This window comes from Ptiloglossa arizonensis, chromosome 6 (genome assembly GCF_051014685.1).
Source record: "Ptiloglossa arizonensis isolate GNS036 chromosome 6, iyPtiAriz1_principal, whole genome shotgun sequence".
Taxonomy (NCBI): domain Eukaryota; kingdom Metazoa; phylum Arthropoda; class Insecta; order Hymenoptera; family Colletidae; genus Ptiloglossa; species Ptiloglossa arizonensis.
In genome coordinates this window covers 5,896,795-6,099,612 of record NC_135053.1, presented here as the reverse complement: position 1 = coordinate 6,099,612, position 202,818 = coordinate 5,896,795, and the positions used below count along the sequence as shown (strand labels likewise).

The 202,818-nt window shown below is 33.7% G+C and overlaps 6 protein-coding genes and 1 long non-coding RNA gene across 22 annotated transcripts; 3 read left to right on the top strand and 4 right to left on the bottom strand.

The window, feature by feature from the left end:
* Positions 1–1,403: 1,403 nt before the first annotated feature.
* Galphaq (G protein alpha q subunit) lies at positions 1,404–82,339 on the top strand. 10 transcript variants are annotated; one of them, XM_076313486.1, is made up of 9 exons: positions 1,404–3,543; positions 71,857–72,041; positions 72,126–72,280; positions 73,857–73,985; positions 75,516–75,645; positions 75,730–75,883; positions 76,377–76,484; positions 77,375–77,482; positions 79,988–82,339. In XM_076313486.1, exons 1-9 carry the CDS (start codon positions 3,426–3,428, stop codon positions 80,068–80,070), a joined length of 1,170 nt encoding a protein of 389 aa, XP_076169601.1. In that variant the 5' UTR covers positions 1,404–3,425; the 3' UTR covers positions 80,071–82,339. The 10 variants fall into 10 exon arrangements, with proteins under 10 accessions (XP_076169601.1, XP_076169605.1, XP_076169609.1 ...); XM_076313494.1 differs by lacking the exons at positions 76,377–76,484; positions 79,988–82,339 and adding exons at positions 74,603–74,731; positions 77,846–78,133 and having other exon boundaries at positions 1,405–3,543; XM_076313493.1 differs by lacking the exon at positions 76,377–76,484 and adding an exon at positions 74,603–74,731 and having other exon boundaries at positions 1,408–3,543.
* LOC143148149 (uncharacterized) lies at positions 48,793–52,208 on the bottom strand. Of its 2 annotated transcripts, XR_012992422.1 has the most exons (4): positions 51,514–52,208; positions 49,907–50,090; positions 49,318–49,525; positions 48,793–49,239 (listed from the first exon to the last, which is right to left on the bottom strand). It is a non-coding gene; the product is annotated as an uncharacterized LOC143148149 (long non-coding RNA). The 2 variants fall into 2 exon arrangements; XR_012992421.1 differs by having other exon boundaries at positions 48,793–49,525.
* A 1,254-nt stretch (positions 82,340–83,593) lies between the features above and the next one.
* LOC143147966 (uridine phosphorylase 1-like) lies at positions 83,594–125,574 on the top strand. Its single transcript, XM_076313745.1, has 6 exons — positions 83,594–83,940; positions 110,011–110,134; positions 115,548–115,709; positions 119,085–119,270; positions 121,517–121,849; positions 123,057–125,574. Exons 1-6 carry the CDS (start codon positions 83,906–83,908, stop codon positions 123,237–123,239), a joined length of 1,023 nt encoding a protein of 340 aa, XP_076169860.1. The 5' UTR covers positions 83,594–83,905; the 3' UTR covers positions 123,240–125,574.
* On the bottom strand, positions 87,091–88,474 carry LOC143147862 (uncharacterized). Its single transcript, XM_076313544.1, has 4 exons — positions 88,421–88,474; positions 88,095–88,304; positions 87,765–87,992; positions 87,091–87,278 (listed from the first exon to the last, which is right to left on the bottom strand). The coding sequence occupies exons 1-4, from the start codon at positions 88,472–88,474 to the stop codon at positions 87,192–87,194; spliced, it is 579 nt and encodes a 192-aa protein (XP_076169659.1). The 3' UTR covers positions 87,091–87,191.
* A 15,434-nt stretch (positions 125,575–141,008) lies between the features above and the next one.
* On the bottom strand, positions 141,009–147,434 carry LOC143148009 (uncharacterized). Of its 5 annotated transcripts, XM_076313844.1 has the most exons (6): positions 146,884–147,434; positions 146,566–146,670; positions 143,487–144,832; positions 143,142–143,332; positions 142,830–142,906; positions 141,009–142,556 (listed from the first exon to the last, which is right to left on the bottom strand). In XM_076313844.1, the coding sequence occupies exons 2-6, from the start codon at positions 146,579–146,581 to the stop codon at positions 142,375–142,377; spliced, it is 1,812 nt and encodes a 603-aa protein (XP_076169959.1). In that variant the 5' UTR covers positions 146,582–146,670; positions 146,884–147,434; the 3' UTR covers positions 141,009–142,374. The 5 variants fall into 5 exon arrangements, 3 of the variants coding, with proteins under 3 accessions (XP_076169959.1, XP_076169958.1, XP_076169957.1); XM_076313843.1 differs by lacking the exon at positions 146,566–146,670; XM_076313842.1 differs by lacking the exons at positions 146,566–146,670; positions 146,884–147,434 and having other exon boundaries at positions 143,487–144,962.
* Positions 147,435–156,233: 8,799 nt separating this feature from the next.
* Positions 156,234–200,026, bottom strand: LOC143148241 (uncharacterized). 2 transcript variants are annotated; one of them, XM_076314375.1, is made up of 6 exons: positions 199,385–200,026; positions 197,286–197,802; positions 167,503–167,661; positions 163,468–163,656; positions 161,788–161,924; positions 156,234–156,569 (listed from the first exon to the last, which is right to left on the bottom strand). In XM_076314375.1, the coding sequence occupies exons 3-6, from the start codon at positions 167,629–167,631 to the stop codon at positions 156,413–156,415; spliced, it is 612 nt and encodes a 203-aa protein (XP_076170490.1). In that variant the 5' UTR covers positions 167,632–167,661; positions 197,286–197,802; positions 199,385–200,026; the 3' UTR covers positions 156,234–156,412. The 2 variants fall into 2 exon arrangements, with proteins under 2 accessions (XP_076170490.1, XP_076170489.1); XM_076314374.1 differs by having other exon boundaries at positions 199,581–200,026.
* Positions 167,648–171,307, top strand: LOC143148365 (uncharacterized). The gene is made up of 3 exons (XM_076314658.1): positions 167,648–167,678; positions 167,749–167,874; positions 171,076–171,307. The coding sequence occupies exons 1-3, from the start codon at positions 167,648–167,650 to the stop codon at positions 171,243–171,245; spliced, it is 327 nt and encodes a 108-aa protein (XP_076170773.1). The 3' UTR covers positions 171,246–171,307.
* Positions 200,027–202,818: the final 2,792 nt, after the last annotated feature.

Genomic DNA, 202,818 nt, shown 5'->3' with positions numbered 1-202,818 from the left:
AGGTTTAACCATGCCACTGACATTTACATTGTAAGAATATGTTCTGAATATTATTTACCTTCTATTACACGTAACACTGTCCATTTTCTTATTTTTCATAGTAACTGTATTATCTTGATTTTCTAACATTGATATTACTTGTATAATCTATTTAATTAGTGTAATGCATTTCATATAACAGTATTTAATTTAAATATTGATGTTTTTTTTAGTTTTCTATTCACTATTATATCGATAAAACCAAACAGGCATAAAATTATTCTGAGAATCAAACAGAAAATTTAAATATGAAAATTTTAATAGAAATAGAAATTTTATACAGTGGTTACAAAATTTCATATTCATATTTATTGGGAGATAGTAATTGCAAGTAAATAGAATTTTCTAAACAAATGCATCCCTTCCCAAATATTTATGTTCAATTTACCATCATCAAAATCAATATATGTTGTATAATAAATTGAATCCATTGTTAGCAACAAAAGAAAAAAACATAGTAAGTTATATTTGATTTACCTAAATTGAATCCAATTTGTGCAATGTATCAAAATAAATCGGAAGAGTAATAAATGGAAACAATTTTTTTTAAGTATGTGTACAATAAAATTAATTTGTATACTTTTGGAACAACTGTTCAAAATCTTATGTTAATTACTATATTTAAAGATTAATCCAATAAATTTGAAGCATAACAACAATTAAACAATTAACCAATAATAAGATTTTCTACTTGGATTCGAATACATTGTTTGAAAATAAATCTGACTACGTTATTATTAAAATTTGATCACAGTATATTGACATTCGAAAAATGCTTGAGATATAAATTTGGAAGGCTGATATAATACTATAAACTGTTGTTTGGATGTAAAGTGTATGCATTTTAGTTGCTCTACAATTTAAACAAAGTATAAGCTAATGTAAACTAAATTAAACACAATAAAGATAATTAGGTAAAAGATTTAATACGTCTTCACGTTTGGAAAGAGGAAATATTTTTATTTATGTTTTAATTTCATAAAATTTGCAACATTAATTATCATATTATATTAATAATTATCAACAGTTTGTTACTTTTAATGCAGAGTCATGTATATTTTGTATAGAAAAATATACGATTTTATGGAAAATGCATGTAAGCTATAATACTGTAAAATGTTTACGTATGTATATGTACGTTTAGTAGCAATGCAACTACAGTATTAAATCACGTTTAAGTGGCCATTATTTTTGCAAGAATTAACTAATAGGCTAAGATATATTGGATTGTCGATGCAAATTTTTAAATTCCGGAAACGAAACTATGCTCCATGAAAATGGCGCGACCAATCAGGTATACACATAAATCCATAGCCGATTCTATAATTTCAGCAGTATATTTTCAATAGTTAAAAACTGATACGTGTCGTTTGATGCATACGATACAGTCATATCGGTTATACCAAACCGTTTTAAAGAAAATACTCTCTGATGTCCGAGAGAAGTCGCTGGAATATCGCGGCAACCTTTATTACGAACATGATCATGGTATGGTGGAACCGGTGTGAAAGAACGAAAGAGTGAGAGAGTACAGAGGTAAGCTACAGACTAGAAAGAAATACAGTTAGTTAGGGTACCCGGTGGGTGATTCGCTAATAGAGAAGGGCAGAAAGAAAGTACGACAAAGAGAAACGAAGATAGAGATATTGGAGGAAAGTGCGCGCGTGATCTCGCAGAGCAATAGCAGCAGCAGCCGTGTCGCTGCGAGCTGTCAGAATCGGTCGGTTGTACAGAGACGAGAGTATAACCTATATCCAAAACGCCACGGCGCTGTTACGTTCTCCGTGCCTCCTCCCCGGCGGGTGGCGGCCGCATCTCCTCCTTCTCGCCGATTTTAATCTCGTTAGCGGACACGTGCGCGCCCCCGCGCCTACAGACCGCTATACGACGACGTACCGTGTCGGGGCTTCGCCAATCTGGTTTGGTCTAACAGGATTCTCGAGCAACCGAGGGTTGATAAAAGGCTGCGTACTGAGCGGGCGCGGCGCGAATCGCAAGAGGAGTTACTCCGTTCGAGGTGGTGTGAGCGGTCGTGCAGCAGCGGCAATAACAGCAGACGACCTCATCATCGTCTTCTATTCTGTCGTCCCCGGTTCGTTGTTTCCGTCTACGTTGTCCTCGTAATCTTGTCCTGTCGTTTGGCATACATACGTCGCCGTCGCGGATAGGTTGCGTGTATGCGCACACGGTGCATATTCAGTGTGAATCTATCTCGTCGCGTGTGCGATATAGAAAGAGTACGCTAGGAAGAGAGAGCGAGCGAGCGAGCGAGCGAGCGAGAGAGAGAGAGAGAGAAAGAGAGAGAGAATCGAAGAAAAAAGAGAGAGACAGAGAACGATAAAGAAACAGAGAGGGGGTGAGGGAGAAAGGGAGCGGACGAGAGAGAAGGAAAGAGATAGAGCGCCGGTGGGTTACCACACCCAACCGCGCCGGGAACCGAGTGAACGAGTGAACGAGTGAACGAGCCGTACGAGAGCTCTCTCGCGAGTAGTACGCGGGTACAGCGAGGGACCTAGGGACCGACGATCGAGATTCGACAGAGTATAGTCGGGACTCTTTAGATCTCGATCCAACGGACCTCGCTCTCGCGAAATTTGTCTCATCGGAATCACCGAAATCGCGCCGCGAGCAAAGACTAAACGTGTGTGCGCGTGTCTCTTCTTGCTTCCTCAACCTCTCGCGAGTGCGTTTTACGTTTCGTTGCGAAACGTGCATGCTTGAATATACATCGAGAAAGGAAGAGAAGGAAGATAAAGATAAAGAATAGAGAAAAAAGTAAGGAAGAGTAAAACAGCAGAAGAGAACGAGAGGGCAGACAAGCTGCCGGCCGAGGTTCGTGCGTGTGCGTACATGTGTTGATGTGTCGCTGGCGTCGTCGAGCCCTGCCAGGAGTGCTCCGTCGCCGCGTGTGCCGACGTTGTTGAGAATACGAGGATTCCGTAGTCGCATCCGTCGAGTCTACGCTTACGTCTACGTCTACGTCTACGTCGTCGTCCTCGTCGTCGTGTCGTTGACGTCGTGGACAAGTGGTTGTGAAGCGTGCTAGTGGCAGTAGTGTTGGTGCGGACGATCGGAAAGGGGTTCATTGGTTTTACCAGGACGTGAGGGAAGGAAGAAGAAAAGGAAACCACGAGGACGGCGACGAGACATCGTCGCTTGCTCGCGGTGGCAAGGTAATATCGGCCCGACGACGATACCGTGCCGTCGAGCCCGCTGCCGTTCACAACAAATCTCGTCGCTCGACAATCCCTCGCTACCACTTCAAATCGCTTGTTCCCTTCCTCCCTCCCTCTCCCTTCTCCTTTCCTTTTCCTCCTTCTCCTCTTCCTTCTCATTTTTTTCCTTTTTTCCTCCTCCATCCGTCGAGGATCCTGCTGTCCTGAGCCATGGCGTGCTGCCTGTCGGAAGAGGCGAAGGAGCAGAAACGTATCAATCAGGAGATTGAGCGGCAACTACGAAAGGACAAACGTGATGCCAGGCGGGAACTTAAGCTGCTTCTTTTGGGTAAGTTTAACCGTAACCACTGACTTGTACGAAACGTTTCTTAGAATTCTCTTCTATCGTTCGCCCCTGCTGTCGTTCTCTTTTCGATAACTACGACGCCATTCCGTTCTATCTGTTCCATTCTCGTGTATCCCATGTTGATCGAATTATCGGGTGTGCCGTCATTTTCCTTCCGCCGGCGATACGTTCGCGTTTCAGGGCACTGGTCCATTTCATTCACGCGGCTCGTAGATGTCGTGCTTCTCGGGGAGATCGCCGTTTGTATGCTACCTGAGAACGATCGGAGTGCACGAGTGTAGTTGACCCAGTCTATATAACCGGCGTGCGCTTGACAGCTCTCGACCATAGTCGTTACACGATACTGTCGGAGCTTCCTGCAGGCCCCTGTATACGTCGCTGCGTTTACCGAACCTCGGAAACGCGTTGTATTATCGTCTTTTTCAAACACGAATTAACGCATCGCTACGTCGCCGTTAGGAGAATCGCGTGCGACTTTCGACGTTTCGTCGCGAGCCTTTTAGGTTATCTCGCTTTGTTTAACGTTGCTGCCATTGCACGCGTACTTGCTCACGATTACGCATAGATTTCTTGGCCTTAACGACGCGTAAAGATGCGAACAGTTTTAGAAAATTGCCAAGATATTAAAAGCCGCTTTATTATTATCGCTGCCGTTGCTTTATGGACTGCCGATTGAACAAATCGATTTTCCTATACGAGAAATTATCGCGGTATGATTTTTTATAACGTTCACGTCTCGTGCATCATCGTGGAAATTCTGCAAAGTTTGTCAGATTAGAAGGAACAGTATTGTAAGGAAATTTTTTTTAAAGATAAAAGCTAACTCAGTACCGCGTGTCATCCGTAATCCATGCTATCAGCGAAGGAATGGTTTACGATCGGGAGGAGAGTCGATTCTAAAATTAGTATAGTTATCGAGGAGTTTAGGTTGATCTTATGTGTGCTTGTGTATCTTACTCATCTGCATGTTTCTTTGGATTTTTAATGCTAGAAGAATTTCAATCTTAAATAGTGTAATGGGATAATTGTGATTTTATTATTGTTAAGTATACCGAGAGTAAATATAATATTTTATATTTTAAAATAATAAAGTCACAATGAGCTTTCGTACTATCCATTTCCGGAAATGAAAAATAGATTTCTGGAATGTTATTAAAATTAGAAACGGATAGAAATATGTATCGCATCCATAAAATATCGTATCTTTTCTACTGTTAAGTGATAATTAAATTGCATAGTCTGTTTTCATGATATATAAAATTACACAAAAATGCCTTGAAAAGTATCTTTTTATATATAAGAATCGTCTGTATATATACTTTTGTGCACTCTTCTGTAAATTTTATATTAAAAATAATTCGGAGATCACGTTTCTGGACAATTTGGGAGAATGAACGAACGCGTGCGCGCGCGTGTGTAATATGTATAGCATGTGAAGCCTTTAAAATATTGGACTGCTTAATGAGCGTTAAAGTCATTTAAGTAAGCGAACCTTAGATTTCCTCAGAGTCGTTTCTCAATGAAAGGAAACGTAATATTCATTTTTTAATTTTTTTTTTTTCGCTTTATTATTGCTTAAGTGTGTTATTTATTCATTGTGGATCAGAATAGAAATTTTATAAAGTTTAGCCATAATAATGATGAAATACATCAGCATTTGTGCTAAAAATATGATTTCCGCTATTCATGGCACATGGAACGGTTGGTACAATTACGACATTCCATGTTAAGAAATACAAAGTGTTCCATAATTCATGACACCGTTGAAAGGAGGATGATACGGTATAGTCCACAAATAAGTTGAAAGTTTAGATTAAAATAATTTTGCGCGAGCCTCGTTTTCGAGATAATCGATTTTAAATGCAGGATGCACGCAAAAAGTGTCCATCATCATGTTTGCATGTGATACATATATCGAATTGTTAATATATAATCAAAGAGCTAATTTCTAAACAAAATGTAATAAAAATGCTGATCGTGATAAATGTTACAAAGTTGTCGAAATGAAAACCTTTTTTTAGATTCTTTATTAATGCACACCAGTAACTTTACTTTGCATGTGATTAAGTCTATCGTACAAATGATATCCGACACTTGGGAAAGTTACATTCTTAATTTTATTCTGTAATCATTGGTCGTTTCGGTCGGGTCGATGTTCAAATTTGGAAAAATAATTAAAACCTCGTTAACGGTTCTTCGATTTGTCTTAACGAAATTAAATATTAAGTTATACATTATTGAACAGCACTGATCTGAAACGTTTCGAAGCTTGTATATAAACAGAACAGAGAGGTGTGTAATTAAGACTTAAAAAATTGTTGGTCGAGTGTACGCGTAGCCTTCGTATTTTGAAAATTCATCGTCTCGAAAAATGATCCTTTGGATGATACATACTACCTATATATTAAAACGGTATGAATGCTCGAAAGAAATATTGGAATCGGTATTTTAAACAACTTGGGAGCTTAAATTGAATCGAAAGGTCGAGAAAGTACCGTGTATCTAAACGTAATAATGGTCTCGTCGAGTGTTCAACTTGTACGAAATGTTGAAACTTTTTAAATATTAAATATCACATGGACCGTTAAAGTTATTCGATCGATTAACTACTCGGAAAAAATTCGTAGCTCGAGTAGTTTGCACATTCGAACGAAAAAGATTGAGACCGAAAAATGGTACTTTCGGTTATTCTCTCTTATATTTTCTACAAGTATTCAGAGCAGTAAGAAAGTACTACATATTTCGTTAAATCATCGTCTTCGGTTGAGCGGAATGGATCTTTAAATAATCCGCAAACACGGAAGATCCGGTACGGTGGTAAGTTTCAGGTTGCAAATTATTTTTCGAAAGAAAGTGGCTCGATTATCGAATATCTAAATACGTGTACGTACTCTTCAAATAACGTATCGTTGACTTTCGTTTTGAACGGTTCCAATTCGTGGATTGATCGATTTTTTACATTTAGTAGAAAGTAAAGAGCAGTGGTCGTTAAAGAGGTTGCGACCGTGAACGGGTACATTTACCTTAATTGTTTCAAAAATTGTTCAGCGATTGAAAATAGCTCGGAGGAATTGGATCGTTAAATAATCATCGGGGAAACATCAATTGTTGACCGCGTGTAATTAGCTCGTGCGTTGAAACTTTCCACTGTTGGAGTGTCTAATACGAGGCGTAATAGAATCGGTAACGCGAGCCACGTTGCCCGGTTTCAAATCCCTTTGTCACGATACATACTTCGCGATGCGAGACACTCGGCTTGCTTACGATCTGAGAAGTCGCTGCCCGTTGCACGCATTGTCCGCTCGAGACTTTCACGCTTTTGTGATCTTATGATTCATGCGAGGCTGGTGTGCGTATTTACCTACCTATTCCGCAAAATGAAATCCGAGTTAAGCGTGCTCTCGAAGCGGTTTTTTATCAAGTGTCAGCGTGCACAAGCGGCTCGAGGATCTTGCTCTTTCGATACGAACCTCGAACCGAACCTTGTTTTTTTTTTCTCTTTGTTTCTGTCTCTCTTTCTTTCTCTCTACCCTCTCTCTTCCTCCTTTGAAAAATTGCACTCGTGCTTGGTGTACAGTTTCACCAAAATCGAAGCTTTCACTCGATCGGGTACATATTAGGTGTAACGTCCTTTGTTATGGGACGAATCCGTGGAAATTTCGTAGAAGCGGATCGGCAATTGCCTAATCGTCGATACAGCAGACTCTTGTTTGCCTCTTTCCCTGTGAACGCGTGTCAGCACGGTTTTATCTAATTCCACGTTTCCCTGAGATAATGACCTAACAAGAAGAACGCGAGACATTCGTTGCACCGATCTAAACGAGGCTTTGCATAACTTGTACATTTACTAACCCTGATTTATTATGTATAGCATTGTAAAAGCAGATACTCGATAGTTTTCTAATTATTTATAGTTAATCATTGTGTATAATTACAGTATAGTTGTAGTATTTCTCAAATTGAGCGGTAGCGTAAATGTAAGGTGTCGATCTGCTTCGCCGGGAGACCCGAGTTCGATTCCAAGCATTTTTTAAACATATTTTTTCTTTTCATTTATTCAAATTAATTGGATCTTGATTGAAATAATTTTATTATTTATATAAAATATGGTACTTATCGTCGTATATAAAAAAAAATTCAAAACTTATTACTATTTACGAAATTAAACGAAAAATTAAAAATGAATAAAAACGATACATTTAATAAAATAATACGTAGAATTAATTATCCAGTCATGCCCGAAAATAAAACAAAAATATAAAAATTATTTCTTACGCGATATCGAATAAATGTATAACTGAAAACATAATTTGTTTATAACGATGATACTTTTGTATATACAACCACAAGTATCATATTTTATGTAAAGAATAAAATTATTTTAATCAAGATCTTATTAATTTTAATAACGAACGAAAGGGAAAAATATATTAACAACTGCTGAGAATCGAACTCGGGTCTACCGATGGAGAAAATTGACACCTTAACCTTACGCCACCGTTCAAATTGAAAGATACAATTAATCTCTAATTATACACAATGATAAAACTTTAACTATAAATAATTGGAAAAGTATCGAATATGTGCCCTTGTAATGCTACACATAATAAATCAGGATAAGTAAATGCATTTATGTACAAATTTGGAAAGTCTCATCTTGAGACTTTCGGTGGAACGAAGATCTTGCATTTTCCTTATAAGAAATGCAAATCCTTTTTATAGTTATTAGAATGTTACGAATAAACTATGAATATACTTATTCGAATAATATTATTAAAATAACTACACACACACACACACACACTATATTGCATTATTCAGATACTGCGATTATCCTATCCAGGTACATAACACGTTCACAGCCAGTCCCTGACTCACGAGTAGGTCACGAGTAGTCAGGTTTGCGAGTTAAACAAATGTCGCCCTACACGATTAAACTGGGAGCTTTTTTAACACTGTAAAACGTAGGAATATCGCAGAGATAATAAAATACTCGAATTACGTTCAACGAATATTCGAAACATCAAAGTGTTCCGGTACAGATAAATTTAACACACAGACTCAGCCCAGCCTTAAATTTCGGTCGGTTTCATCGATATCGGATTGTCGAGCGAGTCACGTTTAGAATACCAGAAATTGAACATTTTTTGAAAAGAAAATTATTGTTGTGTCTCGCACGATTACGAAATTATAAAGAAAATGAAAGTCGTTGTAAGCTCTCCGATCGTATAAAATCGATTTCTCTTCGATTTTTCAAATACAACCTGGTAATGATGCGAAATAGAGCAAAACTTTTCATATGAAAAATATTCAGCTCTTAGTGCTCTGTCAGATTGATCTGTCGCGAAGAAGTCCCAAGAAAAGTGTTAAAAAGAATTTAAAAAGAAAACATTAAAACCTTCGAGACTTAATTTCATCTTCTTAAAAATATTTCCCGTGGACAAAGAATTTCTCTATACATGCAGCATTGCGCTCTACACGCGCGCAAACTTTTATCAAAATCAGTTTTACAGATGAACACAAGAAGGATTTCCTTATAATATTGTGTACGAATACTTTTTGGAGCCACTTTACGTGGCTCTGGAAGATACTGCAGGATCATCCGTATCCTTCTGTTTTCGCAAGATCACTGTTTCGTTTCCAACCTGGGCCCACGGTACCCCAAGCAAATAGAATACGCACTTCCTCCGTACGAAATACGGATCAAAGCGCTTTCCACAGTCTCTTCTAACTTTTCGACATCGCGAAACGGCGACTCGGTGTTGTAATCGGACGTTAATTAAATTGAATTCTCAGTCGCGTAACGAGTAATGGAGCTCCAATGAAATTCGAGGGATTCATCGATTATCTGGTTACCGTTAGTCGTGGTTATCGCGACGTTCGCAATAGCCTTTTCCTGTGTCGATGAACTTCAAAATTGCTGAAACGGAAACACCAGACCATCGATTCGGTTTCGATGATTGATCGCCTCGCCACACCACCGCCTTCGCTTTGACTCGGGATCACGTTTACCTACTATCAACGCGTCCGCTCGCACTTTTGCACAGAGAACTGTCCGATCGTACCCGATTACTTCACGGATTATTCCTGTGTAGACTATCGTTTTTTCGGTTGCTTTCTTTTTTTTATTTCTTTCTTTTCTCTTTCTGTTTTTCTTTATTTCTTTCTTTTTTCTTTCTAATGGCTAGTAGCCTATTCTGTAGCGAAATTTCCCAGATATGTTTCTTCATCTTACAGGTACATATAGTCTTTTTTTCATTCGGAAATATAAAAAATTGTTGGAGTTATGGTTTCTCGTTTAATGGCTTATTGCTGTGTAGACTATCGTTTTTTCGGTTGTTTTCTTTTTTTATTCTTTCTTTCTTTTTCTTTTCTCTTTCTGTTTTTCTTTCTTTCTTTCTTTTTTCTTTCCAATGGCTAGTAGTCTATTTTGTAGCGAAATTTCCCAGATATGTTTCTTCATCTTACAGGTACATATAGTATTTTTTTTATTCGGAAATATAAAAAATTGTTGGAGTTATGGCTTCTTGTTTAATGGCTATTCCAAAAGACACTTCCTATTGGCTTCTACGATTTCAACCTGACCATGGATTAGAAACAGAGGCTGAGAAGGTATCTTCATTAGGAAGGATACAATTACAGCAGAAACTATGGGGAAGTCAAAATCTCGACGAATAAAAGAACGGCGAAACTATAAATTCTGAATTTATATTTTTCAGTTTTATTTTGTGTTTTGCATCTTAACAGAAAATAATGGAACTCGTTATTTTTAAAAATCTCTAATTACGACGATAAAGGCGTATCTAGTGAAGATTCTTTCCAAATATGAATTGAATCGGTCGACTGGATCTTGAGATATCATGAAAGTCAATTTAAAAAATAACGTTTTGAAAAAAAAACGCGTTTAAAGTTTCTTTTAACAATTTTCAATTCAGTAAATTATATAGCGTTTTATACATTTCAATGCACTGTAAGTTACTTGTAATTACAATGTTTCTAAACACAAAGATTATTTATCGAATGTTCGAACAATCGAAAATATTGTGAAACGATAGCAATGACGACCTAATATTGTTGTCAACCTATACTTACGTATACAATGTCCCGTTCAAGTTAACGTAACAAAATATCACGTTGAGAACTAACAAAAAAAAAAAAAAAAAAAAAAAAAGCGAAACTCATGTCCTTCATGATTTTGAAAGGAAATTCAAATGGCAATATTGGTTTCCTAATGCGTGAGCATTATCAAGGTTATTTGAGATCAACTTATTCTTCTTTTCTTTTTCGTTATTAATCTATACTTTTTTTATTTCGGAATCATATTCTGTACAGAAATATGCATAACTTCTGTCTAAAAGATTCTTTTGTAAAACCGACACTTTGGAAAATATCTTAGATAAACACCTACAAAATTTTTTTCCATCTAATATTTGTATTTGGCGGAAGTCTATTCACTTGTATGTATCAAAACGGAAGTAGTCCAGCAGATATTGAATCGTTAGTCGTATTTGCGCAGTTATTACTTTATTGTTATTAATGTAAGAATTCTGTAGATGCAGCTCTAAATATCGTAAGAATAATTTAACAAATATTCGGTCAAATATAATTATCTACTTATATTCTAAGTTGTGTATAATAATATTTAATTTCTACACTCTTTGGGGTCGATGAATTTTAATACGTCAATTTTTGTTTTTTTTTTTTTACAATATTCGTATCTTTTCCCGGTCAATTATAATTCTTCGTACACATTTCTGGTTGTTTAAATAGTGCGTACTGAATATTGTTCCATTTTTTTTTATCGAGTGGTTAAGATTCGTTCTCTTCTGGACATAGTAATCGCTCAGATATTTGAAATGCTAAAAAATTAATGAATCGGTTGTGCAAAATAACGATAGGTAAACGTAAACATTTCATTATATACATTGAATTCATTAAATCCAGAAACTTATAGTGCGAATCTATGTGGATTTCATCAACAAAAGTAAACAGACAAGGATGATCGATAATTTAAAGTGTGTGCATACATTTTACATTATTCGTTTTTGTCCCACCTTTTCCATTCTACTTTTATCACTTTTTGATATTTGATGTTAATTTCATCGTATCGTACGAGTATACTAGCTTGTTCAATAAGTTTTATCGTTTGATAAAACAGTTATTGAACAGTATAGTACTAGATTGCTCAATAAGTTTCGTCGTTCGATAAAACTCGAACATGATGTCAACTCGTCTCAATGATGTTTTAGAAAATACAGATACTGAATTAATGAATCCTAATTTTTATTATAATTTTTCCACTCGTAACTTGGAAAAATTCTTTTAGGGTTATTAAGGTACTGAAACGTATTAGATCCGAAGAAATTCTCGCTTAAAAAATACAGTAAATATGAAACAAAAAATAGCTATTGCAACATTTTAAGAGAAAATACCACTAGTTGTGGTAGAAACGATAAATGTCGATGGTGTACTTCAGAATTGTTTGTAACAGTGCTATCCAACATAACTTCTGTGTCTTTCGCCACTCTGTCTCTATTGGTATGATATAGAAACGCTGGCTGATATCACGTTATGCGAGCGCACCTTTTACAAACATAACAGGGTCAGTTATTCTATATCAAATCGGGCACCTTTTAAAGTAACAGTTTATACGTGGCTGAAACTTGGATATGTCGTAGTATTTAACAATATTTAATCTTACGTCGAAGGATTAAAAATTAGGATTTAATCTTACGTTGAAGGATTTAAAAAATTTTGGAAATTGTTGATTCTTGTACCGTTTGAAAAATAATCCTATATTGGGTATAGGTCGGTTGAAAATGATTTTAGTACGAAAAAAAGAAAATGTTACAACCATTTCTTTTCTAATCGTTTTAAACAAATTCTTTCACAGGAGAGGAAAATTAAAAATATAATAAAACTGAGAGTATAATTCTATACGTTCCCTTTAAAAATATTCCCTCGATTCTCCAAAAACCAGTTCCAGTAATTTTGTTCGAAAGAAATCCATCTACGGTGACTTTAACGGAAATAAACGTGGAACGCTCATGGTTTTCCGTAAACAAAGCATATTATTCACCGTATCGAAACGCTGGTTGATTTTTTGTTCAACTGTTTGTACTTCTAGTCACAGGGTTTTGAGTAAGTGTAGAAATTAGTTTCAAGCATTAACACGGACTCTGTTCTTCCTGCGACGTGGACGTGAGTAGAGTAGGAAACGTGGAATAATTTACTCGGTCACATTCTCTCATAACAGTATTCATTGTGTACCGATTAAATTCTTAACTTTTGATGAAGCAGTATTACCATAATAGTGTCGTCATAAGAGGATTTCTCGAGTGCACATTACATGCCCGATACCGATCTACGAACCAAAAACTTGCCAAGTCACGTTGCACAGTGTTTCTCAACGATAATTTTCATAATTTTTAATATATTAATCGTGGGAATGGTATCATTGATTATTGATGTAACGACGATGCGAACTTTCCACGGGATGCTTGTAACACGTGCAGTGTAATTTGGAAAATAATTTCATCGTGTTCGTCGTTGAAAGTAAACAATGTTCTATAATTTGTATTGTGGTTCGAAGGTAGATACCAATTAAAGATAAAGGTAAGAATCAGTTGGGAAATTGGAGTGAAATTTGTTGGCGCAAGTTTACGTTTTCGAAATAATCTATTTAAAAAATGCGTGGGATACGTTCATATTTCACTAGAACTAGTCCAGTGGATCTCGTGTCAGATATGTTTGATGTACAATACGACCTGTTCATTATGAAAGTGGTTTAAGTCCACGGATACGAATGATTTTGTGTTCTTAGAATAATAATGTTATATTTCTAGAACCATCGGTGCAACAATATGTAAGAACACGGTGAACTTATTGCCCTACATACCGTTCGTAAGTATACCACGATTATATCGAAAAGCTTAACCGCAGTTGCAACGGTGACAATGAAAAATAAAAACATTCTCATCCGACTTAACGAAAGTATCACAGAATTAACAATATATCGAAACGAAACGAAAATCCAATAATAAGTGAAATATGTGCCGAACGAGGCTACACTTTTCAAGTTTAATAATTACGAAAGTTCGTTAACATAGAACGAAGCGATTGGCGCTTATTTAATACTTTCGGGTCAAGTAAAATGTCAAATATTTTGTATCTCGAGAGAAAAATTAACCATTTTACTACAATTTTCAATAAACGGCGCGTATGGGGATGTAATTTGTAGCGAAAAAGATTGATTTCGAAACGTAAATACTGTAATCGTTCAATAATTAAAGAACGGTACCGTTTAAATATTCGTAAATAAACACCAGATACAACATAACTTACACTTTTTTCTATATCAATTTGAAACTCTGCGGAATGTATATACGCACGCGGTCGAGAGATATGCGAATTTGCACGTTCGTCAATTAAATGCGCACGTATGTCGCATATTTTAAAAATATTACTTTTAAAAACTCTGTTTCGCGCAACAAATTTGTATTTCGCATCTTCGATTTATTTTTTCGAGAGAAATCCTCTCGTTCGAGTTGTCTCGTATCCTAGACACGAACACGGAAGTTACTTATTTGCTCAAAGGAAGCGAATCACTTTCTTATAAATGGCGATCTATAAAAACATCTGCTTTACGAGGTATGCATCGAAGGAAACTATGTCCAAATTCAATAATGTAACGTATATCTTTATGATAATAATTTCAAACGGCACCAGCGGATAATTAATGTTATTTTACATGTTCACCGATCGATTAGACGTGCAGGGTTGACTACCGATGAAATTACAGCAACGAAGAAATTTGCAATAATATCCAAAGTAGAGTTTCTCGAACTGTGTCCTGCGAGGAAATTGCAAACTCTCAGAAGTGAAACAAATGTTTTTCGTAGTATTTTATTCTTGTTGAAAACGCCCCTAAAAAGGTTTTCTCTCGTTAGTAGTAAAAAAAAAAAGGGACGGGAGAATGAGCTTGGAAACTTGGAAGTTCGAGACAGTTGAAATTTTCTTTATTAACATTATTTTGTACTATAACGTACTCATCGTTTTTCATTTTATTTCTGTTAAAATTAATTTAAAAAAATAGTAAATTCTTACGTTTGCATTAAGACAGTTTTACCCGAAAGGCGAACGATGATTAAAGAAATAATTTAATTCGACTTCCATTGAAAAATAGTAAAAGGAATCACTTTTCCAACGTACTGTTTTAACGATTTATCATTATTTTACACGTTTTTATCCATTTCTTTTATTTATTTAATTAAAAAGGATTTGTATCGATCGTTATAGCAAAATGACCAGTTAGGTGTGTTTGTTTTGTGAAAATAAATTCAGTTTATTTTTTCGAAAAATAACAGTATCGATACTTTCGATACTTCTTTTTAATCATTCATTCTTTGCACGTTGAAACCTTTCATTTAGTATACAAATATCATCAGATTTAAAATAACCTTTAAACTACTGTGTATCCATTATTACTCTGAAAATGTTTGTATCTGAAACTGTACGAACCCAAAGGCGGTCGAGTCCAAATATATCTAAGATAAAACCAGACGAGCAAACTGCTACCATTGACTTAAGAAAGTTTTTTTTGAAGCCTCCACTCTTATACTAAAGGACCAATTCTTACAAATATTTTTCAACGACGTCCAAAAGATATTGCAAATACAAATTTCTAAATTAGCGAAACAATGCATGGAACGTACCCTCGTTTGCATCGGTAGTAGATAGAGGAAATAATATTAAACAGGCTCAGGATAGACAAAACCAGACTCACAAATACATAATTAATATCCAAAATCATTTCTCCGAGTTACGATAAATTACAATTGAACATATTTTTAACTGCATCAAATATTCTCAGTTCAGAAATAAAGATCGATTGGAGTCAATTGTATAAGAAAATTTTAATGACGATTACAAAATTCTATATTATTTTTGAAACATGGAATGCTTCTTATTAATATTTCATTCACAATCCTCTCTTTCACCATATCTAAAGTATTAAGTCTTATCTCTAGTCATTTTCTCTTATACCAAGATAATGGCACAGTTTTTCCTATTTTTTAACATTTTGCATTGAATTGTTCATAGTCATTCAAAAGTTGTGCATTTTTGTTGATTTCCATCAAATGTAAGTCAGTCAGTCTCTCTCTCTCTCTCTCTCCCTCCTCTCCTCTCATTATCACACTCCCTACAGATGTGGAGAAAAATTGGCAACAGGTATCGATGACAGTCATATAGATCTACGAGTGTGCAACAGTTGACACAAATCTGCACGGGAAGCTTCGATTTTCTCGGTTTTGGAAAACACCGTTTAACCTTTTCAGAGATGAATTATTTTGTTTTAAAATAAACTAATATTGACCAATGCCGTCTGAAAATCTTGTAACGATTTTGTCATGTAATATTATTGGAAAATTTAATTACGAATATTTATTTACAATTTTAACCGTTATTCCTATGTTATGATATTTAAAATAACTTACAAACTAAACGTAAAAGTATCGGTATTCTTCAAGAGATTGAAATTACTTCATTTTGCTTTCTTTAAACGAACGTTCTTCTTTTCGTTATGTTTACAAGTGTGTATCGAGCACGAACAAAGATCAATAATTGCTAAACAATTGTGCAATATAATTATACAGTTACGTTCGTTTATATGGACGATAAAGGGTATTACGTCCTATGATTTCTTCTTCTTTCAGAGTTATAATGATCCTCTTTCTTTAAAAAGTATATCACTCGTTAGTGGATATTATCTTGCGGTTGGTTTCATTCCTCTCTAACGAAATGCAGAAGATGTAATTTGTCTAAAGCAATAAAACGTTTTGTGGATAATAATTCATTTTCGCGTGAGCCAATAACAGTGAGCATTAAACTACATACATTTGGTCTCACTTTTGTAAATTCTGTATTTTATTCGACAGAGAATATACTGTTGACATTTTCTTTTTTTTAGTCGTTAAATTTCGTTTGCTTATTGAAATTGCGAGCCGTTGATACGTTCCGAGTTTCGTTTAAGTTGTTACTGTTTTATCTTCCGAGAAGCTTTATTTATTATATCTACTCAAAGTCGCGTATATTCCTAACGATTTTAATAACAACTCGCCTTAGCTTTATCAGAAATTATTTAATAGTTCTCTTCGTCCTTAAGGGGTTCAATTCATATATTTTCTTTGTCTTTCATATTTATTTCGTGCATTCAATAATGTTACGAACAACTATGAGTCGGGTTACGCGTGTTACGCGATCGTTTTTGAAATTGTTGCAAAATTGAAAAATCTATATTTACCTAAAGCATTATAGCAATTATTGCCTTTGTCGTCTGGAAAAATGGTACGCGATGAATGGTTTCGATCGATGGTATCTCTCTTTGTGGCGTGCACATAACAAAAGATATCGATCAGCACGTACGATGGCACAAGTGTTAAATAATAGCAAACGACCGCTTATACGTTGGTACATGCGATACACGACTCTCGTCACGTAAACAATAAATTTTGAATCTCTCTTATCTTTTTCAGTCGAACTACCTTCGTTATTGTATATTGACACATATTCGAACATTTGCCCGTTGTCCCGTTCATTTCGTATTTACATGGTGTTTTGTATTTACATGTTACAGCGATGTAACCGCGAAACGGATGACTCTGTGCGGAGAATAAATCGAAAACGTGGAAAAAATATTTTTCGTTCGGTAACTGGCCTCTGTGAAAATCAGTTGTTACGAGATAATAGTATCTCTGGTTATAAATCCACGCATTATGTAAAAAACGTGACGAATAATATCTGTAACGAATAGAGAATTTTAGTTATTCGCGTTTCTTATTTATTTTTATACGTAGAATTGTCTTTGGAATTGTATATGTTATATACAATATATACGTATACGTTCGTATGTCCAGAAATGTTGTATATTATTTAATATGTTAACTTTTGAATTAACTCTTGAAGAAATCTAATATTGAGCTTAGAAAGACATCAAATTTATTATAACGAACGTATACAGAGTCATTTTAAGTACTAGGACGATTTTTTGCTTCGTTTTAATACGGACAAGAAGTCGAGAAAATCGATACAGCTAACGTTTTGTAAAAATGTTAATGGGATTGTAAAGCGTAAATTGTTTCTCCATTTGGAGCAACAGTACCGATGCAATATACAAATAGATTTTCTTTTTAAATGAAACCGTACCTACTTTTCTTTTAGACAAATTTATTTTCATTATTCTGTGTACAAATTTACGAAGATGCATTTATTGAAAAACATATATGTCGTGGGATATTTCATATTTTATTTTAGAAAATTATTTCGTCGAATGGTTTACCGTTATTTTTCTCCGATATGTTGTTATCGAGATGAAGAGGTTTACTTAATTACTGCCCATTGTATATTATAATATATACTATATTTGTAATAACAGAGTGTGTATCGAGTGTATTACAAATGTAATGTAAATTGCTGTGTGTTCTTCAGCGATAAATATAAATATTGGGAATAGCTTTTCGACAATTACATTGTAACACTTTCTTTCGTGTTTCTTACGTTTTTCGTAATATGGTTAGTTTGTTTTTTTTTTTTTTTTTTTTTTTTTATTAAAACAAATGACACAAAGGAGTGTGAACACATTCCAGTTTTTAAACAACCCTACAGGAAATATTTTCTGTAATGTAAAGTAATTTTCTCTAGAGTAATGTGAAATGTCTCGTGAAATATTAATTTTCTGATAAACATACTTTTATAGTTTTATGTACAGAATAAGGAAGAAAATCGATTTATATACATGGAAAAAGAAAGTAGTTCTCTTTAAAGGAAAGGTCAAGTGCATATTGCATATGCACTGTTGTTCTTGAGGAAAAAATTACATCACAGGTAGTTAGTCTTTATTAATTCATTAAACTTTTTTCTCTGCAAATTGTCTCTATTTTCGCCTAGAAGTAATTTTTTCTTTCCTTTTCTCGGAGACTCGAACGAAACTTTTACAATAAAAATGATTTTCGGCAATTTTTTTATAACGTAACCATCTCGATGAAACTTTTCGTCACTTTCTATATATATATATATATATATATATATATTCTTTAACATTCAAAGATGCAGATCCTTTTTTCTTTACAATTTGTCAGCTTTTTGCAAAGTGATAAATGTTCTTCTTCGTTGATCTTCCTGTCGATGGATTGCAGTTTAGCATTTCTTTTATATCGATTTAGAATCAAAAATCAAACAGTGTTTGTTTCGTAATAGAACTATGGATCGAATGGTGCCACTAAATTCTATTTAAAAAATATCAAATCAATGATAATACGCGATTTTGAAATTACTCTGAAAATTCTCACAAATTCATCGAGGTGTTTACGTTATAAAAAATTGTCCAGAAGTTATTTTTATTTTAAAACTTTCGCCCGAGTTTCCCCCGTTTTAATCTGTCAAAAATTATAAACTACAATTTTTCTTCCCGATATAACAGGAACAATTGCAAGGCACACAGCGAGTTTGCATTCCTGTTCCCTACCCTGCATAATAAAATTTCGTTTCTACTATATTTGCTCCCGTTTATCTGCACATTTCAAGAATATCGAATCATCACTTAAAAAAGAATACAAGTTTTACTAGCACATTACAGTTGCAGAGTTAAATCCGTTCTCAAGTATTTTTGGAGCAGGAAAAGCGTGTGTACGATGTACAATTGAATCGGTAAGATTGTTAAGAAAATCGGCCATATTTTCAATTAGTCCACCGAGCGGTATAAATAGTCATTGATATTCTTAAAAACGTATTTAATTTTATCGATCGAGCGAACAAATAAACGAAGAAACAAAAGCGAGAGATATTCTGTACATCGATGCGAAACACGACGCTATTTTCGTGAACGCAATTTTTGCCGATCAACCGCGAATTCTTCTACTTCTTCTTTCGACGATCTTAATCTTTTTCTTCCTTCGACGAAATTAATTTTAGCACGGCTGTATATCTGCCACGGTAACGAGGGCACCGGAAACGTGTCGAACTAGAAATCTTTTCAGTGATGATCACGTTTCATCTCCGTGCATTTCTTTCGCTCAAAACTGGAATCGATTAACTCACGAATGGACTTTTATTTACCGTTTAAATATTTTTTTCATCCAAGCCAAAAAAACTCCATTTCGCGATTTCTCGTTCGCGAACAATTTTCATCGGACTACGTTCATCTTTCAAATAAATGCCTTCGGAATCAAATTTGAAAATCGTGAGAAAAAATTTATACAAAGTTTACATTATAACAATGTACTCGATGAAATATTCAACGTCGTTTCGTTTTCTCAGAGTCTCACTTTGGTGGGAGTTATATTGTTAATTCGATTTGTAATATTACGCAAAATACATATACTTTCGAGCGATATGTATTAAAATTGCAGGAGATTTACCATTATTTCGAAGCTCGTTCTATACTGTTTTGAGAAACACCTCTTCGCGAATACCAGTAACATTGTACAGCCACTTATGGTTGATCGGCGTTCATTCAGTTTTGACTTAAACAATGTATCTGCTGTTACGTTAAATTCTAAGAATAATTTTTATGCTTTGCACGAGTGCGTTATGAATGAAACATTATCGCTTTTCCTTACAAGCCTCAAGATGTAACCTTTATGAGTTATTAATAACTTTCTAACGTCGCGATAAACTGATTTTCATCAGTGCACGTGACATATAAAAGAATCATTAGTAATAGCGTCATTATCCAGATCAAGTTTTGTTTTCTTGCACAATACTTCAGAATTATCGGAAGCAAGATTAAAGGAAATTAAGAAAATGATGAAACATCGATAACAAAGATGGAAATATTATGTCTTATTTTCAACAATAAAATAAAGGAAGTCTAGATGAGAAACTGTAACGTTCTAGTTTTAAAGAATTTCGAAAAATGTTGTCGCGATTTTGATATATCGTAACACACCGCATAATAAAATAAAACTGTTTTCTTTTTTTTTTCCAGTAAATGTTTGATCCCCGGTATTTTCTCTCAATCAGCATGGAAATTGTAACATGTAATATCTAAAACCATGATCATTATCGTTAAAACTATTTTAATAAAATTTGTATTTACAAAAACAATGTAGCGTGGAAAACTGTTAATCGGGATATAATTATTGTAATACCGTTGGTGAATTTTTTATTTTTCCCTACTTTTTACCGTGTTCACGCTTTTATGTAATTGATGTATTAAAACAAGACAACTTTTTTTTAATTTTAATACGAAAGTATTACCTACAGAAGGTAATTCGTTTCATCGCTACACTTCTGTACCCCGGTTGGTGTTATTAGAAGTTATGAAAAAATCTCTATTTTGGTGTTACTTATCACGAACGAATGTTTCTCTTAAGTTTTTATGAATTTAATTTTTTTACAAATGTTTTTGTCGAACGTTATTAGTTACAATAGCATCGGTAATATGATAAATGCATTAAGAAATTGTACCCTTGTATGGTAATTTGAAGCCTACAGCGAAGAAATCGATTTTAACAAAGTAGATTATTCAATTTCTGTCGTCAATTGTACAACTTGTTTCCAATACCTTAGATTACGTGGAAAACAAACTATACCTGAAATTATATGTAGATTCATCGACACCAACAACAAAGAATATATCAAATTAGTAATAATATAAGAGTAATCGTGGTTTTGAATTCTACAATTTTATTCAATTTTTGTATTCATCGTACAAATAATTCCAGTTGAAACAATTTCAAACGCATTTGTTTTCTCGTCGTAAATTACAATTACTCGCGGGCAATATTTCATAATAAAATGCATGCATATTAATATACATATACAATTTCTATTAATATACATATATTCTATTTTATTAATATACAATTCGTTGAAACAAGAGACAACTATTTTTTACGTATTCACGGATAAACGATTAGGGCTGATCGTCTGAAATTTACAAAAGCATGACAAATTCGTTTAATTTTGTTCCGTATCCTTGTGCTGGACATTGATTTCTTTTATAGTATTAATTTTGTTACACAAATATACGTTTTCGATAGTGTGTTAGATTATTTTTCAGAATTATGAGTTGTTTGGAAAGTCATTTCGTTTTTTTTTTTTTTTTTTTTTTTGTGAAAATTGAAACACGATTTTTTAAGAGTGTATAAACATTTTATTAAATTATACATTCTCCATTTTGGAAAACGAAGACCATTTCCAACGATGTTTGGAAACGAATTTCGAACATATTTCTTTTACGAGGAGGATCTTTTTCAGAACTTTGCATCTTCGAATGTTTCATAGTATTATTTGGAATCGTTTAAATATTTTTCAATTAGTGAATGTATCGTTTCTATCGGTTAAAAGCTTCAATGGTCAAGACGGTAAACGAGGCAAATCAGTCAAGATATCTCGTACGATCTTGTAACCTGTGGATCTTTGTTCTTTAAATAGAGTTAAATGGTCAAGTCGGGAAGTCGTTGTCAATTAAATGCCATATTACAACATCAATGCAGGCGGACACAATGCTATTAACGATTAACTAACCTCACCGCGATTTACAATTACCTAACATCGCGTTAAATAATTCGAAGTAACCGACTTAAGTTTTTCATATCCTTTGACCTCTCGCTTCGAGTATCATACATGTAGATTTGACCGTCCATGTTTTATCAATTATACTCATCGTTTATATACCATACATTATCGAACGATGCTTCTTGTAATTGATAAATACAAACAAACTCAAAAACGTTACTTTTAAAGCTCAATTCTAAAAATTAACCGCTTTTTGATCTATCCGTAGTTCTACGATCGATGGTGCCCTTTCTTTTGTTCATTCTGTAGGCAAAATGTGGAAGAAAGAACAAAATAGTAAATTGAAAACCGTTTATTAATGAATCTCTGAAAAGATATTAATTTGTGTTTAAATATGTACGTCTTTATAATTTTGACAAGATTCACAGTGTTCGAAATGCACGATCTTACGAGGAATTTGTAAACCGATAATGCGACCTTGCAATGCATTTAAAAAGGTTTCCAAATCCGATTGCGTACCATTATTAATCGAATCATAGCTGATAAAAAGGTCAAGATGTTTATGTTTTCCATTAGGAGAGAAATTTATTTCAATTTTTACGCGAAATGAAACAGTATATGTAGCAGTGACTCGTAAGTTGTTGCAATTTCTGCCTCGTTAGCTGTCGTAGTTATTCCCATCACTTCTCGAAATTGTTCCCATGGATCCTCTTCCTTATAACCTCGACGTACTCGCAAGGGGGTCGCGTAAAGTGTGACGGATCTGAGAAGTAGATATCCTGGAAGAAATTGCGAATATATATATACAATTGTCAATGTATGTATATATAATATTAGTAAACCATAAAGAGACTTCCAGCTAATTGTGTATTCAAAACGACAAAGAAAAAGTGATTGTTTCACATTTCCGTTAATTTTTGTTTACCGTTGCATGTATATTATTTTCTGTAAAAAGAAAGAAACCGTGGAGAATTTGTTTAAAATACTTCCTCGTCTGTCCAACAGTTTTCAAGAGAATATCAGAGGGCAGATACTTACTTCTCGGGTGTTCCTTGTAAGCAAAAGTTACTAGACACTCCACGTTCTCTTTAACTCGAGAATGGTCCTTCCAGCTCTCAGATATAGTTCGAGAATCAAATAAAAATATTTTACCCATGTTCGATCGTCCGTTTCAACGTTTATCAGCCAATAAGGTATTGGACGATAAAAATTGCGCTTCGAAAAATGGTTCCGCGAAATTTGAAGTTAAAAGTAATAACCACGGCTGATTAGATTTTTATTTTCTCGAAGTTTGAATTTGTTTGATAACACGTTCAAGTTCAGACAGTAAAATGGTGCTTCGATTGAAAATTTTGGAAGATCGTGCTCTGCTCGCTAGTCCCGCGAAACTCAATGTTGAAAGCGATAAACAATGTCGATTAGATTTTATTTTCTCAAAGGTTTCCGCGCTCGTGCTTTCAAGCTGTACGTTTAACTCTGAAGTTGCCAGTCTGTATTATCTCTTCATAGTCAATTCGTGCACGGCCCTGGACTTCCTGATTGGGCAGCTTCGACATTGTTCGAGGCAGAAGATGCGAACACGTTTAAATAACGATTACTCGGAGAATACAAAATTTCTTTCTTGCTTACCGTTTCGGTAATAGTTCGGTGAATACTACATTGTTTATGTTTCGATTCATATTTGAAGTTCTTTTCAGACGATTCGTCGAAATACGAAAGTAACGAAGTACAATCTTTGAAAATTTTGAATCGAAGCACAATCTTACTTTCAGACACGAACAAACGGTGGATTTACTATTCTATGTACTTATTAATATCTGCAAAGTATTCATAAGTTTTTGGAATAAATTTTATAGAAGTTGTAACATTTTATAGAATATGTAACATTTGTTACAATACGTAAATTTTACGGAGACCGTAAGAGGAGTCTGTTACATCTCCTATCCAGTTGAATATACAGTTGCTCCAAACAATATTCGTACACTATATTATAAGGAAATACTTCTCACCTATAAAATTGATTTCAATGAAAATTTGTGTGCTTGCCTTTGTCCCCAAGAAATTTCTTAGAAGATGAAGTCAAGTCTCGAAGGTTTCGATGTTTATTTTATTTTTTTAACGCAACTTTTTTCGGAACATTTTTCATACGAAAAGTTTTGCTCTATTTCGTACTGTTGCAAGGTTGTATTTGAAAAACAGAAGAGAAAAATCGATTTCGCACAATTAGAGAGCTCGCAACTAGTTTCATTTTCTTTGTTACGAAACACTTTGTCGACAAAAGAATTATGTCGTATGCGGCCCAGTATGTTTTATATGCATACAAACTTTTATTAAAACGAGGCTTGTAGGTTAAGAAAATTTCCTTATAATATAGTGTACGAATACTTTTTTGATCCACTGTATATATAATTTGGCACATCTTCGTTACGGTTGATGAACACTTAAAAAACATTAACACCGTTTTATCGTTTCTCTCGAAGAACGAATTATGTTGTTTGAGACGAACAAACATTCGAACTGATATCGTCCCTTGACATTTATCAATCTTGTAACGATGTTGTCGTATTGTATTATTGGAAAATTTAATTAAGAATATTTATTCGCAATTATAGCGGTTACATATGTACATGTTACAACAGTTAATATACTAGTAATGTAAATATTAAATTTAAACGTATGCGCTAATAGTATCTCTGAAGAGATAGAACTCCTATGGGATTCTTGGTTGGCTTTGGACCCATAATTACCAATGTTGCTCTATTTATTTTGATAAGTACCAAATGCGAATAACAAATGAGAATAATAACTTCTCTTGTAGATGGGAATTTTCTACATTGAATACTACATTGTTTATGTTTTCACTTATATTTTAAATTCTCTTCGGATAATTCGTTAAAATACGAAAGTGGTAAACGTTTAAATTTGCGACATGATTTTCCATAAAACAGAATCAGAATCTATTGGACTTGTGAAATTTTTATTAGAAGATACGAGAAACAGTAGTCAAGTTGTTTAACAGGAAATTCGTAAAGGTTCTAACAATAAATAATCGACTGATCGATCGATTCGTTCATTCATTCGTTCGTTCATTTATCGATTCGTTAAAAATTTCTTACCAGTTAAATAATATTGCAACCATCGAAATAAATAAAAGTCTGACGGTGTAATGTCTGGAGAATAAGATGGAATCAAATTTGCCAACCAAATTCGTGGAATTTTTTTTTTCACATTTTCTGCAAGATGCAGTCTAGCATCGGTTTCGTCGATATAATTAAATTTTCTACATTATCCTGAAATTTTTTCTTTTCATTTTTCAAGCTGAACAAAATACAGGTCGATCGAACATTAATCGTCGAATTTCGTGGAAGCAGCTGTAAGAACATAATTCCTCGATAACATCGCTATACGTGAAGAAGAAGTTGGAGGTGTCGACCAGATTTTGCAACTCGTTCTGCTGGATTTTCTTTTTCGATCCAAGTTCCTCTCCTTCGGGAGATTTTCGTACACGATCTGTTTTTCATCTCGGTTGTTGTGCGCTTCGGAAAGGGTCCCGTTTCGTTACGTGCACGCAACGATATGCAAGTGCATATTGCCACGCGATCAAGGATATTACGCTCCGTGAGCCGATATGCGGTACCCATACGTCCAGCCTTGGCATCATTCCCATTTTCTTCGAATGTCTATGTACACATGATTTTGACATGTTTAGCATTTACGACATTACACGTACCGACAAATTCCTCGTTTCGTTCGCCAGATTACGAATTCTGTCTTCGTACGTATCGACTGGACGGAAAATTTCCCTACCGAGATCAATTAAATCATTTTCTTCGCGCACGAGCCGACGAAACACCTTCCCCGTAAACGACACAAATGTTATTTGCCGCACGTTAATGACACTCGTTTCACTCATCATTTTACCAGACATTCGATACACAATTCTTGTAATTTTGCGATTTGTGGCTTTCGAATTCCTTCTACAGACTGAACCGCAGCATACAAGTTTACTCGTCCAAGTTCTTCTGTCTTCGTGTTTATAAAACGTGATGCAAAAGTAGTAGACTTAATATATACAATATATATTTACGAATACATGTGTATTACATATCGCGAAATCATCACGATTTGAAAGTAATTACCGTAAAGAGATTTCGATGTGGTACTCGGAGCTGTCCTTCCAATGAAATGTTATGTTACGTATGCGTAATTAGTCTCAGATTTGGCATTTACCTTTTGGTCTTTTGGTAATGGATTTTTCGGTAAAGTTGACTCGGCATCTCTCGCATTAGATGCAATTATATTTTTACCGAATCTGGCTTTAGAGTATTTAAGTTAACATTTCAATAGCTAGCTTCTCTTGGCGTAATACGTAACGAAAGTTCGATCGATCCGATGATTCAATATTCGGAAAAAATAATCCGAGGTATCTTATAACGAACAGTTTTCCTCATTAGCTCCAAACAGTCCAGATCAATCACTATTACAGTTCAGTCGTCGATCATCATTTTTCGGTATCACTTTAGATCATACATTGTCTACTTATTTATCTAATTATTTATCTTTTAATAGTTACTTTGTTACTCCATTGTACATTAATTTTAGAAACAAAGAAAAAATAAACGTGCAACAGTTACCAAAAGGAATTTGTAGATTAAGCGGAACAAATGGAATGGTCTTTCGTCGATACGAATTGAAGAAAAATAAATGGCTGGTGATGGCGTCAGTGAAGCGATTATTCGCGAAAAAAATGAAACCAATGTTCGAGGAACTTAACGGGAAGACCCCTAACGCAAGTACCGATTCTGTGAAAGAGTTTCCCGATGGTAAAGGATGAAAATGGTCCTTTTTGGTATAAAATGCCATTTAAGACACACCACGAAAAGAGAATCCACTATATCCGGTTATAAACCGATGAAATATCGTCTTACGCTTCTCTTTTGTGCGAATACTTCGGTCGACTGCAAAATCGAGTCAATTCTTATACACTATTCGAAGAACCTCGAGATATTTAAAAACGTTAGGAAAAATCGTCTTGGAATTTCACGAGATTCCAATCGCAAGACTCAGATAACGAGGAATTTGTTCTCCAAATGGATAATTGTAGCATTTGGTCTTATTCTTTCTTTAAAATTATCTTAAGGAAAAGAATCTTTCATCGAAGACCCTTTTAGTTATAGCTAATGCTCCAGTTCAGGCTTCTAATTTAACGAGTAAATTATTCGATAAATTTCGTTTCATACGCATTTCTCTTTTTATCATTTGATGTGATATCTGCAATTCTTGGATCTATAAGTAACCGCAAATTTAAAAAAAAAAAAAACCATAGGATAAGACACTACTCGGAAAACGTTTCGATACTACTACCATTCCAAAATGATTCTATAACATTTACTGATTTTTTAATCGAGTGTCGTTTTTTAATTGTCACTGCTCGAATGGAGATGTTTTTTAGGTGCTTGCAATCAGTTTGGAAGTTATTGTGGCTTTAAGAGATTTTGAAGATTTTGAATAGTTTGAGGTGAGATGACAACTGGAAAGCTAGAAGAATTGCACAATGAAGAAACAAATGTATTACAGAAGCATTCTGCGACGAGGTTGAGGGTGAGAACCAAGAGAAATGTTACTATACACCAAAAAAAGACCTTGAAGAATGATCTCCCTGCTGGTACAAGTATAGTATAATTACAATCATAATCTTGAATCTTGAAATATTTAAAAGCGTTAGGAAAAATCGTCTTGGAATTTCACGAGGTTCCAATCGAATAACGAGGAATATCTTCTCCGAATGGATAATTGTAGCATTTGGTTCTATTCTTTCTTTAAAATTATCTTAAGGAAAAGAATCTTCCATCGAAGACTCTTTTAGTTATAGCTAATGCTCCAGTTCAGACTTCTAATTTAACGAGTAAATTATTAGATAAATTTCGTTTCATACGCACTTCTCTTTTTATCGTTTGATAAAAGATTGCCTGCAATTCTTGGATCTACAAGTAACAGCAAATTTGAAAAAGAACCATACGATAAGGCACTACTACAACTCGAATGATCCTATAACATTTACGAATTTTTGGACGAATCGTTTCAATGCGGTAGATGTCTTTTTTCAATTGTCACTGCTTTCGGAATGCACGTGTCTGTTAGGTGCTTAAAATCGACCTGAAAATTTTGAAATGTAACAGCAAATTTAAAAAAGAACCATACGATAAGGCACTACTACAATTCGAACGATCCTATAACATTGACGAATTTTTGGACGAATCGTTTCAATACGGTAGATGTCTTTTTTCAATTGTCACTGCTTCCGGAATGCACGTGTCTCTTAGATGCTTGAAATCGACCTGGAAATTTTGACGATTCTTGTAAAAATTTAATAATCAATCAGAACGACGGACGAATTGTTAAATGGCCACAGATACGAGGTGACAGTTGAAAAAATTATAAAAACTGCACAGTGAAGAAATAGATATACCGAAGTATCACGAGGCTTTCTGCGAGAATAAAAGTGAAAACGATAAGAAAGGCCTGCCAAAAAGGACTTTGAAGAATTATTTTCCTGCTGTGACAGACTATTCGATGTCACGAAAGAATATCGTTTAAATATCAAATAATCATTTTGATGATACTTTAGCGGTCCATTTCTGAAAAATTGAAAAATCCAAGTTGAAACAGAATTGAATTGAAAAAGAATGGAAAGATACCAGACGATTTTAGAGTTATTTTTTAAATGATTTTCAATAGATGAACTTGCCAAGGCGGATTTCTAATTAAACAGTTTGTAATATTCCATGTGTCGTCTAATGCTGCCTGTTCTTGATGTATGACTTGTTTAATGTTGCCTGTTTTTATGCAGTATATGACAAAATCAATTTTACCGAGACAACATCAGTGGTACGCATCATTCTCTTTAGAAGCAATAACAGCGGTAGCATATTTGGTGATAGTTTTAAATAATAAAAGGAGAAGAAGAAACAATTAAGATGGCGGAGAAGAGAACTCTATTTTGTGCATGATTGTTGCCTAAATGTTGTTTGAATAGAATTGTACTTTGTCTTATGTGTCATTGCCACGTGCTACATGCTGCTTAGATGGAAACACATTTTAAGAGGAGGAGAATGGATGATTCCTCTCTCTCGGTATAATTTTTCTATAAATTTACACGTGTGCGGTATATACAAGTTATAAGTCGACACTCTTACATGTTATACATTGCGTACGTAATATGCAATGTATAAGAGTTAAATGTAACGAATTAAGTCTATAGTATTCTTATATTTTATTGTCTATTTCGTTCCAGGGACATAACGTATCTACTCTTCGTATCGATCCATTCTATCACGAATAAGGTTTTAGAACGAATTTGCTAGTTATAAGATACTCTACTGTAATGCAAAATTAAAGATCAAAATTCTGAAAGCGTTCATACCACCGATAAAAAGACACTTCGTGACCATTATCTTTAAACTATTGTTTATTTCAATGGAAACGCTTAGTATTTAATTTTTTATTATTCTTTTTCAATTGTAAATTATCAGATCGATCTAATTTTTGCTGAAATATTATTCATTTTAAAATATCGCTGTACACGTATATTATTGACAGGTCCGCAATGGTCAGTTATTTATTTCTTCTTTAAGCGAATGTTAAAGACTTGTTATTTATAATTGGTTTCTCCAAAAGCGGAATACAGATTCGGAGCTCCGTTCAGGAGGAACTTCGATGTTTTTAACTTATACACAAGTTGAACATTTAAGTTTGCTCTCGCGTTTACTTCCTCGACAAAGTTGGTGAAGTCAAAGATGAAGTAATATGTATCGTATTTCAGTCTGTTCCGTGGTTTCTCAATTTGTATTTCCGGCCGGCTAATGGGTACGAGTTGTACCAGTTTGTGCAAAAATTTTACTTGTAAAAGGAACCTATGACTGGTCTCTCAGTGATTATTTTGAAATTTGGCGGGTTCGCGCCAGAGTCGATTGATAGCGTTTACTCCATTTTTGATAACAAAATCTTCAAGTTTAAACAGTATGTAAAGGAGACGTTGAATGTCCTTAAACTTTTATTTCGAATAATTAAATTTCACACATTTCTATTCGGCGAGTATCGTTTAAACATCTGATTAAAAACATAAAAACAATGAATACAGTTATTCAAAAATACATTACAACTGCATACGTGTACATTATATTCATTTTTCTAACTGAACAAATTAATACAGTGTACACATATACAATCATAAATATATATTATAAAGGAAAACTGCGTTTTTGATAATTATATGTATTATTTGTACATGTATTTATAAACGGAGACTTAGGTAAAGGGATAATAATACTCCTAAAATGAAATCCTATAAAATATAATTAATAAAAATAGTAGTTGAAACCAAAATCGGTAATTACACGGAATTTGAACACTAAATTTATCGTGTTGAACAGTTATATAGTTCGAATCTTAAATGTTCATAGAAGAAAGTGAACATTAAAACGAAATATTTGATAAAATTGCAGTTATTCGATCTCATTTGACAATTTCATCAAATTTCGTCCAAATTTATGAACGAGTAGTACCAACCGTAGGTTTAATTAATTCATTTTCGATTAATAGGTAAATTTTTATATCGATGTCCGTAAGTTAGAACAGAGTACGAAAGAAGAGAAATTTTTACCAATACAGTTGAGCTACATTGTTTCATTATGACGGAGATTGAAATATTTATGACTATCTTAATTAAGTCACGCGAATTATATACGCTAAATATTAGAATAACGACTGATTCCGCAACGCCATAAAATACAGTTTCACTATTGACTTTCGTTTGTAACGTATCGAGTTTTAAAATTAGAAATTGCATTACGGTTTGCTATAAATCTACTTCCCTTAATTCGATTTAAATTTGTTCGACGGTTCGATCATCTCCAATGTTTATTTACGAGTCACGCTAGCGCCGAATAACATTAACGATGCCATTAATTTGTGTAATGGTTTTATTATTATCCCCTAATTTGTGTTCGATAAAAATTATGCAACAATTTTTCACCGTAGTTTCTTTATCAACGTTTCGGTCAGCATACTGGCTCTTTTCAGATGTGCACGATAAAATATAAATAATGTACAAAGTGAAATTCAACCGTATATCGTTCATAAGATCGATAATATAAATTCGTATTGGTTCATATTTACAAACGTATTGCAATGTACGCAACGTGTATTGTATATTTTCACCTGAAATAAATTATTTTACGGAGTCAATATTTTATCGAGGGTTGGGTAGTGAGTTTTATACCGTTCGATAAAATTGTTTAAAGTGTACATCCGTGTTCGTTCTTCGAATTAAACGATGATGTTAAAAAATTGTGTACGTTACGTTTTTAGACGTAACATAAATTTAAATCGGACTGACCGATAAATACGTTCCAAAAATAATAATCAAGTAAAACGACATAGACTAATTGTATTGAAAAATCGATCTCCCTTTGCATTCCATTTTTAATAAATAACTTTTTTGTAAAAATATGCACGACTGTTAAAATCTATTGCAGGTTCCTCAAAAGAGAGTTCTTGACAACATATGTCAAGGTCAGAGTCCTTAGAGCTACTTCTCCTAAAGTAAATATTTACCAAAATTGGTACAGTGGTAAAGTAGTAAAGTTAAACTCTGTTTGCTTGTAGTATAAACACATTTTTCAAATAAATTATATATACCCTCGTAAATGTAAATATGTAGCTACAGTCTATAAGACTGATTATCTACTAATTTCTACTTTTTACAATAAAATAATGTGAGGTTATTATTAACAAATTATAATTATTAATATGAAGTACTACTCCATATAATACTATAGATGTGTCATAAGTAATGTTTTCTCTTTAACTTAAAATTTTCAAAAATTGAACTTTTCGTGCAGATGTACACACATCTGAAAATCTATTTCAAGCAGAGAACTGAAACGTGGATGGTAGAATATAATCAAATTTTCGGTACTTTTGTAACCTAAAACTTCAATAGGCCCCAATGAGTAATAAAAGTAGACTTATTTGTAAAAAAAAATATATTTGTAAAAGTTACAGAAGAAACAGATAACGTGGAAGGTGCATAGATATAGCAAAAAACGTAGGTGTTGATTTAAAATGATCGTAACTTCAAAACGAATGCGTGAAAGGCAAAAATTCAAATGCTATTTTGAAAATAATAAATCGGTATTTGTTAAATTGGTGTTGTATAGAAAAAGTCCTGTCAAAAATATTTATTATTAACCTTAGAAAGCGAGAAGTTATGTTATATCGAGGAAACGTGATTGTAATTATACTATACTTGTACCAGCAGGGAGATCATTCTTCAAGGTCTTTTTTTGGTGTATAGTAACATTTCTCTTGGTTCTCACCCTCAACCTCGTCGCAGAATGCTTCTGTAATACATTTGTTTCTTCATTGTGCAATTCTTCTAGCTTTCCAGTTGTCAACTCACCTCAAACTATTCAAAATCTTCAAAATCTCTTAAAGCCACAATAACTTCCAAACTGATTGCAAGCACCTAAAAAACATCTCCATTCGAGCAGTGACAATTAAAAAAAGACACTCGATTAAAAGATCAGTAAATGTTATAGAATCATTTTGGAATGGTAGTAGTATCGAAACGTTTTCCGAGTAGTGTCTTATCCTATGGTTTTTTTTTTTTTTAAATTTGCGGTTACTTATAGATCCAAGAATTGCAGATATCACATCAAATGATAAAAAGAGAAATGCGTATGAAACGAAATTTATCGAATAATTTACTCGTTAAATTAGAAGCCTGAACTGGAGCATTAGCTATAACTAAAAGGGTCTTCGATGAAAGATTCTTTTCCTTAAGATAATTTTAAAGAAAGAATAAGACCAAATGCTACAATTATCCATTTGGAGAACAAATTCCTCGTTATCTGAGTCTTGCGATTGGAATCTCGTGAAATTCCAAGACGATTTTTCCTAACGTTTTTAAATATCTCGAGGTTCTTCGAATATTATATAAGAATTGGCTTGATTTTGCAGTCGACCAAAGTATTCGCACAATAGAGAACCGTAAGACGATACTTTATCGGCTTATAACCGGACATAGTGGATTCTCTTTTCGTGGTGTGTGTTTTAGGTTGCATTTTCTACCAAAATGACCATTTTCATCGCAATTGGACACTTGCAGCGGCAGAAAACATCTCCATCTTCGATTATTTTTTTAAATATTTCTAACGATGTACCTCAGCAGCTTCGAGATCTGAATTAGCCATCTTACCAGGCCTTACAACTCTGTACAATTCAGAGTTTTGTTCAAATCTGACAAACCATCCTTTACCATCGGAAAACTCTTTCAGAGAATCAGTACTCGTGCTAGGGGTCTTCTCACCAGGTTCCTCGTACATTGGTTTTGCTTTTTTCGCAAATAATCGGTTCAGTAAGTCTATAGCCAGCCATTTATTTTTTTAAAATTCATATTGACGAAAGACGATACCATTTGTTCCGCGATGTTCACGACTCGAACTACTTGATCTACAGATTCCTTTTTGCGAGTACATAACTGCATTTTGTTTCTTCTCGAATTTGTTAAAATTGTACCGATCGTCGATTTCTTCTACGCTTTTTCCACTTTCTCAGTTTGAAATTATTTCTTTCGTATCTTGTATCCAAGCCGATTCATTTTCTTACTGTGTTCAGTTTTAAGAAAATACAATAGTACCACAAAATAACCATTAAAGAGTAAATAATTAGGTAAATAAGTAGACGACGTGTGAAATTAAAATGATATCGAAAAATGATGAGCTCTCGATTGGACTCCGATACATAGTGTTATTCTGCAAAACTGAAATTCGTAAAAAATGCAAAAAATCGATTTTTCTAGAGTGCTGAGCCAGAATACGAAAAATACATTCGTAACGCATCCGGTAATAACGTATCGAAGCAAATGTCGGTTTAACAACGGGAATTTTAGGTAACGTGCAGAACAAATTGTTCGAATCGTCGCGTTGACGATTTTTTTGTTAAAATTGTATACCAAATGGATTGCGAATCGTGGACCAGTCGTGTCAGTGAACGCTCGTAAGGTCTACGACTGGACAAAAATCTACCTGGCCGCGTCCACATTTTTCTTAGTCATGGTAGCATAGTATTTTTAGCTCGGGACTGATATGTTTCTCTCCCTTCGCTACATGGTATTTATACCATTCGAATTAATCGCGTAACACGAGGACTTAACTGTATCGTAATGGAGAGCTCGACGGTGTGGCCCTGAATGGAACTGAGATTTACCAATTAGAATTTTTCAAAGGATTTCATTTTTCACCGATGGGGTTAGACCAACGATATCGGTGTAACATCATTGCTACCATGGAAACGCATTTTATGGCCGACGATGATCGATTTCTCCCGTACAGATGAGAACATCGATCAAATTCATTCTTTGTACAATGCATACAGTGGCTCCAAAGAGTACTCGTACGGTATATCGTAAGGAAATTCATCTTACCTGCAAGACCGATTTTAATGAAACTTTGTGCGCATCTAGAGCACAATGGTGCATACATAGAGAAATTTCTCCGTCTGCAGGAAATTTCTTTAAGAAGCTGAAATCGAGTCTTGAACTTTTAACCCTTTGCACTCGAGGCTTCTTTGCTACCAGAAACCGACGTCTCGAGAACATTTTTTAAGTCGTAAAATTAATCTGGAACGGGACATTTTTCTATACATCGCATACATGCGTTTACACTCTACAAGAACGTAATATTTCAATTCCAATTTTAATTCCATACCACGAAGTTTTCACGAATCGAAAATAGTACAGTGAATTAGGTGGCGACCGAGGATCTCCTCTCGAGTCCAAAGGGTTAACGTTTCTTTGTTTGTTTTTTTTAATGAAACCTTTTTGGGGACACTTTTTTGCAACGGAACGATAGAGCACTGAAAGCTGAACGTTTTCCATACGGAAAGTTTCGCTCTGTTTCGCATTATTACAAAGTTGTGTACGAAAAATCGAGGAGAAACCGATTTCGGTTTTCTTTCGTTCGGTTGTTCGTTCGTTCGCGATACAATGACGATCTGTAAGGAAATCATCGGGCGTTCGCGTATACCTCGAAAGGAATTCACCGCGTATCGATGAAGCAGATTTTCGTGAAGCTGTGTCGCGAGTTTCGTTGGATCACGTTTGGGAAGAAGATAATCCAGTGACGAGCGTTAATCCAGCGCGTTGGCTGGAACTTTTTTCGCGATTATTTCGAAACAGCTGAAACGATTTCGACGTTGCTTTGTACAGGTGTTCCAAATACTGATGGAGCGTGATTGTAAGCTGTTGTACACAATTGGGTCATTCAATACCGAATCAGTCATTGAGTGTATAATTCTTTCGACCGTCTCCCAATGAAATATTTGCCGTTTCCTATTCCCTTACTTTTTGCCATGCATTGAAATGGAAATTTTACACGACTCGGTTTCACTCGGAAAGAAGTTTCGCACGATTCTACGTAAATATTGTAACTGTTTCCGCGTCATCCCAATTTGCAACTATTCGATTAAACTTGCGTGTAATAATTAATGCCGCGTTCAGTGCCGGCAAATGGCACGTGGGTGTCCAAACGAAAGTTATCGTTACCTTTTCAAGTATTTACAGATCTTCGCGTTAACGTAACGTACTTTCTCGACGATTTCACTTGCCAGTAGTTGTTACTAATCGCGTTTAATACAGAATTTCATCGGATCACGTTATATCGATATTATGCCAGCTACTTTCTTGATATTTCTCGATCCAGAAGATTTCGATGTAAGATTAACCTTTAGACTGACGAAAAACAAAACTTCGAAACGTAGAAACAAAAAATATCATTCTCTTATTCGATTTGTTAATTACAAACTTGGAACACTATTCACTCGATTTATGACGTAGATTTTCCCTAACGACGGTTTCAGTTTTCGGTAACTTCTCGATGTGAACAATTTCAGCTCGAAGCAATTTCTCTTCGCAATTGCAACACTTGCCACGAACAGTGTACTCGTACTGCCCGTATTTAATCGTTGAATTCTTCACGTTGTACTATACAGTCGAAAAATATTTATTGCACGCAAAACCAACACCGCAGCGGTGCACACTGCAACTGCACTGCAGTGATGTTTTTTTACTCCCGAAAAATTCAGCAAAATTCATCGCCACGATCACGGTTAACTGCTAATCCATAAACAATTCCCGATTGTATACATTTTACGTGTGTCGATCCTAAAAATGAATCCTTTGCGCTCCAAAGACAATTCTTAGTCGCCATTGCGTTTCACGTGGCAACACCAGTGGCGAGTGAGAGGCGACAGTCTTTGTTTATGCTAAATTTCGTAATCTCCAATTGGTAAGAGCGCAATATCGGTTCGTGAATAGGTCCCCTAGCCTCTTTATGTTCTTTGTTGGGAAGTGTGAAACGATATACCTTAAAATGGAGATAAGATATTTAACACCACAGCTACCGACAGATTTTCGAATATTAAGGTATTATTCGGATAAGTTTGCGTTCGTTCAAGGTGAAATGTAATTCGATTACAATGAAAATTTTTCACCCAAAATAAATAGTAGATTTAAAATAATAGACGAAAAATATTGATTCGTTTAATTCGAGTATCTCGTATGTGTATCAAGAAAAGAAGAAAGAAATCAATGGACGAGGAAAAAGAGGAATTTATAAAATTGATCACACGCGTGGAATAAAAAAGAATTCATAACGTTTTTAGAAAACACGCTATGGAATAATACAAAGTAAATTTCATTATGAAAGCAGTTGGAACCAGTCATTTCGACTGGTTGGTAAATCTAATGTTTTGGATTCGACGTTAGTTTGGATTCGACGATCGTAGCAAAAGCATTACAGTCTCGTAAATTTAGAAGCCCTGAAAAAATGGATTTCGGAAGTGAGATTGGTTCGCAAGAAGATGAATTCGATTTTAAACTGTTGGAAAACGAGAACGTTTGTATTTGCGAATAGAACCGCGAGATCTAATTTCGACGTCGATCGTTAATTACGATGAAATTCGGTTAAGGGAAAGCTCCGTGTGATTTTAACAAAAACAAAGAAGGATTTCAAGCTCCGTTTTCGCCGTAAAAAATCAAGCGAAAGACACGAGACAACCTATTACATCTTGGCGAATGATTCGCGAATTATCGCAAAAAAAAAAAAAAAAAAAAAAAGAAAATACAGAAATTAATATTACAAAATCATGTCTAAAGATATAATAAGTCATTACAAAATCATGGTCTAAAGATTTGTAAGTTATCGGGTTGTTCGGAAAATCGTTTCGTTTTTCTTCGTGAAAATGAAACACGATTTTTTCAAAGTGTACAAACATTTTATTCAATTATATATTCTCCATTTTGGAAAACGAAATCACTTTCCGAACAACCCAAGAATTTATACATAAATTATCATATCGTGCCAAATCGATATGGAGTTGCTACTTCCCCCGATTGATAGTCGTGGAACGCAAAGGGTTGACAAACCTCACGATCGTCGCAAGTTCCACGTGGACACGAGACCGATCCTCGTGGAATTGAATTTTTCTCGAAGAAGATTTCGTTACAACGGCTCCCCGCGGAAATCGGTAAAAATCGAAGAGAAACGATCAATGAGCGAAGAAACACACCGAGAGCAACTCCGAGGAATCGGGCGCGCAAGGAGAGAACAAGAAGAAAGAAATGCAGCTGGTTGGGCGATATGGGAGAAACGGGGTAACTATGGAATGAACGTGAAGGGTTGGTAGGGGTGGTAGGGAAGCAGCCGAGGGTGGGGGGCAAATATATCGGGGCGGTGCTGCGGCTGGGACAGCGAAAGCACTCCTGCTTTCCACGTTGGCATCTATCGACCCACCACCCCCGGTGCTGGCGGTGGCGGTGGCGGTGGCAGTGGCGGTGGCGGTGGCTATGGCTATGGTAGAGCTTCCACCGCCCTGGAAACCTTCCGCACGGAACACCGTAAGTCAGAGCTCTTGATACCCGGCTACCCGACTATTTCGAATTTTCGACTAGGTATACTTAGAGACAAACGAACGATGTTTAGGTTCATTGATTCGTACACTCGTGGTTGGACCATTCGAATAACTCTTTACGTAAGATCTTTTTTTTTTTTTCCTTTTATTTTTAACTCTGGGTTCACCGGAGTCAATTTGACGAATTTCTCTTTCGACTCTGCAATTTGAATATTTTATACGATCTGTACCTATTTCTTCGAATTATCTCGTCAAATATCCTATCTGTCAAATTGACGGGTAAAGTATTGGGTTGTTCGGAAAGTGATTACGTTTTTATGGTGAAAATGAAACGATTTGTTTAAATTGTATCAATATTTTACTAAATTGTATATTCTCCATTTTGGAAAACGAAATCACTTTCCGAACAACCGGAATTACATTCGTAATTAATCGTAAGAAACGAGCTTCTTTCGTGAGATCGTATCTCCGGTAACAAATGTAAAAGTAGTCCGTAAGTGGATAAGAAATGAAAATCGTAATTCAAGGAAAATATCTTTCGATGGCGTCGAATCCAATATCAACACGCCGCGGTTCGTTGGGACGAAGAATATATTATAAATGGTTTTCGATCGTGTTTGGGTGAAGACGAGACCTAATCTTTGACACCTTTGGCTCAATTTGTAGTCACGAAATTAACCGAACCGTATTTACGTCGAGGAAGAAATACTACTAAGGATAACTTTTTCACCGGTATACCGTTTACAAAAAAATTACTTACACAAGATACAACTTTGTTTGGGATCGTCCGAGCCAACAAGAAAGAGTCTCCGAAACCAACGAAAGGACGCAACGATAAAATTACGACTCTGTTTTCCTCGCTGTATTATAAATTGGACAACTGCGTACTCACTATTTATCAAAGTAAATCAAAAGTAAAGGTATGGTTACTAATCGTAAAACGTACATTTGCGAAAGTTGAAGACAATTGCGAACGTGCCTCGGAAACAATTCTATATTGCAGTGCGATTAAGTTCAAATACAGTGTAAAGGCATCTTTACGATGGTTTCTTCGGATATTTTATAATATTTTACATTTGGCAGTCGTAAATTCTTGGAAATTGTACGAAGAATGTACCGAATGGTTCAAAAATATCTAGAAAAGATTTCGTGCTCGAATTGACCGAAGAACTTATCAACGAATACGAGAAAAACGAATCAAGAATTTTTCTTCCATTGGTTCGCGATTTGCAAAAATGGAAATTATGTCAAATTGATTATTGTAATGAAAATAAAAGTAGCGATACGTTTATTGAGTAACGGATTTAATTCATTTATGTTAAATCTGTTAATACTGTAATTGCTTTTAAATTTAATTAATTTTTTTCAAAAAAATATATGTTCGTAAACCTAGTGTTAAGGGGCCAGTAATTTCAAGTAAAAGAATCAGATTCAATTCTTAGAAGAGTTACCCTGAAAAGATTGTAGTAGAATTTTGAAAAAAGGCAATAAAACTTTGAACCGAACATTACTCATTTTCAATATTAGTAGTTTCAATCTAGCTCCAGAAATGGACAAAATTTGATTCGAATAATAAACGAAGAATACAATTACTCATTTTCAATATTAGTAGTTTCAATCTAGCTCCAGAAATAGACAAAATTTGATTCGAATGATAAACGAAGAATAAAAACTCGATACAACGATTTATATGCAATGTTTGCGCAATCGACAATTATTCGGATAAGTTTGCGTTCGTTCCAGGTGAAATGTAATTTGATTAAAATGAAAATTCTGCACCGAAAATAAATGGTAGATTTAAAATAATAGACGAAAAATGTTAACTCGTAAATATTAATCCATATAATGAACGAATGAAACAAAATGCGTCAGGTTGAGATACAATAGTGAATGACATTAAAGTATACATAAACTCAGAATATTAACACCCTCGAGCTCAACGGATTTATTTACCAATTTTTTACTGCCTCTTTTATCACATATTTCGTCTATACGTTAATTTATACTGAGAGTTCTTACTAGAATTTTCACTAAAATATACACTATTAAGTCTTTAAAGGGGAAAATGGAAACGGAACAGTTCAATTCGTTCAACAATATTCTCCAGAAGAGTGCTCTCAAGGTTTTCATCCGTTCCTTCGAGCATTGCAAATTGCAAGGAATCATTATTTATTTAAAATTAAAAAAGAGAAGTGTATCAGTTTTCCTTCTTTAAATTTCTTTGCGGGCATGTCTCTTCGCACCGTGGACGGTCTTAACGTGAGAGATCTCCTATCTCTAAGAGTGTAGAGATAAGAGTATACGATGCAAGTAAGGATATTGGAAATTTCCTAAATAGAAAGATTAGTTTTCATTGTTTAATAATGTTCGATATTGCGTTGTAATCGTGACAAATTAAAATAAAGTTTGATATCGTCCTATCTAAATTTTTGTATTAAACGTATTTATAATTTCTATTAAATATCGTTACATTTTATCAATGCAGCGAGACAATTTGATGCAAGTAAGGATATTGGAAATTTCCTAAATAGAAAGATTAGTTTTCATTGTTTAATAATGTTCGATATTGCGTTGTAATCGTGACAAATTAAAATAAAGTTTGATATCGTTCTATCCGAATTTTTGTATTAAACGTATTTATAATTTCTATTAAATATCGTTACATTTTATCAACGCAGCGAGACAATTCTGTGTCCATAATTTTCTGTATTTTCTAAATTTCTAAACTATCCTCCGATATCTGGAAATCCTGTTACCATGCTAAGAATCTGATTGCTAGGAATCTAAAAAGTGGGAAGAATGGGTGGAGTTTAATTTGTGGGTAGTGTTTCATCTTCTCGTTTCCCAATAGTACGTACATCTACGATTACGTATAATTTGCCACCTCGGAGGAAACATACTGAGAAAAATAACTGAACATCCGCTTTCCAAAGATCGGCGTTCTCTGATTCATTAAAGGGTGTACGAAGAACCATTTGCACCGAGCTTTCGTCGCTCAATTAATTATCTTTGTAAAATAGCTATCGAGTTAGTCAGTATCGTCCAGATTTTGTAATATATTTAAATAAAGTTTCGTAGGTAGTAAAACGGAAAACAGTGCTTCCTTCGCTACATCCGATCTGATTTGTAACACCGTTTCTATTTTCAATATTTTATTTGAAATTTAAAAAAAGAAAGAGTCGTCGAATTCGTTCGGGCAATCTTTGCGAGCAATCGGGAGGATTACAAGTAGGAAATAATTTTAAGTTATTATTGAAATTTGCTTTCTTTCAAAACCATAACGCTGATCCATCGTATTAAAAATAAATAAATTGTGTGCAACCGTTTCGATAGCACAACAGACGATTTTCACCGAACATTTTTCTCTACTGAAATATGAAAACTTACCATTGCCAAAAGTCACGTAAAATTAGCTTCGAGTCAACAAAATTTTTTTTAGCACTCTTCGACAATCTCTAACGAACGAAATGACTACCATTACTGCTCTCTAAAATCGACGCATACTGTCGGTCAACACGAAAAACGGAATAAGCGAAAAAGTTTGATAAGTTACGCCATTCGTTGGTACCTGTTTGTTTACGAGTAAAAGGATCGCGCGACTTTATACCTGCTCACCGTTCCATTCAAAGGTACGTAGGTACCTTCGTCGACTCTTTGAATATTAACGTACGGTTTTAGATAAGCATCGGTAAAAGATAAACTCAGAATGCAATTGTATTCCTCTGCAATACCGTATTTAACGTCGTCGTTATTGTTGTTCAGTCACATGTTGAAAAAGTGTATCGTTGCACGGAATAAGATTATATTTTTCTTTCCAACGATGTTGCAAGAGCGCTAAAAATTCAATCTTTTCGCACAACTGTAAGGTATATTTTCAGTGATGCAATAACGTACTCAATTTCGAAAATAAGTAATATCTTCTGGGACTCCTTAACATTTGCAATAACAGCATTTACGTAACATTTTTGTTCAAGGTTTTCATTAGTCGTAGCCATAGTTTCGAGAAGTAACTGGAAACCTATAAATTAGTTACAATTTAAAACTAATTTTACAAAAGGACAGAGCTTTCCTTTGAATCTAGCGATTTCGGAAATATGGTATCGGTCAACGAACACTTACAAGAGAAGTTAAAGATCTTGAGAAATAAAAAAAAATTTTTTTTCAAATTCTCTGTAAACAGAGTAGGACATCTAGAACACAAATTCAGTTTTCGTTAATACGTACTGTAATACAGTTTAAGGGGATAAAATCGTTCGCTGGAAAACAAAATGTAACGTTTCTTTTTCATGGAACAGTTACAGAGTGCTGACAAATACCGAAAATGTTTACACAAAAGTTGCATCTTTTTTTCTTGCATCTACAAAACTGCACACAAATAACGAAAGCAACATTCAGACTATTCAAGTTACTCTCGTACAAAGTACGAACAATCGACCGTAAAGGTTGCCGGTGGAGATATCCCGAAAAGTATCGCTTTGTTTTATCACTATTTCTACACAATTTTGTCGATAAAAAGAAAAGTTTCCGTTTGGTAAACACAGCCACCAAGCGAGTAAAAGCGTACTTTTGAAACACTAACCTTCGTTCGAACTCTGTAATGTGTTTTTATACGTAAAAGAAAAAAACTGATACAAAATAAAGGAGAATAAGAAAAAAAGGTAGAAAAAAGTTATTCGCCTGTCTCGAAATCGAATTCGGGTCTAACACGTGGAAACTAATTCTAAACCATGTGCAGCGAGCCTAATTCATTACATGGTAATCACTCCGTGTAGAAGTGTACTTAAGAAATGGTGAATCTTCAATTGTAAAAAAAACAATTATACGTATACACGTAATCATATATATTCACCAACAATGACATCGAGTCATTCTGCGAAATTTGAACTGAATCGGTGAATCCAAGACTACCGAATGTGAATCGTCTTCTTTTGCTACCACAGTACCGGTGCGGTCTCGAACACCTGAGATACAAAGCTACGATGCTGGCAACACGTCGAGATCACTATTCCCAAAGAACACGGCTTACACCCGGAAGCTTCGGACAGTATCAACCGTAATTGTTGTAATGTCCGAGACACGAGTACTGGCCTCGGACCCAACGAATTAACCCTCTGACTACGAGCTACGCGCGACCAACGCGCATAGTAAACGTCAATTAAAATCTGACCCACGATACATAATAAAATTTCTTTTCCACGCATTCGGAACGAAAGTCTACACGATTACGTACTCTGTAACTGTTCTGTCTCTATCTTGAAACTATTGGGTTGTTCGGAAAGTGATTTCGTTTTCCAAAACGAAGAATATATAAATTAATAAAATGTTTATACGATCTAAAAAAAATCGTGTTCGATTTTTACCAAAAGAAACGAAATGACTTCTCCGTACAACCTAATATTTTTTATACACAATTACTATTTACGAAGAGCACTTATCCAAACTTTACCTCACGGATATAAAATATTTTGAAGGAAACTCTGCAGAGGCATACATTTATTGAAATTTGCGTTCAACTTATTTACGAAAATATGAGAACTGGTAACTAACTATAAAACCGGAAGGAAATGTACTTATTTGCGAATGACCATTAATTTTACTAAAAATTTACAATACAAGCGTATATGTACATACGTAGGTGAAAATTGCCAGGTTGCGATTGCTTTCGCACATTTTCGATCGCACGCGAAAGATGAAATACTTTGAAGAAATGGTAAAAAGAACGATAAGTTCGCCATTAGATATATCTACGTACAAGTAATGTGATTCGATCTTTCGAAAAAAATTATAAATTGATAACGTGTAATCGGTTCAACCGTATCGTCATTGGAACACTCAGTGATTGGTAAAACGATCAATGTTTCTTAAAGTGAATTACGAAAGTACATGGAAAATTGATACAAGTGAACCACGTACCACATTCAAGAAGGTGACGCGACCGTGAAATGTTGAAGAAAGTTCTTCTTTTTTAAAAACAAGAAAACACGTGCCGAATTGTTGCTATTTTGTACGATGTAGCAAACGTGAGAAAGAATGACGAATATTGAATAACGAGTGCAACACCACGAAGAGAAACTAGAATTTTTGAGCTTGAAACCGATTAATAATTCTGTGTTTATAAAATACGATTGTCCATACGTATACATATGCATTCTTATTGAAAGATATAAAAATATAAAGTAGATATGTGAGAAAAGATCGTGTAACTGGAAGTGCGACACAAACGAAACGTTGAACAACAATAAATGGTTTGCGTTACGTTTGTCACCGTGTTACGTAGATCGTAAAGGATTTATGTTTAGTTTTATTCGTGTTATCGTTGTCAGGAATGAACGTGCAGGAAATTGGTCACTGTACAACGAACTGACAAAACCACAGGAAAAAAGGGAAATCGTCCATTCGCATTATCTGTGCCCTTACGCAGATACATTATCGCTACATAATTGTAGCTAAGTTGGACAAACATGTAGGTGTTTAACTAATTAACTAATATTGGTATAATACTGATATAAGATTAACATAAATATTAACTAATAAGTGAGCACGCGACAAGTCCACTGCTCGACGAGAAACGCGAACGAAATAAAACACAACAATACGAGATGCAACTTGGCGAGTTTGCATCTCAGATGCGTTTCGCGTCTCACTTTGTCACATTTTGTTTCATTAGTATTCCTCGTCGAGCGGTGGACTTGTCGCGTGCTCGCTTATTAGTTAATATCTATGTTAATGTTATATCAGTATTATACTAATATTAGTTAATATCTATGATGATCTATGATTTGTTAAATGTAAAAGAATTGAAATTAGTCGACTTTTTTCCATGTGTCAACGAATTCCACGAAGGAATTCGCACAAGAGTAATACCTAATCTGTCTCTCTTTAATTTGAACGTAAAGAAAAAATAATTAATGCTGTATATACAATATAACTTGAGATACGTACCGTTAGATTTCCACGGCTGTTAACAAAAAACTGACACGAAAATCTATCGAAATCCTTTTAGATTCACGCGTTACGATTATATTTATGTAAAGACGCTTTTAATTGATTCAATAATCATGAATATTCTGCTGAAAGATTCAACAAGACGAGAAAACTTCCGAAAAGATGGAATCATCGAGTTGGAGAAAGATTGTGAAACAAAATGACAACTACGGTAAAACGACGATTGCTCGAACACCGATTATCCGAATTTCGTTTATCCCAATAATCGATTATCCAACGCACGATAAGTCAAGTATTTAAACTACACTCTTACGGACGATATTCAAGAATGGTTAGACACATGTATGCGCATATATAAAGATAAAAGCAATCCAAGGCATGAAGTTACGAGTGACGATTATTAAAATAATATTTTATCCATTCTTAAGAAAGGTGATGATAAAAATGCTGACGCAAACGAAAATATGACAGGATACACCAGCTTGTACACCACATTAACAGATCGTTTCACCGAAAATTCATTGGACATCGTATTGCAATGTTTATTTTAAAGTGTGCGCGTTGTATCAAAGTTTGACCGTACATACGTAAAAACGATTAATCGTTTCTTTTATCAAGTATATACTCTTTTATCTGATAATATACATCATTGAGAATTGTTTTATTTTCAGTTTCGTTTTACGAGATATTCGCAAATCTGGTTATTTCGGGCCGATTATCCGAACAGATTTATCAGTCGATTGGTTCGGATAATCGACGTTCCGCTGTATACAATTCAATAAAACGCCGCGTTGCCTTTGAATTTTCCTCAAAAATCGAAACTTTCCGGACTTGTCAAATACCTGCGATCACCCCGCGCCTGTTACGACCGATTCGCCTTTCCCTTAGGACTTTTCAGCTTTTGGGACAACGGCCAACTTCTCGCGCGCGAATAATAACAGGATGTGGTCCGCGCTAAAGTCCAGCAGGTGAGAGAATCGACTTGGCTGTGGTGAGGAGAGGGTTGGAAGAGATTCCAGGGACGAGAGTCCCCACTCTTGTTGATCTCGTCGCTACTTTCATTGAATGTTGTCGACCTCTGAGCAACCAAACTTGTAGAGGCCCATACACGTAGAGGATTACTGAACGTTTACCCGTGAGTTCGCTCGACTCGTCTTTCTCTCTAGACTTTTTCGCAGAGGAAGACACTCGAACTGTCATCGGAAAGTTTTGCGCCGAAAAAGCTGCGAACCTTTGGAAGAATTGGGTTTTCAAGTCGCGTGAAAGATGGAGGAAGGTTGTGAAACAAAATGGCAACTATGTAGTTCAATAAATGTATACCGAAATTTAAAGGTGTTTCCTTAAAAATCGCCACGACCCAACTTTCAGGACAAGCCAATGTGATTCGTTCAATTTAGAACAATTGAAATTAAACATAAAGCATATTTATGTAAAGATGCTTTCATTTGATTCAATAATCGTGAATATTCTGCTAAAAGATTTAACAAGAGAAAACTTCCGAAAAGATGGAATCTTTTCAGGAGAAATGAAACATAAAAGTGTTCAACATCAAATTTACCGGATAAACGTACGGACCGTTTTAAAAGTTAAATAATTCTCAGCTTGGCGACCGGGTGGCTCCTCAAGTTGATTCTTGCACTCGGACCTTGGACATTACCAAATAATTAAAACCGTCTAACGCAATCTTAACTCCAGATTAGAATTTTAAAACGATGACAACATCTTGAACAAATGGTATAGCTATCGATACGTCTGATGCGTTGTTTAATCGTTTGAGTAAATGTTTGGGTAACGATTGTCGAAACAACACGAACGGTTTCGCCATTTACGTACACGTAACTGTAGACAACTTGTGTTTTTGTTCAAATTTTCTCCGAATCTCGGATCACAGTACCGAATTTCGCACAAATTGGACTCGTTCGGGATATTCGAAAATGAAATTTCTGAGAATACATTTGGATAGAAGTAATAATCTTTATCAGCCCTTGATGAATTTTATCATTTACCCCTACTGTTCTCCTTGCATCTTGTACACAACCTAAAATGATAATGAAACATTGATGAGAATTGTAGTATGTTTTTCAATGCTTTTGCATTCTTTAGGAATAAAAGTACGATCCTAATTTAAATAGAAAGGTTCGCCGCACGAGGACTACTTGAGCGAATACGACTCTCCTTTAATGCGAAATACTGTTTGGAGTTTTATAATTTAATTTTCCATTGTTTTGTCAGTTGTACTACCTGAGTTCTTTAAATTTGTGCACATTATGAAATAAATATACGAGGCATCTTGTCAACCGTCGATAATATTTTAAAGATCGTTTCCAGTCATTTCAACACCAGTCGTAAGCAATCGTGTGTACGATTGAAAAAAAATGAATAATTTCCACGGAAATAAGCAAAGTAGGTTACATTCGGTTACAAAAGGACGTAGATATATCGAAAGAGAAATTGTTTCCTGAAATAACGTTATTTAATTTCCTTTTTTCACGAATACAGTTGTACATACTATACATAGTATTTTTAATTCATAACATCCCTATGCTCTCGCATTATCCAAATAATAACGATTACAACGGAGAAGTCCAGTGTATCGCAAAATTTAATTGATTTGACCACGTGTTAGACACGGTACAACTAAGATGAACCAGTTCTAAGTAATGGGTCATAAATGACCTAGAGTCAATTGCCAGAAGCTTAACACACACATACGTATGTTCGATGATCCTCGAAAACTTTTTAACATCGTTTTCTATTTCGCGATGGTGGTTCGTACGAGGCGTGTTTCGATGTAATTACAAATTTCATAATGCGATTCGATTGTGGATCGGCCCGAGAGAATTCAGCTCTGATCGAGCCGAGACATTTGTATACGTACGAATTACTAAATTGAGTATCAGTGCTCTCTCGGGTACCGTGTATTCCAATCAATGAAAGATACTGCCGTAGATATTCAGCACCCGGGATACGTTTCCACGATACGGGTAATTTGGATGTCCATCTAATTAAAATTCTGATCATGCCCATGCGGGTGTTATAGATTATCGTACACACAGGTGTAAAATTCTCGCGCATATTCGGTTCCAGTCTCCGCGTAAGACACCAAGCACTGTCAAATATTAATGTTCCGTCTCCGAGAACACCGTGACGAGCGATGCTCATTTCTCGATGAGTTATTCAGTGAATGAAAGAGTAAATACAATGTGTTAATTGCAAGGTTTAGGCCCACGAAAGCTACACTAGTGCAGAAAAGGACGACAAGTTGTATATTCGCAACTATGGCTATTAAAAAAAAAAACTCGTCTACCTATTTAGATTTTATTTCAAAGCTACACAGTGCAGAAAAGGATGACAAGTTGTATATTCGCAACTATGGCTATTAAAAAAAAAAACTCGTCTACCTATTTAGATTTTATTTCAAAGCTACACAGTGCAGAAAAGGATGACAAGTTGTATATTCGCAACTATGGCTATTAAAAAAAAAAACTCGTCTACCTATTTAGATTTTATTTCAAAGCTACACAGTGCAGAAAAGGATGACAAGTTGTATATTCGCAACTATGGCTATTAAAAAAAAAAACTCGTCTACCTATTTAGATTTTATTTCAAAGCTACACTAGTGCAGAAAAGGACGACAAGTTGTATATTCGCAACTATGGCTATTAAAAAAAATAACTCGTCTACCTATTTAGATTTTATTTCAAAGTTACACTAGTGCAGAAAGGAACAACGAGTTGTATATTCGCAACTATGGCTATTAAAAGAAAAAACTCGTCTACCTATTTAGATTTTATTTCAAAGCTACACTAGTGCAGAAAAGGACAACGAGTTGTATATTCGCAACTATGGCTATTAAAAAAAAAACTCGTCTACTTATTTAGATTTTATTTCAAAGCTACACTAGTGCAGAAAAGGACAAAGAGTTGTATATTCGCAACTATCGCTATTAAAAACAAAACTCGTCTGCCTATTTAGATTTGATTTCAATTCAATATTTTTCTTACTACGTTCTCTGTTCTACGTATTATCCACGTTATCGTATCTTTATACAAATTTTCATCATTCTTTCTCAAACGTCTATCTCTTTGAGGCAACATCCGGTCGTCTTCGAGAAAATTGGAAACAATAGGCCTGATCTAAGCTTTCACTCGCAACACTTTGTAGACCTAAAAGTAATAAATTTTCTACCGCCTCCACTAATTCCACGGTTGCACAACCTACAATATCTTGACCACTTTATTCCTGTTACGAACATGCTTAGTTCAGCGTTCCGGCTATGTAACATTATTGTAAAAATCAATCATTATCGGATTACTGTACCGAAATCGCGAGTCCTCTCGGGTACCGCATCATGTTAAAATAATCCTTGCTTTCACGGCGGAAGTTTTGTCTCGAATTCAAGCCGCGAAATCATCTCCATCGTTTATGTTTGTTCAGTGCTTTCTTTCCTGTTCGTTGCATCGAATTTCACTCTCCGATGGAACTTACAATTTTTATATTTTTTATTGTATCTTTACGGCAATATTACCTATGGATTGGTAAGGTTCTTTGATTGAAAATACATCCAAATACATCCGACTTGATTCGGATTATTTTTGATTATGTTTGTAACGAAAGACTCGAATTCTGCACGATTTCGCGTAAGATTATATTTGAACTCGTTTTCATCGGGAGAATCTCACCGATCGATTAAAAATATTAGGTTGTTCGGAAAGTCGTTTCATTTTTTTTTCTTTTTTTTTTTTTTTTTGGTGAAAATGAAACACGATTTTTTTAAGGTGTACAAACATTTTATTAAATTACATATTCTCCATTTTGGAAAACGAAATTACTTTCCGAACAACCCGATGTAATGAGAAATAAAAAATATATTATATTGTATCAATGGTTGCCCCACTGATATACGTACATCATCGCTTTGAAGTTTCGACCACTCGCTCGTTGAACTTTCTCTATCTTTCTCACTCTCGATGTATCCCATTCACTTTCTTCACTTTCTTTGTTGGACGATTCAGGTGTAGCTGAATCTCCGCTCCAAATAGAATTTTTTACCGACCTCGAATTCAAGGTACCGTTTGGATCCAATTTTTCGCCTTAAATGCAAACGAGGATTACTATAAAGTCATAATTCTATCGTAAATCGTTAACATAAATTTCAGACACGATTAGAACAGTTTCCCAATTACAATATAGTTGTGCAATCACGACGATCTGTGAAATGATCTTTATTTAATTAAATTAAAATGGATACGAGTCGGTAGAGGAGGATCAAAAGTGATTCAATGATTCGATATCCTTGACTACGTAAGTTATAAACGTAAAGGAATCAGCATCCTTGCCTGGAGAGATTAGAAGACACGATAACGTTTTATATGTTGATTGGAGTTCGGTAAGGGATTTCAGAAAATCAGGAGGATAAACGGTTTTACGAGTCTACCACTCATCAGTGGCGAGCGATGACACTGATACGATTAGTTATCGGTGACACTCGAGTAATTCGATACCAAAATACTTAATAGGAACCACTGAAAGTTATCGAAGTCTCGGATACTTGGTATCAATTTTCGATACCAATACTTTTGTAACAAATGCTCGATCGACATCAATAGCACACGGTAACGGATAGACATCGACGCTATTGTAAATCTATAAAGATTAAGAATTAAAATTTGTTACGAAATGCAATATTCTCTGATAACCAAGGCGCGTGAACACCTACACGAAGGACGAAACTATTGGATTGTTCGGAAAAGGGAATCACTTTTCGAACAACCCAATATTAACGATATTTTTGTCAAATATTGAACACACATCGAATGATTTTGTATACTTATACGTTTAAAACATTGTTCGATACTAGATTATAATTAACGGAGTATTGCTGTCTATGTTTATCCATCTTATGAGAGGATACAGTATTTTTTTCATGCGAAATTGTTAAAAATTGTCGAAGTTACAGCATCTTGTTTAATGGCTTTTTTAATAAAGAGCGTTCCACGATTCCAGCCAATCCGCTAATCAAAAACAAAGAGTGAGAAAGTATTTTCGTTAAGAAGGATATAGTTGTAAGAAGAACTAGAGAAAAATTCAAATTTCGATAAATAAAAAAGTGGCGAAACTTTAAATTCCGAATTTATATATTTCAGCTTTATTTTGTGTTTAGCATGTTAAAAAAAAAAAAAAAAAATAGTAAAACTTAGTATTTTTAAGCATCTCTAATTCCCACGATAAAGGTACATCTACTGAAGGTTTTCTCCAAATATGAAGCGAATCGATCAACTAAATCTTGAAGTATCATGGAAGCCAGTTTGAAAATTAACGTTTTGAGAAAAACACGTTTAAAGTTTCTCTTATCAGTTTCACACGTAGCAGGAATGTATATTCAAACCTCTATATCATCAGCATTAGCACGAATCGAAGCAAATAGATTTGCACACATATTTTCAAAGACACATTTTTCTGAAAATGAAATTAAAAAAAAAAAAAGATTTTTTTTTCAATTGTAAATCGCAATACCTTCTTAAGGGCTTGGAATGATTTTTGATCGCTACCGCATAAGCCTAGATCTCATCCTGCACCATAATATTGGAAAATACAAATACTCAATTCGCTGAACAGTGTTATTTTACTTGGAGCGATCAAGCTTCTAGACGGTAGTCTATACGACCATTAATTAGGTATCACTGGTTATTCTCCGATTGTCCAGAATTACTCGGATATCCGAACAAAATCAATAGCAGCAACGTAGCGCATACGTTGATCCGGGAGTTCTGGAGGCCGAATGCTGATTTTCGTTGGTTTTCCTCTTAACCGGTCTCTCCTCCGACTTGATTACAACGACAACGCCGGGGACGACAGCGATGTTGGAAAGCACGAAGGAAGAACGTTTCTGCCCCGCCCACAATTCGTTCGTTCATTCATTAACTTGTTTGCCCCTCTGGCTAGCTTGCTCACACTTACTACGTCTCCTCTCCTCCTCCTTCTCGTTCTTCCCCCTCCAGCCTTCCCGTTCCTCTCTCCTTCTCTCCCTTCTTATTCTCGTTTGCTCTTTCGCCTACATATTGGCCCCGTTCTCGTCCACTCGCTCGCTCGCTCGCTCGCTCACTCGCTCGCACGCCTGCTCGAGACACAGCGTCGCTCTCGTAGTTCCGATTCCACACGAAGTTACACCACTACCGTCGACCCGGCATCTCGGCCGCCGCGCGCTGCTTCATTGCCACTCTCGCCGAGTGAGACTGGGTTTTAGGACGATGAGACGAGAACGTAGTACGGTTATCCTACTACACTTTGCATGACCCTTTTGCACTCTTTCTTCGCTTGTCCGACCCTCTTCTTGTCTTCTCGTTTGTTCATTACCTTCTGTCTCGTGCTTCCGTCTTCTCGCTTCGTTCATTCAGTTCTCGACCCTCCTCGGTTTCTTTTACCATACTCGTTCACGGAAGACGGAGATGGAGGAAATTGTACTCGGATAAAAACGCAATCAAAATAAGTGTAGATGGTGATTTATTCCCAATGGTTATTCAATATTTTTAACCGGCGAATAACATACCAAATGTTGTTTAATAAATATTTTGTTCGTCTCTGGTACGAAAAAAAGCGCAACACGCTCGTGGAATATCTCATGCTGATTATCCGTCAAGGTTGGGTCATCGTTCGAATCGAAAAATAAATATTTATCCGGAGTTGCGATTGTACAACATTTTTCGCTAGCGGGTGAAGTAAAATTCAATAACACTTCTCGCTGGTTAATTTTTGGATAAAAAAGAAAGTAAAATAGTATTCGGTTGTAACGATCGTTAATATCGAGATCACGGCTATAACGAGCGAAAGATCATACTTATTTTAATTTACGTAAGTATATTCGTATAGAATTGTTCATTTTTATGAGTATGTGCGAATTCGAGGGACAAATTTTGGGAAATTTGAGAAATATCGTAGTGAAATCTTTAAAACAGGCATCGATCTTTTGTTAAATTATTAAGAATTAACAAACATAGGAGACATATTTAACGCATCGCTAATGTATGTAGTGATATATAACGAGAAAATTTTATCAGTCCTCTGATACTTCTTGTATCCGAATTCGTATTTTATTTAAATCCCTTGCGAACAGATATTGAGAATTCATTTAATTAAAATAAAATGTATGCGCATTGGATGAAATAATTTTTAAACAGACGATCATTTTCTACCATCCGCACCAAAACCGCCTTGTCTTCTATAAAACATACGTCCGGAAGAAGTTAACGCGATATAAAATTTATTTCCATAGGCATCTAACGAATAATGTTTAGAACAGAAGGCACTTTGCCTTCTACGTGTTGGTTTCTTGAGCTTGAAGCAGTATCTAAAAATTGATTTTGGATTAGATATGTAACCTGTTTGTAACAGTCTTAACCAAGTCCTACCAAATTGCATACCAGTATTAAAATTAGTCCTGTTTTTATCCGTATCCATAATTCGAGAATCTTGTCCCTCAATGTATGTAAGATTATCCGAAATATTTGAATAAGAGGCGAGTGTCAAATTAAGGGAGCAGGATAATTTGACGAATCTAAAAATGACCAATATTATGTAAATCAACGTCACAAAAAGTACATACTTGATCGACATAAGCTTTTGTGGTTTATTTTAACACATTACGAAGTACACGAAACAACATTAAAGAAATGAAAAAAAAAAAGCTCTCATTTAACTTATCAACGGCATCCTTTTACGTAACTTCTTTTTCTCAAATTACCTATCGGTAGGCACGATTCCAACTAAACAAGATTGGCTGCAACATTTTTCACGATATATGCATCCTTCGTTTGCCACTAATCAACCATTCCTGCTTCGTACATATGACCTGCTTTAATTTCAGCCATTTTCAAGGCCAATCGAAGGGATCGACGACCTTCCACGAAACTCTCAAACGTTCGTTTCTTGACTATTCGTATCGCCCCTGCCCTCTTCGTGAATCGTCTCGCATATTGTCGTAACTGTTGACACTATTGTTACGTTCCTATCACTCGTAATTAACAGTACAATTTGAGAATACTGGCAACAATATAAGCAGCAATTTTTACGGTTGCAATACCGTCAAATAAATTTTTTAGAGCCGAACACCGTGCCAATTGTTCACACTCTCGTTTTGACTTTAGGTGAATGCACCCACACAGCGTTCTCATAAGCGATCACTGCTCAGTTCCTCATAATTAATAGTACACTAGGAAAATCTGTGTTGAAAATACTGGCAGCAATTTTTACAGTTGCAATGCCGTCAAATAAATTTTTTAGAGTCGAACACCGTGCCAATTGTTCAGACTCTCGTTTTGACTTTAGGTGAATGCACCCACATAGCGTTCTCATAAGCGATCATTGCTCAGTTCCTCGTAAATAGAGATAGTTTCTTTAGAACACCACTTTATGGAATTTTATTCGTAACGAAATACTTTTCACAGAACGCAAATCTCTCTATCGAAACGATGTTCGTTGTTATGTTGACGAAACTGGATGGCTACAAAAATTTCGAGCTTCCACTAACCAACAAATTTCATATCAACATTGCAAATAAACAAATGAATTAACAAATTGAAGAGAATAGTTAACACAGACAAATATACGAATACAACAACTTGGAACAAACAATGTAGTATATAAAATTTAAAATAAGAACCAATAGGTTGCGATACGCAGGTTCAGTGGATGAAAAAAGTATTCGTACACTATATTATAAAAAAATTCCCCTAACCTACGAGTCTGATACAAATACAAGTACTTGTGTTTTATTTCTAAGCCTTCAAACTACTATGTAAAACAAAAAGCAAAAAAGAAAGAATCGATTCTCTTTAAATTTCAAACTGTACCAAAGCTCCTTAACATTGTAAATCAAAAACCTCGAATTACATATTTTCTAATACATGTTTAACTGGTTTTAAATTTCTTTTCCGGTGTTTACGAATTTCATGAAATGGTCGATTTCTGAACCGTGGACCGGGTTTCGTGATTTCGATAATTATTCGAATGAAACTATTTTACTAAGGAAATAGATATTACTTATGTAAATCGTTCACCCAAGAGTAATGATTCTCGAAGCAAAAAAATTGTCAACTTATATTATCTCTTGATATTAAATTAATCGTTGATTTAAATTATATGATCTTCGAATAATCGTCCTCGTTCTTATATTTGATTCTTGCTAATATTCTGAATTCTGAACAAATAGGAGACCGTACAAACGATTAATCATGTCTAAGGCAGAATCTGCTAGGATCGAACATTGATTTATGCAACAAAAGAAAAAAATGATTAAATTATTTTCTCCTGTTTTACGATACCTAAGGCTCGAAGTGTTCCCCATAAAGTCATACTAATGATATGTTTAGGTATAATGTATCAGTAGATTTCACGCGTCACTTATGAACATGCATGTAACATCTATTCATAAAAATGTTATTATGAAATGAAGATAAAAATTTACTTCAACACTTAGAAGTTGGAAGTCTCTTTTTACGAACTCTTTAAAATTGTATGCTTTCGGAGACATATTTAAAAAAAGGAAATACTACAATTTACAGAAATATGTTTTCATTTATAATAATTAAATTGTTCGATGCATCTTGCTAGTCTAAAATGAGATTCGTGGTAGGTTGCGGCTTTAAATAAAGAGACACAATTCTCTCTCCACAGTAAAATCGTTTTTATTGTATCATAAAATGGAAGCGTGTTGCTGAGTTGTTTAAAATCCATCTTCGCCGTTATGTCACCAGCCAAAGGTTAAGAAATGCAAAGCGTTTGTCGATTTAAAATCTAATCCAACAAATAAATAATCACACTTGGTAGACGTTCATTGTTCTATTCTATAATAGTAATTGTGTTTTAAACAGATGTTTGCAACTTCTATATTTTCCTATTTCAATCAAAATTTATGTCCATAAGTACACTCCATTCTTTATCATATAAAACATCGAACGAGATAATACTCCGTTAAATCTTTCAACGATTGCATAATTTTTTTTAGGTTTGCGTGACATTTAGTAATTTTCCTAAGACCTTTGAGCCACACTGTACACGTGAATATTAACAGCTTTAGAGCCTTCTAGTTTTTTAACAATTCGACGACAGCACATTTTTCGTAAAAGCTTCCAGACTGCCCGTACGGACAAAACTTTTTAATTCAACGTTTCATAAATATTGAAATATTACTAGTATGGAAATTACAACCGTTGGTGGAATCCGGAGAAAAAACTCGTAGACTGATAATGTATTAAAAATTTAGTATATTTCAACGGTATTTTCTAACTATATATGTATTATTATATATTTTGAACCGATTTTCTTTCAAATATTCAATAACGTACTCTTACCGTCGAGAGATGTTTAATTTTATTAAAACGTCTGACCGATCTCACTCCGTTAAGATTTGTCATCGGTATTTAATTGCGCAACGATATTAATTTACATAGAATCGGATAGAGATTTATTTTGCTTAGTTACCTCAAACTCTTCTGTCGCACAATATCTGCGAGAGATAAATCTTAGATTTATGAATTTGTATGAATTGAAAATTAAATTATTTTAAATTCATTGAACTAAAAACTCATGTGTTTAAAGAAATAACATCGTATAATTTGAAACGTACAAATATACAAAATACCATTCCAGAATTGCCTACTCAAACCAATCAAAGTACACTACTTTTCCTGCTCTACTATATAATGAAAGTTTTATACCAGATTCAAGTAACAGAATTTCATTCGTTACTGGTAATTAGCAGTTTTATTTTTCAATGCGTATTCATGGTAGTATCAAAATACATACACTTTCGAATAAGATCGTGTTTGAATTCATTTACCGTATCCTGTAACGAACTAATTTATTTTAAAACTTTATTCGTTGTAGCATCTTTTCGTTTTAGCGCGTCCGCGTGTGTTTAGATACTATATACGTTTTCAATTCGAAGTAAACAAAACAGATAAGAATATACAAATATACGTATTATATTACAAACTTAATTCATTATACTTAAATTTTATACATTGCATATTACGTATGTAAAATTTATATGTTGCACGTGTGTAAATTTATGAAAAGAATTACAAAGAAGAAGGGAAAGAGAATACGTTAACTTTACCCCTTTTAGAGAATTGTTCTACAGCAGATTCAAGTGCTGAAGATCGTTTGAAAAATAAATCCAAGAATGGACTTATTGTCCGTTTCAACCTGGATTTTAGAACTTTTCAGAAATAGGCCATCAAGGTATCATCGAAACGATGGGGGATATTCTTTCATAATGTTGAATAGTCTGTACCAGCAGGCAAATAATTCTTTAAGATCTTTTTGGAAAATACCGTGACGTTTCTCCTGGTTCTTCTAGTTTTTCAGTTGTCAACTCATCTCTGTGGTTATTCGACAATTATTTCACGTTGCCTTCATTAATTTCCGAGCCCACAGAATTGCCCAAACACAATCCTGCTATAACAGGCTGTTTGAGAAATTGCTTAAAACCTTCAAAATTCCTTAAACCTACAATTCTCGCGCACATTAACTTCCACGCTGGTTTTAACCACTTAACAGACACGTTCTTTCGAGCGAAAAAAGTGAATTGGATAGGCAATTGAAAAAAGAAAAAAACATCCGTATTGAAATAATTCGTCCAAGAATTTGTAAATGTTATAGGATCATTGGAAGAAGTAGTAGTGTCGAAACGTTTCCCGAGTAGTATCTTATCGTATGGATTTTTTTTTTTAATTTGCGATTACTTGTTGATACAAGGATGACAAAAAAAGGAATGCATGTGAAACTAAATTTATCGAATAATTTACTCGTTAAATTAGAAGCCTGAGCTGGAACATTAGTTATAACTAAAAGAGTCTTCGACGAAAGATTCTTTTCTTTAAGGTAATGTTAAAGAAAGAATAAAACCAAATGCTACAATTATCCATTTGGAGAACAAATTCCTCGTTATCTGAGTCTTGCGATTGGAATCTCGTGAAATTCCAAGACGATTTTTCCTAACGTTTTTAAATATCTCGAGGTTCTTCGAATATTATATAAGAATTGGCTTGATTTTGCAGTCGACCAAAGTATTCGCACAATAGAGAACCGTAAGACGATACTTTATCGGCTTATAACCGGACATAGTGGATTCTCTTTTCGTGGTGTGTGTTTTAGGTTGCATTTTCTACCAAAATGACCATTTTCATCGCAATTGGACACTTGCAGCGGCAGAAAACATCTCCATCTTTGATTATTTTTTTAATATTTCTAACGATGTATCTCAGCAGCTTCGTGATCTGAATTAGCCACCTTACCAGGCCTCACAACTCTGTACAATTCAGAGTTTTGTTCAAATCTGGCAAACCATCTTTTACCATCGGAAAACTCTTTCAGAGAATCAGTACTCGTGCTAGGGGTCTTCTCACCAAGTTCCTCGTACATTGGTTTTGCTTTTTTCGCAAATAATCGATTCAGTAACTCTATAGCCAGCCCTTTTGTTTTTCTTTAATCCATATTGAAACGAGTTCATTTGTTCCGTGATGTTACAAAAGAATTATTTAATCTATAGGTTCTATTTAATCTGTTTGTTTTTTTAAAATTGTACTTATTGTAAATTTAACTATACCGCTGTTTAAATCTCCTACGTTTCGATATAACGAGGAATACCTTTTGTTATTGAATACCCCACTGTAACGAAAAATATAAAAACTTCTGTTTTTCTATCTAATTCACTTTCAAGTGAAGTGAACGTTGCGATTTTATAAAAGTGCAGATTATCTACTGTAAAGCATATGAAAACGACGAGAGCGTGTAAAAATAGAAAAAAATATAAACGTAGATGTCATAACGAATAAATGATACAAGTTCTACATCTGTGCAAAAATTTCGTACCGGCGTGTACAAAATCATGCTACATTTTGTAACAAAATGTGATATGGACACTTACATCGAATATACTATGCTTAGACAATTTTCAATCGAAATTTGAAACGAATTATCTGCAAATATTTCGCTGTTAATATCATCATTGTACAAAGTTCAGTTTATTTATAACTTTGCTTGAAATTTTACAAGTGAAATCGTTTAAATAAAATTATACGCAACTGTTTCAAGATACTATATTCTAATGGGAAATGAATTATCGCAACTATTCCGAAGACAAAACTAAAGACAATAAAGAAGTAGAGCGATAAGACCAGGAAGCCTAATAAAAAGTACCAACAAATGAGATTACATTGGGTTGTTCGGAAAGTGATTTCGTTTTCCAAAATGGAGAATATATAATTTAATAAAATGTTTATACACTCTACAAAAATCGTGTTTCATTTTCACAAAAAAAAAAGAAAAGAAAAGCGAAATGACTTTCCGAACGACCCGATAAAATTTCCAGAAAATAAGAATGAAATAAAAGTACGAATTTCTAGGGAATAGAAATTGCACTCGAGTAAACTGACGTTCTCAGTTTCTAGTGTGTGCAGCCTAACCCTCACCCTGCCTTCTGCCCCTTCCCCGAAGAACATTTATATTTCGAGAATCTGGTTTGGGAATTTATTAGAAGCCTAGAAGGTCGAGCGAACTTCCTTTCGCATATCTCGTCAGCATGAGTCACTCGATGCATTCTCGCTGTCTTTCTTCCTCTCGTCCTTCCATGATGTGTCCTTTATTTTTAAACCATGCTCGAGTAGCCCCGTCTTTCGTAGCAATTTACGATGTCGCGATTTTTCGACATTCATCGAACGTAAACGCAACGCGTACGCATCAGGTGCCCAACTTCTTTTCCCCCTCCACTGTACACGCAATAAATATTGCTTCGAACGTGTATTTTCACTGCAAGACGATTCTTCTTTGCGAGAATAATACATAAATCGCGCGGAGAAATCATTTCTCCACGATCTCGATGTATGGACATTCTTTAACTCTTTCGTTACTGCTGATACACCTTAACGATATTTTCACATTTTAGTATCTAGACGACATATTGGTAGTAACACACGCCTATATCTATTCTTTACCGCTGACTTGAAGTCCCGTGGCAGGAATGCGAGAAAAGTGGAGGGGGTACACCTATTCTCACGCGCACATTCATTTCTAGTTCGCTATTCGTCGCGGCAGTTAGACACGTGTGAACTGACTGACGAAGAAGGTAGCGAGATAGAGAGAGATTGGCAGACCCTCATTGGCATAGTTGCAACATATTACTATTATTATGGTTATATCTAACACAGGACAACAATTATTGCTAGTTTTATACAATATGCTAGGAAAGCATCGGTTATATAATTACCGGTAAAAGTAAGGAAAATTCTTTTCAGGAACAAAAATAATTTAAGAGAAACTTAATTTAGAAATAAGTAGAATTGAATTTTCATTCGTTTCAAAAGAAGTTATACACAGTGTGTGGCACATAACTGTCGCCACGATTTTTCAGCCACTTTCAATCAGTCTGATGAAGAAATGTTTCGGACAAAAGTTAATCAGTTTCTGGTCAGCTACAAATTTAGATGTAGAAAAATGTTTCTTGGTAAATATTATAATAGCTTTCATGCTATTATAAGCATGATGTATCCATTATGCGATACGTGCGAATGATTCGTGAATTAATGAAAATAGAAGTACAATTTTGCATACTTTTTAACGTCTAATCATAGGCAAATACAATATAATACAAAACATGATAAAAGTTACGATTACAATGTCTTTATTGGTATCAATAATACAAAACCAACATTGAATAGCCTTTTCGTCAAAGAATGAGTCTGTACAACGTTTGCACCTTTCCATTAATCCAGGATTTCTATCGACTAATTTCGTTAATGTTGTTTGAGGCATATCTTTCCAAACACTCTGTTACATTTTCCAAAGTTCTTGTGCAGATCTTGGACACTGTTGTCCAATCTTTCTGTCCAGGTGATCCCAAAGCAACTCGATAGGGTTCAGATCCGTTGATCGAACTGGCCATTTTATATTTTTTGATATCCTTTCCTCTTCTTTTTCTTGAACAAATCTTTCGCAAAGTTTGAACGTGTATTTTCGATTATTATACTGCCGCAGCACAAATCCTTACCCAATTAGATGTAGTCCAGACGATATTACGAGACGTCCTAATATTTATTTAGAACGTTCCTTCTTCAACGTACCGTTCTATAAGAACAAAGTCACCTGTTCCTTTAACCGAGAAACATCCCCAGACTTGAATCGAGTCACCACCGTGCTTTATCATGAGTTCTAAACACGATGGCAACATTGTTTCTGTAGCAGTACGGCAAACGTAAACACGTTGTCTTGAACCAGATATTTCAAACTTCGATTCGTCGGCCCAGAGAACTTTGCTCCAGTCTTCTAATGTCCATGATTCATGAGTAGATGTCCACTGACATCGTCTCTTTTTATTAATTGGTCTACGTAATGGTTCTTTCGCTACGATTCGCCTAAATGAACCTGCATCTCTCAAACGCGTTCTCATCGTAGTCAATGACACTGCATCATCTGCTATTTAATTCTGCACAAATTTCTGGCCCAACTTTCTTACGATTGTTCTTCTTTAATAACACGATGTGCTTATCTTCTGTGGTAATCCTTGGTCTGCCAGGTCGTTTCTTGGATTCATGGGATCCTGTAATTTGGAACCTACATATTTATAATACATACACATTATCTACAATGGCATCGTGTATCCTTGTTTACAATATTTTCAATTGAGCAGCTACGGTTCGCTCTGATTTTCCTTCGAAATGCAAAGTGCATATAGCACTTCGTATCGCAATATTCAATTCTTTAGATTTTCCCATTTCTTCGCGTTTTTTGTGCAGGAACAGTTGATACTACTCTGAGAAGTATCTCTGCTGTACTGAATTTTGTCACTGATTCTCGGTATTTATACTAACTTTTTGAATAAAATGTGGCCTATGTTGCTCAGATAATACTCAATTACTTACTTGACTAGGAATTACAGAGATTTAAGTACTCGATAAAGCTTACTTACTCGTATAGCTGAAATGTATTTCTTCCATAAAATAATCATAATTAAGGTTTGTGGGAATCCCGGATGGTACAAACAGGTACCAGAACCAGGGAAAATTTTATTATTATAACTTTCAGCTGTGTTAAAGTGTATTAATCGAAAAAAAAGAAGGTGGTCGGATACTTTCCGCCGACAGTGTATGTACGAGGTAAAGTATTAATTTACAAGAGAACATTTCAGGATTGCTCATAATTTGTAATTCTTTGTAAAAGCATTTCTCCAAACTATTTTAATCGCGGAACACTTTTCGTATTCATCTTTTATGATTGTATCATTTCTTACATTAAAAAACATAAAATTGATGTTAAATACATTTTACTTTTCAACACGAAATTATAAGGTTCGGTTCGGAAATTTTAAATTTAGTATTCCAAGCTGTATACCGAAACGAATACAAACTGTGATTATCGAAAGGCAAAAATAAATAATTTTGCATTTCAACGGGATCAGTGTTTTTGTGTTTTCGATTCACAAAGTCGTTTAATGTTAAGTAATATATAATACGCGAACATTGTATTCTCATATTGGATGCAGCGTCAAAGTCCACTCCTATATTTAGCTTTTGTTGCGGTGTAATAGGAAGAGCCTGTCTCGCATTGTATATACATAAGTTGCAGCAAATCGAAGTAATATTCAAAAGATGCACGTTTAATTATATTGGACTACCGTTCTATCGAGCTGTAACAATTCTCGTTCTCGAGTTATAATTCGTAACTGATAATTCGAAACTGATCTATTAAATCGATTACTAGGTAGAATAATTAGATTCGAGTAAAGTTTCAGTTAGGTTTCAGTCGGTATATCGATCAATCGAATCTAATTGAGTTTTTATGTATACCCGTTATACGCGTGCCGGCCGCCTCGATGTCCTTTATAGAAACTGTAGACAATCGGTGATTCAACGCTTACGCATATGTTGTCACGAACACGTAACTATGGGCAACATTCATTGCAGTGGTAACAATAGTTTACTTCCGAAAATTCTGGAAACTAAGGCCGAGCAGCGGGGTTAGATGTACAGAAAAAAAAGTTATTAAAATGTCGATTTCTGCAACGTATTCAATAATCATCGAAATCGGCGAGACCCACCCCCCTCCCCTTTTATTGAAATTTCTCTCAAGCTTTCTAATATTCGAGAAACACAAGTTTACGAATGGAAGGTAAACAATGAATTTTGTAGCGAACAATTGGGAAACGATAAGAAATAATTTGCTATTGACAAGGGTAGATTATTACAAAAAGCTTTATGTAAAATGATACGTTTTCTTACAATCGTGATTCCACATTTCGTTTCACTTTACCATACATCTCTATCCAAATGACAAACACGAATTTCATAGAATTTCATTTCTAAAGAATTTAACAATAATAGTTCAAACGAAGTCGTTTTTCGACTTATTTTCATTGAAAGAACTTCGCCGATTCATTGATAATACTCACGTAAAGTTACGTCGAAAGATATACAAATTTTTTATTGCGATTGGCACTCCGACACGGGTGCTTCATCGTTTTGCAGTTTCAACACCAAACGCACATAATGCTTATCAGCTTAATAATTACTTTACTGAGATTAGTTTGCAATAATTTGTGCGCTCTCACTGTAAGCTAAGGATTTTAGTTATCAAGATTGGATCTTCGTAACTCTTATCAAAAACTTTTCATATTCGAGGAATGGAGGAAAAAGTGTGTCAAAATTAATCTCATCGCATGCCAAATATTCGTCACTATCTGGCATTACACGTTTTGATGACTAATGGTCTATTCATTAGGATGATATCTTACTGAGTAATGTTAGCCCACGCTTAATTTCTGCGTATTTTGTAATTATAACGAGTCATTCGCGGAAAAGTATCAAGTGTTTTTATTGACGAATGATACGAGGAAATGTACTTGTTTTTATTACCGTGTATCGACGAAATAGTTACACTTAAGGGAGTATTGCAGTCTTTAATTTAAAAAGTATCAATGTTTTTTTTATTTCATTTTCTTAAAGTGTACGACTTTAAAAATATGTGTGTAAAACCGTTTGCTTCGATTGAATAAACATATCTGGAAAATCTTGTTACAAAATGACCTACCTACCATTAAAAAAAAATCGTACAAAACCAAAGAAACGACTGCCCAAACAACAATATCCCCTTAAGCTTTCTAATATTCGAGAAACACAAGTTTACGAATTGAAGGTAGACAATGAATTTTGTAGTAAACAATTAGGAAATAATAGGAAATAATTTGCTATTGAAAAGAGTAGATTATTACAAAAAGTTTTATGTAAAATGATACGTTTTCTTACAATCGTGATTCCACATTTTATTTCACTTTACCATACATGTCTACCCAAACGACAAACACGAATTTCATATACAAACGTATGTTTCGCATATCTACAGAATACGTATGCATCTGTAATCGTACAGAGAATTATAGATGTACAAACTGTGAAACGGAATACTTTAGAAACAGTTAACTATCGAACTTACGTTTAGTAAGAGTTTCCTTGTTTCTTTTTGCGAATTAATCAGTTAAGTTCGTACCCATAATTCTGGAACACTTTGTATACATGATACATCCCGTGATCACATGTCGACAATTTGAGCACGGTATTGGGCCAAGCTAAACCTTCTGTATGGTAGAAACTCTTTTTCGCTCAAAATTTAACCGCACAATGTACAATTGTTTAAATTTTCTTATCCTAAGACGAAATGCAACGACAGCTCTATCGACTTGTCGTACAACCATTTTAATTACACATATGACGAAATGTCGTACAACTTAAACTTCTTTTGGCAACGCCGTACGCGTTACAATTATCGTTTAAACAATTGCAGTCGTATCACGCAAATTGTAACATGGATGACCGTAACGTGAATGGTCCCTGTTAAGGGTTCTAATTGTTTTCGATTAGAAGAACAAAGAGAAACGTATGATCGTGCTGCGAAAAGTCACATGTCTACACCAAGCCTAAGTTTATATTTTATCGGTATTCGACTTTATTGCCAGAAATCGGCACTACGAAGAATGTCATTTTACGAATACGGTGATTCAGAATTGAAAAAAGAACAATTAAGAAAAAATATTATTTATGTTTATCAATAACGTATTGCTCGTTACGTAACGCACAACACACATACTACATAAGTGTGCGTACACGTACATCGCATAAAGTACCACACATATTCGCGTTACAAGACTGCGCGCGTACATAAAAGATAGTTTTATCGTTTACATAACGAATAAATATTTATTTCCTCATCGACATTATTCAAAGAAATTTTATTCGTTACAGACGAACACTATGAATAATGAATAATAATTGTCCGGTTAAATTATTCGAAGTTGCGCGAATAATTTCCAAATCCACCTGATCTATTTAGTGTCTATTTAGTGAGATTTTTAAACACTCCTTTGTTAATCAACCGGTCACAGTCCATCGATACGTATTCGTTACGTTAACTTCTGACTTCTTCGTCTCAATTTAATAGTAGTACCGGTATCACATCGATGTATGTATATACATTTCTACCGGCATAAATGTTATCTGATAACATTATACCGATATCTGCAGTACATATTCGCTTTTTCTAGGAACTAGAAATAGTAAAATACTACAGAATTAACGATTCGGTCGCTCGCATGAATCGTTTAAATTAGAAGAAATGAAAGATATTAGAAATTAGCAAAATAACGGTACTTTAAATACGTATGGTTTTTTTTTGTCCCTAAAAATAACCAACTTTAACGCTCGAAAGAAAAAATAATGTAATTAAAACAAATATTGCATTATTGGTAGTTTGTACGAGTATGTACGAGTATGTATACAAAATTTGAAATCGATATCTGTCCTTTACTTTTTGTACAATCGTATAAATCATCTCAAGAAACTTCCATATACGAGATTGTCCTGCACACTGTTTCTAAAAACACGTTTAAAGTTTCGGAACGTTATTCTTTATACGTAACCTTCGCTTACCACTAATCAGCCATTCCTGTTTCAAACATATGATCCTCTGCTTTAAATTCAGTCTCTTGCAAGACCAATCGCAGGGATCTACGAACGATACGACCTTCTTTAGAACTCTCAAATGTTCGTTTCTTGACTATTCGTATCGCCCCTGCCCTCTTCGTGAATCGTCTCGCATATTGTCGTAACTGTTGACACTATTGTTACGTTCCTATCACTCGTAATTAACAGTACAATTTGAGAACACTGACAACAATATAAGCAGCAATTTTTACGGTTGCAATACCGTCAAATAAATTTTTTAGAGTCGAACACCATGCCAATTGTTCAGACTCTCGTTTTGACTTTAGGTGAATGCACCCACATAGCGTTCTCATAAGCGATCACTGCTCAGTTCCTCATAATTAATAGTATACTAGGAAAATCTGTGTTGAAAATACTGGCAGCAATTTTTACAGTTGCAATGCCGTGAAATAAATTTTTTAGAACCGAACACCATGCCAATTGTTCAGACTCTCGTTTTGACTTTAGGTGAATGCACCCACACAGCGTTCTCATAAGCGATCACTGCTCAATTCCTCATAAATGGAGGTAGTTTCTTAAAACACTACTTTATGGATTCTATTCTATACTTTATGGATTCACTACTTATTGATCGCGTTCAACTTCATGGGGATTTCGCAAATGCTTTCTTTTCCATGGAAAAGAAGCTTTCTTTTCCGCTTACACGAGCAGTTGATACTCGCGAGCCTTTTCTATTTGTACCTTTCGTCTCATCCGTAACGAATACTTTTCACAGACGCAAATTTCTTTATCGAAACGATGTTCGTTGTTACGCTTGCAAAACCGAACTAGCTACAAGAATTTCGAGTTTCTACTAACTGAAACGTTAAAATCAAATTTACAAGAAGGGGGCACCACACAATGATCGACCCTTGCACCGTTAGAACCGATAGAATTGGCCCTACACCTTTGAACAATGAATGACTCCCGGCCAAGGACCGATGCGTTATTACGGTATACACGTAGGGATTGGTACACGGCTGAGCTCACGTCGTTTATACCCCAAAAGCGGTTTTCTTAAAGACTGGTATCTTTTGTATTTTATTTCCAAGTTGCCAAGCTACTATTTAAAATAAAATACAAAAAGAAATCGATTTTCCCGTCCCGTTTAATACGTTGAGTGCAAAATGAATTTTTCATACCTTTCCATTTACTTCACACGCCACAGTAGTGTTTCTCTTGACGTTCTAAGGTTACTAAATCTTTCAAAAAACCTCCTTTCGAGTTTCTTATTTCCAAAAGTAACCGCCATTCCTGATTTACAACGCGTTTAAAATGTTCGCATAGTTTGTAACGAAAAAATGTATGGAGAAAAGATTTGCAACAAAAAATCAAACGTTATTCGAATAAGATTCAAACCTGCGCACGAAAGAAACACCCGTTTGGCAAGCACACGATTGCATCAGGTGCAATTGCTGCACGATGCACAGTTGCATCAGTATTTATACTAACGAAGATGTCAGCCCTCCAAACATTAAATATCTGTTAAACTATTAATCTCTGATTCTTAAAACTATATGTTATTAGTTTTAATATAATTGTTTGAACGATAATTGTAAAATGTGTAAAGTTATTGTACAATTTGTCGTATGATGCGATTGGGTTAAGCCCTTCGTTATGGCAGGGAGGGGAAAAATATTTATCTAGATAAAAATTTCGAACAACACATAAACGATAAATAACTTTTTAACCGTTACTCGTTAAATAAAAATTTGTACTTAAATTATAGAATAAAATATTTCACATCGATCGAATAAAATGTCACGTTCTTTCTTTCAAAACATCGCGAATAAATTACTACCTGTACATTAGTTTTATTCGCCATAGTTTGTTTCGATACAATTTCAATATTCGGGAAAATTCGTTTCGTTGTGAACGAATAATGCATTATTCGACGAAAGGTTGAAATTTGCGTTAATAAGCGCTCCGACGGTTCGAGTGGTTTTAGCCAGTGCAACGCATTGCCGGTGAGATCGGCGCCTAAATAAACCTCTTAACGTGATCTACATCGGCAGCGCTGTCGTTCACACCGCTGTACGTACAATACAAACCGGGCTTTCTTGCGTGTAGCGGTAACGCGCCGTTGAAGGAACGCGTGTTGGTAAGAGCGATTCGTCTTTTCTCGGTGGGCCACACAAAAGGCTTCGTCGCTGCTGCCAGCCGTATAAAAGAGAGCACAAGAGCGGAGCAGAAGCTCGTGTGCATTCGAAAGGAAGACGAGAGATCCATACGCGGCAGTAAGATAGCACGCAGCAATGTTGGCCGTTCGCCCGTTTTCATTCATGATTTCGCAAGGGCGATGCTGACGCCGTACGTTCTCTCTCTTTCTCTCTTTCTGTATGTGCCACCTGCACATCCTCCTTTGTCGCCGTTGCCGTTGCCGTTGCCGTTGCCGTCGCTACCGTCACTGCTACCGTTAAGCCACGCCACTCTTTACCCCGTATCGTTGCCGGTGTTACCGCCCCACCACGTTCAGGGACGTATAGCGGCGCGCAAGTGTTGCTGTCTTCTTTCCCGGGAGAACGAACAAGAGCTGTAAAACCAGAAACGTACAATTAGTGCACGTAACACCGCTCACGGAGACGTTCGGACGCGGATGTGTAATTCTTTCGCGTTATCCGATCAAAGAAAACTTTTATCGTCATTATTCCGTCATTTTCTTTTCCTCGCTGTACGCGAATTAGATGACGTAACGACGAGTCTGAACCAAGTCACGTAACTACCTCAATTAACGTCAGAGATGGGCAAAATTCTTATTTGGATACAAAATTTTGAATACCGAGTCAAGTTGAAGAATGCTCGTTGCGTTATTCGTTCGATAAAAATTGACATTTCATTTTAAGGATAACGTCGTACGTTTCACGTTGAACGAATAAAATCTACACGTACGATCTACATGTAAGACATTAAAGAAAAGAATAGAGAGTGACATTATGGTATACCTGTATTGCATTATAAATCGCTTCTTGCGTATTCGTACAGAACGAGGGTAAAGAGTTACAAAAATTAATCGTTACATCACCGATCTATCAGTAGCAGTATCAAAATGTAAAGGGGTATATTCTCGCGAAGATATACGGAAAAATACAAAAATTTTCATTTTCATTAGTGGATGACTCATCTCACGCGCATACCTTATCGCTCTCGTTTATAAACCGTTGGACGCTGGTAATTCCACAGTCGCTCGGTGATGCTCTATCTTGTTCACTCTTGGTGAATTCCGTTCACTCTACTCGTCGAGTGACACGTGCGGGGCTCGGCTTCGAGCCGAGATAAACAAAGGATCGATTTGTGGAATAGGAACGTTACCTTCCTCGGTTATATGAAATATCGCGAACCTCGTTCCGTTGCATGTAATCACGAACTACTACACGTGCTATTAGTTACACAATCTTAATTTTGGCAGTTCAAGATTCTAGAATTCTCACGGAGTATTTGTAACGTTTCTGTTCTTTCGCTAAAAATTGTTCTTCGACAACTGCATACTTTTAATTCGATCACCAACGCGATGGAAACTGTTTATAATCATAAAGTAGACTTCTTAAATTTATACAAGAAACTTTTCAATATGTACAAAATTTCTTGTTAGGGGGGTTGTTTTTTGAGAATTACACTACAAGAAACCGTTTTTTACAATGAAATTTTGAATAGAATCACCGTTCATAACGACACACCATTTCAAATTTAAAAAGTATTGAAAATTTATCGATTGTTTTTAAAAAGTACAAAAAAGTTTATGTTAAACTTCAAACACATGAAATAAAGCAAAAAGTCTTAGTAGATATGAATCTGGAAATCCTTGGTTTTCAAATGATAATAATTATTGTATTTTTCAAGAATTGATGAATTGTAGCATCGAATTCAATGGTATTTTTATAAAATAAAAGAAAATGTGATATTTTTTATCGACTACAATATTGTCTGCATAAACCTATGTACAAAAGTGTACATTGAAATGGTTGATGGGCATATCAAGCATACGGTGTACTTGAAAGTAAAATTTGATTAGGGAAAATGTCTTATAACTTAAAAGCAACTGATTTTTGAACCCGCATTGATCAAATCCTTTTATTCGTTTTAATGAATATTATATATCTCCAAGATTTGGCACATAGTTTTTCACACACCCTATATTACAATTTAGTTATAATTATCCAAGAGCGGCGTTTCCATTATAAGTCGAATATTATCATGAAATTTTATTGAAATTAATATACAGGCTAATTTTGTTCGAGATGATAAATATTACATTTATGGTAATTTATTAATTTTTGTATTTCTACGCTGTAAATATTTTATAATCGATATATAGAAATTCTTCTCTATACCAACACGCTCAGTTATTATTATAATAAGAATTCACTCGTTAAAAATAATCTAATTATTTTTTGAATAAATTTACTTTTTAATTTCTAAAGAGCACGTTTAACATAGATTGAAAACGGTATACTTTTTACGCGTATAGACCTTTCACTGTTCTATCGAACCAAACTTCAAATAAAGCTCGTGCTACACTATAAAATATCTAAATATAGGTATCAATATGTCAAAAAAGAACCGTAATCGATGTATCAGGGATTAGAGAAGATACAGGAGACAAAAGCTCGTAGTACATTCCTGATGTGGTGTGATGTCGCTTCCCATTTCGGATTGCCGGCTCCGTTTTTCATCGTAGATGTTCGTATCCTTCCGTCGGCGACCCGGAAAAGCACGAGGCGCCCGTCGGCAGCTCTACGGAAATTGTCGAACGTCGGACTGAGGTCGGTAGAGGTCGGCCAACTCGAACACGTTCCGTCGTCGATTCGTTTCCCCGATATCTATACCCAACTGCTTTGAAACAATTTAGGCTGTTTTAATCCACGTGTTTCTCCGAGAAACTCGTTCACCGTTTCTCGTTGTAAAACGACACGAATCATGCAAATGCAAATATTAATATGCGTCTTAACGAACGACTTATACAACAGTTAAGAACTCGTAAAGTTTGTAGGTTGAACATATTGTATGAGCAAGCGATAGTGCAACACGTTGCTTGTCATTGGAATGGTTCGAGTATAGAAAAAGATCGGTTCGATGTCTCGTTTTTTAGTTGTTTTGATTTGGAAGATCAAGATCTAAATGTAAATACGCGATCGAGTTTATACGTTACTTGTTGAATATTATTTGCATTTTGACGCAAGGTTCCAAGCGCTGTTGCTTTACTTTTCTTGATCATAGGAATAACAGTTATGATGTTCTATTTAATATTAATAGCAGCGTTGGCTGGGTATTCTGAAAAAATGTACGTTTATTAACTTGTAGCCGTTATGCGTTAAGTATTATTACGAATTTGGAAATTCTAATACGAGGAATGCGATCACATTCAGCGGTATGTATGCGTCAGCGCTTCTAAAACTGTTTTAAATAATATATTTACTGAATATAGAGATTCGTTTGTAATTCCTTCATGTGTTACAGTAAGAAATGTACGCAAAATTTATCTACCTTATTTTATTTATTAAATTAATACAATTTTTCACTGAACAAATGTTTTAAGCGAAATGCTGATATACAGTCGTGGATACTAATTAAACATTTAAAAGTATTCGAAATATATAATAGCGTCTGAAATACGTAAACACTTGTATCCGAAAACATTCTAATTCCCGTTGCAAGTTCTGGCACTCTTGACACAATTATACTTCCATGTACGTAAGTCACAAGGCGGTTAGTAATAACTGAAATTCATACATTCGTTAATCAATGAGTTAAGACAAATCGCTAGAACAAGTGACACAGAAACACTCGTTTACCTCGCTATAGTATCGACATTAATGACTGGAAAACCTTGTTACAGGTACTGGTGAATCCGGCAAATCCACCTTTATTAAACAGATGAGAATCATCCACGGGTCTGGTTACTCAGACGATGACAAGAGGGGGTTCATTAAACTCGTATACCAAAACATTTTCATGGCCATGCAGTCCATGATTCGAGCGATGGACCTTCTCAAGATCGAGTACGGCCAATCGTCTAATATAGTAAGTATTTTTATCGGTGACCATGACTCCCTTTTTGCCGCGTTAATTATGGTACTCGAATGCAACGTTCGCACTTTATCGTAGGAAAAAGCAGAACTCGTGCGTGTCGTGGATTTCGAAACAGTTACAACGTTTGAAAGTCCATATGTAGAAGCAATCAAGGATTTATGGGCAGATTCTGGCATCCAGGAGTGTTACGATCGCAGGCGAGAATATCAACTCACAGACTCCGCTAAATAGTAAGTAGTCTCTTTCATAACTGGCATACTTCATATATTATATATACATATATGATACATATTTCCATTGAGGAGAGCATATCATTTCTTTATTTCTATATCTTTTTTTTCTAATTGTTATTTTGAAACGAATAAATATTACTTAATAGTGTTGTTGTGATTAGAATGCATCGTCGACTTCCAATGCGTTCGCTGTTAAACCAATTCTTAGAACATGTGTACACGGGTGCAGATTTGGTACAATCGATGTAAGAGGAGCGCGCGTACACACACATGGACGCACATACACAAAACGAATTTCCAGGATACTCACGGTTATCGTCAAAACGTCGTTCACGCAACATTAGTAGAAAAATATATTACAGAGGGTTCCACTTAAATTACAAGCTGTCTAATTATCTTTTCTAATTGCAACGATAGAAAAGTGTATTGGTTTCGAAGAGCGAATGCGCTACAAGAAGTATGTTGTTTTAATATCATCTCTTTCCAATGTTTTCAGGATCACCCATGTTTGTTTCTTTTACATGGAAGTGCATATTTTGTCTTCTATATGTTGTAGCTGCCAGAAATATGCATTCGGGCGCGTGTAAAAATATGATCTCAAAATGACCTTGGATTTCAAAATTTAACGCAAGCTGATCGCTACACGGATTTTTCTAAAATGTTCTCGAACGCCACATTTATTTTGCGCCCAACTCTTCGTAAAATAAATTTTAAAATGTCGAATGTTTTTTTTTTTTTAATAAAAATACTTGACCAAGTCGACAGACTTCTCCAAAATTTACATTACATCTACCGAATCGGTCCATTGGTTCTCGGTTCGTATACAGATAGTAATAAATGAAACGTGAGTATTCAAAATGGATACGCGCGGTATCCTGGACCTCGGGGAACGTGTTAAAATTAAATATAAAACTTGCGTTCATCGAGATCCCAGGTTTCAGGAGCAACGAAAGACAATGTACATATAAGTGGGCATGTTTAATTTCGTACGACAGAAACAAAAAATTTTTTTCGACGTTAACTTACTTTTCCCATTATTGTGATAATAAATGCTCGAAACGGTGTCTCTCGGCGATCTATACATTGTCTATAAGTATAACCTATTTTCATATTTGATTTTACACTTTTGAGTTCGAGATCATTTTAAGGTCATATTATTATTATTATTCATTTCTGAATGCATATCCGTGTTATGTAGAAAAAAGTTTGGTCCGTACCTTGGAAACTCTGACAATAATTACTTTCGGTATGTTTGCCTATTTGAGACCATCCAAATAATTTACGAAACACTTTTCGTATCGTTACAACCAGAGAAACTAATTAGGGGATCTGTTTCGGGGGCATTTGTTTGGGACTTTCTGTTTAGAAAAAGAAAAAAGGAAAGAAAGATACTCGTGTAACCATTTATAATTTATTCAACGTTCAAGAAGGCTAAAAGTCGTTGCTAATGTTTACCATATATTTGTCTACTATTTCTCACGTCCTGTTTGATGTTCGTTCTTTATACGAGATTATATTTCGGGAGTGCTCTGCTTCTTCTCGCGTATCAGGCATTGAGAACATGATGTTTCAGTTACCTAATGGAGATAGATCGAGTTGCGGCACCAAACTACCTCCCCACAGAACAGGACATTCTTCGTGTGAGAGTGCCCACTACTGGTATAATAGAATATCCTTTTGACTTGGAAGAGATTCGATTTAGGTACGTCTCATCGTGCAAAGAAAGAGGGAAGCTGCCTGTGCCTGTGTACTACTTACATCGGACTCTTTCTGCATCGTGCCTGCATCCGTTGTAACTCACCAATTTCACTTTTGTACATGAAAATTATCACTTATTATGTTTCTTTTTCTTCCTCACTGATGTCTTACGAGTTTAATTTATTCCTCCAGTTTTATGACATACAATATTCGAAGTATTACCAAGTACAGAATTTCATATTTTGCAGCAGTGGAAAAATATTTGTTTTCTTACAGGTTTAAGTCCATCGATTATAAGTAACTACTTCCCTTTTTAATTCCTTCCTTTTCTTTTTCTTTTTTTTTCAGAGAATACATTTTAGGCTTTTGTATCTTGGTTAATTATGTAATTTGCGAGGACCAGATACATACACATAAAAAAAATGTTAGTAGTCTCCGATATTATCGGCTCGTATGTCATAAAACTTAAAGAGTAAATCAATGAACTTCGCATTATCGAAAATTCTTTCAGGCAGTGACGACGAGCATGTGAGCTGTTTTGCGCGATATTCCTCTCCTCATAATCACCTTTAATACATGCATGGCATGCACTATCAGACTGTGGCTTCGTTTGTTTTGCAGTTATCTTAGTGACCTAGAGCGTATCGAAAAGTCCGACTTCCTTCCTACTGAACAAGACATTCTTCGGGCTCGAGCTCCTACTACTGGCATTATAGAATATCCGTTTGATCTGGACTCCATCATATTTAGGTACTAGCACACATTACTTGAATTTGACTGTACTTTTAGAAGTAAATTCTATACTAACTTGGAGTAATGGAACAGTACCAAGATATCCCTGTGAGTTTTCAATACGAGTAAAATTTCATTTATTTTATACGTGTAATTATCTTGTTTCTTTTTTACTTTTATTTTTTTTTTTTTTTTTTTTTTTTTTTATTTATATATCGTTACAATGTTGTTTATTTGTATTAATAATGTTTCCAATCATGTTTGTTTAAGTATCATGTAATCTGTTACAATAGTATTCCATTGTACATAATTATTATCCATACACACCTTAGTAACCATAAGGCTGTAGTTACAATAGTAGTAGAAAGTAGTTACAACAACAGTAGGTAGTAGTTATAATTTAAGCCTTAGAATACTCCTATGAAATGAGTATAAATAATTGGTTATTTAAAAATAGGATTACGCTGTTTGCTACATTATACTGACTCTTATTTTCCTTTTTCTCTGTTTATTCGAACTTTTTGTATTCTTTTTTTGCTTTAAACAGCTTATTGTTTGCATGCTTTTCATGCAATTTATATTCACAGAATAAGGTTATCTACGTATCACTATTTTTAATTAATAGTCAATTGACTAATTAAATACTGTTATGCAAAATAATAGTAAATATTTGTAAATTGCATTGTATAATGAGCAAAAAAATTTGTTTCTTAAATACAGATTCATTTTATTAATATGTAGCAAAAATTTGCAAAAAATGCTAAAAAATATTCAATAATACTTATATCGATATATTTTACAGGATGGTAGATGTGGGCGGACAGAGATCAGAAAGAAGAAAGTGGATTCATTGTTTCGAGAATGTCACCTCGATTATTTTTTTAGTAGCTTTAAGTGAATATGATCAAATCTTATTTGAGTCAGAAAATGAGGTAAACATAATTGTAAAATTAACGAACCACGATTTCGTGAATATTTAAAGTACAAATATTGAAAGTTACTTTTATTATTTTCAGAATCGAATGGAAGAAAGTAAGGCATTGTTCAAAACAATTATTACATATCCTTGGTTTCAACACTCCTCTGTTATTCTGTTCCTTAACAAAAAAGATCTGCTCGAAGAGAAGATTATGTATTCCCATCTTGTTGACTATTTTCCTGAATACGATGGTGAGTATACAATAATATTCGTTTTGAAAACAAAACTGTTAATAAGACTCGTATTACTAGTCTTATTAATAAGTAGATTTATGAATCTTTGATACTATTCACGCAGTAATACATAAAATATATATTGTACGCGTTAATAGTTCGAAATATATTATGAATTTAGCAACATTACAGCATTTTGATAATATATAAATTAATTTAATAAATCGAAAGGTTGTGAAACATTGTGCTTGCAAAAACTTTGTGTTTCGTAAAATTGATATAAATTTTTAGAAAATTCTATTTCATACTGATTTTGTAAATTGTATGAATAATATAAAGCATTTTAATTATAAATTACTTATATTCCCTCATGAGATAGGCGAAGGATTAAACACAGTTTAAAATAAGTATTCAGTATTTATTTGGAGGATCAGGTTAATAATTAGTTTGCATTATTTTGGAATGTACTATTCATTTTGTTATTAGTAAATCAATAAGTTTTATGGTATAGGCCCTAAACAGCAAGATGTACCAGCCAGGGAATTCATCTTAAAGGTTTATCTCAGTACGAATCCTGATCCTGACCGCATGTGCTACTCTCACTTTACGTGTGCGACAGGTCTGTTCAAGTACAACACATCCTGGCAAAAATTGTAGATTTTTGTAGAAAACTTTCTAAATCAATCCAGTAACTATAAATCATAAAATTGTAACTGTATTCTTAAAGCTTAACCCTTCCCCTACCATAGAAAAGCTATTTTTCGTATTTCAGTTTACATTCCATATGATCCATCTATAATAAATAATAAAGATTCTCTGCAATATAGAATCAATTTACATATATAAATCACTAGACTTAGTCCTCGATTTAGGGAAACTTGTTTATTTTGCAATTGACTTCCAAAGAATTTTATGTAAACATTTCTTAGCTTTTTGTAAAACTGCACAGCCGTTAAAATACATGTGTTATAATCTAATAGAGTATGTACATCTATATCAAAAAAACTTACATAAGAGATTTATCTACTTGATAAAACTTTTAGAAGGTTTCTTTGAGAATTAATGAAATTAATTCAGGAATTCGTCCTTGCAATACTTATTGCATTTATATAAGAACAATTCAGAATCAGTGAACGAGTGAGATAAAAATTTTATTTATTATCATTTCCAATACTCAAGTAATACTTTCTTTTGTTCTAATTTTCTAACTCTTATGTATAATTTTAAGATATAATAATTTATGTATTACATTGGAACGACTAAGTTCAATTCAATCATAGTTTTCTTTTATTTAGACTTTTTTTTACGTTTTTATGAGTACTTTGTTTTAAGTAGTATAAATCTTTTAATTTCATGCTATCAGCACTAATCAGTATTTGAGTTGAACTCAATAAAATCCTAAAATAATATCCTACTGACAATTTAATTAAAAGAAAAATACAGCGATTGTATGCTCCTTTTAAAAGTAGAAGTAATATCAATTTGTATGCTTGCTTGTATATTTCACAGGGCAACCCAGAGATGCCCTAGCTGCTAGAGAATACATTTTAAGGATGTTTGTCGATTTGAATCCAGATACAGAGAAGATAATTTATTCACACTTTACGTGTGCCACAGGTAGGCTGCTAGTAATTTTCTGTAATGTGCATTTGCCTGTTGTTGACCATTCTATATGTTGTGTAAGTTAATTTGCACGCTGCTTATATTCCCAGCATAAGGTGTGTAATTCTTATAATACTATTTCTTTATTACAGGAAAATCAATCTATTACATACACGGTTTAATATTTTGGCAAATATTAAACTTCAATTATTGTGATTTTAATATATATTATTACTTATAAGTAACAATATATTATAAAATTTATATACGTATACATGTATTACTAACATTAGATTGATTTTCTATTTGAATATGACATTTACTCCCAATAATGTGTGATTTATTATTGCATGCTGCGTTTATGGAATTATTCACCAGATACTGAAAACATCAAACTTGTATTCTGTGCTGTTAAAGATACTATTATGCAAACTGCACTTAAAGAATTTAATCTCGCTTAATGTGATTGTTGATAATTTTTGCATTTATATACGATCTTTAGGTAACACTTCACAAATATTATATTTCTTTTACTGTAAACATACACAGATTTTTTACAAAGTTAATATCATTGTGTAATCAAGCATTGGTAAATCAAAAGTAAAAATAGACTATCTCATTTTCTGTGCAACATATTAAAACTGCCAATCTGTTTTCCTTGGATAATATTATTTGTGCATAAACTACTTTAACAAATATATCTATCATAAAAAGTTAAAAAACATGAAATATAAATAAAAAATATTTAATTTTATTAGCTTCATAGATTTCAAAAAAGTAGTTTAAATAGTCTAATTGTTATTATGCTTTGCCAACATTACAAATATTTTTATTCACTTAATGCAACTTGAAATAATACTGTAACATAGAATATTGTAACATAATATATTTCAACTATGATGCATACAACAAACTAAAGTTTGAAATAATGTATTTAATTAATGTAAATTATTATACTATGGTCAATTTGATAAGTGTACTTAATTTTGATTAATAGATACTAATCTAATAAGGTAATTGGGTGATATATTATGCTCTGCACAAAGTTTTAATGCATGCATTATATGCACCTTATTTATTTGCACAGTTTTGTGTAATTTGATCATTTCTTAAATATCCAAATTAAATTAAACAAAAACTTCATTTTTCGCAAAAAATAGTTAACAAGGGTTATAGTACATATTTATAATCTGTTCGTGTATATATTGTTTTATCAACATTTTTATTTTTATCTACTACCAAAGAATAGTTAAATGTATATAATAAGTAATATTATATTTTATATTAATGGAAATCTCATAGTAGATATTCCTGCAAAATTATGAATAATTTAAAAAGAATTGGCAAAAAATCTGTTAAATTAATCGTGCTTTTCCTCTGCAATTAATTCTGATTTCTATGATTTATTATGTTTAATTGATAATTATAAGGATAAGAATACATTCATAAATTGATGTGTTCTAATCATTTAATTTAAGTACATCAATACGCAGTATAATTAAGTTAATTATTTAATATTCCTATGCATTTTTATGCATGAAAGATAAAAATTGCACATTGCATGTGTTTTGACTTCAGCTTATTCTGATCTTTTAATTAATGGTAAGTGAATTTGTTATACTTTATTACATTATTATATAATGTGAAATATTAATTACTGAATATGCTATTTTGATGTTTCTTAACACTTTGTTGCCTACAAGTTAACTCGTAGCTAATGATCTGTCACCGTATGTCATCTATGAATAAATAAAGGGTAATGGACGTTTGAAAGAAGAATACAAATTAGTGTAAAAAAATAAAATAAGTAACATTTACCTTGTAGTTGTCACTTGAATGAACATTTGTATTAGAAATAATTTCATTTAATAACAATATGACAGTCCGCCTATTAACATCATCAAATAACCAATTTTGATCTTTGCTTAATTAACTTACTAACTGAATGATTATTGATCACTTAATTTATATACATGGTATAAACAAATATTTGTCACGGTTTTTAAATAAGAATCTATGCATCCAGATTAACGAGAATTTGTTACAAAACATGTAATGGAGTTGATCTTGAAATTTGAAATCAAATTTTTTTTATTGTTATATATTCTAGATTCTAGTTGAAAAAATCGACTAGTTACAAACAAACAATTTTGTGTCACAAATTTGTCAAAGTTACGATTGACTAGATCTTGTGGAATTACTCTTGGAAGAAAAACGTCTATAGTAAAGAAAGTACATAAAAAAAATTTGTTGTTTGTAGTCAACATTAGGAAACAAAGACAATACGAAGATAGTGTTTTTCTTATAAGAATTTTTTACAAGTAAATAGTTTCTTTATAATGTTCAAAATTGGATTGTGAATTTTAAGATCTAAATGAATTTTATAGCGTTTTTTTTTTCTTAACAAAATTTTTATCAAATTTATAATCAGTTGTGTAAATTTGTCTGTGGCAGCTGTGATAAACATTTTCTTGCATCCTGTATATAAATTTTAAATTGTTACAATTTGTTCTCTTACAGATACAGAAAACATCAGATTTGTATTTGCAGCAGTAAAGGACACCATTCTACAATCTAACTTAAAAGAATACAATCTGGTTTAGATGGCAATATGTAAAACTCAGAATGGACTCAAGAATTTTTCTTATACCCTGACCAAGGTATTAGTGTGAACTCTGTTTAGCTACAAATGAAGGGAATAAGAGAAAGGCAGAAAATAAACAATAACTTGTGGTGCCATCAGCATATGTCGCTGCTCCATTACAAGTGTACCAACTATCGATTAGTAAAATTTATGATGGAAGTAACAGCGATGAAAAAACATGGACCTAAATCAGAGCGTTATACGTTCTTTCCTAACCTTTTCACTGTCAATACCAACAAATTGATTTAGTTTCGTACTCTATTTGTTGAATTTGTTACCTTTTTATAAATTAGTTTAGTCAAGCATGCCTGGCTGACTGCGTAATCGTCTGATTTTTATATAACAATACCACAAGCAAACACGTAAATAATCGTATAAGATAGAGTGCAGCCATGCCATACAATGTCTGTCCAAGTGTATATCTCAAATCGAGAGATCTCAGCAAGAAACTGAAGCGAAGAAGGACAAAAGCTTTTTAATCACAAGTAGTCGGTGACACAAGTGATAGCAATTCTAGTGCCATTTACTAGTGTGGTGTTTTTATTCCAGTCCCTTCTTAGATGCAAAAGCCAAAGTGTTTTTTTATCTGTGCCAGAAGCGAGTAAAAGTTTTTTCTGCATGTGACTCAAATTCATAATTCATCATATAAATATTGTTATATATAATATATGAAATGAAACATAGGTTAGCATCAAAGAGAGCAACATAAAACCAGCAAGAAGGAAATTTTACCCCCCTTCAATATTAAGAAATTATTAGAAAACAACATCTGTTTGATGTGACTTTAGGTAATTAGGAGGTGAGAGGTTGCAGATTTCTCTGCTATTTCTCTTCTCCATAGGCTGTGTACAGAATGTGAGGGCTGCGATCTCATGCCATACAACTATAATCTTACGATTTATAAGTGACATAAGAATCTTAATCATAATGATGGCTTTCCTTTCATCCAGCCCTCGCTTGTTGGCACAGCATTGTGTAGCAAGGGACACAGTTCAAGAACATATGCCCCTGTGACGCATTGTATCCATATTACAGTGTATGTATGTATGACCTGCTCACTGCCTGCGCTCGCTCTTGGTAGCTAGCGCGCTGCCCATTGCTTGTATTCTCTAATAGATAGACTAACTACTGTTTCTGCCACCTTTCAGTGTTCTAATGTAAGAACATTTGTACGAAGGTGATGGAAACTGCTTTGTGTGTATTTAGAGAGTACTCGCACAATAAACTTCACAGTGTTAGTTTGATTCGTAAAGCAGATTATGACATTTGGATGCATACATCCAAATGTCTAAGTCTGACAGTGCTAACACTGTACGCACACTGGGCAGCATATGTCATACCTACTTTGGTCGAAACACTGAATTTATATGAAGGAAAAAAAATATATAAATACATTGGATAAAATATAATATTAAGAGATAATAACAAATAATATTGAATAATAATAATAATAATAATAATAATAATAATAATAAATAATAATAATAATAGTAATAATACTATTAATATTAATAATAATACTGCTTGGTTTTCAGTGAAAGTGTATGACTAAAGTGAGCGGATGGGAGCGCGGGAAGGGAAACACATGTGTATTTCAAGTGCAAAACGATGCTAGTGAGAAAAAATGATAATGCAAGTGAGAAAGAGGAAGAGAGAATGTTTGAGAAAGAAAGAGTGAGAGTAAGAGCGAGAGAATGAATTTAGTATGCAGCATGTGTGAAACATTTTAATAAAAAGTAAAAATTCGGTTGAGAGAAACAGGTTTTCTATCACCAGATTTGAGAATGAACGAGTGATGTGCAAATTTATGGCTATAGTTAATTTGTAAATCATTTTTTGTCAAAAGTATACATTTTTCTGAAAGCATAATATGTTGGGTATTCTTTCTGTGTGTATAAAATGTAAACACCTACCAAGCCCAAAATGAGATCAATGTTTCTAACTTATTTATAATAAATAATATACATTAATGATAAAAATAAACGCAGTTTGTGACAGTAGTATGGGCGCATGGTACAACATTCATCTTGTATATTTACCTCAGAACATGATAATCCTTGCAGACAGCAATAATCCTTAATCCCATTTATATGATTTGAAAAAACGCACAATTAATGTTATTTTATAAAAATAATTACAAGAAAGTAATTTATCTTAGGTTTTATTTTATTTTCATTATGTAAAAATTGTTACATTTTATGGGAGAAATATATTTTCATTTGATGGTATATTTTGAAATTTTTATTATTCTACATAAATTTATTATATCAATATACAAACAAAAATTTTATATAGTATGAAACACGTAAATTGCACAAACCTTAATATTTTTGTTTAGCATTTTTAGATGTCATCTGAATAGAAGTTATTTTATTTTAAGTACTCCATAGCGGCAATTGTTTTTCTACAAAAATACAATAATATTTGGTAAGAATAAAAAGACAAAGTAATGGAACGATTACTTTTAAGTCACCGGATTCCTTAACTTTGCTTAAATTGGGGAAGAGTGCAAAACAGTAAGTGAGATATATATAGTTAGATTTGATCGTTGAGTGCATTTTATCCATTACCAATTACATGTTTTTTATCTAACTTAAAATCATTCAAATATGATTGTGTTTGATATTGCTTTTATTGTCAGAATTTTATCAATTTGATTAAAGCAATGTCATATGTAATAATATAGTAAAAAATATAGAAGTTTTACTTTTTTGCTTCAGTGATTCATTAATAATTTGCGACACTATTGGTCGTATGTCAAAGATAAGAGACAGCTTTAGAATCTGATAATGCAAATTTAACAGACATCATTATATATAAATGAGCTCGATTTTATATATCTGTGTTAAATTATTTATTTTCGTAAATTTTTGAATTGTTCTAAGTTTTTCTCAATATGAACAAAATAATACAGAATGCAGTGTAACTCTATTTTGAATTGTCTTTTCTAAAACGGTTTTAAGTATTATGTAGTTACATAGAAGTGTACGTTTGGTATCATGATAGCCAATTCAATAAAAAGTCTTGTTTATACAATATACTCCGCTATCTATGATCTATGTTTGACTTTTTATGCGATGGTGATCTTGTATTAACGATATACTTTTGTTTCGAATAGAAAATACAACACTTGCTTTTATGTGATCATTTTTTCTTCTTGTAAACACAATACAACGAATGAGATTCACATGCAGTTATTGAAGTTCTACTGTACTAATGAAATATAACAGCACGAGTTACCAGAATATTTCAACCTCATCAGTTTAAGGATAAAAACTTATAGTATTTCGCAAAAAAAAGTGGTGGTAAGTTTAATATCTCAAAATTATCGTATAGTTTTTGTAAAGTAACAATTTCTATGCGAATATTCATGAGAAATGACTTGGCTAAAATGTATAATTAACAAGATTGTAACGCCACATAATTTCTGTAAAACTTATTGATAAATATATCTGTAAATTCAAACGAAATTATGTCAGGCGCCATTCCCTTGGTAAAAATCTATAGTTGGCCTACCGGAATGTCAGTATAAAATGTGAACCAATGAGCCTCCTAGCGGCAAATTTCCAAACAATACGCCATTGTATTAAGGCGAAAATGTCGTCATTGAGAAGAGGAAAGGATATCTGGTACGAAGAGAAAATGCGCGCGCGCAACGTGACAGTCGCGGCATCGTTTCTGCGACTTTAGTCCTGCGGAGGATCATCGAAAGGACTACACCCATTTAGTAGCGAGAGTCAAGCTTTACTACCTGTTTCATCTTGTACAGTGAACGAAGTCGTACAATTGGAAAAATGAATCTTCTGTTGGAGGAGGAGGAAATTGACGAGTGAGTGTTTTTGTCATTTGAATTTATATTTCCTTCTTTGAAGCTTCAATCTCATGATTTACTGCCCCTATGTACTTGCAAAAAAGGGGCTTGGCTACCCTCCTTTGTTTTACAAGATGACAATGATTTTTTTGCAAGTATTTAGATATATCTGAATATTTATTATCTACAATGGGTAGTTCACAGTCAAGTTTATATTTCGAAAGTTTTCACGTTATTATTGTGTCAGTGTTCTTATGAAACTTTTGTTAGTTGGGATAGAAGCTACAAGTGAATGTAGATGCATGTGATTCGAATGTATGAATCTTCGAACATTGATTTAACAAAGGCATATATAACACGATGCATCCTACTTAAAAAGCGAACGTGTATTTATTCACGAGATAAGGATTAATTGTTTAAGATGTTAAATATAATTTATGTATCTACGAAAATATGCAGAGGTCTGGAAATGTTCGATTATATGGAATTTTAGACGATACTGCGTTCTAGTAGTGCCAAAAATATTCGATGAATATTTCCTGTTCGTTGTTACGCGCGGGTATCGCATTGTTAGAAATGTTTTTATTCTTCGTATTGCGTACAAGTGCATTTATATTTGTTACAAAGTAAAAATAAAGCTTTGAAATACTACATTCTTAAGAAATATAAGAAGTATCAACAATACTTTACTAGCGTAGATGAAAATTGCTATTGAAATTAAAATACGTATCCGTTTAAATACTCATGTATTAAAATGTTTATATCATTTAAAATAATTTTCTTATTAGTAAAATATTTTTTCAATCCAAAATAATATAAAAATTTAATTCAATTTAATGGGAAAAACAGAATATGTTCAAAATACATCTAATACGCAAAGAAGGCTACAATATCTTGTACAACAAGAAGACTGTATTCCAATATTTTGTGAGTGCTAAAATGAACGGGACACATGAATTCGAGTTCACCTTTATTTAGATATTAGTTGTCAGCAACTCAGTGAACGATCGATCTGATATAGCCGCCAATTGTGTGCCACGCGTTCATTGTTTTCTTGCTTCTCAAGATACAAAGTTTCAAAAAGCGCAAATAACATGGAAAACCTGTGAATTAATTGATTTATTTTGAATTCTAAGATTTAAGTATTGTATTTTTAAGTTATAATACTCGTAACATTTTGATAATTTGAGTCTACCTGACGAAATTACACATGAAAACTATAGCGTGTTTAATGGGAAAAAATAATCTTCGATATCTGTATTACATAAAGTGATAATTTTCATTATTAATTACGCGTATCTTTAGATCATACGACTTATAAAATAAGAGACTTATCAGTAATCGATAGGATATATATCTCTGAAGAGGTTACATATCAATGTAATTATTTAATATATGTTTTATTAATTATTAAAATTATACTATATTAAACTTTTGTCGGTATACTTGGTCACTGATTTCCAAACGAAAATTTCATTATTCGATTTCTCCGAAACGAAGGAAATGGAGTTTTAGTTTAGACTTATTTGTAGATTAATTTAGAGACTTTAATCCTAACCGTACCATACCTGGTCAAAAGACCGTTTTAAAATTTGATTTAAAATTCTGCATTAATTGTTAGTTATTTTGTTCATTTACTCTATGCGCACGCACGCGCGCGCGATAAAACAAAATATCTACAATTTGGAAAAATGGTATAACTTCATAGTTATATAATACATAATAATTCACAATTTCTTTAACTTAAACATAATTTTGTTTAACTTTATAGCACAGTACATACTTTTCATTTAGTAATAGATTTCAAATAACTTGACATGCTGTGAACTAATTTTGTTATAAGTGAATGGATTGTACTGACCTATTTTTCTTTCAAAGTATTAATAAATGTTATTTGATTTTTCCCATTTATTCTAGAAATAACTTTTTTCAGATGCAGAGTGGAGGAGGCATTTAGTGTTGATATATTTTTCTTCATACAAATTTGAACATAGTTTATGTTTTGTGTTTTGAATTACTGTCATGTTGATACAAGTAATTATTTTCATATCGATTTTCTCGATGTAATAATAGAATTTATCTTTTAATACATCTACACATTCAGGGTGTGACTGCACTTGTAGTACAATTGGGAAAGAGACCATTCTTTGTATAAAAATTAATTGAAAGTGTACATATATTCATTCTATTAAGTTTAAAATGTTACTACAAATGTATATTCTTTGTTTGTTGCAAATCCATTAATTTATATATTATTCTTGCAGTAAATGATTTGAGAAAAAGATATAAACAGGAGATTTATGTATTCTTTATTGCTGACTTGAAGTTCCGTGGCAGGAATGTAAGAAAAGTGGAAGGAGTATACTTATTCTCACACATTCAGTTCTAATTTGCTATTTGTAGCCAAGAGAGAGATTGGTAAAGCCTCATTGATGTAGATGCAATATATTACTATTATAAAATAGTTATATCTAATAGAAGACAACAATTTTTGCTAATTTTATACAATATGCTAGGAAAGCATTGGTCATATAATTACCAGTAGAAGTAAGGGAAATTCTTTTCAGGAACATAAATAATTTAAGAGAAACTTAATTTAGAAATAAATAGAAATGAATTTAAATTCATTTCAAAAGAAGTTATACACAGTGTGTGGCACATAACTGTCGCCACGATTTGTCAGCCACTTTCAATCAGTCTGATGAAGGAATGTTTCGGACAAAAGTTAATCAGTTTCTGGTCAGCTACAAATTTAGATGTAAAAAAATGTTTTTTGGTAAATATTATAATAGCTTTCATGTGTCGATGTAGGGACAAAATGTATCCATTGCTTTCTTAAAAAGATGTATACTTTTTTTTAAGAAAAGACTTAATTTTCTGATTTTTATTATTCTGTTCGTCCTCTATTTCTTATACATGGTAATAGAAATGTTAAATTTTAATACTTTTGGAACATTATCCTCTTGGAAGACATAGCTTAATACTTTTTTGTGGCAAATAACTAGAGTTAAGTCGAATTGTGTCATACAAAATATTTGATACCATTAAGGAAAATTAATTATATTTCAAATTCACCATAATTACTCCACCTATAGAAAAACTATTAATATTACATAATATTCTCTTTTATATTAAATAACTCCTATGAGATAAAACACGTTTTATACATTACATATAAGCATAAACAAAACCTCAGTAGTTAGTATAGTCTCCAACTGGACACAATTAAAATCTATTCCTACTACTATGGCAGACTGTGTGGCTAAGGTTCAGAAGGTGCTGCTCAGATAGGGATGTGCGGTCCGAACCCTCTTTGCTTTTGTGCTGTTCTGCGAGACTTCAAGTACCATTTCTAACTATGATGACAAACAAATATCATAGTTTATAACAAATTTGTGTACTGTGAGTGTCGAATAATTATTTAGTAAGAATTACCACACTAAGGTGAAGAATCCATGGAAAATTACGGTAAAAATAAAAAGTAACATTTTTATATTACAACAATGCATCTGAAAGTTAGTATCTCTCTGTTTGCAAGAGAAATAGTATGGTACGTAGAAAACAAACATAGTACTCTTATGAAAATAGTAAGAAATCACCTCCTGAAAGTTACACTTCTAGGTTCATAAAAAGCAAATTGTATAGTAATAGTATTTTGTATCACGATAATTTTTTAGATGTGTTCGAGTTAGCCAATAATGACAATAAGCGTGAGTTGTTTGCGCCCCGTCGACGTTTGGATTGATCGAGACACTGAGTCGTAGTTACTGATTCGTGAACTAAAGAAAATTAATATTTATAAATAAAATAATAGATATAAGAAAGTGAAGGTTTAGACGTACTAATAGAACGGTGATTGGATGAGTCGAGAGTTCGCTCGTGTTCTCCTCAGTCGACCTTGCCCGTTGGCGTCGAATCTGAAGACTGCCTTCTGCGACTGGTCGCATCTTCGAGGTAAAGGTGTCGTCCTTGTCTTTCGTGCGTTCCTGGCGTACTTGCAAACCCCAACGACGACTAGCCCACGTTGTTTGCAGCTGTGTTGCATTGCCTACGTGCGACCAGCCGATCTCCTAGCCAAAGTCCTGACTGATTATCTGCACTGCACTTGACTGTTACGTCCCATCGTTCGGATGGGAGATCCTGGCAGTCGTTTCTTTTGGTTATAAATTTACCTTGTATTCTGAAAACGTGCTCAACTTCTTGAGATTGGAAAGTTTTTCGCAATACAGTTTTTTAACGAAGTGAACACCAGATGAGTGAATTTTGAAAGCAACTACATAGTCCTTAACACGTTGAGCGCCACGCGTATTTCTAAGGCAATCTCGTTCAGGCCACGCACGCCGTTTCGAAGCGCTGGTATTGTAGGGTTGTTTTCTACGGTTCTACGCAGGACCATAAAATGGTAACGAAAACTAGCCTTCGAATTGTTACTAAATACTACGGTTGTAAATAGTTACATTCTGTACAAAGATATTACGAAGCAGAAAATTAGCATTACTGAATTCTGGAAAGAATTAGCACTATCCCTTACAAGTTGTGAAAAAGAAGACATTCCATCGAACACAAATGCAAAGAAGATCTAAAAAAATGGCAACATAAACTCCAGAGAAAACCGGGAAAAGTCTCTGAAGTACGGAAATATTGCAAATTATGTTATGATGAAAATGCAACAGAAGATGGTAGAGCAATGACCAGAAAAAAGACTAAGAGAGTTGTCACATTTTATAATAGCTGTGAAGGAGAACCGTTTTCATGTTTACCATGTTTCAATGAAATCCATTAGTCCTGTAATGAATCAAAATTAAGTAAGTTTTAAATAAATTTTTCTGGCGTCAACCAGCGGTGGTCGACGCGGCCTAAACGAAAAGTCTCGTGTCAGCCACCGATGGCTGACGTGGTACTCAACGTGTTAATGGTTGCAACTTCCGCTTTCCTCGCTCATACAAAAGAATACGCAAGAGTTCCAATATGAATAGAGACGTCATTGTTTCGCTACATCCAATTAGGCCGACTCGCCATCTTATCATTGAACAGTACGTTGGACTGGGAATATTTGATTCAATCGAGCCGGATTTGAGCGGAATACTTTTGGATAAATAGAACTGGATCTGACGCGAAACATACATAATATAGATCTCAAACCCGAACATTGTAATAAAAAGAGAGGTTGTGAAATTAAATAAAACGAATACAGAATGATTCATTGGAGCTGTGACAAATATTCTCTAGATCATTTTCTTATAGTGCTACGTCCTCAACCAAGCTGGTCCTCAACTTCAGCTATAAAGCTGAAGTTGTATTATGTGAAAATGTAAGTGAAATAAACCAACCACGAACCCTTGAACAGAGGAAATCATAGATGATTAAAAGTGCCATTTTACGTAACTCGTATTAGCCCGTTCTCAATTTAACATTATCGAACTTGGTTAGCTATAGTTACATTATGTATATGTAAATGTACCTAGTTAATAATGTTTTCGCTTAATTTTCTGCAGTGGAGAATGCTCCGATGGCCTTGATCTTTATATACGTTGTCAAGGGTACCATTTCCTTACATATTTTGCTCAATTAATATAATATGATTAGTACATATTAATTTTGGTACTATTAATTTTTATAAAATAGATTTATAGATTTTTTTGCATGAGAGTAATGTTGGTTAGTTATTAGTTTATGCGATACAAAATCCTGACAAATAACTTCTTAAGAAATCTAATCAATAAGTCTGAATTCCATTTGGGAGCATTCTCTTCAACTCTTCATATAGTAATGGTGTCAACTATATTTATACTTCAATCTATGTATTCAATACATTATACATCGCAGAGGCAATTATAAATGAAACAATTCAAAATGAAATTAAAGTAATACATATTTAGCAAATAGGTTACAATTCGGTGACCTTAAGTATATTAATCGCAAACTTGGAGCTTATAGCTTATATTTGCAATCATTTTTCACGTTATCTTCAACAAGACAATAATAACTGTAGTGCAGTAATTTTTGCCGTCAACTGACAATTTTTGGATTTAAATGACACATTCTGTCCATTGTTCGCTTCTCTAGCGTGGGAGATTAGTTAATTTCTGCAGTCAACGATCCCAGCCATGAACAATAATTTCCAGGATCAAATTTCACACTCTTACGAAAATTTTAATTCGCATATTTGTCATTATACCCTCGTAAAAACATCAATGAATTGGTGAGTTTTTTCCCATTGAACATAAGTTCAAATGCAATCTTATTTGGAATATTTTTAATTATACGTAATCGACCGTTTTCCAAAAGTATGTTCAATAACATGTAATTAAGAAACAGTCTGTACGAGGTCGTGTTTGGACACATATTTATCGAGAAAATTTTGAATAATCTTAGAAAGAGCAAAGAATATTGACATTTTTATTTTACATTAATCGATGATGTATTGATACGTGTACAGCATTATTTAAACATTTTTGTAACAGATCGTACGTAATGCAAGACTCGCTCGTTGTTACTGTGTCTTGCTCACTCTCGAGCACATATCCTTTTCATTTTCCTCGTTAAGCAGTGTACGCGACGCTTGACTTCTAGTCGACTTGAAAATCGTTATCTACCCCGTTTTCGAGTGATTTTGTTACTGGTAAATTCACTTTATCTGTATACTGTAAGTTACATCGTACATAATTATAATTATTTAATAACTAAATACTTCTTCTCTCTTCTTCTTAAACTTTCTCTTAGACGGTACAACCAAGAGCCCTTCTTAATTTCAATATTTTATCTGTATACGATTATAAGTAATAATACTGTTAAATATTAAAGAAGTGTTATTAATACAGTGTTTAATGTCTTAGCTACGAAGCGAACATAAATGTCTGGAGCTAAAAAATGCAAAAGACGTTTACTGTTATGTTTGTAAACTTTTTATGAAGTCGAATATCATATTTAAAACTGGTTTCAATAATTGGAAAAATCTTAAACGTCAATTAAAGGAATGTAAACGTTCTAAAGAACATGTTTTATTCAGTGTTAACATTGAAGAAAAGATGATCGATAACTGGATGCGTTAATTGTCGATTAATTCAACGAATTGACACTGAAAAAATATATTAGGGGGGAAGTTTTGAAAAGAATTGTGGGCGCAGTAAAATTATTAGCTTGTTTAGGTTTAGCATTTCGGAGACATAAAGAAGACGTTGACTCACTTAGAAAACGAGATTTTATAACATTCGTACAGTGTCTGGCTCAGTTTGATTAATTTTTTTTAAATAATTGAAAAAAATACAATAATATTGATTGTAACAGAATTAATTATTTATCTTACACGGAAACTGAAGTGAAAAAGAAGTTAATTTCAGAGGTGCGGAAAGCTCTATATTGTTCATTAATTGTTGATTTTACGCTAGACATCGCTTATACCGATCAGCTAAAAATTTGTATTAAGATATGTGAATCAGAAAGGAGATATTAAAGAAAATTTGTTGGTTTTTTAGAAATCGAAAGTCACGATTCTGAATATTTAGAAAGGATGGTTTTAAAACAAATATCGATGATTGTACGATAGGACATCTTAATTTTCAAGTTGTGTGTGTTTCTGTGGATCATCCGTAATTTGAAAATTAAGGTTCACAGGACATCTTTTACTCATCTTAGCGTGTAAATCCACTCCCTGAAGTATGGACGTGTATTTTTGAATCACCCTGTATTGAAATCAATACTTCACAAAACGTTGAGTAGAATAGATACTTACGAGACTTTTGCCGAGAATAAAAGTCCAGAAATAGGAGAACAGATGTCCTTATCCAAAATCTTTTTATTTCGAACACACAATTGTAGAGCAATCGTTCGGATAATATATCATTCATGAACAATACAATTTCAAATTATGAATGTTGTATCCTTGTACGCTGCTAAATCGCATCGGTTTTTCAATGTATTTTACCGTGGAATTAGATTCTTTTTATAGCCTCGACCATTTCACATGTTGTAAGCTTTCTTTCAAATGTCAAGGAAGATTCCAGAGATTCTTAATAAAGATGGTTTCAATGTAGATCATATTGGTAGCAAGAATATTGTTCCACGCAAAGAAGCTGCCATGTACATTTTTATTTGATTTTTTAGTATGATAATTTGAGACAATTTTCTCATAATTGAGCCATCCGGTTTTCTTATTTCACTTACAGCATTGCACATTTTCTTTCTTTCTTTAGTCGTTCGTGTGTTATTTTGCGTTCACTGTAACTGTATAAAATATTATTTTTTTGTCGCTGCATTCTTTTCGAGTACCTCTACGAAGTAATTACAGTACGTGGTAATTGTGATGTTTCCAAGTGCATTCAGAAGCGACCAGCTGTAATCAAAATTTCGTTTTGCACTGTTGGTCTTGAACGTGTTGTGCGTGCACACCGCACTCTCTGATATTTCTGTCTCTTCAATTACTATAGTAACGAGGATTGAACGTCAGGATATTAGTTCTCGTATTTTAAAAGGGTGAAAAACGAGTCAATTTAGAAATTCGTCGTTCATAGGAGAATCGAAAAACGATGAAATAAGAAATCATATAATTCAAGAAGAATTTGTAAAACACGAAATAGAAAATATTTATAGTTTCTTTTCGAGAAAAAATTTCGAAGTAAATAGTTGTTAAACAAAAATTGTTATCTAGCAACGTGTAGTTTAAGTATAAGCGAATAAAAAACTTTTAGAATGAAGGAAAAGTGAAAATATGGTAACAAAAGGGTAGGAGTATCGGTGTTAAAATGATCGACACAAATTTCTTAATTAATTCACTCTTGTTTTTAGTCGACGAAACATTGCACTAGGGCGTCAATAAAATCGTACTATATAGTTTTAAAAGAATACTTTTAGGACGAATTGTTTTTCTTTCTTTCTTTTTTAAGTACTAAAACCCATACTTTCCATTTTCGTAAAGCTTTATGTCTTTTATATCTTTCTATGACACTAGTTTTTAATCTAGTATTTTAAGATGCATTTTAAGGTGCTCTCGCTGTATCTCTTTAAATAAACATGGTCAATTAATTTTTTTTGAACACTTTTTTAACTCCAGCATTCAATTCTAATGCATCAAAATCCGTACAATTTTCGTTACAAAATTCTGTTCTTATCTCTAACTGTTCCCGAATTGGCTCCTCAGGAGTCAAACTTTGGATGGTAATTTCACCCTTTAAACTTGAGTTACCGCAGCTAAAAAAACTCTACTATCTACTAGTTTTAGCAATCCATTAAACCTGCAAAGTTTCGTCCAAATCGGAGTCGGACCCTTCACTGCCTTTATTAGAGGGAGGTTACTCTACTACGAATATTCATACTTGATATGTGCATAAAATATTCAAAAATATTTGAGCATAATATGTAATCGATTTACGCACTTTATTCGTTTTGAAGTTTCGCGTATAAGTCGAGAACCGCGCAAGTCGAATTGTATAAATGCGATGTATTGCACGAAGAAAGAATAAAAATTAAAATGCAGTCTCTAGTTAAGAAAAATATAGTATCATGATTCGTGGGATTGTGGACATTGATATGACACCATTCCCTCCAGGACTGATCTTTATTTTTCCTTACAATACATTTGGTATACAGTTTGTATTTTAAAAGTTAATAAAAGTGAAACAAATGTGTGTATATTCTTTTATGAAACCAAAAAGTGGTGTGTGTGTGTGTATAATACAAAATTTAATATATTCAATATATGTATGTACACATACGAAGTATATATAAAAATATAAGTGACAAATTATATTCGTCAAATATTTGAATCATTGATGTGTTTGAATATTCAAGTTCGGAAAAATTTAACAAACAGTCCCAACTAGAATTAAAACTCGGAGGACTTTCTGATTGCGAATCCATGTCGCTGGACTATCACTCCAAACACTTGTAAACGATTTGAATTTGGGATCTCATAGAAAACTCGTTAAAATGTTGATGTTTCGTGAAATTTTTAATAAAAATCGCTACTCAGGTACGGCCATCGTTTCATCCGGTTTAGAAAGTGCTTATCCAAATTGGAAACTTCCCTTTTCTATCAATAAGAACACTGAAGGACCAGCAACTCGAAGTGTATATATAAGACAAATCATTCGCACACACAAGATGTCATTCAAAATACACACAAAATGTAGGGTAACGAATTACATATAATATCTCCACGAATATATTATATCCCTCCATTGAGAGAGGAACAATTAACATTTGAGCCGTTGGATGCAAAAACAGCTTGACACAGGTTAAGATTTAGGAAAGAAAGGAAAACGAAGGACGTTCATTTACTGATTTTATATTACGTAAATATGAGAATAATTGCTTCTGAATATTATTGACATATTGTAAGTAATATTTATGCTTGTACATTGTTTACATTATATATTAACGCTTCTATTGTTGCACACAATATGTTGCTTACATTATAGTAATACTTCTATACTGTTTAAAATTTGTATAGTAATATTGTTTTTATGTTTCAGTATTTTTGCTATCTTATTGAGAGAAAATTGAAGAAATTTAACGTTCACATGCTCGTCCAAATTGGTACACATGTATGAGATTCGCAAGGTGTTGCGTAGCAGTTCAATGAACCTTATCGATTTTCGCGTCGCCTCCTATTGCATTTCCAAGATGGAATAAATACAGTGACTCGCTGGTGACTCTGGTCTGGAGACATAAAACTGAATAACGAAGATTCGAACTGTACTGTTCGAGTCAGTTCGACGCAAAATAGAATATTGGTATTACTCCTTAATTACGGACACACAGTTTTTTCGTACTAATACGAAAAAGACTCCGAAAACATCGTTATTAAATATCTATGACACTTTTTAACAATTGTTATATAGAAATGAGGTGTCACATGTATTGCAAACTTTGATTAAAAAATATTTTACATAGACAAAATATTTCTATAATATTTCTATAGAAATTGAAACATTTTTTTCAAAGGCAATACAGTATACATACAGATATAATAAATAGAAGAAAATCTAAATTGATTTCTAAAATCTCAAAGTAACGAAATCTACACGTAGAGCACAAACGTCAGAGAGTTTCAGACTTTCGTTGGCCAGAACAACAGTTTGCTCAACACTTGCGGGAATATTAAAAGTATATTGACTTTCTCGATTCAAAGTTTCATCCACGTAGACCGTGACATCAACCGTCTATGAATTTTTAGCGTTTCGTGTAAACGTGCCAAAAAAATTCATCGATAACAGCAACGGGATTATTCAAAAATACTTTTAATGTCTTCGTCAAGGAATACTTAAAAATTACAATGAACAATAGTAATCGTAGAAGAGTTTACAATTTCATGATTGTGATATGTGCAAGTTCCGATTTGTACTGCCGTATATAATATATAAGCAAGCACTTACTCAAACGTTCATTCGTCCATTTTATAACGAATTGATGACGGAAAACAATTTCTTGAAATATACTGTAACATTAATATTATCTACAATGCATGTTACTGGTAAATTGTATAATGTTTTGAGCTGGGATACGGACATTTCTCTTAGGTTTCTTCTTACTTCTTACTTCTTACTTCTTACTCTCTTCAGATGTATAATATTATATTTTTTCTATAGAAACAATTTTGTTTCCTTTCTGTATCTGTACTACCACTGTTATCTCCGATCTCGTTTTCATCTTCACCTTTAGAGTTATGTTCAAGATCACCATCAAAATCACCAAAGTCTCGCTCATTTATGGTTTCGTACTCCCTATCTAGATACATATTTTTATACTTTTCAATGTTATTATTACCATTGTCCGTTTTCCCATATCACACAACGTACAGCAAATGCTTCGTCACCGTTTCTGTTTGGAGTTTATTTTCATCCTTCCTTCGGTCTTCGTTTCTATCGTTAGGGTTGATTAGATCGATTTCGAATTCTTACAAATGCGTTCCATTGTCTCTAGACTCTTCTTGGCACGTATGTTCTCATCTATGAATTTGACGTCTCTCGATATAACATTTCAGATTGTGCATTCAAACTCGGTAAGGCTTCGATTCGTCTGCACACTCTATTAGCACCCCTTAAAAGGCACGATTTGCTAACTTGCTCCTCTGTCTCTTATCTAAAACGAAGAATTTCGAACCAAAACGCCATTGTGTAGCTGTTTTACCCCATTTTTATATTGTTTAAATTTGTCCAGTACTTCACCTTAGCAGGTGGACAACACACCATTTTGAGAAGTTATCTATAAATATGACAAAGTATTTAGCCCCCCCCCCCCCCCCATTTGTCATCATCTTTGTCTTATCCTTGCTGTCGTTTATTATGGCCATATTTTTCTTAAAGATTTCTATATTACTTTTATCGAATACTTTTGCTTCAAATGTCAGATTTGATCTTAAATCGGACACATATAATGTATTGCCAAGTTTTATACTCTTTTTCTCATCATTACATGTAGTTGTTTGTAATATCATGGTAACTTATTCTTTTATGTTTGTTGATGCACTACTTGCCAGTTTCAAATTCTTACATACCTTATACATGTCTACAAAGTTATTGTTGTTGCATAAATGGGCTGTGTATGTGTTGTCCAAAACCCAATTTTTGCCATCTGGTAATGAGTCATTACTGTTGGCTCTTCGACAAAGGCAAAGTAGGTATCAATCTCAATATTGATGGCACTTTGTCTTTTGTTCTTTACAACTAAGTACTTGGTTCTGCATTTTGAGGCTATATGACCTCTTCTTTAACATCTGTAACACTAGATTTGAGAATTTATTGTTTCTTTTATTATGTTCTTTAAATCTTGAATTTTCTTCCTAGTTTTTTCGAGGCATTCTCTGAGCTTTTTGTTTAAAAGTTTCTTACGTTGAAGCTACTGTTGTACTGGGGCAATTGATCGTTTTCAGACTTTTGTAATGTGGCATCATATCCTTTTTGAATCTTCACTTTCAAAACTTCAGGCTCTGTTAACTCATCCCTTGACTCAACCATGTATCTGAAATTCTCAAATGAAGCTAGTAAACTATATAACCTTATAGACAATAGGTTTTCATTTATATCAACACTCATATGTGATATCTAATCTACAATATCAAAGAATTTATTTATGTGATTTTGTATATTGATTTTACTTATTCGGGATAGTATTGTTGTCGTTTATTATTAGTGTATTGTATGAATATTTCCAACATATCTAAACGGTTAAATAGAAATCCTACAATAGGTTAAATTATATTATTTATAAGACAGCGTTGATAGTTGATTTCATTATTTAATTAAAATGGACATACAAATCAATAATAAAATTGAGTTTCAACTGTGTAAACGAACAATTGTTCTCAAATGTTCAAAGCGAGAGATACAAATTGCATTCGTGTATTACGAGTCGTTTAACAACTGATTAAATAATTTTCGAATAACGCTTTCAAATTGAGCACTGTGAATAATATTTGATATTTGGTAAAAACATTTGTATCGAATCTAAAATATGATAAAACGTTGATAAGTTGATCGAAGCTTTCCGATAAAGGAAATTAAAAATAAATGGAATTAGTTATATCAGCTATTAAGAGATACGTACACATTATGTTTATTGAAAGATATCAATAAAAGATATTGTGCAATGAAAATATCGTTATATTGCTAACATCATTGTTGCATGTGGAGTATTCCCTAAAGCGATAAGTTATCGATTGAATCTGAAACAAGTAATACTATCTTCGTTCATCTCGCTATGCAAAAATTGTCTTCTGAAGAATAAAAAGACATCTCACATTGGATTATTCAGTTTACTGTATGGTTTTGCATTTATCTTAAATAATTGCTTTGCAAACGCTTGTTAATCTACGTTCGATATAGCCGTTTTGTTATCTGATTTGTAGAATAATATCTCAAACATGATTAATTCTAAGAAGCCAGAGACTCTTGGCTAGGGAATTTTTTACTTTGAAGGTATTTTAATATTTACAGTAAAATTAGTAAACTTCCGTTTTCAAATGCTTAAGAATTCATTTAGTGATACGAATAAATGTTCTTTCTTATTCAATATTGACATCCTAATTAGTAGTTATTACAATGGAATTAGTATCATTGTCAGTTTTTAGGGTTTTAGTTACCAAATTCGGATCCCTTTGCACATTTTAAATATTTTTAAGGATAATAGAGAGGTCGTAATATATGTCTTCAATCACTTCTTTTAAAGCGGAAAGCCAGATTTCCAATTTAAGAACATTGTTATTTCTTTTTTGCACTTAAGAATTTCACATTCCAAAAATATTATCTTACAATATTAAGACGAATTTCGAAATACTAATGAAAATACCATAACGTTTCTCGTCGAGTGTGTCCTATCTATGACCGCTACTCGGCGCTAAAGTGTTTCATTCTTAAAAATTTTAAACGCATTTTTTACGAAACTGTTTTATTCCTTCAAACTGGTGGGTAACATTTCTGCGAAATTACTTAATCAATTGACTTAAAATTAAAATTTTATATTAACAATAATATTCTCTATCCATAGTAGAATGGTTGTGGATCTTTCGGTCTGTTGTTTAAATATTTCATTGTCAATTAACACAGCGTTATAGTTAATTCCTAATTCCGAATAATGTATTGAATATTTATCAGTATGGGCAACCTATGTTGTCAATCAAAGAAGACAAATTTTTTCCAAATCTCAAATTACAACAATGGACAAAGCGTGAGAAACATTGTTATAGAATAGTGCGTCGTAAGTGGAAATAAAAATTAATTTACTATCTTTGGAGTTATCTGTCTCTAGTCATATTTTCAGTGAAAATGTTTACTTATCTGAACATAGTGACGTTTTATAATACCATGACAAATCCGACTATTTTTTCTAAAGGAAAAAGAAAAATATTTAGACTTTATTTTGTGTCAGCTGATTTTTCTGAACCATCGAATTCTGAGCAATTTCGCCTTATTATGTACAAATTTATATACTTAAGATTTAGAAGCAATTATTTCTAAAAGAAAGTCAGTAAATTTTATTTTCAATAGTAAGCATACTTTTGAATTATCTCTATCTTCGTCAATAATGCAGAATATTAAAAATCATATTTCCATTTCTTCTTATGTCTATTTTTACAGTTTAATGAGCAATATTTATCATGCCCCTTATCATCGCATGCAATTTATGCGATAAGAGAAGCTGCGTCTTTAACAAAGCAATTTATTCAGAAATTGGCTGGAAGCTATCCTCGAGACAATTATAAATAAACTGTCACTCCAGAGCAACAGTATTTCATTATAAAGTAGAACCAATTTTAGAGCTTCTAATGATCCCATAACGCGATATCAGACGACAGCGATTGGTTTAAACGATGACGCGAAATTTAACTCATTTTTTATTCATGGTTGGTAAAGACCCATAACATATTTACATATATTCATTTTGAAGGTATTTTATGGATGGTCAATGGCCTTTCATTACCAATGAATATCAATAATCGTTAGTTTCATAAAAATATAAATTGTAGTCGAGTTCATTTTTTAATTATTCGCATTGTTGATTCAGTCACATTTGATTAAAGTAACGAATACAGTCATTTGCACGACAATAAAAAACAGTAAATTTAAAAACATATTGTATAAAGTACATTAATTTATGGTAATTTTTATGTCCTCTAGTCATATTTCCAATGAAAATGTTTACTTATCTGAACATAGTGACGTTTTATAATACCATGACAAATATGACTATCTTTTCTAAAGAAAGAAGAAAAATATTTAGACTTTATTTTGTGTCAGCTGGTTGTTTACGCAAATACGATGTATTAGTATAGTTTGTAAGTTCTTCATTGGAGTATACTCAGGTGAATGAGCAAACAAGTCATGCCAATAATTTGATACGGTGACGATTCAATTAAGCTCTGATGGTCTTCTTAATACATAAGAGTAATTCGACGAAAACATTTTGTAAACAGCAGTAGTTTAATTTAAACTTAATGATTTTGAAAAAGGGTCGAATTCGGTGTACACAAAAATCAGGAAGCGGTATAATAATGCAAATCGCCTATTTTTTGGCGAAAGTGGAGAAAGCCTTAAGTTAAGAACTTTTTCTTGCCATAAGCCTCGGTATCGTTTAAAAATTTTTAGACCATTCCTTGCGATCGATTTGGTACCCTTGCGATTTTTGCATACCCTGGATTTTGCATTTTCTAAAGTCATTAAGTTTCGACAATCTGGTATCGTTTACGAAACACTTTTGTCAAACTACTTTTATCTATTGGAAAGACAATGCAACCATGCACAGAAGCAAGGCCATCAAAGCTTAGTCACCTTATCGAATAACTAGCATAGCCTATTTCCTCGCTAAATTGTAATCCGTTGGAGAACTTCAAGTGATTAGCAATACTAGTGCATCGTGTTCACGTAAACGACAAGCAATGTAAATCCGTCGACCAATTGAAAGACGGAACTTCCGTCGTTTAACAGAATCTTGAGTTTACATTGCTCCAGAAATTGATTGAATTGAATTGAAGCTACGATTCGAAACCTTATAAAGCTTTTACAAGATTAATATGTATAATGTATCTACAAAATTAAAATTTCTCAAATCTAAACTGTTCTTTCATACTTTTCGTCGAATGTAGGTTCGTTCTCTCACATTGATCTTCGAATGTAGGTCCGTTTTCTTAGATGGTTCGAATATGGTGGGCCCATATTCTCGTATTGTTCATTGAACTTTTACTTAGTGAAAATCATACAAACGGTATCGTGAGAAGTGGCTGCCTCGTTACAAGAACAGGCTAAGGAATTTTGTTGAAAACGGATCATTATTCTATAGATTAATAGTTAGTAATTATTCCATCAAAAAATAAATAATTAAACATTATTCTTTGTTGAGAAAAAAAAATAGTACATCATGACTACATCGTACATTAAACCGTTTTCACGTTAAAAATTGTACGTAAAAATATACAGTTACAGTATATAAAAATATACAGGATGAATTTGAAAAACTAGTTTAATATTTAACAGGGTAACCATTATTATTCGTAACTGTTGTAATCACCGTGGCATGGATCGGATTAACATTTCTAAAACAAAACTTTTAATTGATCTTTGGTTGATGTTTCATGTTTATTCACATGTAATTTTAATTCACGTCAAACAAGCTCAATTGCACTTAAATCAGACGATTGAGCTGATGTGTGAGTATCTTTGGAAGAATTGTACAACTTCCTGCATATTTCGTACCATTGTCACCGTAAAACACGAAGGCATCTAACAATTCTAACTTTTATGCACTACCTTTTAAGTGAGTTTTCAAGATATTTAAACAATATCACTCGTTCATATTTCCCTCAATGAATTCTAAATTTCCAACTCCTATCGACGAAACGCAGCCAATTATCATTCTTCCGCGTTTAATGGTTGGATTCAAGTTTTTTAAACATTTTTCACTGTTGATTCGGTTTTCGACAAATTCTTCGTTTACCATAATTTCTAAACAAATTAATTTTGCTTTTATCTGTGAAGATAACGTTTTTCAAGAAACTATAACCTTTATTGATATAATATTTAGCGTACTGTAACAACCATGTTACAGTATAATTCTTATTATACTGTACTTAAAATTCGTCTAATAATTTCTGCACTTACAGATGTTCTTAGATACTGTTCAACGTCAATCGCAATAGCCGAGGCAGGCATTTAATTTTCGTTCTCTTTTTCATTTTTCTATATATTCACCTCTCGCCAGCTTCGATTAATTTCTTCTTTGGTTTAATTTTTATTTTATTTCTTAAACGGTTTTCTATTTTATAGCGTTTTATTATAATATATATTGTATAGTAGAAGTACTTTGGTTTAATATTTTAGCAATATTTCTATACGATTTATTATTACGACGAATTATAAGTTCACGTTCTTTCAGTGTCGTTTGTCTCATATTTGGCTAATTATTTAATCGGAAGACCGCTTCCAACCGATACAATAACATTCGATTGACACCAAGAAATAAAGAAACAAACGAAGAGTGAAATATTGTGTAGCATTTGTTTAAAGAAATTTAATATTATTATGCTGTATGATCTTGAACGTAAGAACGATTTAGCGTATTAAGTTTACAAGAGGTGCGAATAAGATACAAATAAAGATTATCTACGTTATTTGTATCCTATTCGTACCCCTTATAAACTTCATACATTCGGTATTATCCACTTTATTATATTCTATTCGCAACTCTTACAAACTTGATACGTTTAATGTAAACATGATTAGGGTTGTTCGGTGTAAACGCAGTTGTATTAAATGCCTATTAGGCACTATTTTCGCCCACGTATAAAATGTGCGTACACATGTAAATTATACTTTTAATCTCAACTCTTTTGCCTGCAGCAAGTTACACACTTATGGTACGAACAAGTGTTTCAGCAATCAACTTACTGCATAGTGGGGATACACACAGTCGAGTCTCAATCCACGAAGAACATTTAAAGGTTCTTGCTGATGCATTACAGTTTGTATTCAGTAGCCGACATCGGTCGTCATCGTTCGGGCAATCTTTAGTGAGATTTTGACGTTCGTCAGCTGAAATGTGATCAATTGATCGATTTTATATCTGATATTTCGGTAGCTCCGTTAGATAAAACGAACCACGACGATTGTTCCAAGTTTTATTTTCTCGTTGGAACACGTTACCAGTCAGTGACGTTCTTTCGTTTCATGGAAGATAAAGATTCTTTGTTCATTAAAATGTCCTCTTGTACGTGCAAAAATCAACCGAAGTCTTCCGTCGAACATAATGATTACGAGGAAGAGGCCAGGTTGTACGACAGTGCCGTTAGGTATGCTTCGTTATGTTATACTTTTTCCTTTTACCACGGCAGAAGAAGGGACACGCAGGGGAGGCTAAACTATCTAGGAATGGAAATTCCAGGAGATCAAGTAGATCAATGGAATGTGCTTTGTACAAACGATACTCGATTCTTTTCGCGAAAAGCAATTTACTTATTTTGTGTTATTGTTACTTCTCGAGTGCAATTGAAATCTTTAGCGACCGACTGCGCAACTTTAACCATTTGTACATTTCTTTCGTGCCCTTTCGCCTCGTTCGTTAACAGCTTTTATTTCGTTATTAACGATTCAGATTAAATAGTAATTACTGTTCACACAACGAAGATGTATTCTATTAACGATTTACATTGTTCGCAACGTGTTGGAAATGATGTGTGAAAATTTGTGACGGTATCGTGCATGTTTGTGTCAAGTTTATTCACATTTCACGTTTAATATAATATAATGGTCTAGACGCTACGAGTTTCAGTACTGTTTCGAGACTGGTGATTATGGTGACCCAATTACACATGATTCTGAACAAAATGATCAAATATTATTAGAAGGTATTCCAAATTTTCAGATGTATCCACAGAGTCGTGTATTACGCAGCTGGTTTCCAATTTTTGATTCTACAAATTCGATCGGTGTTTGAAAGTGTGGCATCTGCGGAAGTTTTTGTTCGAATTCATCGCAATAAAAGTATTGGAGTGAAAGTAATCTCAGCTTTACGGATACCTTACGTTTCTGTTACTTTTACAGCACTCCCGAAAGAAGTCATCTTGTCCCTTAATGCAAAATGTTTCCATAGAAATATGAACATTGTACAAAAACATGTTCTTTTTGGATAGTAGAACGTTAGAATAATTAAGGTTCAGAGAGTAATGATCGTGTCCTATATATATTCTCAGAACTCTGAGAGTTGAAAGAATTCTTACTAAATTGTCTTTGACAATCGAACGACAGAAAATACCAGTCTATGGTATATTGTTTCAAGATTATATTTCGCAGAACAATGCAAGCAGTGATCGTATTGAATGACAAAATGTTTATTCTGACGAGTATCTCGGAGAACACTCTCAGAAAGTGTTCCCGTTATTCATCACGTATCTGTATTATTCTACAGGGTGGGCCATTTAAATGGAAACGATAATGAGATATCTTCGTTGCTTATAATTATTCAGGGTGTCCCATTTTAATCTGTATACGCAATTATCCACCGAACTATTTATCGTTCGAAAAAATGTATCAAATAAAATAGAAATTACTTTACTCCGAGACATCTTACAATTGATTTCTCTACAATTTCAAGGTCACTTTTGTCTTTTTAAACGAAACTATATATTTTCGTTTAGTCATTATAATTTATTACAATTTATAATTTACTGTATTACAGTCTAATTTCTAATTTATTACAGTCTATAATTTTATTACAATGGTATATAATTTATTACTCACATTTGCACGCATAGAATATGTACATATACGTTGTGTAGAAATCATTTCAAATTTGTTTCGAAGGAATCAGACTTATTATGACCAGTATCGCGCGTTTTTCGTTTCGGTAGTTCGTATTTACGATACTTGTACGCTTAGAAAAATTGTTGATATAATTTTGATTTTAGAAGAATATTGTCTTGTTGTAAGTCATCCACTTGGGGGGACAGACACAACTTACAACGAAACAGCCCTCTATTTTGCAGTTCTTCTGTCCTTTGTGAACAATTTCGGATGGGTGCACGTATTACTATCGCAAGTATTATCGTGCACGAATTAAATATATTTTTTCAATAAATTAAATCTTTTGAATAACATAATTTTTGAAAACATACAGCATCTATCAGTCGACCACGCTATAGATGCTATAGGTGACCTACTTTAGGAACCACACGTGAAAGTACATTCGGTGTAAAGGGAGCTTAAACCTAACAGTAAATAAGCGGTGGGTTTTCGTATCGTGTGCAGATGTGCAGTAATGTCGTTAGTTGGTCACCGTTAAGTTGGTCTGGCGCGAAATCCATTACGCTGAATTTACGAGGAGTACTTTTTAAAAATCGCAAATCATTCGATTGTTCGAAAAGTCATTTCTGATACACCGATACTCAAACATCGTTATGACCTATCTATAATTCGATTTATTGAGATCCAAAATAGCCTCTCATTGTATTTGATTTTTTCATTCGGTGAAAATTGATTCCTATCGAATAATTTGTTCAGTTCAAGGAATAATTGAAAATTCAACAGAGTCATATCAAGACAATTTGAGACGTGTGGTACCAAATAGGAAAAATTATGTAATTTCGTGAATTTTCAACTATTTTTCAACGACTTGTTCCCTTGCCGGTTCAGGCTTCATTTGGACAAGTTATCAAACAACAACCATCTGACGGAATATTTTAGAAATTAACATATTTTCGTAAAACAGAGAAATGTTTGCAATAGTGTGCAGACTGTTTAGCTTGTAAGTCAAGTGTGCGCGTAACCGTTTAATTTTCAAAATCTATTTCAGGAAACGAAACAAGTGATTATTATTGTTCCCACTTTAATTCTAAGCGTTGAATCGTATTTTTCTCGGTTGCCTCTCGCATTTTGATCCACCTTTTATGATGCTTACTATTGGAAAGCTCATTTTGCCGTTTGCATGAAAGTTTTATTGTAAGTCATTCGTAAAATCATTCAGGACACAATTTTATTCCACGTTCAAAGAATGTGACGTCAATGTAATAATAGTTGTTTTGTTCGCGTACGTTTTATCATCAAAAGATTAATCTTATCAAATTTTTTCGTTTCGATGAGTATCTGGAAATATTTTTTCCAAAAGAATGTCCAATTAAACAGAACTGCCCAAATATGTACATTTGTTTCTCGATACAAGTTTGTAAATATTTCTTGTAAAAGAAAAAAAAAAAAACAACTGCGAGATCAATGGCAGTATGTGTTTGTGCATTCACAGTTTGACAGCGATTCGACGAAGTAAGTCACAGGAAAAGTGTGAAATAATATTTTATCATAAAGATTTCTTATATTATTGGATTGTTCGGAAAGTCATTTCGTTTTCCAAAATGGAGAATATATAATTTAATAAAATGTTTATACACTCTAAAAAAATCATGTTTCATTTTCACCAATAAAAAAAAAAAAAAAAAAAAAAACGAAATGACTTTCCGGACAACCTAATAAATACAATAGTACGCGTATCGTGTTCCTTATTGATATTGTAGGAACATATATAAAATACCTCATTGTAGATTTTGCATTTTTTTGTAATATTGCACACCTTCCCGTCAACCATGGTTAAGAATAATTTGTATTCTACAGATATGTTTCTATTTTCTTCGATTTTCGGTTTCTCCAGATTTGCTATTTTCTTTTGAACATACTCTGTTTCTGCAGCAATTATACGTGTCGATTCCTTTAAAAATTGTACGCGGATAAGTCAACAATATCTCGATGATGATAATGATGGTGTGGGATTTTTCCAGATTATTTTATTATTTTTGGTGTATATCAATTGTAATGGTACAAAAGAACTTTGAAATATATTTATGTCCGAATCACGTCTACGTACAAATTTTTATTTATATTCCGATTATTGACATCCATCACATCCCCATTTACATATCAAATGTACTGTTCAATTACATATCAAGCGGTCTCATCTTCAATTAAATTATACAACATTTCCTTTAATTATATCGACAAACGAGTAGTCGTATGATCTAACAGGTCTTGAAATTGAACCTCTGCAGATGTTTTTTTATTGTAAATATTCTCGTGGAGGGTAACAGTCTCTTTTAGCTTTTAGAAGAAGACTGTAGCAAGAAAGAAATGTTTCGTCCCAGCTTCTTATTACTTGATATACTGACCTATTAACAATCTTGCCTCAACAAACAGAAACTTTTTTCCTTAATACGTTTTCTGCATTGTTTTGCCAAATTAGGACAATTTGTAATGTCTTTTAATAATGTAGCAGCATCCACTCGACTAGAAGCTCTCAATTTCGATTGGGTTGAATGTTATAATTCTACAATGCTGACGGCTTGTCGAAGATATTCTGTTTCCCTTAGTTTTTGCTACAATCACTTAATTCAGAAATGGTTTTCCTGATTTGTAACTACGCAAACCTTTCACGGGAATTTCTATTGTTCCTTCCAGCCATTTTTCATTCTTTGTTTTTGTTGTAAAGTTCAGATTATAATATCTAGTTTATTATAATATGCAGGGATCTCGCGTGTATCTAGTAGTATAATTATTGTATATATAAGAATATAAAGTTCGAAGAAACGCGTATACAGTGATATGTCTTGATGTGAACGACGACAGTGTCGTGTGGTCTTTCTGACTCTGGACTTGGAACTCGACTAAAAAGAAAAACCAAAAGGAAAACGGCCAAACCGGCCAATACGGAGACAGTTCTTAAAACTGACATCGACATCTGGCACCCTTAAGATCGTTGTTGCATTCATTCCAACAGTTTTAAACAGACTTTCTTTGTTATTAATAGATAACCATCTCCATTTAAATTCCGACTTCACAGGCGAAAATTTTTGTTTAAACGTTTGAAGTTCTTGTTTCGTATAATTTTGCAAATGTAGCAAATGCTCTTCTAAATATTCCAATTTTTTATGGATATTTCGAACGTCATATTCTTGCATTGTGTTAAACAACTATTTTCGAGTCATGACTTTTAAACTTGGATCCGCGACACTTTGCATTGAAGAACTCGTCAATGTTTCGATACCTGTACAGTATAAATATATTCCCGTTAAATTAAATTACTTAATCGATCACTACTTAAATATAAACATTGAATAAACTATGCATTCTGCGAAGTCACAGCTCCGATTAAATACGGTTGGAATGCCGAAGATTTGACCGAGCGCATAATATAAACATTGAAGTGTAGAAGGTGAGAACGTTAAAAAAAAACTACACCTGCACTTCTTAAAAGCACTCCGATTTTATTGATCGCACACCTAGCCAGTCTTAATTCTTGTATGCGCGATCACGGTATTGATAAACTAGACCGAACTCGAACTGGACTCTTTGAACTCTGATCTCTTTGATCTCTTCTGGCGTCGAACACGCATTCTTAAAATTAATGAGAAAAGACGAGGACAGATGTACGATAGAAAAGAATAGACAATCACCGGGAAGCTGAGAAAGCGACAGGGTAGAAAAGTTTGGAAAATGTTACTCGTTTGCTCTCGTGTAGGTTTGGTCGTCGCATGTTTGGATCCAAGACCCAAGAGAGGTAACGAGGTGGAACGAGGTCTGGGAAATAAGTCAGGAAACGTAAAATAGCAAAATGACCGAAAAGTGAAAGTATAGAAGAAAGCAAAGGAACTAAGGTCTTTTTTAACGTATTCCAGATATTCACCGCGACAACTCTGGGAACAACGTAACCTATCGATAAGGCTGTGCAAGTGCACTTGTGTTTATAATTTAGACAATTTGTTCAAAGAATTCTGTCGGAGATAACAGTAGAAATGCGACTCTCGATAATCATTGAATTAATTACAAAACGTAAAATCGGGAAAATTCGGGATCAATTTGTTTTTTAATTGTAATCGTAAAGCTTTACCAAATCTAGTGAGACAAAATTCGGCATCGGGAAGTATAACAAAATCATTATCAAATTTGTATAATTATTATAAAAATCGTTAAATTCTTATTTATCTTTAACGAAATATTTTTGAGAAACATGTACATTTTATAGTTCACGTAAAATAATCAAAATCGTCATTTGTCTGGCTTTTCCGGGCAAGTATTTCACTGTGCGTCAATGCGTTGGCAAAATTTGATGAGCAACGAGTGAAGGTGCAAAAAAGTGTGCGGTAGGAACGAGGGAAAGCGAGTAAGAGCCTTTCCATTTTCAGAGGGAAAAGCAGTTTCGAGCCGAGAGTTGTGAAGCGTTGCATAGAGTTGCATCATAGTCACGTTATTTACTGTTATCTAGCTATTGTCCGAGTATTAATTATTTATGATTAATCAATTATTCCACAATATTAACATTAGTTAACGATAACAGGTTACCGTCCAATCATTCGATGTACACACGAAATGGTGAAATTTTTGTACTCGATGCAACAAAACGAGTCAGTGGATGTAAATAAATGCACGTGATCGATGCATAGGCGAGACAATATTAAATTCACAGTCTATCTTCTCCTATCGCATGATTTCCACATAAACATTTGTCTTTCTTTAAAAATTCGTCTCGTTGAATCGAGTATAGTTTTGTCAGTTTCACAATGCCACGGTGTAAAAAGGAAAGGTGGACGGATTTCATCCCGACTCCACCCCGATTTTTGTGATTTTAAAAGCTAGGGTGAGAGGTATTCCGCTAGGTGGTGAAGTGGTCTCGGTGTCATCATCGGTGGAAGTTGTATCATTGTATGTGTAGACGTCGCTTGTAACGTCGACGCTTTGTCATTGCGGACACTTTGGAATTATTTTGTGCCATCGCACGTTCAGTGAATGATTTTTGCGTTGTAGTTGATTTTGAATAATAAAAAATTATACTTAAGAATGGGTAGAGGATGTTGCACGCCAGGATGCTATAATAAACAAATAGGACCAACAAAAATCACCCTTTCTTAAAGTCTGAACTTTTAAGATACATAATAAGTGAACAATCATATATTTACGAAAATCATTTTAACCCAAGTTATACGAAAAATAAAAACAATATTTTATGCCACGTAATTATTATTATTAATTCTTTGGAGGCCGTAGTTTGTCCTAAACGTATTTAAAATTTATGTTCAAATTTTTCGATTTTATATTTTATTTCGATACCGTTTCAAGAATGCAGTACTTGTAATGAAAACTGTGTCACTTAGACACAGTAATACAAATATATTAGGCCCAAGATGAGTCTCCAGAGAAAGAAGACATTTGAATTTATTTTATTGAAGAAAATCATAAAGAAAACGTTATTTTCCGGCAAGACAACGCAACGATACACAGCGCTACGAAAAGTTAAGACTGGTTTAAACAAAAATATTTACCACCGACTGTGACAACCAGATCACCTACTGATAATATAAAAGTATATTTTAACTTAACCTTTGAGATCGCACGAATTTTATGCTACGGGAACTGTACATACCGTGCACAATACTGCGAAAAATGAAAGTTGTTCCTTTCTCTTTGGCTAGTTCTATTTGATCCAATTTGTCGAGTAATTTATTTTACAAATCGAAACAACATTAAGCATAGACGAGAATTACTCAAATGATCAATTTCCTCGTACAAGAAGTAAAATGTAAAATTCCTTCTATTAATAATTACTTCTTGATTGCATTTATTATTTTTCTAGATACAGAGATGGATCTGTGCGTCTGCGAAATCCAAACATTGAACTCATGGATCAAGATATACTGTATCATCTCGCTCTAGGCAGTGGCTCCCATGATCTTGTGGAGATGTTCGGTGACGTCAAGGTAAAGTAGTATATCTTTTACATGCCTTGATCTTTCTCACATGGTTCTTTGTTACGAACCTTTTTTCACCAATATTTTTTGCGTACACAGTTTGTATATATTACCTTGTATATATTACCAGTTATATAAATTTGTTTACCCAAAAATGCGCAATATTTTTAAAGATCTAGACTGATTGTACAACCATTGTAACAAAAACGTGTCTTTCAGTTGTTACAATTTTAGTACTCCCAGTGTATCGAATGAAAAATGTAAAGAAATTAACAAAGTGGCGGCATTTTGAAGGCGATATATTGATTTTTTTTCGTAAAAATGTCCGTTTAATGTTTCCTTAAACAGCTTAATTTAAGAATATTGTTCAAACTACCTGTCATAAAAGAATATTTATTTAATCTGTAGACTAAGTTTCAACAATATGCCTATTAATTTTAGCAAGAGTGTGTCAATCGACTCAAAAACCATATTTGTTCGAGAAAAATGCATTTGAAATTTTGAATTAATAGGTGTGCGCGTGGATTTTTGCGTGCCGCAACACATATCTTTTTCAATCTTCTCCATACGTATACGTTTATTTAAAATGGGCGATTCTTATCGTGAACGAGGTTCAATTTCATTTATTTACAAATGAGGTCTTTCAAATGAATACCAGTCCAAACGTAATCTTTTATTTCTAACCACAGACAATACTTTAATAAAGATACAACGAAAGATGCAATGAATTTTATTTCGGTATTGTAGGTACTTTTTCTTTTTTTACGTGGGGGAAATCTTCGAAAGACTCCCCCAACCCCCTGGGGTGTAGTCGGGGGAAGTGTAGAATTCCCCGCAAGCGGGACCTACCCATTTAAACCCACCACGGTGACCATCCCACGCACGTTAACGGGAGGGCCACCGGGGATTGAATCGCATCAACACTTCCGGTGAGGGGTATTGTAGGTGTGAGATAAATATTGGTACGACTGGGTGTGAATGAAAAATGTTTGGGACAGAACGAACGTCATCGAGTGAATGTTTATAATTTACAGTAGGATATCGGTTTCGAGAGTGTACACGGATCATTGGAAACGGGTTTAGAGTTTTCAGGCTGGAGGACGACGAACGTCGCAGTCAAAAAAGAAAGGGCTTTGTTACGTGTTGATGGATCGTGGTCAGAGAATCGAGACGTGTGGATCATAGAGTGAGAGTTTCGTGCTGAAATATATGTTACATTATTATTATCATCAAAGGGGTGTATTGTTGTTAACCTGCCTGAATGCCTAACATTCCTCCACAGTATTAACATTCTGAGATGTACCTAAACTATATTGTTTTATAATTGCTCGCCTACCTACCTGGCTCTTAAGTGAACTGACAGTTTTGATTTTGATCAACGTGATTTTAGATCAACCTGAGTCGATCTTGCATTAAATTCTTAGGTAAACCTTACACAGATTGAAAAATCGTCATAATGTGTCATGCTCGACAATCTCATGATATCTAAAACACAAATTTCATTCGTTCCACATTGTAATGCATCAAACGTTAAACGACAATGGTTGTCAGTGAAAGTTTTGCTTTGTAGTTTTGTCGAAAAATGACCCACACGACAACTAATTTTAATAATCGAGATAATCCGAATCGTCATAACTCTCATTATCGGTCAGATCGGGATTTTCATTGGCATAAGACAATTTCTTATCGAGATCAATAGTCGTTTAATTTATAATGTTGATTAGTGAGTGCATACATGATTGGACCATACATTTTTAATGGTTATTTGGCAGCACAACGTTACCATGAGTTTCTTAAAAATTAATTGCTATTTTCTCTAACCGACGTTGATCTACACATGATACAAAGCTTATAGTTTCCACAAAATGGAGCTTCTGCATATTGTGTCCACATTGTTTCTTGAATACTACAGAAACTATTTCGAAATGACTGAATTTGTAAGGGTGGAACTCTAGGATTTCCACCAGGTTCGCCAGAGTTATTCCGTTTAGATTTTCTTACATGGGGCTTCCAAGTTGTGCTAACGACACTCGGATTTATGAAGCATCTATTGTATTGGATTGTTCAGAAAGTCATTTCGTTTTTTTTTTTTTTGATAGTAATGAAACACGATTTTTTTAGAGTGTATAAACATTTTATTAAATTATATATTCTCCATTTTGGAAAACGAAGTAACTTTCCGAACAACCCAATAACATGACAAACTATATCGGCGGAAGTAGTAGAGAGAGCAGAGAACTTTTTTCGAAGGCGAGTGAACGTGTGCATCGAAGCAAACAAACGAGAATTTGAATATTTACTAGGAAAGGTGTCATATCGAGGATCACTAATGCCAATAGTGTGTCAACTTCGAGTTCTAATGTTTAAAAAATTTCTCGTTGCCAGCTATAATGATATGTAGTAAAAAATATAGGTAAATAAGGGGTTGCTCCCCTTGATGTTATATGAAAATAAATAATATTATATTACTGCTACATAATTTTTATTATTTATAAACATACGTCTATCGTTAGGTTTACACGGTACATTGGTTTAGTAAAAGTTCCATGTAAATCTAAACTAACATTACATATAGAATATAGATACAAGTTTCAAGGTTGCTTTTTTTATTTCTCAATATAAAATGAAAGTCCACCATGAATGTGAAAAATTGTCCCCCCCCCCCTCTCTTCCCTCTTCCTTGTAACTGGTTAAGCGATTAATATGACACTTCACAATGCTCGTTAGTTGACTACAAATATGTACTTTTTTTATCATCGGCTTTTGTTAATGAAAATATTATTGTTTTATTTTTCAAATCTTTCTGATTAAAATGAGATCAAATACAATATAGTATAGTTTACATTAGATTCATTTATTGATTGAACGATAAATATAAAAAAAATCAGATTTTACCGATTTCGAGCCACGTTTAATTGTGTTGTATAAATAGAAGAGACTTTTATTTCGAAAGTAAACGATGAAAATTTAAAACGTACAAATGAAAAACTTCTTCATAATTTTTTATGACTCAAACATGACAAATTAATAACAATTACACATTTTTACGTATACTTTTTACTACACGAGAAATTACAAGTGTCACTTACGTGTTCAAAATATAAACTGCGCCAACTTCTTATGTAGTTGTTCTTCTCGTACACTTTTGGATATCGTTTACGCGAAAAATATAATTTTTTCGGAAAACATGAAATAATGCGATATATGCGTTTACTGTGTTATTATTCATTATATTCGCTAACAGTGAGCAAAATATGAACCAAATCGGGAGCCCACGTTACACAAACATTCTTTATTAGACGCTGGTACACATATTAAATAGATTTGGACTATTAAAGTCAAAATGTTTCGGCTGCTCCTTCTCAGTTACCTCGGTATGGTTCAGTAGAATAATATATGTCCAAATTAAATATGAAAATATGATTAAATATATTTACTAAATAATAATTAAATCCTTGAATAAATGACGCATTTCATATTATCTATTATAAAACTATTGACAGTATTGTTGTTCTTTTCTCTCCTCCTATCACTTGGATCTCTGGAGAAGAGGTCTTTGAGTGATTGATCCCCGTACGAGCCCCCAAATAACTGTTGCAAACGTGCGGTATATTAAAGTATATTTAATGATATTATATATTACAATGATAATAGTGTTAGATGTAGTGTCAGTGGTTAGTTTCGCTTGGTACGTCTTTTAATTGTCTCGTCTTATCGTCTTTTTAGTCATACTGTCCGCGACACACTCCTCGGACATACTCCCGTCGTCATACTTTGTCATACTATCTCCTACTGCGTTCTTCTCGCGCTCTATATAGTCATTCCCATTCATTCTCTTTCATTCCAATCTTTAGTCTCTCTCACTTCAGACATTCGGTCACGTTCGGCCATCCTAATCGTTCGTCTTTTCCAAACACTCTTCACTTTCTCCGAACCACATGTATTTCCTTTCATCCCCGTGCATTCTCACGCTCGGTCGTCGCACAAGACCCCCTGTAAAGGATACTCGTGCCTTCCAGGAAAGCTAGCGGGCCGATCGGCGCCAAATGTTTACTTTAACTCAAGTCCAACCGCGCACGTTATCTTGTTTAGGCCTACGCTCGAAGCAGGCCTAAGCGGACGCCGAAAATCCGATACTACAGTATGGTTCTTTCATAAGCGAATCATATAACCTGTCACATAATATAGATTACGTATATCGAAACTAATTTTGAAAATTTTTTTTAAATTGCTGCAAATCGGAAAATATTTTATCCAATTTCGATCATTTGCATCAATACCCGATAGCTTTTAACAATAACAGATCTCTCTTGGAATCTTCGAACGTCCACGATTATCTCTAAGGAAGCGTCCGCTAAATACACATAGTATTACTAACTTACTATTAATTTTACGAATCTGCGCTCATTGGGATCTTTTTGTTGCTTTTAGTGATAAGATGAATTTTCTACTTATAGTTTCGAAATACATCCCTTATTTGTAAACGCATAACCCAAGAAGAAGCAAAGGGATAGATCTTCTCGGTCGTTAAGCGATGGGTTGTGAATTGTTGTCGTAAATTATTGACAATGTCTTAAGTTATAAAACGCAGAATATCGATACGAAGCGATCAGTACGCAGAATTTATTCAAAGGAATGAAATGTGATTCGTTGTTCCGTTATTTCCTTCTCTATGGTATTTTCAAACTTCACGATTAAATTCAATAATAAAGTTACGAATGAAGCAAAGACATTACATTATATGTTGACGTCAACATATTTGGAAATTGTTTCGAAGACAGGTAATTTGATGCTATTTCGCTTTCTAAAGATTTACATATAGCTGGGTCAAGGGCTGAATACGTCATTGGTATAAGCCATGCAGCCTCATCATGGGTGGACGCTGAACAATGGTTAACGATTTGCAGTCGCGTATTTATCACGTGCATTTCTGGTAAGAGAAATGTGAAAAGCGCACGGCACTTTACCCCAATATCTACAAATCGAAACGTGCCCTCTTTTAAATAGAAAGAATTCTAACAAGTATTATTATTAATTTTTTGTATATTAAATTATTAATACCAAAGCCACGAGTGATATTCTCCGGTGCTGCAGTACGTGTAAGCTGGAATTCTCGTGTCCGCCAAGTAATAATTCCAAGAAAATTAAACAATTTCAGGATTCTAACGTAGCAGTGGGACTATTAAACTTTCATGATGAATTATTTCGTCCTCGGTGAATAAATGGTTAATAATTCGTTGCAATAATCGTATCGTTTAAATGAAACATAATGTCATTATTAAATACAAAGCACAGAAAATGGCAAAATATTGTCACTTCGTGTTTAACGTAAACGAAGGAATGATTAAACAAAGTAAATCATGTTTGAGAAAACGGCATCTATGTTCCGTGCCACGGATATTTATATATTCTTTTTTTACAGTTCGTGTGCATGGGTGGAACACCAAAACGCATGGAACAGTTCGCTAATTACATAATGAAGGAAATAGGTCACAAGCTCCCGGCCGGAACGACGCTTCTTGACATTAGCCAGTACTCGTACCGGTATTCTATGTATAAGGTCGGACCGGTACTCTCCATTAGTGTAAGTATACCATCTTCGAAAAAAAATGTTGCCGTTCAAGTAGGTACATTGTAGCAACGTTATTCAGACTGTGTTTCTTGCGATTTGAGCGAGTCTTCTGTGAATAATTCTAATAAAAAATTCAAAGATGACATTCTTTTTTACAAAACAAAAAAAAATTCATTTGAGCAATTATATGTTTCCATTTTGAAAACGCATAATAAATGAATCTAAGTGTTACGATGTATTATAAGGAGAAATAAGGATCAATGACAGATTAAGGAGGATGTTGTACAGTTAAATTTAAATCAATCGGACGTTGACGTTGAAATTATCGCGAAATAGGTAGCGATTTTATTCCAGGGACTGTCCCGAGCTCGAATTTCGCCGCCCTTGACAAGGAAAGAGAAAAAACATAGCGAATAAACATAGTCAAACATTTCAAAGGAACGCTACACGCCCTATGACGAATTAACCAATTACAAAAATTAAAATTTTTAATTTTTTTCACTTGACTGTCGGAATAATTGTATCAGCGGATTTGTGAGATTCTCCTAATTAAAATGAGTCTAAACATGGCGCAAATCGGATAAATTTTAATCGTAATGAATTTAAATACCCCAGATAGCGAAAATAATAGAATGGTAGCAAAATTTCTCCAATTTATCTTGTGTTTGGACTTATTTTGATCGAAAGGACCTCGTCAATCTGTTGGTCAGATAGCCATTATTATTATTATAAAACTCGCCATTATTATAAAGAAAAGTGAAACCTGGAAATTAAAAATTGAATGGCTCAAGTTTGATCCTCACTACTCGAACCACTATTTTTTTCTCACGTACTCTTACTATATCTATTCATTGTCTTTGTTCATAGGATCGGATTATGTTCAGCTTAAGACATCAAGTAGTAAGAGACCAGTGGGGATTCATTGAAATTTAGCATACGTTGTATAGCGATGTGAACAGCGTTAAATAATTTTTGCTTAATTGCAGACGCTACGAAGGCTGACTAAAATGTATGATTCAGGCCAGCTTTTAATTGCTTCCTACTAAAATTCTTTCTTCCTGAACTATATTTGGTACACAAGTTTAGCTTCAAATGTTAATTACCTGATATAATTCTGATCTGTATATACTTCTTTATGAAAAGAAAAATTGAAGAAACGAAGTTTTATTTAATATGTGAATCTATAAATGTTTTACTTTACGGCTACTATACAGAGATGAAAGACTGAGAACATTCTATTATCGCCTCATTTTCATTCTATTGCAGAATACCGAATGCGACACAATAGAAATAGAAGAATGGTAAAGCGAAAAATTGGTTTTAAAAATCATCCGTTTCATAACGATTGGTAAATGAAATTTTTTGTATTTATTTGCGGTGGATAACCGCAATGTTTGATTTGCGGACTAAAACTCATCGTGTTCAACTGAAGAACGAATAGAAATAATAAAAAGAAATTAAAATCCCAATAGATAAACTAAGAATTCTTTTACAATTCGACAAAAATGTTTCCCTGCTTCCTATGGGTTTGCATTGTAACTAACACGTGCAGAAAAAGATTTCTGTGATGGAGAAATCGTAAGAATATGTGTTACCGAAGAGGCAAAAATCTTTGACAATAAAGACGCAATTCAGAACAAGGCAATTGAACAAGATTGATTGAACAATTATTACACGTCGTATAACAACATATAACAACGCTGTGTGTGTATTTTTTTTCCTCCAATATTTACCGTTAATGATCTGCACCAAATACGTTCAGAATTAAGGTCAGACGATAATATTATATCTATACTTTCGTTAAATACACTGTTTTGCTATTTATAACGGTTTAACCTTGTCATATTATTGAATTTTATACATTGTGTAGTCAATAAATTTAACTATTTTCAAATATCGTACAAACTAAAAACGATTCGTTTAAATTTTTTGAATACGAAGGCATTAGAAATAGCCCGTATTTTTTAAACAACTAGAATAATATTGTGATTCGTACCGGTTATTAAGGAATTAATTCATTGAAATTGGATCAATGAAAACATTCATACTGCATACTTCTTTTTGCAGATAATTTAAACAAATTATATAGAGTGTTCAATTTAACTTAAATACTTTAAATATTTCTGTTGCTTTTGGTAATACGAAAAAATAATCGTTATTGAGACAGGTTCAATAATTTATGGCAAGATGCTTCAAATGACTTTAAGTACAAAAAATCCATAAGTACGTTATAATTTAGCGGTGAATGCTAATATTGACCTAAATACTATAAGTCACGCCAAGTACTCATTAATCTCTCTTCCATAAAAATATATTAACGGTGTACATTATTCAAAGCGTTTGCAGAGCTAAATTTTTTTTATTAATGTTACTTATTGTAGTTATTCCATTAGTAGCTAGCATGCTATTTTCAAAAATTTACAGAATTTCTATGCTCAAGTGTCATTTGATCGTGCTGTCATAAATCCTTAAATTTGTTTCGATGCTGTGTATGACATTACGGGAAAAAATACGTACGATTCCGTTTAAAAGTTCACCGACAAAATTCTTTATAAAATGATCTCCGAGGAAAAATGTCTTCGATCGTATTTGCTCTCACAAACGATGCAACTGTTTTTTCATACATTATTTCGTACAATCAAAAGCAACAGAAATATACATACGTGGTACCTAAGTTAAGTAAAGCACTCCGTATAGTAATGTTGAAACATTTAAAACTTTATTTTCTAAAAAAAACATGTAGTTTTTCCAATCGCTTTTTCCATCGCATTTACAATTTAAAGCAAACCATTTTAAATTGATTAATCTTTACATTGATCAAAATTAAGTATTCTTTCACGAGAAGTGATAAAACCTGATACGAATTAATTTCGCAGTAAAGTTTAATGGTTTTTTTGTTGTAAATATATTTAGGATTTTGTACCACGATTTCCATAAACATTCTCCTCCTGAACTGTAATATTGGTCAGAATATTAGAAAATATTGTATCTTAACATCAAATCGATCTAGATTTCAGTTAAAAGAAAAAAAAGAACGACATTCAACGATATAGTATGTAATTGTACACTTCCAACCTTTGCACGTTTCTCTACGCACCAGTTACTCGACTTGTTGATTAAACTATATTTTCCGCACCACTTTGTGCAGATCATCCATGTAACATAATAACACGTTTAATAGTGCGAAAACATAAAATACGTTAACGATGTCATTGAGGATTCGTCCTCGTGCAAATTGTGCACAACGGAATAGCGAAACTTTATTTCGCGACAACTAGGCAGCAAAGCTCAGTGAATTAACTTTAAGAAATTTATTTACGAATCGTCGAATACATTAACACACGTGATCTTTTAAGAATGCACCGATAAATCAAGTTTTTTGTTCAGCATGGAATGGGCATCCCATCGGTTGGAATTCTCCTCCATGAGATTATCAAGCTGATGTACCATGCAAAAGTGAAGGATCCGGTATTCTTTAGGATCGGCACTTGCGGTGGAATCGGTCTTGAAGGCGGTACCGTTGTAATTTCCGAAGAAGCAGTTGATGGAATGCTGAAACCTTACTTCGAATTGGTAAGAAATTCTTGCTACCACTCAACTCGCAAGAAGTAGGAAAACGTATTCGATAAATGTTTTACAAGTTCCATAATTTTGAAAATATCAAATGAAACATGGCTATTGTAACTCTTAAAATATTATTCTTAAGAAAATTACATTTACTATCTTGTATGCATTTCTGCGAGTGCAAATTATCGTATATGAACTTGTAATGAAAAGTATTTTCGAAAGTAAAGTTTACTTAAAGAAAATTTGATACTTTAAACTTAAATGTAAGAAAATCCTTAAGAACGTTTCGTAAGACAAGGTAAAGGCATATAGTAGGCTTAACTAACAGAGTATCATGAAAGATCCACTGCAATCCACTTGCTCTAGATCAACTAAGAGTTGGGAGAACATCAGATTGGCCAGATCACTATTACAAGTTACTTTTTTACAAAAGGGAAAACTAGATTCTTAACCAATGGGTCAAGAATGTCCTAAACTGTGTTGTAAGCTTAAAAATGTTAATATATTAGGTTGTTCGGAAAGTCATTTCGTTTGTCTTTTTTTTTTTTGGTGATAATGAAACACAATTTTTTCAGAGTGTATAAACATTTTATTAGATTATATATTCTCCATTTTGGAAAACGAAATGACTTTCCGAACAACCCAATAGTTACTCTTATAGTGCAGTAAGGAAGGGCAACATTGGCGGATAAAGAAAAATTTTAAGTTGCCATTTCCGTACGTCCTTGACAACGCAGAGCCCAGGCTTAAATCCCATAGAGCATCTATAGGTTAAATTAAAGCGACAAATTCAAAAAAATCAAAGATATACAAAATCGGACTTCATTGCTGGCTTAAAAAGGCAAATGGAATGAAATTACAGCAGATACTCTGAAAAAATTAATAAATAGTATGCCTCGTCGCTTACTTCATATTATAAAGTCAAGAGTTATCAAACCTCTTGTTAATTAATTTAGAAATGTTGTAAATTTTAAAAATGTTTATCATCAACTTAATTTCCTTTACAATGAAATACAAAAGTTCTTTATTTTTTACTTATATCCCAATCAGCCGATCACACGTGCACTTCCTCACAAGAACCGTATCTATGAGAGTCACGAGCGTAAAAAGTTTAACCGTTTCCATTTCGATAACAAAGTTTCAGATTGTAAACTGGAAAATAATTTTAGAAAAGAGCGTAGAACGTTTATAAGAAAATGAATTTTTTTCTTTCTAATAGTGTAAATGTGCTAGTAGTCGACCATTTAAGCCATCATAAAAATTCAACCTATGCGTAATTATTGTTAATAAAGTACTTTCTAAACATTTTATGTGTCGTGGTATTCTTTAATATATGCATTTTAAAAATATCTTGTAGTTTCTTTAATAATATATTAAATATTATTTACAACTAATTACAGTCGCAATGTACGAGAGTATGCAAAAATGTTATTTTCGCCAGTAGTCAGCCTAAGTTCAAGTTCTAAGTTCGGACTTTTTCATGTCAGAACAAGAATTTTTATATTTCACAGTTACATCATTATGGACATGGAACTGTATATATTGAAAGTGGAGGTATAGATTAACCACTAGCACATTTTATTTTATGCGATTTTATTATTACTTCGTAATTATCAAACATTTATTTTGGAAGAGGTTGATTACTGGTTAAGGGCCGACTACAAGCACATTTACCCTACATGATAACTAAATATTGTACGTTACGAAATATAGAAGTTGTGGTGAAATGTGTAGTGTTGACATCAAAGCAAATTAGCAATAATTTAGCGAACTTATAAATAAATTGGTAACAATTTAGAACTTAAATGAAACTTTTGTAGCATTTTGATGGGTATTCAGGGGTTTTACGATCCCTGGTCATCGAATTAAAATCACTTGAGTATTGCTGAAAACATGTTAAAATTCAACGTTCCATAACTTTGTTAAAAGTTGCTTTTACTTTGGTCGGTGCCCAAGAGACAAAATCCATCGTCAAAAAGGAGGCTGTTAAAGTATAAAGATTACAGCAATTTGGCTTTCGGATTCTTGTTTGGAGAGCAAGGCTCTACAAGAATCATCTGGTAATTATTGAGAGGTAGAAAAGGGTTTCAATTTATCGAGTAGTGTAACTTAATAATTGAATATTCATAATAAATGAATGTGCAAATAATACTTTGAATATTAGTATACTTGAATTACAAGGGTCCCACTGTATTATAAAGTTTACTAACGTTTTAAGTAAGAAGGTTTCTAATAAATAAATTATTTTTCAGCCTGTGCTCGGTAAACTGCTAAGAAGGCCTGCCAAACTTGATCGACAATTGGCTCGTAATCTAAAGGCTCTGACGCATCGTGACGATCCTTATGATACTGTAATCGGTAAAACAATGTGTACTTACGACTTCTATGAAGGACAAGGTCGGCTGGACGGCGCATTTTGCGAATTCTCTGAAAACGACAAAATGGAATACTTAAACAAGCTACAAGAGGCCGGTGTAATAAATATAGAGATGGAAAGTCTCTCGTTTGCAGCTCTCACGCATCATGCTGGCATTCAATCCGCTGTTGTCTGTGTAACATTGATAGACCGACTTAAAGGCGATCAGGTAATTACTCTATAAACGAACAAATTTATGCACTTAGAATTATAAGTACAAATTTATAAGTTTATTCTTGTTTGCGTAAATGTTCGTCTTCTTACATTCATAATAGATGAAATTTATTTTATATATATATATATTAAAGCGCTTAAAAGCAATAATATAGTCGAGTACAAAAAACCGCACTAGAAATACTTGAAATGTATTTGAAGAAAAATATTATAGATCAGAGAAAAAGATGACTCATTTTTGTCGAAAATCCTGGGTTTTTACAAAAACTCGTGTTTTTCGAAAATTAGGAATGGTACATCAATTCGGCTTTCGGATTCTTATTTAGGGAGTGTATTTCTACAAGGATTACCTACTGGCTATTAAAAGGCAGGAAAAACGTTTCAGTTTGTCGGACAGTGTAATCGGTCTATAACAACATAGGCAACACGAATTTTGGTCTGGAATATCCATTGGACAATTCTCTTATTATTCTCTTATTTTGATATAAAACCTGAATTTTTTTTAAGGATTACCTACTGGCTATTAAAAGGCAGGAAAAACGTTTCAGTTTGTCGGACAGTGTAATCGGTCTATAACAATATAGGCAACACGAATTTTGGTCTGGAATATCCATTGGACAATTCTCTTATTATTCTCTTATTTTGATATAAAACCTGAATTTTTTTAATGCTTAGTGCTAAATAAAAAAAATTGTAGTTGCACTTCAAAAATAATTCTCATTGATTCATTAAACAGTTTTCTCTATAAAGATTTTCTGTCTTTACTTAAACAGAAGCTACAGCTCATTTCAATTTCTAGAATCACTCTATTATTATGTATGTATTGGTTGAGGAGCAATATAATTAAGAAGACCATTGAGTTTAAAAATCAGTTTACTGCCGATACAGTTATAAATCAATTGATTCTGTGGCATATTTGGTATAACCAGAGGTAATTCAAAAGAAACTTAGATATTAACTGGCCTTCAAGATTGTTGTGCATATGCAGAAAAAGTTAGGAATCTTTCCTTTACTTTCCTTCCTTCAATCTTCAAAAATTACTTATATTATATACACCAATATTATTTATATTATGTAAAAAGGGTGTCAGAGATACTATGTTCATGATGTGTCTTGTTTAATGTATATTTGGTAACTGCATTGACATTAAAATGGCATCTAACTTGCATAATTTATTTTAAATCTGTTATTATGTATCGTAGGTGCTGGCACCGAAAGAAGTTCTGGATGAATGGCAAATGAGACCGCAACAGTTGATCTCTCGTTATATAACTAGATACCTTCAACGAAAAGGACGCCTCTCCCTCGAAGGCCATGGATCGATGTTCGTCAAAAGCCCACGTCGGTTCAAGCTGGTGCAACAGGAATCTGAAAACTATGATTAAATTTATGACATGTCCAATAAAAAATCGCAAGGAAGTCCGCTAGAAACCTTGATAACGAAAGTGCTCATGATAAAAATTATGAAAACGTACTTGCATATCCATTAATTGTATTAATGAGTAGCTCACGGAACAAAACTCGTTTTATGTATTTACTTATTTATTTATTTATTTATTTATTTATTTACAATATTGTAGTTCTTTGCACTGGTTTCAAAATACTTGCCTATACTGCCAAAAACGCACTGGTGTCATCACTAATCAGTTTGTATATTCAATCGCATTTTATGCATCAAAAGTCAAAGTGCACCTAAACATTTGTAAGGGTCTTTTACACATTGTAGCTGACTTTTTGAAGTATCATCTTAAAGTTTAGAAAAACATAGATATAATGTAGTCTTTAATGAAATTTAAACGTATTTTAAAAGATTTTTCAAAATTTGAAAAGCTGTCGATTTTGCAGCTGTTTGAAGTACAATGATAACTTCTTTAATATAAATTGTAAGTTTTTAACTAGCAAACGAATGGCAATGAACTTCTGGATAGAGGTAGTAAGAGACAAAAATACCAAAGAAAAATTAATTTTGATAACAAAAATTTTTGAGACATATTTTATGCTGTTCTAAATAAACGTGATTTTTTAATATCGGGTAACACTTAAAAAATTCAAAAAAAAAAAAAAAAAATAAGAATATATTCTTTTATGTTCTTTTTATAGAGAAATCTTCAAAACATACGAAGACTTTAAATTTGACTATATGAAAATGCTCTTGATGTGGTATCAACTTAAATTAATTTTATAGTATACAGTCAATTTGAAAGTCTCTGTATTTTTTAATACCTCTCATAAAGAGGAACAAGAAAATTATATTCTAATTTCTTTTCTCGAATTTTTTAGTTACCATTCATTATTAAGAAATCGTGTTTTTTTTTTTAATTGGAATAATTGTTATTTGATACTTCTGTATCTTTATTGACCACACCTTGAAGCTCATTCTCATCCATTTGCTAGTTTAAGAGTTACAATTTATTAAAAAAGAATTAGCTCCAATCTTGCTGAAGACTACATACAACAAATCCAAGTTTCTACAATCTCCGAGATGGTATTCCAAAAAATATTCCACTTCGCGTGAAATGACTCATGATGGTGATAATGGTAAGCTTTTTGAAGCTCATACAAAGAAACCTAGAAAACATTTGAGTTTCTTTCAATTTTGTTATAGAGCACAAACTAATTTTTTTTAAAAATGAAAATATCTTAATATGAATTTGATTTATCATGTAACCTTTAAGCATGATAAAAGAGCGTACTTCCTTCATGCATAATGTATTTGTAATTTGATATGTAAAAATTGAGGTCTTAATTGGATATGTTGTCAGTTTGGTATAGTGCAGAAACTACTTTCCAATCTATTCGTTTTATATGATCATAAATTCTCCAAGCTACGTATGTAGATACATGCTAGGTTGTTCAATAAGTTTTGTCGTTCGATAAAACTTATTGAATAACCTATTACATCCTATACAACGAGAACTGGAATGAATGTAAACACGTTCATGTAACCCTACTTGGAGGTTATAGATTCTCAGTTTTTTTTATAAATTAAGACTTGAGAATTTATTTTTTGTGTCCAATAATTTGTTCACTGTCATTTTAACGTAAAATTAAAATTTTTAGTAATCTTTGCTATCTCATCAGTGGCATATGAAATTTTTGCACCTTGATATTTAACTATACTTGACAAGTCAATTTTCACTCTATGCTCACTATATTTAACACTCTTGGAATATGACCAATCCTTAATATTATTTTTTTTACAACTACTGTTGAGTATTTTATTAATTTTTCGGGAAAGGCATAAAGCATTATTCATAACAATAACTGAATTCTCTTCAACTTTCTCTAATATTTTATTAAACCATTGTTCAAATAATGCTGAATTTAACTCTTCTTGGTAATTAATGGTTTTTTTTTAGACTTAATGCAAATAAACCATTATTTAGAAATCCTCTGTTACTATCAATATGGGTAATAATTAAGTGTTTTCTCTTGCCTGCCACTGTAGGTTTTACTGGTTGATATTCTTGGATGACAATTGGCTATAGTTTCTGAGGTAGATTCTATTCTCAATGACAAATAATCTCCCCAAATCCCATCATTTTTTGTAGGTAATCTTTTCAGCGTATAACAGTTTCATCATTATTATTAAGAAAATGAATACATCCTTGTTGTTTTAATTTAAAATTAGTGTCTTTTAACAATTTATGGAATGAATTTCTTTTAGTTAGATACTATTTCCATTGTTTTGTTCTAAAACTTTTTTAATTGTAAGGAGTTTACCACGTTGAAAAAACTGGTAAACTATACTTTTAATAGCATTTTTATCAAACTTATTTACTATTTCACTAATTTTTAATATTAGTTCAATATTAGTAGTAGATATTTTATCATGTTTGGACAACATAATACTCCTTGTACTCAGAGTTCTTCTCATATTTGTTAAATTGTTCTAAAATTAAATAATACTACTATATATACAATAATAAAATTAAATAATAATTTCATTATAAAATGTGAAATTTTTATTTTTTAAAAATTGACATTATTTCATCAATGTTTTATTCTTGATTACTTTATAGTTCTCTCTTATACACATTAAAAACCATGTTTTTCTTATTTGCATTAACATGTTAGCCAATAATTGCAACCAGTAAGCGATCGTCTTATAGTTTTGTTTACATTTACTTCAAGTTATCGTTGGATAGACTATATGGGTCATTATAATATTTAAAATAAAATGTTGAAGTTCCTTTTAAGTTTCATAATAATTACAAAATGAAGCTCGGTCATAAACTTCATCAGTTGTACCGTTACGATGTGGTAACCCAAGTACAAAGCAGGCAAGTTGTTTAAAAATGCGATTACCAAAATATGAGATACATTGTATATCTTTAACGACTATACTGGGCTATATACATATCTATTATCCGTGTATTTCTAAAATATCTTATTTTAAATAATGTTTGCATTTATATGTAAAACATTCTTTGTGTATTTTTCGACCAAAAAAATCTTCATTATTTAAAAGATAAAAATATCGTGAAATTTTTAAAGACTTTGTATGTAGAGTGTTTTACAATGAATCTATGAATAATTTATTTTAAACTCAAGTTACTCATCATTGTTTTAATTTTGTGAAATTAAGTAACATTGAGCTTCACTTCAAGGATGTATGAAGTACATATTCGATAAGATTAACATTTTATGAACTTGTAGAACCAAGTAGTTATTAGTAGCACATTTCAAATAGTTTTAAGTAATAGTATCTGCTTTTGTTTAGCTTTCATTCGTGGTGCGATTGGGATTCGTATACATGTATAATACATATATTGCAAAAATCGTATAAAGGGCATCTTGTATCTAAAATTGAGATAGGATTAGGAATTTGCAACGAAAATTATGATATAGGTAAAATTTGGTATTTACTTCCTTCTTGAACATTCCATTGTCCTGAAACACTGTTCTAGTGCCAAAAAGTAAATTTGAGAAATAAGTTAGCTCAATAAAATTAACATCTGTTTTTAATCCTATCTCAATGTTGTAAGTCATTGCAGTTTTCTGATCGTTGAAATTATTAAAATTATTGGTCGTAAACCAGTTAAGATTCCCTCTTCAAAAAAAAAGCAAAACTGGACGTGATACTTTATAAGAAATTTAAATAGCCAAGTTGAAGTAGTTAACGTTATTAAGCAATTTCAAGCTTTATTCATAAGAATTCCATGTTATATATCTATATTTTTAAACCGTGTGTTTTTGTATCTTAATATAGTTTGTTGGTCGACTCATGTTGCGGAATAAAGGTAAGGTCAGTAATTGATTAAACTAACAATTATCGAATATCTAAAAATGATTTTAAGCACAATCTTATATTTTATTATTTAATCGAAAATTGTTTATCATTATTTAATAAGAATGGAACAGTTTCATTATTTTCTGAATACAACTATAAACCTTTATTATGTAAATGACTAAAAAATGATGAAGCATAACAATATACATGCTCTTTAAAATAATGGAGCAGCGTTTACAAGGCATTAAAATGTCATCAATGTGACATGGCTTAAAAATCTTTTAATTGTATTTTCAGAAACTTTGTATTCTGTAAATGTGTTCAAAGATAAACTATTATTGTTGTATGCTGCTCTAATGGTTGAGTCATACTCATATATGTTAAAACATTTGAGAAATGGTCATTTTACACTCTTGCTATTAACATTTTGGACAGGTATATAAATTTTGTATGTAAACACAAAATATCAAACAGTACATGTATTAAACTTTAAATATAAAATTATTTTTACCGATTGATATCACGAATTTATTTAGTATCGAACTAAGAAAGATTTAATTTTTTTACTTCAATAATTGTTAGTAACAAGCTAGTAAAATCGTAATAATATTGGAAGGATTGTAAGTTATTTGTGAGGTATTTTTGTGCTGAAATGATATCACATGCTTGAATATTGATGTTTGACATATGACATACGTATCACGCGGAACGCACAATTGCCTGTTTAATGTTTATTATAATATAACTTTGCATAAAAGTTCATGATAACTGTTAAAAAACGTTGTTGGTGTTATAATCATAGTTCAGCCTTGAAGACCCGTGCGACGGTTCTTCGGTATGTTAATTATATTTTTGTGACTACCAATTCCCGTGTTGTATCGTGTTTACTATAGTGTAGTTCAGGCATGTCCATAATAAGCTCCGGAGTTTAAAGACTTCTCTACTCTGTCCTGTTTCCAGAGTATCACATATCGACTGATGTTGCGCATGCAATACAATCGTGTTTTGTTTTTGTGTTTTATTAGAAAAAGATCCAATGAAAGATGAAATAAGCGATTTTGTTCATTTTGTTTCTCGTCAGTGATACGTGGAAAGGGAACGAGCTGCATAAGGGGCTTCAACTGTGGACGTACTTGATGTAGCTAGTAATATTATACAATTATACAATATACCTTCATCGAAGGTATTGAAATCTAAATGTAAAAATTAACTCTGTAAATTTACATTTTTTTCGAAGAATGAGCCGAATTAGCTGCAATTAGAACTTGAAATTTCGAAATTTATTCTTGATCAGTTGTACATTTTAAATAACGACTAAAATTAACTGTCTAACTAAATTTAACCGAGGTCTAGCATTCAATTATATCAGATGTGAAATTTTAATTCATAAGAAATTGAATAAGTTTAATTGCTCTTTGACATTTAAAGTATCTCGAATCGATTTCGATATTCTGAGAACAGCCTAAACTATACAGATACGTAATTTAAGAGTAATAGAACTTACAGAGTTCAAATTATCATTACATTCGATATTACAAATAAAGTAATTTATGTTTTATGGGTATACGTATGCGTGATTGTTTTATGCAGTACCATTAAATTAATTATTTCTAATTCTAAAAGGGACAGATTGAATTAATTAAATAGTTTAAACATAACTTTTTCGATTTGTCTACTTTAGGATTAATAGATAAGCGGTTCAGTTTATAACGTTACCCTTACATTTTTATTTTCTATAAACAACGACATATCTGTGATGCGTATTAAGAAATTACGAGAAGTATTACAAGGAGTACCAAATGTTATTATACATATATGTATTCAATTTTAATGGCCCTTCTCGGTCATATATACATGCCTACATCGATGCATTGTCGATATTTATCATCTATTTATTAATATCCAATTGTTCCGTGAAATTCTTCACCGTTAATCTATATCTTTTAGATTATCCAATTACTATTTAACCAATGCAACATTGACGGAAAAGATGTTTAGCAAATGTTCACTAAATTATTCAGCTGTCGCTGTACTCTCACTGTGAACTTATTTATTTATATGCAACACTATTTATAGAATACGTAATTTGTCTTTTCAGAAATCGATCGCCGTGACAGATGGATTATGTATAATGTATTTATTGTGCACTATGTTTTAAAAGGACAATAAAAAGGGAATTAATACCATGCATTGCCTTATAAATCTGCTAAAATTACATTTTCTACTGAACATAAAGAACTGCTTTGATTTTGAAAGGATTTACAGATTAACAAATCATTCATAGGATAAAAATTATAAAACAAATATCAAATAAAAAATGAGGACTTTTTCTATATATTATTTTATATACCATTCATCAAGTATTAAACGAAGACAACCAAATTTATAGTTTTTATACCCGATAATTGAATTGTTTTTTTATTACATTTTATTTTTATAATACGGGTTTTAATTGAATGATGAATGTATTTTGTAAATAAATTTTATGTCAAACATATAAAATTTATCCTGCAAAGTATTTTGTTAAAGATAATTTATTGTTGGAAAATTTATTATCTAGTATGGAGACAACTAGAGTAAAACAAACTTTATTTTGTATTTGTTGTTTGTAAGTGATATTTAGTATTGCTAAGTATTTATAAAATATGACTCGATTAAAAATTTGTATAAAATTATCCATTTTCGTATCATTTTTTAGCATAATATTTACGTTTAATAATTAATGTAAGGTAAGATAATCATAAAACATATATCTAATACACAATTATTACTTTCCATATTTTAAAACTTTAAGAAACATCTCTTTATTTCGAAGCTCGGTCAAAATTGATTTCTATAAGTTTCTTAATCATTTGTGATGCATAAATAAGATGCATATTGTAAGATAAATATTCGGAACATGTATAAATGTTAGTAACAATCGCGAAAATGAATAAACATTCAGCGAAACCGTTCGCCTTTGAAGATTTCGCAATATCTTGATGTTTATTTATCATATTTATTAACAACCGTCGTAGGACCGTAGATTAAACAATTATTAACAATGTTCTAGTATAAATAATCGCTAAAAAGCCATCAATTCGTTGAAATATTCGATTAGATCGAACAAAGACAATGGAAGAAACGGTAAGTGACCTTGCGGAGGGTACATAAGGAACCCCCGGTTGTTTAAAATTTCATTCTTCCTGGAGCCTCCGAGGTGGACGGATCTCTTCGTTTTAGGTTTATGGAAGGGGGACCCCCCACCTTGGTAACCGGTACTGGCCGCCGGTAGGCGGTGGTCAGTACTGGCGACCACTCTCTCAATCCTTTCTTTGGTTTTTAATTGTTTCTTTCTGTAATTTATTTTATTTGTTCTCTGATTTTACTTTGTACTTGTTTTTCCATGTTTATTTTTTTGTCATTCTTGCCTTTATTTCCTTTGTTACTGCATGACTGTATTTAATCACTAACCAACTTCATTTCTATTTTCTATCATTTTTCTATCATGCCTTGACTTTAGGTTTCTCTTAGGTAGGCACACTGGAGAAAGAAGAACGAAGAACGAAGAGGACACTATCGTCGCAACCGCCGTGAGATCTTTAGTTAAGCTTGGAATAAGTTAATTTTAAGGACACCGTGTACAAATATCTGTTATCTGTCAAGCAATTATCCAATCTTTAGTTTATTTTTGCTCGCTTGCTCGTATCTCCGTCCGGTCACCACTGCTTGTTGCATAAGCAAGTGACCGGCCGTGTAGGCGGTCCGAACGGTCGATCGCCATCTCTTCTGGTGCGTCCGCTTCCAGAGAGAACATGCTGCGAACACAGGGGCAGGTGTTCGCATCGGTCCCTGTGGAAGCCCTGTGCCATAAGACCCTCTCTTCGTCATCCTTCGTAAGTTAGGTCCACGCTTTGCGTGGTTCCTGACGCGGAGTTGGGAGAAACGGGGCACTCTATATGAGTGGACGGCGTCGTGCATTTCCTCTTTAATCGAGCCCACTGAGGGGAAACGGGACCGACCTAGTAGGACCAACTGCACGGTTCGTGTCGCGTCTTTTCCAATTTTGCCTAATTTTTCCATAATGTAATTGCTTGGCAAACTAAACGAGGAGATCGAAGGAACATTGATTCCTTCCATCTCTTTGGTTTAGTATCTTCGTTTGTATCGCGTGTCGAGGGAGATCGATGGAACTTTGATTCCATCTATCTCTCTCCGGGTCTCCGCTCGCAGCAACCTCCACGTGGTGAGACCTGGTAATCGGTATTACTCGCGACGAACAATAATTATTCGTCGTGGGTAGTACCGAGCTAATCGGCTGCGAGTTTAGATTAGTAATTTTTACGGTACAGTAGAGTACTTTACGGTACAGTACTTTCCACAAGTAGAGTACTTTAAAGAACAACATTTTTGTAATGAGTATGAAAGTGCGAATATGTTAATGGATCGAAGGAAAGCGATTGTATTTCCGATGAATTGATGTATTGAAATAAAATCAATTTCACTGACAGCAGAAACTTTATTTTTGTCCATTATTTGTTTCCATTTCTTTAACCCGATCCTATCAAACTGCTAAAACTACTTAAAACTATATGTCCTCGACTATCATGTTCTCGTGATACAAACAAAATCGGGATCCATGATTCAGAAATTCGTTCGAAAGTCCAACAAAATTCCGATTCGCGGAAATTCTTGGAATTTGACGTCAATTCTAAGAATCCGCGAAATCGTGCCACCTCCTCGCATATCGTACACTGACACCAAGAGTCCCAAAATCAAACATTTTCTAAAATTTATGCCTGAATTTCAACCTTTGGTATCAGGAAAATACCAAAAATTTCGATTCTTCAAGTATTAATCAAATGTTAAATTGATATATCTCATAGACAATTATTACTTTCCATGTTTTAAAACTTTAAGAAACATCTCTTTACTTTGAAGTTCGATCAAAATCAATTGCTATAGGCGTATCAATCATTTTTAATGCATAAATACGATGCACATTGTTCGATTAATACTGGGAACAAGCGTAAATGTTAGTAACAATCGCGGAAATGAACAAACATTCACCGAAACCGTTCGCCCTCGCAGATTTCGCAATTTCATGATGTTTATTTATCATATTTATTAACAATCGTCGTGGGACCGTAGATTAAACAATTATTAACAATGTTCTAGTATAAATAATGGCTTGAAAGTCATTACTTTCTGGAAATATTTGTTAGATCGAACAAAGCAATCGAAGTAACCGTGCGATAAAATAAATGAATATTTCTCTACATATCGAAAAAATAGTTTGTATATATGCATGTATATTCCGAACGCTCAGTGACACACATATGTCACACGGCAATGAAGTGGGTTGCCATCTACTAGAGAATAGGTAAACTACACTTAAGGTGTGAAAACACCTGGCGGAGAAACGCTCAAGTTTGTTGAGGAATTGTTGTTATTTCCACCAATAGATAGCGCCACAAGCATAATTTACCGACATTACAGATAAGTAATTCCATTTGTATGATATTCCCTACCGTGCGATAAAATAAATAAATATTTTTGTACAAAGTTTCGTATGTATCATCTTTCGAATAAATGTAAAGTTAAACGAAATCAGCGTAATGAAATTTCTCTGCATTCTAGCCTTCCTTTATACATTTAAAAAAATCTTTGATACCTCGAAATCATGGCTATGTAAAATACCTATATTTTATTGATGAACTATGAATACCCGTATACTTAACAATCAAATCAATTGGGCACCAATGATATTGATCCTATGAATACCCAGAATTTAATAATTTAAATTTTGACTCCTATATAGATAAAGATTTAAATAATATTTACATTTTTCTTCTCCTAGACGTAGATAATCGAATAATTATTCCATCTAATACACTAATTCGAATATTAACAACATCAAACGACGTAATTCACTCTTGAACTGTTCCGTCTTTAGGCTTAAAAATAGACTCAGTACCAGGGCGAATTAACCAAATAAATTTAATTACTAATCGACCTGGAGTATTTTTCGGACAATGTTCTGAAATCTGCGGAGCTAATCACAGATTTATGCCAATTGTTGTGGAAAGAACTAATTATTCAAACTTTATTAATTGAATTAACAACCAAAATTAAATTTTAACCTACTTATATAATATTTAATTAAATCAAATCATTAGATGTCTAACAAAAGAATTGATTTTTTAAATCAAATTATAGTAATAAATTACTTCACTTTTTATTTTAAAACTTTAAGAATCATCTCTTTACTTCGAAGCTCGATGAAAATTAATTTCTATAAGTTCTTAATCATTTGTAATGCATCAATAAGATGAACATTGTTCGATTAATATTGGGAACATGCATGAATGTTAGTAAAACTCGCGGAAATGAATAAACATTCACCGAAACTATTCGCCTTCGCAGATTTTGCAATATCTTGACGTTTATTTATCATAATTATTAACAATTGTCGTAGTACCATAGTTTAAATAATTATTAACAATGCCCTAGTATAAATAAAGGCTTAAAATATCATTTCATCGAAATATTCATTGCTCGCGATGGAATTTTTCGTTGAGATCAAACTGACATTCTCAAGGCTACACGTATCGATGATCGATTCACAAGCGTTCATCGCTATGATTGTTGTATCTAGAAAAGCGATTAATTGAATTTCAGCGCTTTTAAATAAAAAATGCAACTACTACGCGTATTGTGTAAAGTATAAGAATTAAGCAAATGTTAAATTAATGTATTTAATAAACAATTGTTACTTTCCCTGCTATAAAACTTTACGAAACACGTTTTACTTTGAATCTCGATCCAAATTAATTTCTATGAGGTACTTAATCATTTTCAATGCATAAATAGGATGCACATTGTTCGATTAATATTGAGAACATACATAAATGTTAGTAACAATGGCGGAAATGAACAAACATTCACCGAAACCGTTCGCCTTCGCAGATTTCGCAATATCTTGACGTTTATTTATCATAAATATTAACAACCGTCGTTGGACCGTAGATTAAACAATTTTTCACAATGTTCCGGTATAAATAATGGCTATAAAGCCATCAATTTCTTGAAGTATTTGGTTAGTTCGAACAAATACAATCGAAGAAACCGTGCGATAAAATAAATGAATATTTCTCTACATATCGGAATTATAGTTTGTATGTATGCAAATATATTCTGAACCCGCAATTACAAATCCCTGTAACGTGGTAATTACATGGGTTGCCATCTATTGGAGAAAGGGTTAAACTACACTTAAGGGGTGAAAACACCTGGCGGAGAAACGCTCAAGTTTGTCGAGGAATTGTTCTAATTTCCACAAATAGATGGCGCGACAAGTACAATTTACCGACATTAGAGATAAGTATTTCCATTTGTATGATATTCCCTACCGTGCGATAAAATAAATAAATACATTTGTACAAACTTTTGTATGTTTCATCTTTCGAATAAATGTAAAATTAAACCTTCCACGGTATATTCTAGCCTTCCTTTATACATTTAAAAATCTTTAATACCTCGAAATCAAGGCTTCACGTATCGATTATCAATTCACAAGTGTTTATCACGACGATTTTTCTATATAGAAAAGCGATTAATCGAATTTCAGCACTTTTGAGAATAAAATATAACTTCTACGCGTACTGTGTAAAGTATGAAAATTAAATAAATGTTAAATTATTAGACTAATGCACAATTATTACTTTTCATGCTTTTAAACTTTACTAAACAAGTTTTTACATTGAATCTCGATCAAAATCAATTTCTATAAGTATAATTATTTATAATGCATAAATAAGATACACATTGTTCGATTAATATTGGGAACATGCATAAATGTTAACAGAAATCGCGAAAATTAACAAACCTGTTCTCCAATAGAGAACAACCCATATAATTACCACGCTACAAATGTTTGGAATTGCGCGTTCAGAATATATTTGCATCCATACAAACAATAATTTCGATATGTAGAGAAATATTCATTTATTTTATCGCACGGTAGGGAATATCATACAAACGGAAATACTTATCTCTAATGTCGGTAAATTGTACTTGTCGCGCCATCTATTTGTGGAAATTAGAACAATTCCTCGACAAACTTGAGCGTTTCTCCGCCAGGTGTTTTCACCCCTTAAGTGTAGTTTAACCCTTTCTCCAATAGATGGCAACCCATGTAATTACCACGTTACAGGGATTTGTAATTGCGGGTTCAGAATATATTTGCATACATACAAACTATAATTCCGATATGTAGAGAAATATTCATTTATTTTATCCCACGGCTTCTTCGATCGTATTTGTTCGATCTAACCAAATATTTCAAGAAATTGATGGCTTTTTATACCGAAACATTGTCAAAAATTGTTTAATCTACGGTCCAACGACGGTTGTTAATAATTATGATAAATAAACAACAAGATATTGCGAAATCTACGAAGGCGAACGGTTTCCGTGAATGTTTGTTCATTTCCACGATTGTTACTAACATTTATGCTTGTTCCCAATATTGATCGAACAATGTGCATCTTATTTATGTATTGCAATTAATTAAGAAACTTATAGAAATTGATTTTGATCGAGGCTCGATGTTAAAACGTGTTTCTTAATGTTTCAAAGCATGGAAAGTGACAATTGTTTATTAGATACATTAATTTAACATTTGTTTCATTCTTATAATTTACACAATACGCGTAGAAGTGGTATTTTTTACATAAAAGTGCCAAAATTTAATTAATCGCTGTTCTGGATAGAAAAATCACCGCGATGAATACTTGTGAATCGATAATCGATACGTGTAGCCTTGAGAATGTAAGTTGGATCTCAGCGAAAAATTCCATCGCGAGCAATGAATATTTCAACGAAATGATATTTTAAGGCTTTATTTATACTAGGACATTGTTAATAATTGTCTAAAGTATGGTTCTACGACGCTTGTTAATAAATATGATAAATAAACATCGAGATTTTGCAAAATCTGCGAAGACGAACGGTTTCGGAGAATGTTTGTTCATTTCTGCGATTGTTACTAACATTTATACATGTTCCGAACATTTATCTTACAATATGCATCTTATTTATGCATTAAATATGATTGGTTCGCCTACAGCAATTAATTTCGACCGAGATTCGAGGTATAAACGGGTTTCTTAATGTTTCAAAGCATGGGAAGTGGCAATTGTTTATTAGATACATTAATTTAACATTTGTTTCGTTCTTATAATTTTCGGAATACGCGTGGAAGCTGTATTCTTTAAGTAAAAGCGTCGAAATTCAATTAATCGCTTTTCTAGATAGAAAAATCATCGTGATGGACGTTTGTGAATCGATAAACATTTCCAGCCTTGACAATGTCGGTTCGATCTCAATACCAACTATTCCATCGCGAAAAAAGAATATTTCAACGAAATGATATTTTAAGCCATGATTTATACTAGGACATTGTTAATAATTGTCTAAAGTATGGTCCTACGACGGTTGTTAATAATTATGACAAACAAACCCCGAGATATTGCGATATCTGGGAAGGCGAACGGTTTCGGTGAATATTTGTCCATTTCCGCGATTGTTACTAACATTTATGCATGTTCCCAATATTGATCGAATAATGTGCATCTTACTTGGGCATCATAAATCATTAGTTAGTTTTCAGAAATTAATTGCGATCGGAAATGAAAGTAAAATATTTGTATTCATATATTTCTCGATTTGCAACCAATATTTATTTTCATAAGGAAATTATTGATTTACAATACAAAGGAAAATGCATTTTGTAAAATTAATAATCCCAACTTTTACAGTGCAAACCATTAATTAGTTTACAAATATTAATTTTCATAAAAAATCGAGAAATATATGTATACCAAACTATTAGTTAAATTTTCCGATAAAATTTAATTTTCATACTGTAATATAAAAGTTGCGAACTTGCAAAAATGTATATAACAATCGCCTAGAGACATAAACATTCGCTATAGCAATACGCCTTCGCAGATTTCGCAATATCTTGATGTTTGTTTACATTATTATTAACAACCGTCGTAGGATCATACATTAGACAATTTTTAACAATGTCCTAGTATAAATAATGCCTTAAAATATCATTTCGTTGAAATATTCATTGCTCGCGATGGAATTTTTCGCTGAGATCCAACTTACATTCTCAAGGCTACACGTATCGATTATCGATTCACAAGTATTCATCGCGGTGATTTTTCTATCCAGAACAGCGATTAATTAAATTTTGGCACTTTTATGTAAAAAATACCACTTCTACGCGTATTGTGTAAATTATAAGAATGAAACAAATGTTAAATTAATGTATCTAATAAACAATTGTCACTTTCCATGCTTTGAAACATTAAGAAACACGTTTTAACATCGAGCCTCGATCAAAATCAATTTCTATAAGTTTCTTAATTAATTGCAATACATAAATAAGATGCACATTGTTCGATCAATATTGGGAACATGCATAAATGTTAGTAACAATCGTGGAAATGAACAAACATTCACCGAAACCGTTCGCCTTCGTAGATTTCGCAATATCTTGGTGTTTATTTATCATGTTTATTAACAACCGTCGTAGGACCGTAGATTAAACAATTATTAACAATGTTCTAGTATAAATAATGGCTTGAAAGTCATTACTTTCTGGAAATATTTGTTAGATCGAACAAAGACAATCGAAGTAACCGTGTGATAAAATAAATGAATATTTCTCTACATATCGAAAAAATAGTTTGTATAAATGCATGTATATTCCGAACGCTCAGTGACACACATATGTCACACGGCAATGAAGTGGGTTGCCATCTACTAGAGAATAGGTAAACTACACTTAAGGTGTGAAAACACCTGGCGGAAAAACGCTCAAGTTTGTTGAGGAATTGTTGTTATTTCCACCAATAGATAGCGCCACGAGCATAAATTTACCGACATTACAGATAAGTAATTCCATTTGTATGGTATTCCCTACCGTGCAATAAAATAAATAAATATTTTTGTACAAAGTTTCGTATGTCTCATCTTTCGAATAAATGTAAAGTTAAACGAAATCAGCGTAATGAAATTTCTCTGCATTCTAGCCTTCCTTTATACATTTAAAAAAATCTTTGATTCCTCGAAATCATGGCTACACATATCGATTATCGACTCACAAGTGTTTATCACGATGATTTTTCTACATAGAAAAGCGATTAATCGAAATTCAGCACGCTTGAGTAAGAAATACAAATTCTACGCGTATTGTGTAAATTATGAGAATTAAATAAATGCTAAACTATTGCACTAAGTAGACAATTATTACTTTCCTTGCTTTCAAACTTTACGAAACAAGTTTTTACTTTGAATCTCGATCAAAATCAATTTCTATAAGTATAATCATTTACCATGCATAAATAAGATACATATTGTTCGATTAATATTGGGAACATGCATAAATGTTAGTAACAATCGCGAAAGTTAACAAATATGTTCTCCAAGAGACGGCAACCCATATAATTACCACGTTGCAAATGTTTGGAATTTCAGATCATATTTGCATGCATCACAAACAATAATTTTGATATGTAGAGAAATATTTATTTATTTTATCGCACGGTAGGGAATATTATACAAATGGGATTACTTATCCTTAATGTCGGTAAATTTATGCTCGTGGCGCTATCTATTGGTGGAAATAAGAACAATTCCTCAACAAACTTGAGCGTTTCTCCGCCAGGTGTTTTCACACCTTAAGTGTAGTTTACCTATTCTCTAGTAGATGGCAACCCACTTCATTGCCGTGTGACATATGTGTGTCACTGAGCGTTCAGAATATATATTTGCATATATACAAACTATAATTTCGATATGTAGAGAAATATTCATTTATTTTATCGCACGGTTACCTCGATTGTCTTTGTTCGATCTAACAAATATTTCCAGAAAGTGATGACTTTCAAGCCATTATTTATGCTAGAACAATGTTAATAATTGTTTAATCTACGGTCCCACGACGCTTGTTAATAATTATGATAAATAAACGTCAAGATATTGCTAAATTTGCGAAGGCGAACGGTTTCGGTGAATGTTTGTTCATTTCTGCGATTGTTACTAACATTTATACATGTTCCGAACATTTATCTTACAATATGCATCTTATTTATGCATTAAATATGATTGGTTCGCCTACAGCAATTAATTTCGACCGAGATTCGAGGTATAAACGTGTTTCTTAATGTTTCAAAGCATGGGAAGTAGCAATTGTTTATTAGATACATTAATTTAACATTTGTTTCGTTCTTATAATTTTCGGAATACGCGTGGAAGCTGTATTCTTTAAGTAAAAGCGTCGATATTCAATTAATCGCTTTTCTAGATAGAAAAATCATCGTGATGGACGTTTGTGAATCGATAAACATTTCCAGCCTTGACAATGTCGGTTCGATCTCAATACCAACTATTCCATCGCGAAAAAAGAATATTTCAACGAAATGATATTTTAAGCCATGATTTATACTAGGACATTGTTAATAATTGTCTAAAGTATGGTCCTACGACGGTTGTTAATAATTATGACAAACAAACCCCGAGATATTGCGATATCTGGGAAGGCGAACGGTTTCGGTGAATATTTGTCCATTTCCGCGATTGTTACTAACATTTATGCATGTTCCCAATATTAATCGAACAATGTGTATCTTATTTATGCATTATAAATAATTATACTTATAGAAATTGATTTTAATCGAGATTCAATGTAAAAACTTGTTTAGTAAAGTTTAAAATCATGAAAAGTAATAATTGTGCATTAGTCCAATAATTTAACATTTATTTAATTTTCATACTTTACACAGTACGCGTAGAAGTTATATTTTATTCTCAAAAGTGCTGAAATTCGATTAATCGCTTTTCTATATAGAAAAATCGTCGTGATAAACACTTGTGAATTGATAATCGATACGTGAAGCCTTGATTTCGAGGTATTAAAGATTTTTAAATGTATAAAGGAAGGCTAGAATATACCGTGGAAGGTTTAATTTTACATTTATTCGAAAGATGAAACATACAAAAGTTTGTACAAATGTATTTATTTATTTTATCGCACGGTAGGGAATATCATACAAATGGAAATACTTATCTCTAATGTCGGTAAATTGTACTTGTCGCGCCATCTATTTGTGGAAATTAGAACAATTCCTCGACAAACTTGAGCGTTTCTCCGCCAGGTGTTTTCACCCCTTAAGTGTAGTTTAACCCTTTCTCCAATAGATGGCAACCCATGTAATTACCACGTTACAGGGATTTGTAATTGCGGGTTCAGAATATATTTGCATACATACAAACTATAATTCCGATATGTAGAGAAATATTCATTTATTTTATCGCACGGTTTCTTCGATTGTATTTGTTCGAACTAACCAAATACTTCAAGAAATTGATGGCTTTATAGCCATTATTTATACCGGAACATTGTGAAAAATTGTTTAATCTACGGTCCAACGACGGTTGTTAATATTTATGATAAATAAACGTCAAGATATTGCGAAATCTGCGAAGGCGAACGGTTTCGGTGAATGTTTGTTCATTTCCGCCATTGTTACTAACATTTATGTATGTTCCCAATATTAATCGAACAATGTGCATCCTATTTATGCATTGAAAATGATTAAGTACCTCATAGAAATTAATTTGGATCGAGATTCAAAGTAAAACGTGTTTCGTAAAGTTTTATAGCAGGGAAAGTAACAATTGTTTATTAAATACATTAATTTAACATTTGCTTAATTCTTATACTTTACACAATACGCGTAGTAGTTGCATTTTTTATTTAAAAGCGCTGAAATTCAATTAATCGCTTTTCTAGATACAACAATCATAGCGATGAACGCTTGTGAATCGATCATCGATACGTGTAGCCTTGAGAATGTCAGTTTGATCTCAACGAAAAATTCCATCGCGAGCAATGAATATTTCGATGAAATGATATTTTAAGCCTTTATTTATACTAGGGCATTAACTAACTCAGGGCATTAACTCCTGCAGTAACTAAAGTTGAAGAATGAACTAAAGAAGAAACAGGGGTAGGAGCAGTTATCGCAGCAGGTAATCAAGAAGGAAACGGTATTTTTGCTCTTTTAGTTATTCCACAAATTAATAATATCAAAATCATACAGCCTCCTATTCTATCAATCACTATATGTCCCCAAGAACCCCTAACTGAAGCCAAAACAATTAAAATTAATAAACACACATCACCTACTCGATTGCATAAAACCAGTAAGTTACCAAACAAAATGAAATTAATCCTAAACCATCCCATCCAACTAAAATACTTAAAATTCTAGGCCTTATAATTATAATACATATAGATATAATAAATAATAATAACATATATTTATACCGATATATATCACCCTCTATATATCCAACCCTATAAATTACAATCATCGATGAAATTAATAAAACTTTGGCGGCTCTAAATTAAAGTATGTGAGAGGAAGGAAAGAACGGAAATATAAGGAGTGGGGAGAAGCGTTTCATGCGGGAAACGGTTGGTGGTGAGTTTCCCTTTGGTGGCAAGCGTGGGTAGTGCCGCCACAATTTCTTTTTTCATTTATACATTTTTTTTAATTATCCAACGCTTTGGTAAATTCTTTAATGCTAATACTAGAATTTTTTAGCATTTTGCTAACGTCTATTTTTAAGATCACATCTTGCAAGATTCTTAACGGGCATACAGATTTAAAACATTTTAACAACTCTTTACGGTTGTATGTCTGCTCTTAGTCACCACAGCAAGGAACCATACTAATCTTATACTTTATTCTACTATGTATTAGCTTACACTTTCTCTGAACGAACCTGAATGTCTGAAGGGTCTGTTCACGAACCAATGCGGTGCTCCTATTAGAGATAACGGAATCCAGTAAAGAGGAAAGGCTTAATGATTTTCCTTAATGGAAAACTGCATATATTGCGGCACTATGAAGATGTAAAAAGTAAAAATTGTTCTGTACGTTCAAACGGGAAGATTAAGGGCGGAAGGCACCAAACTAATTATTTTTGCGATACATACAGTCGAAAAGGACATACAGGGCTGTTGGAGACTGTTTTGAAAGATGCCACACGATGGAGAACTATAAAATATCATTTTTATATAAAAACATTACATTAAAACACATTGTTGTATGAACATATATCTAATGTTCACAAAAGAATTAATAAATCTTGTTTATCCTTCATAATCTTAAATGTTATGTAACTGGCAATGAATTAGATACTAAATATTTCATTCGTCTAATTTAGGAATCTTCAAATTGGCCTTCTTCGAATTTTGTTGGCCAAACTAGAGTCCCATTTTGCAACATTTCAACAACCCGCCTCATAATTCGTTTCTGATGAAACTCCCCAGGGCAATAGACACGTTGAAACGGTTTATAAAACGTGAACGGCGAATAAACACGTCGCCTTGGTTCTTTATGTTCTGAAAACAGGACATATCGCTTCGAATATACGTTTTATCTTTTTCATAACTCTTCTGACACGATATAGACGTTCATTCGTACTGATAATGGTGCAACATAAGTTTGTAACGACTTTCTCCCTGTTTTATAACGCATATTTCTTTTAAACAAAGTAACATAATTTTTTAACGACATTATTTTTATACTAGGTACTCGTATTTATAAAATAAATTTAATTAACAGTCGAAATCTTATTGTGTTGTAAGAGTTACTTCACTTACAATTAGACTTACCATGAGGATCGAATTCATCAGCTGAATCATCCGAGCTGTCCCAACGTTCATTCGCTACTTCAAATGTTCTTTCTGGACTAAAACGAAAATAACATTTTAATACATAACTTTGAAATCAATTCTTGGTCATTTTTTGTACCTTTTTGTTTATTGATTACTGATGAAAAGTTTATTGTACGTATTCGTCAAGTAAACAGCAAGACATAAAAGAATTGCTTAACGGTCAACTTGTTAATTTGTAAATAGTTAATCACTTAAATTGTTTAACGGTTAAAAAGATTCATCCAATACAGAGTTAAATAGTCATCTTACAGCGCGCATAAGTTCTGATTCTCCAGCGAGCTGTCCGTGGTAGATCTCGACAACGATGAAAATCTTTCGTCATCGGATAACTCCGATGTCTCGGATGGTTGTAATTTAACTCCATCGAGCCTTTCGTTGTCTTCGTGCCAATGTTTCCTCAAAACATCTCTCATATTTTCATAATGAATATCCCTATTGAGCTATCGATTTTATCAATTAATACAAAAAATCGGTTGTATCCTTTCAAAAACAAGCGAAATCAATTGCCAAATTGCGTAAAAAAATTCAATAGAACGACTTTCGCTAAAACTTGGCTCGCTTTCAACTGTGAAACTATCTTTTTTACGTGCTTACCAATAAATTGTTGGTCAGAAAATAATTCTGTTCGATGTCCACTCCTATTAAGTTTGGCAACTTTGTTACCGTTTCTGGCATTGTTTCGAACTCATTGTCATACAGATCGATATACTCCAGGTTGTTTAAAGTTCCGAAAGTATCGGGAATCTCGCGCAGATTATTGTGACACGCTTTCAATTCTTTTAACGATACCAATTCCCCAATGTTTTCGGGGAGAATTGTTATGTTATTATTGTCTAATATTAAGCTGCTCAAGTTTCTTAAAGAACAAATTTCTTCTGGCAACCAAATGATGCTATTGCAGCTCATATTCAATATAGACAAATTAATAAAATTGCTGATACTTTTGGATACTACTGAAATTCCTGTTCCGCTAAAATCAAGTTCTTTGAGATTAGATAGCTCCTTCAATGACTTGAATGGCATTCGCCAAAATCCGTTTCTATAAAAGGCTCTTGTACTTCCGATTATCAATTCTTCGAGACTCGTCATTCTCGCAATTAACTTATCTATAATTGTCTCGGACAACTTGCATTGTTTCATAGATAACTTTTTGATGCACGATATGTATTGTATTTTCGGTAGATGGAATTTTTTAAATATTGTTTGGTTCAATGATACTATTTTAAGATTGTTAAATCTTGGATTTAGTATCCACGTCGGGAATAGTGGGCATACAATGTTTCTTTCGGCGTAAAATGCGGTTAAATTAACGCTCTTTGGAGAAATATCTAACTCTGAACACGAGTTTTGCGAGAAATCAAAGATCTGTAAGCTGCACATTCCATGTGCAACACAGCTTGGAATTTGTTTAAATCTATTATTTGTAAGATAAAGATTTTTTAAACGATTTAAATTCGCGTAAGAAGTTGGTAAATGCATCAACTTGTTAGAACTCAGATCCAAATCTTCCAAATGTGATAAATTCTCTAAATGATTTGTAACATCTTCTAGACGATTTTTACTAGCTTTCAATGTTCTTAAATTAGTTAATTCACAGACAATGTTTGGAATATAAGAAAATTGATTGCAATCAAGATTTAGATATACTAATTTCTTTAATACATTTAGAGAGTGTGGTAAATCACTTAGCTGATTGTCAGACAAATTAAGATAAACTAAATCCGCTAAACATTTAGCGAGATCACTAGACACAAGAATCAGTTGATTCTTTAAAAGAGGTAAGTTCTCTATGATTTCTGTCTGGACTTTGTCACATGCTTGCTTATTAGTATCTTGCGTTAATATCATATTTAAATCACTGTCCTCTGTAATATTACACAAAGAGTCCTTCAATTTCACTTGTAACATTTTGTTGTAAATCAAATTTTCCAGACTGCATTCTTGAAACATATCGAATAAGAGATTTAAAACAAAATTGCGTATAATCAGCATTACTTGTATTTACATTATTTGTTTACTATTTCTATGTTGTATATATAGTATACAGTATACTGGTACATTACAAATCATTGCATTATCAATAGATTATTAGTATTTGATCAATACATAACATTTGAGTAAACTGTTTAAAGTAATGTAACCAATATTTCATTTTACATTACCAAGTAATGTAACATATGTATTCTTTTAAATGTGATTACTATAGTATCTTATACAAAAGATATTACTTTACTTTTATATGTAAAAATTTTAATCTTTCATTTTCAAATCATTACAAAATACAAATAAGATATTCGTTGTTATTCTTGTACAGACTAAGGGAAAAAATAATCCATGAAAACATTTTGCCATTTTGAAAATATTTAATATTATTCTTATTGTAAATATATATAATATTTTGCATTGCAAAGTTTTAATACACGATGAAAACTGTCATTCTTGTTTTTCTATAAATCTGTAAATATCTTAACTACTTAACTAATTTTAATGATTTTATAGTTTGTAATTGCATTGAAATGACTGATAGTAAAACATTATATTTTGCCAAGAATGACTTAAATATACAGTGATGAACAAAACTGAATATACTTTTCACATTTTTAAAAATATATGAATAAGGAATAAATAAAGAATATTTATTATGTGGTATAAATGCCTTTATACAGTTACTACTATAGTGCATTAATACCATACTTAAAGTTTATTAATATCTTGTAGGTTACTCTTTTGTTTAAATTATAACTTGTAATCGTCTCAACAAGGATTTTACCAAGTTGGAAGTAATTTCATTACTAATATTGTCCCATTCAGACTGTAACATGTGCTTTAATTTTCCCAGTTTGAAATTGGCTTTTTTCTAATTACTCGGTTTAATTTTTCCTACAGATACTCAGTTAAGTTGAGATCTAAGGACCAAGAAAAGATGGCTTATATGAAGAATATTAAAAATGAACCATTGCTAAAATAAATAAGACTCGTAGCATTTATTTTCAAACTATCTTTCAGGTATTTAAGTAAACAAATTTGTTTGTAATTCCATCAATTATGTGTAAATTGCCAGTTCTCTTTGCACTTGTACACTCCTACATCATTATGGAACCGCCACTACTAAGTTGTAGATTTTTTATCATACTTTTTCTTTCGAAAACATATTTGCTTTTGTCCATAAATATTGTTTCTTCTTAAAATAAAACTGGTTTATTCACATAATCTTTTACACATTACAGTCTTTTCTTCTTTTGATTTCACTGATAAATGATTTGCATTTAGCAGTACATGCATGAAAACCTTTTTGATGCAATACTTGATATATAGTTTCTGCATGTATATAGTTCCAATACATTCTTTCAATTATATGACAATATTTATTGTATTGATAAGAGGATTAGTGTTTAGTTTTTGAAAAACCAAATTTTTGTTCCTTGTCTCATTCATCACCTTTGTATCTTTTTACAATATATTGTGGAATAGGATTTTCCAAAAATATTTCAAAAATTTCTCTAAACAACTTTATATTTCAAATAAATTAACAATTTGTAATTATTTGATGGTTGTTAATATGAGATGGTCGTTTCTTATCACAATTCATATTTCTAAGTTTATTTTAACAATGATTTAATCGCATTCCTTACTGAAATTTAACTGAAACTTTTGATTTTTATAGATTACTTACGTATAATATTCCACATGAAGACTTTTGCGAGGCGATGTTTATATCACGTAATAAATATTCCTCATTTATTCAAAGAAAAATATTTTTATTTGATTTGTATCTAACCTATTTTAAAAATCAAGAACTCTACTTTAATCATGTATAATTAGATGAAAAAACGTAATTAAAATATCGATAAAATTAAATTAAATGAATTTCGTTTCCGGTTACGGATACTATGGACTACTATTTAAAAAAAACAAACTTTGGTAAATGCAAGTTTTCTTATAATAAATCAAATAGAATAAAGAAGATTGATTTCAATTTTATTGATCAAACCTTTTAATTGTTGATTTTTATGAATAATGTCACAACTATTCATAATCGATGATGTTAAACCTACAACTGAGGTGAAAATTTTAAGAAGTTTTAGGTTAAAGTCTCAATGAAACAACAAACAGACTGGGCGTTTAGTAAGGACTTCACGTTCTCTGTAACCACACAGCCATTGGCTAGAACTCCTCTTGTATCACTGAATGGAGAGAAATCCTTCAGGCTAGTTTCCGCTTGATTCTATTTTTACTACCTTTACTCTAGCCATAACATGAAAAATGTAGTAGGGTCGCTTGGCAGACTGTTCCTTTCAAACATCTATATATAATTGAATTCATACAAGTTTCTACATATGTATAAATATTCCAGTGGTAGCCTTGGTCTTTTACAAGGCTTTAATATATGTAACAATTTTTTAACGAAAGTTTTGATTTTAATTATTTCATCTCTTATTGCTTTTAATCCATTGTGCATTATATGTATGATAATAACAATCCACTAGGTATTATATTTATGATAATGCATTTATAAGAATAACAACCAATGAAATTTTAATTATGTGTCTATTTAAATTCAACATTATTGTTTCATGTAATGTACCTACAATAGTGTTGTTTTCAACTTTTTATGTCATGATTACGCGAATTTACTTTCCAAATTGAAAAAGTTTCTGTTTGCTATTTCAATAATAACTTTTAGAAATTTGGCAATTATAAATTAAAAATTTTCCATGTTTCGAATATTGTTAAAAAGTTATAATCGAGTTATTAATTGAGAAAAAGTATTTAAATTTTACTATCACAGACGAGATATAGGATAGACTGAGTATTTTATGAGTAATTATGGTAAGTCTATTTTATACTTTGTCTGTAATAATATCGATCTGAAGAGGAAATATGAATATAATGTGTTTTCAAAAAAAAACTTGACAATAAAACATACTTTTACGTAAAACAGGGCTTGCAGAGGCCAGCTCATTTTATTTAGGAGGTTTATACTCATGTTTTGTACACAAATATACGTATGTGTGTACTTAAAGCGCTGTATACAATCTCTAGAACATTGTTAAAATTTTCCATATTCTCATTACGATTTCTTTTATTATTACGTTGAGGTTATATTCGTACGATAGTCTAAAATAAAATCTGCACTCGAAAATTCAGTTTCATTCTATAAATTTTGCTGAACATCTTTTATCCAACTTAAACGCAGATGTTTAAAATACATCTCTTGCAAGAAACTATAGAATGTTAAGATGAATACATGCGATAGAAAATTGCACCCTGTTACATTCAGAAATTAAGTACCTTAAAAACATTAGCGAACGAGATTGTTTCGTTCGAAAATCTACTTTCATACCGTTCATGTCGCAAACTTTCGTGTATTTTATGCGTCTTGTAATGTTAGGTGAAAAGTGGTTACTCGCTCGAGGGACAATTTCTCCGCTTGAAATTCGTCCTCTAAAAAAAAAAAAAAAAGAAATTTCTTGAGCAAGTGTGCACATTAAGCGACACCAAATTATACATACTTTGCCCGTTACTGCATTTTCAAATATTTCCCTCGTTCGTAAACATACGTACGCTAGTAAAATTCTGTAACTCGTTACTAGACCCGGACAAAATAGCATTCGGAATAGAAACAGAAAGAAACACCGATCTTTCTTTGGAATAAATTTGATCCGAATACGAATTATTGACATCGTACTCGATAAATACTTTAAAAACGATCCTTGAACGAAAAAACAGGGCACTCTTGTACGTTGTGCGCATTACTTTCCATTGCAAATACTATTTGTCCTCAGTTTCTTTTATCGTTAACGTTAAATAATAATATCATGAACTTTTTTTCTTCGTGAAACAAAGTTCGCATGGTACATCTACCGACTCGAAATGACAAGAATTGTACTAACGTGACATTAAACTATTGCAATAAAATATTAATAATATTAATATTAATAATAATAATAATACAAATCGTAAAATAATAATAGCGATAACAATAATATAGTGCGCAATATAAACTAATATGTGGCATAGGAATATGTTTTTCTTGTAATATGCAAGTCTGAGTATGAAATGTAATGGATGGTAAACGTGTATCACCTATCAGCTTCAAACATAATTCCTCCGATTGAGTACGATCAATTTAAGAACCATGAAAAATATGGCGTGGAACCTCTCGCATTTTCTAATATTAAAATATTAAATTCGGTTTGAAGATTGCACGAATGTCTCTCTTAATTTTTAGTAAAATAAGAAAAGGAAGAAATAATAGTAATAGTGGCGACACGTATTCTAAAATAACAATTATCTCCTTAACGCTTCGAACGACAAAATAATTTAATTTAATTTCTTGCACACGGAAGGAAGTTCCCGCATTTGAGACTCATCATTGTAAGGCAATACATTTCCGTTCCTCATCTCGTTCATGCGTACTGTTCAATCGCATGCTTACGTATGTGTGCATAAACGATTCATCGTAGACATACGTGGCTATGTGTTTCTACAGTATGTCCGGCATAAATGTACATGTACATTCAATTATTTCTTCGTCTACTAAAAATATAAGGAAGTTGTTTACACAAATGTTGTTCGGCTTGAAGAAGTCGAGGAACATTTTTTCGCGTTTCACTTTTTACCGGGACCATAGATCTTTATCGAGCTCGTTTTGGATCGATCGATGGTTCGAATCTTAATTAAAGTTGTATGTTTCCAGCTAATGACGAATATAGATGGGTGCTAGTTGAGAATAAGATGAAACGAAGTATTACAATTTTCATCGGGACAAATTCAACGAGACGAAGGACATATGCTATTGATCAACCTTTAACGAATTATTGTCATGCATATTGATGATACACTTTTCACCGTTTACAGCATAGAACAATTCTCAAATGTTGTTCTGTAATATATCGATGTTTAGTGGCACATTGTTCTCTGAAACAATAGATGAGAATCACTAGACTAAGCAACGGACTGTGGCTAATTTATCGCCTGTCATATATGATAATGTATTGTAAAGAATTGTTAAAAAATTATATACTATTTACCTTGTTCAAATGGTCTTAGAACACATAACAAAATAAGCGTAATAAAATGCTCAATATTGCTGAAATAATTGGCGTTCCTTATCAGTTGAATTCTATTCATTTAAAATATGCTGTGAATGCAAAGTTGGACATCACATTGTAAGTATTATTTCAAAAATTTTTAGTTAACAAAACAATACTTTATTTGAATTCTAATCAATTTGACTCAAAAGTAAATCCGAATAAAACAATTATTATTCTTCTGAAATGGTGAATCGAACAATTCTTTTACAATTTATCATTATTATTATTATTATTATTATTATTATTATTACTATTATTATTATTATATACATCAATTATTCCCGGTGTAGTCTGTAGTTAAAAAGACAATGAAGACAATCTTCAAATTGTCATATTTAGTGATCGAAAAGAAATGCAATTTCGCAATTGCTTTCCCTCCCCTAAATCAAACAACATTTGTATAAACAACGTTCTTCAATCTTCGATAATTTATGAGACAATTGAATAGATTTTGACTATATTTAAATCGGGCATACTGCATGTATGTATTCTGTTACGTTCTACATATGCGTATATCGTTTCTTATATTCTCTTTCTTTCGACGGTGCGGGTGCATAACCGCTGTGTGTACACGCACGGACTGCATACAAACGCGTGTGCAGAATATGGTCACTTATAAAATTTTTCCATTTAGAAAATATATTTCTTTATATATACATGCAAATATATATATATATACACATACATACATACACACACACACATATATATATATATATATATATATATATATATATATATTTGTATTATAGATATTTCTGTGTATCTACTCATAACATATATGATATAGAAACAACGCAAGTATACAAGGTGTCCTACTAGAAACAGGCCATTCTAATGTACAACATTTGCTATTTTAAATAATAGAAAGAAGTCTCTTTTATGATAGTTGTACGCAAAGACTATATAATATGAAAACAGTAGTTTCTTCTTAGGTGTAGGTGTGAATGAAGATATGTAGGTCAACTTTACTCTTTTAAATAAAATGTCCAGTTTGCTATAACATAATTTGATAGATTAATGAATTTTGAGAATAAAAGTATTAAGGTACATTTATCCTAAAATTGATAACTTCCGAGATACTCATCCACTAAAGTATTAGAATTTTAATCGCTGAATATCTATCTATATCGCGTGTATGTCTCCGTTGCATTAGAAGCTAAATATCTTGAAAAGTATTGGTTTTAGAATAAATGTACCTTAATATCTTTATTCTTATATTTTATTTTATTTAAAAAACAAACTCGACCTTCGAGTCTCCTTCACGCCACCGCTCATAAAACAACTGTTGTTCTTGTAAATATTATACATTTTTTGTATAGGTATACTAATTTTCGGAAGCAACGCTTCCTTTTTTTTATTTATAACAGCGATGACACTAAGATGATCTGTTTTTAATCGGACACCCTATATGTATTTATTCATATGTCTAATTATACTTACAAGGGTGCATCTCGAGAACGAATCTCTTTGTTTGATCCAAATTTGTCTAAATATGTACAGTATTACAAAGTATTAGACACATTTTTCTTGATTTTTACTACTAAATGATTTAAATAAAATCTGTTACTCCCTGTAAGGTAGGAAGAAAAAGTTAACTCTTTTGAATCACGCCATAGTTAATGTCAATAATTGATGATACACATATATATTCACAATTGCGTATTATGTATGCATGTATACTTATAAAATTCATTTACAGTAATCTTTCTCAATATATTTTACACTATAGGTTTACAATTTGTCCGAAACTGCTTACAAGAAATTATCAAATAGGAAAGTCTGTTCGAAAACTACGTCTCTTTTGCAGATCCGAAATGACTAATACTTATACACTTTTCCTCGTAATTGAAAATGTTACGACTCGATAGAATTTTTTCCTATTTCGACAAAACAGTGGAGAACCGAAAGAATTATTTTAAAGAATGGTAAAAATTACATTTTTCTATTTCAATTATATTCTACATTCAAACGGAGTAATTTTTGTCCGAAACGTATCTAATATTTTGCAATGCTCTATAATTTGTTAACGGTTTGAAGAAAAGAAAAAAATTGTGTTCTCGGAACGTTCTCTTGTCACTTGCGTTATATGCTTAGAAATCCTTAGTAATTCGGTTCCAGGGATGATTTTTGGTTTAACACCGTGGTATAGCACGATGCGCGTTTTGTGTAGTATATTCAACTGTGATAAAAATTTGTATATGAATCGTCCATGAACGTACGAACGAAACTGGTATCCTGCAGGAAATGTCTAAAATTATTTCAACACGATAATTTTGCGATTTGCTATTCGAATATTATCCAATGTCCATCGTACGTTCATATGAGATTGTAACAACGATATTTGTTACTAAGGATTTAATGCGTGTGTCATTTTTCTCTGTAACAATTATTGTAGTCATCGCATTTTAACAACGGATAGCTGAAAGCTTTTCGTACAAATGTAAAATTCATTTGTTACTTCGGATTTTGTAATGTGACGTGACATCGAACCTATATTGTTCGTTAAACATGTTTCGTTAGGTATCGTAGTACGATTGACAAGCATCGCGACAGTTGAAATATTCGTATCTTTCATTACTTTATGAGAAGTAACAAAGAAGTATTTAAAATAGATTGTAAAACGCGAGAGATGAACTTTTGAGACAAACATTACCAGGAGGAAGACAGTCCAACAGTTCTGACGTCGAAGAGAATGCAATTTCAATCGCATTAACTCGTTCCAACCTTCAACATTACAAGCTTTTTACAAACATTCGTACCGCTCAAAACTCCATGTACGTTGTACGTTGTACAATTAAAACAGTTAGAGTCTTTTTGATGCAAACCGTGCTCTTTTTGAAAATAATCCAACATTTTTTCTAGTATTGCAACCAACCTCGTCATGGATTTTTGGACACACCAATACCGCAGTTAACTCGCAGTTGTCATTGAGCAATGTAATTTTTCAAAACGACACGGCTCACGGTTGAAAGCCTCTAATAGTTTTAAATGCAAGAACTCGATCCCTGAAAACCTCAAGACTCCCGTTTGTAAACTTATAGACACTTTCATTTTGTTGCAGAAACACTGAATTTAGCACGAGAAAAATTTCACAATTTTCAGACGTACGTGTATATCATAAAACATCCATATTTTCATTACTTTGTTCATCTCTAATAATCTTACTTTCACTTAGAATCACGTTTATTATCTTCGCAATGCACACAATTCAATACACTCGATGATCGCTTTACGCACAATGGAACAGTATGTGATCACACGCGACGTACGTTACCGATCAAAAGTTTGGGTACGTTTACGGCTTTGTATACTTTAGACACGTTACGAATGTACTCTAGACGGTATGTGGATCGTTTCTTAATTATAAATAATAATTTTCATACTTTAGATACGTTACGAATGTCCTCTAGACGGTATGTGGATCGTTTCTTAATTTTAAATTTGAACAAAACAGAAGAGTACTCTGTATCTTTTAAATGGCTTAGCGATGATCACTCGCTCGTTAAAAAAGTCTTATCAGAAATGCTGTTTCACGTAACGGTCATTTATATATATATATAACGAGTCATTGACACGTGATCACAGCTTCTGAAGATTTCGAAGACATTTAATAAACAAAAGCATTGTAAAGTCTCTGGAAGATATTGTTAAAAATGAAAGCGATACATAATGGAAAAACGTAACATCGAACAAACGTCTCGCTCTTCTCTACTTCTACGAAAGAATTTTAAAAATGTTCTTTTTTTCATATAACCGTAAAAACATACCGATGAATAACAAAAGAAGATTGGTACTATATCAGCGTAATTTTTTTATTTATAAATACAGATGTAAAAAAATTTTACCTCCTGCTCTGTTTGAAATTGTTGAAGATCGAAACTATCGAAAATGGTAAGCGAAAAGGAAAGTTCGCTTTGTGTAAATATTTACGAATTTCTCTTTCTTTAGAGATTTATATAATATAGACGACGCTTTGAATCAACTGGCGTACTCAAGTCTCGATTGTTCATCTCTATTTTTATTTTGAACAAATACGGAGATTTAAATCCTAATTGTTCTTCGTTTAACCTGCGTACCAAAACTGTTGAGGGGCGTCACACGTACGAGGAGTATCAGCACGAGAGTCGTGGAAAATCGGTCGAAAAATTGAAAAAGTAATTTTTACATTCCGGATCGCGTGAAAATTCGTCGCGACGAAGCGTTCGACCGATCACTCGAGCGAGCGAAAACAGCACGGGTGATGATCAACAGGCGTCGAAAGGAAGCGAATTAAGAGCGAAGGAAAACAGAGAAGCGTTTATAGAGCAACGTGATAAAAGTAGAAAAAAATCACGAGTAAAACGAAACGATATTTGTACACGTATAGCTTCGCGCATCGGGTGTGCATTATATCGGGCGCGCACGTTTCTATTAAATGCATCGTCCTCTCTGTTGTCGAAGAAAGGAGCGCAAGCTTTGCAAAATCGATCGCGCGAAGCTAGCCGAAGCGTGTATCCCGCGCGTCCGCAGGATTTGGTAACTTAAGTCGATGTCTCTGGTCCCCGTTCTCGAGATGATACAGAAGAAATTATATTATCACATTCATGATTAATATCCACCGTATTGATCATTAATATGTTAATATACGTATATATTAATATATAGATATATGTATATATGTATATGTCTAAGGTACGCGTTACTCTCCAAAGTTCGTGCCTTCGGATGTGCTTACGTCCGCTCCTTTCCACTCGATTTAAACGTTAAACGAGACTTTTTCATTTTCCATATCCGTTGATCGCGGTTTATCGTTACGCGCGCAGACAATAGCCGTTAATAAATAGGTAGCACAGTATCTAGCACCTCCACTGCCATTGATGCAAATATTACGTTGTTCGTATATGTATATATATGTATATATCTCACAGCGATTCCGATTGTAATTATTTTTTCTAATAACCATAAAAACTGCCATACCGGATTCTCGACCGAATCTCTTTCCGATAGTTATTCGTCGAGCATCGTACTCTCGGTCGTAGAATTTTAATTATTCATCGGCAATGGAGATATCGAACTGTTCCGTCGATAAAAGCCAACAGCTCGTAAGGTATCGATGCTGTTCGACGTTTAACGTTTAAATCACGTTGAACGAACCGAGTTTTCATTCCGGCGATCACTCCCGCCTCGTTTTTCGCCAATTACCCACCCACCCACCTATCCGCACACGCACACACGCATACACTCACACACGCACATACGCAGACACACGCGTCCCCCCCCCCCCCCCCCCCCTTAATTGGGTAGCGATCGTCGGTATCGTTTCGTTTCGATTGCCCGGTATCTCTTTACGGTCACTTCCGGCGATGAACGTCCCCGTCGGTTCCGCTGTCCAACTTGCAGACCGTAGACGATCACCACAAAGAAAAGAAAAGAAATGTATTTAGCACGGTGTCACTCGCAGGACGGTGTGCAACGAGGTCCTAATACGAAAATTCTATCACAGTTTCTCACACTTTCGCGTCACACTGATCGTTACCGTCGTCGATGCGATCCGATCTATCGGTCGTCGACCTCGAGATCCTTCGAATCCAAGCCAACCGAAGCGCGAACGTTCCAAATTTCAAAGCAACACTACGAAGTAGAACGGAATTGTACTCGCGCGATTACAACGAACAACGCGGAACGACAACAAACGACCAACTCGCATCGGGTGTACGGTCCCGATTCGCCGAATCTCGCGAAACGCCACGGTTGCCTTTGTCCGTCGTCTTTGTTCCCACGAGCGCGACATTGAAACCGAGACGAGGATGATGTATAAATTCACAATTAACGATCGACGCGGATACAAGAAAAGCCGTTTCGCGCTGTTGTAGCCCCGCGAGCGCAAAAATCGAGACGTCTCAAGGTAACGGAGTCCCGATGTCACCCGAAAAGAAGAAAAACGAGGGGAAAAAAAGGAGAGAGAATTCGCTGGCTCGACTGGCCGTGAAGTCTCTCTTTTTTTTTCCCTTACTCCGTCAACCTCGCATCTCGTTGGCCTTCAAAAGATCTCCAGAGGTCGACCTTGGACGGATCATTTCGTAAAAGCCGAATTGCATCTTCTCCGATAAGTCACGAACGGCTCCTCGACGACCGTTTCGCGACAACGATTTTGACGATTCTCTATTGGCTGTCTCGTTCCTCTCCCCCCACCCCCCGTCCCATGCCCCTACCCCCTCTATCACTCTCCCCACCCACCCCGACCCCAAACCCCACCCCGAGGTTCGACGAAATCTGTGCTCTCTGCCCGTGCGTTTTTCTCTTCTTTTTCACGCGAGATTCACGCTCCGTGTTCTTCTTTCCGCGATCCGTTCCGAGAGAGGAAGACTTTTACGGATGTTGTTTCGTCGAACACGAGGTCCGCCAACGAGGATCGGTAAATTTTAGACGTAATTAAACCAGCTACGGTATCCTGCGCTCTAGATCTTCGTGGAGCAAGCTGTTGTTGTTGGTCTCGTGCATCGATGCAGGTGACGCTTCTTCGGGTTGCTCGCCGCCGCTCAACTCTAGCTGGCCCGTGCTGTCGCCGCTGCTAGAGCCGCACTCGCCGTCAACGAATCTGAAAATAAATTCACTCGTGTTATGTCGTGTACCATTTCTCAGGAATCGAGGTGTTTCGGGGAGCGTCGTCGCCCGTCCGTTTACAAATCTAACGATTTGCCCGCTATCGTTGCGGAACGCTGACCGAGTTTTGTATATCTTTTCACGAGAGAAGATTTACGGGACACTGTTCTTTTTTATCGCGCGTACGAATCGGTCGGTCGGCTCGAATACAACGATGGGCAAAATTTTATTCGAACGATAAACGACGTGTAAACACACCGTGTAACGATTCATTCGTAATGTTCGTTCGATCGAACACGGTTATTTACGTAAGTTTTTGTTCGCTCGACTTGCGATTTTATTTCGTTTTGTAACTCGAATTTGAAGTTTCGTTGCGTAAATAACGGACGAAACGTTGCCTCTCTTTTAATCGTATTATTCGACGTTCCGATTCGCGCGAGAAGTATACTCGTCTTTGGAATACGGGTAATTGATTCGATAACGACGTTTAGGGATATTCGTTCTTCGATCGATACAAACCAGTCTTCGAACGTACTTCAACTTCGGACTGTGAAAGTATTTATCGAAAGGTTTCGTCGATATCTAAGTCGTTAAACGATTAATCTAGGATCGAACGTTCTTTGAAAATGGTAAACCAGGAATACATACCCTCGTTTACTCGATCGATGATCAAAGACTACTCTAACCGTTAAATTCCATCTATCGGTAGAAATGTTTGTTTTTTAAATCGATTTAAGCATCGTGTCTTATAATTTCTACCCACCCCGTATTTCTTACGGTACAGACTTCTAAACATAATAAATCGTAACGCATTTAATTACCGTAGCCCCGCAAGATTCGCAAAGAGAGGTAAACATAGAAAAAGAAATATCAGAAGTTTATCTCGTGTTGCAATGTACTGTTCATAATATTTTCGCGAGCAAAGTGGGCTATTGGCTCCTGTCCAACAAGATAAATCGAGTTATCACGATTTATCGCAGTCACTGAAAAGGTTTGAAAATTGCCTGTACTAATTTTAGAGCAGATTTTGCGACGCGTATAAGATACTGCTCGTTTTATCAAAAATGACCAAATACAATGATGTATCAACGTTACGAATATCGAGTCGTGTTTTTAATTAGAACGTTTAATTTACCATTGAATTTTTGTTTCGATTCGGTCGGTTTTTAAATTTCAACGGGTCTTTCGATATCGTTCAATGTTTGTTGACGCTGCACTTCAACTTTAATAATTATGATGCAACCGAGTCGACACAATGTTACTATCTCGTGTTATCTTTCGCGCGTTTTTCTCGTTTCGATCGTACGACTAATGGCCGGTAAATTGTTCGAAACGATTCGTTGGTCGATCGTTTTGTTTGCGAATATTCGCGAGACCGATAAATTTTGCTCGCGCAATGTTGCACCAAAGTGAAAAGTGTTGAGCGCAAGTGTTGATCAAAGTTTAGTTTATATACTTTGGCAGAACGAAAGATAATGCTAACCGCGAAGTATTCCGACCGTGGATAAAGCAAAGGTCGCCGATAAAATGCTGCCTTTACTTTCGAATGTAGATTCGATATCCACGAATGTTAACATTAACAAATAACAACGTATAATATTCTCTCGCGTTACGATGCGTTCAATCGTGAAAAAAGCCGGCTTTCGCGGCCGGTGCGATGTACACCGAGTTTAATAAAGAGGTTTCAAAATCGAAATTCGAAGTTCGACGAACGAAATCGCGCTATCAGATTCAAGATTCGCGGCAACGATTCATTCGTACGATCGGAATAGAAATGTTCGCGTAATCGATTCGATTGGTATGCATACCTTTCTTCGAGTATTAGCAACCGCTATTTGCCGTTAGTTTTTCAATTAGGATTAACGTTACGATCTTAGATATATTTACAATCCGTGAAAGAACGTCGACGATCGTATGTTTGACTGTAGATTTGTGAAATTTTGACTTTCAGCTCGTATCTCGGGACATTTCTGCCTCGTTCGATAACGATCGCGCGGGTTGATTAAACGACGTGTCGACATTATTGAAAAAAGAACACCTATCTCAAGGTTTCGAGACATTTAAATCCACCTTGAACGTGTGTCACCGGTCATCGATGATTTCTATTCCAATTCCTACGTATAAATTTCCCTTTTCTTACGATGTAAAGTGGAAAAACAAGATTCTCCGTTTGTCCTTTGCGATTCACGCGGAGTGGATTTCAATTCGACTGAACACTCGTCTGTCGAATCGCGAGTTCTATTTGTTTTTCTTTCTTCGATACAAACTAGGGGTTCTGTTTATAACAAAAATTCTTGTACAAACATGTTACTTAATTATTTGACATTCTTGAGCCACAGCAATTTCGCTGCGCGTCAAGTAATATCCAAGATAATAATAAAAAATGGCAAGCGAAGAAAATGTTACAATCATCTTGGATGCCGAGTCGGTTGTAACACTGTATGGGAACGACAGTAACGTAAATTTAATTTTAGAAAATCAAGATATATATTTAACTAAATTGTAATGGTATGTGAAAAGAAAGGTAAAATTAGTATTTTGGTACATAGAAAGGTGAAAAATTGAGAAGAAGAAATAAAAAATTGTGATAGTTTTGCTTCGTTATTAGGCCTTGTAATTATGGTAAATATGTATATGAATCGTTTTGGTCAGTGCATTCTTCGTGTGACCAATCATTACATGTACAATATTGCACCCATTTATCATTACGTTTACTTTTATTACAGGATTCATTGCACAACAGTTAATGGTACTCTTTATCTTCTTTCTCTTTTCTTTTTCATTTTTGTATATTTTTGTATGTTTTTTCCCGCATTCTTTTTTAATCTTTTCCTTTTTAAAGGAATCAATGTATATAATAAACTCTAGTTGAAACCTGTAGTGACAAAGCTTTAGAAAACGGTTGCACAAATTTCAGATTGAATTCTATACATGCATTTGTCGCTTCATTTTTTGTCAATAAAGTTTCGTTTTCTTTGTTCTATTTAAAAATTTCTTTTTCAACTTTTATTCTTTTCGTATAAAACACCGACCGCGCTTGTGAACTTTAATTAAACATTTTCATTAACAACATGTTTATGAATGCAAAGTGACGATCAGTGTTTCTTCGAGAAAGATCAAATTAAAGTTTTGAAGCAAGAAACAAGAAGATAGTCGCTAAAAGAGCGTTTATATTACAATTTTAAAATAGCAAGAAAAGTTCACATTTGGATACTGCAAAGCTATTTTCTTCATTATACAGATGTCTATTTTGCATCTACATAAATATCATAGATGAGAGTCTCTTTATCAAATGTCATTTTACACTATGTACTTGAAAACTTGTATTAATATTTATTATATATTTTGAGACATTTACGGGGTTACAACCGACATGATGAACAATACCAAGTGTATTACCTATATATATAGTTATAGAACGTTCTCGATCGAGATTCGGTCCTCTTCGTTACGTCTAAAATAATTTTAAAATACAAACAACAGTTGGATACGCGATATGAAAGGGAGGTGAAGAAATAAAAAATGTTCGAAGAAATTGTTTCACCTTGAAACGTGAAAACAATTCAACGTGTATATAAAATATTACACAGCGGTCGTACATTTGCAGAAACGGAATGAGAATACATTCAAAGGTATATTCCGTTACGAGTTAACAATATTCTTTTTTCACGGGGAAGAAAATGTGCATCGAATTTTTCCATCTTTTGTTTCGCGGAATGAAAAATTCTGAAATAAAAAGTAATCGAAGAGTCATTTATATACGCGACGTTGAATATGACAGCCGATGTTAGTATTATAGTAAGTATGTAATAGGTTGTTCGATAAATTTTGTCGTTCGATAAAATTGATCGAACAGTACTACATTGAACATTACTGTTCGATAAGTTTTATCGAACGACAAAACTTATCGAGCAATCTAGTACTATACCGTTCAATAACAATCTAGTACGTAGCAGAAGAGCTACGTTCTACGAGTCGACGAATCATTTTTTTTACGATTGTACCTTTTTAGGACGATGCTGGTATATATTACATTTATTTACAATAAGAATGAAGCTTGTACGAAAGTTTTAATGTAAGTTTCGAAAATATAAGGGAAACGAGGGACGAGAGAACCGTGTTTGGAACAATGCTACGTTGAGAACGAAACGATGTGACGATAAGATAAAGTATTTGGAATTATGAGCGTACGCGGACGCAATAGAGGAGAAAGCATCGACCTGTTCAAAGAAACGAGAAAATGAGGAAAAAGCGGTGTATCTTTGAGCGTTTAATGCCAATCGGACATTGTACTCTACGAACTCGGCTACGTCAACACGCGAGGCGCTTCTGACGCGCGTCGCGAAAGGAACGAAAATATTTTACATCGAATTTGTGAATCAGAAACAAGCTTGTTACCCAATTAAGACGTTTACATAATCGCAAACACCTTTTCGCTGCGGCACCGCGTGTCGTGCAGCGATGTTGCAAAAAATTGTCTGCTTGCGTATAAGCTTGCATTTCGAAACGCGATACTCGATTAAGTATTTTCAATCGATCGAGAGAGGAGTCCTCTAAACGAGTATGCTTAAAAAATAATATTCAACGAGTCTCGTTTTATTCGATTCGAAAGTATCGATAAATGTTAATGAATTTCTGTGGGCATTCTTCGAGTAGAATAATAGTTGACTGGAAATGTACTCACATTTTCCAAATAAAGATACTTGTAATATTTCGTTTATCGTTCGAGTCTCTAAGCACTAATATTTACACGAGTATCGAAAGTTTTCGATTTGGCATTGTTTAAAAACAGATTATACCGAATTAAATCGTACGCGTTGTTCAAAATGAAACAAATCGTATCAGTTTGTAACTGAAATTAACTTTAATTCAATATTCTCGACCAAATTGTTTCAGATCGAATTTATGTTGAATCTAGTCTATCGATAATTTGTAAAACACGAGAGTACTCGAAAATCGCGATCATCTCGAATAATGTAAAATTTGAAAGTCAAGCATACATTATCTTTATCAACAGACCAGGAGCATCGAGATAAAAAATTGCGCAACAGTTTCAATGTCACCTACGTGTCGCTAATTCGTCACAGAAACTATTGTCTCTTTTTCTGCCACCAATTAAAAGAATTTTTTTTCTTTTTATCAAAACGATTCTTGAACGCTGCCACGGGCCCACGAGTCGAGTGCGTACGTGTATAGACTGATAAGCTACTTACGTGTATGGTTGCTCTTCACCGCGCATTTCACATATGACGTTTGTCAGGGCCATTATGTAATTCTTGGCCAACGTAAGCGTCTCTATTTTGCTGAGCTTCCTTTCCATCTTTACATGTGGTATCACCTCGCGCAGTTGCTGAAAACGATAACATTGTCCCTGATAATTACCAAGACTTCGATCGTCGTCGTGCATCGTTTCTATTAAAAGTGTTCGAGTGTCAAAAATATTGATATTTATACGAACGAGTACACGGTCTTTTTCTTTTATTTAAACCTGTTATTTCTACGATACGAGACAATAGGAAGAAGGTTGTAAACGTCGATTAATAAAGTGAAAACAAATAAAGAATGTCTGCACGGTTCTAACACCGTGATCAGCGTGTCGTTTTCGATTTTCGTGTCAAATCGAAGCTTGAAAATTGGACTAATAATTTTTTTTCGTTGGTCCCTGGTCACTCGAGGCCCATCGGTTTCATCTATTTCCCTAAAACTCTCGTTTCTGTATTTCTATTTCTCTGTTCTCCTATCATCGCGTTTCTATTTCTCCTTGACTTTGCTTCGTGGAGAGAATCGATAGGATTATGACGAAGCAACGAGCTCCTATACGAACTTTATAACTTCGATTTCCTCTATTCTACCCTGTTCGCCTTCACCCTTAAACAAGATTTCAAGTGCTCGTCGAGTCCGTGACGCTCACTGTGGATATCCGGTTCTGGCAACGTCTACTACAAACATTACGGTTCTATTGTTATTCTGAACAGGCTATTGCAGAAAATAAGACGAACCAAATGTCTTTTACACTTTTCTGCTTGTATGTGTGTGTTTGTTATTGTTACGCTGGAGATAGGCACTTTAAGCAAGCGAAGATACGACACGTTGCGTTCGAATACGTTCTTCTATAAAAATAAATTTACCGATCAACTTGTACAGGGTGAGAATAAAACTCGGCGATTTGGCAAAGAAAGTTATTTTTAAGGAGTAGGCTCCTATTTTAATATAAATGCTTAAATAACTACGCGAAATGGAAGCTTTACTTTTACGTTTTACCATTTATTGCTATCAACAGCTCAATACGAAGCTTACGAAGATCTTTAGAAACATCTACCCAAAACGATTATCTTGTTGATTCTTTATTTTTGTAAATTAATAATGTATTAAACGAAAATAATAACAGCAACGTAATATTCGTTTCACGAATAAAAATTTGTAAAGATTGTACCGAGTATTTAGAAGAAACGATAAATTGTTCGTAAAATGTAACTTCTCGTTCGTCATTCGTACTAGTCTTGGTTAGGTCTATTGTAAGTACTTACAATAAGAGTAAAACCTATATTTATGTAACGCTTTTTCATCAAAGTGACCACTTCGACAAATTGCTCATGCTCATCGTAAACCACCTTGTGTGTTGATAATACGATAATATATACCAACGAGCTTATGTTCGAACATACGATCGAAACATTAAATTTACCACCAATTTGTATACATATTAAGAGTGTTAAGATGTTACTTTTAAATATATGATTTAAGAAATCAAACTTGCCATTTTCAAATTCGTTCAACACGCAGGTACTTTAAATAGATGGTGGAAACCTTGTAGTAAATTTCTGCAATTTTGTAGCACGTTGGAAATGGTGTCGTGAATTTTTTCACAATTTTGTAGGTCGACGGAAAATTACCTCGAAAGCATCGTTCAGGGAATGCATTCTCATTCGTTCTCTCTCGTTGCTCTCAAGCCTCCTGAGGTTCCTTTCTCGCGCGGAAATTCCACTTTTTCGTCTCCTCGTCGTCGGTGGTCCCCCACGATTTCTTCTTTTCGCTTGTTTCGGGCTTCTCTCGCTGCCACTGCTGTCGCTCTCCTCACCCACCTTTTCAATCGTTTCAGGAAAAAAGTACTAGATTAGATATTAATCGGTCGAATGCAAATTATTTTACTAATCACCATTGTCGCAGCAACATTGTAACTAAAATAATAAATACAATACGATAGTCAATGAATGAAAGAAGTAGTAATGAAATAGTAAATTTTCCTTGTTAGCGTTTTTAACTCATTATTTCAGATATAACTGAATCTAAATAACCTTGATAAAGTATTAGATTAGATATTAATCGGTCGAATGCAAATTATTTTACTAATCAGCATTGTCGCAGCAACATTGTAACTAAAGTAATAAATACAATACGATAGTCAATGAATGAAAGAAGTAGTAATAAAATAGTAAATTTTCCTCGTTAGCGTTTTTAACTCATTATTTCAGATATAACTGAATCTAAATAATCTTGATAAAGTATTAGATTAGATATTAGTCCGTCGAATGCAAATTATTTTACTAATTACCATTGTCGCAGCAACATTGTAACTAAAGTAATAAATACAATACGATAGTCAATGAATGAAAGAAGTAGTAATAAAATAGTAAATTTTCCTCGTTAGCGTTTTTAACTCATTATTTCAGATGTAACTGAATCTAAGCAACCTTGGTAAAGTATTTGTCAAATTTTTATCCAACAGTCATCCGATTCATGGGAAACAATATTCTAGAAATATAAATTTCGATGGCTCATAAGTGTTCGTTTTCTTTCGATTACAAATGTCGAGTGCAACGTTTAGCGAAAAAGGTGTAACGTGTAGGTTACGAAACGAATACAACTTTTTCAATCTGTGATGCAGAGATTTTTAACGCTACGGTAAAATATTTTCATTGTGCGATATAATCATCGCTGACACAATCAATCGCATTCCAGTATCCGCTAGAAACACCGGTTCTTGTAACTTAACAGATAAGATCAATTTGAAGGTTCAGAATTGATAATTGTTTATGGATCGTGTGAAGCTTTCCACTTTCGACTTAATTGAAAGTATTTTCAAGGCAAATGTTTATCCAGATAATTTTATCGAGGTACACGGTAAAGTACGGGTAAAAATAATATACAACAATAACAGTAGAGTAAATCATACCACACGTACGATAGCCATCGGGTAAATTTCAAGAAGTTTAATGTTTAAACGGTATTGCGCTATAAAAATAATTTACAGAGAAGTATTACACTCGTCGAAGAGAAAAAGAACACAAAAAATATAACTGATCTAAAAGAATATATAAGACGAATAAAGATACAATTACAACAAGGGTTTATGAATGCAAAGTAACACTATCAAACGGAACATTCAACATATTGCACTGACGAAATATCGTGTGTACCGCAATTTATTCAATATTTAAAACAATTATCGAAAAAGTTTTTCAATTTGCTGCCATTTTTTGGTAATACGTATCAATGGGCCTAAGAATTTAGTTTGCTGGCTTAAATTGTGATCAGGATTGGAATCTAGTCGAAATAAAAAATGTCAATAATACTTGTGATTATTCAGAGTACTTATATTTGTGCGTCACAATTTGATCATATAAAACGGATTAATTAAGTTTCATTCGCCACTTACATTGAAATTAATTGTAGATAAGATTAAGTGTGCCACGATATCTAATTCCGTTTAAAGTGAAATGCCAATTTATCGTCTAGCAGAATTTTCGATCAAACTTTATTTTCTGAAGAATAGAATATAAAGAAGCTTTTTTTATTCGCTTTCCCGGAAATTACTACAATCGAGATCTGATTTCTAATTAAATTTATATCATTCGTGTGCGATTTCTTATATCCGTATGTTATCTAACTCTCCATCTTTTTACACTGTTTACGTTTAATTAAACTGTATCTATATCAGCAATTGTTATTCTCAATGAATCGACGAGGTAATAAGTATGTCGTGTTCTTTGTGTGGTTATTCGTAGAAATTGAATCGTAAAATTCCTAGAAATGGAATTACTAATAACCACTGTTGTCAGATAATAGAACGAGAATCAAAATAAGTTAGCTTTATTCGATATTTATTATGTATCCGTGCAATGTTATATAAAAAATTGTTACCAAGCTAGTGATGCGATCTTTATAGAATGTGTACGTACGTCATCAAAGTTGGATAGTTTCGGTTTAATGCGTCATTGAATCTTGTTTTTATTGTCCAAAGTATCACTCGTATGCAACTCTTTGAGCACGTTATTTTTATTTATTTACGTTTATTGGATGCTACGCATAACTTTCGTGAATAATATAGAGAATTAAAAATAGGTATGCCAATTTCAATAGTAGTGTTCTATTGAAAATTGTCGTTACTCTCAGGACACAGTGTTTATCCATTAATAAGAGCAATGGGGTACCGATAAGCTCGATCGATGTAACAAGAGTCGTAATCTCGACCTCAGGCTGTCAATACGCGTAGAAGTGATAAAAATTAAACTACATTTACATATGTTTGTAGATAGTAAATAGCGTTAAAATGAAAAGCGCATAGTATGGCGCAACGGATTCTCGAGTTGCAGTGATATCAATGTACGATAGTTCCATTTCCGTAATATAATTAAATCTCGTTCTTGCAATTCGATGTTTCTAATTTTTACATTCATTTGTCCTCGGTTAATTAACACTGAAACTGTACATTGACCCAGTGATAACAGAAAGTGCACAATTTGGTAATTTACGTAGACATGAATTTTTGTGATGTTTACAATGCAAGGAAAATTTTGCCAAGATTTCGTTTATATTCTTAATCCCTCTTTACAAATTACAATAATCGTCCAGATAAAAGAGTATGTCAATATTTTTATTTTCATTATGAGTTGATAGAAGAGACGAAATCGAACTTTTGCGAGTTTCTTTTGTAATTAACATTTCTGCACGCGAGAATATTAGGCACTTTTTTAGTTGCATATAATATACGAAACCGAGATATTGGAATTCGAAACAAAGCCTTTGAGAAAAACTCGTTTTATTAAGAAACACTTGTCCTTTGTGAAAATTTGCAACCTCCAAAGGACTCCTAACATCGAACATTATTATTTGAGAAAAATAAATTTGATATTAAATTTCGCGTCTACATTTTACGAAATACTATTTATTTGCGTACACTCAGTAGTGTTTTCTATGAAAATATAAAATCGGACACTTGACAATTTTTCCACTGAGAACTCTTATACTGAGGTGATAATGATACTGAGAAACTTTCTGGAGCTGTTTTAGCGACAATAAGCTAACAAGTACGTAGTCAATAATATGCAACTATCCTATAATAGACCTTATAATAGATACAAATTGATTATTGATCCAAGGATGATAAAAGGAAGAAAGAAAATAACTCGGATGGAAATGGTCTCAGTGTACAGTTCTAGGATTACACTGTATCTATTCCTCGAGCACAAAGTGACGAATACAATGGACTCGTTCAACCCATTGAGTATCAAATTATTTCTGTTTCAAATTTCAAGATTATTGTCTATAAAATTCACGCGATATTTCGATCAATTGTAATCCCATTTATAAGTTGCTTTGTATGTTCTAATAGGTTGTTCAATGTAGTACTGTTCAATGTAGTGCTGTTCAATGTAGTACTGTTCAATGTAGTACTGTTCAATGTAGTGCTGTTCAATGTAGTACTGTTCAATGTAGTACTGTTCAATGTAGTGCTGTTCAATGTAGTACTGTTCAATGTAGTACTGTTCAATAAGTTTGATCGAACGACAAAACTTATTGAACAACCTAGTATTAATTGGACACTGGAAGGTAATGAGTTAATTTGGGTAACGATAAATTCATTTCTGATTGAAGCATTTCTATCGGCACATCGGATTTTATGACTCTTCAAACAGAAGGAAACTCACCTCCGCGCCAACCACATGGTGCCGACTTCGTTTCCCGGTAAGCGAGTCGACGGAAGCGTCGTCCAGGTCGATATACATCTCCTGATCGCAGTCTTGATCGCTACCTGATAACCTCTCCAGGCTTCGCATTATCCTGAGGAAAGTTATGGTGTGGACCCCCTGTAACGGAACCCGATGTACCATTAATTTTCTTCGAATGTCTGAGATTAATTGAATGCCAGTAATTTTTCAACAACGAATCATTAGCGATATTCAGCGGCTCGCTTTGTACCGGTATAAATCCAATAAGGGGACCAGTGATTCTAGAATCCGATTCTTTATTAAATTCCGTTATATTTGGTCAAAAATATCGCGAAGAAATTAATAATGGCGGTACGTAACTGCATCGTTAATTACTATAATTAATATGACTCATTATTCAGAGAATCGCGCGGAGTTACTTCCTGATATATAGCATGTATTGTAAGACTGATCGACAGTTGCATCAAGGTACGTTAGAAAAATTATTCGGTTTCGAGGTACAAATGTTTTTGGTAGTGTAAAAAATTTGTAAAACAAAGCTGTGTAACCGATTTGCGCATAAAAGGCTATTTATATGAACCTCAAGAGACTCAAAATTGATCTTCTCGGTTTTATTCGTTTAGGTACAGAAGAAGCACGATTTTAATAGCACTCAGATAGGTCCAGAAGCGTCTTTTTCGTTGTATTTTTCTGACAATTAGCAAGATCTAGTTTTAATATTTAAACGAATAATTAATATAAACGAGTTTACATTAATACAATATTAGTTTATTCCAACTAATTTCAGCAAATCATTTCTTATATAATACCTAAATTAATGGTTACTCTGTAACGATAAAGGCCACCGCTGCGCTTTAACATCAATATAAATCACAATTTGACATATTGCTCGATGCAAAAAAATTATTAAGCAATATTGTCCTTCCAAGCGTTTTATTCCGAGTAAACGTTTCAACCATTTTATTGTGGTCCTTAGAAAATCTATATACCATTACTTTAGAAACTAAACATGAGTAAATGAAAAAAGGAAAATGAACTTATCAAAATAGTTGAAGTTATTCTCAAAGGTATCGCGAACAAATATTTGGTTATTGAATCCAATTTTGACAAGCATAGTTATGGAGGAAACAGGCAATAAAGCTTTATCTTTATTTCCAAATAAACTACTTTTGTACCAAAGATACGTATACGATGGTATATTGTCTATAATAGATAAATAATATGATAATATTTTCAATATCTTCAAGTTCGTACACTCAAGGATACAATTTGTAAAACTGGATAGATATTAACCAAAGAGTTAGTTAATTTTTAGGATATATTATTAATAAAACAAAATGATCACTTTCTGATTTTCTTACCATCCATAAACCAATAAACAAATCGATTGTAGATAAACCTGGCGAAGATTCTGTCTCCAAACTAAATAAAGAATATAGTGATATTAATAATCAAAAATCAAACAATTAATATTTTCGAAATTATGAACAATTTTCTATTTCGGTTGAAGTTTCGACTTACATGTATCTGGTAATTAATTGTGATATAGAAACAATGAATTACATTATCATTTCTTTTGTTGATGTTTATAGAAGGTTTTCCACGTGTTCTCTTATTTCCACACACAGCATTTCAAATTGTTCAGAAATTCTTAACTGTGTTTGCATCGTTGATAAGCACTTCCAATAAATGTTTAATGAAAATCTATGTTAGCGATTTGTTTGAATAATTGCGCAAGGATCGTTTTCTGCCCGAGACATAGTTATTATACAAACTTTTAATGCCATCTCTTTTAAATGCAGCTTCATCGACGAATAAAATATGCGAAATGAACAGTGAATTTAATGAACGCTTTTCGAGAATCCACTGACAAAATGTTGCTCTTTTGGTAAATAATCTGTCGAATTAAGAACATGGTACGGGTACAGCACTCGATTTTAAAGGATTCTCCACGCAAGAGGATGTCTCGTTTCTATTGGTGTTGAAATTCTCCTAATAGTTGTTCCTTGATTTTCTTTAACCATCTTTAACATGTTGATTTTCTCCTTATCAGAAAGAGCTAGCTTTTCTCGAATCTCGATGTTATGTTTCAATGTCTCGTAAAGGTGCCGACAAAGTGTCTTAAACAATGTACGAGATGGTATTTTCCAACTTAATTTTTCTACCTAAAGTTTTCGTGCAGGTTCAGTGTTTCTATTGACAAGATCACACATAATGCATTTTTGTCGTTTCTTGATTAGAATAATATGTCACATATAAAGTGCACTGCAAACTGTGATATTCTCTGTAACTGTTTACTGATCGTGTTGATATTCAACTAACATTTTTTTTATTATTTACTTTTGCGAACATCATTGGAAGAAACAGTAAGGTAATGCATTGTTTTTATATCACGATTGATTACGAGAAGCGAATAAGTCGCGTGTTTCAATTGAAACAGATAATTGTTTATAATTCTACAATGTTTTAAGTTTCTTGACCCATGTTTATCAGGCTTCTTTTCTTAAACACCCTGTATGCTCGTTAAATATAAAACATAAATTTAATTTTGACCATGTTAGAATCTTAGAATATGAGAGAAAATAAAAAATTTATTTCATAAACTATTAATTTAAAAAGTTCCATTTCTGTTATTAATCTTGAGTTAGAAAACATAAATGGAGTTAGGAACAATGATAACAATATAAGAGAAAATCTAAGCGGATAAGAAAGAAAGTATAATAGAAATGAAAACAAAAGAGTTAGTAATAAAACGTAATTGTTTGGCTTTTACTGTGTGTTCCAAATTTCAGATGGCATTTCAATGATTCAAATATATATGTATAGGGAAATGAGTCACTCTTCAGCTCATAAACATAAATGCTCAAAAAACGGACATGTCTCATAGGTTATCATTGTATAAAAAGTAGATATACAGTCTATGAAACATATACTACATACACATTTCACAGGTTCACTTTGTTTCAATTTTTGTCCATATAATTTTGTTGAACAAAGTTGGTCTTCAATAATTTTAGCAGTTTAGATTTCTCCTACTTTCCATTAATTTATACAATTTATTTTATTTTATTTTATTAAAATTCTTAATAATTCCTCTATAATATTTCTGAATCTCTTCATTCGCATGTTTAATTTTGGGAAAGAGAAATGTATTGTTATTAATTATCGTAAGACAAATTTAGCTAATTCATAATTATTACTTTGAATGTTTAGTTGTGTTATGTCTTGAATGTTTGAATAATATATATATATGTAATAATTAAGAGAATTTTCATGACTAATAACTATATATGTATATCTTATTTTGTAAATATTTGGTTTTGCATTTATTACGTGTAATTTTATTTTACACTCTTTATATTTTTTCTCGCTGATTTCTAAATTGGTATCGTATAACTGAAGTAAAATGGTTGAAACGTCCATTAAGAACGAAATGCATGAAAGGATATTATTGTTTGATAATGAATATAAATCTCCGTTTACATCGGAAGCTGTTACAATACTTTGCTTTATGATTTTTAAAACATACGGTGTCTATAAATGATTTTTCAGCTCGAGCTTTGATAGAGTTCAATCTGTCCAGAGTCGATAAATATCAACTGTTTGAACAATGTCAACTGAGTTTAGTAATGGAGTTAGACCTTGGTGGCACATCTGATCTGTCTATGGTCGTGCCGAAGATAGAATCGACACGAAACACCTCTCAGCAGTCAACCTATTGAAAGTAGCAAGGAAATCTCGTCGAATAACGAGGAATTTATTTAACAGTTAGATCATTGATACAAAATGGATCCTAGACTTCGGATCGTTTCTCAAACGAAAATTTGTAGACCAAAACTGTCGATCGATTAAAAACTTTTCATTTAATTAGGTGAGAATATCGTACAATGTTTTCAGTACTATGTTCGAGGACTCTGGAATAGTACGAGTAAAGCAGAAAAGAGGGAACACGCATTCATGAAACTTTCTCCATCCATCAAATCGATTCTTTCTTTAGTTCTACTGTAGGTACTGGTTAGTAGCTCTCATTATAAGAAACGTGTTCGTAGGAATGTACAATAAGAGAAGGAAATTAACTAATTTAAGCAGAATGTTAGATTTGAATAAAAATGAACTTTTATATTATTCTACGTATATGTAGATACACTATATTTGTAATAAACTGCAGGGTAATTATTGAAATTGATGTAAAATTTGGAATATGTATTATTTTTTACAATTAATTCATATCTTATTAGATTTCTACGAACACAGCATTTGTAATTGAAGATAATCGATAGATAAAATGTTTATAAAGGAGGCAGACATAAGTGAGAAGTAAATAATAAATATTTCAGAATCAATCTCGCGTATGAAAACTCAAAATGATTGCACGAGTACAATAAAATTGAAAAATTATTGATAATTGAAATTGCGAGGTAACCTGGCCAATGATATAATGTTATGGTATGTATACATAATAGCCAGACCATAGTATGTTTATGAGTTTGTTTTCCTTCAGAGTGACACTATCATAATAACTTCTTTTCCTTGTTTCCAGGAGGAAGATTTCTAACGTTTCCGTCGAGCATGGTACAGCTTCAGAAATTGTAATCTCCGGTTTCGCGATGATTCCAGCAAGAGTGATAACGTGTGCGGGAATACCGATGTATAAAGTAAACTAATGCTACACGCGAGATTGATTGGGCAATCCCGGTTGAAATAGTGACAAAGAAGGAAACTGGGGGATCTCCCAGCAATTGCTGTAGACGTATAAACATCTCGGGACAATCGATGGTTTCTCGCGGGAAAGATGAGCACATGAACTCAGATAATTCAAGTGGGATATCCCGTTTTCCCTGGCTTCGCTTGATTCAATGCCAAGAATTCTACGCACACAATTGCATCGCACTGTGTTTTACGATGGCCGATTAGGTAATTGCGTGTATCAACACCGATGTATGGACAGTTATAGGTCGAGCATTATCGAGAATCGAGCACAATATACCGGCTCTTGTGGTTTTCAATGTTCAATCTTTGTATACGTATATTTTTGTTTACTTTGGTTTACAGATATCTTTGTGCCAGATACCGCGACAACTGTAAAGTTCATTTTGCTGAGATTTTTTATTCAATGAAAGTAATTTTAATTTTCAATTGTCGATATATTTAAATTGTATACATATATATACATATATATATATATATATATATATATATATATATATATATTTAATTATATATTTAATTATATATATATTTTTTTTTTATATATTGAACACAACAGACATTTTTAAACATTGAAATTGCAATGAATGGATTCAAGGCACGAATTCTAATTTAAGCTCTTTACTTGTGTAACATGAAAAATTTAATTATTTTTAGAATAGTACATTTCAACTTTCAATACCTAGATATATCTCCTTTTTCATTTTTTTCAATATTTTTAACTACTTTTTAATATCTCTAATTCTTAAATAGTCTCGTCTAAATAAAACTTTCGTGATAGTTAAAGCTTTAGAATAAAACAATAATTATTCTTGTTGATTTGGGGGTACCTGAGTATGCAGAGCCCGTAACTTACATCGTCGGTTCGATAATCTGTCACTGATTTCACATATTGTTTATATAAATATACACAGAATATGTACAAAATTAATATAACAAGACACAAAACAAGATCTTTAAAAGTTAGGAGCCAGTGCTAATTTTTGCAGTATTACCTCCCATAAATTAGTCTGCGTAACATATTCATAATATAATACACAAAGTGCAAGTATAACTAACATTGAATAGACAATTTCTTCTAGATAAATGTCTCATAATGTTTTGTTTCTCAAAACTTTCTTAAAAACTAGTCAATACTTCAAAAATGTATCATTAATACGTTATACTGCTCCAAACAAGTTTTTATTTGAAATATTTAAAAGTGAATTAAAAGACATTCTTATGGTGTTGTTCAATGAGTATACATTACTTTTTACCGTTTTATTCGAGGCCTCAACTCTACACATCGATCTTATCATAGTAGTGCTTATCTCTTCTTTGAATAAATTATCTGTTACATTGTCGCTAATGAAAAATTACTCTTTCTTTATTCTGATATAATCAAGAGTACAAGGTCAAAGTCGTTAAATGTGTTAACCTATTTAAAATATCTATATAAAATTAACTTTTAATTACCACTTACGTTACATTATACTGTACTGTATTATAATATATTTTATTATATTAGTAATATACTGTATACTCTGCTATACTATATTTTACTCTACTATACTATATCCACACTATAATGTAATATGATTATCAGAATTTGTGTGAAATTTAGAATAAGTGTTATTTTTTAAAGGTAAATTCATGTCTCGTTAGTTTTTACGAATAATATGAAATGCATGTACATAAATTAATTAAATCGCACTCAAATTCACGTGTTGTGAGTGCCTACTAGTAATTGAAGGTTGAATAAAAATTTCATTTTTCTCTTTGGAATGTGAAAATTCAATCGTTTAATTTCGTTCAGTTATCGGTTTTACTTTTATCTTATTAGCAATTTAATATATCCAATTATCAGTGTCTCGCATTATTATTCGAATTGTTGTATTCACCAAGAGTGCACGTATTTACACACAGAAGAAAAACATGCGTTTTAATGATTAATTCGTTGTATTAACTTTGATAGAAACACTTTTTCGAATTCCACACGAATTAAAATAATTCTATGGTGTGCAGTAGACACGTTGCAGGCGTTTCTGCTTCACTGGCATACTTGCAATTAAAATTTCAAGCATAGAAGCATAGATTATTATCCTTGGGTAAATCTGATATACATTAAGTAGCTATTATTGGATCGGAGAAATGGATAAGCTTTCCTTAAGTACGAATATCGCTTGTTTCTCGAAGAAAAAGGTAATGAGGAAAATATGGAGAGAAAGCTTGTTCGGTCGCCGCCGACTGATGCTTTCTTCTGGTTTATCCAGTTTGATTTTCCTGCCAGGGAAAACTGACTCGTAATATAGTAACTCAACGTTCTTTTTTTTACGTCTGTCGAGCAATCAAACGCATCGAATTTTAACACATACTTTAAAACGTTACGAAGTTTCGTTCAAATTTGTGATGTTTTACGAAAAAAAAAAAACAATTCGTTGTATAAATTATTACGAAAGAAAAAGTAAAATTTTTGATTTTGAAATTCGCTGTAGGGTGAGTTATTTTCAAATCGTATAAAACTAATTGCACATTTCAGAATGCTATCTGTTAACGCAATTATTTGTAATGCAGTAGCTCGTGTAGTACTGTGCAATGATAGAATGCAATACAAAGTATTTAGTGCAAACCGCTTATTATTTCCATATAATCTGTTGTAGAATATAATTACTGAGTCTGCACACATCGACAAGTGGATTCCCCTGAGTTGGAAATGGAATATTACGAATCCTCTTCTTTGTTTAAAATATTTTCTCTTGGGAAAGATTTCATTACATACTCGAGAAAAAGAAAGAAAGAAAGCGACAATTCCTAACCCAGAACGCTATAAAGTTTATTTGTAAGCAATCTCACTGTTCCACTCATATAAACTTATAAACATTTAAATTTCGTTTGTGTTAAATTTACATTTCACTTTAGAAGGATGTCAACGATCAAAGAAAAAATAATATCAAAGTCTAATGAGGACAATATTCATTATTTTAATTTTTGTTCAGCTCTTCTTTTTTTACTTTTTATTCCTTTCAGTTACGAGTAACAGAATTTTAATATCACTTAACAACAACAATGTGTCACAATGTGCCGTTACTTTGAAATTATTAACGTAAGTTTACTTTGTGCGCGTTGCGAATTGAATTAAAAAAAATATAATAGATAAATTTGATAGTAAATCTACGTGTAAATTGAAATCGGCACCGTATCTTTAAATCAATAAAGTTTTCCATTCGAAACTAAAATAACTCTGATAAGTATTTAAATTTATGACTAATCTCCATAGAAAATTCATTAGATACTCTACTTAAATTTTGGGCTACTTAATTCATTAATTAGCAAATCAATTTTTCTTCAAAACAATTGTTTCTTATTTATAAGAATTAATTAGTATTTGAATGAACTTTAATACACATTTTATTCAATATTTTATTAATAGAAACAAATCTTTTTACTTTATTGCTCGATATGCAATCCCCCCTCCCCCATTATAACATTTCCTCCACTGTGTTTAAAAATAGCACGCAAGTTTTTCGAATCTAACTCGGAATTTGGCTTACTTCACGTTATGTTTTGTTCATGCGAATCAAAAGTATTAAATGTATTTTTCATGGCTCTTCTTTAGAAATAAAATTGTTTGCAAATATTAAACGCTTTTTCTGTTTGCTTCTTTATTTTCTGTTCAAAGATATTCCGAAGTGTCCGTGAGCTTACATTTTTTATACTTTCTTCTCAAAATTGAGCAGCTAATGTTTCTCTGTTATTAAATATACTGGGTCGTTTGCATTGCAAAAATGCTTCAACGACTGTATAATGATTAAATAGTGCTGTAGAAGTGATTTCTTAAATTATACTCCATTGACTGTGTTTATAAACATATACTACGTTCCGGTTCAAGAATTTTTGAGAAAGCAATATTCTGAGAATTTTTCCTCAACAAATATTTCTAAAAAAATGAAGAGACAAAGTAAATGTTAAAATATTTTCGTAACGCACAAATTGGATACGATCTCGTTTAATCTTTGGTACAATACAATTATGTTAAATTATTTGAGTAAGTTACAGATATTTTTAAACTACAATAAGCAGCACATCTTAAGCAACAATTTCTAAATCAATTCTTCTATAATTACTTAAGCTATACAGTGGCAAACTCAAACGTGCTCTACTGCCCAAATATTTCTGTTACTCACTGTACAGTTACTCGATTTAATATTCATACACATGTTACTTGGATAATTACTGCTCTACATACTCATATGAAATGTTGTTTCTGGCATTTCTTATCTGTAGTGAACCAAACTACATATTCTAGTTTTCAAATGTATAAAATGAATTACTTTATTTTTTATTCTTTTTTATAATACATAATAAAATGTAAACAAAACTAAACATAATTTTGATGATGAAAAAATATTCGAACCTGTAACATTACGTACCATTTCCTCACCATATATACGTACACGCGAAAAAAATTATAATATTTTAATGTTAGATTAAAATTATTTTATTAAAATAAAATTGTCCCGTTTGTTTAATAATATGCTCTAGGCCTACTGACATGTTTTAAATAATCTCAATTAAATAATTTTGAATAATACGTCTTCACTTTTCTGTTAATTGTAATTTTAATTCTTCTTCTGTCCTTACAGGGTCATACGAATATTATGATCACTGAATTATGTTCCATAAATTTTCTATTGCATTTAAATTTGGTGATTTTGGTAGAGCATGTGGACTTTCGGACAATTGTACAATATTCTTGTACAACTCTCGATCTGTGTTTGTAATAACAAACAACTCTTTTACTCTGACAGTTGAAATACAGTCTCATACCATCGAGCTTCCAGAATTGTATTCCATTGTTGGTTCGATATTATTTATTTGTAATTGTTGATTCCCTTTATACCACATTAATTTTCGTCCATTATACGTATAAACATAAAATTGACTCTCATCCACAAAGATCATATCGTTTCATCATAATTGTGCTTTAGAAATAAATTCCTTAGAGAATGTTGAACTATTTTTGCAATTGATTTTGTTTATATATACCATTTCTGAGCCACTGTATCATTAAACTTTTTTCAAAGCACTGCTAAGTGTATTCATGTGTACTTCCTTACCAGTTTCCTAAAACAATTCTGCAGTTAAATTAGGAGTACCTAATCTTGAATTAATTTGTAATTTTTTGAATAATTTTTCATATATCATAACTATCAAAACTTCAGAGATAGATTCAATGTGATCTTCGTGCGTATATCGTATATTATAATGTTTGTAATAGTACTCTTATTTAAATTTAAATAATTTCTCAATTTCCCATTATGATTTTCCTTTTTCTTGAATAATTGTCATTAAATGAGGTATTTCTATTTTGACAATCCATTTTTACAAATTCGTGTAAGAACGATGAAATATATTACGAAACTGATTGAATTGCGCACTTAATATTTATAAACAATCTGGTTTCATTTATAATTTATTTTATAGATAATAATAAAAAATAAAGTAAATACACATTTGTAACCTAGAATGTAGAAATTACAGATCATAAATTTCGGTAACAACATTTGATATGTGTAAGGAAATTAAACGATGTGTTCTACCTTATGTTGAATTTAATCCACAAACTTCAACAAGAGAAATAGTAAAAGAATGTAGTATTAGCGAAAATTTTGTCCGAAGAATTTTAAAACCATACAAATTTCGTTCATACCATTTTTCTATTGGACATACTTTACATACAGAAGATGAATTTCAACGCATACAATTTTGTTAATTTTTTTTTACACCAAGTAGAACACGATTCACATTTTCCTCGAAAAGTTCTGTGGACAGGCGAATGAACATTTACGAATTATGAAATTCTCATTAATCACAATGAACGTACACGTGCCACAGAAAATTCACGATTTTGAAGAAATACGAATAATCAAATACGTTTTAAAGTTAACGTCTGGTGTGGTATTTTAGATATCACTATTGTTGGTCTGTATTTCTTCGCAAATAACATATTAAATAGTGAAAGAAATTTACACTTTTTAGAATTTCTGCCAATTTTCTTCGAGACCTTTCCCTTCAAACGCGACTGAATTTCAAGTATTATCAAGAAGACGGTGCATCAATGCACAATGCACGCAACCGTAACAAATTACTTACACCGAACTTATTTTGACAGATGATTTGAAATATGTAGTGTAACACCATATCCACTACGCTCTCTCGACCTACATCCCCTGGACTTCTTTTTATGGTGTTACCTACAAGATAAAGTGTATTCTCATCTATTTACGTCTATGGAAGACTTAAAAGAACGAATTAAATTTCTTTGTTCAAACATAAATAGTGATCGCATTAATTTCGTTACGAAAAACATACAAATATAATGTTCGAAGAACTTCTTTAATAAAGTAAGCGTACGACTTATTAGAAACGTGAGAAATATCTCAAGAAATATTGCTTTCTTAAACATTGCATTCTAACACTATTTTACGTAAAATGTTACAAGGAATTGATACGAGTAGAAAAAAGAGAGAACAATTCCATTAAAAAGGAAGTGTATTTGCATTTTGCGCAAAAAAGAAGTTGTCGAAAAATAGACATTATTACTACACCATTTAACTTTTTCCTCTACAGTTATTTTCTATTTCTCTTATCAAATTCGAGATATAAGCAATTGCGTGACGTACTTTGTATAGAGCAATAATTACGCAAATACCCTAGTGTCCGAATATAAAATTGAGTAACTATATATATATATATATATATACATACATATAATATACACACTTGCTATCTACGTACTGTGTACTCGCTTTCACCGTAGCATGTACATTCTTATGAAACTGTGCAATTACCTTCCACGATACATATTTAACAGTACATTTACAATTTGTTGAAAACCGCTACGTGAAACTTATCGCTTTCAAAAGGGTCGAAATGTCCAGGCACTTCGGTTTGGTTCGAATATCCGCTCGGTATTACATTTATGTAAATTTCGAGGTGTTCGAGGTATTCCCCCGTATTATCAATCTTCGTCGAGTCTATTAATACATCTTCGTCGTACGTCGCCGGGACAATAGGCACGAAGCGAAACAAATTCCGTCAATCCGTTCGATGGAAGAGCGAAAACGGCCGTAAACCGGCGAACACCGTTGGAAAGAAAACGATTCTTCGATGATTACATTTTGCGTCGTCATCGACCGGCCGGGCCAGCAATATTGTTAACGGCATTCACAGAAGCGTTCTTGCTCACGGCCGAGTGCATGCTCGGGGTACGTTGTATAATGGCGCCTAATGCGAATATATTCTACGACTTTATTAATGACGAAGTCGTGTGTAGTCGGTGTCACGTGGGGCCGTTATACCGGGCCTGAGCTATCGTGTGTACGTTACGTTGCGGAGTTATCTAAGTCACCGCTGCGCATCAAGTCCTTCGGAGTCGGACGTGTGTCTATTCATTAGCGATATAATACGGTAGATTATGTTATTATCCGCACACGCGAAATCATCCGTTCGTGTGTGTACGTGTAGCCGTTACCAACTCGAAGATAGGAAAAAGAATAGAAGCCGGCTCGGTTGGCTGAAAATTTAACAAGGTTGCGAGATTCCGTGACAATCCGGTGAAAACGCGTTCGGCTATCCTCTTCGGCGATATATTTGCGATTTATCTCGGGGCTCGGTAATTGTTTTATCTTTGTTTTAATTTTATCGACGCGTGAAAAATTCATTCACTCGGCGAATAAACTAAGAAAGGCACGGTTAGAAAGCGATAATTTTATTCGGAGTTATTTATCGTCGAAAGTCGTCGATCGTTCCAAAAATGAGAGAACATTGTTTTGCGTGTGTTGGATTTTCGATCGGTAACGTCGAAAGCTACGATCGAACGGCAAACGAAACAAAAAAACATTGAATCCAACACGCTGTCGATAGTATTCTATAACTTTGTTATTTTATCGAATTTCAAGACGAAACTTACGAAACGTATTTTTAAATAGTCGAGCCTTTCAGAGATGTAAACAAAGTTTCGTTGTTTTTCGATCCTACATTTCGATCGTTTTCTTAGATAGTACGTAAATTAAATCGAGGCTCGGAATTTATTCGAACACCTCCGCATATGAACAATCACGAATGTTCAATGAAATAAACGAAGCCGCATTAGAATTCAGAGACTAATCATTTATTTGGGTTAGTTTGTTGTTTGTGGCGTAAGTCTCCGTAAGTAAATTTGTGTCAGATCGATCCAATATTAGATCCATTGGTTATCTCTTTACGGAACCAACACATTACACAAAGATAAGATAAAAGTAACCAGTAGTTGATCACATACCAATAGTTGACACTTTCAAAAAGAGAGGACGAAGACAAAAACCTCAATGGTTATAGTCGTCATAGAAAAACAACATTGGGTAAAAACAATTACAATATGTACAGTAACGGTGAATGATTGTAGCAAAATTGAGGTTATTTCAAGTTCCGCCATTTTCTTAAGAAATTCACTGAAGAAATGTACGCGAAGAAAAAAATTAATTTCATTTTCTCTTGAACATACGAATGAATGTATGTATGTGTATCAGCGATAAATTTCATTTAAAAAAAACTTGGCGGGGTTTTTTTTTAGATATACCTATGGAATCGAAAGCTTTTAATTTTGGAAAATGTTCGGTTCTGTTGGCGGATAAATTCTGGATTTAGTATTTAGGATGTTTTAGAAGTTGACCGAGGTGGTCAAATTAGGATGCAAGTGGTTTTTTCTTTCCACTTTCTTCGTCTGCATATACGCCTCAATACAATTCTTGCAATCTTTTTCATCTTTTTATTTCTTTTGTTAATATTATTTATTTATTTTTGTACTAAATAAAAAACATTAACATTGGAGCTTTAAAATGTTTTTTTCTATCCCCGAATTAAACTTTCAATGAGACCAACTAACGTAATAATTCCCTTAAAAATACTTAATTATATTTTAATTATGTCTATCCAGCTTATATTCGATTTTAAAAGTTCTAGCATTGTATTGTATGTGTATGGCCTTATTCGTTGAAATAAACAGTTTTCCAATGCTTTCGATATAGTTTGCTTCTTTTACATCTTTTCTACAAGTGCAAAGGATCAACTATTGAATCAAAAACAGGTTAAATATTAACCTGATTTTCTCATCGCATCTGATAAATCTTAACCTTCTAGGATAATAAAGGTACAGTTGAATGTAGTTTTAAAATTTCATTCAATCATTTGTAACAGTTTTTTCTTAAGTGGTCGACTATTTATACATTTATCTTAAATTTATGTATATTGTTCAATATTTTGCACATTTATATTTGAATTTTATGAAATGTAATTCTGTTCTGTAGCTTTTATAGTAACATAATTTGATTATTTTTTTCCTTTGTTCGAAGCCATACTTGATGGTTATCAAAATAAATCTGATCTACCTTTTGTATAATTCGCTATGCTTTATTTCCATTTTGATGACACGTATGCCTGACTTTTCTTAAACACGTTGTAGATCATTTCTAACTGAAGTATCATGTGGTAGTCATTTCTTCGTGAAACAAGGAAAGGTTCAGAATTGGAAACGTTCTATTTTAATACGTTGACTATCGTGTCATTCGAATACATATACACGACAGTAATGCCACGGTTACTGCGCGTCATTTTTTAAGTCATGATATATAAATATAAATAACGGTATGTAAAGTTTCGATCCAAGTTCATCGAAATAATGGGTTAAAAGTATGTATGCATGTACTAAGAAGAAACTCGGAGGGGCTTCCAGGGAAAATTTTATGAAATCAGCTTGGCAGTCAACATGTTAATGAGTCACGTCTCAAATTGTAGATCCCGCGTGTATATTCAAAGAAGCAGTGGTGGGGATGATTTCATTTCACCCAACCAGGCAAAAATGACTTCGTATAACTAGAGCCTACCGTACTAACATACATATGTATGTAAATATCCTCTACAAATGAATAATAGCTTACGAAGAATGTATATTTCTTTAAATTATTTTAATTTTCCTTCCTGAGAGCAGGTCTTTATATTGTTTTTTCAATTGACGCAGTTTCTTGACCCTGACACAGCCAATAAATACATGATTCGTAATAATAATAATCGACAATTGACAATCGAAGACTGGGAACGAATTTAAAAAATTGTGAATACATTTTTCGAGCATTGTTACATTTTTTTTTAGAGAATTTCTGAAATAATTAAAAATTAGAGAATTACTTAAAAATAATTTTATTTTGAAAATTGAAAATATTGAACGTCAATTCTAAAAGAAATTTGAAGATATTAAAAGGGTTAAAAATATTCTTTCTTTTTTATCAAGTGTTTGTCAAACAATTCTAAACGCGACTGAAAATTAAAATAATTAAATCTCGACAATCTTTACTGTGGATCAAATGGATTTGGCAATGGAATTAATTAAAATTCAAAACGATTTATATCTGAAATCGAAAGATTAGATGTAGAAATACAACAAAGCTAAGTTCTTTAATCGATGTTATATTGATCAATGTTTAAGATTATGCATTTCTTTTCACACTCTAGGATTTTGAGAAAATATTTCAAATTGGTGCAATGTTGAGTCTCGGTACTATTTTTATTATCTCATTCTTCTTCTATTTTAATATATACGTGTTCACATTTCTCTATTTATTTTAATTCTATTACAAAGTTTGGAGTTGTAATTTTCATATTTATTTTGCTTCTATTGATTTGTTAATATTTTTGTATTTACTTTGTTGGTATTTATATGTTTAATAAACTTGGAAATCAGATTCTAGTTTTGTATGTTTCTTTCGCGTTACTCTATTAAAAAAAATGTAAAAATCGAACAATGCCGGTATATATACGTACACCTTTCACATTGCATTGTTTATATAAAATATGATAAGAGACGAGAGTTTAGGTACTACTGCAGCAAGTGTAACGTTGGTTTATGTAGCGTATCGTGCCTCGAGATTTATCGTGTGAACATTGATTATTAAATTATCTTTCATGTACAACTGTGCGTTTCGCAAGTAGTAGAACATTCCGTAACCCAGCGTAGAATAGTAATTGTCTCGTTCTGTACACCATGAACGCTTTTAGTTTCAAACACTCGACAGTCAAAGGGGGTTAAGAAATATTCCTCGTCAGGGCGAAACTGGTCATTCGTTTTCGAGTTAAATAAAGGGATTAAGATGAAAATTGTTAAGCCATTGTATCGATAAATTATTGACAAAGACTTACAATTTGCAATGAAACGAGCAATACATCGTGTAGAACTTTTTTCCACAGTGAATATTTTTAGCTAAGAAGGTGATACTTCTTTTGGATGTCGGATAAGATCTAAGAATGTCGAAGTTATAGATATAGATACTATCAGTATTTTATCGATACAAGGAACCAACAATTTTTCCTTTCAATCCAATTTATTACTAGAAACTATTATATATTCGAGGTGTGTTTAATTAAAAAACGAGTTTTCACTTTCGGACTTTTTTTTATAAGATAGAGCAATTTTATCTAATCTTTCATATTTTGCTGGATTCACACCACAAGGTGACATCATTATATTTAGATATGTCCATGTTGTTGGACGATAAAGTGACCGCCGTTTTGTTTTACGTTCTATTTATGACACAATTTGCGATTAACTCGGTGCATCTAATATTTTTTGAATTTTGTTACAATGTAAATAGTGTACCATTCTGTCTCTTGATCTACCCTAAAACATTTTAGGCTTCGAAAACACGAAAAATTTCATACTTCTACGATGTATAAAATATGAGTTTTAATAGGAAACGAAGTAAGAGAACATTACTTTTTGTAATAATAACAACTGAAATAATTATATGTTTAAAATATACATAGAAAAGAAGGTATTATATTAATATTGTATTATAAGTGTAAACATTCGTTTGTTACCTTTTTTATTTTCCTTAAAAACGGGATTGATGTTATCATTTCTCCCCTAATCGTATCGTAATTGTTACTATTATATTTTATTTTTACGTATGACAAAGTTATTGTTAAATCGGTATGTTCTATGTGAGAGAAAATGATTGTCTCTCACTTGATTTTATTTCAAAATAATAAAATTTTGGTACAAGGTTTAAATAAAATATAATAATTATAAGTGTAAGTAATTTTTCTATATTGGAAGCTTCGCATGTACAACAGGATAGTAAGTCAGGCCTCAAATCTGAGCACTTTTGGAATAACGTTATTTGAAATACTATTCAGATAACATGTTATCTAACTTCACGGTTATTTTATTTTTAAAATCCAATTGCGTAATATTATTTCATATTGTTTTACGCGACGTTAATTATCAAAAGAAAATAAGAAATTTACATAATAAGTGTATAGATTTTTCGATGTAGGCGTTGATGTAACAATGATTTGTATAAATCATAGAAATTTCGAACGACGATTTGAAAATGTTACATTCATATTTTGATATTAAGTTTTTATTTTCAACTTAGTAATGAATTTTTACATGGGTACATAAATAATTATTCGTTACGTAAAGTATAACACTGTTATTTAAAAGTTTATTTCTAATACCTGTTATTCCAAAGTGTATTTGAAATACTTATTATTTTATTTGGGTAATTTATGTAATTTATTTTTGTAATTTTGTTCACACGATGAAAAATAAAGAAATACAGAAATGCTTGTACGTTTTATTGTTTTCTATTTTTAATAATTAACAAGCAAAAGAAATCTTAGTGATTGCTTATTTTCACTTCAAATAAATCTGTCCAGATCTGGGTCAAAGTACTTTGTTAAAATTGTAAATTTTTTTATCGAGGATCAATACCCAAATGCTCTTAAATAATGGGTGAACTCAGAATTTAGTGTCTTTGTAATAAACTATAATTATAGCTCAAATACATAAGTGGTAACAACACCGTTTTTTTTTATGGTTCATTCGAATTCTTGTTAGATACATGGTGCATCTGTCAGGAAAATATTCCGTTCTCAAATTATTGAAAATATAGCCTAGTTTTCCTTTCTTTATTCACAGAACATGTTTACTTATACGACGACCTTGTATTAACGCTTTACGGATGTCGCGTTATTATCTTCGCGTTAAAACATTCAATTCTGACGTGCGATAAACAATGGCTTTGACCGTGTTATTCCTTCCTCGTTTCCTATGAACGGAAATTTTTCGTGTTGCTCGTTGGTTGTTTACTTTCTCCGTTGTTTGGTTTTTAAAGCTGTTCTTTATCTACCTGTATACATACATGACAAAATATTCAATATTTACAGACGATTAAGGACAACAGAGTCGTAGGCGTACGTACCCGTTGAGCTACTCAAAGGCATGATGTTTCTTGGAATGTTGTAACGTAATCCTTGCTTTTAAGGTAGCTCTTTAAGGAACAGATCGGTTGTTTTCATCGTTGGTAAAAATTTCGAATAATTTTCTCCTCGATCGTTGCCAGTTTCTTTTAACAATATTGAAAAATAAGAACCTTTGGTACCTTCTGGGACTTTTAACTTCTCGATTTTCAAGTTACGTTACCGAATAATCGCGGTTAGTGTCCGTACACATTTATTCTCAGGAATTTGTATAATTTTTAGTATCGTGAGCGGAATTTTAGAAAGCATAGTGTTCACAATGCGAAACTGTTCTGTACACGACACGCCTGGAAAAACAGCTGCTCGATGCTTAAAGGATTGACAAGTTAGTTACTCAATCGTATAATTTCTGTGTAAGAAAACAAAAATGTAGATACGTAGGAAAGACTGAGTATTATTCGTTCTTATCTGTAACAGCTTTCTTTAGTTGCGTACTCGGTTAACTGTAACCTCGTTCCATTACAAATATTTTTGTTTCAACAGGAAATAATAGCGGTTCTTTTTCATGTCTGTGATCCGGTCTGTGAATACATTCGGGTGGAATGCTACTGACATCATTTTCCTAAATATTGAATGTTTTTTTCTACAAAGACTGAATGCACAATTTTGAAAAAGAATTTCGAAATAAGATACGGCTTTTTTTCGTATACACAATTATTTTTTACTCGAAATTTTTACAGGTACGTTAAACAGAATTACTTCGGCTTAGATCGATTCACTCTGTTACTATAATTGACACAACTGTGATGAAATCGAAATAAGCATTCGATGGAAAAAGAAGTATACGGCTTCGAGAAAAATGATTGTAGATAAATTTTTCAGCGAGTTTATTTAAGGACTTTTTCAATAAACGAATTATTTTCAGCTTCGATTTGTATCGTTAAAGATAACGCCGCGCTGATAAAGACGCAGCATTCCCGATGAGTTTACCGTGTCTACACGGAACAGCGAATCAAGAAATCCCATATTCGTTTGCTTTTGATTTATCTTCGATTCAAAAACACTAACGTATTTCATTTTTCATTCCGTTATAAATTTTCAACGACAAACAATTCTGATGTGAAATGGACGAAAGCACTTTAAACAAACAACCGAAATGTTTGCTTCTTTCTTTTAACTAAATCTCTCTCTGAGTTATTAATTTTTCATATTTTCTATTACGTAATCTACTTAAAATTTAATACGCGAAAGAATCATTCGGTTTCATTGCAGTCACAAGGTTTTAATTCGTTGTGGAAGATGCGTTAAATAATTGGAAACAAAATCGATAAAATTTAACGAATTCCATTCGATTGTGCGATTGTGAATCTCCAAACCTAACTAACTTTTAAGTATTTATTTCTAATTACGAAATATTTATGTTTACTGATTTTCAATTACTAAATACGAATACGTTTAATGAATAATTTCTAGATAAAAATGGTATTTATTTAATTACAAACACGTACAAAGCACAAAGCTTATTCGGTTTCATCAGAGTTACAAAATTTTCTACGTATTGGTAGGTTTCTTTTTTATTATACTTTCGAACCTACGAGGAATTATTGTAATTCTGAAAGTACTGAATGTACGTATACTACGTATACATATAGATATATGTACGTGCACACGCACGTATATACGTTTAGTTAACACGATTACGTTTGAACGGCTGAATGGATCTCAATGAAACTCTATATTTAAGTTTTGTATTCTCATCTCGAAAGCTGATTAGATTTGAAGCAAAATCTATCCATAGATATTAATGGAGTTACCTCTCGTCGTTGTATGATTTATCTGATACACATTTGTCATTTCTAAAAGCTGACAGAAGTATTTTACATAAATCTTAAAGCGAATTAAATTTTCCACAATAAAATTAAATAAACCTGTCCTCGAACTTCTTTAACGATGAAAAAATTGTACGAAATATTCATTGCCCATTCGAGACACATTCTCATCGTTCGAAAGCATTGCGATCGATCGTTTCTACTAATTTTTACGAAATTCTGTTTTTTTCCGATTAATAAATATTAGCAATTGAATATTAGAAAGGCGAATAAATTCAATTAACGGATTCTTGATAAAAGTGATCTCCGTGTTTGAGAAATTTCCGTGTAACACGTGAAAAGAATTTATTCAGTTCCGCGATAGCCACGAAATTCTACGAGCGTCCAGTAAATTTCATTCGTTGCGAGCAAATCGTTCGTGAAAGCGGACAAGCGTGGAACGGCATGATTTCCACGTTTCCGTAAAGTTCAGCCACGCTTCCTTTCCCATCGAGTTTCGACAAATGGTTTTATGGAAGCAGAACGAAAATGATATTATCAGTCTTATGCGGTTTCCTGACTACCAGCCAGACGCCCGTATGTTATTATTATGACACGAGACTTGAAAGTATTCTAAAGCCGGCCAGTCCCCGATGTAATCTGCAACGTTGCCGAAGCACGTCAGACTTAATTGTCATTAATTAATAGCGCGCAGACACAGAATGGCAAAACAGAACTTGGATCGCGACGATCGCTTCTCGCTTCTTTTTCTTACTTACGCGCCGAACAACCGATAAATGCGAACGAAGACGCCTCGCACTTGCCCACTTGCAAACTTTAATATCAAGGGAAACGACGAAAGTCCGGATCGCGTAACCATTAAACCGTACGATGTTAATATCATGAATGAGCCAACTCCGTTAAGACTGATTTATGGTTATTATTTATACATATCGATGTTCCCGTCGACGAAATGGGAAAGTACTCGGATGTACATATGTACGTATATATTTTGGTAACTATGTTAGCCAGCTTCCAAGTGTACGCGAAACTATCTAAACCGAGCATTGAACTCTTCTAACGTTTTCCTCGTTGTTAGGTTTTAAAATCCTCTTGCAAGAAGTTACGTCGGATCAATACGTTCAATCAGGGGATCTTACGACGCGTATTTTCGTAACGAACATTTTTATTCAAATCTTTCTCGATTACAATCGAGGTAAATTAAAATCTATCGATAATTTCCCGTTATGTAAATACAAACTGCTGCATCGTTATTTCTTTTGTATATAGAGCTTCTCAAGGAATACTTAGACCGGACGAATTGATTACTTTATCACGGACTCTTGACATTTAATATCATATTCGATATTCACGTTTGAAAATGAAAGTACAGGAATAAAAAATTATTATTACGAATTATATCGTGCGAACTGTTTATTCTTATCCTTCAGGTGGAAAGTATGAGTAGGTTTTATTAAAATTGTAGTCTAACATAGTCTGCAGACTTTTGGGGGACCATGATCGTGTTTGTGACAAAAGATGCACGTTATCTACACACACATCTATAGGAGAAGAAAAATATGATTCGCCTAGTATTTTATTCTCATTAAAAAATCCAATTAAACGTAACAAAAATACCAAACAACAAATTGAAAACTAAAAAGCTTGAAAGGTTAGAACAGCTGAAACTCTTGACATAATTTACACCCTATTCATCGTTTTTTATCCTGCTTCCGTTAATAGTAATAAAAGATAGCAATACTTTCAATTCTACTTGATAAAGGAATTAATTTACTATTAAATAGTATTAAATATATACCAAGAAGATCCATATGGTACGTCCGCAAACTTGTGTCTATACTTATTTTTCCGCATTACTTTGGTAAATAACTTAATGCAAAAAGTTTAACTTGAAGAAAATTGAAATCATTTCAGCTTAATAAACATGTTTAAAAAAAATACATACGATTAAGAAATAGATTTAAAATAGTATATTTAAAAAATAATCATTTTATCAGAAATTGAGGTTCGTGAAACATTGTTGTAAACAAGGTGTTACTGTAATCGTGGTACAACCGGACAAGAGGTAACTTTTTGTGCAAAAATGTGTCGATGATGCAGAATAACATTTTCCCATACGTGGTTTCGTTTTTGAGAGAGTAGAGTTTGAAAATTTGTCAAGAATACTTGTAATAATTTTAAATTTCGACCGTCGTGTTTCTGTTCGTGTCTATATTGACAACAAGGGCAATATTATTACCTGCTTCCTGTCAATATTCCTATCAGTCTTATTGTCCTGTTGTAATGTTATGTATTTGATTCAAATGATTTCATAAATGAGAATACGTATCCCTATTTAAACGTATTCGAAATTTTGACCACGATGCTGTGTTTTTCGAACTGAATTGTTGTACACTTCTTCTGGTGCATCATTTGCATCTTGTAATTCTTAAAAGACTGAAACAATGGTTCCTTTAAAGTTTTCAATGCCTTTGTCGTTTCTGAAATTTACCCTTGTCAATTTAATAAAACCCTACAAAAAGGAATCGAAGGATAGTCAATTTAGCGATCGCGACGTCCAATTCAACATTTATAGTTCTGGTTCAAAAAATTTGTCATTTCTCGAGTGAAACGAGACGGTGCTCTATCTTATGGGGAGATTAAATTGTGTACAACAATCAGAGGTTCATCCTCTAATACACGAGGCCATTACGTAAGAAATTTAAATACGTTTCATTTAAGGGGTTTGTTAGAAAGTGTGGTCCTACAATTTCATTTCCAATGATCCCAGCTCGAACATTATAGCTTCATCTTTCTTGAGAATAACATTGTGCAGTAAAGGTTTGCATTCGACTCCCAAGGGGTATTATGCATATTGAAATAAGAAATTCTGATTATTCCGAAGTTTTTCCAGCGGCTAGTGACATAAAGCTGTTCGTGGAATAAAGTCATGCGACACAAGTGCTTGTACGTTGTTGTATTATTATCGTACAGTCTAGAAAGAGTCCTTGTTGTACTTGGAGAATTTCATTTTCTGTTATCACATTTCTTCGACCACTACGTACCAACTATTATTTAAAGTAGAGCAAAAAGTACCACTTTCAAGAAGAGTTTGCTCTGTTCCTGCAATTACACTTCTTTCGAGATACTGGCAATTCGGGTAGGACTCTAGATATAAACAATTTGCAGCAGATCCGTTGTCATATTGCACACTCTTAAACAAATGATCGAGTCCACGTATTCTCGTGTAGTGTATCTTAACATCGTTACAGAATTTTTATTTACAAATACGAGTAGAGACAAAAGTATGAGAAGTCAAAGTGTACTGTTTGTACGAACAATTTTATCTCACAGTTTCGGTTCACTTTTTTCTTGTTGCGAGGAATCGCTTCTGAATCGGTTGTACCACGATTACAGAAATACGCTACATAATTTCAAACAATTGACTTATGTATAGTTCTGTAGCGATATGTAAGATAAGTATTTATTGTTATATGAGCGGTAGAAAAGCATATTTAAGCAAATAATATGTTGGAATTTCCATTGCTGCGGATTAAAATGTTTCATTTTAGGTGAGCATTGTCCTGTTGGATATTTCCTATAACAGATCGTTGCACCGGTCTGTATATGCAAATCCCCGGGAACTAATCTGGGCCAAAAGTCGTTTTCTGTGTTCGTTTTAATGGGTTAACCGTGTTCCCATATCGATAGTGCACACAAACCTCACCATACTACACTAAAACTTATTTGACCTACCACTTTCTTACGCGCTACCTAGTCGCTTTCGATTATACAAACAGCTGGATTTTCACGATAACGATAACAATTCCACATAAAAACGATAACGTTGTTCCAAACAAGAAGTATTCCTTTTTCCTTGTACTTGCTTTCGCGATGGTAAAAAACAATACTCAACGTTTCTCGTACAATTATTATAAGATTATGTATCAACGCGACAATAAATTTAACAAGTGGTAAAAACTCATGAAATAAGGCAATAAATGGTTTCCTTTGTACAAGCTGTTTTATAAAATGTAAACAAAAAAAGTTCGTATAAACTCGTTTTCCAGTTACGGTCGATTTTAGTGTCGATAACTATCGTTTCCAACTATATAATTGTCAATATTTTGTAACGTCATCTCGTTGGAAACAAAACGTATTGAAAATTTCAAACAATATTTTCTTCAGAAATAAGTAAACAATTACGTAATTAAAATGATTGTAACCCAGAGACAAGGTTAAATATGGCAAATGTTTACACGAACATTATCGTTTATATTTATTCAATTTATTTTTAAAATTATGCTCACATTTTATGAATTTTCGGTATTCCATACACGTGCGAAAACATTGCTTGAACATTATGGTACAGTATGCATTAGTGCTGGTGTAGAAATCAGTTTCTTTTTAAAATTAATAAAATGTACCATCACCTTTGGATTAAAATTCCTCGTAATAACCATTTTTCTTCTATTCCTAATTTGATTTGTTAATTGTACGAGAATGATTTGAAGTATCTGTTTCTATCGTTAAAAGATTTCTTATAAAAAAATTATTCAAACAAATAATGATTTGTGAAAAAGCCTGTAAATAAGTATGTCAAGTGGAGTTAAAAATTACTGTTCAATTTATTCAATTTTTGAAGAATTTTTTCCGTAATGTGAGATCTAGCGTTATCATAGAGAATTACCATTTTTTGAATAGTGAATAATAGAAAGCTTGAAATTTAAAAACTAAATAAGTCATATAATGTATAATGTAAAAGTATACGTTCTATTTTATGGAGAGAAGTAATAGACTTAAGTAATAATTCCTAGCAGTAAAACTACCTTTCATCGCTCTTGGTATATTCCAACAGTGTTTCATTGATTTAAACATTTTTAAACAAGTTTGAACAATCACCTTAAATTTATTATAAAATATAATCATTCCAAGTACTTTCAATGTTCCAATTACTTTATTCTAGTCCTCTCAAGAAACAACATGTAAAATGTGTAACATCAAGAGAAATATACATATAACATAAAAACTAAAATGTTTATATAAACGTGTGCGATAGAAAAGTCAGAAATGTTCACAGTGTTTAGACAAATTATTCAATAATGCATAAAATAATAATAGTCGTGTATAATAATACTATATCGATACTTTTTATAAAATATGTGTCGTAAAAAATCGGAATACAATAATTGTAACGATTCCTTTTTTGTAAAACGAATAAGAAGTGAGTGCACGAGGAGGTTAAATGGAAATATAAAGGAAAAGAGTAAGAATGGTTTAACCATAGGAAATTTTCGTAATATATTTACTTCTTTGTTCATTCCTCTTCGTGTTATATCATATTGTTCCTTTAGATTATTAACTTTACATATTATTTCATGTTAAAAGTGTTTAGAATTTCTGTATCTCATAATAATTGATTTACACCAAATAATTTTCTTCAGAATTCAGAGGTATCTATAAATAATTCTGCTTTAATGAGTACTACAGACATCTATTGTATTCCTCGGTGTATTTGTTACATATTCATTATTGAAAATGCACACTTTATACATGACAACGAAACAGAAGTACTTGAAATATATGAAAAAATTGCAAATACGTTGATTATGAATAACGCATGTTCGTCGGTCAATCAGCTGTTTCCACGATAAGTTTTATATTTTCAATATTGAATAAAATTTTCTAAAAAAAAAACCATGCCTACGTTTACAGCTGGAACGTGTAATCTGCAATTTTAACAAAACAAAAAAAGCTTGGTGTTTCGGTTAATATTTCGTAAATTTGGAATTTTTGAACATTTTGCTGTCAAAGATTCTTCGAAGTGGTATATTCGAGCATCGAGGTAGCGTGTGGAACACAAACATTTGGAAAGTAGCACAGACAACAACCCTGGTGTCTATTGGCTGATGTCTTTTCATAAAATAAATATTTTATCTTTTTATTGAACGTTTCGACCTTTCTTTAATTTCTCTTCTGTACATACGAGATTGATATAAATTCGTGTAAGATACATCGAGGGTGAATTTAATCGGGTCAAACGGGTACAAGAAGAACAATATAATAAATACGATCTTTAAAAAAGTATGTTAACTGAATTGTTAAAAATTAACAAATAATACTTACGATCGAATACTCTCTTTCGTTGAATTTACGAAATTCAATGTTTCACAAGTTCGCCTCATAGCACGCTAGTTTGTAAAGCAAGATGTAATCATTGAAGCGAAATACGTAAATCAGAAGTCGCGTGACGGGGAAAGGCGAACTTCATTTCGGAAATGGGAAAGAACTCGTTCGACAACGCGACGTTTCGCTGAATCTTCGTGTCCCGTGTTAAAAATAATTCCGACGTTACAACGTCGATTGTATACTCTTTTCTTGACTTTTTAGCGCCCGTTATAAATTCCTACGGTCGTCTAACCGACTCGGAGAAAGTCGAGCGAGTTACGGGGCACCACAACGCGGCGCGAACACATTTTTCGAAACGTAGCACGCCGCACGCCGCACGCTGCACGCTGCACGCTGCACGCTGCACGCTGCACGCTGCACGCTGCACGCTGCACGCCACACGCTGCACGCTGCACGCTGTACGCCGCGCGCCGAAAATCGGCGAGAGCTAAAGTAAAGTTCGTCGTGTTTAATTTTAGAAAGAACCGCGACACGCCGGTTCGCGCAACGGTTTACGAGACGGTTAATGAATGATTGAACGGTCCCCGATAGTAATTACCAGCCGGATGATAACCTTCGACTGAACGACTTATTGCGAGCCCGCGTAATCTACAGCACAGATACAGCAATCTCAGTTTTATATTTCATTATAACACCGTGGCGAATACGGGAATTGTAAATAATTCTGACACTGCTCGGGATCGCGAAAGTGAAACCGATCGACCAGCGAACGAACTATCGCGTCATCCCATCGGTAATGTCGTTGCTTGTCTTGTTTCCAAGGAATGAGACACCCTGCGTGTGCAGCGTACACGGACAAACCGACGCACGTATACTCGGTTCGCGCGATTCTGCACCGACCAGTACGTATCACGGGCACAATGTTTATTTGGATGAAAGTTTCGAGTAACGAATAAGAGATACACGAGTCGTTATTGAATTTGAATCAAAACACGAAATATTTTACAACGAACAAATGAAAATTCAACCGTTTCGTCGAACAAACTTCCCTATATGTTGGATTTATTCGAATAAAATCTTATCCATCTCTGTCACGGACGCAAGGCGCGAAGCGCGCCCTGACTCCTGATTGGTGAAATACGAGTCATTAATCTCGTTCGACCAATCGAAAGTAAGGTTCGCGCACCCGCGGTAGTATGAATCGAATCGTTCGAATTCGGTATACAATCGTAGCAGCGTTCTTTCTTTGATGTAAATCGATGATTGGAAGCATTCGCGTTAATATTTTGCGGCGTTTCATGCTGTACGCGGATAGAAACGGCAACACAGCTAGGAATTCTGTTGACAACATTTGCGAGGTATGCTGGGAATATGGTTTTAATCGCGTGAAAGTGTCAACGGTGGTTTTTTTTCTTTCTTTCTCGAGACACGAGGAGGATTTGTTTTATTTTTTCAACGAAGTAGGATTCGATCGTTCGAGGGAGTACGAAATTGAGGTTAAGTCAGAAAGAACACTCTAGCTTTACCTGTTGCGCGCAAGTGTCAACACATTTCCGTTATCGTCTCGTACTCAAAGATGGACTAACGAAAAATAGAAAAAGAAGGAAATTTTAAAGGGTTCGGTTGATGCAAAACTGGCTCTAACTGGATCAGAAACAGTGCAGAGATTGAATTCTATCAGCTCTGTATATCGACACTCGCAATCGATTTATATAATTGAAAAGAGAACAATATTTATTAAACTCTTTTATAGAAAACCATGGATCAATAAAAATGATAACATTACGAAATGTAAATAACGGTATTGTATGTACATATTAACGTTTGTAAAAATTGTTTCTTTCGTTATATGTTTGACTGTACTTTATCGTGAATATGAATAATTCCGTAATTTAGTGTAGTGAAACTGATTGTACGCGAACTAGGAAATACTACGAAATTAGGAAAACGGTACGAATTTTCGCTGGCTAACTGTATTCAACAGGTTTGCGTTTCTACGCGGAATCCTCAGAACTATAGTTCGTTTTCCGATCTAGTTAATATTCGGGACGAAAAATACGACAATCCTAAATGCAAATAAAAATGAATAAAATAATTACCCATTTGCGTTTAGGAATGGGAATTTTTCAAACAGAACCGGACCATTGCAGGTCTAGTCAAAAGTTCTCTTCCATTTGCGTTAACACTTGACCACGTAGATACAATCGAAGAAAACAACATTCGAAAAAATTAAGCAATATTACAACTAGGAACGGATTTTACGTTTATCGGATTCTTCCAATCTGGTATCAATAGACCACCGTTTGAAAGCGGTGTAAGTTTAAATTTTTCGATTTCGAGATATCCAAAGATTTGCATTATCGTTTGATTGAAAAATATCGATAAACGCTAATACGCTTCTTTTTATCATTTTAGACACGTGCAAATTTATTCCGATCGTTTTACAAGCAGTTATCAAGTACAATAGTGTTTTCGTCGATTGTAAATGGGTCTTGTGTCACTTTCAAAATATATTGTACGTATATTCTTTCGATTAATTCATGGGAACATTTATTTATTCGTTGAACAATTTCTCGTCCTTACGAATGTTGGAAGGCGTAGAAATATAAAAAATTCGAAGCTGTTACGGGAATATAAAATATTGGAAACTCTAGACGGTATATTGTCGAACAACACATTTTTCAAGGAAGAAAGAAAACGGTTTTTTTCTTTTCGAACTCGGACTTTTGCAATCGAACGAGTCAAAAATAAAATTTCTCGAAAACGGGCGTAAACCACTTTCAAAATAAACGTATTTGCAGTTTCCTTCGTCAGTTACACTTCTATTAATTCGCAAAAATATCGAACGATTTTGAGCGTAAATTGTTTAACGACGAATGCGTCGAAATAGAAACGAAAAGTTCGTATCAGAGTTTAAAAGATCATCGAGAATATTTTGTTTTGTTTCTCGATCTTCTAATCACTTTAATAGATAGAGAAAGAAGCTGTAACTTTCTCGACATTTTTTTCGAAAATTTCATTCGTTTACGTATAATCGCTCGCCGACTCATTTTAAACGATATCGTTCTTTAATCGAAACCAGGCGCAACTCGATTGTTTCCACGATTGGACTTGCACGACTTTCGAACTAAGCGTATTTGCAATCCCGATCGACGGCTAAACATCTATCGATAAATTCACAGGAACATCGAAAGTTCTTGAATGTAAGATACGGACGAATAAAAGTGAAAAATATCGAACGTAGAGACAAAATCGGAGCAAGAAAGATGATCGATAATAAATTTTGACGAATCGTGTTCTTTTCTTCGTTCTCTTTACCGCTTCAATAGCTCGAGAAAGAAATCGTAAATTTCTTAGTTACGCGAGCAAATTCGATTCGTTTGTTAATTTGCGACAGCGTGTCGCGACGATGTACTTCGGAAGATGGTATCGGTTCGTTAAAAAGGTTTCGAAACTGAAAACTTTCCAAGAAGAAAAGGAAAGAGGAAAAAACAAAAATCGGCTCGTTTGTTTCGTCGCGGTAGAAAATTTTCTACGATCGACTCAACGTTCGTCCTCTCTCTCTCTCTTTCTCTCTGTCACTTTGTCTCTCTCTGTCTGTTCCACGTCACGCATCGTCGTCGTCGTATCGCGATTTCGTTCGTCATTTACGCGAGTAGAAGGAAAACTTGACGCACGCTCGCGGCGATCGTTTTTTTTTTTTCTGCCGCGATTGCGATGCAAAAATGCGCATTGCTGCGCGAACGTAGGTGAATGCACGCGCACACGGTATTTCTGCACGGTCAGAAACGCGTGGGCATCGAAGGTGGGACAGAGCGAAGACAAAACAGGTGTTGCGTTTACCTTAGAAGTTGGCGGTCCTGGGTGAGGTTACGTGCGATTATCTTCGACGCGCGTCCATCGAAGAAATCGGCGCATTACGAACGTCTACACTCGCGAGGATCGATGATTCTTGACCGGAAGTCGATCGATCCGGGCCGATCGGAGGCCGTTCCCCTCCTCCTCCTCTCTCGATCCTCGACGTTATACTCCTTAGTCCGCTGTACGCGGGTAACACTTTCCAATCGGCACTGTTCGTTATATTCCGTTTACTTGGGGAAAATCCTGGCCGGTGTTGGCGACGGTTTCGATACACGACACTTTCCTTCTCGGTTCGATCGACACAATTCTCTTCCTACCGTCACCGCGATTCTCCTCGAACAAGCTTTCTGTCCGTTGCTCTCGGTCGGAGCCGATCGATAACTCGTGCTCCGTGTTTCTCTTCCAAACTCCCTGCTGGATCTCAGGCATCCGATGAAATTACCTTCGACTCCCCAGGGGGAGGTGGCGGCCTGGGGAGGGGGCGGAGGGAGGGCACTATCTGTACAACACGTGGAAATTATTCGCGGTTGATGGGGAGAAAGTCGTGGACCATCGTCGTGGACCATCGCGAGGAAAAGCTTCGGCGGACGGATCGTTCGCGCGCGAACGAAACGACGGAAAATCGGTGGATTTCTTTTTCAACGATAGAAGAGCGGGCAGACCCGCTGCGCTGGTCGGGTTGCCGGTCCCTGCGCCGTTCCCTCGTTCGCGGACGTTCAGGAATGCGCGTGTCGAACCGACCGAACGGAATCTATTTTTCTTTTGTTTGAAAGCTTTCGGCGGTAACGATCGCGGGAAATATTTTTGCGCGAACGGTCGCGCCCGAGACTTTCGTTCCTCGTTCGAAAAACGGACCGAGGTGTTCCTCGCGGAAAACGATCGTATTATTCTTTCGTAATACGGCGAACGTAAACAACACGCGAACCAGCGAGAGATACCGCGTCGTCGTCCAGTACAAACATCGCACGGAAACGAATTCCTTTTCGCGTATGTACGCGCGAAAAGCAGAACCGCGTCCCCGCTATCGACGACGATTCGAACTCGTGAATGGATGGAAGAATCTTCGCGGAACGGGACGAGGAAACGAGCCAACGCGATGCGCGACATTTACCGCGCCGTCGATCTTTTTCCCTTTCTTTTTGCATCCTGTTGTTACCACGGCACCGGTATTTATTCAAATTCACGCGACGCGCGTGTTTCGCGTTACGTGGACGTTTCGTCTCGAACAACACTCGCCGCACGGGTTCGAATTCGAGAAACGAGACGAAGAATCACGGTTCGCGGTACGAGTCGAGGCGGATCGCGCGATTTTCTCCTCCCGCGATGCACCCGAACTCGCGATGTTACTCGCGGTGGTCGAATCGATTCGAAAATCGTCCGTGAAATTTTTCGCTAAGATTTCGCGTTATCGCGCGAAGGAAAGCTCGTTTCCGGCGTGACGAAAGACGCGCGCGCTTGTTTATCCGATGTTCGGGAATTCCGAGTCCTCCCCGTCGCGGAATGCAACAAGTTGAGTCAGCACGGTCTGGTCGCGAGACGGGAAAGACGAGGAAAAGAGGAATTCAGAGCGCGACGGGAAACGCGAGGCGCGAGGCGCGAGGCGCGAGGCGCGAGGTGGATCGTCTCGTTTCCATTTCCCATTTCAATCGCGATCGTCTCGAAGTCCTCGCCGAGTGTTACGAGGTCACATCCGCGTACGAGTGACCGTATTCGTCTGGGTGCGTTGTTGCGCGCGGCGAAGCGTTGCTTCTCTCGCGGCTTCCGATTCGAAAGTCAAAACAAATTGAAAAGCAAACTTCTCCGCGAACGATCGCTCGCGTCCCGTTCGCGTCCGTTCGTTCACCGAGCACGGGTCAGAAACGGTTCACGTTCGAGTTCGTGTTTAGCGAAACTCCGTCTCCGTCACCATTTCTTTCTCCATCTCTGTCTCTGTCTCCGTCTTGGTCTTCGTCTTCGTCTTCGTCTTCGTCTTCGTCTTCGTCTTCGTCTTCGTCTTCGTTTTCGTCTTCGTCTTCGTCTTCGCGTGTTTCTTACGCAAAGTTACGAAAAGAAAGTTGCATCCCGATTCTCGCGACCGTTACCTCGACGAGGAACCGAGGCGAGACCCGGCGCACCGAGCTTCGACTCGACGAAGGCTTTCGATGTACGCGTGCACGTATCCAATCAATCGTGCACAATGAACCCACGAACGACGCTTGTCGTTCGTCCACATTCCCGACGTTGTCGTTTCATCCGCGACGATCTTGCGTCTGCTTTCCACCGGCGATGCGTGTATACCGTTAATTGTGCCCGATTCGATTTCGTCGAGTTTCACGGGGTTTCGCGGCTTCTGGCCCCGTGTGCTCGTGCATCAAACTCGCGGCCAACCAGGTATACTGGAGGGGGTTACGAGGATGGGGAGGAAGAGGAGGGAGGAGAAAGAGGAGGAGGAGGAGACGGCGCGGGATGGGAGGGGGGATTGGTGTGTGCGCGCGTACGGAAGGAGGGGGAGCCAAAACAGGAACCAGGAGGAGGGGGAGGAAGATCGCTCGAGGGAACAAGGATCGAGAAACAGAGGAGCCGGGAGGGAAGTACGTTAGGGATGGTGAGACACTTCACTCGAATACTCGTCCCGATGCGGGCCGCGTGGAAAGGCGACGTCGCGTTTATGTAGTACCGGCTCGACAAATCGGGATCGGTTGAAGGAACACTTGGCACAAGTAGTCTCGGCTGACCGAGCGCCCGATCCGGACTGACTATAACTGTAAACGATCACTTGTCGGTGCCAAGCTTACCCCCACCCGCGTGTCGCGAAACGGATCGCTCCCCACTCCGATGTGTGCCACGCCGCGCTGCCCCGAGCCGAGCCGAGCCGAGCCGAGACGAGCCGGGCCGAGCCGGGCTGTGCCGGGACGCGACGCGACGCGACGCGACGCGAAGCAACGCGCGAGCTCTCGCTGCAAACCAGTTCCCGATGCGCTCCGCCACTTCTACCTTCGTCGGCTTCGCTTCAGAAGCGTTTCCACCTGCTGTCGCGACGCCGCCGCCGCCGCCGCCGCCACCGCCGCCGCCACCGCCGCCGCCGCCACTGCCGCCGCCACCACGCCGGTGCGCCCGGACGAATCCAAAGAGAAGAAATGCTCTTTCCACCTTGAACAGCGACCGAACGAAAATCGGCCGCGAGACAACCGGCGCGCACGGTTCGAATCTTTCGGTCCCGGACGTGTCCAACGGGTGTACGTTTCGAAATTCGGTGTGACGCGTCGATCGCCGTACCCGGTGACGATTATTCAGCTCGCGTTGCAACCCAAATGGCGTTGCGGCATTGTATTCGATGTTTGTACAACGGTGATACACGGTGCTCGTGTAATTCGTTTGGGTGAGTTCGCACGACGTGTGAAAGGGTTCGGGACTTACAGGGAGCAAAATGCTCGCAACGATAAGATTTTACGATCGTTTCGTTGTAAATCGTAAGTGTTCGACGTTCGTCTTGTTACTTCGAACTTTTGTTTTTCGGGTATTCTTCGGAATTGAGTTCGTTAACATTTGAAAACAAAGAGTATCGAAGATAGTGTTTTTTTGGAAGTGAATAGGGGAGAGGGGGGCGATCATTAGACTTACGACTCGAGAGATCGGTAAGAGGACGTTTTTAAGATACGGGTAACTGAAGTATATCTCTCGCGTCGTTTTAAACTTGCCGTCATCTTGGGCGCTGACATATTCTTTTCTTTCGGAAAAAGTTTGGAAATCACCGATTTAAGGCGTCGCATCGAACCGTTATGGAAGTCGAGAATAGGGCAATGTTCGTAATCTTTTCGTGAAAATAGTATACGTTCTAATTGAATTATTAGTTAACGTTGTAACGTACACTGTTGACGTAGCACTGGAAAACAAATATCGCGGGATCTTGTTCCAATCTAATGATAGGTGTCGCTGTACTCGAGCCTCTCGGATAAAGAAGGTTGGTTGACAGCACGCTTCCACAGCGGCTTGTCCGAAATGAAAGAATCGATCGTATTCTTAAACGATAAGTTTATCGCTTTGGCATAACGGGGCAAGTTGAAGAAGAATTGCGCTTACAATTTTTTACGCAATGTTTTTCTTAAATTAAGGCGAATAATTTTTACACAAATTGTTGAATAAACAATGGATATATTCGCATCGATAAAATATCAACAAATTGCAGAAGCTTCTAATTAGAAGAATTTGCTTATGAAAGAACTCACGATATAAATTAAATAGTCATAATCTCCATATACCTAACTTCCTCGCGTTGAACAATTTATTACATAACGTTATCGATCTAATTGTTTTGGTATCTTTTGTAGATAAATTATACTTATGTAATAAGGACTTGAAGTAATATCCGACTGCGAAGAAAGAAAGAAAGATCTGTAAGAAAAGGAAAGTACAAATTAAATTATTCATTTTAAAAATATACTAAGGAAATGACTTGTAAAATTTTATATATATATATATATATATATATTAATATATATATATATATAAATAAATAAAATAATAAAATTTAATATATAGAATAAAATTAAGAGAAGCCTTTCATTCCAGAGTAATTAATAACATTTATGCAATCAAAGGTAAAGTTAAATGGAATAAAAGAAAATAACCAATTCTTTGTAAATAAGATAAAGTATTTAAGTTTATTGGCGCAATTGGCACAATATAATGTAATGTAAGTTATATTAAGGTTCTAAGATATAAAAGTAATAAAATCGACAAATAATCAAGAGCAAAATCGATTGTTACCCAAGTAAAATGATTGTTACGACGAACAATACAAGTCAGATTACGATAGATTTAAAAATAACTGAAAAACTAGAAAATGAAGCTCTTAACGAAAAGTGAGAGTAAAGGAATCCAGCGTTGAGGGTAACCACCTGTTTGTAAATGATGACGCTCAGATTTGAGAAAGTATCCACATACAGGCGTGAGTTACCCACGCCGAAAAGTGTTATAAATATTTTATCGAAATTTTATTTTTATTTTGCATTATTGCACATATATGTCGTAACGGCGACGTTTAAAAAGTCTATTTGCATCGAACCATTGAAATTCCGACTTTTTGTTTTATAAAACATTTTTTCATATTTCTAAATTTCTTATGCTTCTTAGCTCATTGTAGCCTCAGAAGCGTTGTCGGTATATATTTCAGTGCACCGTATGACAACTTTAAATTTCCTGCTGTACGTCTAAAAGTCTAAAAAACAAAATAACTATCGCGCCTCTAAGATCAGTGGATGATTTCTTTCCTTCAGCAGTGTTCCACTTAAAACGAGCTGTGATCTCAACCCTTTATGGTAAGAATTTTATTTTGTCCTTCGAAGAATAAATTATTTCTTTAATCACATGTACAAAATTCGCTAGCAAATTTTACGGGAATTATTTTTATAAGCTTTCCAATCGGTCGTGTTATGCTATGTAGGTTTAACGTTTCGGTTTTAGATACGGAACTATTAATACCTAGTTCGTAGTTTTAATTTTGTACAGGTGCGAAGGGAGGGGAGATATTTAAAAC

Bases quoted from the DNA above. Each gene is read 5' to 3' on its own strand.
- Galphaq (XM_076313493.1), top strand. From the start codon at position 3,426: ATGGCGTGCTGCCTGTCGGAAGAGGCGAAGGAGCAGAAACGTATCAAT. The intron at 72,281-73,856 runs GTAAGTAGTCTC...ATGATGTTTCAG, and splicing joins CTCACAGACTCCGCTAAATA to TTACCTAATGGAGATAGATC. The intron at 74,732-75,515 runs GTACTAGCACAC...TATATTTTACAG, and splicing joins CTGGACTCCATCATATTTAG to GATGGTAGATGTGGGCGGAC.
- LOC143147966 (XM_076313745.1), top strand. From the start codon at position 83,906: ATGAATCTTCTGTTGGAGGAGGAGGAAATTGACGA. The intron at 83,941-110,010 runs GTGAGTGTTTTT...TTATTTTTCTAG, and splicing joins GAGGAGGAGGAAATTGACGA to ATACAGAGATGGATCTGTGC. The intron at 115,710-119,084 runs GTAAGTATACCA...TTTTTTGTTCAG, and splicing joins GACCGGTACTCTCCATTAGT to CATGGAATGGGCATCCCATC.
- LOC143147862 (XM_076313544.1), bottom strand. From the start codon at position 88,474: ATGTCTTCTTTTTCACAACTTGTAAGGGATAGTGCTAATTCTTTCCAG. The intron at 88,305-88,420 runs GTAATGCTAATT...GGTCCTGCGTAG, and splicing joins CTAATTCTTTCCAGAATTCA to AACCGTAGAAAACAACCCTA. The intron at 87,993-88,094 runs GTAAATTTATAA...GACTTTGGCTAG, and splicing joins GCACGTTTTCAGAATACAAG to GAGATCGGCTGGTCGCACGT.
- LOC143148009 (XM_076313842.1), bottom strand. From the start codon at position 144,884: ATGCTGATTATACGCAATTTTGTTTTAAATCTCTTATTCGATATGTTT. The intron at 143,333-143,486 runs GTAAGCACGTAA...TAAAATCGATAG, and splicing joins TTCTGACCAACAATTTATTG to CTCAATAGGGATATTCATTA. The intron at 142,557-142,829 runs GTAAGTCTAATT...TCCTGTTTTCAG, and splicing joins TGATGAATTCGATCCTCATG to AACATAAAGAACCAAGGCGA.
- LOC143148241 (XM_076314375.1), bottom strand. From the start codon at position 167,631: ATGCGAAGCCTGGAGAGGTTATCAGGTAGCGATCAAGACTGCGATCAG. The intron at 163,657-167,502 runs GTGAGTTTCCTT...ACGATTGAAAAG, and splicing joins ACCATGTGGTTGGCGCGGAG to GTGGGTGAGGAGAGCGACAG. The intron at 156,570-161,787 runs GTAAGTAGCTTA...ATTTATTTTCAG, and splicing joins GGTGAAGAGCAACCATACAC to ATTCGTTGACGGCGAGTGCG.
- LOC143148365 (XM_076314658.1), top strand. From the start codon at position 167,648: ATGGTGTGGACCCCCTGTAACGGAACCCGAT. The intron at 167,679-167,748 runs GTACCATTAATT...ACGAATCATTAG, and splicing joins CCCCTGTAACGGAACCCGAT to CGATATTCAGCGGCTCGCTT. The intron at 167,875-171,075 runs GTACGTAACTGC...ATGATTTTTCAG, and splicing joins CGAAGAAATTAATAATGGCG to CTCGAGCTTTGATAGAGTTC.